Here is a 283026-nt window from a genome sequence, read left to right as displayed (position 1 = left end):
TAAGAAACTTGTTGCAGCAACTTACCCAAAGTCACCTGGTTATAAAGTGGCTGAGGTGAAGTTCTAAAGTCCAGGCTGAATCTACTCTAAGGGAGTACAGAACCTGATTGTTTTGTTGTTCTGTTGAGCACATGGTTTCTGGTTGATTACTGTCATACTTTCATCATTTTATTTTCTTAAATTTCAGGTTTATTTCCTAAGATTTCATGAGCTAAGGGAACTCTTTATTGCACCGAGCGAAATCTATCAAGTATGAAATGTTGCTGTTTATATCCACTCACTCCTAATTATCATAGCTCTTGTCCATGTTAATTGGATTGAAGTGATGACTGTAATGATTAAGATTATGTGGCCATAACTCCACACTCTCAGTGCTTTCCAAATCTTAATATTAGAGATAAATCACCTGGTGATTTTATTAAAATTCAGGGTTTGATGCAGTAGGTCTGAAGAGAAGCACGAGATTCTGCATTTCTCATATGCACACCCCTGATGTGGATGGCACATCTGGAGAGGAGTTGTTTGGTTGTCAAGGTAACCAGCTCAGAGAAACTAGCCATTGATCCAGCTCAGACAGATGCAGACAAGCTGACCCCACTTTTAACAGTTTGACCAACTGTATTATTATTTGAGAATTTATTTCATGGTATTAGGTAGGGAATGTAGGGATATCAACAGATTAAATAATGTCATAATAAGCATATTTTTATCCAGTTTCCATTTAGCTTACTATTATACTCCCTAGGCCAAATTTTCACTTAGCAGAAACGAGCCTTCTCTGACCACATAAATAAATCCTTCCTATCAAGAAAAATAAGGAGGAATAAACTTAGTTCATTTTCAAACATACTGAACTTTTATTTCCTTGAACGGAAAGAAAACTGGCCAGAAGCCTGCTGATCCCCTCAGCCAATCAGAATAATGTGACCATAAATGTCCATGAATTCCCCCCTCAGTGAATCTCTGCCTTCTTTATTTCTGTCGTGGGGACATGTATCTTACAGTTCTGTGCACATACTCTGCCTTTTATGTCTTACTTTCCCCTTCTCCAAAATAAATAAATAAATAAATAACCCACAGTGGATCTCTCATGTAGAATTTTTTTTATGTTAAACTTAGTGCATGTACAGCTTTTGATTATCTTTCAATGATAGTATCTAACACATTTATTTAGAGCATTTAATATAAGCCAGGTACTATGCTAAGGGCTATAAATATCATGTCATTTAATGCCCATAAAAATCCTGAGAGATAGATCTTCTCATACCCATTATATAGATGCAATAATGTGAGGCCCCAAGTGGTTAAAAATCTTGCTGTAGTCACGCAGGAAGTAAATTGTAGGGCTGGGATGTGAACCAAACAATTGTTTCTTGCATTTAACCATGTGCTGCCTTCTTCCTGAACCAGCATAGATTACTTAGTTGAGCATTCACTATGCATTAGATCCTTTTACATATATTATCTCATTTAATTCTCCTACCCACATCTATGAGGAAAGACTAACTTTTCTTATTCACATAAACAGGTACCTTGATCAAGTTCCTGAGGTAAGTAAGGAACTCAAGTCTGTTGTTCAACTGCTAAGTCATGTCTGACTCTCTGTGATCCCTTGGATTGCAGCATGCTAAGCTTCCCTGTCCTCCACTGTCTCCTGGAGTTTGCTCAAGTTCATGTCCACTGAATTCAGGTTTGTCTGACTCTAAAGTCTGTGCTCTGTCTTTGCCCAATACCTTGATATTTCCTACCTTTTTTTGTGAATGAGAGTTTGTCTTTTGCTTTCTTTTGATACAGCACCAATCTGAAACCTTTTCATATACCAGAGCATAGACTAGGATGTATATTCTCTGGCTCTGGAGCTCTTTCTGGAAGGGTCTAAAATACCTGGCGTAACTTTTCCCTAGTCTTTTCCCCATCTCACCTGACCTTTCTCATAGTCCCCTCTTCCTGTAACCTCATGCCTGCCACACCCATCCATCTCCTTCTTTGTGTTCTTACTAACAATGGCGACATTGGATGGGAATTGGGAAATGTCCCTCCCTTACCCTCCCTTGGGGCTTTCCCACGCTCTAGGATTGCATCTCTTCATTTTTCTTTCTTTTCTTTAGATACCAATCTAACCCTCCTTCAAAACAGTTTCCTATCTACTTTTCATGTTGTGAATATAGCGAAAGTTCATAGACCACAATGACAAAGGGTAAAGCATTGACCAATTTCTTCAGAAAAAGTATTTCCTCTCTCAGCCCAATGATTGACACATTACTAACCTTTAGTCAAGAGTTAACTGCACTGTGAAAGTGAAAGTTCCTCCACTTTGATCCACCAAATCCCGCTTCTCACAGAAGGCAGAATTTAAAACTCTAGCCTTCCCTGACTTTCTTTACCCACTGTGACCTTTCAGAACATAGAACTTTCTCACCACTTTTGAAGAGTGAATGATATTGAGTTTCATATTTGGAATCTGTGAAAATCATCTTTAAAAAAAAAGCAAAACAAAACCACATTTTGGATAAATCTATGTCAACGTGGAACTCTACCCCATCCTGATTCACCTTTGCCTTAAAAATGGACTTGATTTTATTTAGCACCAGATACATTGCTAAATCAGAAAACAAGTTACTTGAGAGAAGGGCATCCTTTACTCCTGTGTTTGAATGGAGGCTTTGAACTTAAGTCTGGATCCCAACAATCTCCTTAATTAGATGAATATCTATGAGTATCTGCTTTGTGGCATGGGCTGTACTAAGTCCTGGGAATAACAGTGAGTTGAACAGGTGTGGTCCTTGCCTTAACAGATTTTACAGAATGATTGTAATTGTCAACCCTGACTCCCCTTGCTTGAGAAACACTTATCTCCTTCGGTTCACCAGACATCTCTCTTCTGGTCCTCCTCCTTCCCTGCCGTCCGTCTTCACCCTGATTATGCTTGACCTCCTGCTACTCTCCTCAGCATTTCTTCCCCTCACTTTCTCAAAGATGCCCTAAAGCTTTGCCCATCCCCTCTTTCCAGATGACTTTCAGATCTCCCCCTCTTTCTCCCACTAAGGTTTACCTTCCCATTGCACTATTTTAATTCCTTCTCATTTTCCACTTATCACCTCAAACTGTTCATTTGTCTAAAATTGAACTCTTTGATTTTCATCCAGACCACAAAGGTGAGGAAATTGAAAGCAGTGAACAAAATAAAAAAGTCAAATTTCAAGTGGAAACAAGCCCACAATTAGTCTTCGGGCCCATCTGGCCGTGCTCAGAACCCACAGACTTTGCAGCTGTGTTTTGCTTCTTCTGTCTGTTAATGTCTGTAATTAGATTGGAAGCTCCTTAAAAGTAGGAAGTGTAACTTTTACTATTCCATATTGTCAGGGTCTACCCTCAAAGTCTCCTAGGCACTTTCTACCATTTGAGGAGGTATGTGGTGAAGATGCAGACACTGGAAATGGCTTTAGCTGTTTCTGTACAGACTCACCAGAAAAGGCAATGACACCCACTCCAGTACTCTTGCTGGGAAAATCCCATGGACGGAGGAGCCTTGGTGGGCTGCAGTCCATGGGGTCGCTAGAGTCGGACACGACTGAGCGACTTCACTTTCACTTTTCACTTTCACGCATTGGAGGAGGAAATGGCAACCCACTCCAGTGTTCTTGCCTGGAGAATCCCAGGGACGGGGGAGCCTGGTGGGCTGCCGTCTATGGGGTCTCACAGAGTCAGACACGACTGAAGTGACTTAGCAGCAGCAGCAGCAGTAGTACAGACTCACCTGTCACTTGATTGTGGAGTCAGGACCAGATGGCTAGCAAATTATAAGGCCAAACACCTATAATCTTTTCTGATTGATGAGGTTTTAATTTTGCTCTGATTTTTGATAAAAAGATCAAAAGAACTATATCCATGCTGTCCTTCCCCAAAGTTCAGGGCTTTGAGACATGTTAAGATAAACAACAATGTCATCATCCACAAAAGAAATGCAGAGGGACAGAGAGGAAGAGAGATGCCTCAGCTTGAGACCATTAAGTTCTCTTTCCCATTCTTTGCTAGGGTGATGACTACTACACAAACCAGAGTTTAGTATCATCTCTAGCTGAGTAGCATACGTTTTCAGGGGTCATGACAATTACTTGGCCAGACTTGCCTCCCTCCTGGATGCTGGCATCTTCTCCTCCTGAACATCTCCCTTTGAAGTCAGCAGGAATCTGGTCTGTGATGAATCACAAGGCCTGGCTTCCTTAGGAGCCAGAGCTGCCAAACCTCCCTGCTGCAGAGCCTGGAAATTCACTGACCCCATTTTTTTTTTCTTCCCTTTATTCTCAGCTCTCATCTCCCTCTCTCTCCACCCCTCCCCCTTACACACATCAGTGCATCCCATTAAAACTGGCTTAATAACAGCTAAAGAATCTATCACTTGAATTGTGTTTGTTTTTCTCTGTTTTCCAGGGGTTTAGACAGTGGACCATGTTCCTAAACATAAAATAGCATTTTTTTTTTCCCCTCACCAGTGCCCATTTTTTGGATGCACATTTTATCCTTCTCTTTACTCCACCTCTGGTCATCCTACTTTTTCCCCATTAAGCAGAGGAGACATAAGGACAGGTGGAGTAGTGTAGATGTACATCAGGACAGGGAAAATACTGTGTCCTCAGTTCTGTTCTGGGAGATAGTCGGGTGCCATCACGTTCTCAGGACTGAGCCTTTTGTCCATAGAAACCACATTTTCCCATGCTAACTACTTTCAAAGGCTGACTTGTATTAAAGATCTTTCTTTACTGTTGTCTTATGGAAGATGGTAGAATTCTGGGTGTATTCAATGGGGTGGCCAAGTGAAAATAGATTTGGTTTATTAAACAGGGTGAGGGAGAAGAGGAACTTTCTAGATTACCCTGACAATCAGCCATGGTTTGCCTTTCACGTAGTTTATAATTCTGAAGGCATAGGGAGAAAACCTTTCTACCTTCAATTCTGTTCTCAATTAACTCACATTGCTATGTGACCTCTTCATGTCCCTCAATGAGGAAGTCACAACAAGCCAGCCTGTTCTCCCGCCCAGAGTGAAACCAAAGACCAATTCACTTCTGGGTTTTAATTCCAAAACTATGTATTGACATTTGGGCAAGTCTCTATCTTTGCAGCAGCAGGAGAAAAGGAAGACTTAGGATGTAGAGATGGATAGCATATGGGTCCTGTCCCCTAGAGAACCTAGGCAGTCAATATAATCTATGGGGTCATAGCATGGATTCTGGGAGTTGAATTGTGGCTCCACAACCATTAAGTAGGTGGGCATGGAGCAGTTACTTAGTTTCTCTGAACTTTTAGTTTGATCTGTAAAAAGATGTTAACAGAATGTACCTTCTATGCTTGTTATGAAGGTATAGGTAATTCATGGAAAGGATGTGTTACACAGAATCTGATACATAGTCATTTCCTGATGAGTGTTAGTTCCTAATAGTGTTATTATTAGTGTAAGAAAGGCAAAATTACCAAGAGATCCAAATGGAGGAAAGGTTGCTTCTAGTTTCAGGGACCATAGGAGACTATGGAGAAGCCGCTGCTGCCAGGGGTGGCCCAATTTACCATGTGTTAGTGGGAGAGAAAAAGTGAAAGTGTTAGTCACTCAGTCACATCCGACTCTTTGTGACCCCATGGACTGTAGCTCACCAGGCTCCACTGTCCATGGAATTCTCCAGGCAAGAATACTCGAGTGGGTTGCCATTTCCTCCTCCAGGGGATCTTCCCAACCCAAAGATCAAGCCCTGGTGTCCTGCACTGTAGGCAGATTCTTTACCATCCAAGCCACCAAGGATGCCCTAGTGGGAGAGAAGATCCACTTTAATAAAAGTGCCTTCCCAGAGTGGTCCCCGAACACCTTGAGACTTCTCGGTTCCCTGGCAGTAGGGTGAGCTGGAGCTTTACTGTGAAAGGACTGATGACTAGATCAGCTGTCAGCACACGCCTGATGGCTTTCATTTCTTCCTTCTGTTGCAGTTGGTTCCAATAGAACAGTCTTTTCCCTCTCCTTCCACTTGCTGACAGGTCAGAGAAGGTATGCAGAAGCTCTCAGTGTACGCAGAAAACAGGCTTGTGCAGATTTGTAGAGTTCTGACAAGTGTACTGACAGTTATGTTTTCTCAGCTTCACCTATTTCTGTGAAATGGAGATAGAGACTTCTTTTAGCCTCTTAATAATTCAGTCCTCAAAAATATTAATTCACTTAATGCTGAAGGGGCCAGGAATAAGTTTCTCCTTTGGGATTCAGAGTAAAATATTTTGCTGCTTATTCAAAGGAAACTGGGGGGCGTAGGCAAAACTCCCTAAACCAGAGTCAAGCATCTCAAACAATGTCAACATCTTCTACAAACATTGGTATTGATTTAAGCCTTTAAGAGGGACTAATAATGTTTGATAAAATAAATGATTATTTAATTTTCAAACGTCAACTCTTCCCAAGTGCCTGAGCATTTATGTTTTGCATTATTTAATGAAACATTTTCAAAGAATTCTATTCAACATTTTCTTCCGAACATAATTTCTTAATTATAGATATACATTTTAAAGTGTCAAGAGAATACAATTATATTAATTTAAAATTACATACATTTTAAAATAAGAATACAATGTCACTGAATTGTAATGAATTCAGCATTTGTTACAGTTAGTCGTTTTCAAATCACTGAAGAGGAAGTGTTTTTTAGCTATAAAATTACAGACTTTGAGAACCGAAATCTTTAATTAGATTGTTGTAGCCACGCGTTCTGGGAAACAAACTCACTCAGAAGGACAATGCAGATAGTGGAGTGCCGTCTATTACACCGGTGGGCCCAAGGCAGAGTCTCCTCTTAGCCAAGGACCCCGACCAGTTTTTGTGAAAACCTTATATACACCCTAAGTGTACTTGCTCAAACCCACCTCCCCAAATTCCTTGAAACTAGTCTGGACAAGGTAAAAGATTCGATCAAAGTTAACCCATGATTCATGTGTCACAAGACTAGATAAACAGTGGATATTTATCAATAGGCCTGTGGTCATGTCCCAATAAACATAATGGAATCTACCACTTTGTTCTGTTACAGAGATAATTAGCATATTCTTTTAGGCAACAGAGAGTCCAAGTATAAGTCCTGAGGCTCTTTTATCTGGGGGGGTCTGGTTTTCCATTGGTATGCCATGTCTATAGACACCAGGCACAAAGTTCAGAGTCCATTGGGAGGGTGACCATGCGTGTAGCCTAATGTTCGCAGCCTGGCCTAAGATGGAGTCCAGCTCTATCTATTTTCTCCTTCACGATCAGTACAATGGAACGGTTACTTGAAAGTAATCAATGTACTTGTCTTTTGCATGACTATCAAAATAAACCAGTATATTGTCAACCCTATCAACCTGTTTGAGAATAAATACTTTCCTATCATCTTTACTCTGCTTTTGTGATAATATTAATATAGTTAATTAATATATCAATTAAATCTATTCACATCATAAAATTAGTAATAATAATCCATGACAATATCAATAATCTATAATAGAGTCCTAATCTACAAAGGACATAAGAATCAAGCTTGAGAAGGAGCTCAGATTTTGGCAGCAATTAATTTGAGAATTTAAAGAAGAAGAATCAAATGATGTCACAAATGCTGGTTCTAAATTAAATTCACTGAATTACAACTGTTTAGTGCTCTGGCATCACACTATAGTATTGTACTACATACTTTGTATTATTGTGTAGTATTCACACGTGTTAGTACTACATGTGAGTACTCTACAACTACTACTAACTACACATTATCTGTGCATGTGTACTAAGTTGCCTCAGTCATGTCCTACTCTTTGCGACCGTATGGGCCATCACCTGCCAGGCTTTTCTGTCCATGGGATTCTCCAGACAAGAATACTGGAGTGGGTTGCCATGCCCTCCTTCAAGGAATCTTCCTGACCCAGGGATCGAACTCACATCTCTTATGTCTAACCTCCATTGGCAGGAGGGGTCTTTACCACTAGCGCCTCCTGGGCAGCCCACATACACACTATACATATACACTAATACTGCTACATTCCCCAAATCTAAGGAGAGAAGACAGGTTTTTACTACCTTAACCCTGTAGTATCTTTCACTTTCTCTCCTTGCTTTTGTTCCAGAATACTCAGAGCGCACTGTGTGGTCGGCACTGGTTTGTATCCTGGAGATGCAGCAGTGAACAAAATTGAAGAAACTTTCCTACCCTTTGGAGTTTACAGTTCAGGTGGAAAGCACATGTGGCCCCACTTAAGTGAGCCCAGAGCCCACGGATTTATTTTCCTAAGGCCCTGTTCTCGCCCTTTGCGTGCTGCTTTCCATATTTTTCTTGCCTTTCCACCTGAGATTCTTGCCTTAGAGCTTTGGGAAACTAGGAAAACTTTTGTTATGTCTACTCTGGAGCAAACAAAACACTTTCAGTGTTTTCTGTTTCCTTAAAAAAAAAAAAAATCACAAATTTATCTTTTTTTCAATTGGTTTCCCTCCATGGGGCTAGGCTTCCCTGATGGCTCAGTGGGTAAAGAATCTGCCTGCAATGCAGGAGACACAGGAGATGAGGGTTCGATCCCTGGGTCAGGAAGATCCCTTGGAGTAGGAAACAGCAATCCACTCCAGTATTCTTACCTGGAGAACCCATGGACAGAGGAGCCTGGTGGGCTGCAGTCCATGGGGTCACAAGGAGTTGGATGTGACTAAGCATGCACAAAGTACCCACGGGACTAGTACCTCACTGAAGCACAGATGCTGACCTTCGGGGGTCCTTTCTATCTCCAATTTATCATCTTTCTTTTTATAAATTTGGCAGTCTTCTTCAGGAGCCTTAAAATACCCACATGTTCAGAGATTTAGAAAACATAGAAGCAGTATCATTGCTCCTGCTTGAAAGTCATCTTTTCTTTTTAATCAATGACTTAAAACACTGTTTCACTTTGACTTTAGTTGGCAATTTAATGTGATACTAATACAATCCATGATAATAGTGAAAGGCCCTGAGCACCTATTACATTCTGGACCTTGCACTAAGCAGTGTGCATTATTTCATTCATTGTCAGAATAACTATATCATTCCCCCCCACTTTATTTTATTTTATTTTTTTATTAGTTGGAGGCTAATTACTTCACAACATTTCAGTGGGTTTTGTCCCCCCCCCACTTTAAAGATGAAGTTTGGAGACCACCAACATTTAATAAATTACATGCTTTGGCAATTGCTTTTTCCATATTTTCAAATTAATTTCAAAGAGTGGGGCTTTAGCCTCAATCTCTCTTTTAACACACGAATCATCCAATTTCAAGTACAAATTCTTTGGACACCTATTAGGTGAAAAACACCAAGTTTTCTGTTTGCTGTTGGTTTCTTAAATCAAGGTCTTAAGAGCCTTGTTTCTTTGCTGAAGATTCAAGCCAAATTAAATATGGCTTAAATCAGGTTACATTTACAATTCACTTTAATGCCTGTTTTAGGCCCAACTGTAAAATTTAATAAACTTTGTAGCTCTGAAGGTACATGCTTACGTAATTATGCAAAACACACAGGTAATTATGCAGGTACATGTATATATACTTGTTTGTATTTGGCCTGCCAAACACTAGATTGCCTGGTGACTTTGGTTCAGTTGCAAAAATGAATAGAGGTTTTATCTGAATATCTATAATTGAATGAGAGTCATTGGAGGTCAGTTCATTTTAAGCACTTTGTATCTGAAGAAAGAGTGGCCCGTTAAAGAGCTTTGGGGGTACTCTGCAGTCTAAACGGGGCCTGCAGGCACATGGTCTTACATCCATGAATACTTGATGGAATGATGAATCAGGATGAAGCGATACATTTTTCTTTAGAAAGGGGTAATCTCTGGGACTGCACCTCCCTCTCCCCATCAAGACATTTCACTTCCTGTCTGTCTTAAAGCTGCAGTTCATATGGGGATGATAACCTTGAGGTCCCTAAGGGTGGGACCCCATAAATGGGTCAGACCGCATCTCCAGGGTCTACTTCCTGGAGTTTGTCTCCAAAGTTGTACCTGAAATTATCCAAATAAGGAGTTTCTGACTCCATGGGTCACACAGAGGAAAGAAGGGGGATGGTCAGTGGAAGAGAAGCAAAGCAAAAATAGAAAAATGAAATTTAGAAGTTAAAATTTATTTTTGGAAAGACCAAGGACTTACTAAGTTGGATTTTAAAATAAAACAACAACAAACACGATATGGGTTCATTCTTCTTTAGTCTCCTGCAATGGCTCTTTTCAAAAGTTCAGCCCTTACAAACACATGTACATAGAAACACAATCTTTGGATCAGTCATCTAAAACACATGAAATACTACAAAATTGCCTTTAGGACTCTCAGTTCAAATACATATTGGAGACAGTCTAGAAATAGATCAAAAGATAAATGAGGTGCTCACTTTGACAGTGCATATGCTCAAATAGAAATAAAGCAGAGTATATTAAACCAAAGATTATATGATTGTATGGGATTTATAATAGGCATTGTAACAGGATGAGAGAATAAAAGTACTTATGCACTTATAAGGTTTCAACTGTTTCCATGAAGTGAAACAGTATTAACTCTATGTGGATTGTGACTATTTAAGGAGGCACATTGTAGTCTCTAGAGCAACTGCTTAAAAATAGTACAAGAAGATATAACTAAAAAGAAATGAAGTGAAGTCTTAGTCACTCAGTCGTGTCCAATTCTGTGATGCCATGGACTGTAGCCTGTTAGGCGCCTCTGTCCATGGAATTCTCCAGGCAAGAATACTGAAGTGGGTAGCCATTCCCGTCTCCAGGGGATCTTCCTGACCCAGGGATTTAACCCAGGTCTCCTGCATTGTGGGCAGATTCGTTACCATCTGAGTCACCACGGAGGCCCAAAAAGAAAATAGATACATTAAAATGATGTTTAGAAAATATTTACATAGCACAAAAGAAGTCAGGAAAGGAGAAAGAGAAAAACATCAATCACTATTAAAAATAATCATAGTCCCTTATTTTCCTGCTGCCTGAAGGCCAGCCAATGACTGAATTTAAGCTTCTCTCCTCTTGGTAGCAGTTGATGACTTTGTTTCATTTCACTAGAAATGTATCATCAATAAGTAGTTCCACTGAACAACAGCTTCCTAGTTCTCCAGGAACTGTAAATCTGGCTCAAATAAATAAGGAACTATCTAAGCGACAGATCTCATCATCAGAGTACTACCCTCCAAACACTTATTCTTGGCTATTTCTAGGGAAAAAATATGCAGCAAGGTTAACAAGAGGAGTATTGCACCAATTGTTAAGCCACTGCATGCTGTAGATCCTATCTTCATTATACAAAGGTCCTATTGGCACTGTTGCTTCTACTTCTGATAAACCCATCAGAAAATAGATAAATAAAACCCAATGGTCTGAAATGAAAGAGTCAAGTAACGAAATTTGGGTCTTACCATTTAGCAGATGTGATTTAAGGAAATATAACTTCCATTCATTCTTACCTTATTCTATTTACCCAAACACTCACATACTAACAAAAAATTTCAGGGGCCATGTTGACAATGGTTGAGACAGAATCCTATGTCTCCATGACATTGATACCTTTTACAAAACATACTACATGGGGTTTGCCCATTTTGTGTTTGTAGTTGTCCTTAACTGTACTTGTTTCATCATATTAACAATTGAGGATAAAAAACAAATGTATCATCTGTTATTTTACACACTTGGAAGTGAGATATTCATTTAAGCAGTTGAAGTTTTAAACTCTAGGTAAAGTGAAAATAGGAAAAACACCTGCCTTCTCCAACTTTGTTGTTGTTTGGTCGCTCAGTCATGTCCGAATCTTTGTGACCCCATGGACTGCAGCACGCCAGGCTTTCCTGTCCATCACCAACTCCCGGAGCTTGCTCAAACTCATGTCCATCGAGTTATTGCTGCCATCCAACCATCTCATCCTCTGTTGTTCCCTTCTCCTCCTGCCTTCAACCTTTCCCAGCATCAGTGTCTTTTCTGAGTCAGCACTTCACATCAGGTGGCCAAAATATAGGAGCTTCAGCTTTAGCCTCAGTCCTTCCAGTGTATATTCAGGACTGATTTAATTTAGGATTGACTGGTTTGATTTCCTTGCAGTTCAAGGGACTCTCAAGAGTCTTCTCCAACACCATAGTTCAAAAGCATCAATTCTTCAGCGCTCAGCTTTCTTTACAATCCAACTGTCACATCCATACATGACTACAGGAAAAACCATAGCTTTGACTAGACAGACCTTTGTTGGCAAGGTAATGTCTCTGCTTTTTAATAAGCTGCCTAGGTTGGTCATAACTTTTCTTCCAAGGAGCAAGTGTCTTTTAATTTCACGGCTGCAGTCACCATCTACAGTGATTTTGGAGCCCCCCAAAATAAAGTCTGTCATCGTTTCCATTGTTTCCCCATCTATTTGCCATTAAGTGATGGGGCCAGATGCCATGATCTTCGTCTTTTGAATGTTGAGTTTTAAGCCAGCTTTTTCACTCTCTTCTTTCACTTTCATCAAAAGGCTCTTCAGTTTCTCTTCACTTTCTGCCATAAAGGTGGTGTCATCTGCATATCTGAGGTTATTGATATTTCTCCCGGTAATCTTGATTCCAACTTGTGCTTCATCCAGCCCAGCATTTTACATGATGTACTCTGCATATAAGTTAAATAAGCAGGGTGACAGCCTAGGTGCTCTAAAAACCTTTTCCTGCCCCATTCCTAATTGTATGAGAAGTGCTTAAAGATCAGGCTTAATCACTTAGGAAGATGTCTACTATTTATCCCTTTAATGGATAAGAGTAAGCCAAGGACAAAGTTTGTCATTACATTTTATTGTCTTTTGATGGTAAAATCCCAATGTCAGACACATTCAGACATATCTATTTGTCTGATTTTTGGATTCATAAATATCAAGTGGAAAATTCTAGAGCTGTGCAAACTAATTTTAGGACTACCCAATGCAATATTAATATTCCAGTGTGTGTCCTTTCTACCCTCTAGGACTCACTGCTGGGCTGAGTTGTTTTTAGCTAGAACCAGCTCTATTCAGATGGTCCCTGAATTCCTAACTAAATTCCCTTTCTCAGGAGCAGGGACCTGAGCTCCAAGGAAACTTTGGAATAAAAGTGGTGATGGAGGACTTGTCAGATAGGCTAATTGTTAAGATTCTTCACTGCCAAAGCAGGGGACATAGGTTCAACCCCTGGTCAGGGAACTAGGATCCCACATGCCTTGTGGCAGAGCCAAAAGATTTTTTTTTTTTACTTTTTTTTCTTTTTAAAGTGGTGATGGAAGTTGGAGAACACTCGGCAATTTGCTGGGTTAGAAGGGAACTCAGAGGAGAGGAGAGTCAGGTCAACGTGACTTTGCTAGGATTCCAGCATGTTTCTAGAGAGTGGAGTTAAGAGGTGGAGGTTGGAGGAATGCTTCTTGGACGAATAGATCTGCTTGAATGAGGTAATGACTTTGCCTGTGAGTGGAGGAAGAACTGGTGAGCTCCACGTACACAAAGGCAAAAATGTTTCTTAAGCGGCATATCCTGCATTCTAACATTAAATGTAAGGGATTTATGGATTGTCTGAATATTGAAAACACTTTTCTCTGACTAAAATTGCATCTAAATTCATCTTCCTTTTATTACCAGTATAGTCCGCTATCAGCATATTTTGCAAGGAGTGCCTACTTCTTGAAGGATTAGAGGCATTCCCTCATCATCACTGGTTAGATAGCATCACCAACTCAATGGACATGAATCTGAGCAAACTCCAGGAGACAGTGAAGGACAGGGAAGCCTACTGTGCAGTCCATGGGATCTCAAAGAGTCAGACCCAACATAGAAACTGAACAACAACGACAGTTCATCATCAAGGCCCAGGTGGAGTTGGTCCTTTGCACACATCCACATGAGAGACCCTTACTGAGCACCTGCTATGCCCATGTCTTTTAAAAGACACCAGACATACTGTGGTGAAGAGTCAGGTCCCTACCCAGGTCTAATGAGAAAGGTGGGTATCACAAAATAATCATACACTATCACAAACACCGATAAGTACTATGAGAAGAAGGTTGGGTGCTCTTAAAGAACATAATATCTAGTTGGGAGGGAGGGTGGTGGTCAGGGAAGGCTTCCAAGAAGTTGACCATCTCAGATCTGAAAAATCTGAGTGGAAATAAAGCAGCCATAATAGGATGACGAGAGATGAAGCGGAAGGCTCTGAAAGTCTCCTTTGTGTGACAGAAAATCTGCCATTCTGGGTGGGTTGTTTCCTTTCAGATAGAGATATCAAAGGCATACCAAGGCAGAGTGACAGCTCAGGTTACAGCATAGGCTTAGACACAGTCGATGCCCCAAACACACCAGAATGTGGAAATGTTTGTATCTTATAAAGCAGTTTTTTTTTTTTTTTTAAGATGGAATATTGACACTAAAGTCAAGAAAGTTTTTTGGGAGATGAGAGAAGTGGCAAAGCAAACAGGGTATTGGAAAATCCATTTTAATTTTATGGAGACAATGTGTTCCAACTTCCCCTACTCCCATCACTTAGGATTATACTTATTGGTTCAATAATCAAGACCCTATGTATAAAATTGTCTTGAGTACCATTCAATGTGAGGGAAAAAAACCCCAATGCAACACAGATAATAATGTTCCAAACCCCTAAATCTTTCTGTTTTCTGGAATGTTTCTTCTTATTCAGAAGAATCTTCTACCCAGACACATTTTCCATCTGTATGTCATCTGGGAAAAAAAGCTTTTTTAATGTAGTGTTTTACCCCCAAATGCCAGACCTATATAAAGTTCTGACAGACAGAAACTTTTCCTTCTTTAAGCCTGAGAAATCTTCCATCCATGTCCACTTTCCAAGAGGAAGACTTTAAAAGGGGTGAGTGAGGTGTAGGGATCTGTAGAATTTCCACAACACATGCACAGTCTGTTACTAGAAAAGAGGACAGAAATTCCTAAATCAACAGTTGCCTGAAACATTTTTAGCAGAGCCTCATTCCAGGCCAGCCAGTGAGAGAGAATTAAGCAGGAAAAGACTTTCTGTGACTCAGAAGCTGCCTTCCCTTATAAAGTCAAGGTTCTCCCCAGTGGTATTTTGACTACTTTTGGAGGAAGGGTTGCTTGCATCCAGCTCTCTGAAGAAGCCAGAATTTTCTGTTCCTCTCTACCAAAAAAGTACTCTGTCGACAAATATGTGCACAAGACACAAACCCTGTTCGCATTCTTTCAGGTCAGTGGAGTGCCCGTGTTACCAGCATCTACAGCTGGTTTTTGGATAAAGTCCTCGTTGTCATGGGTTCAGTAAAACAAACATGTTTTATTGTTCTTGATGAATTTAAACCCAAGGTGACCAAAGACCCTGTATGTAGACTCCCTGGGTTCCTCTGCCTGTCAGGATGATTATATATGTAACCATCTCTATTACATGTAAGAAAATTGCTGCATAATAAGGAAGTTTATTAATGCATAGATGTGATCACATGGAAACATAATTAAATATTGTGATTAGTCAGATATTCTGGATGAATGAGAGTTGCTAAATCTAACAGATCTGAGTTAGAAGTTTGCAAAGACATACAGATTTCACATACAACATATAAATTGTACACAAATAATTATATATACAACCCCACTGAATTGAATACTTTACTTCTAAAGGAATGCTAAAATCATGCCATACTTGCAGGTCACAACTGGAAAAATCTCAATTATTGTTATAAGCTATAGCAAAAAAGCAGTTGTTATTTGGATGATATAGCTTAAATTCTGGAGGAAATGTAAGCTTGCAGGATGATAATAATACCAACAAAATCTTGAGATTCATTTAAAAAGCTCAAATTTATATTTATTCCTAGTAGAGACCCAAGGTAGGGGTTTGAGGGAAGACTTATCAACCATCATCCTATTTTTAAATTTAGTGATGAATAAAATGGGTTAAGGATATAATCTTTAAAAATTGTGAATCACTGTGTTGTACACCTATAACTTATATAATATTGTACATCAACTATACTTCAATAAGAGAAAAAGGATAAATGTATAAGGCAATCAGATATATTACCAGAAAAAGAGAATAAACTGGGTTCAGGGATGTGAAGCCTCATGGCTTCTGGACTAGTTGAAGTAATTCACAGAGATTCATCCTGCTTGTCTTTTACCGACCTTAACAAGACACTGCCCATGGCAAGAAAGTATGAAACCATTTGTTCTACATTATATATTCATCTTTCATCTTGGAAAGTTTAAGAAGCAAGGGTTCTTAGGCTTCTTTTTGTTTGTTTGAAGGGTGCTAGGATGTGCTGTGTTTGCAGTTTGGGTTCAGGCAACGTAGCTTGTAATCAAAAGCATGTAAGAATGGAATACTGCTGAGGAACATTCTACTGAAAATCGCCAGAATTCAGTATTCCACTGTGTTCTCCTGTCAGTCCTTATAACAATATTACAACATTCCCATTTTACACATGAGAAAACTGAGATGCTCAGATGTTAGATGATTTGCCCAATGACTCAAATTAGGTTGCTGGAAAAAAACTAGCCTTTGAATCCAACTTGATTCCAAAGCCCATATGTTTTCTCCTACTTTGTGAAACTTTTCATCACAGTGAGAATTTCAGTCTGATCCAGCTATCTCAAATTCCAATCAGGTTTTAAAGAAGCGGGAGTTCATCCGCCTGAAATTACCCTATAGGGTCTCAATTTTGTGGAAAAAGGAAATGAATGCCTCAAATTCCAAACTGCAGCTTTTAGAATTCTTGACGCATCCAAAGTTATCTCGTGGGGTCCTTCCTGTTCACTTTCTTTTCTGGGGGCTAAAAGTATGTCTGATGCTAAAATGAGAGTGTTTGTGTAAACTTGCAGCCGATCTTGGCACTCAGCCTGTGCTGCCTCGGCTTGGATCAGGCCACTTTGCTTTCTATGGGATCTTCCCACTTAAACCTCAGGACCATCTAACGGAACCCTACATTCCCAGGGCTTCCCATGACACTTCAGACAACAGCACTGAAGCATCTACTGCTACTCAGTTGAATTAATCTTCGTTTTGGTGACAACTCATAATATGCTCCCTTGATTGGCATTTTAAAGTTTTCAAAGTCCTCTAGCAATTTAAGTCTTTCTATAAAATTTATCAGCTTAGGAACCTTGTGCAGTGGTTGTCATTGTCACTTTGCAAATGAGGAAACTGAGGTGAAAGTCATACCCACAGCCAGTGAATAATAAAGCGCCAGCTCTTGGGGCAAAATTTCAGTCACTGTATTTTCATAACTCACCTTCTAGGAAAACTATCAAACTTTTCAGCCTATTACCTCATAGATGGTGTTGTAGACTTTTTAGAGTCCCTTGGACAGCAAGGACATCCAACCAGTCCATCCTAAAGGAAATCATTCCTGAATATTCATTGGAAGGACTGATCCTGAAGCTGAAACTTCAATACTTTGGCCACCTGATGTGAAGAACTGACTCATTTGAAAAGACCCTGATGCTGGGAAAGATTGCAGGCAGGAAGAGAAGGGGACAACAGAGGATGAGATGGCTGGATGGCATCACCAACTCAATAGACATGAGTTTGGGAGTTGGTGATGGACAGGGAGGCCTGGAATGCTGCAGTCCTTGGGGTCACAAAGACTTGGACACAACTGAGTGACTGAACTGAACTGAACTGAACCTCACAGATATCCTCAGGCCAGTTTATACTTTGTATTTTCAGACAATATTTCAATCAGAGATGAGTGGACATAAAAAGGACATTGAAATATATAGGCCCCCTCACTTATAGTTATGGATGACAAAACCAGGGCCACAGGGGTTAGTGAACCATACAAAGCCACACAGACAATTAGTGACAGAGCCTAAAATAGAACAAAGATTCTGGTTCTTGCTCAATTGCCTTCCCCTCTCTGTGTCTGCTCTCTGAGGACACATGCCTGGGACCTGTCATCTCAAGACAGATATTAATGTTAATAATGACCCAACCTACACAATTTTCCTATACTTTGGAGAGTCACATCATCCCCCTACACTCTGCTCTAGTGCTTCTAGATAGCTCTTGTTTAAATGCATATCTTCAGGCTCTGCCCTAGAGAATCTGGCTCAAGTAAACCCCAGAAATGTACATTTTGAGAAACTAACAAGTAATTCCAATGGCTAAGGTTCTATAAGTTTAAGCCATGATTTAAGAAAGAAACTGTTCTAACTCAGTATTTCCTAGGACTGGAATGGGAAATGCACTGATTAACTACATTTAAGGCTCAACTTTTGTAAAGCTGTCCCAGAACCCAGTTATCATGTGATCAATAATCGGTTAGCAGCAAGTCAACCCAAACCAGTGGCATATCATACATTAGGAAATTTTTCTGAAAATAACAATGTCTGAGATGGTCACTGAAGCTCTTTTACGGCTTGAGGAAAGTAGGAAGTTGCTTAACTGCATTCCTGAGTTCCCACTCTGCCCTCCGGGAATAACCAAACCACAGCCTGCATGTAAAAGTTTGCAACCTAATGCTGAGTGCAGGGCACACATGAGAAAATGTAAGAGCTTTTAACAAGGAAATGTTATAACCCACTCAACTTTCTCCTTGGTGTAGCAGCTTTGTTACTAGTTCAAGGCTCCCATTAGGGAAAAAAGGAGTTTCTGAATTTCTTTTTACACCATTAGCTCTCTCAACAGTTCATGTGCCAGAATTCTTGCTAATGGTTCCATCTTCAGCTTGCCTTCCTCGTATCGTTTCTCTGAAGTCAACAACTTTCATAAAGGTGCTTCCTTTTTCTTCCTTCCGGAGAAGAAACATGGTTGCTTCTCACCTGTTGTATGTTTACCACATCCTTAGGATAACTTTGGGAATGTCTTGTTCCTCTAAGAAAACAACTGACCCAATCCTTTGTTTTAACTTCACATCCAAAGTCATACAGACCTGAGTTTTGAATCCTAAACCCATCACGCAGTAATGGTGTGACCTTGGGTGAGTTACTTAAACTCAGTTGCAGTCCGTAATTTAAGGAATGGATATATTAATAGTACAATTGATGCTTGATATATGCAAATAGCCTAATAAATGTTTGCTGCTGTTGTTAATGCTACCGTGGCTCTGAAGTGCCCTTTACTGCTCATGTGCCACGTGACCCTCTTCACATGGCCTTTTATACCCGAGGATTCTGGGCTCCCCCTTGACACTGTTCCTCAAGTTGACACAGCTGATATTTTCTCCTCTTTAGCTGATCCCTCAGTGGTGTGTATGACTCCAGTCCAAAACACTGTATATATAGTCTCCTTGGTATGGCTTTTTTCTCCTCCAACATGCTGGATTCCAATTCCAAAACACTCCATGGTGGTAATATCAACAATTCTATATTTATCCACTGTTTTGTGTCTAGAGGATCCGAGACTTGGTTTCTAGACTAAATAAGTGACCATCAGTCTCCATGGAAGTCCAGCAAATCCATCCATTCACCATGTCGTCCACATTCAGACAATCAGCAAGTCATCAAGTTGGAAGAAAACCCAGGACATCATGTGATTCTGCCCTTTGGACCAGTGATTCCCAAGTTTCGGTATGGATAGGGATTTTTCGGGATCCTATCAAAATTAGATTTTATGCTGGATAGGCTTTATGTAGGTTCTCTGTCCTCAAGAAGATGGAGGGTAGCTCTCCGTTATTTAAGTCTGGGCTGTGCACAGTGACTTCATTCCAAACAGTACAGTGGGGAAGGGACTGGGAGAAGAGAAATTTTATAATGCAGAAATCTGACAAGCCTCAACCAGGGGGTTGAGATTAATACCAACCATAGTAAGTCAACTTGGTAGCGTGTACTTTGACAAGAAGCAATGAAAATGGCGGTACTTTACCTCTGGGACCTTCCTCCCCAAAACTTAAAACCTCCTAGTTTAGTCATGAGAAAATCATCCAATAATTCCCAACTGAGGGGCATTTTACAATATACCTAACCAGTATTGCTCAAAACTGTCAAGGTCTTTAAAAATAAGGAAAGCCTAACAAATTGTCACAGCCAAGAGGAACTTAAAGAACTAAATGTTATGTGATGTCCTGGGTGGGACTCTGGAACAAAAAAAGAGGCATTAGGTAAAAACTAAGGAAATCTCAATAAAGTATGTGTGAGAGTTGCTCAGTTGTGATCACCTCAGGGTGCAGGTTGGGGGTGGGGCGGAGGCTTACTGGGGATTAGTGACCTAGCTGAGTTGAGGAGGATGAGTGGAACATAACAGAAGAATTGGATTTGGAGGAGGAATTGGAGAGGTAAATGGGGAAAGACAGTTCCAGGCAGAGGAACAGCAAGAGCGAAAGTCCTAACATGTGAGCTAGTCTGATTTGTTAGTGGGAAAGTCCAGGATTATTATGGCAATGTGGGAGCATAGTACTTCTGAGTAGGAGTAGATAATGTGGAAGAGACAGGCAAAATCTAAGTGCTATTTAAAAAGGGACAATACATAGTGTCTTTCTCCTCCAGAAATTCACCTCAGCTAGTGGAAGTCTCTACTCTTTATGATTAAATCTAATTTCCCAAGCTATCTTTTGGTGATAGTGAGAATATTAAAAGCTGTTCTGCCTCCCAAATCTAACAGGGTGCTCTTCTGCAATCCAATATACATTTTACAAATACAATAAAGCACTTGAATACATCTTAAAATACATTACGCATTCTAGACAGCCTGAAAAGCTTAAAGAAGTGAACAAGCTAATTCTGCTTTTCCAGTTGGCTTTTATGGCATTGTGGACAGATAGTTTTATGGTTTTCTGATCCCTTTCTTAACACAGGACTTGTGCATTATCTCTTAAACGTCTATTAGATGTTAGTAAGTATATCTAATGTCAACACTATTGGTGGAAATATTCTTTTAACTGAAAAACTGTTACAAATGCCTTGATGTGCAACAGGAAATGCATCTGTGTGTGACTGGATAAACTATATGGTGTGCAGAATAATGGCCTCCCAACACATCTGCGTCCTAATCCCCTAAACTTGTGAATCTGCAGATGTGATTAAGTTAATCTTCTTAAAATATGAAGATTATCCTGAGTTATCCATCAGGGTCCGATGTAATCACAAGGGTCCTTCTAAGAAGGAGGCAGGATGGTCAGAGTCAGAAAGACAGATTTGAAGATGGTACAGAACTGGCTTTGAAGATGGAGGAAGGGGCCATAAATCAAGGAATGCAGTAGCCTCTAGAAACTGGAAGAGACAAGTAAACACGTTCTCCCTCAGAGCTTCCAGAAGAAAGATAATTATCTTGATTTTAATCCAGTGAAACCTGGACTTCTGACCTGAAGAGCTATAATAAAATAAAGTTTTGCTGTTTGTAGAAATTTTGTTTTAATTTGGTAAAGCAGAAACAGGAAACTAACACTCTGTCACATTCTACTGTAGGAGTTTATGGAGAGAGTAACATGAAAACATGCACTCCCATATGTAAAACAGATAGCCAGTAGGAATCTGCTCTGTGACTCAGGGAACTCAAACGGGGACTCTGCAATAGCCTAGAAGTGTGGGACGGGGCGGGAGGTGGCAGGAGGGAGGTTCAGGAGGGAGGGGACATACATAAGTATCCCTATGGTTGATTCATGTTGATGTTTAGCAGAAACCAATACAATATTGTAAAGCAATTATCTTTCAATTAAAATTAAAGAATTTTTTTTAAAAAAGAGTTTAAGTCCACAATTCTTTTTTTTTTTTTTGCCTGAGAAAGTATCTCACCTCTAGATCTAAATTTCCCTCATAGGACACTGGGTAATAATAATAATAATAACTAATGATTCCACAGTGTTCTCCATGGGCAAGGCAGCATTCCAGGCACTTCTCATTTATAAATTCTTTGCATCTCACTACCCCCTTATGATAAGATATGATTATTAACCCTATTTTTCATATAAGAAATCTAAGGGGCAGAGAGATGACACAGAGCTGATGGTGGCTCTAGAACTTAAACTCTGAATCAAAATCCCTTCTGTATTGCTCTAAAATTTTTTGCAGAAAGACAACGCCTGAGAGTTGATTTTCACTGCATCCCCTCCTTATGCTGCAGGTTTTTTTTTATCTCACATTTAGTGTGCCGAGTGTCTTCTCTTATAGGAAATTCCTTTGAATCTCTCAGATTTTTTAAATAAATGAGAACACTGTGAAAATAAATCCCATCTTCTCAGTATTAGCATATCCCCAGATATCAGCCTTTCCCTTCCCATGTACCTGTGCGCATGCTCAATTGCTTCAGTCCTGTCCGGCTCTTTGCAACACTATGGACGGTAGCCTGCCAGACTCCTGTGTCTATAGGGATTGTCCAGGCAAGAATACCGGAGTGGGTTACCATTCCTCCTCCTGCTGATCTTCCCAACACAGGGATCGGACTCACAGCTCCTGTATCTCCTGCACTGCAAGCAGATTCTTTACCCACTGAGCCACCTGGGAAGCCCTTACCTTCCCATAGTAGGTATCAAATCAAATTTGCCATAATATTTTTGATTTTGCTCAAAGAACAGAACAGAGTCGGCACACCCATGCAAATGTGGTTAGAATGGCCATTATGCCAGCGTGGGCCGGATGAGTGTGTTTGCCTGGGCTCCTAGGAGGACTCAAGATTTGGTTCTGAGAATTCCAGAACTCAAAGAAATCCAAGAATGAGAGATAGAAAAGATAGCCTGCTCTCATTGAGTCTTCTCAGAAAAATGAATTCTATGAACGAACAAAATAGCTAATGAGCGTGATGAGTCTAGGGAAAACAATTTCAACAAATATTCAACAGCAGCAGAAAATCATTTTCTTTGCCAGACATCCATCTTCTGTGGCTGTTTTCCAGCATGGACACAGCCAATTGAAATCTACATGGTACTGGAGATAAAGATTAATCAAGAAAGCGTTAGGCAATTATTGAAACCTACCTGCTTACTTGGCTCTGGACTAGGCCCCAAAGAGGATTAAAATTGCCCCAGCTCTCAAGGAATTGACAGTAAATCATCATTGGATTATGTTACCAAGATGGGGTGTGCTGTTTATAGAATAACACATCTGGAGATGATTCTCGACTCTGCTTATAGCCTGGAATTTATTTTATAGTTTTCCTGAACAGCAACCAAGTCATCAGACACTACTGTTTTCCTAATTGCTCTGTAGCTCCTTGGATACATGGCTGAAAGCCCCAGAAAAGATTTGGCCACTTGACTGGGGATTTCTCTGTACACACATCCGCACTCACCCAGTACTGCTTTCTCTCACTGAGGAGGCTTGGGTGGGGTAAACCTCAGTCCCAGACAATGAGACCATTTAATTGCTGAGTTGAAAATTTATTTTCAGTTACAGGTGCTCCCTCATTAGTGTTATAAATTTGAAAAAAGAAGGAAAGAAGAAAGAATGGAAAGAAGGAAGGAAGGCAAACTTGTAAGAAAAACTAAACCTTGCTTCGTCGTCTTGTAAGTCTGTTTATGTCATTATAGTCTGATTGCTATCAGGTCTGTGAATATACACTGCTAGAATCAAGGGGGGAAATGAATCATAAAAGTGAACATCAAAACTTATTTTCAGTATTTAATAAACATTCACTTCATAAAGCTATCACAGACACTGCTTGAGACAGAAGTCAGAGGAGGGAGGGTCCTACTGCTACTCAAATTGCCCTCCCAATGAAGAAAATATGAAATTTTTGCCTCACATATTCCCTGTGATTAAAAAAAAAGCCAAAACACTGGATATCCCCAATACCCGATTTTATGTTGTATTGCATAAACTTCAAGTTTGAACATTCAGACAATTGTATTCTCTGGTTGCCAAAAACTAGACACAGTTGACAGATGCTTGTTATTTAGTCTTAAGCTACAGAAAATTACATAATAGTCAATAGTGCGATTTCTCAAAGATTAATGTGAGTTTCTGTCTGTAGCATAAATCAATTAAGTCAGATAGAGTAACATGAGTGAAGAGCTGTCCACAGCTATAAAACAGAGACATTCACCTTGGGATTTTTCTCATGCGTCAGCAGAAATGCTTATGATATCCATAAAAAAATATTTCTATCATGAATTTAGTCAGAACCTTGGCTTGGTGGAGAGGAGTAGGAAAAAGTAAAACCATCGAAGTTATCCATTGCCACCTGGGAATGAGCACTTAAGACCAGATGTGTGTTCATTCACTACCTTCCTTGGAGGAATGCCTGGGTCACCCCATCTGTCACCTGTCAGTGGGTGATCAGGGCAAGAGGAGGCTCTCGAATTGCGTGAGAGCCGTCCCTTAAACACACGCTTTGCTCTTGGACTGCCTCTGTGACAGGGGCCTGCATGGACTCTGCTGGAAGGATGACCCTCATCATGCTGCTACATGGGTCAGGACCAAATAACAGATACCGCCAATGAACCAGGGACCAAAATGGTTAAGCCTGTGCTGACTTCCAAGCGCCTCCCTGAAACACGGGCCCTCAAGCCTGTCTCCACTGCAATTCCTGCCTTCATTAATACCCCCCCAGACTCGACTCACAAACCCAGTGCTGACGACCACAAAGTCCTCACACCCTCCCCATACTTCTGAACCACTGAAGCATCTGTTTCTTCATCACAGGCCCCATTTGTGGGAGAACTTTTTAAAGTCCCTACTCCTCAGAGGCTGCTTCTTTCTGTGCTCAGTTCATGAGGAAATGCCCCGAAACGCTAGCCTGACAGCCGGCTGGCATCTCCTGAGGAATGTGTGAACCGTGCCTGCAGATGCCCCTGAGGCTTGCTCAGTATCTCTGGGCATTTCAGCAGTTGTTCTGAAGGCTGGGGGTGTTTATCTCCCATAGGCAGCTGAGCCGCCTCCCGTTTCATGAGCAGAGCAGTGGAATGCAGTGGAAGAGACCCAGGCCTCCGGCCACCCAGATTACAGAGTTTTGTGCTGAGGTCCCTATATGGTTGTGTTAGACTCCACAGAGGGCTTGAGTCTGTCTTTGTTCCTTGTTTGGGAAGCCAGTGGGAGGGGAACAGGCCAAGGGGCTATATAACCCTCCAGGCTTCAGCTTTCCAGAACACCACCCAGAGCGGAGAAGCCCAGCTGAGCACTTTCAGGGTAAGTGGCACCGGCCCAGAGATGTGGCTTAGATTCCAGCAGCTCTGACATTTCCCAGTATAATCAGATGTCATCTATGGAGATTTTAGCCAGACTCACACACTCAGAAATGTTTGAATGAAGATTGTACTACTAACACTATTGTAACCTTTAGCTATAATTATCTAACCTCAAAAACAAAGCTGAGATGCAGCCTGTGTGGGGGAGGAAGGGAAGAGGAAGATGGAATGAAATCTATGAGTGTCACCTGCAAAATTTGTTTATACTAAACCAGCAGCCCCGGTCTTGCAGTGCATTTCAGAGATGTAGTCTAGCTGTCTGCAATCAGCTACATGACGATGTATATTTAGACCCTGGAAACTCCAGTATCTGCTTGTGGTTCAGATTTGGTATGGGGATTTTTCACTGGACTGTACATTTGGTGCAACTACGGTGTCTGACAGTGGATTTTAGAACTGAACAGAGGTTAGTTGCCTAGCCTTTGATATTGGCTCTTTATGTATTTGCATCTGGGTTCCTCTGGCTCTCATTGGTGGTGTCTTCTATGGGAAAGTCTCTTGAGTGTAACCGTGAGCTTGCAGTTCAGGGTATATGCATCTCCCTTGGTTGGTTTGCAGCAGAGCATAGCAGGAACCCAGCTGAATCTTGGTGAATAAAGAGGGAGGGAGCTTGCATGCAACTGACAGCTGTTTGCATTTCAGCCTATGGGATGGTTTGCATTTCTCAGCCAGGCGGGACCACGGAGCCAGCCTCGCCACCCGAAGCTGATCTTCACTGTGAATCAGGGTTTGGCAGCTCCGGCACCGACTGGGGTTTTCATGCTAAGATTTTTCCTTCCATTTTGTGATTCATGACTAAATATGGTTTGTGTTTCAAGACCGTGGAGCTGGGAACTGCAGTGTTCCCCTCCCACTAACTCCTCATTTTTGGCACGAGATGCACTCCAGTCAGTTGGAGCAAACCCCCCTGACCTGGGTGCTGTTCCAAGAGCAGACATTCTAGTGGGTTTTACCTAATTAGGAAATGCTTTGCTCCAAACCCAGCTGCTCATCAGGTTAGATAAGAGTTGTAAACCATTAAGCCAGCTTCTTTCTGGGGCATACAGATTTCTCTAACGACAGTGCTTGGTTTAGAGATTGAAAAATTCTTCCTAGACATCTTTTTTTTTTTTTTCCAGTCAAATAAAAGCACATTTACTAAATTTTGAGATTTTCTTTTTCCTGCATATTGAGGGTCCAATCTATTTTTTTTCTGCAGTGCATTCTAACGCTCCCCCAAACCTTTCTCGCCCAAGGAAAGGGTTACTAAAGACATGTATTCCTGGTGTCCACACCATCACATTTTCAAAGTCTTCTAATTCTGAATATTTTATCCTGTTTTCAGCTCTTCTTTTGATTTGGAAGCTCTGCTTAGCACATCCAGAGAGGGTACTGATCTGGTGCTGGCCACCTCTGACACTTGCCTTGGACTGCTTCTTCTGCGTCGTCTCCCTAAATTTCTCACTTCTCTTCTTACTTCTTGATCTGCTAGGAAGGAAGCCAAGTCACATGACTGCCAAACACACTTCAGTGTCTGGAAAGGGAAGGGAAGGGTGGGAAAGGAAAGAGTCAGCCACTTATAAGTTACATTTTCTATTCTTACAAGTAGAATCTACAAGTTGAAGGTCTCTGTCCTAAGCCTGGAAGTAGTGTGGAAAGGAAGCCAAGACAAGAAATAAAAAGATCTGGATAATGATAATAATCACACAATAATTATAATTTAAATTAATAATTTTAAAATAGTATTTACTGAGAATTCATAATGTATATGTCACTATCAATTATTTTAAATGCTTTAAAATACCTAATCCCCATAAGACTCTATGTACTACACATGGGTTTTATTGTTCTTTCATAGATGGATAAAGAGACTGATTCAGAGATATTAAATAACTTACTAAATCACATAGCTTCTAAATGGCGAACTGCTAAGTCACTTCAGTCGTGTCCGACTCTGTGCGACCCCATCCCTGGGATTTTCCAGGCAAGAACACTGGAGTGGGTTGCCATTTCCTTCTCCAATGCAAAAAAGTGAAAAGTGAAAGTGAAGTCGCTCAGTCAGGTCTGACTCTTCGGGACCCCATGGACTGCAGCCTACCAGGCTCCTCCGCCCATGGGATTTTCCAGGCAAGAGTACTGGAGTGGGGTGCCATTGCCTTCTCCTCTAAATGGCGAAACCCACACTCACATCCAGGCAGTGAGACTCCAGGGTCCAAGACCATAATCATCGGGTGCTGTAATCTCTGCTGTCCCAGCTTTACCACTTTTGAGATCTGGACAAGTCACTTCAACTCCTTGAGTCTTGATTTCCTTGTCTGTCAGTTGGCAATGATAGTACATGTCCTGGATTTTAAGTTATGTCCTCTCAGGTGAGGTTCATGTTTTTTGGCAAATCACTTCCCCTGAGTTTTCTCATTTGTAGAAATGAGGGTATTAAACAAAAATGTTCTCTAATAAGCCTTCAATTTCCTAAATATTTAAGTTGTTACTTTTGCTCCAACCTTCCAAATTTTGTCATGGGATTCAAGCTTAAACGTGGGATATTTAAAATACTGTTTTCTTACAGAAACAATATATGCTCAATTTATTTAGAAAATATTACAGAACCCAGGGTTTCATGTAAAACACCTAGAATATCCACTTCAAAAATAATCCCCATCAACATCTTGGTAAATATGATTAATCTTTTTCAAGTGCATAACAATACATTTTTAATGGGATCATACAATGCTTACCTTTAGCCTAGTATTACATAAGAATGACCTGTAACTTATCCTTTTATTTATGTTTCTTAAGGACAATAGAACATTCTACTGCATGATATGTAATTTTTTGGACTCACTCTGCCTTGTTGGACTTAGAGGTTAGCAGTGATTTTTATTAATGGAATGACTGTGACCCCTAAAATTTTAAGCACCTCCGTAAGACGTTTTGGTTGGTTCCTCAGGGCTTTAATTTTACCCTTGTGTAAAATTAAAGTCCCCAGGATCCAAAAGAGAATATTCTTTTAAACATTTTTTTACATGAAACGTTTCAGTATTTCCAAAATTTCACATGCTGCTCATTCCTCAACATCTACTTTTTTGGAAAAAAATTTTAATTTATAGCATATCTAGAAAAATATGAGTATGGGTGTATACAGACAGCAAATTCTAGGTACTTCATTAACAAATGACAGGTGACTTGTCCCTGGGAGATCAGATCTCATGGACTGACATTCCATCTGTGCTCTGAAGTAGTTCATTCCTTCACTTGCTTAGTCAATCTTTAAAGTGCTTATGATGTTTCATAACACGTGATGTTCCTGCGCTGGAGAACTACTGTGTGAATGAAGTCTGAGTTTAAGATTAGTCTAACGAAAGTGCTGTGAGATAAATGGTGTGTTAGATAAGAATCGGCAGGGGGCGCTCTAGGAGTATAGAGGAGGAGTCTCAACTCCCGCTGGAAGGTGGGAGTGGTCAGGTAAGTTCCAAGACTGCTGGATCACACCTGCGTTGGCTTCCTCCCTGATCCCTTTAGGACCCTGTGAAGCAGCTCCAGCCGAGATGTGCGAGGAGGAGGACAGCACCGCCCTGGTGTGTGACAATGGCTCTGGGCTCTGTAAGGCCGGCTTTGCGGGGGATGATGCTCCCAGGGCTGTTTTCCCATCCATCGTGGGACGTCCTCGACATCAGGTGAGCAAAATTCTCTCTGAAGCAGAGAGAAACAAAGCCATATAGATTTGGTCCCTCTATGTCTCTGTGTCCATGGGTATTCATAGATTGTTGCTCTCTGCCCAGAAATTATGTAGCTTTGTTGGAAATGTACCTCTGATGACTGATGTCCAGAGATAAGTGCCAATTCCATATACATTGTTGACAGATTACCTGGTGGGAGACTTTTTTTTTTTTCATAAATACAGAAAGTCTGACTTTTTTCCATAAATCCTTTTTGTCTAAATGTAACCGTGGTCATCAGCATCAGAAATATTTATGTGTTATCTGATGTATTCCATAGCTACTCTATGTAAAGAAACTACAGTAAAAGGTCAGGTTGCTCATTCTCAAAGAACCTAATGTGAAATGAAAGTAAGCATTGTTACCTAATGTAATTTTACACCTGTTAGGTGTCAGCGAAATACATGTGAATAGACATATGGTAATTTTACATAACATTATATAGAAAGAAAATATGGATGGCAGCCACAGGGTAAAAGGTGAGAGCTTCATCCCAGAAATTCTCCTTTCACATCAGAAATGTATTTTGCACACTGAGCCTATCTGATTGATAGTTAGGCTTTTGATTTGGCATCAATTCACAAGGAGACATAATAGAAGCCTTCCCCAGTGAAAGAACTCTCTCTCTTTGTTAAACTTTTACAGCCAAGATATTTTGCAAAAATCACTTCTTAAGGAACTTTAGGAGCCCCACCTGTTTTGCAATTCTGTCACTCCAATGCAATTTTAAATTTTAGTCATGAGGATTCTTTTTTTCTAAAGAGTCACATTAATGACTAAAAAAATGCATTCCACTAGTTTAGGCAGATAGTGTAATATTGATCATTATGATTTTATCTATTAGAAACTGAGTGGTCATTTGTAGAAATAATGCTTTTGCTTATAATGGTTAGATATGCTCTTGAGTAGGTGACAATTCCAAACGTACAGTTTAAAGGATTCATGAGAGGCAAAATGCCATTTAACTAATGTGTAAATTTTGTATATACATTCAACAAATAATGATGGAGTGCCAGATACATGCCAGGAAATTTGTCATAGTGGCGAACAAGACAGATACCATCTTTGCTCTAAGCGAGCTCATGAAGGAACACAGAAGATAAATGACAAAGTCGCCTTACCCTCAAGGTTCTCTGCTATTTGTAGGCCTGTTCAGGCCTGTTTGAAATCACCTAAGGGATGTTTCCTAAGAGCTCAGTAACAATAGGATCAGCAGGTCATGGCTGGTACTGGAAGGATGTTCATTGCAATGATTTAACCGTTTGTGTCTGGACAGTAGTCAGTTCACCAGTTCTGAGAGAGGCTGACTTGTCATGTGTTGAACTTTTTAGGGGGTGATGGTGGGAATGGGACAGAAAGACAGCTACGTGGGCGATGAAGCACAGAGCAAAAGAGGAATCCTGACCCTGAAGTACCCGATAGAGCATGGCATCATCACCAACTGGGACGACATGGAGAAGGTACTGGGAGAGGCCTGAGTAGTTCCTGCGGCCCGGGTCTCAAACGTCTGGCTGCCGCTGGGGAGAAGAACAGGCTCACTTTGCCTGGTTGTGCTTTTACTTGTTGGTGTTCCTTCTAGATTTTTACTAACTGAATTTTAAAAATTCTGAACTTTATTTATTTATTTTAAAAAGCAAATTTCTTGACTAAGAGGGTTTATAAACCAATTAGAGGCAGATGGGCTTCCCAGGTGGCGCTAGTGGTGAAGAATCTGCCTGCCAGTGCAGGAGATGCAAGAGATGTAGGTTCATTCCCTGGGTGGGGAAGATCCCCTGGAGGAGGAAGTGGCAACCCACTCCAGTATTCTTGCCTGGAGAATCTCATGGACAGAGAAGCCCGGTGGGCCACAGTCCATGGGGTTGAAGAGAATCGGACACAACTGAGCGACTAAGCAGAGCACAGAGGGAGCTAGCTTTAAAAATGAGAACAGTCGTTCTTTGACAGTGGTGGGAATTATAGTCAATTGCTCAGACAACTGGCTTCCCTCCAAGGACAAGCACTGTTGGACTGCAAACAGGAGAACAAGGGATGGAAGAGCTGGGAAGAGCCTTCACCCACCCGTTCCTGAAAGTTTTTCATTAATTTACCCTGAACATTAAAAAAAGCTAGTTGTTCTTTTTTTTTTTTGCTTTTAGTTTTCTCTGTAGAAAAGGGGCTGTGACATTGTATGTTTGGTACATTCCTAAAATGTCCCTCAACATAGGAAGCACAAGCAACCAACACAAATTTTTAAATAAACAGTTCAAAAAGCTATCTCCCTGAGTTGCATTAAGTTGAAGTCTTTCTCTCCCAGACCCATAGAGAAGAGCTAATGAGAAGCGTTAAACCCGAGGGTTTTGATATTTGCTCTCAAGCATCATGGAAACAAAGTGATCAAAGAAAAGGCAGAAGAAATAATGAGAAAGTGACTTAAAATTTTTAAATGCAGCAAATATGTTAGAACCAGAAAATCTGGACTTTTATGTATCTGTCAGCTCCACACACACAGACGCACACATACTCTCACGATTTTAAAAGAAACTAGTGTTGCTAGAATTTATCAGTGATAATGTTGAAACCTCTGCTGCTCTACAAAAAAATGTGTTTCATTATGTTTGCTGAGTCTAAGAGTCTGGATTTGGTTAAGACTGCAGTAGGCACTGAGGAGGAGATAATAGTAGTGATGAGAAAATTTGCTTTTAAGACTTTCTCCATGGAGCTGGCAGCATCACAGAAGGGATACACCTGGAGAAAAACAAATGAAGCATACTGTCATTTCTAAAATGTAAAGTGTCTTCTGGAGAGAGAGAGAGAAGAAGAGAGACAGAGTGGGGAGAGATAGAGATTGGTTGGTTTCTAACGATGTTTTAGAGTATCCATGGTATATAATAAGATTGGCAGCGTTTCTTCTCTTTTTTTTTTTTTTAAAGTTCCTGGGCACTGTGCCGCTTTTACTCCATCAAAGGAATAGAACTTTCAGGAGTCTCATTTCCTTTCTAGAAACCGCAAACTCAAAACCAAAGAAACTGCAACAAGATAAAGAATCTTTAAAGTCAATCTAGCTTTTGTTAATGTACAGACTTTCACTAGCAGTTCTTGTTTTTATTTTGTTTTAATTCTGAGTGAATTTAATATTTCAGGCACTAGCCGAGAATTTTGGGGCTTTTAAAAATAATTAATCAACTGAATTCTTTTCACAATGGTTTGTTCTTTATGGCATCCAGGGTTAAAAAGGATGCTTACAGAGAACTCTACTCAATATTCTACAATAACCTATATGGCAAAAGAATTTGAAAAAAAAAATATATATGTATAACTGAATCACTCATCTGTATATCTGAAACTAATACAATATTGTAAATTGATTATACTCCAATATAAAATAAAAATTAAATTACAAAAAGAAACAGCTCAGAAAATAAAAATAAAGAGCATGCTTAACCTTGAAGCAAACACAAGCATGTTCAAAGTACATCATGCTAGAAACAGGCCCTGGCTTTTTGGGGAAACACCTGAAGGCCAAGGTCTGTCCATGAATGAAAGGTCCAGTGTGTGCCAGCCAAGGTAAGCTTCTTTCAACCCTGGGGAGCAAAGAGAGGAATGAAGGGGTGGAAAAATTCCCTTAAATATTAAAAATAACCATTAGGTTTTCAGATCTGCTTCATTCATCCATTCATATATTCATTCATTTGTCCTTTTACTTGCTACACTAAGTCATTTGCCCATGAATACTAATTAAAATGGGGGCTTCCCTGTGGCTCAGCAGTAAAGCTCCCACTTGCAGTTCAGGAGACATCAGAGATATGGGTTTGATCCCTGGCTCAGGCAGGTCCCCTGGAGGAGGAAATGGAAACCCACTCCAGTATTCTTGCCAGGAAAATCCTGTGGATAGAGGAGCCTCGTGGGCTACAGTCCACGGGCTTGCAAAGGGTTGGACATGACTTAGTGAGCACCAGCGGGTAAAGAAGATATAGTTGAATAATGGCAGCATTTGCTCTGGGCCAGGCACTGGGCTAAATAGTAACTCTAGGGTTCCCTGATTTAAGTCTCAGAAAGACATGAATTATTTTTATATTCCCCATGAACAGATTGTTGCAGAGAAGGGTTAAAATTTGCCTACACTCATATTACCAAGAAGTGCTTAAGCCAGGATTTGAGCCCAGGTTTCACTCCAGAGCCTATGTCCTTAACCACTACCCTACCCTGCCTCATAGACCTGGGTGTGGGTTTTTGCTCATTCACTTACGAGGTGTGAATTCTCAGGTAGGTTCCTTGTAGTCTTTACGCCTGAGTCTCTGCACGTGTAAAAACGTGGACACATAATGAGCACTTGTGTTTGGACCTGGTTTCATGTGCTCATTCTGGTCCCTTTTTGAGGACTGTCGTGCCTCTGCTGCGTCTCACTGTTGTGCTTTTTCTTGGTCCCCTAGATCTGGCACCACTCTTTCTACAATGAGCTTCGTGTTGCCCCTGAAGAGCATCCAACCCTGCTCACTGAGGCACCCCTGAACCCCAAGGCCAACCGGGAGAAAATGACCCAGGTAAATACCACTCTAGGACCCAGCACTTTGGGGCTTGGAGGAAGTCCTTGAAGGGGGTTGTACAGAATAGCAGATAAAAGGCCCACCCAACAGTCCTCTCACAGGCTGACAACTTTCCTGGATTCCCAAGGCCACAGGCATCAGACATCCTTACTGCAGGAATGGCCCCTTGACTCCAAGAGCAATAGGAAATTTTCCAGATTTAACTGAAAAGGCCACATGTTTAGGTTTAAAACTTCTAAGGAGAAGTCATTTCAAAATGCAGGATAACATACAATGGGGAATTTTGGTCCTAGAGTCAGATCCCAGTTTGAAAATTCGATCTGTCACTTATCAGCTGTGTGACTTTAAAATAGCCACTTAATTTTCATAGACTCAGTTTCCTTGTCCATATATTGAGAATAATATTACTACTATTGTTTTTCAAGTGATTTGAAGATTAATGAGACAAATGCTAAATGTGTTTCATGGTACCTGGTATGATAAACACTAAACAGGTATTTATTATTATCTTTATTGTGACTTTCTGAAGCTCAGAGACTTTGGAACAGGAGACCATCTATTCCATCATCCAGACAAAGTTTCCAGTTTGGATGAGCAGCTTAATACATACACCTAGTGTCAACTTCATGCTTGTTATGGTTAAGCAGTGGGCTAAGCATTTTATACAGATTGTCTCTTTAAATCTTAACTTAAAGCATGAGCTATTATTATCCTAATAATATAAATGAAGGCTTCCCTGGTGGCTCAGTTGGCAAAGAATCTTGCCAGCAATTCAGGAGACCCAAGTTCTCTTCCTGGGTCAGGAAGATCCCCTGGGGAAGGAAATAGTAACCCACTCCAGTATTCTTGCCTGGAAAATCCCATGGACAAAGGAGCGTGGTGGGCTATACTCCATGGGGTTGTAAGACTCAGACTTAGCAACTAAACCACTGCCAATATAAATGAAGAATTTGAGACTCAAGTACATTAGGTGATGGTCCCAAGGTCACACAGCTAGAAGTGTCAGAGCTTGAATTTGGCCCACAATCTTTTGACCTCAGAGAATAATAAACATAAATACTGCAGAGCCTTTTTCTTGGAAGAGCTCTGGATGCCTCATCAACACACTAGCAGCTGTTCTCTGCTGGGGAACATCTGAGTGTCTGGAAAGGACTTATGACCCAAGAGATGCTGTTTCTTAAGGGAGCTTTTTTCCCAGTGAATGGTAAAAATGAATAGGTGGGAATTATGGCCGTCTAGCAAACTATGCTAGATGTTCACTCTGGTTAAATGGACCAGAGAGGGTTTTGCAGATGGAGATACGGAGGCCTATGGGCATCTCCGTGGGCATACATTTCTAACTCGTGAGCTGGAAGGGCTCTGGCGCTAACTATGCTCTGGATGGCATGAACTGCCACATCAACATTCATATTTGGTTCTCTGTTACCATCAGGCAGTCTTTTCCAGCAACCAGGACTCCTTCACTGCCGCTAGAATGGCCTCAGACTCTAGGGCTGACATTGACCCAGCAACTACAGAAAAAAGTTGAACAGATTAAATGGAATCTCAGACAGACCACAGAATGGGGTTCATTTCAACCAGTCTGAGCTTCAGTGGTTTAGGCTCCGTGCTTTCACTGTTCAGGGCCTGGGTTCGATCCCTGGTTGGGGAACAAAGATCCCGCAGGCCGTCCACATTAGTCAGTTGTTAGTTTGGTGAATTCTCCAGGTCACGTTCAAGTCAGGGCCAGGACCAGAAACTAGAGCCTCCGTATACCTGGCTGGTCATGTGTGCACACTGTCCCTCCCACCCCCCATGACACCAGGTCACCGGTATGGTGGTCTCTCCATTCACACCTTCCTTTCTCCTCAACCCGTAACCAAGGCTTCTCTGACCTCCTTGGCCTTAGTTTCCTCTACCCAGAACCAGGCCGGCCCATCTGCAGGCATCGGCAAGATGCTCTCTTGTGCATTCTTGGTGATACTGGCAGCATCATTAACTCATCTCTTTGGCTTGCTTTGCAGATTATGTTTGAGACTTTCAATGTCCCAGCCATGTATGTGGCTATTCAGGCGGTGCTGTCGCTCTATGCCTCTGGACGTACAACTGGTAGGTGGCTGGGCAGGGTGAAAGCCCTGGTTGAGTACACCATCAGTTACAGGATTGAATGGTTTATGAACACGTGTGTTGTGATGGACTGGGGGTTATTTAGAATTGACAGAGTTAACTCCTGCCCCTTGAGGGCTTCTTCTCACCTTTAAAAATAAGCCCTTTAACTTGTATTTCCAGGAGGACTTCTATTGTTTCCCTCTTCCTGTTCTTTTTTTTTTTTTCCTTTTCTTTTCCTAGCCCTGCCTTAACTCTCTTTTCCTATCAAATGCCTTCTTTCCTTTCAAATAAAAGGCTTAGAAATTCCCCTTCTACTAGACCAGTAAGTGACCATACACCAGTTCCCCTGGTTGACTTTTATCCTGCACAACTGTCCCCCAGGCATTGTGCTGGACTCTGGAGATGGTGTCACCCACAACGTGCCCATCTATGAGGGCTACGCCCTGCCCCACGCCATCATGCGTCTGGACCTGGCTGGCCGAGATCTCACCGACTACCTCATGAAGATCCTGACCGAGCGAGGCTATTCCTTCGTGACCACCGGTGAGGCCTGAGGGACAGAAAGGGAGGGGGCATAGGGGCGGGGTGTTCTTCCCTGACGTGGTGACTATCCGAGGAAACTATGGGAGGGAGCCTTGCAGGTAGGGAGACCTGACTCTAATGCCCAGGGCAAAACTCTGAGTATTTTGCTATGTGTAATCGCAAAACGATTACACCATTTCCTGGAGAAGAATAGTTTTAACCATCAGGTATTATGAGCTAGTCAGAGTTGCAGTATTTGAACATTTTTTAAATCTCTTCCATTCACACATAGAGACTGAAAATAAGGGAGGAATTGGGAGATTGAGATCAACATATATACACTACTGATCCTATGTGGAAAGTAGATAGCTAATTAGAACCTGCTCTATAGCACAGGGAACTCTACTTGATACTCCACCGTGACCTGAATAGGAAGGAAATCCAAAGAAAAAGGGAATTATATGTTTACGTATAGCGGAACCACTTTGGTGTGCAGTGGAAACTGGTACAACATTGTAAAGCAACTATATTCCAAAAAACTTAATTTATAAAGAGCCTGAAAATAGTATGGCATGGTGATTGGCAGTCTTTGGAGACATCTTGACAGGGCTCGGGTCCCAGTTCTGCCACTCACTAGCTGTGCGACCTTGGACTAAATGCCCAAGTCCACCAAGCCATAGGCTCTCCATCTGTAAAATGGGAGTGATCATTTACTCTTTCTCACAAGGATGTTGGGAGTAGTAAATGAGATCATGCACGTGGAATTCCTGGTTCTGAGGAAGCATGAGATACTTGTTAGTGATTAGTAATACCAACCCAGCAGACAATGGCATGTTTGTCTTCCGACTAAACTGGCGGCCTTGATCTCTCTCTATGAGAGGCAGAGGCAGACAGTCCTAGAGACATCAGGACGAACTCAGTGCCCTGGCTGCCTGCCCTTCCCTCACCAATTTGCTCTTGTCCAAATGTTCAGGTTTCTGGACCTGCCCAAGACTTATCCTAGACTCTAAATTTGAGCCCTGATGATTTAAAAATCTCCTTCTGGGGTAGAGAGTTGAATGAATTCTGACCCTTCTCTGCCCACTCTGAGGAATTCCAAGATGCCTCCAAAAAGTTGCCAGGGGCCTGGATAACACCAATAGTTTAGAACTTCAGAGGACAGGAGTCGGAAAGGGGTCTGCCCACCCACTTCTTCCATGCACCACTGGGACCTTCTCTACCGGGACTGGTCCTGGGTCTCTTTCTGGAAGGTGATGAGTTTTCCAAGGACTTGAGTTGGAATCCACCTGGGTCAGACAACATGGGTCTTCAGAGCTTTTTAAAACTGTAGGTGCTTCTAAGGGACTGTTTTGGCATGAATCTTCCTGGTCAACTGAAAATAATAAACTGTTGTATCGCACGTATAACAGAGAGTCATTAATTTATCATGCAACAAAGTTAACGTCCAAAAGGATTCCTGCTCTTTGTCTGTCACTAGCCAGCTCATTTTCATCCTGTCATGCACTGTCCGGACATTATCTGCTTAGAAGTTTCTCTGTGTGAAGCACTTTGCTGGGAAGAGAAGTGGTTCCCTAGTGGACCTCTCATTTAACTGTCCTCATGGATTTGGGGTTGCAGAATAGAATATACACTTTCAGGGGAGAAACCTGTATTGGAAGACAGTAGGGCAGGTGGATTTTTACCACCCGTGCAAATCTCAAGGTTGGCCACCATGTTTGTATCTCATTGACAGCTGAGCGTGAGATTGTCCGGGACATCAAGGAGAAACTGTGCTACGTAGCCCTGGACTTTGAGAATGAGATGGCCACTGCCGCATCCTCCTCCTCCCTCGAGAAGAGCTATGAGCTGCCTGATGGGCAGGTGATCACCATCGGGAATGAGCGTTTCCGCTGCCCTGAGACCCTGTTCCAGCCCTCATTCATCGGTAGGCAGCCCACCCGGGAGAGCCTCCTCCTCTCCTTCCACCAGCCGGTCTCAGCCCCCAGCACCCTTCTGCATGTGGCAACATGTGACAGGGGCCACAAAGCCAAGGGTGCCTCTGAGCCAGGGCAAGGGAAAGAATGTCACATTTTTAAAGTGAGAAGACATCAAGAAGCCATGAAAGGAGTTTTCTTCTTAAGAAAACATCGTCTAGGTTGTAGTCTAGCTGAAGCATTCTTGGTGTATGGTTTATGGTGAAAGAATCCGATACTGTCCATGCTTAGGAGACAGCGGAGCCACCAGAAGGATGGGTTGAATGCTGAGTCTGGAAATAATAGGGGAAAAGAAAAATGGAAATGTCTGTTCCTACATTAGTATTGACCTTGGGAGACAGGTTAGCATAGTTGTTTATAGAGGGGTGAGCCTGGGTGTGAATCTTAGTTCTCCTTTCATAATTTTGCTTCCTGGAGCCTCATCTTTAAATGTAAAATTTTACATTTAAAATGTAAATGTAAATGTAAAATGTCTTCATTTGTAAAATGTGTCCTCATCTTTAAAATGAGATGTGTGTGGGGGCGGAGTCACTAAGTGCCCTCAATGCTGATTAGATATTCAGTTCAGTTCAGTTGAGTTGCTCAGTCGTGTCCGACTCTTTGCGACCCCATGGACTGTAGCACGCCAGGCCTCCCTTTCCATCACCAACTCCCGGAGTTTACCCAGACTCATATTGACAGTAATCAATTACTAAGCATGATTAGTATTACATCATAAAACTGTAAAAGATGAAGAGCCATCTGGAAGTTCTTTTCATGTCAGAAATTAACAAGAAATTCAGACAAAAAAATATTATCAAGATTGAAGAAAAATGAGGCTTTGCCCAAATAAAGTGAAGCATATTTCAAATGTTCCAGCACCATTTAGCTTTGAGGGGTGAGGACAAGACAGCAGTCAAGGAGAGATTTAGGAGTTCTGAGCAAAAGCTGTGGTGTTAGCTCAGCCTGGGACCTTCTCAAGGCTTTGGGAATTTGAAGGCTTTGCCTTTTATTTGAATCACTTATAGTAGTGAGTCTATTAAGACTTAGGACTGTGATATTGTAGCCTCTCACCCTTTCAGAGATGCCGAAGCAGGGCTTCCTCCCTAGACAAATGGTAGGAGGACATGGGACACTTCAAGTGTCTTTCAGTCCTGAGATGGTGGCTCCTGCCAAGCTGTGGTCCAGTGTAAGATCATCCAGTTGCTCATATCGTCTTCCATGTCAGCCTGGGTTTTCTTTATCACCCAAGGACAACAACCTGTGTCTCTTTTCCAGGGATGGAGTCTGCTGGCATCCATGAGACCACATACAACAGCATCATGAAGTGTGATATTGATATCAGGAAGGACCTCTATGCTAACAACGTCCTCTCCGGGGGTACCACCATGTACCCCGGCATTGCTGATCGCATGCAGAAAGAGATCACGGCCCTGGCCCCCAGCACCATGAAGATCAAGGTAAAGTTCTGTGATAGACCCTTATATGCTGCTGGCAATGCCAAGTTTATAACCAGAAGTGAAGGATTCTTCAGAGGCTACATCTTGATTGCATACACTTATGGGTCTTAGAGCTAGGCAGTGGGTAAAAGTCCTCAAGTATCATACTTTTCAGGGTCTAAGTCAGTTCCATTCATAGAGGAGTTGAATTATCTTGTACAAAGTTTAATCAATACTTATCTATGTCAGTCAGCTACTTTCAGCAGATGCAGGAAAAGGTCAATAGAGCCACTCATGTGCCCATATCTCATTGAAATACACAATACATTTGTTTTTCCTCATCATGAAAGTAGTGCATCTCATGTATAGATCATTATAAACATTACAGATGAGCCAGACCTTTCTAAACAGGTATAAATCCTGTTTAGAATTCAGTAGTATACTCTTCTTTCAGTACTAAATGTGATTCCATCTCAGCAGCCAGGAATCAGAACTTTATCTTCATCTCTCTTTCTGATGCCCCTTTTGAAACAAGTGCTCCAAAGTGCAGCATGACCCCAGGATGGCCAGACTCACTCCGTGAGCCAGCAGGACCCCTACGTTGTGTGCGTTTTGAGTCAGTCAGAGGAACTCAGATTAAAAGGCTATCATTCTTTGGAGGCAAGCTAACATGTGGCTGGTGACTTCGCAAAGGATACTGTTACTCTGAAATCAGGAAGCCAGGCTGGGACCCTCTGATCCATGTCCCAGGGAGCGGGAGAAAGGGCCGTCGGGGTGCAGTTCACACACACGAGAGGCATTCAGACAAGTTCTCTGTTATTTGCACTCCCATCTCCTTTTTTATGGAAAGAGTCTGCAGCTAACATAACAGGGTGTGCTAGACTGAAGCACACTCTCTCTCCGCATTACAGGCGAGGAAGGACTGTGGAGTGAGAGAGAGGCTGTTTTCTGAGGATGTGTGTTTCTCGGATGATAGACACCCAGCCAGAGTTGGGTAGTTTCTAGTTCTCCAATCCTGGAGTCTTGAATAGAAATAAGTGTAGAATTTTGAGTTCCAGTGTGGTGAGAGCAAACCATTGAAAACATGGGACAGTAAGATGATGACATTATGGGAAATTGAAACTGAATGGGGTTGGGGGTGGTCTGTAGGGATTCTGTACTGTCTGTACCACTCATATGTAAATCTAAAAGTATCTAAAACTGAAAGGTTATTTCCAAAACAAAACAGAAAGAAAAAACACCTGGGAGAGGTCCAGGTTTGCATATTGGGTCTGACATGTGTGTGTCATGTGTGTGTGTGTGAGACCAAGGCCAATTACTTAAACCTCACTCAGTCTGTTTCCTCATTTAGAATATGGGACAGATTCAGTACTTACTCTTTAAAGTGGTTATGAAGATTAAATGAGATAGTACATGTAAAATGCTGGGCAAAGTGCTTGGCAGATAAGTGCTCAGTAAATATCAGCTACTTGTATTAAAAATAAATGTTCAACCAGAGCTCAAGGAATAAAGAGAAATTAAACCCTTTCACCACAGTTTCAGAAATATCTTATCTATTGGCCAAGTGTCAATATTTATTTCTACCTAAGTATCCAAATCTGATGTGGAATTTAGACTTACTCATCTCTAGCTAGTTTTAGACCCAGAGAGCAGAGGTCAAAGTAGACGAACCCTTGTTCAGAATCACTGCTCTCTGGGCCTAAACCATTCATTGATTTAAGAAACATCAACATGTCCTTGCGTGCCAGGCCCGTTCATGCAGGTAGCGCCAGCCAATGCAAGCTTAACTGAGACCTATCCCAGGGGTATCTTCATCCCAGCAATGGACCCCTCAGTGTTAAACAGTGCATCTTGGTAGACTTGATCAGGTCTTACAGTAAGTTCCTTTATGGTCAGAAATTCTGACCCAGTGAAAAGTTCCCCTTGAAGTTGCTGGTGTTTGTGTCCACAGAGTGTACGTGTTGCGCTGAGCTCTGAAGAACAGCTGATAGGAATCAGGGACAATGTCAGGGCTTCGTGGAGGTTGTGTAGAACTGGGGGCCAACTTTCCGTTTGCCTGATGGTAGACTGAATGAAGCTGAAGTGTCAGAAGTTTCCAAGTAGATAGTTTAGCAGCAGTCCCCAACCTTTTTGGCATCAGGGACCAGTTTCGTGGAAGACTATTTTTTCCACGGACTGCGGGTTAGGGGATGGTTTCGGGATGATTCAAGTGCATTTCATTTATTGTGTGCATTATTTCTGCTGTTAGTACATTAGCTCCACCTCAGATCATCAGGCATTAGATCCCAAGGGTTAGTGACCCCTGGTACAAAAGGAAGCCGGGAAACCAAAGGTGCTCATTGAGGAATCTCTAAATCCACAACTATTCACACCCCATGGGTTAGGGTTCAATTTCAGCATCTAACAGCCAAGACTGTCCCATGAAACTTCAGCCGGGGCCACAAATCCTGACCGTGCTGGAATCCCCAATTCCCCTCCTAGTGCACTAATGGCCCTTTCTCATCCTGACCAACAGATCATCGCCCCTCCCGAGCGCAAATACTCTGTATGGATTGGTGGCTCCATCCTGGCCTCCCTGTCCACCTTCCAGCAGATGTGGATCAGCAAACAGGAGTACGATGAGGCCGGGCCATCCATCGTCCACCGCAAATGTTTCTAAGGCGCTGCCCTGCTCTCTGTCTGTCTCTATACACACTGTGAATGTTCTGTGGAATAATGCCTTCAATTCTTTTCCAAATCATTCCTAGCCCAAGCTCTGACTCGTTACCTATGTGTTTTTTAATAAATCTGAGATATGTTACCTGTAATCTGTAGCCTTGGCTTCGGATCAGCATCAGGCTGATCACGTGGTTTTTGTTAGCTGGACCTCACCTGTTATGGAGTGGCTCCCTCTAGTGGTGCATCTGGGGACGTGACAACCAGGGTGTGTAAGTTTCCCAGGAAAGACTACAATTACATTAAGGTGGGAAGTGCCAACTAATGCTGTACCTGGGGAAAATTTGAAGATACACAGGAGATAAACATAAACATGGATTAAAGTGTATCAATAGGATAGTGCATACTGACTTCAAAACCTGCTGAGTCATTATATAACTTTGCTCTCTATAACCGCCTGACTGATAGCCTGTGTACACATACATATATATATATTATACATATATATGACTTTTTATATATGAAATATTAAACTTAGATATATTTTAAATAGTGTGACTATTTTAGTGTAAATATATTTTAAATATATTTTTAAAAGCGTGACTTTTAAGTTTACCAGGGGAAATACAGATTTTTAAAAAACAGAAACACCGCTAAATCTCACTACACATCTAAAGCATCTGTTTCCCTTCTCCTGATCAATACCTGTCTCTGAAAATGATACTACAGATACATTCAGGCCAGAAGGGATGGGAAAAATAACCATACTTTGCAAGCACTACTGGTGTCAATCATCACACTAAGGGGTTTACACATATCTCTACTCATTTGTTCTTCAGAACTCTTTGGGGAAAATATTATCATGCCGATTTTATTTTATTTTGACGTTAATTTTTTATTGAAGTATAGTTGATTTACAATGTGTTAGTTTCAGGTATACATCAAAGTGATTCTGTTATGCACACAAATGTATCTATTCTTTTTCAGATTCTTTTCCCTTATAGGTTATTACAAAATACTGAGTATAGTTCCCTGTACTACACAGTAGGTCCTTGTTGGTTATCCATTTTATATGTAGCAGTGTGTGTGTGTTAATCCTAAACATTTTATACAGAGAAAAACAGCCAGTGTTCCCTTAATATGAAATTATATAGGAGAGCTGCCAACTTCTCTTTCACCCATCTGGCCCAAGAGGTACAAAGACGTATAAAAGTATTTCCCCTGCCCTTAAGCATCTTGTCCCAAAGCGCTTTTCTTCCCAGGCTGTTTAACATCCTCGAAGCTCCCCAGCTCAGTGCCACTTCTCCTCCTGGGGACAGATGCCACTCGTTGTCTTTGGGAATGAGGGAGGAGTGGGTTTCTATCCATGGCAGCATCTCAGTGCAGAGAACTCAGAGCCAAAGATTGAATGCCTTTTTGATCCAGAAAATCCCCTGGTCTTCTCTGCCCTATAGCTTGACTTAATTAAATCAATACTACAAATAACAAGAGCTGGCATGTGCTGGGTCCCTGTCATGACCAGATCCTGCCAAGCCCTTAATATCAGGATCTCATTTTATCCTGCAACAGATCTATGGAGTAGATATTCTCACTGTCTTCTTACAGATGGAACAATCCGATGTCATACTACTGGCAGAGACGGGCCTTGGGTTTGATTCCAAATCTATACTCTTAGTATTTAGGCCAGCATTTCTCAAAGAACAGTTCACACAGGTCAACCTCCTCGGAGGCTCATCTTTTAAAAGATAATTATGTATTTATTTTTGGCTGTCCTGGGTCTTCGTTGCTGCATGGGCTTTTCTCTAGTTGAAGCAAGCAGGCTTCTCATTGCAGCGGCTTCTCTTGTGCCAATCCTGACTGTGAAATTGGCAGACAGATTCTTTACCGCTGAGCCGCCAGGGAAGCCGCCAAGGGCTCATTTTAAATGGGCCGATTTCTGGGAAACCCAAAGCCTGCAGAACAAGGACGTCTGGAGCTGTGGTTGGGAACTTGAGCTTTAATCAGATTTTCCTGGTGATTCTTTCGCACATCAAAACTTGAGAACCGCTGTAAAATGCTAGGATTGAAATATTCCAGTTGTAAATTTATGCTTACCAGGCAAGGCACTTCATACCCACCAAATTGGAACTTAACGATTAATATACAGATATTTGGAAACAGATCACCGTCATAATTGAGGCAAAAATCACCAACCATTTCATAGTCCCTGCGGGGTTCGGGTAAAGTGAACCAAGTTGACTGTACTGTTGTACTTCATATTTACCACCAGAGGGCGCAAGCTCTCTGCTAAAGGCAAGGGCGTCTAGAACAAACTATCTAGAAACTGGCGTGGCCAGAGGTAAAAATCAGGAAAACCAGAACCACCCGCTGAAGGTGCATTAGTGAAATGTTCTTTCTATATGAGCACCCCGAGGCAGTGCCTAAGCCTCTTCTTCCAGTCGTAGATCAGTAATTCCTCCCTTTGATTCCGCAGATGCTAATGACATGAAGGGCTGGACAGGAGAGAGTCCCTTGTTGAGCCTCACATGAATCTCCAGAGGAGGGAAACCGAGCAACAGACAGGCTCGGCTGCCTCCTGAGTCCTCTTCTCTCCCCAAACCCTAGCCCTCTTTCTGTGACCACAGATTTTCCCACAACAGGCTTATATAGCCCTTGGGGAGGACCTGGATTTTTAATAACATTTACTCACATCATGCAAGCTTTGCTGTGAGCATGTGAGCAAGAGAAAACATTATTTTTGAAAAACAAATAATTCTGTTATTTCTGAAGCATCATTTGTGTAGTCAGGCTGAGCTTGAGTGTTTTTTAGCAGGATTTCAAACAAAGAACATTCTGGAACAGAAGTTGTGATTACTGCAATGGAGGGGGCTGTCTGGGCTAACACGCTATCTACAACTAAGCTTATTCAAAAAGATAGGACAAAAAAGGAGAGAGAGAAAAGGGGATGGGAAAGCTCGGGAGATGGTTCTTCTGCATCAGAATATGAAAACCAGATGATTGTTTCATTCCTAGGAGAGCCAAGTCTATTCAGGTAGTGTTCAAAGGGCACATGCTAGAGATACAAAGAGCAAGTTTCTGCCTGGATGGAACTCACAATCTATGGAGGAAATGGACATGAAGCAAGTAGCAAAGGTGCATCGTGAGGATCACAAAGGTGGAAACACATGGGGTATGGGCTCTTATGACTTCAGGAAGGCTTCCTGAAGCTCTTATAACTTCAGGAGGTAGGGCTTCAGCAGAGGCTTCAACAGCAAGAGTTAACTAGAATAAAAGGAGGGAGGATGAGAGGGTTGAGGCTGGACAAGAGGAAGTTGAGTATACAGAGAATGTTCCAGGCACAGGCAAGAGATGGGAGAGGATGCTGCCTATGTAGAGAAGAGAAGGCAAAGAACTGAACCAACATACAGACTTTAGAAGCACATGCTGTGTGCTTAGTCGCTCAGTAGTGTCCAACTCTTTGCCACGCCATGGACTGTAGCCTGCCAGGCTCCTCTGTCCATGGGGATTCTCCAGGCAAGAATACTGGAGTGGGTTGCCATTTCCTTCTCCAGGGATATTCCAGACACAGGGATCCAACCTGCATCTCCTGCATTGGCAGGTGGATTCTTTTCTACAGATGAGACTCTGCAATAAAAATTTTACAATAAACAATTCAAGAAAAATTTAACTCTGCTTTTATTTTGTTCTTTTTTATACATCTACCTGATGGTTATAATCAAAGGACTTAGAGCACAGATAATATCTTAGTGGATCCCAAAATCTAGTGCTGTGTCTTTTAACAACTAATCCCTGCCATGAAATTAAAAGCCACTTGCTCCTTGGAAGAATGTGCTTGTATGCTCAGTCGCTCAGTCATGTCCAGCTCTTTGTGACCCCATGGACTGTAGCCCGCCAGGCTCCTCGGTCCATGAGAATTCTCCAGGCAAGAATACTGGAGTGGGTTGCCATGCCCTCCTCTAGGACATCTTCCCAACCCAGGGACTGAACTGCAGGCAGATTCTTTACCATCTGAGCTACCAGGGAGTACAATTTTCCAAAGTAAAGTTCATAACATTTTCTCTATGAAATGTCTGTCTTGAGATTAGACACTGATTACAGGCAATTAAGGCAAGGTTGAAGTGAGAGCTTTGGTATCTGTGATTTATTTCCCATTCCTGAGCATTTCCTCTTACAGGTTAATTCAATTCATTTCAATTTCAGAAATGTATCTGGGAAATGAACACACTAATACCTCACTCTAATTTGTTCCTGATGACTTCAGCTATTCCAGGCCGTTCTTCTTATGGTAACTTCATGAGACAGAAGGAATAGAAATGACTACCACTTACCTGCTTGTTCTTGTAACATGCTGTCTTCCAGGAAAACAGATGCTGAAACAGGCTCCTCTGTAGGGTAGTTAAAGACAGTTTTCAATTGCCTAACACTCAGGGGTGCTTAGGCAGGTTTTCCATCATTGGAGAAAAAGCATTGTTGTTGTTTAGTCACTCGGTCGTGTCCGACTCTGTGAGCCCGTGGACGCAGCACGCCAGGCTTCCTTGTCCTTCCCTATCTCCCAGGGTTTGCTCAAACTCATGTCCACTGAGTCGTTGAGTCACACTGTAAAAAACCATTGCAGTCACACCAAAAGATGTCCTTTTCATATTTCATATTCTTCTTAGATTGTGTCTTCTATTTCTTTCCCTCCACATGCAGCTTTGAACCTTATTCCTTGGTCCTTTCATTGAATCACTTCTCTCCAATCCCCTCGATCTCTGCTTTCAATTTTGCATCTGCTACAACAAAACACCATAAGAAATGGCCTAAAATCACTTACTTCAACCTTCCTTTATGAAGTGGCTTCACCTACTCAGACCAAAATACATTAAGCAGGTGAATCATATCCTCCAAATTTACAACCGGCCCTCATTCTTAAAAGCAGAAAAAGTTATGATTTCAGATGGATGCTCTGATGTAATCTTCTCCTTTGTGAATGTTTGTGAAAGTGAAAGTGTTAGTCACTCAGTTGTGTCCGACTCTTTATGACCCCCTGGACTGTAAGCCCACCAGGCTCCTCTGTTCATGGAATTCTCCAGGCCAGAACACTGGAGTGGGTTGCCATTTCTTTCTCCAGGGGATCTTCCCGACCCAGGGATTGAACCCAGGTCTCCCGCATTGCAGGCAGACTCTTTACCAACTGAGCCACCAGGGAAGCCTGTGAATGTATAAACCAATGCACTGGATGAAAAGCAAAAGTAGTATTTTAGAGCGCTGTTACTGTGACTCTGGTTGGTTGTTTACCCTTCTGCATTTCTAATCCTATGCAGTCCAGAGTTGACCGTCCTTGATAAAACAAAAATCTGCTTCTGAACTTAGTTCTAGTGAACATGGTAAGGGCCCGGGACTAGTCACCCACAACAATAAGAGTGTGATAAGACTGGATTCTAGACAATTCAGATACCTTTACCACTTCTGCTTTTATTATTAAGTTGACTTAGAATTAATAGTGTTATTGCTCTGTCAAAACTACAGTGAGATACCACATCACACCTACTAGGATGGTTATAATAATAAAAAATTAGGTGTTGGCAAGGTGAAGAAATTGGAATCCTTGAACATTGTTGGTGGGAATATAAAATGTTTTAGCTGCTGTGGAAAAGGTAAGCATAGAATTACGTGATCCTGCAATTCTACCACTAAATATGTACCCAAAAGAATTGAAAACATACACTGAAACAAGTGCAAACACACACAGGCTAGTAGCAGCCCCTGATACCCTGATACAACAGCCAAAATGTAGAAACAACCCACACGTCCACAGATGGATGAATGAAAAGGAATGAGAGGGAATGCATTGATACGTTACAACATGAATGGACCTTTAAAATGTTACACTAAGGGAAAGAAGCCAGACACCAAAGTTCACATATTGTATGATTTCAGTTATGTGAAATCTCTACAATATATGAATTTGCAGAATCAGAATGCAGATTGGTGATTGCCAGAGGTTGGGGGAGGGGCATGGGGATAAATGGCTTAATGGGTGAGGAGTTTCACTTTGCAGAGATGGAAATGTTTTGGAACTAGACAGAGGTGATGATTGTACAACTCTGTGAATATACTGTGATAGACTTGTTCACTTTAAAATGGTTAATTTTGTGTTATGTGGATTTCACCTCAATAAATTTCTTTTTAATAAAAAAGAAAATATAATATATTGCCCTGGGGAAAAAAAAACCAAAACAGTGACAAGTATAAAGTTTTATTGCTGAAAGAAACCTGAAAAATCAGTTAATTCAGACACTTCATTTTTACAGGTAAAGAACCCTTGCCTAAAATCAAGAACAGAGTAAATGTCTTTCAGTTGTTTGTTTTCCTTGCACATTAGCTTTCTATTAGGAGGAAACATAATGAAGCTTATCTTTTGCACAATCTATAAATGCTTTTTTTCTTGAAAAACTGGAGAGAAATTTTAAATATTCTCTTCAGATTCAAGAATACAGATTCACTACCCATTACACTGGTACATCTGGAACACACGCATTCAATGACTAATTTGAGTAAACTAGTTTTTCATATCAACTCTTGTTAACTTGATGCAAATAAATAGTTAATCCTCCTTGATAGAAGTGAGACAAGACAAAACTAAACTAATTCTCTTCATTTGGTTTTAGAATATCTTTTGGTCTAGATAATGCCCAAGACATTCACTTCAAACAAATTAAGAAAAGTCAGTCTCCAGTATTCTAATTCTACCCTCTCTCCCCCAGGGTCCTTTGCTATTTTCCTGGTTTTTCTCTCTTTCATCCTCTGCATTTCCCAAACCCAACTAAACTACTGTTTTTGTCAACTGCCCCCAAGAAAAATACACTCTTGCCTGGTGAAGAGCCAAGATACTAAAAAAGGAAACAAGTTTCTTAAAAAAACAAAAAACAGAAGAGTTCTTTGGTTGTCTTATCATATCTTAACCAACAATCACATGGTTGTCTTCACAATAAGTCACAAGTTAAAGCCTTCCAAGAATAAGCAGTTAAAAGTTTACCTTTCTTCTTTTATCTTTGCCAAAGACATGACCTTTCTCAAGCATCCTTTTCACAGAAGACATTTGCTTGCTAGGAAATTCTGCAAGACATGCTGGAAGAGAAACATCTGCTTTCCACATTCCGGACAACTGTAGTTGCTTTTGCAACAGAAACTTCAGTTTAAATCCAAGCATTGTAACAAGGCAGTTGCCAGCATGACCAAGTGGCTGCAGCAAAGGATGAATTGGGGAGAAGAATACTGAGCCAATTCTAGGGTGTGGCCGTAACTGACATTTTATAGCAAATATAAAGCCATTTTCCCCACAACAAAATTCTACTAAAAAGAAACCAGAAGTAACTTCAGTAGCAGAGAAGGCAATGGCACCCCACTCCAGTACTCTTGCCGGGAAAATCCCATGGACGGAGGAGCCTGGTGGGCTGCAGTCCATGGGGTCGCTGGGAGTCGGACACGAGTGAGCAGCTTCACTTTCACTTTTCACTTTCATTCATTGGAGAAGGAAATGGCAACCCACTCCAGTGTTCTTGCCTGGAGAATCCCAGGGACGGGGGAGCCTGGTGGGCTGCCGTCTATGGGGTCGCACAGAGTCGGATATGACTGAAGCGACTTAGCAGCAGTAGCAGCTGGTGGTTGAGAGGGTAAAGAATCTGCCTATAAAGGAGGGGACCCAGGTTTGATCCCTGGGTCAGGAAGATCCCCTGGAGCAGGAAAAGGCTACCCATTCCAGTATACTTGCCCGGGAAATTCCATGGACAGAGAAGCCTGGCAGGCTATGGTTCATGCAGTCTCAAAGAGGTGGACCCCACTGAGAGACCAAGTGTGTGTGCGTGGACACATACACACACACACACGTTGACTATAGGACATGTGTTGACTATAGACAATACTTAACTTCCAAATAGTCACATTGGATTAGGGTCCCCTCTAGTGGCCAAATTTTAACTTACTTAACCTCTCTGGAGGTTCTATCTCCAAATACAGTCACATCCTAAAGTATTGGGGGTTTATGATTTCAACATACAATTTCTAGGGGGACACAACTAAGCCCATAACAAGTACATATCAGGTGCCAGGCACTGAATACAAACAGTAGCATTAAACACTGAAGAAAATTCTCAATATTCTGAAATGACCTATATGGGAAAAGAAGCTAAAAACCAGTGGCTACATGTTTATGTGTTAATATAATAGTACAACTGATACACTTTATGACAGAAACCAACACAAAGTTGTAAATCAACTATACTCCAATAAAAGGTGTAATTGGTTCTTTTTTCTACAGAAGCACCAATCTGAAAAGAAATGAACTATCTTTGCCTTTGATAGAAATGAACTATCTTCTCCTTTGAAGGTTCAGTTCAGTTCAGTTCAGTCGCTCAGTCGTGTCCGACTCTTTGCGACCCCATGAATCACAGCACGCCAGGCCTCACTTCCCTGAGTGTGCTCAAACTCATGTCCATCGAGTCGGTGATGCAAGGAGGTGGCAAATGCGGTTCTGGAGTGGATTAATTTTCAAAATAGTGAGTTGCACCGCCTGCTGGGAACGAGCTCTGCCAGAGGAAGCACTTTCAGGGAACATCCACGGTCGGGTCGCACCCACCCACACAGGCTCACACTCACACTCAGGAGAAGCTCCAGGGTGACTCACGTGGGTCCTGCTTCAGTCAGCCCAGCCCTCAGGGGTGCGGCCACATGTCTGATGACTCCTCTTTCAGACAGAGACTCTTCCAGGCAGAGCAAGTCACAGGATTGCTGCCTTCAGCTCTGGGACAAGGTTCTCCCGGCAAATCTGGCTAGTTGGGTTTGCATCCAGCAATAAAGAAAACCACACACCCTTGAAGGGCAACTTTTCAAAATTCGTTTCAAGCCTGACATTTCACGTCTCCTTGCAAGGAAATAAAAATGCCAAGAATGCCCCACTCCTTAGGAGACATAATCTTTTTAATGAAAAATGAGTTGTCTAATTTGCTATTCAGAAGGGATATAATTGGCTCTGCATGGCCATAGTAGCTCTTTCTATTCTCTCCAGAAAGCTAAGAAGCTAAATGTTCTGGGCTTTCAGTTGAGTTCTTTCTATCTCTAGGCACCATTTCATGGCGATAGTTTTTTCATCAGATGTTTCTCATCTCACAGCCTCGTGATCTGTTACTCTGTCTTTGGTTTCTGCTCTGAGGATATCATTCATTTCTCAATTTTGCCTAGTCCTAAGAGTTATTTTTACTTGAATAATCTTTTCCTGTGATCAAGTACGTCAGGATCACACTGTCCTTAAATTCTAGGACGCTGAGGACAGCATCACGCAGGGGAAAGTGGGTTGTTCGTGGAGCAGGTTCACAGAGGTAATTTGCCCCTAGCTGACAGAGACTATAGACTCAAGTCTCGGTGCCTTGAGCAGGCAAAGATCTGCTTCTGGGGTCTGGAAACTGAACTTTCCAAGCCTACAAGTTGTCATAGGCAGAAACAAGCCACTGAGCTGCCCACAGTGAATGAGAACTGGAGGAGAAGCTGACTGCCATGATACCTGTATTAGGGAGCAGACAAAAGGAGGAGGGGTGTTATTTCATCTAAGCACAGAGTGTAGGGAGGATTCCTCCAAGGATTACAGAAATCCTTGCACTGAAAAGTGGATGCTTGTACATGCAGACAAGAGCATTTAGGATACAATGCCAGGAGGAAGGTAAAATTTGGGAAAGCTGTGGTTGACAGGCAAGACTTTGAAAAGAGAGATTAGATCAGGTTAGCTTGACTTCCTTTCTTCTCTCTTTCTTTTGGGCTAAATTTTCTCATAATGTTTCCACTCTTAGGGTTTTCCTACCAATTCAACTTGTCAACACACTCCATCAGTCCCTCTTTCCTTCTATTAATCCATTATCTTTCAATCCAGGTAAACGCCTTTACTATCCAGGTACCAGTCACAAATCCCATTCTAAGCCTACTATATTCATGATACCCTATTCAGTTTGAACATATTTTTCTTCCTATCCCTGTGCCTTGGTTTATGTAGACATGTTTAATTACAAATGTTCTTTCCAAATGATTTTATTTCTTCCTTTTGTTTGAGAATTACCAGGATTTCCTATGCCTCATTTGTTCTCCCTGTCACCCCACTGACTTTCACAGAAATAGGTTTTACGCTTCCATCTGAGCCTTTTTTCATTCCTCTCTCAAGTGTCTCTGCTCTTAGTCCTCTAAATCAAGTTCATGAATCACAGGTTATCTCAGGCCCTCTGACACTGACCCCTGGACAGTAGCTCAGACTCTGGCCTCCCACACTAAGACTGACTGCAGACTCTGAGCCAGGATTCCCTGGCCCTGAAAATCACAGGATGGACTCAACTGTCTGCAGCTGTATTTCTTCTCACACTCGTCCTGACCACCCACAGGGAGAAGTTGCAGAAACAGATGGCCTGTCTTAGAGATCACCTGGTACTCAGAATTTCTTGTGTGGAACTGCATTTTATGGGGGAAAAAAAAAAAGCAAAACATCTGAAGCTCTGAAAACTCATGCAGAGATCTCTCAAAATACCAGACAGTATAACTTTTAAAAACTATGAATCACTATGTTGTACACCTGAAACTTATATAATACTATACATCAACTATACATCCAAAAAATAAGTTTAAAACCAGACATGTTGTTTGCAGCACAATTTATTATGTGGTCATAGTATTCAGGCACATTAATAGGTACTGACAACTCCACTGTAACCTCTTTTAAGACAAAGCAACCCAAAAATAAAGCGTCAAAATGTGCAAAAGTAATAAATATCAAACTCTCTGATCTAAAATGTATAAATATAAAATATCAGTCATTTCTGGAAACATCTTAAGAAAATCCGGCAACCACGGGTCCATGGATAAGTGTCTGGCATGGAGGGTGCTAATATTCTGAACGTTATCACCTCAGATCCAGCACAATTATCTTCATGTCTTTCACCAACACATGTCTGCATACCTAGGAAAGAAAGACCGGCTTTAGTTCATAATGTTTAACATGATTCTCTCTAGAGGAGGAGCATGAATTTCCTGATTTAAAAATGTTCCTAATTTTGAAAAATATTTCCACTCAGAACAAACATAATCATATATACTCATTTTCAACAGTAAGGAAATATTTACAGAAGGTGCCAAGTAAATAAATCCTAACTTCAAAATCATGTTTCTCTGATGTCTCAGACAGGGAACGGCCAAGCAAACAGAAAAAGATGTATTCAGATAATGTTACTCTGGAGTTACACGAAGCTTATCAAAAAACAGGATTACAGTTTTCATTGAACTATTATGAAAAACTAATATGGTTGTATCAAGCAGAAATAATTCAAGACACATTAAATCTCATTTTCTTTAATAACTGTTTGCTTTTGGGGACTCCAAAGAAAACTATAATTGTTTAAATATATATAGACACACATATATATAGTGATGGAAAGGAAACTTTATATGTAATCAACTCTGCTACATAAATACTCTTTTTTTGTAAATAAAATAATAATGACAAAACATCAGAAGGAAATACAAAGATTTTGATTAAGTTTTTGAGATAAGAAAATTCTAAACTAAGCAATAAAGGGTTTTATCCTATATCATATTGCTACTATTTCCCTCTTAAAAAACAGAGGCTTATTTGTTTTATAACAAGATTCATACCTTTTAATCTTCATCTATTTCACCCTGCAAACCCCCTACCCTCTGTCAACCACCCATTTGTTCTCTGTATCTATTACTCTGTTTTATTTCTGCTTTTCAGACTCCACATATAAGTGAAATCATATGGTATTTGTCTTTCTCTGTATGACTTAGTTCACTTAGCATAATACCCTATAGATTCATCCATGTTGTTGCAAATGACAAGATTTTATTTTTTTATGACTGAATAATATTTCACTGTGTGCATGTGTTTGTGTGTGTGTGTATGTACATATACAACATCACATCTTTTTAAGCCACAGGGGTGTAATATACAGCATAAGGAATATGGTCAATAATATTGTAATAACTTAGTATGGGGACAGATGGTACTAGACTTACCCTGGTGATCATTTCATAAAGTATGAAAATGTTACTATATTGTACAACTGAAACTAACATATTACATCAGCTATATTTCAACTTTTAAAAAAAGGAAGGGGTGAAAAATAAATGCTGTGTACAGAAAATAATCAACATTGTCTATCTACTCACACTGAACAGCCTGGGGTCCTTGGTGTGTGGATGAAAGCCCTTCTTTTTACAAGCAGAAACCTCAAGCATGCCAGCGTCAGTGAGCCTGAAGATGCCGGTGCTAAATTTTAGGGAAAAAAGGTACAGAAATTAAGGGCTTTGCAGATGTTTTATTTGAATGGCACATGCATACATATTCCTCAAATGGAATGGAGAAAGAAACTACAAACTACAACCTTTACAGTTTTTTTTTTTTTCAGATCAATATTGTGCTGGTGGCCTAGAGGAAGACCGGAGAGACCAATGCTAATGCCAAGCTCTGGAAGGACGGTAACGGGGCAGTAACTATCATAAACTATCATAAACTAACATAAACTATCATCTAGGTTCGCCTTCACGTTTATCTGTGATGGGCAGGTATCAGGGATCTGACAAGACTGAGGCTCACAGTGGTTGCTAATCAAGCTGGGATTCCAATGACTGACTCCTCTGCTCATAACTGTGCTGCAATAATCATTGTCCCCAAGACTTAAGAAGATTTTGGAGATGATTAAGCTAAATCTGGAAATTCTCTTTCTTTCTTTTTTTATTGACCACTCTGTGTGGCAAGAGGATCTTAGTTCCCTGACCAGGGATCGAACTCATGCTCCCACGAATGGAAGTGTGGAGTCCTAACCACTGGGCCACCAGGGAATTCCCTGAGCTGGACATCTTCTCACAGAAGAAATCATACAACAGAACTAAGATCCCAAATGGCAACCTGAAACAACATCTGGTTTATCCACTTCAAGGTCACATTAACTAAAGAAAGAATTCCATGGTAATTCTACCATGGAAAGGATCTTAGAAAGCAAAAGACTGCAGAGCTACACATATTTGGAAGCCAGAAGGAACCAATCTCTTTTTCCCTAAGGGCATGGTGTACCTGCTTATCCAAGGACTTCAACCTGGTGTGTGGACACACCCAGCAGCCCCAGATGAAACCTGACTTAAACCCTCTCAAGTTACACTTACTCTTTATGCTTTGGTGAACAGACGATGGCAATGGCCTCTGGCAACATGAGCTGATAGGAACAGTGAGTGTGGAGATCAACACTGGATAAGAATGCTGTTTGGGTTGGATGTGTCTATAAAAAGAAAAGAAGACAATCTTACTGAACAAGCAACAGATAAGTCTTAGCCAAAACCAGAGCCCATTCCAAGAAAAAACTCTAGCTATTTGCTCTTTCTTTTTTACCACCATGAATCAAATAAGGATTTTGAAAAATGTCTTACTGACATAATCCTTCCCTTCATACATCTATGGAATAACTATGACTTTGAAAAGAGACTCTCGGGAGTGTTTATGTACTTTCTGCTTATTGGGAAAGATAAAACTGGAGATTTGCCAGAGGCTTTAAATAGATCCTCATTTAATCATTGCAACTAATCTGGGAGATACTTATTATTAACATCTCAGTTTTATCTATAAAGATTCTGAGGCTCCTTTAAGTAACTTGTCTGCAAGGGAAAAGAACCTCGACTGCAAGATACTTAAGATATGAAACTGTGGACACAGAAGGAAAATTCTTGCTCAATATATATCCCACTATGCTGGTGTCCTTTCATGGATCTCTGCCCCCTACAATAAGAGAAAGGAATTCTTGGAGCTGTTGAAGATGTTTGGCACTCATCTTGCATGATGAGAAGAAAGGGGAGATTATAAATTAAAAGAACTATCTTCTGGGTTTTGGCTATATATGGAAGTGTTTATGAGAGGCAAATCAGAAGTCTATATTTGACTACGAAAAATACATGCATTCATAATGATTTTTAAATTCACAATAAACTCCAACCACATTCAAAAAGGAATGTGACCACTTAAATCACGAATCCAAGGTTGTATTCATGCTGGGTCCTGGCTTCCTCACTTACTAGTTGTATGACACTGCGAAAATTCTTTAACATCTTCATACCTATGTCATCAGTTGTAAAATAACGATAATAATAATTTTCTTCATGGGATTACTATGAAAATTAAATGAGACAACCAATGTAAAATTCATAGAACAGTGCCCAGTACACAGAAAGGTATCAAAATCATTAGCTGTTATGATTGTTGTTATTGCCATTATAGTTATTTTAATATTGTTATTATTAACTCAAGGGCACAGACCCATACAAATCACTTCATGTCTTTGCATATAACTATGCTCTTTCGAAGAAATGTGAGATTTAAAAACTCCTCTCTATTTAACAGAATGAAAGTAAAATCCATTGATATCTATTTACAGAGAGATACATGTTGTGCAAGGAAAAAATAACTCTTGCTCTGCAAAGACCTAGATCAACTGAAGAACAGAAATGATCTTAACTTTTAAACCCAAATCTTTTTTTTTTTTGGCTGCAGTGGGTCTTCCTTGCTGCACGCGGGCTTTCATTCACTGTCACGTGCAGGCTTCTCATTGTGGTGGCTTCTCTTTTTGGGGAACACGGGCTCCAGGCCTGAGGGATTCAGCAGTTGCGGCCCTCAGGCTCAGCAGTCACAGTTCACGGGATCTGGAGCTTGGACTCAGCAGCTGTGCTGCACAGGCTCAGTTACTTGACAGCCTGTGGGATCTTCCCAGACCAGGGATTGAACCCAGGTCCCCTTCATTGGCAGGCAAATTTTATCCACTGTACTACCGGGGAAGTCCTAAATCCCAAGTCTTTAGTGAAGGCATGAGGGAAGGCAGTCAGTAGCCCCAGTGGATCAATGAGGGAACCTGGAAACAGGAGGCTAGGAGTCCTGACCAAGGGCACATAGTAATTTCCATGTGATGACAGGACTGCCGTCTCCTCTGCTCTCCTGAATTACAGAACACCGGAAGCTTGGTGACTGTCTGTCTGTATGTGTATGTTGAGGTGTGTGTGTGTAGATATGGATATGTGTCTTTCCACGACTAAATACTTCTCTATAAAGCAAGCAAAATAAAAGGTGTCTCCTTCTCAGTCTTCGGTGAGACGACTTGTTCCTACCCCAGGCCCAGTGTGAGACTGGATGGAAAAATGTTCACCAAATAGGGAAACCATGGATAGCAAAAGTACTGTATCATCACCAATAGCAATCGCTTCAATATTCTGGGTCCCTAGAAGAAAATGTGTTGAGAAATTCACTGACATATGACGTCCATTAATATGTCCCTATTTTATGGAAGAAAAGCTGATGCTGAGATTGCTTAAATCACTTGCCAACATTCCTACAGCGAATTCTTAGCAGAGCTGATATTTAATCTCATGTCTTTTGATTTATAAGCCCTGTCCTACTTCTATGGTGGCTTGGTAAATGTTTGAACACAAATTTTTGGTCCCACTCCGTGGCTATATATGCAACGGCACAAATATCTGTGGCCTGTAGGGGAGGTATTTATACAATGGAGTGTATGGTCCCTATTTGACAAGTACAAACATTGTTTAAAAGAAACACTTTCAGAAATTTTCTTAATCTACTTTAGACCCATAACCAATGGAAAAGGAATATTAATAACTGTCTAATCACATTAGACAGATAAAAATCTGCCTAGGCCTCCATTAAACTATATAAAATCATTAAGACAAGCCAACCTGACTTCCAAAAGTTTCTCTTTTAACTTGGAATGGTAGGAAAAAAAGCATACTTATAATAGGCCTCTCCAAATCCAGATCTGACAGATTTAGACACTGCCTCACATTGAAGAAAATGCTTTAATATGATGACATTTATTACACTTGGAAAAATTAAAAATAATAAATTATTTCAATTAAGCTGAAATTCCTCCAGGAGGAAAAAAGCCTTACACACACACACACACACACACACACCAACAACAACCTAAAACCCAAAAGGTCGAACATACATGGATCCACCCCAGAGTGAGGAGATCATGTTGATCCTGAACACTGAATAATTCTTCCACATTCTCCACGTCACAATAGTCTGGGCCCGCAGACTGCTTTGGCACTATTAGATGGGTAATAGTAAATTCATTATGTGTCTGAAAAACAAAGAGCAAAGAGAATAATAAACACCTGACAGAAAAAAATAAAAAGCCTGAGGAGGAACTGTAATGTTTTAATAAGACTAGAAGGTACCCACCACTTACATCATCCTCCTCCCACCCACATCACAATTCAAAAACAAAGGCCCAGACTTGAAAATGGATCATTTACCAAAAACTTTGAGAGTCAATTGTTTGGCACTTGAAACCCATTTTCACAACAGAAAGATGTATCATAAATAGGAATCAGTATCCTGGGCTGGTCTCTGGAAGTTTAGATAGTAAGTAAAACGCTGCATTAGAACTGCCATAGAAAAATCAGAATAAAATAGCAGCAGGTTTCTCTGGAAGGGGAGATGGTCATTAAATAATTTTGTGGTTTTATTGAAGGACAATTTCTAATGGTTTGTGAAGGTTGATGGTCTTTCTTATTATTTAATTTCACCTGAAGACTTACGACTTTCTTTTACTATTGGAGGGAGGGATTCACGGGGATTTTCCATAATTAAGACACTGTTTTGGAGAGGCAATTAGATAAAGGGGAAAGAAAATAATCTTTTATCCCTTTGTTGTTGTTCAGTCACTAAATCACGTCCGACTCTTTGCGACCCCATGGACTGTGGCACTCCAGGCCTCCCTATCCTTCACTATCTCTCACAGTTTGCTCAAACTCATGTCCATTGAGTCGGTGATGCCATCCAAATATCTCATCCTCTGTGACCCCTTTTCCCTATTTTATCCCCTTAGGTAAAAGATAAAGAGTTGAAAGGAAGAGGGTTGTAGTGATAGGATCCTCAGGTAAGAGATGTTTGTTCAGTGAGGAGCTATCCCTCCTTGGACAACACCATCCTGTCTTTTCTCTCAGGACACTTCTGCAAACTGGGCACTGTTCCTCTGGCTTTGATTATAACACTTCCCTTCACCCCAGCCCCTCCTTTCATGGCTAACTTTATGTATTCTAAACATATGTAATGTAAACATCACCTTTCAAGGGAAGCCCTTCTTTTTTAAAAAAAAATTTTGAAATCATTTATTTATTTTAATTTGGCTGCACTGGGTCTTGGTTGCTGCATGTGGGATCTAAGTCCTTCTCCAGGGATCGAACCCAGGCCCCCTGCATTGGGAGTGCAGAGTCTTAGCCACTGGACCACCAGGGAAGTCCCAAGGGAAGTTCTTCTTGACTTTCCCCCATACACTTTCCCACAATACCCTACACTTCCACTGAGAGCACTCAGCTCCAATTATAATTAATCATCTGTCTGGTTCTTTATAAGCATCATATAGGTATCACGTGGCAAGACTGTGGCTGTTACAGGCTTCTGAATGCCAACACCTAGGGCAGGGCCTGTGAATATTTGTTTGATGAAGGGGTGAATGAAGAATGAAAGAATCAATCAAACTAAGTACAACATGTGGTCTTGGGGAAGACGCATCCATAGCATACTGCCCCCCTGCAGGGCAAAGAAGGCAGCTGTGGGGAGGAAATGACAGGTTATTCTGTGCTTATCTTCTCTGCTTCCTCTGCCCTGGAGGAAACCATGAGGACACAGCACTGGAATACAGTTGGAGAATGTGTGTTGAATGAAACATATCATTAAATAACAGTCCTCAAGTAAATGTTTAGGAATGAAAATGTGCCTGGATTCAGAAATATAAACTGATACACCAAAGAGAGTATATCTTTCTTGAAGTAGAAAACTAAATGCATCTTCTCTCTTTTATCTCCTTCTGGTTTGACATTGTCTTTCATCACTTATTTCTGATAAAATCTCCCAAACTTAAATATGACCAGTGCTATGTGATTGCGGTTTGCTGAAACTACTGCTTTAAAGAAAACAACACCCCCCTAGCTTTATTCTTCACATATCTGAAAAAGGGTGGCAAGATTATCACTGCCACAGATACAAGCAAGTTGAGTTAATTATAGGAATGCATGCCAAACTAACAATTGCAAGGGAAATCTGATTTAGAAAACTAGACAGTTCTGGAAATCTGAAAACTCCCCTTTATCTAAACAAAGACTTAATTTACAGTGTGATTAGTTCTTTACGGCAAACTTGATAGCCTCCCTGAGATTTTTTTATTTTATTTATTTTTTATTTTTTTTATTAGTTGGAGGCTAATTACTTCACAACATTTCACTCCCTGGGATTTTGCAATCCATTTTCTAGAAGGATAATTCCATTAATGACAGTGGTTTTATCACATTAATCTATATACAGGTTATTTCATAATGACACTGAGGATGTTTTTGTTCTGCTCAGCTTATCACAAGAAACCCAGTTCTACTGACAATATCCTGTGCAGAGAAGACATGAAACACAGTCCATACCAGCTTCCCACAGAGTATTCCACAGGTTTCTATTCCCCTCACTGTATTGGATTCTGCCAGCAGCAGAAATCTGTGGCAAAGATCTCTTGATAAAACGACGCATCTCAGTCCTTCAACCACTAAATCTAAGAAACAGAAAAGGGAGAAAAAGCTAAAAAAACAAACCTTACATCCCATCCCTCAAGTGACTACAGGTAAATATAAATTCTAAAAATCAAATTATCTGGTGCTCGCCTTCCTGCATTTTATTTTAAAACTTATAAAAGTGAACAAGGACCAGAAGGAAGGTAGAATTACCCTTTGCATATAGATTATTTATAGGTAAGTGGGAAGGTACAAGCACTTTTACATCTTGGGGTCTTAGATCAACTGTTCACATGCATGTGTTGTTTTCACTTGGCACAAAGCGCAGAGGCTGCAGACAATACATCTCATATTCTATAAGCCTTAGGATATTCTTTTTTCGTGTTTGCCATGTGTTGCTTATATCTTATGGAAGTTGGTCATCATTAAGTAATAGCACCGTGTTTTCAGAAATAACTGGCAGTAGAGTAATTTATAGCACGACTGCTTATCATAAGTCTTTCCAAATAAAAAGAAATACAAACTCCATCCGACAGCGTTGGCTGGGAAATTTTCCCACTTGGTTTTGGAAACCTGCCAGCACTGATGTCAGAGTCCCAAGCGGCACTAATTCTTGGCAGAGACACCTAATCCATTGGGAGGTTAACCACCCATGTGCGCGGATCTTCCTGGGCCAGGGAAATGCTAAATATTTACATTTACCGACTGAGCAAACTTCTGGACAAACAAGTTTGCCAGCATCTTCTTTCTTCTCCAGTGTTAAGTGTTTACCTTGTAGGATCTATGTGTTTCTTGATTAAAATACATGAACGAAAAAAATGCTCAGAATTTTTCTCTTCTAAAATATCTGTACCGTGATCAAATATAATCATGTTTATTATGCCGTCTCTGCTCTGTCAGGGGGCAAATCACATTTCCTGAATGTTAAGGTTACATATAGCAAAAGGCAGACGACACAAGTCATTCACACCACATCAACCAGGGGAACTACCACGGCTCATGATAAAATGAGTAGACCCTGCCCAGATATCACAGAAATACGGTTCCATAGCGAACAGACTTGTGGACACAGTGAGGGGAAGGAGAGGATGGGACAAATTGAGACAGTAGCACTGAAACATATACATTACCATATATAAAATTAGATAGCCAGTGGTAATTTGCTGCTCAAATTTGGTGCTCTGTGACAACCAAGAGGGGTGAGATGGGGTGGGAGGTGGAAAGGGTGGCTCAAGAAAGGGGGACATATGTATACCGATGGCTGATTCATTGATGTATGGCAGAACCAACACAATATTGTAAAACAATTATCCTCCAATTAAAAACAAATAAATTTTAAAAAATGAAAAACAAACCCCAAAAGAAGTGATTCCATGTCTTGTGGGCATGTCTCACTTACTCTGAACAGCATTTAAAGTCGCAGCTGGCTTTAAGGCCCTGTTGACGGGAGGTGAGTGGCCAGCACAACTGGTTGCATCACTTTTATTAGACTGATCTGCAAGTACATTCAGCAAGGAATTGTTCTGGCGTGTGGAAAAGCAAGAGAAAGCACTGCCATCGATCTGCTCTGACAGTGCCGGGGTTTCCTGGCTTCGCAGCTGACTCCGGGCTAATTCCTGACTCCGGGCTAATTCCTGCTTCTTGAGCTGATCTTCAAAAATCGAAAACTGCTCTGACTCCAGCTGCTGCTGACGCATCTGGGCGATCCTCTTCCTTTCCGCCTCGATCAACCTCTGATGCTCCAGTTTTTTGAGGATTTCAGCTTTGTATTTGTTCTAGAAAATGTGGTTGCCACAGGAAAAGGTTAGTTTCCAGGCCAAAAGCATCAAAGTGGAAGCAGAAGCTTTCAAGCTTCCAGCAGACACAGCTAGATACTCCCACATGCCCACAGGAACACTACTGAGATGACCAGAGAAATATATAACATAGTGGCAAAAGCCCCTTAACCTGATTTCAGGAGCAGTTTGGAGTCCACTCAAATTTTATCAGAGACGAGACAGGATAATCAAGTTCCCTCCATCCTCCTTTGCTTTTAAATACTAGAAAATCAAAGTCAGGACTGTCTGCATAGCCTGGCTGATCAGACCGTTTCACAGAATGTTCATATTACCCTAGACTGCACTGTCCAGTATAGTAGCTACTAGCTACATGTGATGATTGAAATTTAATTAAAATGAAATGAAATCTGAAATTCAATCCCCCAGTCTCACTAGCCATGTGAGACTCCCATATCAGACAGCGCCAGAGAGAACACTGCCATCATCATCCAAAGCTCTTAGGGATAGTACCACCCTTGAACCTTTTTTGCAACTGACTCTAGAAGTCATAGTGCTGGGACTTTATGGAGAAGGGGGTATGCCTAAAAAGTGGTTCTCAGAACGGGGTCATCCTCTCTATCAGAACAAACTAATAGGAGTTTTGTTAAAAATGATGATTCCCAAACTCCCCAGCCTTAACAAAAATATCTAGGCTTTATTAGGTCAGAGAATTAATCTTTAAGAAGCTTCCCAAATAATTCTGTTGAAAACTAGACTTTGGGAGCTACTAGGAGGCAAAGGCGAGGTGGGGGACACAGTTTAAAGCAGCACTTTATGTACACAAATCCCCTGGGTCTTGTTACAGGGCAGACTGGCATTCAGCAGGTCTAGGGTGGGGCCAGAGAATCTGCATTCTAACAGACTGCAGGTGATGTGACTATTGCCTGCAGCAAAGGCTTTTTGCTATGTCTAAGTCTCCCAGACATAAAGGCTGCCATTCTATCCCCGCAAATATTTGTCATATACTTTTGTCATATACTTTTGTCATATACTTTGGGTCCTATTGTGGACTATGAAGTAACTGGTGTCACCAACAGCAGACCACAACTGCTGACGCTGTTCCTCCCAGAGCCAGAGGGGACTAGCGTTCACACTGCTGAGTAGGGAGGGGAACTTAACAGACTTTTCTCCCCCTTCCTGTTGTCCTGTCTGGGCGACCAAAATGACTTCAATCTTTCGCGTGTGTGCTTGCTAAGTCACTTCAGTCGTATCTGATTCTTTGTGACTCTGTGGACTACAGCCCGCCAGGCCCCTCTGTCCATGGGGGTTTTCCAAGCGGGAACACTGGAGTAGGTTACCATGCCCTCCTCCAGGGGAATCTTCCTGACCCAGGTCAGGCAGGGTCTTTACCACTTTAACCCTTTCCCAGGGGCCACCTGGGAAGTCCCAATCTTTCACAGTTCAAATCAAATTATCACTATCCACACTGGAGGGAATCTTCTGATTTCAACCTTCCTTCTGTTACTCAATGCAAACGGCTCACTCAAACCTACTTCCAGTGACACCAAAGGAAGTAGACAAGGCCTGTGACCATGTTCAGCGGTAACGAGACTGGACTGAACTGAGAATCAGTAATAGTGAAACTTTCAAAGCACATAAACACACAGTCAAGCAAAAAAGCAAGACAGAAGCTGTAAACCTTAAGAGTTCAAGTGCTGAACTGGAATATCTTATAGACCGATCGGTCAATTTCTTCATTCAATGCCCTTTGATCTCAGACATAATTTTTCTTTTCATTCTCTATTTAATAAGAATCCAGAAGTCATCATCCTTTGATGATATGACTACATTTCACTCATGGCTAGATATTATTCCATCTGGATGTTGTATTTATGTTATTATAGTAATTATAATATTTAAGAATATAATAACATAACATTAAAATATTTAAGAATCGAATTAGGTACCTCAGAAACTATATACTGTTCTCCCTACCTCTCTTACTGCCTCCTTTCATTGCTAAAAAGCAGCCATCTGGCTCAAGATCACACTGGCAAGAGTTGGTCAAAAAGCTCTGTTTATTCTTTTTTTTTCCCCAACTTTAAACTTCTAATTTTGTATTGGGGTATGGCCAACTAACAATGTTGTGGTAGCCTCAGGTAAACAGTGAAGGAACACTCTGGTTAAATTACTGTAGAAAGTCTATTTTCTAATGCTTCACTTTATTAGATCTTGTTGGGAAATAAAAACGACCACATCTTTGGTGCAAGTGTATAACCTGGACATCAACATCAACTCTAATGTGTTTTCCATCACTGTTTCTTTAATTTTAACTTAAATGCATATGACATTTGAAAAACTCATGAAAATAAAATTCAAAAAAATATTTGCACAGAAAACAATCCATGAAATAAATGTTCCAATTGAACTTACTTTGCTTTGCAAATATTCTTGGTATTCTACGTTATATTTCTTTAAAAGGTCCTTTTTCAATTCATCTGTCCTTGGGAATGCAATCTCCTTCAGTTTCTTTTAAAAATATATATGTACATATTGATTAGTATAATTTTCAGTATAGTCTTTCAGATCATCAGCTAAGAAAGAAAAACAGCTGGTATGTGTATTAGAAATCAAGACACCAATAACCAAACAGGAAGGTGGAAAAATCAATATTTTCTAGGGCTCCAAAATACAACTTTTCAGTAGAGAAGAGAAAAAATTATCCCCTTTGTAAGACCTTTATTGACGCCACTGGTTAGGTAAGCATTTTGTATAGGTAGGCACCTCATTTTCAGTAGTGGATTTGTAACTGCACATTCCATGGTTTGTAAATTATATGGCATCATAGTTAAAGGGACACTGGAAAACACAGTAAGTAGAGATTCTCTAGGCTTAACAGACTGTAAAAAGCAGTTGAGGCACCTTTTATAAAAATGTAGATCCCCAGGCCTAACCCCAGATTTACTGAATCAACATATTCAGAGAAAGGATTGGGATCTGTATCTCACACAACTTCTCAGTAATTCTTGATGGCAGGAAAATACCACCCAAGTACCCACGCCAGCCTTAGTAGAGATGAGGAAACAAAGGCTCAGAGAGATCAAAAGGCTTGTCCAGTGTCATACAACTGACTGATGGCCTCCTTATGACTAAAATCCAAAACTCCTAACTCTAGCTAAGCTCTTCCATTAAAATTTCTGTGCTCTTAATCTTTTGTTATCCATCGATCCATTTATTCAATGAGCACAAACAGAAAATGTATATGCTTTTGGAGAATTTATTTTCTCTGTAAGTGAAAATAAGAATAATCCTAAATTAGAGTGGGCTTCTCGCGTAGCTCAGTCGGTAAAGAATCTGCCTGCAATGTAGGAGATCCGAGTTCAATCCCTGGGCCGAGAAGATCCCTTGGAGAAGGAAATGGTAACCCACTCCAGTATTCTTGCCTATAAAATCCCATGGACAGAGGAGCTGGCAGGCTGCAGTCCATGGGCTTGCAAGAGTCGGACATGACTTAGCAACTAAACCACCACCACCAAATTAGAGTAAAAGAGTCAACTTGGCAGCCTAAGACCTTGGTTTCCATCCAGAACTTTCTGACATTAAATGAACAAGAGAACTGAAGGGAAATGTTACACAAAGGCTGGATAAGGAATGACCCTTCAGACAGTGTACAGAAATTTAACAATGTAGATGACCATTTGTGTTCTACTTACAGGCAACCCTGACATAACTGGTTGTTGTTTAGTTGCTAAGTGGTGTCTGACTCTTGGTGACACCATGGAATGTAGCCCACCATGCTCCTCTGTCCATGGGATTTCCCAGGCAAGAATACTGGAGTAGGTTGCCATTTCCCTCTCCAGGGGATCTTCCTGACCCAAGGATCCAATCCACATCTCCTGCATTGCAGGAGGATTCATGACCACTGAGCCACAAGGGAAGCCCGACGTAACTGGCTAAGAGAGTTTTTATTCCATTATGTGGTAAAATATTTTTGGAGAGTAATTTAAAATTTCATGTTGTGATTGACTTTGTGTACATTATCTCCATCATATAAAATCAACCCAAACTACTTAATACAAATAAATGGAAAACATTGCTTAAATGTTATCTAAGAGGATATATTCTCAGCTAAAGATATTTGAAACTATATATGTAGCAAATATTGATGCTAAATAAATACACTTCAATAGCCTTCCTTTTCCTTTGGAATATTTCAGGTCACTCACTAAACACTTCATTGTCTAAGAGGTGAGTACTATAAGAAGAAAATGATTAGAACTTTGTTACTGCCTTGATAATCAACACTGATTTTCAAATAGGTATTGAGTTGAGAATTGTATGGAATAACCAAAACCAGCCAAAATGATTGTCTTAAATAAGTATGGGGAAATAGACAACTATTCTCTCAATCTCTGAGAGCAATCATAAAATAATACCTTCTTCATATCGTAAGATCAAGTGCATTCTTGATTTTTTTCTTTTCTTCTCCCAGTTTTAAGTAGACATCCCACAGTAATGATGACTAAAGGTCTAAGAAGAGATCGAAATATCATAGCTAATGGAATGATTTTTTTTTTTTTTTGCACTGAAACTCTCGAGAGAATTAGACAGAGGAGGAAAGGAAAGGGATGAATCAATAATGGATACTTGGGGAACTTGAACCTCCAGGGAGAGTTGATCACTCAATACCTTCATAATATCTTGCTTTTCGGGTACTGCACATTGCTGGTAATCTCGATGGTTGGGAAGCTTTTCTACAAACAAACTGGAGAAAGAGAAAACACATCCTTAGAGTTATATGACAGAAAAAGCTCAGTGATGGTTTCTAATATAAGAATGAACCTCCTTTTCAAAAGGACATGGTTAATAACATTATTTATGTGAGCTCAGTCATGTCCAACTCTTTGTGACGCTATGGACTGTAGTCTGCCAGGCTCTTCCTTCATGGGATTTTCCAGTCAAGAATACTGGAGTGAGTTGCCATTTTCCTTTTTATTTAACCTATATTCTTTCCATCTGCCATCAAAGGTTGGTATAAATATGATTTTGGCATTACGGAGGAGTTAAGCTCAGCAAACTAAGAGGGTTAAAGTCAGGACGCTCCCCAACAGATCACATCACTTTAGTTTTTCTCAGGTCTTGAGCACTTAACCCCACTAGAGCACCATTTTACTTGGGTATAGTGCTGGCAATACTGAGTACCACATGAAAATGTAAGAGTTTGGAAAGACGGATAAAAACACCTTCTCACAGAAACAGACTCAAAGGGCCACTGATGAATCAGCAGTGCCATGGTGTGAAAGTCACTCAGTTGTGTCCAACTCTTTGTGACCCCATGGAACAGTCCTTGGAATTCTCCAGGCCAGAATACTGGAGTGGGTGGCTGTTCCATTCTCCAGGGGATCTTCCCAACCCAGGAATCGAACCCAGGTTTCCCACATTGCAGGAGGATTCTTTACCAGCTGAGCCACCACGGAAGCCCGGCATGGTAGATATATGTGTATTAAAAACTCATATACGAAAATTCATAACTCAGATAAATGTCAGCCAGAATCCTTAGTGGATTAGGAGGTGCTAATTAATAGTTAATTATTCTTCATCACCTTTTCAGGAACAATGGACAGTAAAAATGAAGGGAAATCCTTACAGCAAACCAGGTTCATTGTTTCCAGGTAAAGTTAAGATTTTGCTTCTACAAAGGCATGAAATTCTGTTTTTTTTTTTTTTACCTCTTACTGATGTATCCTCAACCTGTAGAATAGTGTCCATCTCATCATAATAAATGCCCAATAAATATTTGTTAAATGAACAAATGGCCCTTAGAGCAAATACTAGTTTTGATTAACATAGTAGCACATTCTTCCTTGCTCTGAAATTGTTTAATTATTGATTTACCACAGACATGTTTCAATTAACTACTTAGTTTTTTATTGGCTCAAAGAGGCTAGGCAATACTGCAGTAACTGACAAACCTCAAAAGCTAAGGGTCCTAAAATAACAAATGTTTATTTCCCAGGCATGGTTGGTACCAGTACAAGCTGGGGTTTCTGAGACGGTTCAGATACTTGGGAACCCAAGCTGATGGAGGATGGAAATTGATGGAGACCCTGGTATCTTATAGTTGCTCTGTTTGAAACATTGGTCAGGGAAAGAAAAGGGACTGGAGAATCACTAAGGACTTCTGATTGTTTCAGGTTGAAACTGATACATGTAATTTTCCTTTGCATTTCATTAGCCAGAACTCCTCATATCTTCCTAACTGCAGAATGGCTAGGTCTCCTTTATGGAAAGGAGAATAGGAGTTTGTGACCCCTAAGAATATCTACACCCATGGGTGGGTGGCTCAGACAGTAAGGTAAGGAATCAGAAGATAAGGAATCTGCCTGCAATGCAGAAGTCTTGGGTTTGATCCTTGGGTCAGGAAGATTCCCTGGAGAATGGAATGGCAATCTACTCCAGGATTCTTGCCTGGAGAATCCCATGGACAGAGGACCCTCGCAGGTTCCAGTCCGTGGGGTTGCAAAGAGTTGGACATGGATGAGCAACCTTCATTTATAATTATTGATGTTCTGTTGTTTACAAATCATATACACGCATATCTCATCTACTGAATGCATAGGTATGGTATTATAATTCTTATTTCTCAAATGAGAAAATTAAAGCTTAAATAAACTACATAAGGTGTCAGTTGCCTAAGTCTTTTATATGTAGAATAAAGTCACTGATATGCAGAGTTGAAGAGACTTCAGATTTTCATTTATAATAAGCCTTTAATTTATGCAGATGAGAAACTGAACTCACAGAGGATAACTGAACCAATGATCATATTGTTAGTGATGGGAGAGAATTCAAATACAGTAACTCAGAGAGTATACGTGTGTGCTCAGTCGCTCGGTCATGAACAATTCCTTGTGACCCCATGGACTGTATGTAGCCCACCAGCCTCCTCTGTCCATGGAATTTTCCAGGCAAGAATACTGGAGTAGGTTGCCATTTCTAACTCCAGAGGATCTTCCTGACCCAGGGATCGAACCCAAGTCTGTTGGGTCTCCTGCATTGGCAGGCAGATTCTTTACCACTGGTGCCAATGAGAAACCTTCAGATAGTATAGTGGCCCTTTACCACACTTATGTGTGTGTGTAAAACTCAGAAGGTGAAAAAAATATTATCAATTAGTAACTTCCACTTCAGAAACTAAAATGGAAAATGTGTGCTATCGATGACAGTTGATAACATCCAATTTCATAGTTATTTCTTAACCTTCTCGAAAGTCTCTGATTTTTCCCAGTTAAAATGAATGTTGCCAACCATTCTCTAAATTTCCAATAAGTTAATTAACATCAATAAAATGAAGAGACCACTTTGCATACCATACTGCTGCGGCTGCTGCTAAGTCGCTTCAGTTGTGTTCGACTCTGTATGACCCCATAGACGGCCGCCCACCAGGCTTCCGCGTCCCTGGGATTCTCCAGGCAAGAACACTGGAGTGGATAGCCATTTCCTTCTCCAATGCGTGAAAGTGAAAAGCGAAAGTGAAGTTGCTCAGTCGTGTCTGACTCTTCATACCATACTAATTGCCTTTAATTTCACCCATGGTAGAGTCATGGATGCAGCATTTAAAACAGTTGATCTTGGACTTCCCTGGTGGTGCAATAGATAAAAATCTGCTTGCCAACGCAGAGGACACAGGTTTGATCCCTGGTCTGAGAAGATGCTGAGGAGCAACTAAGCCTGTGTACCACAACTACTAAGCTAGGGCTTTATGGCCTGAGAGCAGCAACTACTGAAGCCCCTGCGCTTAGAGTCTGTGCTCCACAAGAGAAGTCGCCTCAGTGAGAAGCCCCCCAGCACCACAACTAGAGAGTAGCCGCCAATGGCTACAATTACAGAAAGCCTGCACAAAACACCAAATATCCATCGCAGCCAAAAACGAATTTTAAAAAACAGTTAATCTTTTCAACTTCTTGCATGTTCTCAGATTAAATCCCCAAGTAAATGAATACAACCAATCAATGAGTGATTTTCAGTGAAAACAAAAATAAGGGCTTTGGCTCTGATGAGATCACTTTTGGTAACAGGAGATCTTCACAATCAGTAAGATGGCAAATTGGTACAGAAAGTCCAAATTCCATTTTTTCAGTTCAAATGAGGATACGCTATTAACAAATATCTATCTAATGTGAAGTGTGATATTTTTTCATGACTATTTTGATGTTGCCACTTTCAATATATTGGAAGATCTTTTATACATAACAATTCTTACACAGCTAAATAATTGCTTTAAGAAATACTGACTACAATGTTAAAGCAACTACTACACTCTGTCCCCCAAAAAGTTCCTTCCTAGGATTGTCAATTTACCCCTGGTCTCAACCCATCAAATTAAATTTCAAGAATGTTAATGGCACGTTTTTCAGATGCTCTAGATAGAGCCACAATAAGATGTCTGGTCTCAAAGGCTTGCATTCTTGTGAAGGGAGAATGACAGGGAACAAGAAATTTTGTGAAGAGAGAGAAGGGGGCACTCAGGTTACTGAGTGCTGGCCTATGGATATATATCCCTGCACCTCACTTCATCTCTGATCTTCCACCCCTAAGCCTCAGAGACAATACTGGGACACCTTTGAGTACATGACTTTGTAACTTAAAAACCTGGCCCTCTGCTGCTTCTGGAGATTGTAAATTTGATCTGAGTATAAATACATGCCTGGCATCGAAGCTGTCTCATCAAAATAGCATGTAAATATTTGTTCCCAATGTTCTCATTTCAAAGATCTCCAAGATAAAATACTTACGTTATAAATTTATTATAAAGGACAAATGCACTTTCCAGGTTTCCTTCTTCCAAATACACAGACGCCATCCTCTCCATTTCTACTCCAGATCTAAAGTAGCGGCGTGGAGTGATATCTTCGTTGATGGTGATGTTTCCTCCCAGCTTGCTTAGGGCACGGACTCGTTCTTCCGGAGTGAGGGAGACATCCGTGTGGTCTGGCATCGCAGCTAACTTTCTCTGCAGAGCCAAATTTGAATCTCTGGTTATAAGAAGAAATGAACAGACTGAAATTATAGGTGTATTTTTTGTACTAAATATCTGACATCAGTACCTAAGGAAAGTTTTTTTTTTTTTTTAAATGAGTTAATAACAAGATAAAAGTGAAGCCTTTTTGCTTAAACATGTGGTCTGCACACCAAAAAAGCACATATCTGCAGGGTAAACATATACTCTTTTGGACTAAGATCTCTTGCAGGTTTCAGCTACAGTTCAGTGGCAGTTCCTGGGTATGAGAATGTTTTAGATCATTTTAGGTAAAATATCATTGACCATTATATCCTTACGAAAGTCAGCCAAGAGATGGCTTCCTGCCAGGGCAGAGATCATATCATTATACTGGAAGGGTCTCCAAGACATGTTTTGGATCCAAAGTTACTGTATGTATTCAATTCTATTCCAGAATACATCTAGTTTAATAAGAAACTTTCCAGGCCTCTTTGCATCTTTACCAAGTGAATAAAACCCCACCAATAAGTCCTGAAGAAGCCTTTTTCAGCATATGGACACACCACTTCCTCCCTTCCCCCCTCCACCCCCAACATAATTACACTGTTAATTCATCCCTGGCTAAGAAAATGATGATAATAATTACTGAAAAAGGGTCTGTGATATTAATACATTTGTATTTTATAAATAAAAACACATACACATTTGGAAAAACAGAGAACATATAAGTTCAGGATAATTATTCAATAAAAAGTCAGTGCTTCTGAAAGGTGAAAAAGTCAACAAATTTTTTTTTTTTTCTGTTAAAGGCCATATAGCACATCTCTTAGGCTCTGAGGGACACACAGTCTCTGTGGCAGCTTCTTAGCTCTGCAGGTGAGGAAGCAGCATAAACCCCATGTAACCAAATAATGCTGACTGTGTTCCAAGAATGCGGTTACATGACCACAGATTAATGCTTCAGTGACATCAGAAAAAAAATCTAGGAAAATTAGGGCAGACTTCCAGCCTCCTGTATGCACAAAAGTAACTTGTCCATTTTTTTTTACTATGCAGTCTATGCTGAGCTATAATTATTTGTTTACAAGTATTTTTGACTCCTTATAAGCTCCTTGAAGGAAAGGAATCATTTTACACTCATCTTTGTGCTCTGGAATATAGTATATTCCCTGTAACACAAATGATAACCAATAAATATATCAAATAAAGGAGGAAGAGAGAAAGGGAACAATGTGATTATAATTAGACTATCTTTTTACCTGAAGAAAAAAATATTTATTTTTCATCTATGGGAATGGTGCTACTCTACTTAAGTTTAAAACTGATTTCAGAGATAAACTGGGAAATAGCCTAAACTCTTCATCAATCGATAATTTTTCATTTGAATATGAACTCCTTGGATATAAATAAAATTTTCCAGATGACAAAGCCTTAGTGTTCATTTTTTACATTGACAGGTCCACTAACATTTTAATTATTTTCACATAATGCTCTAGAAAAACACATGAGGAGCTCCAGGAAAATGACTCCTTCTGAGGAGGTGGAAATGTGGCAGTCTTGACAATACAGTGTCAGAAAATGAAAAGTGCCTACAACTTTCTGCCCCTCAGACATACTCACAAAAGCGACTGAGCAACTGGGAAGGTCTTTTTCCACAGAGAGAACACTACCCTATTTCAGAGCAAGCACTAGGCCGTCTGTGTGTGTTCTGGGGCTCAGCTTTCTGTGATAGGGTATTCGGTATACTGCTGTCCCCAGGGGGACAAGTTCAGTGAGTGGGTTTGGGAGGGTCATCAGGAGAAGGTGGATGGTAACGACAACCTTTGTTTATCAAGCTCCAGTGATAGGTTGGTAACATTAAAACTATGGTTTCCAAAAGTCATTAAGGCGCAAAGTACAAAACTGGGCCATGGAGATTATATAATGTTGCTATATTCACATTCAGAGACTGATCTGGGACACACAATAAACCCATGGGATCCCTAGGCCCCTGTTACTTCCTCTTTAGCACATTATTTCTCCTAAGATGTAGCTCAAGAAGGTGTGTACTATGTTGGCTGTACGGGGAAGAGATGAAAAGGACAAGGGTTTCAGGTATTTGCACATTTACACAAGGATCCCAAAGCCACATCTCGGTGTTAAACATAAAATGCTTCCTTAGCTATTACTACACAAGGTAAACCTCTAATTTTTCATCTGTGAAAACACTGAGGTACAGAACAGTTGAAGTACCTGTTACAATGTCATCTCTGAAATTCTCTCTGCTGTCGTGCTAAAGAACTACACTCCTGGAACCAAACCAGAGAATTAAAATTTCATACTTCCATGGAAAAAAAAAAGAATTATTTTTAATTGTAGCAAAGATGGTTTTATTAGTCACTTCCTCAAAGGAGAGGACCACACAGGTGGATGAAAACGGCAAGTGTTTAACTTCTTGAAGCAGTTGTGACTCATTTCACATTTGGTGTGTTTCTGTTCTTCTTTTTGGGTTTTCGAACCACATGTAAAATACCAGTTGGTGCCACTTACCAGGGAGTTCACAGTTAACGGCTGATCCATGTTGTCCTGTCTACAAGATGACGATGTTTACTGTTTCTTCTCAATCACTTCATCTGTTTCAAAGGCAAAAAAAGCAGAGCTAGGGTTATTTCTTGAGAATTCAGGTCTCATATTCCCAACCCCAGGGTTATTTCTGTCTAAGAAAAAATATGAACCAATTGCAATAAGTTATATAATCTGAGACTACTGGAAATTTCTTCCTGAAAGTACAAAACTGCAGGTGGTTATAAGGTTTCTTGAAGCAGACTTTGAAAACAGGAGGTATGAAGAGATTTAATTCTTGCCTAGTAGCCAGGAAGAATCTGCTGGGTGTTATCTTTCTTAGAACACCATGCAAGGTTATAAAGTGGGTTTACTTGCTTCAGAAGGAGAAAGAGGTCATTGTGACTGAAAACATGGACTCTTAGACCTGGAGCCAGTCTGGGCTTCACCTAAGTCTTCCTGGTTATGGTAGATGGAATTCTAAGATGGAGCTGCGATACCCACCCCTTGGGGTCCAAAAGTTTATATAATCACCTCCCCTTGAGTGTAGTGAAGACCTGTAACTAGCTTTTAACCTCAGCAAAACATGGCATAGGTGATGGACCATTACTCCCATGTTTATGTCCTGTCATATGACAAAGATGAACAGATTTTTGCAGATATATTAAGGCCCCTAAACATTTGACGTTAAGTTCATCAGAAGGGAGATTATCCAGAGTGGGAGACCTTTCAAAGAAAAAGACATTCTTATGCTGACCTTGAAGATTCAGTCATCATGAATTCCATAGCTACAGGGAGATGATGCTGCCAAGAATGACGTGCACTTAGAATAAGACCTCAAGCCTCAGATCTGATCCTTACCTTGGTCAACACCTCCATGCTGCCTTGTGAGACCTTGAGCAGTGGACCTAGTTATGCCTAGGCTGCTTAGGCTCCTGACTCCACGAAACTGTGAGATAATAAATATATGTTGTCTTGACACATGAAGCTTGGGGTGATTTGTAATGCAGCAATAGAAAACAGAATATTTTATCAGGGTGACTGCAGGTAAATTATATAGCTTTCTGTGCATCTGAATAAAGGGAAAAAATAATGGCACCTAAGTCATGTCGATGTGGTGAGGATTAAATGACTTAGCATATAAAGTGCTTAGAACAGTTCCCAGCACACAGTCAATATCATATCAATGTTTGCTCTTATTAGAATCTTGATTTTGCAACTGAGAAAGCTGAGACTTCAAGATGTTAAGTGAATGTACCCAAGTTTAAATACTCACTCAATAAATGCTAGTCTCCTTCCTTTGTATGCTAGTTTAGACCAAGCACTGCATTATCACTTCCCATTTCTAAATGTATTTTGGCTTTTAAACTCCACTAATCAATTACGTGATGTTGGACACGTAACTTCTCCTCAGTTCCTCATTCATGAAATGAGGGGACTAAGCTTCTTTCAAGTTATAACCTTCTGTGATACTAGACACTTCAGAGGTACAGTATTCAATCCTTTTGTGCTATTTTCTGGCCTGAATCCATGAATGAAAAGCTTTCCAAGGAAAGTCACTCAGTATGTTCCAATCTCTCCCCTTCATTCTCTCCAGTGATCCTTGCAGTAAAATCAAGCTGTAGACCAGTAGGCTGCAGAAATGCCCAAGAAAGAAATGACCTGCAGGAAGCCCCAGTCACGGCATAGTTTTAAAATCCAAACCAATCCTGGGACCACTGAACACAGGCAATCCCATTGGGGGAATTACTACTTCTCAGGGAGAATAGGCCAGGGGGGAAAAAAGACATTAAAAGAGTTGAAGAGACAGAACAAAGAGGCTTAGGGAGAATTTGAGGCTGGGTGGAGAGAGAAGAGGACAGGGAATACTAGTTACCCATTGATTAGAGTCTCCTAAAAACAGAGAGTGAATTCTTTGAGGGCTTACTCAGATCTTTAAACAGAGCACAAATAATTTAAGAAGTTGGAAACCTTAGGAGAGCAGTTCTAAAATCATATAAACCCAAGATGTTTAAAATGCAGGTTGCTGGGACTTCCCTGGTGGTCCAGTGGTTAAGACTCTGTGCTCCAATGTAGCAGGGATGGGGGTGGGTTTGATCCTTGGTCGGGGAACTAAGATCCCACATGCCAGGTGGCATGGCCAAACAAAGAAAGTGTTAATCGCTCAGTTGTCTCCGACTCTGTGACCCCATGGCTGTAGCCCACCAGGCTCCTCCATCCACGGGATTTTCCAGGCGAGAATACTGAAGTGGGTTGACACTTCCTTCTCCAGGGGATCTTCCCAACTCAGGGGTCAAACCTGGGTCTCCTGCATTGCGGGCAGACTCTTTACCACTAAGGAAGCTTCTTTGGCATGACCAAAGAAGAAAAAATAAAATAAGTGAAATTCAGATCCCTGGAACTCAAAAGGATTCTGGATCCATTAGTTTCAAGTCCACCGACAGGCACGGATTGTTAGGATGTGGCCCAGGTAATTCTGATTCGTGAGACTTCCAAGCAATGCCTTGAAAGACACTGCATCTGAGAATGGATCAAGCAGGATTCTCAGTTTCAAGCAAAGAACCCACAGAACGATAATGGATGGATCACAAATTTCCAAGAGGGCCGGAGAAACTGGGCTTGGAGGCTACATATCTGGGAACATCACCCCAAATCACACAGCAGCTGTGGCCTGCTGCCTGTCGCTGATGGCTTCCACTGCCAACACCAGCTGCTGTCCTGGAAACCACCTGAGGAGCTGCAACACACATTCTCATGTCACTGGTTTCTATTTCAAAATATGAGATGGAAGTGCATCTGACCAGCAGAACCTAGTCACATGCCTGCAGCCAGGCTGCGAAGGTGGTTGAAAGTGCAAATATCTAGTGCCTCACTCTTCCATAGGAGGCAGAGCGGGATCTGCCAAGTGAGAAAAGGTAGATGCAGGGCTGGGTGGCCAAAAGCAATGATAAGTGTGCACAGAAATCAAAGCTTTCCATAATGAGCTTCTAGATGTATAAAATGTTTAATTCAATACATCTTAAACACCAGAATTGATTGAGTTGCTATAGATGAAAACCAATAGTTAAACCTCTCTTTACCGCTACTCCACAGAAACAAATCTTTTCAGGGTTCTTAGTAATTTTTAAGAGTGCAAAGGGGTCCCAAGAACAACAACAACAACAAAATTGAAAACCAGCTGCTCTAGACCTTTTATGCAAACAAAGAAACAAACAAAAACAAACCTCACCAAGCTACTTTGATAGCTACTTTGATTTAACCAGAAATACAGTGGGCTACAAGAATCTAAAAGATGAAAAAATGATTGTCAAGGATCACCTTCTGGGGCTTCCTTGGTGGCTCAGTGGTAGAGAATCTGCCTGCCAATGTTGAAGACACAGGTTTGATCCCTGGTCCTGGAAGATTTCATCTACAGTGAAGCGACTGAGCCCCTGCACCACAAGTACTGAGCCTGTGCCCTAGAGTCTGGGAGCTGCAACTACTGAAGCCCTAGCACCCTAAAGCCCACGCTCTGCAACAAGAGAAGCCACTGCAGTGACAAGCCTGCACACGAGAACTGGAGGGTAGCCCCTGCTTGCTGCAACTAGAGAAAACTCCATGCAGCAAGAAAGACCCAGCACAGCCAAAAATAAAGAAAGAAATATAATTCTATTTTTTTTAAAAAAGGATTACCTTCCATTTCTACCACTGAAGTCTTACCAAAACAATTAGAAAATGGAGGACATAATAAGAGATACCTTACCTCACAAGGGCAAATGTGATGGATGGCTATATAATCTGCAATACCCATTCTCTTTTTCTACTATTAAAATGTAACTTTTTATAGCCACCAGGGTAAAAACCTACATTTCTTGGCTTTCTTGGAATCAGATGTGGCCGTGTTCTGGCCAATGGGGTGTGACCACAAGTACTGTGATCAAAGTCTGGATCCTGCCTTTAAAGAAAGGGTCATGGCCTTCACCCATCCTTCCCTTCCCTTCCCACCGGCTGGAATGCTAACCTGCAGCTGAGCCATCTTTGGCTCATGAGAATGAGCCTTAGCGAACTAAGAAAAGGAGCACCCTAGTTTGCTTACACTCAGACCATTATGACAGAGATAAGTTTCTGTCTTACCTAATACTTTGTTTAGATCTGTATACTGACAAATGCAATAAGTTTAACCTAAAAAGGATAGTTCAGTATAACCCAAGGGAGACTACTGCCATTACTGCTAAGAATATACCTCCTCCATCACCCTTCCCCAGCCCTTGTGTCAGCACTCTGCCTGTCCTGCCTCCACACCTTTGCTCCAGGTACCAGAAGCCACAGAAAAATACTCCTTCCCTCTTTCCTCCCCACAGCACACCTAAATCCTGCCCATCCTCTAAGATCCACTTATCATCTAAAAGTTTCAGACTGCTTCTGAATTGATACTATGTTATCCTTCAAACTAGCAGATATTATAAGCAAAGCCCAAAGGCAACATATGGTGGTGACAAATATTTAATTTTGTTGTCACAGTAAATTTAGAAATTCTAATTTAGTTATCAACATTAAAAAACTGAGAGATTTCATACAAAAACTCAGATTAAAGCTTCTCTTAAAAAAAAAATCAGAGAATCTGGCTCTGCTGAGCCTGATACTTGGAACACTTATTTGTTATTATTTGTCTTCTAACCTAAGTTTCTAACAGTGCTTCCTACATAATAAGGTCTATATATACACCCACATAAACACATATACATATATATGTACACACACACACATGCATGCATGCTCAGTTGCTTCAGTCATGTCCAATTCTTTGTGACCCCATGAACTATAGCCTGCCAGGCTCCTCTGTCCATTGGATTCTCTGGGCAAGATTACTGGAATGGGTTGTCAAGCCCTCCTACAGGGAATCTTCCCCACCCAGATATTGTACCTGCATCTTCTGCATTGCAGGTGGATTCTTTATCCACTAAACCACCTGGGAAGCCCTACACACACACACATACACACACACACACAGTTTGTCGAACAAATGAAAATGTAATTCCCTTAAAGTATACAGTACATGTCCCATCACATTCCCAGGAATATAACAAAAGCTTAGTAAATATTTGGCTGTAGATCTGTGTTAAAATGTATCTTCCAAAGGCGCTAACCAGCCTTTAAGAACTTACAGGTGGCTCATTTAATTCTCTTAATAGTCAATTTATTAATTCAGTCCTATATTTATTCAACAAACAAGGACTCAACATCTAGAATGTGCCAGGCATTGTTCTAGGTATGTGGAGGTCATCAGTGAACAAAACTGGCAAAGATTTCTGCCCTTGTGGAGCGAACATACAGAGAATAAACTTGTTCAATAAATAAACTGTATAGAAGCTGGAAGGTAATATGTGTTATTGAAAAAAAGTAAGAAAATCAGGAACACTGCAGAGGGCATCTCTTGGGCAGCAGGTAATAAATGGCGTTTTCAAGATAGGTATCACTTTCAAGGGTTTCCCAGGTGGCCCAGTGGTAGAGAACCCACCTGCCAATGCAGGAGATACAGGAGACGTGGGTTTGATCCATGAGTTGGGAAGGTCCCCTGGAGAAGGAAGTGAAAACCCACTCCAGTATGCTTGCCTGGAGAATCCCATGGACAGAGGAGCCTGGTGGGCTACAGTCCATGGGGTCACAAAGAGCTGGACATGACTGAGCATGCACGCACACACACACACACACACACACACACACACACACCATTTTGAAGCCAAAAAGAAGCAGGGGCTTGAAGGAGATGAGGATTAGGAAAGAGCCAGTGCAGATGCCCTAAAGCGGCAATGCGTCTTTTTGTGTTTGAGAAAAAGCAAGAGGAGCAGGATGAGTGGAGAGGAGAGTGGTGGGCCATGAAACCAGAGAGGCAAGGGAAGTAAGAGGTCACCACAGGGTCACCATACAGACTTTCACTTTTACTCAGAGTTAAATGGGGAACTATTTAGGGCTATGGGCAAATGAGGGACATCTATGGCAGTATAATTTAAAAAGTGACCTTGGAGTGTGCTATTGAAAATGGACTACGGGCAGCAAGGGAGGAGGGGAGAGGTGATGGCGCCTTGCGGGGTACAGACATTGCTGACTGCAGTGGATCAAGCCAATACGATGTCTAGTATTTCTTCCATTTCCAGCAGAAGGAAAGACAAATTAAGTGCCATAATAATAAGCAAATAGTCCTTAAAGGAAGGAAGTAATCCATGTAACATGAATGACAGGAGAGTTGGCATGATGCTGGAAATGCTGTCTTCTCCAGATCCTCACATTTCAGCACTTATCATGGGAAGACAGACTGAAGGTGACTTCGAGTGCTAGAGATAAGATAAATACTGCAGTTTGGAGGATCAGAAATATACAGAAACAGGACACCCCAGAGGATGCCAAAGGCACAGGGAAAGGATTCGACATCATACACAAATAAAATATAAAGTCCCTTTTCAAAGTGGAGGCTCTGGGACTTCCTGGTGGTCCAGTGGCTAAGAATCTGCACTCCCAATGCAGGGGGCCTGGGTTCTATCCCTGATTGGGGAACTAGGATGGTTCTGTAACTAAGACTCAGCACAGCCTAAATAATTTTGTTTTTTTTTAAGTTGAGGCTCCAGGAGCAGATAGTGCAAAGACAGCCTTTGGCTTCAGCTTGGGTATGAGTCCCAACTTCATTATCTACTTGTAAGTCATCCTCCATTGGACCCTCCCAGGCTCACTTCTCTCATTCACAACCGGGCTCCTCACCACTCCGTCAATTCAGAGTGGTCTGTGCTCTGCTGTACTTAGTCGCTCAGTTGTGTCTGCCTCTTTGTGACCCCATGGACTGTAGCCACTGGGTTCCTCTGTCCATGGGGATTCTCCAGGCAAGAATACTGGAGTGGGTTGCCGTTCCCTCCTCTATGCCCTTCCTGACCCAGGGATCGAACCAGGTCTCCCACACTGCAGGTAGATTCTTTACCATCTGAGCCACCAGGGAAACCCAAGAATACTGGCATGGGTAGCCTATCCCTTCTCCAGAGGATCTTCCTGACCCAGGAATCAAACCAGAGTCTCCTACACTGCAGATGGACTCTTCACCAGCTGAGCTACCAGGAAGCACTCAGAGTGGTCTACAACTAATCAAAAACATTCATCAGGAATGCCTGATTTAACCCCCACCTGCTCCCTATTCTCTGCTCCCAGAAGAGCCCATATTCCTGAAGCTTGATAACATCTAAACTACAGCCTTGCGATACATTTAGCCTGTAAGATACCTCTTGAAAGTTCTTTTTGTTTTAGAGCTCCTGTTTTCTTGCCTTTATCTCTGGACTGTAGGTTCCAAAGACACAACCATATTTCCTCTTTGAATGGACCTTTTAAAGAGTAAAGAGTCCTCTCTCTGTTCATCCTCACATAACAACAGTGTGGGGGAATCAGGCACAGGAGGGGTATCGGGACCATATATTCACAACGAGCACACGGAGACCAACCCTGGTACCCGTGGAACAGCTAACAAGTAGCTTCAGGAACCATCTGAGCAATTCCTGACTGTTCCCAGAGGAGGTGGGGAAAAATCAAGTCTCAGTCAAGAGTGGCCTGGGAGGGGGCACGGCCCTCTCCAAACTGATACAGCTTTGACTTTCACTCTCTCTATGCCCTCAAGGTATTACACCCAACACCAGGATCCTTCTGGGTTCAGGGTCCCACCTGGAGGGCTATGTGTCTCAACTGCCCCCAAGGAAATGTGGAAGCAGCTCTAAGATCTTGCCAGCTCTACTTTTATAGCCAGGAGCAAGTCATGTCAAGAATGAGAGGAAAATGTCTGACTGGTTAATACAATGTTTCTTTTGTGACCTTTTGAGCCTTAATTTTTAATTCCCTTAATTTTCCATCTTTTTCTTACTTTGTGTGTGTGTGTGTAAGCTCAGAATCCTGACCTCCTTGCACACACAGAACCAGATTTTCCAGAATACAAAGTATAGAATACAGACCAACCAGGCAGTGAACAGTCTCCTTACAGATGGGGCACACAAGACAGCCAGTGAGACCTTCGCACAAACATGTCATTGGCTCCGTGGCGCTCCTTTCAGACTGACCACTGTACAGAACTGGATAAGCAGGTGTAGGCTGCTGGCAGGTGAGAGAGGCCAGAACACCTCATGCATGTCCTGGAGTCTCATTTCTAATTGGTCAATCCAGCAGCCTTTCTTCTCCCCACTAGGTTATAGTTCATGTTTTCCAGGAAGAAAAGGGTGCAGTTTACAGCTGGAGATAAAGGACATGATCATAACCTAGGCCGTGGGCTGCAGTGACCTAATCTGATTTAGATAAAAGGAAGCAAAGGGTCACTCCCATGCCTTTAATGACAGACACAGAAAGATGGAGCTCCTGAGTCACACGTTTACAGGTTGGGACCTGCTTCAGGAAAAAAAAAAAATGACCTAAGCCCATTCTAGCTATTTTTGGAAGGATTCAGACATTAAAACCCAAGATTATTTTTTTATACTTGAAAGATTATTTTTATGTAATATGTGTAAATCATAAATATGCCGTGACCCAGAGGGTATCTTATTTGTATTAAAATATTGGTAAGATAAGTATGAAATTTGATCCAAATATGAGAACTAGCTTTTATTGATTTTTTTATGTGCTTGTTACGTACTACATGCAAGTATTCATTGGGGATCAGGTGTTTGTCTCCTATCCCCAGAAGGATGTTGTGTTAGTCACTCAGCCATGTCTGACTCTTTGCAACCCCGTGGACAGTAGCCTGCCAGACTCCTCTGTCCAAGGAATTCTCCAGACAAGAACACTGGAGTGGATAGCTGTCCCCCAACCCAGAGATCGAATCCAGGTCTTCTGCATTTCAGGCAGACTCTTTACCATCTGAGCTACGAGGGAAGCCCATCCTCAGAAGGATATCCAAAGGTAAATACACCTCGGCACTGTGGTTTACATTAGATCAATCGGCAGGAATGCAGTTGCTTCAGGAAAGATTATTAAATAAATCACCACACCCAACATACATTTTAAATTACTCTGAGGTAAATCTAGGCCACTCTGAGTGCAATCAAGTTGCACTTTGGGCCATAAAAGAATTATTTCTCATACTGCAGTACAATTTTCGTTCTGACACCAGGATGAAGCCATTGCAGAGACTTAACCCAACAGTTCAGGCTTTGGGGCCATATACCTGTAGGAGATTCCAGCTTCTACCACTTGCAAGACAGGAGTGCTATGGTGTCTTATTTAACTTTTTTGTGCACTTTATCTTCATCTATTAAATGGAGAGAAATAACAGCTTTCCAGAAGAACTGGAATGGAAATTTATTTAAACAAACACACAAACAAAATTCCATTATAGTTCCTGGCACACAGTAGGAAGATAAAAAAAAAAATCAGCCCCCTTTCACATCAAATGGTTAGGAAAGTAAAGTGATATAGACTTCTATTATAGATATCAGAAATGACTAATGTCTAACTACTTGCTTCATTGCAATTAGCTTTTTGCCAGACACTGTCAGCTGTCTATCCAACAGCCGCCCACTCCTCCACCCCCACCATTCTTCCTGCCAGCAGAGTCCAATTTCATAGAGATACTCACTTTTCCAGATTCCTTGGCACTCAGGACTTGACTAGTTGACAGTTGACCAACTCTTGGACAAAGGGACAAGAAGAAGCAATTTGTTGGGAGGACTCTGAGAGACTTTCATCTCTAATACAAAAAGACTGCAGAATATATGCCTTTTCATCAGCTGGACATGTGTCTTCATGTAAAACTTGAAATGCAGCAGCCATCTTGCAACCCAGATGGGTCAAGCCTAAGAGGCAGCTGGTGTGCGGAGGATGGCAGAGGTGGAGGGTGGAGGGAGCCTGGCTCCTTGCAGAAACTGCTGAGCTGCTGAAGCTATCTTGAAACCATTCTCCTCTGAACTGTTATTGTGTAAGACACAAGTACCATTGTCTAAGGCACTCTTAGGATTACATAATCTGCTGCCTAATTGATATAGGGTTACTCTGGCAATATAGGGAAATACTGGTATTTACCTATGTGAATCCAGTGGTGAAAGTGGTGATTATGAATATCAATAAGACAAAGAAGGAGAAGAATTTTGTGAGATTTAACTGTCAAAGTAAATATTTCTAAGATAATATATTTTTCTTTGATTAAAACATAAATAGTGGTAAAGAATTCATCTGTCAATGCAGGAGACCTAAGAAATACAGGTTCAATCCCTGGGTTGGGAAGATCTCCTAGAGTGGGAAATGGCAACCAGTCCCAGTATTCTTGCCTGAAAAATTCCATGGACAGAGGAGTCTGGCGGGCTGTAGTCCATAGGATTGCAAAGAGTCGGACATGACAGCAACTAAACACACTCATGCAACACATTATTTACTCTTTCTTGATGACTCAGTCTTATTTCAATGTACCTGCTAATAGCAATGTTTCCCTCTATCTCTAACTTGCTTTCATCTAGAAAATCACTTAGAAAAACAACCTCACCAAACCGCTCTGACTTCAGTCTTTCTCTCCTTTTAGTCTAGCTTAATCACTCTAACTCAAGCTTATTTGTAAAAATCAAAGCTGAACTGGACACAGGTCTGAAGGGATCTCCTGTATAGTCTCCTGTGAGTAAACTATATGCTGATTACAATGACTGCTACATGATTTATAATTTGGTTGCTCAAAAATCATTTTTCTTACCTTTTTTCCCCCTCCATTACCTTCTAGATAAGAGCAAGCTGAGTTCTGTGAAGGTGAGGTAAGACTATGTATATCACCTTTAATTCAGCAAAAGCTATCATAATAATAGGTAGGGCTTCCCTGGTGGCTCAGATGGTAAAGAATCTATCTACAGTGCAGGAGGCCTAGGTTCAATCCTTGGGTGGGGAAGATCTGCTGGAGAAGGAAGTGGTAACCCACTTCAGTATTCTTGCCTAGGAAATCCCATGGATAGGAGAGTCTGGCAGACTACAGTCCATGGGGTCGCAAAGAGTTAGGCATGACTGAGGGACTAACACACACACACAACTAACCAAAAGCTTTCCTTCTCTGGTTACCTGAAATTCTGTATTAACCCCCATGAGCTCAGTCCTCCCAATAGCCTTATCAAACAGGAGGCAGTTGAGTCTAGACATTTGATATGCAACCCCCAGGGTCAACCACAGGAGTTCAAATTCCAATTCCAATCACTAACTGCAGAGTCACAGCTACCCAGACTTCAAAATGGGGTTGATAATAGTAACGAAGGAAAGAGCTGTTGAGAAGGTAAAGCGAGAAAATGCTTGCGAAACCAACGGTGGCAGGAGGCGTGGTGGCAGGAAGCACTCAAGAACTGATAAAGATCATCATCTCCATTTTACAGGGGAGGAAACTAGAGCCCAGAATAGGTGAGCAAGTTAACTAAGTGGTGGAGCAAAGACTCAAAACTAGGTGTGTAAGATCCCAGAGTTCACACTATGAGTCACACAGTGATACTGGCAATTCATGTTTAATAGCTAATGATGAAATCAGGGGAAGGTCAAATTCTTGGGCTTTGGATAAGAGCAATAGGGTTTATTGCAGAAATGAGACTTCAGTTTGGCATTACTAGCATCTGATTCCTAGTCTTTTTGCTGCCAAAAAATAAAAGGGCATCCATTCCCTCCACTTGTTTCTTAGGCAGGATGATTCGATGTCTGTGGACTGAACACCTGGAACATGTGGTTAAGAAATGCAATGCAGGGCTTCCCTGGTGCTCAGGAGACACGGGTTCGATCCCTGGTCTGGGAAGATCCTACGTGCCATGGGGAGACAGCCCGTGTGCCACAGCTACAGCCTGTGCTCCAGAGCCCAGGAGCTGCAACTAGTGAAGTCTGCACACCGGAGAGCCTGTGCTCCCCAGCAAGAGAAGCCTGCGCACCGAAACCAGACAGTAGCCCCCACTGGCTGCAACTAGAGAAAAGCCTTCAAAGCAATGCAGACCCAGCACAGCTAACACATAAGCAAATAAATAAAAATAAACATTAAAAGAAAAGAAATTCAATGCATAATTATCTAACCAAGACAGTTCAATTCAAAATACTTGCTGGTTTTTAATACAAATTCTAGGTTGTGCTATTCAAATTACTTGGCCATAAGAATGGATGAAATAATTGCCTTTGTAGCAACATGGATGGACCTGGAGATTATCCTGAGTGAAAAAGCCAAAGACAAATATTATGTGATATCAGTTATACGTGGAATCTAAAAACTAATACAAATGAACTTATTTACAAAACAGAAACAGACTCAGAGATAGAAAACAAACTTCCCAAAGGGGAAATGGAGGTAGGGATAAATTAGGAGCAGGGAATTAACAGGTATACAATACTATATATAAAATAGATAAACAAGTATTCACTGTATAGCACAGGGAACTATAGTCAATGTCATATAACTTATGATGTGTGAGAATTAGAAAAAAATACATATGTATAACTGAATCAGTTTTCTGTACATCTGAAACTAAGATGATATTGTAAATCAACTATACCTCAATACAAAAATAAAATAAATTGTGATATTCAAAAGGCATTTCATATGCTCATAAATGTACTAATTTATGATTCTGTTGTACTTTTAAATGAGATGATTCAATTAATATTTTCATAAAACAATAAAAACTTCATAAAACATTTGGAAAATGAATTTGAAGTGCTGGGAAGAAATGCAGCTAATCTGTCACCATAAATTCACAGGAGCTTAATTGTGTTATCTTGCTGTTAAAATACTAAAGTTTCCTAGAAATTATGCATTCTAAAGATAAACCACCCATAAACCACCAAACTCTAATATCCACTTGAACATACTTCCCTTTTATTGTAATTCGCTTTTAAGAAAATACTATCCAGAAGTTATCTAATTCAATGAAGCAGAAATAAAATTTCTAAACACCATTTTCTTTGCCTGCCAGATGCCTGAAGCCCAGAGATGAGGTCAGTCCTTGGGCATTATTAATCAATTTTATTTAATTTTCATATATTTCCTAAGGGCAGTACATGAACAAGATGAATTCAATCCAGCACTATTTTCAAAAGCAAAAGCTGTCCTAGAATACCTCTCATCCACTGCTTCTCCAGGGTTCCTCAACCACAGGAAATATTCTAACTGTTCAACATATTTCAATAGATAGCTGCAGTCACATTTCTGGTTTTGAACTAGATAATCTCTTCAAAGCAGTGGACAAAACCAAAACAGGCTGTGTCCCTCCAAAACTTTCCCTGGAAGATTTTTTTTAATGTTTAAAAAATTCCCTATACTACCAATTGTGTGCTTAATGCTCAGTCATGTCCGACCCTTTGTGACCCTGTGGACTATAGCCCATCAAGGTCCTCTGTCCATGGGACGTTTCAGGCAAGAACACTGGAGTGAGCTGCCATTTCCTCCTCCAGGGAATCATCTCCTACGTCTCCTGCATTGCAGGTGGATACTTTACTGGCTGAGCCATCAGGGAAGCCCCTATATATTGCCAAAATCATTAGCAAGTGGCAGTCCAGTCCACTGTTTCTCTTTGCACACCCCACTCACTTCCTATTTTCCTTCCCTGCAGCTGACATCCCTCCCCTGTGATGTAGTCTCCTCTGAGTGTGGTTCCTGGGCCACCTGCAGCATAATTACCCAGTAGAGGAGGTGGTTGTTAACAAGAAACAGATTTCTATGCCTCACCGAGTCAGAATTTCTGGGAAGGGTGCCCCACAGATCTCTATTTTTATCAAGCGGCCCAGAAGATCTTTATGTTCATTGAAACTTGAGACTCAGTGCATCAGGAAAAAATTCTCTAAGACAGTTACCAATAACCTCTAAATGCTTGACCTTGATCAGCTGAACAGTACCTACTCTAGAACAAACTCCTGCCTCATTTTAAATGAAGTAGAGGTAGTTCCTTTCTCCTCCCACTTCCCTCATCTGTGTTGTTCAGTCACTCAGTCGTGTCTGACTCTTTGCGACCTCACAGACTGCAGCACGCCAGGTTTCCCTGTCCTTCACCATCTCCCAAGCTTGCTCAAACTCATGTCCATTGAGTCGGATGCCATCCCACCAGCTCATCCTCTATCACCCCCTTCTCCTCCTGCCTTCAAGCTGTCCCAGTATCAGGGTCTTTTCTAATGAGGCAGCTCTTCGCATCAGGTGGCCAAAGTATTGGAGCTTCATCCTCAGCGTCAGTCCTTCCAATGAATACTCAGGACTGATTTCCTTTAGGACTTTGCAGTCCAAGGGACTGTCAAGAGTCTTCTCCAGCACCACAGTTCCGAAGCATCAGTTCTTTGGCACTCAGCCTTTTTTTACTGTCCATCTCTCACATCCATACATGACTATTGGAAAAACCATAGCTTTGACTATATAGACTTTTATAGGCAAAGTAATGTCTTTGCTTTTTAATATGCTGTCTAGGTTTGTCATTGTTTTTCTTTCAAGGTGCAAGTGTCTTTTAATTTCATGGCTGCAGTCACCGTCCACAGTGATTTTGGAGCCCAAGAAAATAAAGTCTGTCACTGTTTCCATTGTTTCCCCATCAATTTGCCATGAAGTGATGGGACCGGATGCCATGATCTTAGTTTTACGAATGTTGAGTTTTAAGCCAGCTTTTTCTTTTAACACACTTTATGTTAAGTCTTTTCTCTTAATGTTCTTTTATTCCATGTTTCTTTCAAGGCTTCAATCAAGTCTTAGTCTGAGCACTGTGTCTTCACTCAAGCAACTTTCACCATAACATCCAACTGGGATTGAGTGAGAACTCAATAGTTCCAAGGCTAACTACCTTTTCCCCACAAGTATTACCTCTAAGTAAATTCATTCATTCATTTACTTATTCAACATTTTTTATGAAGCTCCTACTTCATGCTAGGAGCTAGTAAGCAAAGATACAGACACTATTGATCTTATGAAACTTATACTCTGCTAGAGGCAGGAAGTTGAGCAGAGAGATGCTAAGATATTAACCATCTGCACAAATAAATCATTAAAACTGTGGTAAGTGCTACAAATACGAAATACAACAGATAGTTATGCATTTTGGGGGCAAAAATACCTCAGAAGTGGTGATGTGTTCTTCTCAGTACCTCAGGAAGACACTGATTTGCCTTGTTACCCGATGTCAACTTTGATCACCTAAGTTACGTCTGCCAGGTTTGTTCCCTGTAAAGACACTAGTTTTCTTCTTATAATTACAAAGTATCTTATACCGAGTTACTCTGAGAAATGCAAATATACTTTTGCCTATTCATTTTAGCATTCAAAGATGATTCATTCCTGAAGCAGTTATTTCTGTAGAGTTTGAAAACAGTGAATTTTATATTTCTGTCCTTCTATATCATTATTCTGTATTTATTAGTTTAGTTGGAGTTTTTGTTGAAGGTTGTTTAATTTTTGTACAAAATTTTTAAAGTTTTAGCCTAATAGATCTATTTTTCCTTTATGATATCTGGGTTATACATCATTCTTTAGAGGGTCTTCAAACTCACTGACGATAAAAGTTTTAAATACGTCTACTAATCTTTTTCTCCTAGTAATTTTATGGTCATTTTTGAATGAATACCTTTGATCTGTGTGGAATTTATTTTTATGTAAGGAGTATGACAAGGACACAGTTTCTTTTTATCATGAGGCAACCTGACCCTGAATCTCTTCAATTTTGCTTAGCTTCTTATTTAATTCTCAACTCTGCTCAATAAGGTGATCTGCCCAAACTAGACACATAGTACATTATTTATTCAACTGAAGTAACCTCTGGTGGCTCAGATGGTAAAGAATCTACCTGCAATGCAGGAGACCTGGGTTCCACCCCTGGATTGGGAAGATTGCTTGGAGAAGGGAATGGCTACCCCCTCCAGTATTCTTGCCTGGAGAATTCCATGGACAGAGGAGCCTGACAGGCTTCAGTCCATGTGGATGCAAAGAGTTGGACATGACTGAGCACCTAACACTGTTAATAATACTTCAATGAAGTGGAAAAAAGCAGTCTGTGAATGATGGGTAAACTTACCTAGAAAAAAAGATATTAGCAATTCAGAAAGGAGGCAAGGATGCAACTGTGTTTGAGATACCCCAGGACTGAACTGAGAGTGGTAAAAAGAATGTAGAAGTATAAATAGCTACTGGGAGAGATTCTAAGGGGAAAACGCATAGAACTTGGAAGTGAAGTGGACAGACTGGGATACAGGAGCATAAGCAGGCAAAGATACTGTGAATGTTGGCATGTATGGGAAGTAGAGATGGTGATGCTTCTGACTTCCGAAGAGATTTCTCCTGTATTTCAGTGAATGGCATCAACATCCAATCAGTTGCACAAACCTGGGAAAACCTGGAAATAGTTGCCATACATCTCCTTCTTCCCTCGATCCACATCCATTCTATCACTCATATTTACTGAGTCACCCTCCAAGATAACTCTCAAATCTGCATTTTCTCACCATCTTTCCTCAGAGGAGCCTAATCCGTGTCACCCTTTATTCTGTCTGCATCACTAGAATAGCCTTCTAATCGGTCTATTTGTTTCCATCACATGCCTCTTTGTTTAATTCTACATACAACCGTCATGCCATTCAAATATTGTTATTTCTTCCTTTAAAACCCTTTAACAGCTTCCCATCACTGTCAATATCACATATTTTTAATAGGTCCCACAGAGCTGGGTCTGATCCAGCTGCCAAACCACCAGCCTTCTCTGTACCCTCATTTCACACATTTACTTCCTCTGTATCCTTCCAGGGTTAGTTTAAGCATCTCTTCCTCAGGCAGATATTTTTGACTACTTCCAGACTAAGTCACACTCTTAGTCATACACTCATAAAGAAATATAAGACAAACCTATATTGAGGGATTTTCTATAAAACAACTGGCCAGTGTTCTGAAAACGTGTCAAGATGATGAAAGACAGACAAAGACTGAGGGAACACTTCTGACCAAAAGGGACTAAGAAGACATGACAGCAAAATGCCATGTGTGATCCTGGATGGGACTCTGGACCAGAAGGAGGACACTGGTGAAATGTGAATAAGATCTGTAGACTAGACAATATAGTATTGTAACAATGTTAGTATCCTATTTTGATAACTACCATGCTTATATGAGGTGTTGGGGGAAATGGGTAAAGAATACACAGAAATTCTGTGTACTGTTCTTGCAGTTTTCTGTAAGTCTGAAATTACTTAAAATTAAATATTTTAAAAATGTTCAGCTAGTACCTTAACAATCCCTTCAACAAAGGACAACAAAAGGAAAAAATGTTTGCATCACATGCAATATATATAATACCGGCTATGTCTAAACTATTAGGCATATTTGGGTAACAGTAAGAAAGAGATAAAAAGTTGAATAAAAACAGGCAAATGAACAAGTCATGCGAGAACTATGAATGGCTAAGCAACATGTGAAAGAATGTTAATTTCACTAGTAATTACGAAACTATGAATTTGAAATGGTATTTTCATTTATTTGATCGATAAACTTTACATGATCCATCATACTTAATACTGAAGACTGGAAAAAAAATTGGCTATTTAAAAAATAGTACACGTTTCTGTTGACCCAGCAATTCCAAGTTTTTCCCATAGACTGTCCTGCCCAATAATACACTAATCACACACACACACACACACACATACACACACACACACACACACACTTGCTCTAAATCAATGCAACATGCTTAAAAATACTACAGTTCTGGAAACTGAAATATGTAGGAGGAAGCAGAAATATGCAGAAGGTTATTTGAAAAAAAAAATTCTATAGTAAATGAAGCCATTAGAAAAGACTTATATCTGTATGCTCTGAACCAGGAAGTTGTCCGAGTTACAGCATTAAGTGAAAAAAAAAGCAAGTTGTAAAATAACATGACTCCCATCTTGTATTACTAATACATGTATATTTAATGTATGTTGGTGTTTGCAAGAAAAAAGTTGAACAACATACACTGGATTTTTCTCATCTGGTGACTCAAGATGGTAAATAATCTGCCTGCAATATGGGAGACCTTAGTTTGATCCCTGGGTTGAGACGATATCTTGGAGAAGGGAATGGCGACCCATTCCAGTATTGTTGCCTGGAGAATTCCATGGACAGAGGAGCCTGGTGAGTTAAAGTCCAGGGGGTTGAAAAGAGTCAGACACAGCTGAGAGACTAACACTTTCACTTTCAATATAATTTGTTACAGATATGTATCACTTTATAATCAGATAAATAATACCTTTAAAAAAAAAAGCCTATAAATCATAAGTAGGTAGCTCCAGATTTTTAGTCCAGCCCTGCCAGTTTCTAGATGTATGGATTCTGATCAATTACTCCGAGTCTATTTCCCTGGTCTAATGTGAGACTCATGGCCAACCATGTTATGGCAGTAAGAGTAGTTGAAATATGTAGTTATTCAGGGGCTTTCTAAGCTGAGAGAGACTGTATGTCCTTATGGCTGGGCTGCGTGACCTTGATGTTACACCATAACATGCAGCTGCCTGTTGTTGTTCAGTAAAGTCACCTTTGAGTCTTTTGTGAACCCCATGGACTGTAGCCCACCAGGTTCCTCTGTCCATGGAATTTTCCAGGCAAGAATACTGGAGTGGGTTGCCATTTCCTTCTCCAGGGGATCTTCCCGACCCAGGAATCAAACCCGCATCTCCTCCATTGGCAGGTGGACTCTTTGACACTGTGCCACCACCGTTGTGGCTGCTGGAGACAGCAACTTACTGGCTATAGACCTTAAGGAAAACAGCTCGGAATAATTCTGCTTCATGAACCTTTCAGCCAGTCCTGCTAAAATCAAGGCCTAAGTGCTCACCTGCTCCCTTCTGCTGTTCATGAATCCTCTCTGCTGGGCAGGTATCAGGTGTCCCTTGCACAAGAGTAAGGCTTGTTTGCATTAGGTTAGTCCCCTGCTCAAAAAAGCACTGGCAACCTACTGCCTACCAGAAGAGGTCCAAATACTCTTGCCAGCCCCCAGTGCTGTGCACTATTGATTTTGCTTTCCACTGCTTCGTAATATATAGCTTCCTCTACTTCTCTTTTTGATCAAATCCTCTCTGCCCTACCCCAACATCCGCCATTCAGAAGGTTCGACATCCTTTCTAAAAATTCCCACCAGCTCTGTGGTTTTCTGATTTCATTTATTTGAAAATAGGTAATAACAAGGGAATAAAACACAGTATTGGGTGCCATTAAAAAAAACCCCAAGGCAGCATTGACACATGTTTTTCCATAAAAATGTATATCAAAGTCAGAGGAATAAATGCATAAAACTTAAAAACAGAAGCACAAATCTGAATAGGAAATTAAATTTAGCTTCTAAATAGGTTTTCCTCTAAGTACGGTTTATAGACCACCTGCATCAGAATTCTCTGAAAAGGTTGTTGAAAGAAGTCTCCCAGGCCCTGTCTAGACTTATTGAATAATAAATAACCTATGGGAGGGCTTCTCTGGTGGTCCAGGGGTTATGACCCTGCACTTCCAATATAGGGGCACAGGTTCAGTTCCTAGTTGGGGAACTAAGATACCACATACTACATGGCCAAAAAATAAAACAAAAAAATTTTTTTTAAAAAACTTATAGGGGTGGCATGGAAGTCATTCTGGTTTTTTGAAACTAGTTTGAGATGCACTGCCTTAGTGACCTTTCTAAGTCTTTCAATAATATTACACTTGACAAAAAGAAAGGGCTTCCCTTGTGGCTCAGATGGTAGAGAATCTGCCGGCAATGCAGGAGACTCGGGTTCGATCCCTGGGTCAGGAAGATCCCCTGGAGAAAGAAATGGCTACCCACTCCAGTGTTCTTGCCTGGAGAATTCCATGGACAGAGGAGCCTGGTGGGCTACAGTCCATGGGGTCACAAAGAGTCAGACACAACTGAGTGACTAACACTTTCACTAACATTCTGATGAAAGAAAAAGAACCTTGGTCTCCTAAGAATGTCATTTACATTTCTTTCAAAGCCATATTTGAATTTCTTGAACTTTTCAATATTTGGACAAAAAAGTTCCACACCCACTACTGATTCCAAATGATTTTCATTTTTCCCCCCTTAAAGTAGTATAATAATTCAGTAAGCAGTTTCTCTGCCCCATTTTTGCAAAAACAGGAATGTATGAAGGATTTATTCCAGGTTTCTCTTTTCTAACCTCATGCCATTCACCACTTCCAATTGTTCTTCCCGTTAAAGAAAATTTATCTTGTGGAACTACTTTAAAGCCAATCTTTCAAGGACAAAACAGATTGGAAAAAAAAAAACTGGAGTCAACCCATCAGAAGACTAAAGCATGCGCCCACAGGAATTAAGGCCTCCCCACACTTCTTCCCAGTGGCTGAAATTCATGCTCCCAGAGTTAAAAGACAAGGCTCCAGCCACAGGTTAAATAAAATTACAGGGTCCTTAGATGAGCAGAAGTTAACCAAGATGGCCAGTAGTGATTACAGTTTTCTTTCTGCTTTTAATGAAAAGGTGCACAGTTGATTACTGGCCTAGCCATTCAAGTCTGAAATGTAATACTCCCCCAGAGACCCACCCTAAGAGGTACCTTAGAGTGTACCTCTAAGTACCTGCAAAGACAAAACAGGCAGGCAGTGTTAACTGGGGCCTAGAAGGGTTAAAAATGACTCATCACTGGCCTCCTGTTTCCAGATAAACCAGAGTCAAATCAAGTGAAACAATCAAGGTGAATAATTTGTGATGGGTCTCTGAACAGTTATCTCTTACACGAGCCTGGGTTGAATCTTTGGTTCAGTTACTGCAGTACTGCTGAAACCTAAGTATAACAAAAGTGTAAAAACAGAACACCATATTCATCAAAACTCAAATTCTTTCATCCTTAATCAAGTTTAAACTCACAACTTTTTTAAACAGTTCCTTTAAATAAACTGGACTTCAGTTAAATAATTACTTACACAAAAGGGTAAAATCAAACAACGCAGGCTATATTTTTTAAAATCAGATTTAAAAAATATTCCTCAACTAAATAGTATCCATGAACTTTTTACACAAGACCAAGAATAGTTTTTGCCTCCTTAGAAAAAAACAGTGAGCTACAAATTTCTGAAAGTTATTTATGAGAACAAATAATTATAAGGGCTAAACTGCCAACATTCGTTGGACCATAAAAAAAGCAAGGGGATTCCAGAAAAAAAATCTACTTCTGCTTCATTGACTATGAGAAAGCCTTGGACTGTGTGAATCACAGCAAACTGTGGAAAATTCTTAAAGAGATGGGAACACCACAGTACCTTATCTGTCTCGTGAGAAACCTGTATTCGGGTCAAGAAGCAACAGTTAGAACCTTACATAGAACAAATGACTGGTTCAAAATTGGGAAAAGAGTACAAGGCTGTATATTGTCAGCCTGCTTATTTAACTTATATGCAGAGTACATCATGTGAAATGTTGGGCTGGAAGAGTCATAAGCTAGAATCAAGATTGCAGGGAGAAATATCAATGACCTCAGATATGCAGATGATACCACTCTAACGGCAGAAAATGAAGAGGAACTAAAGAGCCAGAAAGTGAAGAGGAACTAAACAGCCTCATCTTGAAAAATGTGAGTGAAAGAGTTGACTTAAAACTCAACATTAAAAAAAACTAATATCACAGCATCTGTTCCCATCACTTCACGGCAAATAGAAGGGAAAAAAGTGGAAGCAGTGACAGATTTTCTTTTCTTGGGCTCCAAAATCACTGTGGCTGGTAACTGCTGCCATGAAAGTAAGACACTTGCTTCTTAGAAGGAAAGCTATGACAAACCTAGACAGCATATTAAAAAGCAAAGACATCACTTTGCCAACAAAGGTACATGCATAGTCAAAGTTATGGTTTTTCCAGTGGTCATGTACAAATGTGATAGTTGGACCATAAAAAAGGCTGAACGCTGAAGAATTGATGCTTTCTAATTGTGATGCTGAAAAAGACTGCTGAGAGTCCCTTGGACTGCAAAGAGATCAAACCAGTCAATCCCAAGGGAAATCAACCCTGAATATTCACTGGAAGGACTGCTGCTAAAGCTGAAGCTCCAATACTGTGGTCACCTGATGTGAAGAGCCAACTCACTGGAAAAAACCTTGATGCTGTGAAAAATTGAAGGCAAAAGGTGAAGAGAGAGGCAGAGGATGAGATGGTTAGATAGCATCACCAACTCAGTGGACATGAACTTGAGCAAACTCTGGGAAATACTAGAGGACAGGGAAGCCTGACATGCTGCAATCCATGGGGATGCAAAAAGTCAGAGACAATTGAGTGACTGAACAACAACAACATAATGTTAAAATATTGAAATCAGTGATGACATACTCCTTCCTACAGAAGTTCTGGAGGAAATGAGAATTTTTTATTCTTTGTTGCCACAGCAATCTTCCCACCTCTAATTAAAACCTGGCATCTATTTTTTTTAAAAAATTGAGGTATAGCTGAAGTATAATATAATGTTAGTGGCAGGTCCAATAATAAAAAAGGTCTGGCCTTTTATAATTAGATGTGATGTAATTACTTCAACAAGTCAAAGAACAGCTAGAGCTGCTTATTTTAATACTTTAATATTAAAGTTAAAATATTTAAATTACAATATTAATACTCTAAAGTATTCTGAATAAAAATGGTCATGAAATGGCATCATAACTTCACCATGGCTTATGAATGGAAGATATATGAGACTCTAAAAAAGTGGATAAAGGTGGATGGCATGGAAATTTTTCAAACTACTGATACATTTCCAATAATACAACATATACACACTCATCTGTAACATCTCTCCTTATCCAGTGATTATATATAATGTAAATATCTCCCTAATATAATGTATTATGCAGCATATATATTACATATAATGTATATATGTTATAACGCACACATTTATATAATGTACACATTATATTATGTATACACTACATACATTGTAGCTTCCCAGGTAGCTCAGTGGGTTAAGAATCTGCCTGCAATGCAGGACACACAAGAGACGCAGGTTTGATCCCTGGGTTCATAGGGTTGCAAAGGTCTGGTGGGTCTATAAGGTTGCAAAGAGTTGGACACAGCTGAAGCGACTGAGCACACACACACATTGTATAAAAGATATATAGTACATATTACATGGGCTTCCCTGCTGACTCAGATGGTAAAGAATCTGCCTTCAATGCAGGAGACCTGGGTTTGATATCTGGGTCGGCAAGATCCCTAGAATAGGAAATGGCAACTTGCTCCAGTCTTCTCACCTGGAGAATCCTGTGGACAGAGGAGCCTGGTGGGCTACAGTCCCTGGGGTCTCAAAGAGTCGGACACGACTGAACAACTCACACACACACACACACACACACACACACACACAGACATATCTTCCTGCCTCCTGCAAAGGTTCACTAGGTATAAGAAGGGATGTTACAAATGACTATAACATGTATTACATAGGTCAACTTTTAGGCAAAAACAAATTGGAACCCTTCTTAAAAAGGAATTTAATGAAAAATACCATTTACAAAACCATTAAACATCAAGGAAAAATAGCAAAAATTTTGTACAAGAATCTGAGTACTAATTCTACACAGGAGATGATAAACATCTCCAGTGCAAATGATTGGAGCACCAGCTCTCATGAAGACAAGCCCCCACTTTTCTCACTCCAATCAGTGTCCACACCTAAGTCAGGGAAGCAGACACTGAGTCAGATTGTCTAAGTTTGATGCTCAGGTCTGTCACTCTCTTCCAGCCTATGACCCTGAGCAATTTACTTAGCTTCTTTGTGCTTCAGTTTTTTAATCTGCAAAATGGTACCTATTGCATAAGATTGTTTTATGAATTAATAATAATAATAACAAACACATGGAGCAATTAACCTCGTGTCAGACACTTCTTAGAACTTTCCATTTATATCTATTAATTCATTTACTCGTCCCCCAAACCTTATGAGAGAAAAACTAACACCCCAGTTGAAAGATGAATAAACTGAAGCTCAGAGAACTTAGGAACTCCCCCAAAGACACATAACTAGTAAATGGCAAAAAGAGTTCATGTTCCTAATCACTACATCATCTTTGAGACAACACATGTAAAGGCTGAGTACAGTGCCCAGCATATGGCACATGTTTCATAACTAATGCTTATTAATAAGCATTTGTCAAATGTTTACAAGATTCTGAGGTTACATCAGGGCTTGGGAGGAAAGAACGCTTGTCATCAAGTGGAGAGGTGTTCTGTGGATGTGGAATGCATATGTGACCACACTGTCCGTACCCCAGGTTAATACCTCCTCTTCCACATAAAACAAGGAATCCTGATGTCTAGCTATCTAAAGTTTTCCCTTCTTCATCTCAGTTTTCACTGGGATCCTACGTTAGGCTGTCATCATCTGACACCAGATTACACCTGTACTCTCTTCTTTTGCCAATCCACACCCCACCCAACTGCCAAAATGCCCTTCCATAAAGATTTTTTCACGCCTACTCCTTTCAAGAAACCTATCTTGAATTGGCTATGTTCCCAAAATCAAATTTCCACTCCCTTGCTTTCAAGGACCTTAATAAGACATGAAAGGAACATGACTTTATCTCTAGTTCAAGTGCTCTGGTGCCTACTTACCAAATAAATACTTGATAAGAATGGCCATGTTTCATTATGCAGAGAATAGCAGTATTTGTGCTACTTCAAAACTATGATAAGCAGTTTTAAAATTTTATTTATTTTGGGCACAACCCAAGAGAAAAAAATTTAAATATTTAAGTATCTCATCTTAAACAGCTTGATTGGAGTCTCAAAAGGGAAGAATACCAGAGAAAAATCTGCTTTATTATATGCTCTATAATGTTAATATCTAGGCAAATTTCAATAAGTTTTCTGATCTTTCATTCTGAAATTAGATCATGAATCACAGGGTAAACTTCCAATGACTGAGGATGGAAAATCAGAACTATTAAAAAAGGTGGGGGGGTGCATAACACCCTTCATATTCAAGATCACACAATGCATTCATTTCCAAGAATGTCTTGAAAGGCTAACTAGAGCTAAGCAAAAATATGAATTACTGGTTCTTATCTCATAGGGCTGCTTTTAATAAATACAAGTTGCTAACTAACCAGTGGTCTGAATTAATGTCTTTTTTCCAACCACATCAATGGACAAACATAGTATAGATTTAATTTAAAACTTAAAGAGAAAATCAAACATGAACTTTAAAGACTTAGCAATTTGTCAAATGTTTAAGCGACTTTTTCACTCAGCATGAGAAGATGAAGGATTGTACTAGAAGTTCATCTGATTTGCTTAGAAATGCAACTAATTTCTGACAAAAGGCATATCCAGATGTAGCTACATCCAGATCATTCCTGAGTTGAACATTCTGATGTCAACTCAGGACTTCTGAATGTACACTCAACACATCCAGTTGCACAACTCACATGTTCAGACAGCTGAAATAAGCAAGTCAGTAGGTACCACTACAGTGGTTTTTCATTTTGTTTTAGAAGGATTGCTGTTGGTCCTTCAGTTGGTCTTAGTTGGCTGTATCAATTGGTTCCATATTGATGAAATGTTTAATGATTCCTATAAAGTGATGGCTAGAAACAATCAACATTAAAAGAGGTTATACAGTAAGCATGGCAAGATTCTAGACTTAGTATTCATTTAAATGAATATTTAACGCACAGCTTAAATATTAGTCTCCAGAGACAGAGAACTGACCATCATATTTTCCAGAATGACCGTGAGTCACTTTTTGTAGTTTCAACTGAAGTTACTTCTAAATCTTTCACAGGGCCAAGAAAAAAACGCTAGGATTAGACAGAATCACAAGTCCAGTGGTTTAAAAGTGTGTCTAATGGGTAAATGTGTCCTCCAGGGAGGCACCAGGTAGTTTCTGGGCAGCATCTATTATTTCTTCTACCCCTCAGATTTTGATCAAGAATCACCAGGCTTTCCTTCTCTGTAAAAGGCAACCTCACTCCCTGGACTGTAGCTGTAAGTAGGTTTGAGAAGAATCCTTGAGGGAGGAATGTGATCAAACTGTGTTAAGTCCTTTCTGCTTAAAAAAAAAAAGAGAGAGAGACAGAGAGAGAGATAACTATTGCTAACAATTCTTTAACTGTTTTTATCAGTCCTCCGAAGGCAATCCAAGAAAGAGTCTCCTTTCCAGGAACAGGTCTCTTTGCTGAGGTGCCTTCCATCCTGGGGACCACGATGTTCCCATTTTCTCCCTCCAAGCCTCTCACTGGGAATGAGGCTCATGAAACAGGGTGAAAGTAGGCAAGAAACTGGCCCTGAAGACCACAGTGGATAAAGAAGTAGGACCCTTTACCTGCTGATTTAAATGGTGCTTCCTTGACAAAAGAGTGTAAGAAAACAAGTTTCTTCTTAAAATTCCCAAGAATCAGCTGACACATAAATTACAGTTGAAGTAGTATATTCAAGAGCAAATTCCCAAGAGGCAAGCAAGTTGCTGTATATACGCTTGAACAGAAAACAAGCAGCCAGTTCATTTTCCAGGGGGATTCCAATAACATCTCAAGTTTCTGAATGAAAAAGATGTAATGGAGTAAATGGTAAAGAGGAACCTAATTCTCAAAGGCACTGACTCAGTATTAAATGGAAACATAGATCTTCACAGAGAAGCTATATAATGCCCACTATAACAGAGTCACAGAGTACATCTCTGAAGTTCAAGTTAGCATCCGTCGCACAAAGACTGCCAACTAAAACAAGGTTTGGAAAAACATAGAAAACAGTGGCTTCATCTCTTTATCAAACCACCATAGAAAACTACTCCCCTAAACTCAAAACAGAAAATCAAACATTCAGGTGTAACTGACCTGCTGAAACGAATCTGCCATATTGACCTTGACAGGGCCTTGAATCATGAAATCATAAATCAGCATCCTGATGATTATCCATTATAAACTCGGAAACGCCTTCAAACCCAGGACTTCATTTTATTCTCAGTGGCTAGCAGGATGTTTGGAACGCAGTGTCCTCTCCGGAGCTCACTTAGATTTCTGTTTTACTTACTACCAAACACTGATTTCCATAAAGCCACCCCCATGCCACTCAAGCACTTAAGATTTCCTTCAATCCTCTCCATCAGGTTCTGAATTACTTCTTGCTTATTTCTTTATTTCTAAATGTCTGTAATTACAACACCTTAGGCTCTTGACTATCATAGGTGTGCGGTTGTTTCAGAAAGTTCTGGAAAATTATGTTTTAGTGACGCCACTTTGTGCTTTTCATTAAGGCTTTCAGTCAAGGCTTATACGTTATTCAGGAGAGAGGAAAAAAGCCTTAAGAGTGGCTCATCAAGGGCATAACAGTAAGCATCAGATAAAAAGACCTGCCACACGTCCCTCCGGGACGCCTGTTTTTCCAACCTCGCCCCTTCCTTCTCCACACTACAACGCAGCCCTCAAAGACAGGGCGGTGGGCTCTCTGAACCATCTCCGAGGCCGCACCCCAAGTCTAAACCAGAAACGCACGCGGGTACATGGATCACCGCCAGGGTCCCGCCCTGCCCCCCAGGAGTCACAGCTTCCTGCTTTCCCGATCAAGGTGAAACTAACCCCTGGGGGCCCGCCGGGGGGCGGACAGAGGCAACGCAGGCGGAGACAGGCGATCGCAGGGCTGGCAGGAAGGAAGTGAGCGGCTGGCAAAGCGCATTTTCCTCCCGCGGAGCAAGCCTGGGACAGGACGCCGCTAGCGGAAGAGGGGCGAGTGCGCGCCAGGCCGGTGGCACACGCGCCCGGCGTGCACACGCATCGGTGCCGGTGCGCGCTCACCCGCGGGCGCGCGCGCCTACTCACCAGCAGCCTCTGATGTCCGGAGCCCGCGTGGCGCGGCTACTGCAGCGGCTGTCTCCACGCCTGCCGTGTGGCCTGGGCATCCGTCTGGCAGCCGCAGCCCGGGCCGCGGTGGCTTTTGCTGGAAGGCAGTGCGGCCGGGTGATAGCGCGCCCAGGGAGCAGGCGCCCGCTCCCTGGCTTCGGCCGACCCTCCTCCGCTGCTCTGCGGACTGGTGGTGCTTTGCGGCTTTCACTTGTGGGGTCTCGGTGCAGTCCTCCCCTCCTCTTCGCCGCCGTGGCTCCCCAGCGCCGGGGCAGATAGCTCCCTCAAAACCCCACGCGCCGGCCTGGCGAAACCGAGCCTGCAGCAGCCGTCGCTGCTACCGCCGCGGCAAGAAAATCAACTGCCCCTGCGATGGTCCTGGCCGCCTCTGCCCCGGCCCCTGGGTGCCGCCTCCGCCTCTGCCTCCGCCCCCTCCTCCTCCCCGGCGGCGGCGGCGGCGGAGGCCACGAGTGGTCCACAGAGAGAGCTCGCGGTTGAAAGCGGGCCTCTGCTTTCAGCCTAGAGGGAGTGTGAAACGATGGAGCGCAACTTTCTCTCCTGAAACTCTGCCCCTCCCTTCCTCGCCCGGAATTCTCATTTTGCTCGGCCATCAGTGTCACCCAGGTGGACCAGAGGAGGTGCCTTTTAAGTGTACACGTGCGGTGACACAGCAGGATTTGAGCGTGAACTCGTGGCGCAGTGGTAAAGAATCCGCCTGCCAATGCGGGAGACACAGGAGTCTGGGGTTCCTTCCCTGGCTTAGGAAGATCCCCTGGGGGAGGAAATGGTTACCTAGTCCAGTATTCTTGGCTGGAAAATCCTATGGACAGAAGAGCCTGGCGGGCTGCAATCCACGAGGTTGCAAAGAGTCAGACACGACTGAGCGCGCACACACACTCGCATTGGAGTCAGAGGAAGGAAAGGGTTTTGATGGAAAAATTTCATTAGATCTCCTGTTAGGAATTCCATCTTGAGATTTATCCATTACTGACCACCACCATGAAACACTTTAGTCCTCTTCATTTCTGCACACTCCTTGTCCTCTGGAAATGAAAGCTATTATATATGCTGAATATTATATTAACATGTGTAGTGTTTTTAGTATGGCCTTGGCATTGAGCCAGGCACTCTTCACGTGAAATCATACATCATCCTCTCCACAGCCTTAGAAAAGTTACTGCTATTTTTCCCATGACTGAGACACAAAGAAGCAAGGTAACTTGTCCCAGGTTACCTACCTAGAGACCTTCTCCGGTGGCTCAGCGGGTAAAGAATCTGCCTTTAGTGCATTAGATGCAGAAGACACCAGTTCTATCCCTTGGTCAGGAAGATCCCCTGGAGAAGGAAATGGCAACCCATTGCAATATTCTTGCCTGGGAAATCCCTTGGACAGAGGAACCTGGCAAGCTAGAGTCCATGGGGTCCCTAAAGTATCCAACTTGACCAAGAGACACACACACCTGTGCTGTTTTGAAATGGAGAGGTCTGACTATTGCAGGCAGTCTGCAGCCCTGGTTTTTAAGAAGCAATGATGTCATTTGGGGGGGGGGAGGGGTTCAAGGAGGGGTTGTTTTGCTTTCAAATTTTAAATTTGAGTCTAAGTTTTAAAATCAGGAAATTTGGGGAATTCCTTGATGGTCCAGTAGTTAAGACTCTGCCTTCCAAAACAGTGGGCACAGTTCCATCCTTGGTTGGGAAACTAAGGCCCCACATGCTGTGGGGTGCAGCCAAAAATTAAGAAAATGAATAAGTAAAACCAGGAAACTTTATAAAAATTCAGACTTTGGGCATGTGGTAGAAAGTTGGAAGAACTTGCAAATTTTGGATCATGGTGGGTTCTAGCAGCCATCATCTGGAACCAAGTAGTAGGTGTCTCCTTTCAACTGGGAAGATGCACTTCAATTTCCCACACTCCTACCACTCCTTTGTACCACAATTGTATTGCCAATGAGGATATGGTAGACAGTTGAGTGTGTAGTCCTCAACTAGATAATCTCCTGATGCTCAGTCACGTCCAACTCTTTGGGACCCTGTGGGCTATTTCCCTTCAGGCTTTTCTGTCCATGGGGATTCTCCAGGCAAGAATACAGGTGGGTTGCCATGCCCTCCTCCAGGGGATCTTCCCAACCCAGGGATCGAACTTTTAAAAATTAATTAATTTTATTTTGGCTGTTCTGAGCCTGTGTTGCTGCACAGCTCTTCTCTGGTGGCAAGCGGGGGCTACTTAGTTGCCATATTTGGGCTTTTCTTGTTGCAGAGCATGGGTTCTAGAATACAGGCTCAAGAGCTGGGCTTAATTGCTTCGAGGATATGGTATCTTCTTGGACCAGGGATTGAACCCATGTCTCCTGCATTGACAGGTGTATTCTTTACCACTAACAAATCAGGGATGCCCTACAGCTTCTATCTTAGAGAATTTTAAAATGTTCTATAATTTTTCTTCCACCTGTAGAGATTCTATTTCAATATTAATCCCTTTAAAAGATAGGGTTTTTCGCCTTTATCCATTATATTAACAAAGATTGTGTATAAAAAAGTTGACCTCAATGCTAGTAAAGATGCAATAAAATGAGCCCCCTCATCTGGTGGTGCAATTTGGATATACTCCCAGGGATAGAATTTATCAGTATGTTAATTTATTTAACAGAAGCTATAAAATACACACATCTCTTTGCCCAAAGTAATTCCACTTCCGGGAAGCAATTTATCCTAAGGAAATCTGAAGTAAGATTTTTTCCACTGAGATATTTATCACCAACTTTGGACTTTGAAGTTATGTTTATTATGAAGCTGCTTACAATACAATGTTAAATAAATAAGAATGGTACAAAACTGCATATATGTATATATATAATCTCTAAGATAATTTATTAAAATTACCCCCTAGAGATTAGTTATTGGCAATTTTAACTGCCTTCTTTATACATTACTATAATTTAAATTTCCTGTAAAGGACATGATTTTGTCTTACTCAGGGAAAAGAAATATTAAATAAAAATAAACAGTGTTGTAATCAGAAAAATAGTAATGTTTTATCTGTCACAGTGGGCTTCCCTGGCGGCTCAGTGGTAAAGAGTCAGCCTGCCAATGCAGGAGATAAGGGTTTGATTCCTGGGTCAGGAAGATCCCCTGGAGAAAGAAGCGGCAACCACTGCAGTATTCTTGCCTGGGAAATCCCATAGATAGAGGAGCCTGATGATCTACAGTCCATGGGGTCGCAAAAGCGTTGGACACAACTTAAGGACTAAAACAACAATAATCTATCACTGTGCCTCATTCGTAATAGTTACATTACAAATGTTTGAGAAAAATCTAAAGATAGGAATAAAGCAGCGAGGGAGGAAGGAAGGAAGGTCACACTATTTCACAAAATGAATTAAGGGATAGTGTTTCCCTGTCATTTGCTTAGTTGATGGTACATATAGAAACTGGAATGCCATTCTAAATTGCTTTATTAAGTAATGCTGCATTTGAGTATTTCCCAACTGTCATAAGTGGCAAAACAGTAATACCTTTCTCACTGGATGAGTAATAGGGAGATTTTTTTTCCTGTTCCACAACATCAGCGATAAGTCTGTTCAGAGAAGTTGGATGAGCACAGGGTGCTGGTGTGTAAGACAAAGAGGCAACTTCTTGCCTCTGACTGGCCTTCACCTGGCGGCTTGCCAACCCTCCTTGGGGTACCCAAAAGTCCACAGTTTGGAGTAGTCTTTGTTCTCCCCATCAGTCAACCTCCTAATAGAATCTTATTTGCTGGAACTGACAACACTTGCACCTTGGAAATAAAGCTATGGGAGAAACCTAGACAGCATATTAAAAAGAGAGAGACATCACTTTGTCCACAAAGGTCTGTATGGTCAAAGCCATGGTTTTTTCCAGTAGTCATGTAAGGATGTGAGGACTGGACAGTAAAAAAAAAAAAAACAAAAAAAACTGGGCCCAAATTGATGCTTTCAAAGTGTGGTGCTGGAGAAGACTTTGGAGAGTCCCTTGGACAGCAAGGAGATCAAACCAATCAATCCTAAAGGAGATCAACCCTGAATATTCACTGGAAGGACTGATGCTAAAGCTGAAGCGCCAATACTTTGGCCGCCTGATGCAAAGAGCCAACTCATTGGAAAAGACCTTGATGCTGGGAAAGATTGAAGGCAACAGGAAAAAGAGGCAGCAGAGGATGAGAGGTTTAGATAGTGTCACCGACTCAGTGACATGAATTTGAGTAAAAATCAGGGAGATAGTGAAGGACAGAGGAGCCTGGCATGGTGCAGTCCATGGGTTCTCAAAGGGTTGGACACAACTTAGAGTCTGAACAGCAACAATAGTGCAAAGAGAAAGTGGGCAGGGTTGAGTTTACATTGATTAAGAACCTGAAATTGCATTCGTGCATTCCCCAAATTGTTTGGTGTGTGCACATAAAATGGTGGTCCTTGGAATGCTTCCCTGGTGGCTCAGATGATAAAGAAACTGCCTGTAGTGCAAGAGACCTGGGTTTGATCCCTGGGAGGGGAAGATTCCCTGGAGAAGAGAATGGCAACCCACTCCAGTATTCTTGAGTGGAGAATTCCAGGGACAGAGGAGTTCTCTGTCTGTGAAGAGTCGGTCATGACTGAGCAACTTTCAGTTTCTTTACTGGGGGTCCTTCCTGAGACCAGATGAACCAGAATTCTTGTTCTTTGTTTCACAGATTTAATATTTCCTGACTCTGGGTTATCTTTAAAATCAAGGGGGAAAAGTGAATGAAAATGACTAACTCATTCTACTGGAAGAAAAACTCATCTCATAGATTGTGTATTTAAAATCATGTACTTTAGAAATTATTATATTCTTAAAAACATTTGTTCTTAAAACTCTGGGGTTTGCAGTTGTTTACACCAATGGTTCTCGAAATATGGAAGTGACCCTTGAAATCTTTTCAGACAGTCAAAACTATTCACTGTTCAGCAAGGTCAAAACTATTTTCATGAAAACATAAATCCATGATTTGACATTTTTGTCCTCAATCTCTCATGAGTTTGTAGTGAAGTTTTCCAAAGCTGCATGGATGATGTCTCCACAGCTAGAGTGCAGACACAGGTGTGAGAATCCAGTCATGTCCTATGAAGCCAGATGCTGAAAGAGATTTGTAATAATACAAAATAGGGCCAGTTTTCTTACTAATTTGCATTATGTTTGGTGAAAATACCATTATATTATAATGAAAGTGAGTTGTTTGGTTTAACATGGGATCCATTTGTTATTTTTATTACATTGATAAATATTTATAAATGGCTCTATATTATTTTCTAGTGTAGTAAAAAATGGATAGATGTAACTCACATAAATAAAAGCTCTCTAGAGTCCTCAGTAATTTTGAACATTGTTTTAAGACAGTATAGATGTACACTTAAAACTAACACAACATTGTAAATCAACTATACTTCAATAAAAAAAGAAGAAGATTGTATAGCGTCCTGAGGCTGAAAAGTTTGCAAACCAATGATCTGTGACATTAAGGAGTTATTAATAATAAGGGGCTTGTTATTATCTGAATAGGGGCTTCCCAGGTGGCTCAGTGGTAAAGAATCTGCCTACTGATGCATGAGACACAGATTCGATCCCTAGGTCAGGAAGATCCCCTGCCATTAGGAAATGGCAAGCCACTCCAGTATTCTTGCCTGGAAAATTTCATGGACAGAGGAGCCTGGCAGGCTACAGTCCATGGGGTCTCAAAGAGTTGGCAAGACTGAGAACACACACCACCACCCAAGCTCTGAATAATCTATTTTCCCCCCAAACCTCATTGAGGGAATATATCATAACTATGGCAACTAGCCTGTGTCAGTAAACGCAGGAAACAATCGCTTCAAAAATGGAAACTGCAGGCACATTTGGCTTTTTCCACTCCTGAGATTTATTTTGGTGCTCTCTTCCTGTTAGTTACTTAGGCTTCAGAGAATTCTGTGCCCATTATGTTCTCATAGCCAGTATACTGGATACTCAGTGAGATTTCAGAATTCCTGGAAACTTGTCCTCTCCTACAAACTGCCCTGAGTCTCATCCTTCTGAGCCTAATTTTTCCTGCAGAACATGGGAATGATGGCCATGTTACAAAGGTAGTTGTGAAGCTCTTAATGTAGTCATGAAACTGATAAATATGAAAATATTTTGTAAATACAATGAGCTTTACAGATAGAAGGCTTACTACTATTTAACATTTTGACATCCAGACATTTGATGAAAAAGTAAATTCTCTCTTCAATTGGTATTATTTAATCTCTTGGATTTAGGTACATAAGATGGTGATAAATGTGGATAAATAGTAGTAGTGTTTGGAGTGACAGACTTTTTTCTAAAGACCTTTGTTTGCAGGCTGGCTTACAGACAGACACAAGGGATGTGTTTGGAGGGACAGACAGGTAGAGGGAGAGCAGGAGAGAGGTGATATTAATAGAAAAGCATCTGACCTTCTGCCCTTACTGTATCCCCCTGCCCTTACAACCTATCCTGTGACAGTTGCATCTCCCCTGGGGCTGCTTCATGTAATAGAAATCCTTCTGTGGTAAGCTTTGACTATTATTTAACAGCTATTCAGTAGGTTCAAGCAGAAAAGCACACAAGATAGCATTGTATTAGTTATTTAAATTTAAAATGTCTTTGGGCAATGGAAGAAGAATATCTTCTGTTTATAGAAAAATGTGCCCAGCTGAAGTTTTGGTTGGAGAGAATAAAACCTTCCTAAAATACAACTCTTAAATGTAATCTATTGCTGTGTGAGCAAAGACATGACCTTTTCCAAGGACAAATATTAAAAATAGCAGATCTCTAAATATACTTGTGCAGCTGGGCTTAAACTTAGTCTTATAACGTAGATACATGCTAATGTCTTTGTCTGCTCTGGCTGCCGCAACAAAAGGCCACAGACCGGGGGGCTTAAACTACAGAATTTTTCTCATATTTCTGTACGCTAGCAAGTCCCTATCAAGGTGCTGGCCAACTTGGTTTCTGGTGAGAGCTCTCTTCCTGTCTTGCAAACACCAACTTTCTCTGTGTCCTCACATGGAGGCCCAGGGGAGAAACAGATCTCTGTCTCTCTTCCTCTTATTATGAGGCCACCAATTCTATAGGATTAGCACTCCACCCTTACGACTTTATTTAATCTTGAAAAGAAAGTGAAAGTGTTAGTTACTCAGTTCTGTCCAACTCTTTGAGATCCCATGGGCTATATAGCCCACCAGCTTCCTCTGACCATGGAATTCTCCAGGCAAGAATACTAGGGTGGGTAGCCAGTCCCTTCTCCAGGGGATCTTCCCTACCCACGGATTGAACCCAGGTCTCCTGCGTTTACCATCTGAGCCATCAGGAAAGCCCTTATTTAACCTTCAGTTCAGTTCAGTCGCTCAGTCATGTCTGACTCTTTGCGACCCCATGGACTGCAGCATGCCAGGCCTCCCTGTCCATCACCAACTCCCGGAGTTTACCCAAACTCATGTCATTGAACCTTAATCACTCCCTGAAAGTCATGCCTTTAAATATAGTCACCTTGAGCCACATTTGGGGGTACCCAACTGAACTGAACTGAACTGAATTCTGTCCCTAGCAACATATTTGCCATTTGAAGTAGGTATTCGATACAAAATAGGCCTTGAATGAAACCACATGGTTTCATACAAGCCTCTTAGGAACTACAGAATTCTTCTACCCCAGGCCACAAAATACTCATGACTTTCATTGTTATGCGCTTACTTATTCAGTTTCTCTGAATAAATGTCAAACTTTGTCATCATAGGTCACTCTGTCATAATGTGTTATGTTTTCAGACTCAAATAAATACAAACAGAGTCTGCCCTCCAAAAAGAGAAGGGGGAAATTCTAAGAGGTTATTGTTATTCCCTGTCTTCGACGTAATCATTTTTTTAAATCAGAAAGATTTTGTTATCATTTTTTGAGGTGGAAATTAAGGTATATTTTCCTGAAAAAGCAGAATTTTCAAGCTTGAGAGTCAGAAGTTACCACAGATGTCATCTAGCCCAACTTCCTTACTTCACAGAGGAGGAAACTGAGATCTTGAAAGTGCAATGACTTGTCAAGGTCACTGTAGACTGTACCACAGTTTGCTCTTGAATCTGTTCCACTGCAGTCAGGAAACATGGTTAGCTCACCACTCGCTAGTGTTAGGTTTTACTTTTACTGATTGTGCATTACTCTCCCAGGCAGGATATTAATTGGTTGGTTCTCTTAACCCTGTGAAACTAAAAGGCTGTATGTGAGGCCAAAAGGTGAAGGATTGTGTTTCTAGAAGGGGTACACAGAAAGGAGTGGAGACGAGAAGACAGCAAATCTGCAAAATACATGACAGTAAGGGTCAGAAATAAAGTGGAACTCAAGTGCCATATAGACGCAGATGGATGTCTGTTCTGCATGATGAAAGATAAATGAATTTGTGAAATTGGATGTGAAGTGGCAAGATAGTCGAGGACAAAACATGGATGCTTTTAGTCGGACAAGTTGTACATCAAAAGCAAGTTGGCTAAGGGACTTCTGTGATGGTCCAGTGGTTAAGACTGTGCTTCTGCTGCAAGGAGGTTTGATCCCTGACTGGGGAAACTAAGATCCTACATGCTGTGTGGTAGCATGACCAAAAAATACAAATAAATAAATTAAAAAATTTAGAAACAGTTGATTTATGTAAGCCTCGGTTTATTGATGGGGAAATACAATAGAATTCTTATGAAGACTAAATAAAACCATATTTAGTCTCTTCCTGTGTAAAGCAGGAAGGGATGGAAGGTTTTAGAGTCTGGACTACAAAAAGAATGGTGCTGTTGTTAACCTAAACAATAAAATAGCCATTTATTTATTTATTACCACAAATGGATCTATTTGGGAACAGCAAAGGAGAGGAAGTTGTACTTTTATAGAGGAGACTAGGACGTTGGGAAAGCCTATTGTAAAAACTAAGTCCTTTGGAGGAAATTGGGAGTTCAAAGTCTAGTAGCTTTTCATTGGCTGAGTTGTGGCAGTCTCTCATTAGTGGAGCTGTTACTAGGTAAGAAGAAAATCTTCCTTCCTCCTGTTGGTGGTGGTGAAGTAGTGTTACTTCCTGCCCGAGGTGCAAGGTACATCTCTTTGTGTTGGAATCTGTATTGATGGCAAGTGGTAAATGTGTGAGGGCTCCCCCTGCTGGGCCCCGCATCTATTTTCATGAGTTTCCCTTTATTAATTTTCACACTATTTTTGCTAGGAAAAAAAAATCAAGCAATTATATAGGCTATGTGAGATGGTGATGTGTTGGCGATGAACTCAGAGCAGCCAAGTGGAAATGCCTAGCAATCCTGAGACCTTAACCTTAAGGTATAGATTTGGAGATTATTTGCTGAATGGTGATCAGAAAATGAATGAAAGCCTAACGGCTTAATGGGAAAGGCCTGAGCATCATGGATGTCCACATTTGCTGGGCTGAAGGAAGAGGAGCTAGAAAAGGGCAATCTTAGAAGAGAGCCAGGTATAACTGAGTGTGGGAAATGTTAATTGCAAAACCGCTGACTTTTCCTTGCCCATTTGCTTACATCCTCTCACTTTATCCACAAAACTCAACAAAGTAGGTCATATCATCACCTTTATTTTCCTGGTAGAAAATGGAGTGATACAACCATGATGAAAGCTGGCATTCTGAACCACAGGGAGCAGAGGATCTCATTAAGTAAGGGGTGGTGGACAGGGCTAAATGCTGCAGAGATGGCAAGAAGAACAAAGTCTGAAGGGAGGCAATAGGATTTTCCCATTTACAAGTCACTGGTCGTAAAGACTATGCTTTCAGAAGAGGGGTAGCACATCAACCAGGTTACAGGGAAATGAAAATAAAGTGTTGGGAAAGAAATGGGAAGCCACCTGTGCACCAGTTACCCCAAAGAAAGGCAAGGACTAGACTGGTAACCAGAGCCTAGCACTGATAGCTTCTTCCTCCAGTCAGGGAAGCAGAGGGAAAGACCGGGTAGCAAAAGGCAGAAAGAAGACTGTGCAATATGAAAAGAGGTAAGGACAACAGCTTCATTACTTCTTGGGCTTCCCAGGTGGTGCTACTGGTAAAGGATCTGCCTGCCAGAAGACTCAGGAGACGTGGGTTCGATCCCTGAGTCAGGAAGATCCCCTGGGGAGAACAGCAACCCACTCCAGTATTCCTGCCTGGAGAATCGCATGGACAGAAGAGCCTGGCAGGCTACAGTCCATGGGGTTGCAAAGAGTTGGACATGACTGAGGCAACTTAGCATGCATGCAGTGAAGACAGCAAGATCTTAAAGGATGGAATCAATAATACAAGGAGAGAGGAACTATCTTACCAAATAAAATAATTCAGTGGAAATCTGCCTCACAGTAATTACTGACCCCAATTTTAGGTTTCAAGGTGGGACCTTGAAGGAGTTAAGGTTTGAGTGCCAGGCTGTCTTGGTTCAGCATTTTCCGCTGATCTTGGATCATTAGAACCATGAACACAGGCCATGTCTGCCAAAAGCAAGGCCATTTACAGCAACGATTAAGAGAGAAAGGGCTTTGGAGTCAGACAGACCTGGGTTTAAATCTTAGGACTGCCACTTTGCAGCTGTGTGACCTTTGAGCCAGTGAATTAACTTCTCTGAATGTTAGTTTGCTGCTGCTACTGCTGCTAAGTCGCTTCAGTCGTGTGTGACCCCATAGACGGCAGCCCACCAGGCTCCGCCGTCCCTGGGATTCTCCAGGCAAGAACACTGGAGTGGGTGTTAGTTTACTTGTCTATAAAACGGGGATAATAATTTACTTCAAAGGGAGTTTATATCTATGCACTGAGTTGTTATAGTAAGTGCTTAGCACAGTGATCAGCACCCTGTAGGCACTCAAAAACTAGTCACCATTACAGTTAGTGGTGAAAAAATGAGTCCCTGGTTGGCAGGTCAGTCAGATGGGCAGAGTCAGATGGAGAGACTTTTCTGAGCCATCCTGCAAGTTCTTTAGCTGCAAAATGGGATCAAACCAGTCTATCCTAAAGGAAATCAACCCTGAATATTCATTGGAAGGACTGATGCTGAAGTGGAAGCTCCAATACTTTGGCCACCTTATTTGAAGAGCCACCTCATTGGAAAAGACCCTGATGCTGAGAAAAATTGAGGGCAGGAGGAGAAGGGGATGATAGAGGATGAGATGGTTGGATGGTATCATTGACTCAATGGACATGAGTTTGAGCAAACTCCAAGGAGATAGTAGGGACAGAGCAGCCTGGCATGTGGCAGTCCATGGGGGTCACAAAGAGATATAACTGAGAAACTGAACAACAACAACAAAAGTGTGTGTATGGGGTAGGGGGAGGGGGCAGGGGGTGCAGAGTCTGTCTAAGTACTTACAGGCTATTTAGTATGCAAATAGCCAGGCTTACTTTTCTGGAAAGTGATGTGTTCTACTTGGAAGCATTTGGATACTCTTTCAGCCTTGACAAAAGTGAAAGTGAAATTGTTCAGTTGTGTTAGACTCTTTGCCATCCCTTGGACTGTAGCCTAGCAGGCTCCTCTGTCCATGGAATTTTCCAGGCGAGAGTACTGGAGCGGGTTGCCATTTCCTTCTCCAGGGTATCTTTCTGACCCAAGGATCGAACCCATTTCTCCTGCACTGCAGACAGATGCTTTACTCTCTGAGTCACCAGGGAAGCCCTATATCAGAGCCAAAAAGATACATTTGCAATGCAGGCTAGACTAAGGAGACAAACGCATCTGTCAGCAGATGCTTCATTAAGATCTGATTTAACTTGATTAAAATCAGTATTGACTTAGCCTAAGGAAGCTACAGCAATAGAAATAACTTACTCTAGCATCATGTCAGTGCCTAGAGAATGATTTGACTTCTGGGAAGCTCTTGGGTGATGGGGGAATGGATTCATAAGTGATTTTAAGCTTCTTCATTTTTTGCAGTTTTTCTCATTGTGTGATTTTTCTATTTTTTCAATATTTCTGCAAAGAACACCTATTACTTTCATAATAATAAAACTTTTAAAAGTTGTAGAAGAAATACATGTCTTTCACTAAACACTCCTATCTGAAAAGCCAGTTTGAAAGGGCATCTGGCCACCGTGTTCAAGATGGTTTGGAAGGACTTCCCTGGGGGTCCAGTGGTTAGGACTTGGTGATTTCACTGATGGGGCCAGATTTAATCCCTGGTTGGGGAATTAAGATCCTGTATGCTGTGTGAAGTGGCCAAAAAAAGGCATTTAAAATTAAGTAGTAAAGGGGAAGATGACTCCTAAGGCTCTTCTCACTCTATCAGTCCATTATTCTTTAAGAGTTTTATGCGATATTTAACTAACTTGAAATGTTGTTCAGTCGCTCAGTAGTGTCCGACTCTGTGACCCCACGGACTGCAGCACGTCAGGCTTCCTGGTCCTTCACTGTCTCCCTGAGTTTGCTCAAATTCATGTCCCTTGAGTCGATGATGCCATCCAGTCATCTCATCTTCTATTGTCCCCTTCTCTTGTCCTCAGCCATTCCCAGCATTGGGGTCTTTTCCAATGAGTTGGCTCTTCGCATCAAGTGGCCAAAGCATTGGAGTTTCAGCTTCAGCATCAGTCCTTCCAATGAATTTACAGGGTTGGTTTCCTTTAGGATTGACTGGTTTGACCTCCTTGCTGTTCAAGGGACCCTCAAGAGTGTTCTCCACCACCACAGTTCGAAAGCAGCAAATGGTGCCCAGCCTTCTTTATGGTTCAGCTTTCACATCCGTACGTAACTATTGGAAAAACCACAGCTTGAAACGTAGAGTTGGAGTTTAATCAAAGTAGCTACTCTTAGAGGGAAGATGATGCAATATACACAATCTACCTTAGAAAACTGTTAGGAAAGTATTTTTCATTATCAAGATAACATCAAAACTTTGACATTTTTAGATATGAAATTCAATATCAAATTGTGAACTGTTTGAGAAGTTATCCTTTAAGCTTAAGTTTTTTTTTTTTTAATTCTCAGCAATGATAGTATGTGCTAATGGAGAAATAGTAAAACTAAGGCTATTATTCAACAATCAAAGAACAAAAATTACATCTTGTAAGAACCATGAAACACAATCCTAGGGAGTGTTGTTGTGGAGTAAGATAACAACAAATGAAAAAATTCATCAGTGGTCCTCATGAAGCAGAATTTCTTTGTATTCTAGAGTAAGACAAAATCTCGAGGGTTCTAGCAACCTGGAGGCCAGAGATCCAACACCTTCAGAAACTGTATTATCTGGGAATTTTACCTCAGGTTCCTGGACCCAGAAGAGACCTTATACCTGCTTTGGGGGATGATTTACCCCCCAATTTAGTCTAAGAGACTAAATGAACCAACCAAAATAAAGGACTAGATATGGTGATACATAGGCACTTTGTCACCACTTCTTTAAGATATCAGGAAGGATTGATAGACATATCAGTGAGGATTTAATATCTCATAAAGGACTGATAGGAGAAATCAAGCAGAAAATATTGGCTGGAGTTCATTAACTCTGGATGGGTCCAAGAATCAGATTTGGAGACATTGCAACCAAGGTCAGTGCCGAGAATAACGCTGCAAGACTGATCTGGTGAACTCACTGCTGGTACTGTTGTTCGGCTGAGTCACTGCAATTAGCGCCTCCAAACTCATCAACACTAGTCAACCTTGTGTTAAGAGACATTTCTTCATTGGTGTCTTGCATTTCTGCATGTCTTGCAATCAGGGGCACTGATTGCCTTCATTTCAGTCTATTTCTCATGGATATTTGCTCAGCAGAAGCCTTAGAAGATAGAGATAGTATTTCCCTCCAGAGCAAAGAATAGACATGCTTACAGCCCATGATAAAAGATCCAGGTTTGTTCCCTGTAACACAGCCCCTGTGTGTTCAGGTATCTATCTGGTTCATCCACATTGTTCCCATGAAAATTAGGATCAAGGGCAACCAACTAGTGCATATGCTAATATTCATCCAGCTTGATATGCCATGATTAATAGAGTTCTTTATCTTTGATCCAACCATTTTGTGTCTTCTCGGAGGAGCATCAATCCAACTGTGTCACGTGACCCTATTAGCTTCAAGCAGAGCAAAACCTTACACCCATCAGATTTTGCACATTGCTGCTAGAATGACTCCCACTGATGATGAAGAAAACCAGAGGCTTTCACTAGAATGGAAATGGAAGTCTCAGCCTTTTTTCTCTTTTGAACTTCCAATTCTAAGTTCTGATGACAGTTGCTTCTAATTGTCAAGTGCCCATGTCTAAGGTGAAAGGAGTCTGGGAAATCCAATATTTGTTTTTATATGGTTTTGAAAGTGAGAAATACTCCAAACATAGCTTCTTTAGAAGCACAGGCAATAGTATAGACAAATGTTCACTATGTTAGTAGTCATTCTATATTTCTCAAAGTGATACATAGGAATTCTAAGGACTTCATCAAAGGTTAGATCTAAAGAAAGAGGTCTATAATATTCCTCAGGGAAAAGCCTTAATTTTCCTGGCTCCTGAAGTGAAGTGAAACTCACTCAGTCATGTCTGATTCTTCGAGCTCTCATGGACTATTCAGTCCATGGGATTCGCTAGGCCAGAATACTGGAGTGGGTAGCATTTCCCTTCTCCAGGGGATCTTCCCAACTCAGGGATTAAACCCAGGTCTCCCACATGGCAGGCGGATTCTTTACCAGCTGAGCCAAAAGGGTAGCTCCCATGGCTCCTAACCAACAACAACAGAGATGTTTATGCCACTTGGCAAAAAACGCACCAGATGGCACTCTAAGCAGTAAATACATTTCTCTGTGTGTATGTGTGTTTGCTCAGTCATGTCTAACTCTTTGTGACCCCATGGACTGTAGCCTGCCTGGCTCCTCTATCCATTGGATTTCCCAGGCAAGAATACTGGAGTGGGTTGCCATTTTCTACTCCCGGGGATGTTGCCAACCCAGGGATCAAATCTGAGTCTCCTGCATTGCAGGTGGATTCTTTACCCCCGTGCCACCTGGGAAGCCCTAACAATTTTTCTACTTTCTTCTAACTGCACTGGATGATTTGGAGGGGTGGTTTTGTGTTTGTTCATTTGTTTGTTTCATGGCTTGTGGATAGAAAGGCAAGTCAAGGCACACCAGAATCCTTCCAAGAAAAGAAGAGAGATAAGGCCAAATTCTAGTGTTTCTTTTCATATATCTCAAATAAGATGGTTTCCTATAGAGTCATGGATGATTCAGGGTTAGGATGAGGAAAGTTACAGGTGTCCAAGGCCTGCCAGAACTGCTATCATCACTAGGGTTAACAAGGTGAGGGGCAAAGCTGAAGATGGGATGACTCCCAAGAGAATGGTGAGCTGGTAAGCATGGGAAAGCAGCACCAGGGGAGAGGGTCCTAGGAAATCATGTTTGTTAAACCTGCTGGCGGTGATAAATGAGTGAGTGATAAATAAATGAGAGCTCTTATCTTTGATATCAAGGAATGGCTAGGTAGTCACTAAAAATGATATTAAAGACTATTTTATAACATGGAAGGATGTTACTATGTACTGTTGAAGGGCAAACATAGGATGCAAAAAAATCATGCAAAAAGAAAATCTCATTTTTTTTCCAAATAACTAAATAGTGTATACATATTCATAGGAAGAAGATTGAAGGGTATATACCCAAAAAACACTTTATTATAAATTGGAACACACAAAATCCCGTAATAACTTGAGACTGCATTTCATAGGCTCATAGGACCATTTCATAGGACCTCATAAGGGAGTAGACATAAATCATCTCTTTTTTTTTTTTTTTTCAAACCCTGAAAAGCACCAGGAATAAGATAAACTTGTAGGTCACAGTGTAAAGTAGGCTACAGTCTTCATCCTGGGTTAGAGTAATAAACTCACACCCTGAAGTGTATAGTTTGTCTCATACTGTGAAACTGGGTTTATAGCAAAATTGAAAGAGACATACAATTTACGTCATCCAGCAGATTCTTGAGTCAATGGAGAAATAATGGAAAATTTGCAGAAGTAGGTAGCTGTATCTTGAAAGAGCCATCAGTGTAACAAGATTTGTCAGTAATATATTTACTTCCTAAGTTTTACTTTCTGTTTTTACTGAGAAAAATAAACTCTCTTGTTTCTCATTAAAGGGACTCTTGAGAGTCCCTTGGACTGCAAGTAGATCAAATCAGTTAGTATGGAAATCAGCCTTGAATTGGAAGGACTGATGCTGACGCTGAAGCTCCAATATTTTGGCCACCTGATGTGAAGAGCCAACTCATTGGAAAAGACCCTGATGCTGGGAAAGATTGAAGGCAGGAGGAGAAGGGGATGACAGAGGACAAGATGGTTGGATGGCATCATTGATTCAACGGACATGAGTGTGAGCAAGCTTTGGGAGATGGTGAAGGACAGGAAACCCTGGTGTGCCACAGTCCATGGGGTTGCAAAGAGTCAGACTTGACTAAGCGACTGAACAGCAACAAAAATAAACTTGCTTATCTCTTAATAAATTTGAAAAAATTTAGGAAACAAAAATGTCACCATTGCAAAGACCATGGGGTCACAAGCATGGTATTTACTCTTGTGTTTCCATTAAAGCATGTTATAATTAATTCTGCAAATACATGGTGAAGAATGACAGAGTAGAACACACCATGGAATTAATAACCACATAAGAGCTAAACCATTAAGTTATCTATTTTAAATCCCCACTTGCAATGCTCAGATTTTTAAAAAATTTTCAGGGCTGGCTGACCCCATTTCCTTCTCTATTATCATAAATTTCTCTATTTCCTGGAAAGTTCAAAAGTGATTTCAAATCTGACAAGATTTTTAAAGTCTTGGATTAAAGATCCAGTGTTAGTACAAAACAAGAAGTATAATTGCAATTTGACTTCTGAATCCTGGACTTAATTTTAAGTGAATATTACAAAAGAAGAGAGAAATACAGAAAGAGATGTCAGGGCTCGAATGCATGAAAATGAGAAACACATTCTGATTAGCAAAAGTCCTTATTTGATTAGATAGCAGTTCTTAACATTAAAAAGTGCTCAAATGAAAAATAAATGTCCTTGTATTATTTAAAGAAGAAATAACTATACAACCAAGGAATTTGTACAGGTTGTAGACAAGAAAAAAAAACTGTAACAAGGTATCTAAACCCTCTCATTTCTTACGTTAAAAATTATTGATTGATATGCTAATAATTCTCAAAATCTTTATCTCTACAACAGCTTACTCCAAAGTTCTAAAACCATGTAACACACTTACATGAGTTACACCTGTGTCCCATATTCACAATTCTGCAAAAACTGGAGCAGATCATCTCTCCCTAACCCTTCCCTCGTCTTACTCCTAGAGTTTTGAATTGCAGTGAAAGGTACCAAAATCTACCATATTTTCTAAATGGGAAACCTGCATGTCACCCTTGATATGCTCTTTCCTGTGTATCTTATATCAGACTAAGAATTCATGCTATATTTAGTGTCTGAACATCTCTAGATTATTATATCAGGGGGCTCCAGTGGGACAACCACAGTAGTTACTTCAAAAGAAAGATTTAATATAAGGAATCAGTTAAGTGGGTATTGGAGCGTTGTAAAAGGAAGGAGGGAACCCTAAGCTAACAGAGAGTTCAGGGGCAGCCACTACCTCTTGGATTGGAGGGACAGAGAACACAGGTTAGGATCATCAGAATAAAGGAACTTTCAGGAAGGACCCTGAAATTCTTGGGACCCAGGCATGAAGAGGGGCCATTGGTTGTTGCTAGTCCTACAGGAGCTCAGCAGAGGAGCTGCATCAAGTTGAGAGAGAGAGCTGGTTCTGGTACCACCGAAGGGTGTGATTAGGTTGGTTCAGGGAGTGTGGAAGGAAGCTGGACCAATGGCCATTCCTAGAATGAAAGGCTGTCCTGGGCTTACGCTGGTAGGACCAGCAAACATGGAGGAATGAGTGAATCTTTTTCTCCCTCATTAGCTGTGGAGTCTCCTTTGAGAGTTCCCTATTGGGAGAACCCAACACGAAGCCAACGGAGAGAAAAGAAATGGTAGTTTACAGAGTTCCGATGTCAGCATCACAGGCTAAAACAGAAAGAACTGTGTTTGGTGCCAGGAGATAGTAGCTATCAAATGACAAAAATAAAACAGTTCAATATGATGTCCTTTGTTTAAGGGAAGGCAATCTGTGGATTGGAGGAGGAGAGTGGTTCAGAAGCAGTGGAGTACTCTGCCTGAGGGATGTTTGGGCAGGAGTGAGTTTCATAGGTTGTTAGGAGCAGCAACACAGAAATAGGACATGGTGGGTTAGGAGCGTGGATATTTCTTCATAAGGCTGGCAGGTCATTTACGGAATAAGGAAAATGTTTTGACATTTGGCTTAAACTGATTACTCTGGGGTTGCCCATCTGATCTTATTTGTTTATTCATTTATTTGGCTGCACTGAGTCTTAGCTGCAACATGCAGGTTCTTTTTAGTTGTGGAATGCCAACTCTTAATTGCGGCATGGGGGTTCTAGTTCCCTGACCAAGGATTGAACTCAGGATCCTTGTATTAGGAGCACTGAGTCTTAGCCACCAGACCACCAGGGAAGTCCCTTTGACCTTATTTAGAACAAAGATATGAAAACAGATTCTTGATATTTGACGACTGGCTGGCTGGAAATACTGTTTTTGGTCAATCAGAGCATTTATAAGGACACAAAAGTTAAGTAAGTTTTGGTCTGTTGTTTGGTCTGTTTGACCTGGCTCCCTGCAGCCTTCAGAGTTCTTCCTTTTCTCTCCAATCCCACTATTGCTCTTCTGCTTTAGGAACTATAATCTCTCAGTTGACCTAATGCAGTATCCTCCTCCCTGGTCTTGCTGTTTCCTCTTTTGGCTACTTCAAATCCAATCTCTACACAATGGCCAAAGTGATAGCTTTATTATCTAAAGGAACTTCTGATCATGACATTCCTTTACTCAAGTGCCTCCTATGGGAGCCCTTAGACAATGTGATGAGTCAAGATCTCAGAGGAAAACTCTGAGGTTGGGTGCACCACAATCCCTAGGTATCTCTGCTGAACTCTCATGAGGATCAAGTCTTTGGGTTAGACCTTGTAGAAACCTCTTTTTCCTCACAGACAGTAAGGTGCTGGGCAGCTGGAGTTGACTCTATCCACAGCCGGAGGAAAAGGGCAACAGAGGATGAGATGGTTGGATGGCATCACTGACTCAGTGGACATGAGTGTGAGCAAACTCTGGGAGATAGTGAAGGACAGCAAACCCTGGCGTCCTGCAGTCCATGAGGTCACAAAGAGTTGGACACAACTGAGAGACTGAACAACAGCCATATGAAATGGACACTTTCAATTTTAAGCCTGCCAGGGTCTGACTCAAACATTATTTCTTGATAGAAGACATTCATGTGTGAAAGTTGTTTCATAGAACTTCTTTTTGTTTGTTTCTGTCATTATGGCTCAGTTTTCCAGAGCGTAAACTCTAAACAGGTTTAAAAAATTATGTTTCTCATATTTCAGTGGGTTTCCCTGGTGGCTCAGCTGGTAAAGAATCCACCTGCAATGTGGGAGACCTGGGTTCGATCCCTGGGCGGGGAGATCCCCCAGAGAAGGGAAAGGCTACCCACTCCGGTATTCTGGTCTGGAGAATTCCATGGACTATACAGTCCATGGATCCGCAAAGACACAACTGAGCGACTTTCACTTTCACACCTCATTATGACAGTGTTTCACCGTGAGGGACCCCAGAACATGCTCCCCCTAACTATGCTTCTTTGGCAAATGAATTACTTTATTGAACTAAAGTCCATTGAGAACCAGGAGAGGCAGGGAAAGATTTAAAGGCAAGATACAAAGTTTCTTTTTGTGAAGAAAATTTGTATCTATAAAGGAAAGGATGGAACCGGAGCCCCTTGCCTTGGAAGCTGGGAGTCTTAAACACTGGATTGCCAGGTAAGTCCCTGTTTTCTTATTAATCTATCTTTTCTTAAGGGCCCCTCGGAATTCTTTGGTGGCCCAGTGGTTAAGACTTCACTAGTGTTAGGACTTAGTGCTTTCACTGCAGAGGGCATGGATTCAATCCTTAGTGAAGCAACTAAGACTCCATAAGCTGCGAGGCACAGCCAAAGGAAAAACAGAGAAGCAGACAAACTTTGCAGTTGTGAAGAGCCCCCAGCAAGAACCTAGAAGGGTAGAAGGAAAAAAATTTTTTTCTCCTCTACAATGATACTCCATTCTCACACCACAACTGATCCAGTCCTCTGTCTTCACCTTTAATTCTCCTGTTGGCCTAGAAGAGGGTTTCTCTACCTCAACACTATCTGGGGAGGATAATTCTTGGCTGGGAGAGACTGTCCTATACCAGGATGCTTAGCAGCATCCCTAGAGTCTACCTTCTCAAGACAAGTGGTATGCCCCACACTCCTGGGTGTGGCAACCAAAAATGTCTCCAGATAATGCCAGATGTCTCATTTTGAGTTAAACAGCCATTTTAGTTAAATGATATGATTATTTAGCATAAGCATGTTCCATGCAACATTTTAGAAATTGATCTAAAATTTACATTTAACTGAACATCCTGTATTTTTATGTGCTAGGTCTGGCTGTCTTACCTGGGGAAGAAAATCATCCCTGATCGAGACTCTCTGGTTCAGAGATTAATGAAAGTGTTTCACCACTTGCAATGAATCAGCTGCTTTTTTATTACTTTACTTTTAGTGTCCACATCACTGACTCAGTGGATATGAATTTGAGCAAATTCTGGGAGACAGTGGAGAACAGAGGAGCCTGGTCTGCTGCAGTCCATGGGGGAGCAAAGTCGGACGCAACTTAGCCACTGAACAATACAACAATACCTACATTCAAACATTTCATCTTTCATGATTATAATAAGTATCGTGCCTTTAGAAACAGACTGTAGGGCAGGAAAAAGGATCTTCCCTCTACCCTTCTAGATTCTATGGCTGAGAATCCCCCTGTAATAAAGGCAGATTGACAAGAGAAAATTGAGCAGAAGGTTACTAGCAGGTATACCTCATGTACACATAGGAGACAACCAGGAAAACTTTGGAAATGGCCAAGTCACCACCTTAAAACCATCTTCAGACAGAAGAAGATGTTGGGGGAGCGGTGGTTATGGGAGGTGATCAAGAAAGCACAGAAAACAAGGGTAATAGTGTTAGGCAGATTTAAGTCATTCCTTTCTCCGTGGATAAATTTCTAGAGATTTAGAGTCACCCTTGTCTTTCTGGTGGGGTTTCCCAGGTAGCTCAGTGGTAAAGAATCTGCCTGCAATACAGGAGACACAGTTTGATCCCTGGGTCAGGAATACCCCTTGGAGAAGGAAATGGCTATCCATTCCAGTATTCTTGCCTGGAGAATTCCATGGAGAGGAGCCTGGTGGGCTACAGTCCATGGGGTCGCAGAGTCAGACAGACTTAGTAATGGAGCAGGCACATGCACATTTTCTTCCTGGTACAGTGAAGGAGATATTTCTACAAATGGACACTTTCATTATAAATATAAATCTCCCTTGCAAAAGAGTAAATACTACTGCTTTCAGAGATTCTCCTGTGAATGTGCAGTTTGAATAATAATCAACTGAAAATAATCCTTATGTCAAAAAGGCCTATTTTAGGATTACATATTCTGCTACCATTTATCAGGAAGGAAAAAAAAAATTCTCAACCCTTTTAGGTTCTTCTGGCTGGCCTAAAAATTTAATTGACAAGAAACAGATTAACAGGAAAAGATCAGATTTAAGTTTGCACACACTGGAACCTCACATACATGAGAAGTTCAGAGAAAGAGGAAAAGTAAATGAGGTATATATGCCATCCCGAGCTAAGGAATGGAACAGAGGCCTGGGGCTTCAAAGAACAGGAAATTCATTTACAAGATAATAAGAGAACATGTTTGGTAATTAAATATTTGCCCTGCAGTATTAAATGGGTCACTCAGATAAAATTTATCTCCAGTAGCAAGGCTTTTTTGGGAAAAACTCCAAACTTAAGTTCTTCTGGGTAGTTAGTTCAGTTCAATTCATTCGCGTCCAACTCTTTGCGACCCCATGGACTGCAGCATGCCAGACCTCCCTGTCCATCACCAACTCCCAGAGTTTACTCAAACTCATGTCCATTGAGTCGGTGATACCATCCAACCATCTCATCCTCTGACATCCTCTTCTCCTCCCGCCTTCAATCTTTCCCAGCATCAGGGTCTTTTCCAATGAGTCATCAGGTGGCCAAAGTATTGGAGTTTCAGCTTCAACATCAGTCCTTCCAATGAATATTCAGGACTGATTTCCTTTAGGATGGACTGGTTGGATCTCTTTGCTGTCCAAGGGACTCTCAAGAGTCTTCTCCAACACCACAGTTCAAAAGCATCAGTTCTTCAGCGCTCAGTTTTCTTTATAGTCCAACTCTCACATCCATACATGACTACTGGAAAAACCATAGCCTTGACTAGATGGACCTTTGTTGGGAAAGTAATGTCTCTGCTTTTTAATATGCTGTCTAGTTTGGTCATAACTTTTCTTCCAAGGAGCCAGTGTCTTTTAATTTTATGGCTGCAGTGATTTTGGAGCCCCCCCAAAAAAGTCTCTCATTGTTTTCACTGTTTCCCCATCTATTTGCCATGAAGTGATGGGACTGGATGCCATGATCTTAGTTTTCTGAAAGTTGAGTTTTAAGTCAACTTTTTCACTCTCCTCTTTCACTTTCATCTAGAGGCTCTTTAGTTCTTCTTCACTTTCTGCCGTAAGGGTGGTGTCCTCTGCATATCTAAGGTTATTGATATTTCTCCCGACAATCTTGATTCCCAACTTGTGCTGCATCCAGTTCAGCATTTCTCATGATGTACTCTGAATATAAGTTAAATAAGCAGGGTGACAATATTCAGTCTTGACGTACTCCTTTCCCGATTTGGAACCAGTCTGTTGTTCCATGTCCAGTTCTGTTGCTTCTTTATCTGCATACAGATTTCTCAGGAGGCAGGTCAGGTGGTTTGGTATGCCCATCTCTTGAAGAATTTTCCACAGTTTGTTGAGAGTCACACAGTCAAAGGCTTTCTTATAGTCAATAAAGCAGAAGTAGATGTTTTTCTGGAACTCTCTTGCTTTTTTGATGATCCATTAGATGCTGGGAATTTGATCTCTTGTTTCTCTGCCTTTTCTAAATCCAGCTTGAACATCTGGAAGTTCACAGTTCATGTACTGTTGATGCTTGGCTTGGAGAACTTTGAGCATTACTTTGCTAGCATGTGAGATGAGTGCAATTGTGCAATAGTTTGAGCATTTTTGTCATTCCCTTTCTTTGGGATTGGAATGAAAACTGACCTTTTCCAGTCCTGTGGCCACTGCTGTTTTCCAAATTTGCTGGCATATTGAGTGCAGCACTTTCACAGCATCATCTTTGAGAAGTTGAAATAACTCAACTGGAATTCCATCACCACCTCTAGCTTTATTCGAAGTGATGCTTCCTAAGGCCCACTTGACTTCACATTCCAGGATGTCTGGCTCTAGATGAGTGATCACACCATCATATTCTTGCCACCTCTTCTTAATATCTTCTGCTTTTGTTAGGTCCATACCATTTCTGTCCTTTATTGTGCTCATTTTTGCATGAAAAATTCCCTTGGTATCTCTAGTTTTCTTGAAGAGATCTCTAGTCTTTCCCATTCTGTTGTTTTCCTCTGTTTCTTTGCATTGATCACTAAGAAAGGCTTTCTTATCTCTCCTTGCTATTCTTTGGAACTCTGCATTCAGATGGGAATATCTTTCCTTTTCTCCTTTGTCTTTTGCTTCTCTTCTTTTCATAGCTATTTGTAGGGCCTCCTCAGACAATCATTTTGCCTTTTTACATTTCTTTTTCTTGGGGATGGCCTTGATCCCTGCCTCCTGTACAATGTCACGAACCTCTGTCCATAGTTCTTCAGGCACTCTGTCTATCAGATCTAATCCCTTGAATTCATTTGTCACTTCCACTGTATAATCATAAGGGATTTGATTTAGGTCATACCTGAATGGTCTAGTGATTTTCCTACTTTCTTCAATTTAAGTCTGAATTTGGCAATAAGGAGTTCATGATCTGAGCCACAGTCAGCTCTGGGTCTTGTTTTTGCTGACTGTATGGAGCTTCTCCATCTTTGGCTGCAAAGAATAAAATCAATCTGGGTAGTTAAGGGAGGGGCAATGGATTCTCTTGAACCCACTGGGTCTCTATTGCCTTTAGTTCAAAGTAATCTTCATGTCAACATGGCACATTTGGGGAAGCTTGTTTCAAACTCCTACACCTTCAAGATGCAGTCAAGAGAGAGAGACAGATTTCAGTTAGAGGAGTTGTGGTCCTGTTAGGAAATTAAAGAAGACTTTTCAGTTCAGTTAGGGTGCAAAGAGCTTGGAGAAACCATCAACAACCTTAGCATAGAGGTAGTGAAAGTGAAGAGGTCTGTTAAATAAGTTAGAAGAGATTACAAAGGAAGCTAAAAAGGGTTACAGAAGATTTACACAAGAGAGTGAAGTACTCCCTGGAAATAGCATTAATGTTTAGGTCAATGGGAAAGACCCTGAATGTGTTAAGAATAAAGAAATGCAAAATCAAACTAAGCCAAAGAGGAAGTCAGCTGCAATCTTACTGGGTATTGCAGACTTCCGTCTTCAAGTCTCCAACAGAAGTATTAGCTAATTCTTAAAATTACAGGGGGATTGGCTCCAATGCCAAGGCATAGTAGTGTATAATTCTCATTATAACAACAATAAGACTCCACTGCATCCATCAGTGGAGTAGAAAGAATTTCCCTGGGGAGGAAAAGAAATTCAAGAGCTCAGGTCTTGAATCCTAGCTCCTTAATCTTGACCAGAAAGAACCTCAACTGATCAGAGTCCCATCCATTTGCTTGGGATGACTGAACTCTTTTCTCATGAGTGTGTGTTTTAATTCTGGGAACGTTTAGCGCTTTGCTGTGATTGTGTTAAGTTCAGAAAAAATGTGTGAATATTTTGTATTATATTTGGTACCAAATATAACAACTTCCCTGGTGGCTCAGCTGGAAAAGAATCCACCTGCAATGCGGGAGACCTGTCTTTGATCCCTGGGTTGGGAAGATTTCCTGGAGAAGGGAACTGCTACCCACTCCAATATTTTTGCCTGGAGAATTCCATGGACAGAGGAGGCTCTGAACTGGCAGGCTACAGTTCACGGGGTCACAAAGAGTTGGACATGACTGAGCAACTTGCACTTTCACCTGATATATAAAATGTCTGGGCTTCCTAGGCTCTAGTGGTAAAGAATCCACCTGCCAATGCAGGAGAAGTAAGAGAACTCCATGGGTTTGATCTCTGGGTCGGGAAGATGCCCCTGGAGCAGGAAATGGTAACCTGCCCTAGTATTCTTGCCTGGAAAATTCCACTGACGGAGGAGCCTGGCAAACTACAGTCCATGGATCTGCAGAGAGTCAGCCGTGACTGAGTAACTGACTGTTCACACACACACACACACACACACAATGTCAACAGTGCTTAAGAGATTTGGCATGTTAGTCTATTTGACCATGTGGCCTGGTGATTCCATGCAAAATGTATTGTTGTTGTTCAGTCACTCAGTTGCGTCTGACTGTTTGCGACTCCATGGACTGCAGCACACCAGGTTTCCCTGTTTTTCATCGACTCCCAGAGTTTGCTCAAACTCATGTCCATTGAGTCTGTGATGCTGACCAACCATCTCATCCTCTATTGTCCCCTTTTCCCCCTGCCTTCAGTCTTTCCCAGCATCAGGGTCTTTTCCAATGAATTGGCCCTTGGCATCAGGTGGCCAAAGTTTTGGAAGTTCAACTTTAACATCAGTCCTTGCAATAAATATTCAAGATTGATTTACTTTAGTATTGATTGATTTGATGTCTTTGCAGTCCAAAGGAGTTTCAAGAGTCTTCTCCAATACCACAGCTCAAAAGCATCAAATGTATAATAGAGATTTTAGACTTATGATTTTTAAATGGAATATTACAAATTAATTTGACTAAATTTGAAAAAAGAATGTTTAAGACAATTTAATATTTGTTTTATTAGAGTAAGTTTAGTTTATTCAATTCACAAGATTGTTTAGCTGTGAAAGTATTACTTGTTATGCTCAGAATTACAGTGCTTATAAAGGAAAATCAAATATGGTAGTACTATAAGTATAATTTAAACCTTTCAAGGTAATTGAATTGACTAGAATGTAAATGGGATTAATTTTTCCAAAATTTAGTTTCTTTTTGAGTTGCTCAAACTTTACTCAGAGATGCCCTTGAAAGTCATTATGAGTATACTTATGTATTTAAAATAGTATAGTTCACAAGTTGACTTTTATTATTTTAATTAGTTTATATCGAAACATCAAGAATATTAAACAAACTTATCTGTGAATAAAGATGGCAATAATCCATTAGTTTTAAAGTGGATTTTTCACAAAGGTCAAGTCCTGTGCCAACATACATGGTTCTAACAAGTGAGTTTGTTTGCACTTAGCCTTTCTCAATAGCCACTGAAAACCAGATTTCAATAGGAAATGTCCCAAACACAGTACCCCGTTTTGAGCCGAGTCCTTCCTGACCCTGTGAAAACTTTTCTTCCCCCTTCAACTCTGCTTCCTTCTTTTCACATGTCACCATTGGCAGAGGAGATATGACTCAGAAACCGGTTCCTCGGGGTTGTAACAGTAGATGACGCAGGACTTGGGTCATTCATTACACAGTAAACTAAGGCCCTCGTTTCACTGGGTTGGGCTCACTGGAAGGTGTGTTGCTGTGGGCTGCTAGAAGAATACTCACCGGCGTCAGAAGAAATGACTTGCCGCTGACCGCCCTGGGCTTCTAGAGACCTTTCCCTGGACTGGGAAGGATTTGGATATTAACTGGAAATACCTCAAGAAGGTTCAAGAAGCAGTAGAGGTGAAGTAAATCTGTGAAGGACCAGTATGGGAATCCTATACTCTGAGGTATGTAAGTTCTCTGGAAATGAGATTCCCAGGGTGTTAAAACTGGCTCCTGCTTTTCAAATGGAACTTCCTATCCCTGTTACTATGTCTCCTTTTCTTCTGTCTAACTTTCTGTAAAAGCATTAAGTCCAAACAAGGTCCTGTGTGCTAGTCTTTTTGATCTGTTTAATATTTTTAAGGCAATAGTATTTTGCAGCTCTAAAACTTTAGCTAGACAGAGCCATAGCGTGTACAAGTCATGATGTCCAGATGTTTATGGGGGTAATTTGGACCCATAAAATGAAGTTTATGAAGATAGAGTTAATGGAGTTGTGTTTTCTGATGTCAAATATCCAGGGGATAAGGAAAAATTGTCCTCAGCTGAATTTTCTAAACAGACAACAGATAGCCTGGTTCTTTTATGGAATCATTTGTATAATACAGAGTAACACCTTTCTTCTGGTATTTGAAAGGAAATTCACCTCTAGCAATTACTAATAAAGCCTGCCCCTATATAGGAGACAGATAAAAACAGAATGCATTTTGATATTTTTCTTTTCACATCTGATGGATACAGAAATACTTTCTCCTATATTGAGAGTAACCAGTTAGAATCAAATAGATTTTTACTAATGTTTTAAAGGAGAACAGGAGAGTGATGTTTAAACAAGAGTCCAAGAGAGGAAATGATGTTATTGTTCACGATTTGCTCCCTCTCCTCTCTGACACAAATAGCCTGTCTGTCCGCATTTCATTGCAGACGCTTGAAACCTCTTTCAGCAGTGGAACCTCTTTGGGTGGTTCATCTATTACTAAAGGCATTTTCTCAGTGTTGGCAGTTTTGTCTAATGCCAGGTGTGGGTTTGTGTTTCTGTAGTCAACTTGTTCTTTAATTAGTTTATATTTCTAGGTATGTCTTGCCCAGCGACTTTAGGCTGGTGAAAAACCCACATAGATGAAAGTGTCAACATGTATAATATTCTAAAATGCTACTCTGGCTTTTCTTAAACCCTAGATTGCCTAAGCGCTGGGGAGAGGAACTTGTTGAAAATGCAGTTTCAAGGGCCCCCACCCCAGAGATTCTGCTTCACTCAGTTTGGGGTAGGGTCCAGAAACCTGCTTTGTAGAGGAGCCTCTCAAGTGATCCTGATGTAGGTAATCAGCTTACCACCTCTTGGGAGAGAAACACTGGTTTAGGCTAGTGCTTTTCAAACTTTAAAGTGCATACAGGTCACTCAAACATCTTTTTCAAATATAGATTATTATTCTATAGGTCTGGCTGGGCCTAAGATAATGCTGCTGAGCCAGGACCACAGCTGTGAGAAGCCAGGCTATAGTTTTAGCTGTTCCCTTCTCCAAGGGATCTTCCCAACCCAGGGATTGAACTCAGGTCTCCTGCATTGCAGGCGGATTCTTTACTAACTGAACCAACAAGGAAGACCAGACTGTAGTTTAGGCCCCAGGAATAATTACTTACAGAAATCTCTGTGTGAGCAGCTTAATTGTTAATGGCCTGCTGATGCGGCAGGTGGTTGAGTCAAGGCAAGGCAAGACCTAATGAGTTACTTAGCAGTATCAAAGAGAATATCCTCAGAAGCAGAATGAATGGTTCACTTTTCAGATATATCGAGGACAAAGCAATGTGGAATTTACTGTGATATTTGAAAGCAAATACAACCACCACATGCACACACACACATCACATGCTTACACATATCCGTAAAAGACTTTAACTTACCCAGAAACTCATAGGTAATTATTCAAAGCTCATAGTTAATATTGAATCATGGATAGTATTGACTGAAAAACACATGCACACCTTAAAGTTGAGAGTTATGTTTTATTCAGCAGACACTCTGAGGATCTCAAGCCCAGAAGGCAACATCTCAAGTAACCCTGAGAAAACTGCTCCGAGGAGGTGAAGGGGAAGCCAGGATATATAGGAGCTTTGCAAGCAAAGGCAGGTAGTAGGAACAGATGATTACTAGAAAGAAAACTAGTTATCTCAAGTTAAAGAATTTAGTGCTTTTCCATGTATGGAAAGACACCAGAGTCTGGGCTCACTGAAATCATTTCTTTGATATGCATCTCAGTTATCTCAGGCCTATATCCTGGTTTTCACATCCTGAGTGTTCTCGGGGCTCACTGTAGGGAGTGGCCGCAATCTGCTGGCTTCTAGATGGCAGGTTATTTGTTTTCTTCCTGAGTTCCCTCAGGGCTCATCAGGTCACCTTTGATGGTCAGAGGTGGCTGCAGTCTTTGATGACTCTGACATCCTTTGTTTACTGATATGTCAGGCAATAAGGTAGTGATGGGATAAAAGGTATTTCCATGCAACTCAGTATCAAATGATACTACTCAAGTAACTCAAAAAGGTACTTACAACTTGGGCTCACATAGCATCTGAACAAAAGAACAACGAGTTTGTAGATCAGTGGCAAGATGGAAGGAAAAGAACTTTGAGTTCCTAAGGCAGAAAATTGAGGGAAGGCAAATACATAAGATAGCTAATGGAAGATGAGAGCTAGTTTCTGTAGATTGCTTTGTTGCCTTCTCTGGGCTGACAAAGGTAATTTTGTGTTTCCTGGTAGAGAAGGAAGGGAGACACCTTCACAAATTTGTATCCTGCTTTTAGTTAAATAGGAGGGCAGAGAATGATCTTTGTATCTACTTTTTCTCAATTGCTTTTACCTCAAAATAACTGTTCCATTAAGAGGTGAAAATTGGGGTGCATATTCTGCTATTCTTTAGAGTCTTGCATTGCTAATAGTTATGCTATTTTATATTAATAGCTATTTATATTAATACCTAGCATATATATACTTATTGAGATACAACTGACATTACATTAGTTTCAGGTGTATAAAGTTATGATTCAATATTTGTATATATTGCAAAATGATCACCACAATAAGTCCAGTTAACATCCATCACCATAGTCACCAGGCTTACATTGCATCCCAATGATTTACTCATTTTATAACTAGAAATTTGCACCTTTTGACTTCCTTTACCCATTTCCCCCACCTTTCACCTCCTTCCCTCTGTCTCATGCAACCACCAATCTATTTTCAATATTCACGTGTGATTTTTGTGTGTGTGTGCTTGATTTGTTGTTTTTCATTGTTGATATTTAGATTCTGCGAAGAGTCAGACATGACTGAGCAACTAATCACAGCACAAAAGTTAGAGCATCTGGTATTTATCTTTTTCTGTGTGACATACTTCACTTAGTATAATACCCTGAAGGTTCATCTTTGTTATGAGCCCCTGCTAAGGTGCTTCAGTCATGTCTGACTCTTTGCAACCCCATGGACTGTAGCCTGCCAGACGCCTCTGTTCATGGGATTCTCCAGGCAAGAATACTGGAGTGGGTTGCCATTTCCTCCTCCATCTATGTTGTAACAAATGGTAAAAGAAATTTGTTCCTGTTTAAGGCAATGGCAACCCACTCCAGTACTCTTACCTGGAAAACCCCATGGACGGAGGAGCCTGGTAGGCTGCAGTCCACGGGGTCGCTGGGAGTCGGACATGACTGAGCAACCTCACTTTCACTTTTCACTTTCATGCATTGGAGAAGGAAATGGCAACCCACTCCAGTACTCTTGCCTGGAAAACCCCGTGGACGGAGGAGCCTGGTAGGCTGCAGTCCATGGGGTCCCTGAGAGTCGGACATGACTGAGAGACTTCACTTTCACACATTGGAGAAGGAAATGGCAACCCACTCCAGTGTTCTTGCCTGGTGAATTCCAGGGATGGAGAAGCCTGGTGGGCTGCCGTCCATGGGGTCACACAGAGTTGGACACGACTGAAGCGACTTAGTAGTAGTAGTATGGTTGAATAATATTCCATTGTAGATATAGATGTACCACATTTTCTTTATCCATGTATTCACTGTTGGACATTTAAATTATTTCTAATATATTTTTAAGAAAGAAGGAGAAACTAACACAACATCATGAATCAATTATACACCAATAAAATTTTTTTAAAAATAGAAGGAGAGAATGAGTGGGTGTCCCAGAGTCATTCCTAATGCCTACAGTAGGGGATATGCTCAGAGCTCAGTGAGAGAACCTAGCTTGGAGTGATCACCCCCGGTTACACAAGCCAGACTTTTAAACAGGGCTGATTCGTTTAAACTCTTATCACTCATATCTGTTCATACTGTTTACAATAATAACAAACATGTACCTTGGACTTATTATGTGCCTGGCTGTGCCTGCCAATGCAGGACATGTAAGAGATTCAAGTTCCTCCCCTGGGTTGGGAAGATCCCCTGGAGGAGGGCATGGCAACCCATTCCAGTATTCTTGCCTGGAGAATCCCATGGACAGAGGAGCCTGGTAGGCTACAGTCCACATGGTTACATAGAGTTGGGCATCACTAAAGCGACTTACCACGCATGCACACATGAGGCAAAGACAGTTTCAGGAACCTGCTCAGAGTTAATGCAACTAGAGAGTACTTACTGGCTAGAGACCTGTGTACATTCAGGGAAATTCTGCTTACCTGCTGGTGAACCTGCTAAACTCTTCCTCTAAAGCTCTCTAAACAGGCATGTCACCCTCCATAAAGAAGCTGGTCTTAACCACTCTGCTCCCCATGAAGACACACTACGGCCCTTTCCCTTAGAAGAATAGGGTACTAAATCCAGGTGCCAGTGAGGTACATCTTACTCTCAGCTGTAGAGAAGTGTTGCACTGGAAAGTACTGTTGCAAAACAAAAATTAGAAAGCAGGAATATGTATAAAAACTTAAAGAGCTCAAGAATTTGTGCTTAGAAGACCTATAGAATCTTCTCTAAGCTCTTATGCTTGTCAGCTAGGGAGTCAGGCCTTAAGAGGAATATCTAGAGAATCATACCATAAATGATGTAGCCCTTTAAACTTTAGGAAAGTTTAATGTTAAAATTACCTATGAACAGAGGTGCTTACACACACACACACACACACTCTTAGTATTAATGTTTTAGAAATGAATCTATTTTTCAGATAGGAAAATGATGCCATAGAAAAAGGGCATATGGTTTAAAGAAAAGCGGGATCATATTGAAATGAACAGTGTCCAGAGAAAGCAATTTCAGCTGAGCAGGGCTTTTTGGGAGAGCTGGTACCCCTGAGGAGGAGAGCTCAGTGGGGAGAGAAAGAGAGATGTAATGAGTGGAAAGGCCATTGGAATGGAAATCCAGAAGACCTGGAATTTAGTCCCCATTGTGCCAGAAACTCTTGGCCCTTACAGGAAATCATTTAGCCTCTCCAAGTCACAGTTTTGATACACATAAAACAAGAGGGCTGGGTGAGATCCAGTTCAGCATGAAACACTGTGTCATTCCAGACAAGGGAAAAGGAGAAGCAAAGGCAGTTGGAAAAAAAAAAAAATCCCTCCTCATAATTTTACAAGCTGTATCTTCTTTGTTTGTATATTGCTCCCTTTGCAAAATTTTGGCATTATGTATTTAAAAAGAGCACCAAAGAGCACCCAGTTGTTTTCTTGATTCCTTCCTTGTATATTTTAAGTATTTTACAAATGATAATAAGGTACTAAATCATTTTTCAAAGAGGAAATGATAACTTCAATGTATGAGCAGAAACTGGAGCTAAGTGCTAATAAATATTTATTCACACATTCAGTCATCTATTTGTTTAATCAACAATATTTATTGATCACATACTACATTCCAGGCACATACTAGTTCCTGGCACATAGTGATAAGAAAATAAAAGTGGATCTGGACCTCTTGGAGCTACCAATGTGAAATGAATATACAAACTGAAAAAAAAAGAACTAGATGCAGTGAAAAGAGGAAGCAAGGAAACAACAGGATAAAGAGTATCTAAGACAGGTGTATATGTGGAATTAGATTTGACCTGAAAGGCTTCTCTGAGATAGTGACATTCGAGCTAAACTCTGGGGAAAATGAATCAATCTTAGAATCTAGTCTTGGGGATAGTGTCCTGGACAGAGGGTGTATGTGTGGAGAATCTGAAGCATGGGAAGTTGGGGCAATTGGAATAACCGAGCAGTGTATGCAAGGCATGCTGATGAAAGCAGTTCATCTGGGTACAGGCAATAAGAAGTTTTATCATCTATTCAGAACTTGTGCTTGCATGCGCTCAGGTTATGTCTGACCCTTTGTGACCCCATGGACTGTAGTCCATCAGACTTCTCTATCCATAGGATTTTCCAGGCAAGAATACTGGAGTGGGTTGCCATTTTCTTTTCCAGGGGATCTTTCTGAGCCAGGGACTGAACTCACATCTCTTGTATCTCCTGCACTGGCAGGCAGCTTCTTCACCACTGTGCCACCAGGGAAGCCTGGAATTTAGAGAGTAATGAATCTGACTCCGGATTGATTTGCTTTTTGTCATCACTGCTCCAGGGATTCTAAATAATGTCAGCTTAACATGGTCCTCCAAACCCTTGGGCAGAAAGTCCCGGAGTACAGGAAGCAGTAAGTGTAAGACTAATCTCTGGCGGTCTCGACCGGTAGCAGCTTGAAGCAGAGTTTGAGCTCCTGGTGGATTGGTGTCAGGCCACGGCAGTGAGAGTGTCAAATCCTGGCCACCAGACCACCAGGACCAGTGATCGGTGACAAGGCCCTGGCCCCTCAGCTGTGTGCAAATGAATTTCCATGTAGAGGAGGAAAGTTGTGAAGCAAGTAAAGTGTTTATTAGGAGGAAAAAGAGTACATATGGAAAGACACACAGGCAGGCTCAGAGAGAAAGAGTGCTGTCCTCGTGGTAGTTTGAATTACTTTTATGGGACATTTCTTCTGGGTTTCCTTTGGCCATTCACCTTGCTTGGCTTGCTTCTGATATATTTGGTGCATCCCAGGACCCTCCTAAGTGTGCACATGTGTCTCTTAGCCAAGACGGATTCTAGCAAAGAGGCCTATGGGAAGTTGACATCACTTACTATGAGCTGATGCTGCCTCCCTTTCTGACCTTCAAGGAGCCTTTCTGCACACGTGTCATCTGGAAGGTCTCCTTGCCTTCGAGAATGAGGAATATGTGATCTTTTATCTCTTACCTGGGTAGGGCTCAGCTCCTCTCTTGCTCCAGCTATTTCGGAGTATGGGAGGAGACTCCAGCTGTTCAGACTGGGGCCCGTCTGTCTCCTGCCTCAACATGACTTCCTCCTCAAAGCTCTGAACTTACTTCTTTGGTGGTCTGAGCTGGTGGGGAGATACAGGGCTTCTGATTTGCTAAATCTAGCAGTGAGAACCCACGCTTCCTCTGCCCCTTCTCCTGAAACAAGCCTTTGCCGTCTCCTGGTCCTCATCCCTGACCGCAAGGCTTCTCAGTCTCAAGTGTGGTAATGATGCTTCTTTAACTTTCTGGCAGTGAAGACAACATCACGTTCTCAAGAGGGTCTTTGTTGGAGAAAGAACACAAAATAGATAAATGTGTGCCTTGCCTTGATTTCCCCTTCACTGTTACGACTCCTTATAACCCAACCACCGCTGGGACTATCCTTCACATAACGTAGTGGATGTAAAGGCTAGTGGATGTAAAGGCGACAGACAAACAAACAGCAACATCAACAAAAAAACACCTTGTGCCTTTCTAAAATTTGTCTGAAAGAAAGAATTTACTAAGAAATTTAAGTCACAGTATGTGAAGAAAGGAGTCATCAGAAGGAAAGGCTTGAGATTTATTTGTACAAGTAAAATTAAACCTTCATTATTATTGTTCCCTAAAATTTCTTGAATTGAAGAGGAAGAAAATGCTTTCTCGACTTTTCTGGGGAGACATTTCGTTAATATACAAGGCTCTTTACCTGAACCATGTTGCATCAAAAGCCACTTATCCTTCTCAGAAGTTGTTAGGGAACATTTTAATTCCCCCCCACACTCCTTTTTTGCCATGCTGTGTAGCAAGCAGGATCTTAGTTCCCCAGCCAGGGATCAAACCTGTGCTCCCTGCATTGGGAGCGCAAAGTCTTAACCGCTGGACCACCAGGGAAGTCCCAGGGAACATTTTAAATGAGTGGATCTTCAGCATGGAGAGTGTTAATAAGCAACTTATAAAGGCAGAGTTCCACATCATCTTTCTTTAGACTGACAGTTAAGGAAGATCCTCTACACTTAGAGGGAAGCAATACTGAGGATGGGCGTGGTGGGAGAAACTTTGCTTTTAGAGAATCTATAATGGTGCAGGCAGCTCAGGTTCTTCCATGTTACTAAAAATGCAAACTCGTGGACTGTAAGCCACCAGGCTCCTCTGTCCATGGAATTCTCCAGGCAAGGATACTGGAATGGGTTTGCCATTCCTCTCTCCAAGGGATCTTCCCAACCCAGGGATTGAATCTGGGTCTCCTGTATTGGCAGGTGGATTCTTTACTCTCTAAGCCACCAGGGAAACCTGAAAAGGTGGTATACAAAGTGGGACAGAGGTGGGCTTCTAGCACCCAGCTCTCGACTATTTTTAAGGCCAGACATGGACACTTCCTCTTCTTCGGGCTGATCTGCAAATTAGATGGGCATGAGGAAGATAAGCAGGAGAAAATCAATCAAAAGTTTGATAACATGTTTACATGGGAGAGACCCAGGAAAACTGAGTAGCTCGCCAAAATGGCTGAAATCTTCACGTTAAATACCATCTTCAGCTAAATATGCAGAGGATGTCGGGGTAGTGATTTGAGACTTCAAAGGGGAGGAAGGCAATTCATGTGAAGATGAAAAAGCAGAGAACTTCCCTGGTGGGCAGGTGGCTAAAACTCCATGCTCCCAAAGCAGTGGGCTCAGATTTGATCCCTAATCAGGGAATTAGATCCACATGTCACAACTAAGACCTGGTGCAGCCAAAAAAACAAAACAAAACAAAACAAAACAAAAATAAATGTTTTTCTTTAAGAAGATGAAAAAGCAAACATTCAGTAGATGGATGTTTGCTGGGCCTGCAGAAACAGTGGGACACAAAGTAGACTCTGATCTTTAGGCTTTGCTGAGTTTTCCCCATATTCCTTGCAGAGATCTCTGGTGATAGCCCTATTCTGGAACGGGCCTTTTTAAAAAAAAAAATTATAGTTGATTTACAATGTTGTGCCAGTCTCTGCTGTATAGCAAAGTGATTCAGTTTTACATATACATACATTCTTATTTTTAAATATTTTTTCTATTGCAGCTTATCCCAGGAGACTGGATATAGTCTCCTCTGCTGTACAGTAGGACCTTGTTGTTTATCAATTCTAAATGTAATAGTTTATTTATATCCACCAACCCCAAACTACCAGTCCATTTCTCTCCCTCCCCTCAGCTCCTTGGCAAGCACAAGTCTGATCTCAACCAATAGTCTATGAGTCTGTTTCTATTTCATAGATAGGTTCATTTGTGCCATATTTTAGAATCCACATATAAGTGATATCACATGGTATTTGTCTTTCTCTTTCTGACTTACTTCACTTAGTATAATAATCTCTAGTCGCATTAATACAGCTGCAAATGGCATGAGATTCTGTTTCCATATAGGTCATTACTGGGCATTGAGTAGAGCTCCTTGTGCTATACGGTGGGTTCTCTATCCCATCATTACTCTTTCAGTAATTATTTATCTGATGACCATCTCTGCTCATCTTCACTGGCTTCTATGTTTTTAAAAAATAATTATAAGGGTATGGTTTATGTTAATTGAAGGTTTATTATGAGTCAGATCTGAGCTATGTGCTTTATCTATACAGTCACACTTAATCCTTTTTGTAACCTAATAAAGAAGATGTGATTATTAAATGAAGAAACAAACTGAACACAAATTGTTTAAGTTGTCCAAAGAGCACAGTTGTTAAATGGCAGGGCTGAGATCGGAACCTAGAAACTTTGTTTCCAGTGCCTGTATTTATAACCACTTGAAACTACCACCTTGTCTCTAAGGGGGGTAGAACTTTGGCTGGACCCTGATACTTCCCTCCTGGGTACCCACTGGCTCCCTCTTAGCTTTCACTACCAAACTTACAACCCAATCCAGTATTCTCTTCTGGGAAATTCCACAGATAGAGAAGCCTGATGGGCTACAGTACATGGGGTCGCAAAGAGTCAGACATGACTGGGTGACTGAGTACACACACACCAAACTTGCCACAGATTCCTCTCTGATCACACTCTTTAATTCTTCTTAATCCGAGTACTCAGGCCCATATAATCTGCCTTCTGCCCAAGCCTGTGTGAAATTGATCTCTGAATGGTCATTAATGATCAGATCCAACCATCTTTTCTTGAACTTGACTTTCTTAATTCTATCTTCCTTCTTGGAACTTTTAAACTTTTTCTTTTTTCAGCAGATATTGCTAAACACAGAAACTGTGTGTCTAGGATATAGGGATCCTAGGAATGATGGAAAGATAAGATCAGGTCAATATTGTAAGTAATGTTGCTCAAATGGGATTGAGAAAACACGCCAAGGCACTGGGCAACTTTTGCAGGAAAACTGTCCACTTTTCCTTTCCTCCTCATATTTAGCTCTCAATGAAGATTTTGAGCAGCCCAAGCAGAGGGAACTTTGTGTGGTGTCCTGTGTGAACTGTGGGCTCTTAAAATGTTTGAGTATTTTAAGAGAATCTGGAAAGCCCGATTATGACATAAAAAACTCCACCTTTTAAAATATTGTCAATAAAAATTTTAGAAAAAGAAAAATTAACAATTTGGATAGGATGTCTAACCAAGCCAGGAAGACACTTTACTTTTTAACAGAAAAATTAACTCTAGAACCACCTGTTTTTAAGTTTTGGAAACCATCACTTCCCAAACGCTAGTCCATCAGTAGTAGTGATAAGAGGCAAAGTTTCACAGGTCTATGGTTAAATTTTTAAAAAATGAAATGGGTTTTTCCAAACAACTAAATCTAGCTAATATGACAGTTTTTTCCTTCTGATTACAGACTGGCATCTGTTGTCAGTGCTTTTATGACTCCGAGCTGCCCCCTAGTGGAGATAGCATGTAGAACAGCATAGAATTTTCTCATCTGCTTGTACAAGTCATCCAACAAATCACTTCTGTGTGATGTCTAAATAAAAGTTGAGAGTGAAAGTGTAGTCGCTCAGTTGTGTCCAACTCTTTGAGATCCTGTTGACTGTATGTAGCCGCCAGGCTCCTCCGTTCATGGGATTTTCCAGGCGAGAATACTGGAGTGGATTGCCATTTCCTTCTCCAGGGGATCTTCCAGACTCAGGGATGCAACTCACACTTCCTGCATTGCGGGCAGGCTCTTTACCGTCAGTTAGACATAACAATTTAATTTTATAATTAAAAAAAGCTTTGCCTCCTTTGCATTTGGGCCATATCTTTTTCTGTCTTCTCTTGCAACCACTCTGACCACTATTTCTTTACCTGTTGGCAGATACTGCTAATTAATTTAATTAGTACTTGTTTTAGTCACTAAATTATGTCCAACTCTCTGCAATTCCATGGACTGCTGTCCACCAGGCTGCTCTGTCTGTGGGATTCTCCAGGTAATAATACTGGAGTGGGTTGCCATTTCCTCCTCCAGGGGACCTTCTTGACCCAGGGATCGAACCTGTGTCTCTTATGTCTCCTGCATTGACACGTGGATTCTTCACCACTTGCCACCTGGGAAACTCATAAGCAATAATAATAACTTCCATAAACTAAGTATGATTCATGTGCCAGGTATTTTAAGTGCTTTTTAATACAGTCTAATTAAAATCAACCTGAAAATATTTAATGTTTTTCTACTCTGTTCCCAGTGCTGACCAACACTGCATGAAACTGATCTCTGAATGGTCATTAATGATCAAATTCAGCAATCTTGTCTGGGGCTGCGGTGGTGAATGGAATTAAGTAGTCTCTATTCATGTGGAATTTCTAGCCTGAGCTTCAGTGCTTCCCCTCACTCACTGTGCCCTCAACACCTCCTGATTCACACTGGTGTGAAACACACAATTATAAATAAGAAAAGAGGTATAATTATGTCAGTTGCTGTAAAGGAATGCTGTAGCCAGGAAAGACTTAGATAATAGGAAAATAAGTTATGACATGAAGGGTAAGCTAGAAGTTAGCCAGGTGAGGAGACAGGTGAAAAGTGTTTTGATTTGTTTCGCTTGTTTGTTTTCTAGAGGGAGTAGTAAGGGCAGAGGCCCTGATGGGGGAATTAAACATCGGCTTCCCTGGTGACCCAGTGATAAAGAATCCACCTGCCAATGTAGGAGACATGGGTTTGATCCCTGGGAAAATCCTCTGGTGAAGGAAATAGCAATCCACTCCAGTATTCTTGCCTGGGAAATCTCATGGACAGAGGAGCCTGGCAGATTAGTCCATGGGGTTGCAAAAGAGTCTGACATGACTTAGTGACTAAGCAACAACAAATTGAAAAAAAGAGAGAAGTCCAGAGGGAGAGCAGAGTGGGGAAATTAGGCAAGATTAGGTAGGTTCAGAAACTCCCATCATGCATTGCCAACTTCCTTATAATTCTTTATAAAATAAAAAGCATCTAGTTGCAAGTAATTACATAATTCAATATTTGTCTGAAATAGGTCTTTCCCACTGTGCAGAGTTCCTTGGTGGGGTGTGCGGGAAGGGGGCAGGTGGTCATATGTCTTTGACCCATTACTTGGCTGCCCTGAACTCCTCCCATAGGCCGATTTCATTTTAAGTAAAATCCTGCTTTCCTGACAGACATTAATCCATGAACCCAACATATGATTTCTTTAGTGAGTTGGTAATATTGTATTCATCCTTTCACTCACTGGTCTTGGATGAACATGCCTGTGTGCCAAGCAATTTAGGAAATCATGAGGTTCTAGTCCTTAAGACTAGACATAATGGAGACCCAAGATCTCATCTACAAAGCAGAGGACTACTGTTCCAAAACACAGAATTTCAAGGTATCAGGTGATTTTTTTTTTTTCCTGCTGTAGTTTAATTATTCCTGTATTTCAAAACCTGCTTTTGTTTTCCTCTCCTCAGCCCATCTGCCAGGCGGCCTATCAGAATGACCTGGGTCAAGTGTGGCGGTGGGTGAAGGAAGATGGCAACTATATCAATGTCCAAGACGGCTTTAATGGAGACACCCCCTTGATCTGCGCTTGCAGGCGGGGGCACATGAGAATTGTTTCCTTTCTTCTGAGAAGAAATGCTGATGTGAATCTCAAAAACCAGGTGAGGCTGTGACTACGGTAATGCCTTTCCCCTTGGCCCGGTGGAAGCAGTGGACATCATTTGCTTGTTGTTTGCAGTTCTTAATATCAACAAAAAATTTTTTTGGCCTTACTTTAGAGAGACTGACACTTACTGAGGCCATGTTATCAGGCTAAAAAGCAAAATAAAGCATAGTTCCATGAGCAGGTATAGTTCCATGAGCAGGCATATTTTGTGGGTTTTGTGGCAATTATGTCCTTGCATTTATGAAAAAACAAAACAAAACAGGAATGGTTCACTCCTTTGTCTGCAAAGAGCATCTTCCTTTCTTTTCCTCCTTCTCCTCCTCCCCAGGCTTCTCTTTGCCCTTCTTCTTTCCCTGCTCATGTTCCTCACTATTACAAAAGTTAATTGGCAAGAGTCCCTGGAAAACAAGTATTGATCTGGTACTGCTATTTCATTAGTTAGTCTTTTGTCTACTATGTCAATGTTCTGATCTCCAGAAGATTCTATAATTTGCTTATGGAATAAAAGAATTTCAGTAAGAAATTTGCAAAGAACAAATATGAGGCTACTTGAAACCAGACAGGAGATGCTGTGAACATCCTTTCAGAACCCCACAGGAACGTCCAGTATTGGCATCACAGTAAAGCCAACATTTAAAGGACACTGAGTAAATATAAAAAGTCACTTTTTGTAATAATTGTGAATGCCCAGAACCCACTGAAGTACATTCAATGACAGAAAATAGCCCATAAGGCCCCACTTGCCCCATCCAAGTCACTTCAAAATCCACATTTGGAGTAATAATATATTATCAGAAAATGGGTCACTGCTGGACCTTCTTGTTTGTGCTTCCCATTTTTTGTGTTGTTGGGTTTAAAAGCAAGTCATGGCTGGGCTGCATCTAACAGATAGGCAGTTTAATGGAGTGTGACATGATTGCCCCAGCACCCAGCTGAGGAACCAGGTGGGTGGCCTTGTGGTGAGAGGGGGTGGCCAAGACAGATGTTTCTGGGTTCATGCCCTCTCAGGAGACTTGGTGGTTAAGAGGCTGAGGGATGTTTGTCAACACTGGGAGGAGGCAGCTTAGCTCTGTTTGGCAGAGAACCTGAGCCAGCCTGCTCATGGAGATCATGGAAAGGACTTCAGTGGATACTTAGGTAGAGATTTTATGAGAAGTGGTATTTGGTTTGCAATTTGAAAAATACTTTTAATGTTTTTTTAAAGGTTTAATCACTTACATTTTCCCCCATTATTAATTCTTACACATTAATAATTTGAACTGATGCTTTCTCATTTCTTAGGTCTGTGAACTGCCTTCAGGAAGTTCGCCTAACCTAGGAGTTAGGAGTAAGGACTCCTAACTGGAGTCCTTAAAAACAAACAAACAGAAAGCTCTGGTGTACCATTGATGATTAAGGAGGGGTGGTGGTGGTAGCTTAGTTGCTAAGTCGTGTCTGACTCTTGTGATCCCATGGACTGTGGCCTTCCAGGCTTCTCTGTCCTTGGGAATTGTCCAGACAAGAATGCTAGGGTGGGTTGCCATGCCCTCCTCCAGGGGATCTTCCCAACTCAGGGATCAAACCCAAGTCTCAAACCTGCACCTCCCACATTGCAGTTGATTCTTTATTGCTGAGCCACCAGCAAAGCCCAGATTAAGGAGTAACTATAGATTTTCATATTAAATTCAGTCCTTTGTTTATATCTCAATGTATTTCCCCCCCCCAAACTAAAATGAGTGTAATAATCCATTTTTTGATAATTTGTAAAACGTGCATTTTATTTACTGTCTTCTTCTGTGGCCCAACTTTTCCTTTAGACTGTACTGTGTTCAATATTCTGGTCAATGGAAAATGGGGTTTATTTGTTAGATGTACTCTTCAGAAAAGGGTGCCATGGGTACCACAAAAATAAAAATCACAGACTAAAGTTTTTGATATTATAATTTCAAAACCTGAATTTTGACAAAGTTTTTTTTATTAATAAAGAGTCCTTTTATGAATTTTTTAGAAACAGAGAACCTGCTTGCATTACGCTGTGAAGAAAAGATTTACCTTCTTTGATTATCTACTCATTATCCTCTTAATGCCTGTCCTGCTTATTGGGTATTTCCTCATGGTGAGTACAACACTCATGAGATGAGTGAGTAAGAGATTGTCAGCATGAGTCATTAAGTTTTGCTACACTGGTGAGATGTAAATAAATGGTAACAAAAATAAGCTCTTGGTTTGTATTCTATAAATGGCATTACCAACATATATGCAATGCTATGATTGAAGTAAAGAAAGAAGAAAGGAAGCCAGGTTAATCAATCAATGATTAAATAATCTATGCAATGCTTATTTGGAAAAATAAATTAATTTTGATTACAAATCTTCTGAAGGAAAAGCAAAAATTCTAAATATTAAAAAAAATCCTCTCCCTACTGTTTATTTTCTCTCTCTTTTTTTTTTTTTGTAAGGAGAGTGTAAGTCTGTACATATCTTTCTGAGTTTCTAACTTTTACAACAGATCCCAGGAGATTTGCACCAGAAGCTGACAAACATAGGGGATCTTTACAGAGAATTTGAAGCCCACCTTTCCCCTTGGTTGATTTATTCATGCTTGAAGGAATCTTTGGAGTGCAGTAACCTGCTTACATAAAGAAAGATGCAGTTGGTATATGAATACAGTCATATTATGAGTAGAAAATGAAGCTTGAGATTTTTTTCCCAAATAGAGTGACCGATTTGCACTGACTTATTCACTTTTTCCCATCTTCTTCTGGCAAGTTCCATGTCTGAGAGATGACTCAACATATATGCAATTTATTAAGTGACCAACTCCCTTCCCTTCTTGCTAATAGACTATGGGTGTCAGTTATAATAGTCAACATAAGCTCCAGAACAAACTCTGCCAGTAGGCAATGTGATTATCTCCTTGAGTAATTAAATGTTATAAATTTTGAAGAACTATAATTAAATATGGTAACATTGATTCTGATGCTTGGATTTATGAGAGAGGAAAAACTATAATTCACTGACAAACATATAATCTGTTTATGCTCTCAAAAAGTTCTTTAAAATGTATATTTAGTCCACAGCATTTGAGTATTTGTAGTTTTGTTGTGTGTGTGGGGGGCAGAATCTGCCATTCACTTCCAAGCCTTTTTAGAGATTATGAAGAAAAAGTCTCAACTATGATTGGTCAGACTGTTTTAGAATTTGGTGACACACAAACTTGCTCTTTAAAACAGTACAATTTTTTTTTCCATTTATTTTTATTAGTTGGAGGCTAATTACTTTACAATATTGTAGTGGCTTTTGCCATACATTGACATGAATCAGCCATGGATTTACATGTGTTACCCATCCCAATCCCCCCTCCCACCTCCCTCTCCATCCCATCCCTCTGGGTCTTCCCAGTGCACCAGCCCTGAGCACTTGTCTCAATGCATCCAACCTGGGCTGATGATCTGTTTCACCCTTGATAGTATACTTGTTTCAGTGCTATTCTCTCAGAACATCCCACCCTTGCCTTCTCCCACAGAGTCCAAAAGTCTGTTCTGTACATTTGTGTCTCTTTCTCTGTTTTGCATATAGGGTTATCATTACCATCTTTTTAAATTCCATATATATGTGTTAGTATACTCTATTGGTCTTTATCTTTCTGGTTTACTTCACTCTGTATAATGGGCTCCAGTTTCATCCATCTCATTAGAACTGATTCAAATGAATTCTTTTTAACGGCTGAGTAATATTCCATAGTGTATATGTACCACAGCTTCCTTATCCATCCGTCTGCTGATAGGCATTTAGGTTGCTTCCATGTCCTGGCTATTATAAACAGTGCTGCAATGAACATTGGGGTGCACGTGTCTCTTTCAGATCTGGTTTCCTCAGTGTGTATGCCCAGAAGTGGGATTGCTGGGTCATATGGCAGTTCTATTTCCAGTTTTTAAAGGAATCTCCACACTGTTCTCCATAGTGGCCGTACTAGTTTGCATTCCCACCAACAGTGTAAGAGGGTTCCCTTTTCTCCACACTCTCTCCAGCATTTATTGCTTGTAGACTTTTGGATAGCAGCCATCCTGACTGGCGTGTAATGGTACCTCATTGTGGTTTTGATTTGCATTTCTCTGATAATGAGTGATGTTGAGCATCTTTTCATGTGTTTGTTAGCCATCTGTATGTCTTCTTTGGAGAAATGTCTGTTTAGTTCTTTGGCCCATTTTTTGATTGGGTCATTTATTTTTCTGGAATTGAGCTGCAAGAGTTGCTTATATATTTTTGAGATTAATCCTTTGTCTGTTGCTTCATTTGGTATTATTTTCTCCCATTCTGAAGGCTGTCTTTTCACCTTGTGTATAGTTTCCTTTGTTGTGCAAAAGCTTTTAAGTTTAATCAGGTCCCATTTGTTTAGTTTTGCTTTTATTTCCAATATTCTGGGAGGTGGGTCATAGAGGATCCTGCTGTGATTTATGTTGGAGAGTGTTTTGCCTATGTTCTCCTCTAGGAGTTTTATAGTTTCTGGTCTTATATTTAGATCTTTAATCCGTTTTGAGTTTATTTTTGTGTATGGTGTTAGAAAGTGTTCTAGTTTCATTCTTTTACAAGTGGTTGACCAGTTTTCCCAGCACCACTTGTTAAAGAGGTTGTCTTTTTTCCATTGTGTATCCTTGCCTCCTTTGTCGAAGATAAGGTGTCCATAGGTAAGTGGATTTATCTCTGGGCTTTCTATTTTGTTCCATTGATCTATATTTCTGTCTTTGTGCCAGTACCATACTGTCTTGATGACTGTGGCTTTGTAGTAGAGCCTGAAGTCAGGCAGGTTGATTCCTCCAGTTCCATTCTTCTTTCTCAAGATTGCTTTGGCTATTCGAGGTTTTTTGTATTTCCATACAAATTGTGAAATTATTTGTTCTAGTTCTGTGAAAAATACTGTTGGTAGCTTTAGAGGGATTGCATTGAATCTATAGATTGCTTTGGGTAGTATAGTCATTTTCACAATATTGATTCTTCCAATCCATGAACACGGTACATTTTTCCATCTATTTGTGTCCTCTTTGATTTCTTTCATCAGTTAAAACAGTACAACGTTTAAAGTTGGAGCCTGGGCAAAAAAGATGAATTACAGTGAAAAAGTCAGCTCTGATTGCACATGTATTATATTAATTCATGGGGCCTGAAGTTGTAAATTTGTGATGCATAAAGAATAAATGACATGAGAGGAAATAATCTGGGAAGTGATCAGAAAGGATTGTGCTACATCAGAGGACAGGAGGAGAAAGGCAGATATTGAGGTGGGAGGGAACTGCAAAGAGAAGACAGCTGGATGGAGCTTCCTAAATGATAAAGGGGCTTAACTCCAGGACATGCCCATTTGAATAGGGACAGCCATTCTCCCTACACAGTGGAATGGTGTGGGATGCTCAAAGTGTCCTGTGATCAGAATCTCAGAAGACTAGGCAGGAAAAGTGGATTTCTGAGGAACCTAGTTAATTTCATTCATGTTTTCAACCATTCACCACATACTTATTATAAACCTTTTATGTGCCAGACAGTGTGCTGGTATTAGGAATACAATGATGCACCAAATAGGTTTGGTCCTTGTCCTCATGAGAGTTAGATGGTAGGGAAGAATGAGTCATTCAATCAAACAGTGAAAGAAACTTATGAAATTCTCATGAGGTAGTTGGTACACAGAGGTGGTCAATGGAGAGGGATGTTGCCTGGACAGATAGGTCAGAGAAAGCCTGCTGGAGGAAGAGGGGCATAGGGTAAGATATTTACCAGGCAAAGAAGAAAGAGAGGAGGCTTCTAGGCAGAAGAAACATTCAGTGCAACTCTTCTATGGCACAGGGGAGGCTGTGGGGATGAAAGACTAACAGAGGCCAATGTGGCTGGAGCAAGGTGAGCCAGGGGGTGTGGTTGAGATGGCTGAGGCCATAAGTGGAGAGCAGAATATAGGGATTGCCACAGGCTGACGATTTTGCTTTTGTCCCCAGAGCAATGGGATGTTATAGAAAGGTTTTGAGTGAGGAAAGGAAAGACAGGCCACTGGACTCCAACCTCAGTAGGATTTGGCAGGCCTGGGATGGCACCCTAGATTTTGTATTTCTAGGTCCCCAGATGCTGATGCTGCTACTCCAGAACCGCACTCTGACAACCATGACTTTCCCTAGTTGTTACTGGAGGGCAGGGGGAAGGTGGGGAGAATTTAAGAATGATGCATAGATGCAGGGGGGTGTTGGGATTAAAATAAAGCCCATTGATGGGAATATTCCAGATATAAGATGGAGACAACGTTTGTAAATAACCCTCTCTTGTTCTTCTTGTGCTTGCTGTTGTAACAGGTGTCAAAGACGAAGCAGAATGAGGCTCTTGTACGAATGCTGCTTAATGCTGGTGTCGAAGTTAATGCCATAGACTGTGTAAGCTTGCATTTGTAGTCACTTTGAAAGAACATTCAAAATGGTATTTATGGGTAGTATACTTGTTTCTAAAGAGTCAGACATGACTTAGCGACTAAACAACAACAATGCCTGTCATCTGTAAAGTTGCTTGTTTTTTATTTTGTGAAACACTTGAACATTTAGCTGCTCCTTCCTCCTTTCTTGCCTTTCTTCTTCCCTCCTTCCTTCTTTGCCTCCCTCCCTCCTGCCCTCCTCTCTCTTCTTCCTTTTTACTGTGTCAGGCAACCTTGAGATTGACACTGAACTCATGGGATTAATACTTTTATTGAATATAGTACATTTTTTAAGAGAACTGCTCCACCAGTAGCGGGAAGTTAATAAAAATGGAGGCTCTGATGACAAAATTCCATTCTCAGTAGTTAAGCTGCAATCCAAATGCCTGTGTGTAAACCTTACCAGTTTTTATGTATGCAAGTTGTGGGAAGTTTTAAACTTACCTGACTCTTGGGTTTCCTCATCTGTAAGATGGGGACATCACTAGTTCTTACAAGGCTCATCACATGATGCACAGAGCAGAGTGATGGCACACAGTAAGTGCTCAGTGAATCCTAACAGCTGTTGTAACCAAAACCCCAACCCACTGGTGAGAAGGTCCCCAACTGCAAACTAGGGAAAAATAAGGGCAAAGGTCAAAGAGAAATCCAAATGACAATAAAAACAGTGATAACAGAAGCAGTGTAAGCTACCTTCTTCCTGTTTAAATATAAGATTTTGTTTTCACCTTTTGCTCCATACCCTTGCACTCATCTTCTCTTGCATGATAATAAAGGGATCAGAAGTTTACTTGCATGAAATTTTTGCTTATCTTAGCAAAATGAAATTTTGATTCCCAGTTCCTTATTGAAAGGACAGGCAAGTTGAAATTTGATCCTAAGAAAACCAATATTCTTAGGTTTTCTTTATGATCCATGCTGTGTACATCCATGCTGTGTATTTTATGCTGTGTACATCTGTGTGTGTGCATGTTTATTACCATTTTTCTGTGATAGAGAAAATGTCTCCACCCCTGTTTACATTATTGTAATTTTAATTTTGGTTATATTGGTATTGTTTAAATGGAAGAAGCACACTCTGTCTGTGTGTGTGTGTGAGAGAGAGAGAAAGAGAGAGAGAGAGATACAGGAGAAGAATGCCCAAGAGAATACATTTATGAAATGAATGTTTTCCCTTTTATTTAAGTTAGAATTTTTGGATTAATTTGGATAGACAGTACATCATCAATTTTTTAGATAACTTTGAAATATATTAAGTAAGATTGTTTAAGAAACCTAAAAGATTTGTTGCAGGTATTGCTTGGTCTTCTTATTTAAACTCAAAAGGTGTATTTCTTTTTTTCAAATAGTTTTTGCTTTTAAGTATTGTCTAACCATTTGTGGTTCGAGACTGTATTGGATGACTTCTGATGTCTTATTTAATTCAAGATTCTGCTTATTTAGTGTTATTTGTACAACTAAAAATATGTAAAACACATGTAATGTGTTGAAAGATCTTTTCATCCAGAGCTTCTTAGTTTCTAACTTAGTAGTTGATGATTTTAAACTTGCTACACCAAGGATGTATATAAATGAGTCAACAGAGAATGTATGTATTTTTTAAAATGTGTTCATAATATAATTTCAAACTTAATTCCCCTTAAAAAAGGTTTAAACTTTGCCTATGACTGAAATTTCCCTAGGATATTTTTCTCATTATCTATGTCTCTCTCCATCTCTAGATAGAAAAATCACATTTTTGCATACACACAAGCACATACATGCAGACACACTCTTCCCCCACTATTTTTCAAAAACCATCTGAATATTAAGGTCCATTTCCCAAATCTAAGTAATGCAGTATAGTGCATTTTTAGGTAATTAGGTCCTATTTATTTCATATGGAAAAATTCAGATCCAGATCTTCATTTAACATGTTATCATTTAATAAAAAATAAGTGGTTGCAGCATTATTTCCTATGATCTTAGAAGAATTTCTGGGGAATAAGATCCAGAGTCAATTTTGTTAGTCTTGATAGTCATAATATTTCTTCACTTCTTGAATATTATTATTCAAAATCATAGTTATTTGGCTGCTTTTTAAAAGACAAAATTTTGGGCATGAATATCTCAGCTATAAATTTCCTTTGACTGTCAGTTGTGTTTTAAATTAGACCCCCCTAGTAGGTCTGCTATTGTATAATACATAAGATAAGCTACAACAAAGCAAGGATGGGCAATGACTATGTGGACCAACATTGATCTTGTAGGTGTGCTATAACATCTGAGCACCAGCAACCTTCTTCAGACTGGAGGGATTTTAATTATGAACCATAAAGGATGATATTTGTAAAAACTTGGGAACTCTTTAAGAGAAAAGATGGTAACATAATCAAGGTGGTGATTGCCCAGAATTGTAGAAAGAAACCTTGGGATAGTTCAGCATTAGCCTTTTATAAGCAGAATTTGTTTAGTCTGGAACAGAAAACAAGAGGGGAGATATGATGACTTACAGGATGTTGATGATATACACACTGAGGCACAACAGACTTTTTGAGCTTAAGAAATGTAATTGCATGTGGATGGTTTGCAGACTGTTGATTTGGCTTAATTGTACAAGACAAAATATGAAAAGTACTTGCTAAAGAAGTCACATGTACAGTGTGTAAGGGTTCCGATGGATCCGTTGCATTGTTGGTCTTTTGTGTTTCAGTATGGCTGCACTGCGTTACACTATGCCTGTGAAATGAAAAACCAGACTCTCATTCCTCTGCTCCTTGAAGCCCATGCAAACCCCATGATAAAGAATAAGGTAAGGATCTGGGGACCACGGTCTGAGGTCCTTCTATCAGCATCACCTTCTAACATTGGCCTTGTGTTGACGTAAATAAATTGCCCCTGAAGTTGTTAATAGCAAATTATTAAGGAATCAAGTTATCCTATTAAAGTTAGAACCCAGTGACATTCAAAGCCCTTGCCAAGCCTATGAGTCAGTCACACTAAACTGTTTACTAGATCCTTTGCAATGACATTTGACCTTCTTGGTGATAATTATAGTTTCTTTTTCTTCTCAGCATGGTGAGACTTCCCTGGATATTGCACAGAGATTAAAATTTTCCCAGATTGAATTAATGCTAAGGAAAGCATCATAATCTTTGCAATCTCATATGAAGAAGTAGCAAAAGGCCTGGATTGTGTCTCAATCTTGGACTGTGGGTCTGCAGACCACTCAACCTGGAGACCCCCATGGTACCGGGATAAGGTTGGTTGCCATGGGTAATATTTTCGAAGAGCTTTGTATTTCTAATGTTTTTTGCTCAGTGGAGTTCACTATGGTCACAATCCTTCTGGGGGAGACACTAAAGATGTTGGACTCTCCACATCAGTCAAAACAAGGTGATGTTTCAAAGTCAATCTCTTCTGCAGGAAAGGATCAGTGTTCTTCTCTCTTTTCAGTTGCGCTGCTCTTATAAAGAGGCTGTCCCATCCATATCCTGCCCCAAGAGACAAACTGTTCCTCTGAGGCTCCTTTGAGTAATAAGACCAAGAATCAAGCATATATATTCGTACAGAATGGTATATGTATGTGTGTAGGTTTAGAGATTTATATGTAAATATTCAAACTTCAACAAAATCATGTATCAGTTATCAACAACAAATGCTTCAAAATTGGCAAATGCTTCAAGTCAGAGCTTTTTTTTCCCTTACAAAGAGCCAGTGTACCAGCACATCTCTAGATGTTTTGCTATCAGCTTACAAATTAGAGCCATCTTGATTTCAAACATGATTATGTGACTATCAAGTTGTTTGTTCAAAAATATTTTTATGATTCTCTTGTGAATGCAGGACAGTTATTAACCTTGTTAGTGTATTTTTTATTGATAAAATAAAAATATTGTAAATTATTTGAAAAAAAGAATTCTTGACAACAAAGAACTATGTGATGAGGTGGTATCTGGATTAAACTTCTAGAGGAGAGATAGTGAACATTGAAATATCTGTCTCAAGTTCTTTGTCAGTGAGAGAACAGAAATGAGCACATTTAAAAATGACTGAATTTTGCAAAGCAAGACTGCATCATGAATATTTTTAGCCATGGACTACACAGTGTGTAGCAACAAATGCAGTCTAAGAATGAAAGATTTACCATCTCCAAACAGAACAAAGGTCTAATAAAAAAATAAAATCCAGGAAAATTTACTGAACTCTGCACAGTACCTTAAGCACATACTTTTTGAGGGAAGTAGTTGTGTGTAGATATAGATTCTGAAGACCTTAAATGTCTCTTACTACATTATCTAAGATCCATTCACATTGAACTTAGTTATAAGGTGACTCTAAAGATTAAGAAAAAAAAAAAAAAGTGAAACTTCCAACAAATTGCCAGAATGCCTTCAATTTGGTGTCAGAGTTCTGCAAAATCACCATACCATGTAATTCATAACTGTTGTCTTTGAAACTGTGTGAAAATTGAACAATTTTCTAAAGAAATAAATCCAGGTTTATAAACGAGTTACTTTGCCAACAAAGGTCCGTCTAGCCAAGGCTATGGTTTTTCCTGTAGTCATGTATGGATGTGAGAGTTGGCTTATAAAGAAAGCTGAGCGCCAAAGAATTGATGGTTTTGAACTGTGGTGTTGGAGAAGACTCTTGAGAGTCCCTTGAACTGCACGGAGATCCCACCAGTTCATCCTAAAGGAAATCAGTCCTAAATATTCATTGGAAGGACTGATGCTGAAGCTGAAACTCCAATACTTTGGGCACCTAATGTGAAGAACTGACTCATTAGAAAAGACCCTGATGCTGGGAAAGATTGAGGGCAAGAGGAGAAGGGGACGACAGAGGATGAGATGGTTGGATGGCATCATTGACTCAATGGACATGAATTTGAGTAAACTCCAGGAACTGGCAATGGACAGGGAGGCCTGGTGTGCTACAGTCCATGTGGTCGCAAAGAGTTGGACACGACTGGAGCGACTGAGCTTAATTGAACTGGGTATGATTGCCTAATAACAGTACCTCTGTTAAGATCAAAGCATAATGTTGTATTATGTTCATGATATTTTAAAACTTTCTTCCTGGTGTTTAATTTTTGAAGGCAGAAACCTTGGCTGGACATTTGTAGCCAGTAGGTCTCCTAGCAACAATCTGTAAATTATCAAAGAAGCTTGAGCTAGAACGTAGGTACTGAAATACACACGCATGCTTTATTGGAAAAACTCATAAATATCCTAGAAGATAATCTTCTTTGACTCTCAGCTATGAAACTTGGCCTTTTCATCTATACTGTACATTGATTTTTCTTTTTTGGTTAAAGCAACTTGGCTTCCTGGGGTAGTGTTATTATGTCTCTGTAGCAATAAGGTAAAAACATCTAGCTTATTTTTTCAAATTCAGCAACCATCTGGAGCTTCAAGACCTCTGACCCCAATTCATCATTTTACTTTATTGCTCCAAAAATATGGCTCATAGACAACAATAAATGTTTTAAGGAAGTTTATTTGAATGACGTAAAGAATGACTAGATAATTTCTAGCTGTCAGCTAAAACCTACCTTTTAAGATGGAAGAATACACAATAGTACATGAAAACTGTGTTCACCCAATGAGTAGTTCAATTAATTGAAAAAATTAAATGTCAGTTTTAGCCTCAAATGCAAAAAGTCTGAAGGAATGAATACAATCTTAACCCTAATCTCGGCCCTCCCTTTTCCTAATATGGTGGGTTTCCAGTGCTGAAAATCTTTGATATCTTTCACTCATGGCCCCATCATTCATGAGGTTTTTTCCTAAGACTAGTCAGTATCAGATGCTTCACAAGCCTACATTGATAGTTCCCCGGGAAAGGCTGGTATCTTCCTGTTTCATCAGATGTATGATTTCATTGTACATACGGTGAGGCGCATCCAGACCCCAGATGAAATCCACGTGGGCCCATTCAGGAATGTTCTTATGGTAGATGAGGGTGGTCACCTCAGAGAGCAGTGTTCTCACATCATCCGGATTTGAAAGCCAGTCCTGACCCCCAGTCCACATCGCTGTAGGGACTGTCATATCTCTAACTTTGTACCTTATAGGAGTTGGCTAGAGAAAAGAAATAGTTTTTAACTGTATAACATTTGGACTTCCAAACTCATCATTTACTTTTCTGATAAACACAGTCAATGTGCTCTGTGTTGTGATGAAAGGGGCATGGGCACTGGACCCATACAAAACTGCATTTAGAGTTTCTACTCCAGCCCCTGCTTAACCTCATTTAACCTCGGTTTCTTCATCTGCAAAATGTGGATGATGCCTGAAATAACTTACCAAGTTAAATGGGAAAACATCTCAATTGCCTAGCACCATTGGCATTGCATGTTCAATTCTTTCCCTTTCTATTAGTAAATATTTGATATATAAATTGCCTTTAAAAGATAATACTCCTGTCTTTTTCAAAGATAATTTCACATTTCATGAGGTCAGATTGAAGAGATTCTACAGAGAAAGGCAAGAGGATGGAACCTACTGAGAAGGACTTGGGTGTTCACAGGGGTTTTCTGTCCTCTGTCTCCAGAAACATGGGGAAGCCAATGGCACTGAAACTTAGGGAGTTTGAACCTAGAAGTGGTAAGAATTAGATCCCTGCTCTAGTCACCCATCACCCAGAGAAAGGATATCTAGGATTCCTAGTTCTTGAGATCTTCTCTTATTCAAACAGAAATACCAGATCAGTTTGGTTGGCTGAGAGCCCTTGATGTTAATAAACACCAAGAACTTTCAACAGAAATGTCCAGGCCCACTTCTCACTCAGGAAATCCACCCTGGATCCAGGACTCCAATCCTGGGAGTCTTCATTTCTCTTTGTGGCTTTTAAGGATTTGAAGGTATAGCATCTGATACTGTGAGTTATAATAAGACATATGTGTATGGTCTTCATTCACGTTTGTGGTCAGATCCACTTTTATACAGTAACTAGATGTGAAAGGTTGGAATAGTCTATGGAACCTATAATATGTTTTTCTCATCTAACAGGTGAAACGATTGAACTGAATATCAGGACTGGCTCTAAGGCTATGTGCTTCTATGATATCTTTTTGTCATAATACCTTTTGGTATGTGTGTTTTTCTTTCCATGACATTTTCTGTCACCTATTTTGCATGCTTCACTTTCTAACTCATGACCTTAAATATTGATTAATTAAATCTATCTTGGAACTGGTATGCTTTCTCTAAAGATATACTTTAGGAAACAAGGAAGATCTGAAAATATATAGCTGAAACTCGTGATTGAGAGTTTGCTCTTCGGGGGCATTGCAACGGTCTCTCCAGTTTCCTAGACTTTTACATTTAGACTGTTGTAGAAAAGTGGACGCTAAGCATGATGTGAGACTCTCAAAGATTCACCTATGTGTGTATTCTGCTCCCTCCAGCTTTATGTTTGTGTGGTCAATATCTGTTTACATTCATATACAAGCTAACCAATAAACTTCAGAGAAGATTTTATGCTCAGAAAAGTTTGATGCCCATGACTTTTACTTTAAATTTTAGTCCATAGCATCGATTACACACACATTTTCTTGGGTAATATTTTTTCATATTTTTCACTTGCAGATTACAGATTCATCAAAAGTGTAACCAGGCAGAACTCTTAAAAGTTACCTCATCCAATAATTTTTATTTTAAAGAGAAACAGATTGAGGCCTGAAGAATCAAAGCCGTCTAGCCACCATTACACAACTTTGTAGGGCAGAGGCACAACTAATGCAGTAATTCTCACTTGTTATTAATACTCTTTTTACTGTACCATGAACCAGCCTCACTCCTGCCATCTTCATTTTTTTTTTCTGTTGTCATTGTTGTTTTTAAATCTTGAAAGATCCTTCTAGCAGCCACCAGACCACACCCTTCCCTTCACTGTCTACCCAGTCTTGCTCCTAAGAGGCCCAGTGTCTTGTTCACAGAGGCAGCATCATCAGAAAAGTTCTCCTACTGCATTATAACAGTTTGTTTTAACCTCTGAAAGTCTCTTGTCAAAGCTTTGAACTTTCTCATTCTTAAATGAAGTTGAACCAGAACTAATTACTTTTTACTTGAATTCATTTTTTAAGAATTTATTTTATGCCATGCACATAATTGACTGACAATGTTGTGTTAATTTCTGCTGTACCACAAAATGATTCAGATGTATATTCTTTTTCATTTTCTTTTCCATTATATTCACAGGATATTGAATAGAGTTCTCTGTGCTATACAGTAGGACACTGTTGTTTATCTATCCTATATATAATAGTTTGCATTTGCTAATCCCAAACTTCGAGTCAATGCCTCTCCTAACCCCTCTGCCCTGGCAACCACAAGTCTGTTGTTCTCTTTGTCTGTAAGTCTGCTTCGTAGATAAGTTCATTTGTGTCATATTTTAGATGCCACATATAAGGGATAATACCATATGGTATTTTCCTTTCTTTTTCTGACATACTTCACTTAGTATGATAATCTCTGGGTCCATCCATATTGTTGCAAATGGCATTATTTCATTCTTTTTTATGGCTGAGTGGTATTCTATTCTACTTGATTTCTTGTACTTTATTCCCATTTCTAGAATAAACTGCCAGTATAACTTTTCTCTCATGCACTTCAAAAGGATATATTTTCAGCAGTTGATATTTGATTTTCTTACCTGATTGCCTTTTTCCAGATTTTTGGTCTCACTGCCCCAGTCAAATGCCCGGAGTTCCCCAGAATTCATAGCCTAAAAGGAAATGAAAATTTAGATGGCATTCAAATGTGTTAAGGGATAAAGGTGGGAGGAGGGGTGAAAACATGCTGCCAAGTCTGCAGTTATGAGGGAAGCAGAGAACAAAGCCTGAAGCTACTTTCCATTCAACTTCAGGATAGTCTTTAGGAGAGTGTAAAGACAAGAATAAGGTCCTTCAGGAAGATAAATGTGCTATAGAAATACTTGACCACCATATTATACAACCCCAGAAAGTGTATCCCCATCGTAGTCCATGTAGGCGGATATCCTGCACAAACCTACAGTAGGAGAGTAGCCCCTACAGTTGTGCAATGTAGTGATTCTGGAAGAAGATGACCAACATTTAATCCAGTTTAGAATTCTTCTTTGATTTTGATGATAAAATGCCTCCCCCTACTCTCCTCTCTCTCTATCTCTTTCTCTCTTGCTCTTACACACATCTACTAAAATATAACAATGACCTTTGAAGAACAATTTGACTAGGTTCTAAATTAGAAAAGTGGACAGGACCAATATTTATCATTTATTAATGTCATCATCACTATTACAACTTTTTGTTGAGTTAAAAAGTCACCCATTTTTAAAAACAAAGTAGTGTTTTTAGTATATATGTATATACATTAGTCGCTCAGTCATGTCTGACTCTTTTGCAGCCCCATGGACTTTAGAGCCCACGAGGCTCCTCTTCCATGGAATTCTCCAGGCAAGAATACTGGAGTGGGTGGCCATTCCTTCTCCAAGGGTATTTTTAATAGGTGAGAGTCTGAGGTTAGTGAGGTTCTAACTCTCTGGCCTATGTGCATTTTTATTCCCACAGCCGATTGGGGTCACTCTATAGTATCATCTATAATGAGCAAAATTAGTTTTGTTGCCTCTTCACATGTGAAAGGATAATTAGCAGTCACATTGTTCCTTGAACCAATGCCGAACAAACTCACCACTGTGCCTAGAGATAGTTCCTGTGACTGTTAATCAGGACATTCCTTCCTTGCCCGCAGGTGAAATCTGCAGCACAAAGGACTTCTCTGGAAACCTCTTTGGGGAATTAGACCTGCGTTTGGATTTTTATTTCTACTTGACTTTGTTGTCCTGCTGGAAGAGCCTATCTCCAGTCTCATCTTTGAGGTGTCTAGAGACTGAAAATGTCTCACCTGAACGGTCTGAATTCACACTTGCAGAAGTCTACTAAAGATGTCCTAGGGCCAATCCTTTCCTCCCATATCCTGAAAAGTTTCAGTGTTCTAGATCAAACTCACAGTTGAAATAGTGTTGACACAATCACGTGTCATCTTGTAATAAAGGTGAAACAACTCCTGGGCTCTCCGAAGAGCATTCTTTGACTTTTCCAGATAAACTGCACAAACACCTAAACAAAGACTACAAATTCAGCATCCTTACCTGACTCCAGTGCAGGATATTTTGCACAGATGTTCCTGAAGGAGTATGAGCGACATAGACATTTGCTCGGCTCTGTAACAAAGCATGAGTAGTTTGTGGCACATACATGGAAAAACTCACAAGATTTGTACCTTGTTAAGATCAAATCTTCAGGGTGTCAAACTCAGAAATGGTAACATCATTAAAGTCTCAGCATTTATCCATGAAATAGGAAACTACACATGCACATAATTTAAAAAATGACCCTAAACATATCACAAGCACTTATATTTTTCATCTGAGAAAAGTTCTCATTAGACATCTGACTTTATCTTTTAAAAAGCTTTCCTAAAGTAATTAAGGATAAAGACTCAAGAACTGAGACTGCATTCAAATCTCACTTCTGCTGTTTAATTTTTAGGAGAAATTGAGAGTATAGCTTAATCCACTAAATGTCAGGTTATTAACCTGAAAAGTGGGAATATTGATAATACCCATCTCATAAGGTTGTTATAGGGAATAATAGCCTGGCATACAATAAAATGCTTATCAAATGATAGCTCTTCATCATATCTTTGATTTAAAAAAAACTGCAAAAAATCTTCAGGAATTAAAAACATGTTCCTCCCGCTGTTGACAGATAGCCTTCCGCTGTCTGGTGTCCTTGGGGGACTATCCCCTCTGCAGAAAGCTGCACTGCCCAATGCCTCCCCATGACTGGTGCTATCTGCATTAAATGATTATTTGATGTGGGGGTTACAAAGACCCAGCCCTCTCATGCTAACTTGCGACAATTCTCAAGGGTCATCCCATCTTCACAGATCCCTAGAGGGTCAACTGAGGTTCCCACTGAGGCTACATCTCAGCTGGACTTTTTTGATCTACCAAACCCTGTTGCTTTCCCTTCTCTAGGTGTTATTCCAAGGCCATAACCCAAATCATTTTGCACATGAATCTCCATCTCACAGTATGCTTCCTGGGGAACCCACTGTCATATGCTTCCTGGGGAATCCAAACGGTAGCCACGCCTTGTGTGTGCTAAGTTGCTTCAGTTGTGTCTGACTCTTTGCAATCCTATGGACCATAAACTGCCAGGCTCCTCTGTTTATGGGATTCTCCAAGCACGAATGCTGGAGTAGGTTGCCATGCCCTCCTCCAGGGGATCTTCCAAACCCTTGGACCAAACCTGTGTCTCTTACATCTCCTGCATTAGCAGGCAAGTTCTTTACCACTAACACCACCTGGGAAGCCCTGGGAAGCTGTGTCTTAGCCAAACTGAAACTCCCAGACAGCCTATCACAGCACTTAAACTACAAACCGGAAAGCTCTGAGTAAAAAGAAGTGGGTGATGCACAGCAGTTTTCTCTTTTGACTTATGGGTTCTAATCACATATTTTTGCAGATTTAATTCACTATAATAAAGCTGCTTTCAGACCTCTTCAATCTTGAATCTATGGAGTTAATGTGTAGTCATGTTGTTATGTTAAACTTGACTTAGCCCATGTTATTTTCTGCATAGTATTATGATTTGAAGAAAACTGAGTTTCTTAGAGCATCACTTCTCTGTCTTCCCTGGCATTAGTTCACCCTCAAGGAGAGGGAATAACAACTGTTTGCTTTGTTCTGGGACACTGAGAATTGACTAGGCTGCCACTTACCATGTTCATATTGTTTGCATTAAATCCTCCCAGGAGTAACATGAAGTTGCTACAAATCTGATCCATAATCACCTGGCCACAAAGGTAAATAACAAACTGTCTGAGAAATCGGGTCTGGTAGAGAAATTCTCTTTTGCCAAACAATCCCTGTAAAAACATGAAATAGTCATTATAGTCGAAAAGAAGTGTCTCTAATGTAAAAGTGTATCTCCTAGCCAATGGGCTGGAAAACTCTTGTGCATAGACAAGGAATTTTCTGAGGAGTCACATACCTTGATCATCACATCTGGCAGCAGCAAAAATTTGGTCCCAGGGCTTTTTGCATATTTAATAGTAGCTATGGGTGCTAAAGCAAAATACATTTTTATTTTCTGAGCCAGCTCTGGCATGGTGGAAAATGCAATAAAGCCTGCAAAAAAGAAATATGTCAACGTGGATATTGAATATCCTAGAGCAAATTAAATGCTTATTTTACTTCTACCAAGACGTTTCATTAATATTTTGTTGTTTAGTAGCTAAGTAATTATGTGTGTTCTAACTCTCTTGAGAAATTATAAGGTCCTCGACAGGCAAAAACAACAGCAACAACCACATCTCTGAGCTTCCTTTGACGTTTTGGATACTTGCTGCCCATTACTAGGTTCTCAGTGAATTATTAAATTATTGAATCCAATAATATGGATTTTGAGAAAATACGTGTATTGAGAGGTAACTATATGTTAGACACTTTGCAGGAGACTTTCATGGATCTTACTTAATTTTCAGATGTTTGTGAGGTATTTTTTTTTTTTAATAAATCTTTATAGTGAAAGACATCAAGGAGGAAAGACATTTTCTTGTTTATTGATAAAAACCACGTTCTCTAACATAATGGGTATTGAGATAACAGAGTTTTGCTGATTTTCTTGGATCTCTAACTTTTCTGGAGCCCAAATTGGAACACAGTAGTTCAGCTGGGAAAGAATCCACCTTCAATGCAGGAGACCCTGGTTCGATTCCTGGGTCGGGAAGATCTGCTGGAGAAGGGAACAGCTACCCACGCCAATATTCTGGTCTGGAGAATTCCATGGATTGTATAGTCCATGGGGTTGCAAAGAGTCTGACATGACTGAGTGACTTTCACACACACTAGTAGAGAAATTGTCCAGTGAACTGGATTCCAGTTCTTATTTGTGCCCACAGACGAGGAATGGAATACTGATAAAGTCAGTCTGTGCCTCAGTTTCCATACTTATAAAATAGAGACTAATACCCCAGATTGCAAAGGGACACTCTTTCTCGAGCCTTTGGGAGGAAAATACTCTCATAGACAGCCAGGGCGTGGCCATTATATTTTAAATACTATGTGTCTATTTCACATGGAAGCAACCTAGATGCCCATCAGCAGATGAATGGATAAGGAAGCTGTGGTACATATACACCATGGAATATTACTCAGCCGTCAAAAAGAATTCATTTGAACCAGTCCTAATGAGATGGATGAAACTGGAGCCCCTTATACAGAGTGAAGTAAGCCAGAAAGATAAAGAACATTACAGCATACTAACACATATATATGGAATTTAGAAAGATGGTAACGATAACCCTATATGCAAAACAGAAAAAGAGACACAGAAATACAGAACAGACTTTTGAACTCTGTGGGAGAAGGTGAGGGTGGGATGTTTCAAAAGAACAGCATCTATACTATCTATGGTGAAACAGATCACCAGCCCAGGTGGGATGCATGAGACAAGTGCTCGGGCCTGGTACACTGGGAAGACCCAGAGGAATCAGGTGGAGAGGGAGGTGGGAGGGGGGATCGGGATGGGGAATAAGTGTAAATCTATGGCTGATTCATATCAATGTATGACAAAACCCACTGAAATGTTGTGAAGTAATTAGCCTCCAACTAATAAAAAAATTAAAAAAAATAAAAAATAAAAAAAATAAATACTATGTGTCTATTTCAAAAGCGCCTGCATATTCTCTGTCTAAGCTGATATTTACATGTTGTGGGGCTGGAGGGTGGGCAGGGAGAAATCAGAATCTCATGGCCCTGAAGAAGCCAGATCTGAGAGAAGTCTGTGATGCCTGGCCTGGCTGTGCTCATATATGGTCACATTTCTCCTGAATATACAAACCTGATTTTTTTGGAACTTACCCATGGTGGTGCCCTGTGAATAGCCAACATAATAAATCTTTTTTTGGCCTGTTTTCTGCAAAATAAAGTTTATGACTGCAGGAAGGTCAAACCTAGCCATCTCATCATAGCTACAAGGGGAAAAGACAAAGTTATATGAAAAATTATAACCACAAACAAACAAAAGCAGCCCCCCCGGGTTTACAAACACCCTTGAGTTGTCAGTCCCATCCATCAGCTTGTTACTGTGCTGCTCACAATACTCAGGATGGACTTGTTTCAAACCCATGATGCGTGGGTGCCTCTGGGATCATGGGCTGTTAGCAAACTGTTGTTTTCTCTAGATATTATCATAGAGAAATAACCATCTTAATCAACATTTAGTGAGCCAAAGCTCCACCTCCTGGGGGAGGTGTCCTCGTTATTCACCTAGCAGAATAGCATAGGGCCAACCAGATTGTTTTTTTTTGGCCATGCCAGGCGACCTGCAGGATCTTAGTTCCCCACCAGGGATTAAACCATACTGCCTGCAGTGGAAGCATGAAGTCTGAACAACTGGACTGCCAGGGAATTCCCATCCAGATTCTTTATATGAAATGTATTAAAGATGCTGCAGGGTCCCTTCTCTGGTGAAACGGATAAACAGCAAGTTGAATATCAATAGATCATTCAAATAAAAACATTAAAAACAACTTTCGTAAGAGTGTGAGAGATCTATTAACCAAGTTGATGGCCCCTAAAGCTTATTCATTCCCCTTATATATTTAACACTGCCTGTCCTCATCTTCTTCTGGGGGCTGGAGTCATCACTTAGGGAAGAGTCAGTCCCAGGATATCCATCTACAAGGAAATGGACCTACATTTCTCCCATTCCAGGCTCCATCATCTGACACTAACCATCATTCTTATCCCACTGGCCACAACAACCTTCTACTTGGGGAACTCAATTTACTGCCCCCAGAGAATCACTAGTCAGCTATGACAATTGGGGGACATAGTGTTGGGATATTGATGGGCCAACCAAAGTAAATTATCCTAATACCAGGAGCTCTAATTCTTTACTCAGTTCTCCCAAAGACATCCATGTCCATCTCCACTCTCAAGATTTACATATACCTGAAAGCCCAGAATTCATCTTGGTCAATGGACAGGGTCTTGTGCTTCCGAGACCAAGTGTTTCCTCTGCTGTTCCCCAGCCACACGTCAAAACCAGCATCTGCCAGAATGAAGCCCAGGCTGTTGTTGGGCAGGTTGGAAATCCAGTTGCTGGCATCTCCCAGCAGGCCATGCTGCAGTAACACCACAGGTCTGGGACCTACAGAGAAGTGAATTTCAACAGCGTGTAATGTTCTGCACCTGTCGTATCCCTAATGTGTTTGAAGGCTTAAAGTTAGACAGACCTGTGTTCAAACCTCGATTCAGCTGCTTGCTAACTTGATTACCTTGGCCAGTTACTTAACCTTTCTGTGCCTTGATTTCCTCAAAAAAAACAGTATTTTTGTTATGATTAAGTAAAATAGTGCACAAGAAGCAGTTGGCAGAATGTCTGACACAGAGAAAGAATCAATAACGTTTGCCTTCTATTGTTGCTTTTGTGTAGTTACCATTATCATTAGACTTGTCTGGGGTCAGAGGATATTGGAAGTGCCCCAGGAAGAATGTATAGTATAATGATTAATTTAATTATATATAATTATAACTATCACATATAAATAAGAAAATAATGTTATAATATTTAAGTATGCTATATTATAAAATATATAAATATATGTGTATATTAATATTTTAATATCAATAATGTACACTATGGGCTGTAAAGAGTCAGACATGACTTAGTGACTGAGCAATAAAGTTAATATATAATTTAAATTAGGGTTATATAGTATATATAATTATTGACATACTATTAATATACACATATATATGAATATATACACAAATATATTTAATATATATATACTATATTAATAATATATAAACATACACTTGTGTAATTATATAATATTTATACACACACACACATATATATATACACACACATACCATACACTTAATGGCTTAATTGTTATAGGTCTTTCATATCAAGAGGACTGGCAAGCCAACTTGAAGGAATTTCAACTGTTAAACATGTGAAAGTTTTAACATCAAAATAAATAATGATGATATAAGTTATATCCCATTGAATAAATTAAAAATGTATGAGTTAACACTGACACCAACAAAAAATAAACAAGTAATTATGGGAGGAAAAAACTCTTAGTAACAGCATGTGTGTGAAAGTGTCACTCATTTATGTCTGACCTTTGTGACTCTATGGACTGTAGCCTGCCAGGCTCATCTGTCCATGGAATACTCCAGGCACGAATACTGGAGAGGGTCGCCATTCCTTTCTCCAGGGGATCTTCCTGACCCAGAGATAGAACCCAGGTTTCCTGCATTGCAGGCAGACTCTTTACCGTGTGAGCCACCAGGGGATATGGAAACTTGGATGGTGTTATAAATTCATCCATGGATACTAAAATTAATGGGTAAAAGTTTGAAGAGATATAGGATATTTACATATCCTGAAAATATCTCCTCACAAATTATTTATGAATTCCAGAGTGAAGAATATGAACTTTATTGTGGAAAAACAGCAGACACTGCCTTAGCAAAGTGATCATTGCTAAATATTGCCAAAATGGAGATGCCTGACCTCTTAAAAGATAGTAGCTCCTGTTATTCAGTAAACTGAGTCCACATCGGTCAACTGAGTCCTTACTCAGTCCATACTCAGAGCCTCCATATAAGACAAAGGCCTTTCTATAGCAAACTCATTCAGCATCTGGGCAATCTTCATGAACGCCATTTGCCTCATTTTATCCTTCTGGAGAGAGAACCCTAGGGCTGCTACTGCAAGGCCAGGATAAAGGAACTCAGAGTTATTTTAGGTTTTCATTTATGGCTGGTCCTTGAGTTCATCCTCTTAGCCCTCAAGGAGATGACCTCAACATGAGGTGATCAAATCAAGGAGAATCAGTGCTCCTCTTTGGAACCCTAAGGACGTTTCCCATGGTTGGGGCCAGCTTGGTCCTCCTTAGCAGGACGCTTTGTACTTATGGTTCACCTAGTGAATGAATTGGCTTACAAATGATTTATTTCATTTCAAATATCCCCTTGAGTCAAGGGCTTTCATTTAAATTATAGCTAGCAGGTGAGTGTGTAAGGGCTGTTCAAAGATCTATCGTTTCTGAAGATGGCCCAGCCTATTTTACCTCTTGATGTAAATATTTGAAGCTAACAACGATTACTTGAGAAAATAAAATTTTAAAAAAGACTTTTGTCACAAACTTATAGACATCTTTCAGTTGCTTGCAGTATGAATTTTATCGGCCCTCTTTTTGAAGAGATGGTGAGAAATCCTTTTCCATCATTGCTGGGAGATACCTTCCTTGAAGAGGCCAATGGGAGCTGCAGGAACAACATCAGCCACTAGAGGGGAGTATTCTGCGCCCGATAGCTCAGTTGGTAAAGAATCCGCCTGCAACGCGGGAGACCTGGATTCGATCTCTGGGTTGGGAAGATCCCCTGGAGAAGGAAACGGCTGCCCACTCCAGTATTCTGGCCTGAAGAATTCCATGAACTGTGTAGTCCATGGAGTCGCAAAGAGTCGGACATGACTGAGCGACTTTCACTTTCACTTTCATCTTGAACTCCAATTGCCTGGGCAATGAGGGGACAGTCTAAATAAACAGTGTTTAAGAAAAACTTCATGCATGAATAGGTGCTGCAGATAACCCTCTAAGCTTATGAAAGGCCACAGTCTCCTGCTTGCTTGGAAGAACTGTGGCTTGCTTTCCCTCTAGGATTTGTGGGGCTCAGTGAAAAAGTTCTATCTCCAGGCTATTCATTTATTTACAAAAAATTCATTCATTCATTCCACATATATTTGGTACCTGCCATGTGCTTGGCACTATTTTAGGCACTGGTTATACCCTTGCACAAAGCTGATAAAGTTTCTTGCTGAGTTTACATCCTGGTTGGGAGAGACAGTTAATAAATGAGAAAATATCTATCATATCAATGGTGTTAAGGGCTATAAGGAAAAGTAATCAGGATAAAGGGCCAGATCTCCATAGGTGGCAAGGGTTTGTTATTTTGAACAGACTGGTTAGGGAAGTACATGGCAGAAGACCTGAAAGAGAGGCCAGAGGAAACTGCATGGATATCTGATGAAACAGTGGTCCAGAGAGAGAATTGTAAGTTCAAAAGCACTGACATAAGGACATGCTGGACATATATAAAGCACAGCTATTTAGCTGGTGTGAAAACAAGTTGCACATTCCCACCAACAGTGCAAAAGAGTTCCCTCTTCTCCACACCCTCTCCAGTAGAAAACCATAATTTAAAAAGACACATGTGCCCCAAAATTCATTGAAGTACTGTTTACAATAGCCAGGATGTGGAAGCAACCTAAATGTCCATCAAGGGAGGAATGGATAGTGATGTTGTGGTATATATACACAATAGAATATTAGTCATAAAAAGAAACAAAATTGGGTCATTTGTTGAGATGTGGATGGACCTAAAGTCTGTCATGCAGAGTGAAGTAAGTCAGAGAAAATCAAATATCATATATTAATGTATATATGTGGGCTTCCCTTGTGGCTCAGCTGGTAAAGAATCTGCCTGCAATATGGGAGACCTGGGTTCAATCTCTGCATTGGAAAGATCCCCTGGAGAAGGGAAAGGGTACCCAGTCCAGTATTCTGGCCTAGAGCATTCCATGGACTGTATAGTCCATGGGGTCACAAAGAGTCAGACACGACTGAGAGACTTTCACTTCACAATGTATATATGTGGAATCTAGAAAAATGGTACAGGTGTATCTATTTGCAGGTCAAGAATAGAGACACAGACCTAGAGAATTGATAAGTGGACATGGGGGAGGTGGAAAGAGGGGGTGGGACGAATTTTGAGATTGAGCTTGATATATATTCACTGTGCTGGGTGCTGTGTTTAGTTGCTCAGTCGTGTTTGACTCTTTGCAACCCCACGGACTTAGCTCGCCAGGCGCCCACCATGTGTAAAGCGGATAGCTAGTGGGAACCTGCTCTATGGTACAGGGAGCTCAGCTTGCTACTCCTTGATGACCTAGGAGGGGTGGGATGGGGGTAGGGAGGGAGGGAAGTCCAAGAGGGTGGGGGAGTATGTATATATCTAGCTGATTCACTTCCTTGTACAGCAGAAAGTAACAACATTGTAAAACAACGATACTCCTAAAATGAAGATGTATTATTTTAAAAAGCTGTACAAATGCAAATTAGAATAAAACAGAATCCTGAACCTTCTTTATACCAAAGCCAAATAGCATTCCTTCAGCATTTTCTGGTCCTAGTTAAGAGAGGAATCTTAATTTGAGTGCAGGTTTTGCAACATACTAGCAAGTACTAGCAGAGATTCTCTGGGTAATTTAACCTCTGTGAGTGTCGGTTTCTTCACATTATTGTGAAAGCTAAATGGGATTAATGTAAATGAATTTAGCATTGTGCCTGGTATATAGAAAGAAGACAGTAAGAAATTACATTATCTGTACTCCTGATGGATAATGTAGTTGCTGCTGTAAACATAGATCTAGCCTTTTAAAAGGAATAGAGCCAAATGTAGCTGAAGGATGGATATACTTTAGTTAGTAATGAAGGTGAATTTCTTAAAAGCCAACAGTGACTGAAAATCATAAAAAAAAAGGGATTGTAACAGCTATGGAGACATGTACCAAAATCTTAAAATATACATATAGTCCTCAATTCTTTAAAAGACTTTAGTGAAAATCTGAACATCTTAAATATTTACAGGATATTTATAAGACTATCTGGATGGGGAATATAATGTGCAGGGGTGGATATCAGATGCTATGTGGGAGTTTATATTCTTTGTGAGCAAGGTTTGCAGTGATCTATTTAAGAGATTATCAGTGGATATTCTAGAATATCTACATAGGAGGGATTGGGGGGAATGAATTAATTACTAGAAGGGATCAAAAAATAAACTTTTCTTGAAGGTGTTTTTTGAAAAGCAAATGCTGTGTTTAGAGACCTCCTTGGTGGTCCAGTGGTTAAGAATTCCCCTTCCAATGCAGTGGATGTGGTTTCAATTCCTGGTCAGGGAACTAAGATCCCACATGCTGAGGGGCAACTAAACCTGTGTGCTGCAAGTATAGAAAGCTTGTGTGCTCAGCACAGCCCCCAAAACAAAAACAAAAACAAAAAACAAAAAAAACCATACCCCACTGTTTATTCGAGATAATTGGGAGTGGGGCAGTGGTGATGAGAATTAAGAAGGAGTTGAAGCCACATTTTGGCTGGAGTAATGGGCCCAGTCTCTACCAAAAACCCAGGTTTCTTTCTACATACTCAAATCACAAGGAATTCTTTACTGTAGGGAAGATTGCCATGTTGGGATAATATAGGGGAAATCATACTTGTCTTCTTAAGTTGCACGAGGCCTTGAGGAATCCTGTTAACAGAAAGGATATATCCATCTTCTGTTAAGACTTCATACTCCTCACAAGGATAACCTTTATGTTGGATGATTTCACTCTATGGAAAAAGCAAAAAAAAATTTTTTTTAGTTCAGTTCTGTATGATTGTGTTCTCAATGATTATAAAGTAAAAAGTAGATTTCTTGAGCACAGAAGAGATAGACAAGAAATTCCTTGCTTCTCACTAGCTAATTAGGTTATTGGTTTTTTTTTTTTTTTTAATGTAAGCCCTCTCCAGTTCTCATTTTCTTTATCTTTAATGTGGAGATTGAACTAGAAGGATAGTTTTAAAAGTGTAGCCCTGAGCCAAGAGCATAGCATCGTTTGGACACTTGGTAGAAACACAAAATGATCAGTTTCCACTCACACCTATTGAATTGGAAACTCTGAGGATAGGGTCCAGCAATTTGGGTCTTAACAAGTCTCTTAGGAAATTCTGATGCACTCTAACATTTGAGAACCACTGGACAAGAACATTTATTCCAAAACCTGAGCATACATCAGAAACATTCAGGGCACTTAAATATTCTTGACCTGTCAGGAAGCATTTAATAGGAGGCTTGCTGTGTGCTGTTTTGGATCTGTCAGGAAACCTTTGGCCCTTATTAATTCCTGAATATTCAGGAATTAAGAGGAGAGGCATGCCTTTCCCAGGGCTGAGGAATCCAGGCATTTCCTTTGTTAGTTTCTCATTATGGTGATAAGTACCCTCTTCTCTCTTTAATAGGGATCGCCTTGTGTTTTGTAAGTCTGGAATTTTAATCTTTATTTTTGCTGAGGAGAACTACCTTATAAGACAGTATGTATGCCCACACCATGTTGATTAAAACACCTTTGCTCCATCAGAGCTTTGGTCCCCGTGTCTGTCTGTCTGTCTTTCTTTCTCTCTCTATTTCTGGCTGATTCCCTGGAGCGTGAAAGCCGGCTACATAACCCAGGGAATATTAGCCTCTTTCCTTCTTTCATTTTCTCATCGTCGACTCTGGACCACCAGGTTCCGGTCCATTAAAGGACCAACAAGTGGCGCCCAGTAACAGGGACCCTGGTACACGTGGATTTGGACGGAGTGACCCCAGAGGGCCTAGTGAGCCTGGTAAGTACTAAGACATGGGTCAATCGGCTGGAAAGCCCCCTCACTTTTCTACTTTACTTTATCACTTATTTAAAGTTCAGGGATTTTTGGTTTCACACCAGCAAATAGAGGCTTGCCATCAGACAGTGGCTGAATGTAACCCTTGGTTCCCTGATGAAGGTAGTTTTGATTTAGAAATTTGGCATCAGGTCAAAGAGAATGTTGAATGAGCCATCAGACAAGGAAAAAATATTCTGGTAGGTTTTTGGCCCTTATGGGCTCTCACTGAAGCTGTGATTCTACCATTCCAAGGTAATTCTAGCCCTCCTGATATTTGGCAACAGGCAGAACACTTATTGCATGAATATGAATTAGACGATGAAGCCTTACAAAAGGCCCAGTTAGAATAACATGAGATATTTCAGAATTTTCCTATTAATCTTGCCCCAGTTGCTCCAAGTGCTCCTCCCCTGCCAGCGGGCACAAATCCCAAAGTCTCTAGAAACTGCTATTTCCCATACTGTACTTGAAAAAAGAAAAAAAAAAAAAAAAAAAGAAAGAAAGAAAGAAAAAAGCTAAAAGACAACTAAAAAAATCACTTGCTTATGAAAATGCAAATCAAATATGTCAAAGGCTATAGTTCCAATTCATGAGACAGTGACTATTTTTGATTATCTGAAGGCTTGTCACCATATAAGATCAGAAACTCAAAAGATGTAAATGCTAGCTGAAATAATGGTTGCTGCCTTAAGAAAAAAAAAAAAATGAAGGATGCTTTATATGTGGAGATAAAAACCATTTAAAAAGGGACTGTCCTAAGAAAGCTAATAAAAAAGCCTCCAAAAATCTGCCCTCACTGCCGTAGAGAAATGCATTGGGCCAAAGAGTGTAAATCAAATTTGATATTGAAGGGAAACCTATTCTGGAAAACTCCAAGCAGGAGACCCCCCAGGTCCCCTTCAACAAAAACCAGGGGCAAATTCCATCTTTTCCCTCAAACCCTCAACATCCAGCAGTGCTGATGTCAATATACCAGCCCTAAATGACTTTCTCCTTTACCCTCAAGTAGTCCCCTCTAGAATACCTACTGGACTTTTTGGACCCCTGCCCCCACAAACCTTCTGTCTTTTAAGCGGCCGATGTAGTTTGACTTAACGGGCAGGAAGGCCAGAGGTCTCCAAATGGAGAAAATAGGCTGCAAGTGTCAGACATTTTTATCTCTCTTAAGTGGCAGGAGGAAACAAACTAGCGATATTTCTTCTTTTTTTCCTTCTCTATACAAATTTAAAAGGAGGTTTCTCTTAAAATACTGTGTTGCCATAATGACACCTGGTTTCACTTGAAGTTAACTACTCTCAAACCCTGAGTTAAGCAGTGCATTTTTCTTATGGAAATGTTTGTCTTAAGCTATGTTAATGAACTATGTATTTACCCTAGATTCTTTCTTCAAGTCGATTCTGCCTAAGACTCAGAACTGACTTGACAAACCAGTATGTTTTACTCATGCAAATTTTCTCTTAAGCTATGTTAATGAAACTGTATTTGCTTGGAAACCTGCCTTTCTTCAAGATTCATGTCAATCATTTTGTGCCCCGGGACAACTCACCTGGTGCCAAGGTTATCTCAAAATGCATGTTGTGGGCGAGGGGCCTGGTGCTATTGTCTTCAGTGTTGAGACATTCCCTTTCTCTAATTAGCAGACTGCTGATAGTTATATGACATCTGGCTAAAGACTAGCAGGGGGGCACTCTTTCTGCCCCTTCCTGATGCCTATGTCAGAAGCTTTCTCTATCTCCTTTATACTTTAATAAAACTTTATTACATATAAATCTCAATTTGAGAACACATTACAAACTTCTATGGATTTCCAGTTAGCTTTTCTAAAATATTTTGGAGAAATATCATTTCATTATCCTTCTGGTAAGCTGTGTAATTTCTTCAAAAACACTGAATTTATTATTTCTCGCATTTCTTTTATATAGATGGGACTAAAAACGCCAAAGCTTCATTCTGGTCTCTTAAACAATATAGAGTCTTTTACACTAAATTCAATTCTGCTCAACAAAATGAATTATATGCTCTTATTCAAGTTATTTGCCTACATCCTTACCCCATTAATATAGTCTCTGATTCTATATATTCAGTTTTTGTATTAAAAAATATAGAAACCTCCACCATAAACTCCTAGTTCTATTAAAACAGACAGTAGCCCTGCCTATATTTCTAGACACTTTAAACAGTTTTTACAATCTTTTTCTATTAAACATATTACAGGTATTCCTTATAATCCACAGACACAAGACATAGTCAAATGAACACATCACACACTAAAGTTACAAATAAAAAATTAAAGAAGGGGGAATACACAGGTACACTACTGTCTTCCTTATCTAAAGCAGACTTTACTAGATTCCAACATAAAATATTTTCTAAAACTATAATTATTGTTAATACAGCTTTATTTGTTTTAAATTTTAAAAACCTACCACAGGGAAATATTTTAACAAGAGCAGAAAGACATTTTGAGGAATTGAAGGACACTTCTCTTCCTCTGCCCATTTGGTGCCAAGATGGGTTCAATAATCAATAGAAATCTGGGAAATTAATCTTACGGGGAAAGGGATATGCTTGTATTTCCCCAGATGGATCCAACAAACTTTTTCCTCAGAAAATTCGACCCAAGGGGGCCCCCGACATTCAAAATGGAGATGAAACAACAAGAACCTCAGGAGGAAGAAATTCCGGTACGGGTCATGGCGACTCTAAAGATCTCCAGAAAGCTCCTCCCTTGGCGACATCAACCCTATGATCTCCCCACTTGGGGACAGATAAAAACCCTTATTAATCAAGTTAAAAATCTTATTTCTCAACAGGGAATGCCTCAGAGTCCTGAAAACCTTCTTATTGCTATGCTCTGTTGGCCTGTGTGACCCTCGCTGGAGCCAGATTAACTAACTTACTCACCCCCCCCCCCCCCCCCCCTTTATTACAGGTCATAAAATGGATGGAGAAAAGACCGATCATATCAACCAATGACTCCACCCATATGCCCCCTCCCTGGAACCCTCACACCCTGGGGAAGAGGGAAAACTAATTAACATTTCTTTAGGCCTTCCATTGTGCCTGGGCCCAGGAAAATTATGCATAAACGATGGCCGACAAACTTGGGCTTTCGTCTTGCCTCCAAAAGAAGACTTTCAGACATTGCTGCCCCTTTTCTGTCTGTGAACCATGTTTACTACTGAAACTTTAGGGAAAGAGTTAGGGAAAGAACAAAAAACATTATGTAAAAGGTTACTAACACTATGTTGAAACATTACCATGACAAAGGACTTCTTGGCTGGCTTGACGGTGGAAAGGCATCCCCCCCTCCTCCTCGAATTGTCCTCGATAAACAAATTGGGCCTAAACAATGGGACATCGGGAAACTTGCTGCCAGCACCGAAGAACTTGAAACTTGGACTAGACATTTCACAGAGACCAGTCGTGGTCGTAGTAACTATTTCTTTCGCTATAATCAGTCATATTTTATACAGGCTTGTGTCCCTCTTCCTTTTGTTATGGCTATAGGAAATTTACAATTTAATAAGACTTTACATTCTGTAACTTGTATTAATTGCCAATTTTGTGTTACTTTTGTTGAATTCAATCATAGTACCTACAACTGGGAATAAATCAAATTTCATTTACATGATAATGCCTCTCTGAATATACAGTTACTGCAAAAGAAAATCTTTGAAACTTTTTCTAAATGTCTGCCCTCTTCCACTAATTTGGAAACTTTAGCTGAACAAATTATCTGGGCTAGACCCACGAGGATGGTTTCAAAGTATTACCCGCAGAATCGGGTCTGGAACTGTAACTTTGGTGATTGTCTTGACAATTATATTTGTTGTTTATCATCGCCTTTCTATAAGGTTGATTAATACTAACCAAACTCATTTGGCCAGGACCTTTTTTTTTTTTTTACAAATATAATAAAATAGGAGGAATTGTCAGGAAGCATTTAACAGGAGGCTTGCTGTGTGCTGTTTTGGATCTGTCAGGAAACCTTTGGCCCTTATTAATTCCTCAGGAATTAAGAGGAGAGGCACGCCTTTCCCAGGGCTGAGGAATCCAGGCATTTCCTTTGTTAGTTTCTCATTATGGTGATAAGTACCCTCTTCTCTCTTTAATAGGGATCGCCTTGTGTTTTGTAAGTCTGGAATTTTAATCTTTATCTTTGCTGAGAATAACTACCTTGTAAGACAGTACGTATGCCCACACCATGTTGATTAAAACACCTTTGCTCCATCAGAGCTTTGGTCTGCATGTCAGTCTGTCTGTCTTTCTTTCTTTCTCTCTCTATTTCTGGCTGATTCCCTGGAGCATGAAAGCCAGCTACATAACCCAGGGAATATTAGCCTCTTTCCTTCTTTCACTTTCTCATCGTCGACTCCGGACCACCAGGTTCTGGTCCATTAAAGGACCAACACTGACCCACTTCAGGTTAGGAATCAGGTAATTCCAATGCATTTGTAGAATATAAAGCTGCCAAGTCTCCTAAGTATCCTGTTTGTGCCCATTGTCATTACTTAGAGAAGGAGGGATTTATTCCTATTAGCTGCTGGTTTTAAAGGAACAGGAGAGGAGAAAGCCAGGTGCAAAGTGACCAGTGTAGTATAAAGGATAAAAGGGCATAGTAGTTAAGAGAAACGCTGTGGGGTCCCACTGCTTGAGTTTTAAAATCCTGACACTTGCACTAATACATAAACTGTGTGATCTTAGGAAATTTAGTTAATCTGTCCCTATTGCTCAGTTTATTTGTTCATAAATTAGGTACACCAATAGTTTATTCAGGCTTCCCAGGTGCCTCAGTGGTAAAGAATCTGCCTGCAATGCAGGAGACGCAGGAGATGCAGATTTGATCCCTGAGTCAGGAAGATATCCCCTGGTGAAGGAAATGGCAACCCACTCCATTTTCTTGCTGGGACAATCCCATGGACAGAGGAGCCTGGAAGGCTATAGACTGTGGGATCTCAAAGAGCCAAACACAACTGAGCACCCACACATGCATGTGCAATAGTTTGTATTCTCTGGGATTATTGCAAAGAATGTAAAAAGATAATTCACATATGACACCAACAAGATTGACTGGTACATAGTAGGGACGTAACGAGCATTAGCTACTACTGCAATTAAAAATCACCTCCACCCCTTCAAGTAACTCCTATTCAGCTTTCAGAATTCAGGTTAAGAAATCTTTCTTCAGAAAAAGTTCTTAAGTTCTCCATTTTTTATTTTATTTTTTGATTTCACTGCTCTTGTGGTTAGTAACTGAGTGTCTGTCTTCTCTGCTGGATTGTTAACTCCATGAACTCAGGGCTTTGATATGCTTAGATCTCTCTGTAACTTTGGTGCTTAGCCCAGTATTGAGGCCTAACAGGTGCTCAATTAACACTAGCTGGAAGAATACTTGAGTGAGGCAAGTTGTATACCAAAATATAGGATAAATTTTATCCATATGAATTAGTTGTGTGTATATGCTCAGACACTTAGTCATGTCTGATTATTTACAACCCCAAGAACTGTAGCCTGCCAGGCTCCTCTGTCCATGACAGCTTCCAGGCAAGAACTATGGAGTGGGTAGCCATTTCCTTCTCCAGGGGATCTTTCCAATACAGGAATTGAACCCATGTTACTGGGTCTCCTGAGGCAGGCATATTCTTTACCACTGAGCCAGATCCTTAGGAGACATCCTTCTGGCCCTTAGAAGTTCCCATACAGATTCTTCTGGGTTGTTGAGTGAAGAGAATCTCTTTAGTTGTAGATATAGCCAATCTCTCTGGGCCTCAACCACTGGGTGTGCCCAGCACCTACACAACACTCGGGCTTCAGGAGCCCTAAGACTAAAATCCATTAAATTGGACTCTGCATGGAGAATTGTACATGGAGAGGCAAAGTAAGATAGAAAATTCTTATAATCTCCCATATAAATTAAATGAAGTAGAATAGAAGTGCTTCCGAGTACTAATTTATATGGCTTCCCTGATGGCTTAGTGGTAAAGAATCCACCTGCAATGTAGGAAAGTAGAGTTTGATCCCTCGGTGGGGAAGATCCCCTAGAGAAGGAAATGGCAACCCATTCCCAGTATTTGCATGTGTGTAGATTCAGAATGTGTTGATAGCCTATTCAGAGTTTTAGAATTCATTCAAGGAAGTTTCTGTAAAAAGCTTCTTAAATCTGTATTAAGATATATTAAGTCTATGATAAAGCTATGGAGCATGAACATTACTGCTCCATAAGAGAATCACCTTACTCAGTGGGAGGCAGCCTCTTCTTCCCTGGGAGGATTTGTTGCAGAGTGGTTACAATTATGAGTTGTGTGTTCTGGCAGGTCTGGATTTGAATTCTAGTTCTACCACCTACCAAGGATATGGCCTGATTTGAGTTGCTTAACTTCTTTCATCTCAGTTCTTGGATTGGAAAAATGAGGATGGTCATATCTATAGCATAGGACAGTGAAGATGAAATAATATCTTTTCAGCTTTCATCACAATGTCTGCTGTGGGATAAGCATTACTATACCATGAATGTTATTAAAATTCAGCTAAGAATGTGAGCAAAAGCCATAAAAATATTCTGGGGATGCCTAGAGAGGTCACATCATTCATGAATTTTACTGACAGGAAGACCTCTTTAGCATTCATAAGGGTCCTTTTACTGCCGGTTAAAGAGTTACCAGTTCAAACTAGAATTAAATAGATTAGAATGGCACAAAATGTTACTAAAAAGGGCTGTCCTGAGAGTAAGAAAGGAGGTCTAACATCTTTTTAATATTGGAAAAAGAAGAGGAATATAATTAGCACAGATGATATGGAAATAATGATAGCTCTGAGCTTGACCCAAGACACTGCAATGATTTAACTGTTCATAGGATGAACCTAAGAATTCAAGAGAAAGTTAAATTGCATTTGAAGCTCAAAGGGATTTAATTATTTGCTTGAATTTACTGAAACTGTTTGAGGTGAACCCATATCCACTCACACCCAGCTTAGTGTTCTTTTCAGGACAATATGTTAATTTACAACTATGCTCTACTAGCAAAAATCACCACCACATATAAATATGATATATAGTGCAGATAATACACAGTTGTAAGCAATAAGCATGTAAGGTACTTCCTTTCCCCCAAAATATGGAAAATCCCAACTTACAATATTCATGAATGCTTCTGGGTCCACAGTGATAGTTGGCATATGTCCTGAATTCACATTCCTCTGGAACAAATGCGCCACCAGGATCAGAAGCCACATCTCGTTTCTGTATGAAACAATCCATTTTTTTGACAAGATTTTTGGCATGGTCCAACATCTGCATTTATCTCTTCCTGGTAATATAACAAATGATGCTAAAATCAGAAGAACCTCTAGGTTTAAAAACTCTTTCACATGTTTGCCAGCTATAATTTCTTCTCCAAATTCCAAAGCATATAAATAAGCTTGGTTGATAGGAATGAAAGAACATGAAGTAGAATAGACACCTCATCCAGAATGTCCCAATACCATCTGGCTCCTCCCATTCCATCACATGAATTGGTGTGTAGAAAGAACTTTCTCTGATGCAACCTGCAATTAAGTGCATTTGATGCAACCCATAAAAATCTCTGTTCACCATCAGGTAATATGAACCTTGTTGTGCTTAGCCACTCAGTTGTGTCTGACTCTTTTTGACCCCAAGGACTGTAGCCCACCAAGCTCCTCTGTCCACGGAGATTCTCCAGGCAAGAATACTGGAGTGGGCTGTCATGCCCTCCTCCCAGGGATCTTCCCAAACCAGGGATCGAACCCAGGTCTCCTGCATTGCAGGCAGATTCTTTACCACTGAGCCATCAGGGAAGCCCAAAATGAACATAGGAAGGAAGCATCATTTTCTTTTTACCTAGTTCTTTAAAAAATTTTTTTTATTGGAATAAAGTTGATTTATAGTGTTGTGTTAGTTTCAGATGTACAGCAAAGTGGATCTGTTATACATATACATATATCCCCTCTTTTTTAGATTTTTCCCTCCATATTGGTCATTACAGAGTATTGAGTAGAATTCCCTGTGTTATACAGTAGGCCCTTATTAGTTATCTATTTTATATTTATGTATAGTAATGTGTATACATTAATACCAATATTCCAATTTCTTTCCCTTTACCCCTTTGTAACCATAAGTTTATTTTCTGCATCTGTCTTTCTGTTTCATAGATAAGACAAGTATATGATATCACTTATATGTGGAAACTGAAAAAAAAGTACAAATGAACTTTTTCTTATTTATCTTACCTTTCTTTTTTTAAGTAGAAAGATATGAAGTCTGCAGAAAACTTTATAACCCTAATTTAGAGTCACATTCTAGGACTTTAGTGATCACTGTCCTTTGGTTGAAGGTCAATGTAGTGATAAGCATTTTTACTTAAAATGTGGAAAAATTTTTAGGATATTTTCTATTTTCAGTGATGGGTAAAAACATTGATTGAAAGACTGAATCCTCCATGTTTAGATCATTTCTAGCTAGCTCAACTAAATAGATGACAAGTTTTATTTGGGGTTGTAATCACTAGTTAATAGCTGAGAGATTAATTTGATGGACACCTGTTAATTAAATCATCTGCAATAACTAAAGTGAGTTGCAGGCTAGTTATTTTCATGAACTGAATGTCTCAGTTTAATCAACTGTTTGAGCAATGCCTTGGCCGACTAATATTTAAGCAAATCAGAATAGTCTTACTGTCATTTTAAGTAAAGAATGTGTTAGAATTTAAGAAAAAATACTGTTTAAAGTAAAATATTTCTCTGCTTTTACATCAAATCTTCAGAACTGAGGTACCAGCAGCCACACGAAATGAGAGACTTTTGGAATGTGGTTGGTGAAGCAACTAAAGCTGAAACAGGAATGGTGAGTCTGTGAGTAAATACCCACCCATACTTTCAACCTCACCCACTCTGGGCTGCATGGCATAGACATGAAAAAGTGAGCTTGCAGCTCTTATCTGTACCAATCTCAACATCTCCACCACTAAAGAGCTGATGTGTGCTAAGAGTATGCTTTGACCTATTTTAAGAGAGCCAATAGATTATAAAACTGGAAACAGTGAGAGACTTCATTTTTTTAGGCTCCAAAATCACTGCAGATGGTGATTGCAGCTATGAAATTAAATTTTCAGCCATTAAATTTCCTTGAAAGGAAAGTTATGACAAACCTAGATAGCATATTAAAAAGCAGAGACACTACTTTGCCAGCAAAGGTCCATCTAGTCAAAGCTATGGTTTTTCCAGTAGTCATATATGGATGTGAAAGTTGGACTATAAAGAAAGATGAGCACTGAAGAATTGATGCTTTTGAACTGTGGTGTTGGAGAAGACTCTCGAGAGTCCCTTGGACAGCAAGGAGATCCAACCAGTCCATCCTGAAGATCAGACCTGGGTGTTCATTGGAAGGACTGACACTGAAGCTGAAACGCCAATACTTTGGCTACCTGATGTGAAGAGCTGACTCATTCGAAAAGACCCTGATGCTGGGAAAAATTGAGAGCAGGAGGAGAAGGGGACGACAGAGGATGAAATGGTTGGATGGCATCAACGACTCAACAGACATGAGTTTGCGTAAACTCCGGGAGTTGGTGATGGGCAGGGAGGCCTGGCGTTCTGTGGTCCGTGGGGTTGCAGAGTCAGACACGACTGAGCGACTGAACTGAACTGAAGAGAGCGGAGAGTAGGTGCCCAGCGCCGCAGAGCCCAAGTCCTCAGTGCCCACTGAGCTCACGCTGAAGTTATGCAGAATAAAATTTTGGAAAAGAACTTGGGTTCCCACTGTTGACACTTTAGGATTTTAAAATGTCATTCAGCCAGATATATACACACTGGGTGCATGCTAAGTCACTTCAGTTGTGTCTGACTCTGTGACCCTATGGACTACAGCCCACCAGGCTCCTCTGTCCATGATATTCTCCAGGCAAGAATCCTGGAGTGGGTAACCATGCCCTCCTCTGGGGATCTCCCCATCCCAAGGATTGAACTCCTGTCTCCTGCACTGCAAATGGATTTTTTTTTTTTTTTTTTTTTTTTACCACTGAGCTACTGGGGAAGCCCCATATACACACAACTATATATAAAATAGGTAAACAGCAAGGACCTACTGTATAGCACAGAATGCTATCTTCACTATCTTGTAATTATCTAAAATGGAAAAGAATCTGGAAAAGAATCGAAAAATCTGAATCCACTTTGTTGACTGTCCATTTGAACAGTCCACTTTGCTGTACACTTGAAAATAACACAACACTGTAAACTAATTTTCAAAGAGTAATACAGTCAGAAGGAAACAGACTCTCATTCGGCCCTGTCATTTTCATTTGGGAAAATATGCTAAAAAGCCTTGCCCAACATTACCTAGCTAGACTGTGGCAAGGTCAGAAATAAAATTTAGGTGTTTTAATTCATCATTGAGGATTATTAATACATGGGGAAAAAATGTAGCATTTCAATGTTCCCCACTGAAGGACAAAATTGCATCTACTATCAAAAGCAATTATATCAAACTCTATGAATTGTCTCTTTAAAAGTTCTCTCTAGTTTTAAAACTCAGAATGACTCTCAATAACTTTAAAACTCAAAATGACTCTCATTATAAATTTGGGATGTATCTTCCATTGTTCCAATATATTCAGATAAGATCAACTCTCACATAATATACATGTGAATACTGTATAGACTTATAAATGAAAGAATTGATACCAAAAACTGATTCGTTTTGGAAAGAAAACCCAATGTTTTTGGTAGTGGGACCACTTTCCCCCAACACTACCTCTTTTTCAACCTTTAGAAACTGTTCCCTCCTTTGTATGAGCATAATGTAGAGAAGACAGAGTTCAATTCAGCTTATCAAATTCTTGGGTTACTTTATGAGCTCACAACCGTCATTTTGGAAGCAAGAAAGTGACAGGCAAAGTCCAGCTCAAAGAGCTGCATTTTGAACAAATGTGAAATAATTATAATTATTCTCCACTGCAGAATTTTAAGAATGCCCTTAACACCTGAGCAATCCACAGCTCATGGAAAGTATCAGCAGCATCACAAAATGAGCCAATGTGACCTCCCACTTGGAACTGTTTATTTTGAGAGGTTTATCTTTAGAGGTTTCCATCAAGGAACTCTGATCTTTTTAAATACCTTTTTTTTTTTTTTTTTTTTACCATCTCAACACATAAGGAAGGATGATATGAAGTACCCTGACACCTTGAAACTAAGGAAATACATTCCCCCTAGTGTATACAACCTATAAATCAATTAAATATCAAAATTATATAAAAAGCAACAGGTCAAATAGGAGACAGGTTAAGGAAAAACTAAGAAAAAAGCGAATAGAAGGTGATTACCTATAGATGTTCTATGTGTAAAAATTATGAAAATGATTAGTTAAACAAAACAGAACCCCCTTACACCCCACAAACACACACACATGCCAGTAACATAAGAGTGTAAAAAACAGAACACCAGGAGCGAATTCCTTTCTTCTATTTGAGTTGCAATTTAAAGGGCTCTCAAGCACTGCTTTCCCCCAAAGTTGAGTAGAGTTTTATTAAAATTATTCATTCAGGTTCTATGATCCAAGACCCCAAGTCCAGTGAAGGCTATACCACGAAATGCGCCTGAAGGCCCAAGTCAGTGCTCTTGTCAGGATCACGCTATGATCAAATGACCAAAGCTCTTGTGCAAACGGATACCCTACTCATTCTTTCAATGTGAGTTATCTCACAACAGACTCTGGGCCACCTGGCAAATGCTCTTTTGGTTTATCTGCCCTCCCATTTGTCAGACATAGCTGAAAATGTATAATTCTCATTTTGAGGTCAATCACTATCTCTCAGTTGCGTTAATCCCGGGTGGTACAATGGTAAAGAATCCACCTGCCAATGCAGGAGACACAAGAGACAAGGGTTTGATTCTTGAGTTGGGAAGATCCCCTGGAGGAGGGCATGGCAACCCACTCCAGTATTCCTCCCTGGAGAATCCCATGGACAGAGGAGCCTTGTGGGCTACAGTCCCTGGGTCACAAAGAGTCGGATATGACTGAGCATGCACAAGATCCAAGTATCTCTCAGCTGCATGAATCAATATGTGATGATTCTTTTCTTATAAATTGTTTTATTTTAAAATAAAGCTATTAAACTCTAAAATTAGTTGTAGTTAACTTTAAAAAAATTTAGAGGGACTTCCCTGTTGGTCCAATGGCTGACTCTGCACTACAAATGCAGGGAGGCTGGGCTTGATCCCTGGTTAGGGAACTAGATCCTACATGCTATAACTGAAGATCCCTCATGCCTCAAAGAAGATAGAAGATTCTGAGGGCTGCAACTAAGATCTGGCACATCCAAATAAACAAACATCTAAATTTTTTTTTAATTTTGGGGAAAATATTTTAAACATTATTTAAACAGCAGAATGTACTTAGGTTTATACTTACGCACAAGGAAAATTAGAAGGTTTAAAAGTAATGGTACAATATTGAGGTTGTTGGTATTATAGAAGGTATAATCTGTTTAGGTGAGTTCATACATATTCATACCCTAAACTTATCAACTGATGAAGTTCTAGAGAATTTGAGAATCTACAGTACCAGTCCATTAACATCATGTTTCTTGGAACTTATCCCTTTCTTCTAGGTTATCCAATTTGTTGACATGTAATTGTTCATATTGGTTTCATTGAATCCTTTGTATTTCTGTGGTACCAGCTATAGTGTTGCCTTTTTAAATTTCTAGATGAATTTATTGAGTTATCTCTCCATTTTTTTTAGTCTAGTAAAAGTTGGTCAATTTTGATTTTCTACTCAAAAAATTAATTCATTGCTTTATCAATCTTTTCTATTGTTTTCTTGTTACAGTTTTAACATGTCTTGGAGAAGGTCATTTGGAATAAAAATTTTGAGGTGAGATGCCTCCAAATTTGTCCCAGGTTTGGGAATTTCTCTTTGTTTTCCAGGACTCCAGTGATGTGTACATTGTTTCTGTTTCAGCTCCAAAATTTCTGTTTGCTTTTTTAATGTTTTCTATCTCCTTGTTGAAGTTATCATTTTATTCTTGTTTTCTCTCTTTCTTCATTCTATTTTTTGGCTGTTCTGAGTCTTCACTGTAGTGCATGGGCTTCTCTAGCTCTGATGTGGGTTCAGTTGCCTCACAGCATGTGGGATATTAGTTCCTTGGTGAGGGATCAAATCTGAGTCCCCTGAATTGGAAGGTAGATTCTTAACCGCTGGAGCCCCTGGGAGATCCCATATTGTTTTCTCAATACCATTCAGTTATTTATTTGTGTTCTCCTTTGGCTGAGTATCCTTAGAGCAATTATTTATAATTGTTGTTGGGGAATTCCTGGGTCTCCATTTCTTTGGGGGAGTTACTGGAGGTTTACTGTATCCCTCATTCTTCATGACCCCTAAAGCCTTGTATTGGTGTCTGTATTTGGAGACAGTCATCTCTTCCAGACTTCATGATCTGATTTTGGTAAAGGAAGACTTTTACTGTGAGTGGGGACATGCTGAGGTGTGCCATGACCTCAGAGCTAGTTGTGTAGGGCACCAAGGGCAGGCGTGTGCGGAATGTGTGAGGAATGACGTCTCTTGGGCTCAGGTTGCTAGGATCCATAGCATGGACAACTGCGTGATCCCGGGTGAGTGTTGCAGTGTTGCACTCCGCTGTGACTGCATGGCCTTTCAGAGCCCTCAAAAAGTGCCTGGAGCGCCTGTAGGTCCAGCAGTTACGGACTGAGACAGGCAACAGTGGTGTCTGGAGAGGAGGCTGAGCACACAGCTGGCTGAGGGGGCCAGCTGCTGGTGCCTGTGTAGTGGCTGGGACTGATTGCAGACGTTCAGGTGGTGGTGGGGGCTAGGGAGGCAGCAAGAGCCGGCCCAATTAGGGGCGCACAGTGGTTCTCCGGTGGAGTTGTGGCCCTCTGCGCTCTGATTTGATATTTGTAAGGTAAACCAGAATTTCTTCATCAACTAGTGAAACTATGAGATATCTGATAAAGAAAGCAGCAATTTTATTCCCCACAGACTGGTCCAAGTGTAAGTCCCAACTCCGTTTGGTCCTGGTCCTGTGATATTTTTTATTTTTTTGGCCACACCATTCATCCATTTGTCATGTGGGATCTAGTTCCCTGAACAGGGATTGAACCTTCACCTCCTTCAGTGAAAGCTTGGAATCTTAACCAATGGACCACTAGGGAAATCACATGGCCCTGTGATATTTGTTAAACCTCTCAATCTCTCAGAGTCTCAGTAAAAATGAGATGCTAGTAGGATAAATGGGGAAATGTATGCAAATTGAATAAGCATGGAGTATCTGCTTAGGGAACTGTCTTTCCTGTCTCTTTTTCTTTTCCTTGAAGGATTCTGTGACATGGACTCAAGCTTAGTGGCTTGTTTTCAAATTTCTTTCTAAATCAGAATTAAGGCATAGGTTGTTAGAGCCAAAATTGCACATTTCTGAAATCATTTCATTCAATCTTATCACTTTAATTTAAAAATTATATAGTATGCACAATACATATTTGTGGTGAAACTTAAAACACTGTGAAACACATAGGATGAGATGTACATCCTGCTTTTCTTCCTGGAATTAATTCCTACTGATCATTTGATGTGTATATTTTAAGACACTTTTTATAAGTTTACACATATGCATAGTTATGTTGATAATTATACATACACATAACATTATTTACATGAATAAACAAATTTATTTACATACACGTGTATATTTACATATTTATATACAGCTCTGGGAGTCTCTGTCATATAAAAGGTTTTTTCACGTCAATATTTTAAATTATCTCATTCAATGTAAATGTTGCATAAAGCTACCTTTTATGGCTGGATGGCATTGCCAACTAGACGGACATGAATTTGAGCAAGCTCCAGGAATTGGTGATGAACAGGGAAGCCTGGCATACTGCAGTCCATGGGGTTGCAAAGAGTTGGACATGACTGAGCGACTGAACTGACTGACATTGTATGTATCAAGATAGTGTTGTGCCAAATATTCCTTGTTGATGGCTTACAGCTTGTTTGTAATGTTTTGTTATTATAAATAATACCATGCAATTACCCTTGTATGTATATACATATATATATATATATATATATGTATATCTATAGCGAGCACATATGAGAGTATTTTTATAGAAAAGATTTATAGATGTAAATACTGGGTCAAAGTACACTATCTACATTTCCATAGCTACTGCTTAGTTGCCTTCAAGAGACCAAATTAACGTTAAGTTCTCCTAACAGGACATGAACATGATTGTTTCTCCACATCTTCCTTTATCCATTCTGCACCTTGTATATCTTTTTAATTTTGCCAGTATGAAGGGATCAAGACATCTCATTGTAATTTTAGTTTGCATTTTTTTTCTTTCTTTTTCTTTTTTGGCCACATTACACAGTTTATGGGACCTTGGTTCCCTGACCAGGGATTGAGCCCAGACCCTTGGCACTGAGTCCTAATCACTGGGCCACCACCAGGGAACTCCTCCATTGGCTTAAGTTATAATGAAACTGAGGCTTTTTTTTTTTTTCTATCATCACGGTAGATTTAATGCATCTATAACTAAGGAGAGAAAATTTAGTATGGATATAAAATTTTTGAACACAATTAGTATACTTGTTCTTTTTTGGGTGAAAATAATAAATGCCATCTTTTTTGTCCATAATGCAGTATCATTTATATAAATTAAAAAATCTTTTTATTGGAGTATAGTTGACTTACAGTGTTGTGTTAGTTTCAGGTGTACAACAACACGAATCAGTTACACATATACAAATAGCCATTCTTTTTTTAAATATATTCTTTTCCCACATAGACCATTACAGCATATTGAATAGAGTTCTCTGTGCTATTACTAGTTATCTATCTTATATATAGTAGTATGTGTATATATATATCAATTCCATGAAAATGAGACTTTTAAAATGCTTTGGCTATTTGATTTTTTTTATGAATTGCTTTTGCAAATTATTAGCTTGTTTTCTCTGTGTTTTTCAATTTGTCTGGGCTTTTCATTTTCTATGAATATTGGTCATCAGTTTTTTATGTATATTACACATATTTTCTCTTTTAAAATTTTCAATTGCAGTACCTTTCTTTAGTTATTAATTCATCATGTAGAAGATATTGTGAGTTAAGTCTCTTGAGGTCTTCACTTTGGGTTTCTGGATTTTCTGAATTTCAACATATTTCATATTCTTTTCAATATTTTCACAATATTTTTTTCTTAGAACTCTGAACCATTTGAAATTTACTTTTCAGTATGAGTAGATATATTTAATGTGTATTTTTTTCTAAATAGTTATTTAATTTACCCAGTATCAATTATCATATAGTCTTCTCTGATTCCACTACTATAAAAGCCACTCTTACTCTTTCACCTTATATCACAAAATCCTGAAGCTTCTAAGCTTAGCATGATTTTCCTAGAGCAATTCTTGTCAGAGGGTAATGATTTCATCTCGCAAGGAAGCTTTGGCAGTGTCTAGAGACAATTTTGGATGTCACCACTGTAGGAATCTTACTCTAGTGGTAGAGGCCAGGGATGCTGCTAAGCATCTGACAGTGAGTGCACAGGGTGATCCCCAAAGAATATCCCAACCCCAACTGTCAATAATGCTGAGGTTGAGAAATCTTGGCCTAGAGTCATCACAGTGCTGTTTAGTTGCTAAGTCACATCAGACTTAGCAACTCCATGGACTGTAGCCTATCAGGCTCCTCTTTCCATTGGATTTCCCAGATAAGAATGCTGTGGGTTGCCATATCCTTTTCCAGGGGGGATCTTCTTGAGTCAGAGATCAAATCTGCATCTTCTGCATTGGCAGGCAGATTCTTTACCAATGAGCCACGTGGGAAGCCCACAGAGTCATCGCAGTATATGAATATAAGCCTGAAAAGAGTCCTGCTTAGAAAAGGTGTGTGAACATATTTTTAAAATCAGCATTTAAAACTATTGTTGCTTTGTATCTGTTGACAAATCCTCTGAGAGTTGTTTTGCAAATGAGCTTGTCACCACGATTTAGTACCTGTTTTGCAGGCAAGAAAAACAAAAGACCTTTTCTCATTGTCATTTCTATGCAATGTTCCCTATTCTCATAACTAAAATATATTTTTTTTATGCTCACCAACTGTAGAACACCATGTTTTATCCTCTGGATGACAAATACACATATTGACTGTGTGTTCATTTCAAAGCACTGGCTTTTACTGGATCAGGTGGGGACCAAGTTTTCAAACCTAATGTCACCTCTCATATGCAAGAAAATCAGACTGAGAATCATTTGATTGATGAGGCTGGTTTCAGTTCCCACCGTAAACCAATTGAAGCAGGGTATCTGGGCTTGGGGTCCAGGCATCAGTATTTTTATCACATGAACCAGTTTGTCTGAGGAAGACTGGGGTTTGGGGGTCGCTGTCTTGCAGCACTCACAGACATCCTGCCTGCAGGAGGAGAAACTTTAATCTCTGTGCAGCAAATTGTTCCAGCCTTGTTCCTTCCCCAGAGATGAATTTGGTTCCAGATAGTGAGATAAGACTGGGGGCTTCCAGGGCTAAAGATTTTCCTTGTACTCACCAGCATAAAAAATGTAGTAAAATGATGATTCATAATGACTCACAATTTCTTTGAGTTTTTAAAATGTGTAAGGAGAAATCATAGGGTTGAAGAAACAAAAATGACAGCTAATGATAGTTTACTAGCTTCCTTTCATCTCAAGGTTGATTTAAACATTAATTATCATAAAACTGGACTGCACTTAAAAATTATAGTAAAGCCTAGGGAACAAGAGCATGAAGATTTGGTCTGAATGATGCTAGGTAGAAAACACCATGGATCACCTAAGTACACCCATTGGGACATCTTGCAAATAGTCTGATCAACTAAACTTTCCATGGTTTATTGAGATGTTTAGCATTTATGGCTACCCAGTCCCAGAGATAAAACAGCTCTGAAAACAGCAATGACAGGGCTGAATTTCAAAAATTGCTTCAACAATAGTGAAAGAATTTTCTTAAGTACATTTAACAATAAGGGGAAAGTTATCTTGAATTCTTTAAATCTTGGCATTCCCAATTTTTCAGCTTTTAATAGATTCATTATATTAATTATCAAAATGATTTTTTGAAGAACATGTCAAAAACCAGAAAATTTGCAATAAATTGACAAAAAAAATTCTGGTATATCTTTCCAACAGGGAATATATAGCCTATTCTTAATCACATTAATACAGAACAAATGAAATATATCAAAACAAACAATAACAAATCCAGAAACTTCATGTAAACAATTTTAAAACAATGCCCTTAAAGACATAGAAGAAAAACAATTTTTTTCTGCTCTTTCAAATCTATACTATAACCTAATGAAGGATGGTATAATTGAGGATCATAAAAGACTCTAGCTGTGATTGAGTTGCTTTAAACATTTTTTTTTTTTCAGGGCCATTGAAGGGGTAAGTGTGAGAATGTGTAGGTTTGGTTATGAAGCCTAGAAACACCAACTGAAGCCTCAGGTCACAGGGGCACCTTGCAGAGAGTCCCACCTGGAAGGGCCAGTCAACGGTAGTGGAATCCAACAGCCCTGGGTTTAAATTCCAACTCTGCCTCTCACCAACTATGGACCCCTGGACAATTTTCTGATTTCCTTTCTTCTTACCTATAAATTGATAGCAATAATAACACCTTTTTTGCATCATTATTGTAAAGTTTAAGCAAAATATGTGTGTGAGGTGCACAGCATGATGCCTGGTACTCAGAGGCTACCTAATAAGTTGTTATTTATTGTTCTTAACCTTATTTCTAGGATTATGTTCAATTTGCCAGGCTTGAGGTGGAGAAGACTGGAAATAAGGCTGATTACTTGGAAATTCTCTACCTCATACTTTAATATATACATAGAACCTGGAACGGGCAACCCCAACAACAAGCCATGCTCTTTAGCTGGCAGAGTTTGCTGTATGAGGTTTAGGCAAAGCCAGTTGGACTGGCCAGGCTCCTCCGGGTGTCATGGGCTTTGCCATGACAGCACCTAGCAAGCAAGGAATTTGGAAGTTCTCCATCTAATAACCCGTGTGGACAGCCAAAGTAGAAATTTACTTTAAGGCTACATAATCTGGTTGCCTGTAGCAATGAAAATATCAAATTTATTATTAGCTGTGTGTGTACCTTGCACAAACCTTTTCTGAAACAGGCAAAGACTTTTAAAAGACTTTCCACATTTTGCCCTACTGGGGATTGTCCATCTGCAACACATTTCTGGAACCTGAAAACACTGACTCTGAACGTGTTTATGTGTGGCATGCCAAGTGGCTTCAGTTGTGTCTGACTCTTTGTGACCCTGTGGACTGTGGCCTGCCAGGCTCTTCTGTCCATGGAATTCTCCAGGCAAGAGTACTGGAGAGGGTTGCCATGCCCTCCTCCAGGGATCTTCCCAGCCCAGAGATCAAAACTGCATCTCTTGAGCCTCCTGCATTGGCAGGTGGGTTCTTTACCACTAGTGCCACCTACGAAGCCCAGAAGTTTTTATAAATTCATCTAAATACCCTTAAAAAATTTCCTTATTTATTTTTTCCCCTTTAAGAAGTTCCAGAGCATCTTTTTCTGCCCTCTTCTTTCTCCAGTAGATAGTCAAGTGAGGAGAAAGACAAGCATATTCTCTTGCTTATAATACAAAATATGAAATAAAAAAGTTTTTCTTTCTCTTTCTTCCCAAAAGGTTATCACTTATTTTCTTCTTTTATTTACCTAAATGTGCAATTCATTCTCTTTAAAAGAGATTTTTTCCCAATATAAATTTTTATAACTCTCTGATGGGAAATCTGGCAATAAGTATTAAAAATTATTCTTAATTCAGAAATTTATTTCCAGGAACCAGCAATAGTGAACAAAAATATTTTCAAGGAGCAGGGTGAAAAGTTGGAAACAGCAAAAATAGCCACATGAGTGAAATGGTTACAGAAATTCTACTTTATCCTTTCAACCCAATACTATTCTGTTACTACAAAAATATTATAAATGTTTTATCATAGCTAATGCAAACATGTTTTTGTTTTAATGGGGAAGAATGAAGGCTACTACACAGTATTTATTGGCTATTTTTTAAGTTATAAGCAGACATGAGGAGAAATGGGGCCAGAGAAAAATCTATCAAAATATTAAAAAGGAGTTTTCTCTGGGGAGGGAGTTCAGTTACTGGTTATTTATTAATTTTTTTGTTAGCTTTTCTCTATGTTTAAAAAAATGTCTGTCAACAAATTTTACTTTTGCAATGATACAAGAACACAGTTATTTTTTTCAAACTTGAGAAAACATTCCCAAGCCTATTTTAATCTAATAGAAAGGCAGTGTCATTTAGGAGCAAGAAGAACTATAGCTGTGACCTACCTCAGCACAACGTCCATTCGCTGAAGGTTCTGGAATGCTGTCTCCTCAGCTCAGACACTGCAGTATAAAGGGAGGTTGAAGTAGAAGAGCAAGCAGTATACCGACCACACAAAGCTTCTTACCCTATAATCGGCCCTCGTTCTAGTAACCAGCCTCACTGCCTCAGGCCTAAATTCTTCTGCAGTTGCTTTTATCTGTGGCTACCCTTTTCTCTGACGCCCTGGTGGAATTCATTAGGCAGTTTTCCCCAAGTGCAAATGTACAAGACTGGGCTATGGAAGATTTTAGCTGATATATGTGCATGGTATTAAATAATGTTGTATCACTTGATATGAGAATTAGTCTCTGTATTAGTTTCCTATTGCTTCTGTAACAAATTACCACAAACCTGTCCTGCTCTTAGTTGCTCAGTTGTGTCTGACTCTTTTAGACCCCATGGACTGTAGCCTGCCAGGCTCCTCTGTCCACAGGATTTCTCGAGGCAAGAATACTGGAGTGAGTTGCCATGCCTTCCTCCAGGGGATCTCCCCACCCAGGGATTGTACCCAGGAATCCTTCATTGCAGGCAAATTTTTTCCATCTGAGCTGCCAGGGAAGTTCATCATATAAGTTTATTCTCTTATAGTCTGAAGGTTAGAAATCTAAGTTGGAGGGGTTGATCCGGTTGTATTCTTTCTGGAGACTTCCCTGCCTTTTCCTGATTCTAGAGACTTCCTGCATTCCTTGGCTCCTGGTGTATCACATCAGTTCTGGTTGTTCCATTTTCATAGATCCCTTTTTTGACTTTGATCTTCTTGCCTCCCTCTTATAAGGACCCTTGTGATTACATTGGACCTATGCAGATAACCTAGAATAAACTCTCTACCTCAAGTATCTTAACTTAATCACATCTCTAAATTTTCTCTTGATATATAAGGTAACATCTTCACAGGTTTCTGGGATTAGGACATGGACATCTTTCAGCAGGGGGTGGGGGGCATTATTCACATTATTCATCCTACCATATTCTCTCTATATAATTTCTTTCGCTCTTTTGAGTGCATCAAGAAGAAAGTATAAATTTGGTTTATGGCTCTTTTTCTAACACTTGTTAACTTCTCTTTCAAACGAAGAGCCCATATTGAACGAAAACAAGGCAGTTCCGAAACTCAAGTGTCCTGAATAGTAATCAGTTTTATTCTCAATCATCTCCTTTTCACTGTTGCTATGTTTATGCATGCGCAGTCTGACTCTATGTGATCCCATGGACTGTAACCCACCAAGCTCCTCTGTCCACAGGATTTTCCCAGCAATACTGGAGTGGGTTGTCATGCTCTCCTCCAGGGGATCTTCTTGACCCAGGGATTGAACCCAAGTCTCCTGCCATCTCCTGCATTGCAGGTGTCTCCTTTACTGCTGACCCACCAGGGAAGCCATATTATGTTTCTGGTTATCCTCAAATTTTAGCAAATAATATTTTCCCCTCTCATTTACAGTAATTATAGGAAGTTTAGTTTAAAAAGTTATTTAATTAAATAGGCAAATTGATTTTGAGGCTTTTAAATAAGTAGCACTAAAGGTGACATACAGATGGGGCAAATATTGTGAATGAGGAATGTTAGCTAACTTTGATGAAGCTTATGGAGGGCACATAGGATTCCAAACAAATTAACTTTCAGTTCAGCTGAGAACTGGTTTGGTTAGGAGAACAGTTGGCACACAAAAAATCCCTGGTGCTTTTATGTATACTTTATATGTGCATGCTGTGCATGTTCTGCCCGTAGTCCGAATCCCCGATCGGGAAAGAAGACTCCTCGAGACAATGCAACTTGCAATAGGGGAATTTATTACTGACTCGAGCCAGGGCCTCCCGCCCTCACCAAGGCTGTGAGGACGAAAAGGCCCCGAGCCCCAGTTCTCTCGGGTATTTATTGGGTACAATTATTCAAATGTAAGCAGCAGGTAGTTGGCGCAAGCGGATTGGTTACACAGTAGGTAGTTGGTGCAAATGGATTGGTTACACAGTTGCAAGGCAATTTTTGTTGGCCCAATCCTTCGTGGGCTTTCAGCTTTCCCCTGATAGGTTCCCTTTTTCTTGCTAGGCACATGTTGATTGGCTGGCTCCAGGTGGCCTGATAATTATGTTACCCTGGGAAATCAGGCCTACTCCTAATCTAGGCTGCCTGTCATGGCATTAGCCGTGACAGCCTCACAGTGCATGCTAAGTAGCTTCCATCATGTCTGACTCTTTGCAGCTCCGTGGACTGTAGCCTGTCAGTCTACTCCGTCCATGGGATTCTCCTGGTAAGAATACTGGGGTGGGTTTCCATGCCCTCCTCCAGGGGATCTTCCTGATCCAGGGGTCAAACCTGTGTCTCTGGCACCTCCTGCATTGGCAGGTGGATTCTTTACCACTAGCGCCACCTGGAAAGCCCCATACTTTATATAATGCTTTTAGTGATTGTACCGCACAATTGCACTCATCTCACACGCTAGTAAAGTAATGCTCAAAATTCTCCAAGCCAGGTTTCAGCAATATGTGAACCGTGAACTTCCAGATGTTCAAGCTGGTTTTAGAAAAGCAGAGGAACCAGAAATCAAATTGCCAACATCCGCTGGATCATCAAAAAAGCAAGAGAGTTCCAGAAAAACATCTATTTCTCCTTTATAGACTATGCCAAAGCCTTTGACTGTGTGGATCACAATAAACTGCAGAAAACTCTGAAGTTATGACCAACCTAGACAGCATATTAAAAAGCAGAGACATTACTTTGTCAACAAAGGTCCGTCTAGTCAAAGCTATGGTTTTTCCAGTGGTCATGTATGGATATGAGAGTTGGACTGTAAAGAAAGCTGAGCACTGAAGAATTGATGCTTTTGAACTGTGGTGTTGGAGAAGACTCTTGAGAGACCCTTGGACTGCAAGGAGATCCAACCAGTCCATCCTAAAGGAGATCAGCCTTGTGTATTCATTGGAGGGACTGATGTTGAAGCTGAAACTCCAGTACTTTGGCCACCTGATGCAAAGAGCTGACTCATTTGAGAAGACCCTGATGCTGGTAAAGATTGAGGGCAGACGGAGAAGGGGACAACAGAAGATGAGATGGTTGGATGGCATCACCGACTCGATGGACATGGATTTGTGTGGACTCTGGGAGTTGGTGATGGACAGGGAGGCCTGGCATGCTGCAGTTCATGGGGTTACAAAAAGTCGGACCTGACTGAGTGACTGAACTGAGCTGAACTGATGCTGGCAAAGATTGAGGGCAGGAGGAGAAGGGGACAACAGAAGATGAGATGTTTGGATGGCATCACCGACTCAATGGACACGAGTTTGGGTAACTCCGAGAGTTGGTGATGGACAGGGAGGTTTGGCGTGCTGCGATTCATGGGGTTACACAGAGCCAGAGCTGACTGAGCAAATGAACTGAACTGAACCATACTATTTTCATCATTATTATTTGTATTTGGGTTGGCTCTGTGGGAGGTATGATGATACTGATGAGATTTTTGTTTGTTTTATTTTAAAAGTGACTGAAGTTTTAATGGGACTAAAGTCCTGTTACATGTTGACATTGGCTAGGACAAGTATTTCTTAACCTATCAAAAATACCAACAATCTGTTTGCATTCTACCCCAAAGCACTTAAATCACACAGAACTCTAAAATGTAATGAGAATCACATCAATGTTTTGTAATCATGGGCAGAGAATTGTCTAGTTAAGTCAGTGGAAGCTTTTAGAGAACTGACATTTCCCCTTAGGTCCCTATACATGTTAGTGATGGCATCAGCATAAAATTCAGCTTTGGTTGAGCTGTTGTTGTTTAGTCGCTAAGTTGTGTCTGACTCTTTGTGACCCCATGAACTGTAGCCCGCCAGGTTCCTCTGTCCATGGGATTTCCCAGGCAAGAGTACTGGAGTCAGTTGCCATTTCTTTTTGCAGGGGATCTTCCTGACCCAGGGATCGAACCTGCATCTCCTGCAGTGGGAAGCGGATTCTGTACTGCTGAGCCACCAGAGACAAGGAATTAACTCAAATTGTAATTCTACATTCTCTTTTAACCAATAATTCTGGTTCAAAGATAATTTATCTTGTAGGTACAAATGACATTTGTATAAAGTTTAAACTGATATTTGTACAATATTTTCTACAATACTGTGTGTAATTATTACAAAAAAATCCTACTTCATCATAATCTCTATTGATGAATTTCCATGTAACCTTTAATAATGTTCCATGTGAGCTGATGGAGAATGATTTCCAAGAGATAGTAAGTGATTATAGCAAGACATGGTAAAGAATGTACAATATGGTACCAAAAGGAGAAGAAACTAAATGGGTATCTGTGGATTCATTTGAATAAGCATACCATAATCTGTAGAAAGACACACAAAAATATTGCTAAGAATTAGGTGTCTTTGAAGGAAAGAGTGTATGATAAGGAATTGGGAGAAAGAGAAAAACTTACCTTTTATTCCCTATTTTTATCTTTCAGATTTTGTGCCTATGTATGGTAGAATGGAGTATCTTCCCCAATTCTTCATTCTTGTGTAATAGCATTTTATATCCACACTTTTTGGCATGTGGTTTGAAGTTTCTTCCTGTAGGTGAAGCAGACTACTCTGCACCATTGAGGTAAGGCTTGGTCCTGTGATCTGAATTAGCTGAAGGCATGTGAACAAGCAGAGGTTCAAATATTCTAGTGTGATATTCTAGTGTGATCATTCACCCTCTTGTGTTCTTGGGATCTGTCACATGAAGGACATAATCCTGAGGACTGCTAGTTCCAGAATGAAGAGAAGGTATGGAGCAGACCAGGACCCAACTTACAGCTTTCAGCCAAGGCCAGGTGATCTGTGTAAAATGAAGCCACACCAGCCAAACTGTGGACTTGTGAGCATAAAAAATAAATGTTTGCTGTTGTAAGTCACTGAGTTGTTTATTGCACAGGACTGTTGTAGCAGTAGCTGAATAGGACAAATCCTACTGAAGCTCTCTTAATTGACCCTTGCTTAATCAGATTCCTATATTAACCAATGCCCTTTTTTCTATATGTAAACATATTAACTGATGGTCAAAACCTCTTAAATATTCATAACTAGTAGGCTAATCTATTATAGTCACATCCTTCCACTCCTTCCAGTTGAATCATATGCTTACTAAGAGTTAGATATCTGTTCTCAGTCTTATCTATTTGTTCTATCAGTTGAGTTATTGATAACTCATAGTTATCAATGAGTTTTGATTAATTTAATTAAATGTGACTAAAATAGAATGTGGGCTTCCCAGGAAGCATTAGTGGTAAAGAACCTGTCTATCAATGCAGGAGATGTAAGAGACACAGGTTCAGTTCCTGGGTTGGGAAGATCCCCTGGAGGAGGGCATGGCAACCCACTCCAGTATTCTTTCCCGGAGGATCCCCATGGATAGAGGAGCCTGGCAGGCTATGGTCCATAAGGTTGCAAAGAGTCAGACATGACTAAAGCAACTTAGTATGCATGCATGCAAAATAGAACGTATTGTTTGTATGAAAATTACCATGTAATCTTTGAACGAGCTCAACAAAAGTCACTAAAAACTGTGATAAAATTAGTTTAATCTTGGTAAATAAATGCTATAAAGATATAAAAGGATTTTCATTTAAACTTGCTTCCCAAATTTTAAAAAATTATAATCCTTTTTAAAGACACTAAAACTAAAAATGATCAATTATAGATTATTTATTGGAGAATGATTATATGGTATTCAGCATTCAAAGACCTTGACCCTGCATGCAAATATCTGTGAACTACTACACTTATCTGTTTTAAGTTAAACTGTTGAAAGTATGTATTATGCATTATTTATTAAATTTATGATTCCTTGAGGCTCATAGACAGTTTTCCATTCATTACGTCTTCATGGAAGGAAAGGTCTTTTCCAGGTTCGCACCTTGAATTCATTTAGGAATGAATTCATTCAGGAATATAGAACTGACACTAGAACTTCATGCTACTTTTGGAACTCTGTACTGAGCCCTAGACTCAGTATCTGGCATCAGTTAGAGACTGAAATAAAGCAAGACTTTAGAATTCCTAGTGCCTCTCTTGCTGGTCCTCAGTTAGCCTTTCAGAAAGCTGCTTTAAATGTTAAAGGGTATGAATGCAGTAGTATAAATTCTACTTTGATAATGAAGACATAATGGCTGATCAGTTCAATTTATCTTTAAAGCAAAACAAGAAAGAATGAGCTTTCAAATGCTATCACTTAAGACTACTGTCTATGAGTTCTAGTACACTATTTTCAAAAAGCTTTATTCAATTTAACCTTGTTTTAAAGACAGTAGTCTAAGTGAATAATTTTAACAACTAGAAATTCAGTTTATCCTAATCATCCTCAATCTTGTCTGCCCCCCATCCCCCAGCTTGTAACAGTAAAACTGCTAGATACTTTAATTTGGTTAGTTTTCCATTCTGCTATTCTTATCAAGCTTGATGTGGATCAGGCTTAGTTCATGGCTTGTTTATAGTTGACTATTTGACTATTGCTCTAACTGTGATTTTGAGAAAGCCACAATATTACAGCCACCTGAAATATTTTCCCAAATGACCCCCCGACAAGATTTTTCTAGGCCAGCACTCCTATGCTTACATTCAATCCTTTGAAAAGAGGGGATGGGGAGTGGGTATTATTTGCATGAAGCCACTATATGTATTTGAAATAAGAAAGACAAAGGCCTCTTTTAATTCTTCCCTGAAGTGTACAGTTAGCAGAGAAGAGTTTACCAGGGCTTCTTAGATGAAAAGCATGGACTTGGCTCTGACTGAAAGGAAGAGTTCTCAGAGTTCAGTTGTGGACATTTGTTTGAGAAAGAGCAGCACAGTTGGAATAATTCCTAGCTGGGATGCCGTGATAAGAGAACACCTCAGCAAAAGCAACAAGGTGAAGGATGCAGGTGTACATCTCACTGCTACGTAAGTAGATTAGTATTTCCCCAAAGCCTCTTATGGGCTTGGAAGCAACCCCTAACTGAAAAGCAGTTAGGGATATGACTTCATCAAATCTATGATTTTGCTGTATACTCGTTGAGCAGCATCGAGGCCCCAGATGAAATCAAAGTGGTTCCAATCCGGCAATAGTTTGAAGTAACGGAGATTCCTGATTTGGGGGAGTATCCTGGCCACATCTCGGGGTGTAATAAGAATATCATTTCCACCAGCCCAAATAGCAGTAGGCACTTTCATGGCAGTCAGATCATATAGTGGAGGACGACTCTACGGAAGAGAGAGAAAGGACATTCATGAGAGGAAGCTCCTCAGAGCAACAACTGACTTCAAATAAGTAGAGAGACTACTAGATAAGTATTTATGATGACCATAGGAAGACAGCATGCAATGGTCCCTATATTCAAGGAGTATGAAGGAACAAGGCAAAATGGCTATATAAATTTTTGTATACAAAGGAGGGTATGTTAAATACTATAAAACATTCTCCAAATGTGATGGAAGTGAAGACAAAGAAGAAATTATTTTCACCTGAGGTTTCATGTAAAAAGCAGTCATTTGAAGGGCTTCCCTGGTGGTTCAGAAGGTAAAAAGTCTGCCTGCAATGCAGGAGACTGGGATTTGATCCATGGGTGAGGAATATCCCCTGGAGAAGAGCCTGGCTACCCACTCCAGTATTCTTGCCTGGAGAATCCCATGGACAAGGGAGACTAGGGACCATCCAAGGGGTTTCAAAGAGTTGGACACAACTGAGCAACTAACACTCATTTTCACTTGAGGAATGGTTATATTTTAAAGATAAGGATGAATACGGGAGCACTTTCCAGCAGGCAGATACAGCATGTGTACCATGGTCAGGAATGGCAAGTTGCCCAGTGCACCCAGAAAATAAACTATGTGAGGGAAGACAGTAGGATATAAGACTGGAGACAGTCAAGGTCTAAATGCCAGGTTAAGGCAGTTGGGCATCCTTCAGAAGTTTTAGAGACAAGGCATGGTCATTTCTCATAGCTCTGCCTACTTTGTGGGATGACTTGAAGAAGAAATTTGTGGGGAATGGGTCCTGAAAAAAATCTAGGCAGGCAGTTTAGATTATCCTCAGAGCAGGATAACTGAAGCTGTTGTTTAGTCACTAAGTCATGTCTGATTCTGTGATGATATAGACTATAGCCCATCAGGCTCCTCTGTCCATGAGATTTCCCAGGCGAGATTACTGGAGTGGGCTGCCATTTCCTTCTTCGGGGATCTTCCTGACCCAGGGATTGAATCCACATCTCTGGCACTGGCAGTCCGATTCTTTGCCACTGAGCCAGTGAAGCCCTCAGTTGAAGCTGTAGAGATGGCTAAATTATTTAAACACAAAGGGGAGAGATATGGGAAGAATTGTGGAGAATTCTGATAATTGAGGGCGGTGAGGGTTAGAGGGTAGCTAGTGAGAGGATAAAGAGAGCAGTCAAAAAGGGAGGGAAAAAAATCAGAGAGTGTTACATAAGGGAAATCCAAGTCTGGGTGGTAAGTTGCAAGGAGTCTATGGTAACTAACACTACAGGTGAGAACAGGCTATTATATTTGGCAATTAAAAGCCACAAATAATCCCATGGATTAGGGCCTGCCAGACTCCTCTGTCCACGGGATTTTCCAGGCAAGAATACTGGAATGGGTTGCCATTACCTTCTCCAGGGGATCTTCCCTACTGAGGGGTCAAACCCAAGTGTCCCACGTTGTAGGCAGACTCTTTATAGTGTGAGCCACCAGGGAAGGTACCTTAAATAGAACAGCTATAATAAAAAGATGAAGACTCAAACTACCTTTTCCAGTGTTCAGGAGTGAGTGGAGAAGTAGAGATACTTAGCATTTTTAGATATTAAAAAATGTTGATAAAAACAGAATGATGGAAGCATGACTTGATAGAGTTCAAGGCTTGAGCGAAGGGTTTCTGTTTGTTTTTGTATGAAACAGGAGTTCATTTAAGATAGTAAGAGAAGCCAGTAAGAATAGATGAGAAGAGATGAGGTCAAGGACACAAGACAGGATAACTTAGATAATAAGAGGATCATCATATTCTGAGAGTGAAAGGAAAGACAGAATCAAAAAGACAGAGAGATTTTAAGGTGGATTAGAGGGAAGCTAAGAAATTTCATCCATACAGCAAATGATTATCAGGGGACTAGTAAGTGCCAGCTACTCTACCAGCTGGGACAAAACAGAAGGAAATTCCTACCCTCCATAAGTTAATCTTTTTATTCTCAAGAAAACATAGAATGGACACAGAGGTTGTGTTGGGAACTTATGAAGAGGACACACTGTTGAGAATGGAATAAAAATTGACTTCCAATGATACAAAATTACAAGCAAATAAAACAGAATTGGCGTGGAGTAGGGTAGGAGCAGCTAGCTAACTGTAAATTCTGAGAACATTTGCACCCTCAATATTTGTCATCACATCATACACTTCAATCTTAAATTTTTTGGGTCAGTTTTACCTCAATAAAGCTGAAAAAAGAGAACTTGATAATAATGGTTTTATGTGTATGTGATTTTTTGGTCTTATTTTCTTATAAATATAAACAATATATAAAGATAACATGTTCATGAAAAACAATGAAAGAGAACAAAAGTGTGTGAAATCCAAAATAAGAGCCTCCTTTTACTCCTTTGCGTGCATCCACTTCACCTTTTCTTTCTTCCTTTTCCTGAAAGTTATCACTTTAACATGTGCTGTTTATTTTTTGGCCCTTTTCTAAGCATTTGCAAATATATGCATCTGTGAATTTATATTGTTTGAGGAACAGGAGAAAACTTTTGTGGGTAATGAAAATGTTCAACATCTTGCTTGTGTTGTGGTTCCATGAATGAATATGTTTGTTGAAACACTGAGTTGAACATGTAAAATCAGTGACTTATACTGTATGTAAATCACATCTTAATCATGCTGATTAAAAATAATAAAAAGGATAATGATTTTATACCATGGTCATTGTCTTAGGAGCTAGTAGATTCATTTCCCTAACAATTCACTCTGTTACTGAGAAATTGAGGGCTTCCCTGGTGGCTCAGCAGTAAAGAATCCACCTGACAATACAATACAGGAGACATGGGTTCAATCCCTAGGTGGAGAAGATCCCGGGAGAAGGAAATGGCAACCCACTCTAGTATTCTTGCCTGGGAAATTCCGTGGGCAGACGAGCCTGGCAGGCTAACGTCCATGGCATTACCAAAGAGTCAGACATGACTTATTGACCAAACAACAACTGAGAAATTGACTGGTCTGATTGACTCATTTGATGTGCAGAATCAATTTAATTGACCTATGTTTGTACCTATAGCTTTAAGTATGTCAGTTTGGGAAAATAAAGGAAAAATTTAATTTAACTTTCTTAGTTCATACTGAGAAGCCCAGCCGCTGACTTAGAAAATAAAGGAAGGTAGCAACAGCATTGATTAAAAGTGTAGGATGGCTAAATGAATATATAAATTTTGGTGTGTAAAGTTAGAGGGAAAAAGATGCCTTTAAGACTCAATGCTTCACAGGTGGATAATTCTCTTAACTTCTATGTGCAGTTTTATTTTTTTCTGTTGCATCAAGAAATATGTATTCATGTCTACAAGCAATAAATGCTGGAAAGGGTGTGGAGAAAAAGGAACCCTCTTACACTGTTGGTGGGAATGCAAACTAGTACAGCCGCTATGGAGAACAGTGTGGAGATTTCTTAAAAAACTGGAAATAGAACTGCCATATGACCCAGCAATACCACTGCTGGGCATACACACTGAGGAAACCAGATCTGAAAGAGACACGTGCACCCCAATGTTCATTGCAGCACTGTTTATAATAGCCAGGACATGGAAGCAACCTAGATGCCCATCAGCAGATGAATGGATAAAGAAGCTGTGGTACATATACACCATGGAATATTACTCAGCCATTAAAAAGAATTCATTTGAACCAGTTCTAATGAGATGGATGAAACTGGAGCCCATTATACAGAGTGAAGTAAGCCAGAAAGATAAAGAACATTACAGCATACTAACACATATATATGGAATTTAGAAAGATGGTAACGACAACCCTATATGCAAAACAGAAAAACAGACACAGAAGTACAGAACAGACTTTTGAACTCTGTGGGAGAAGGTGAGGGTGGGATGTTGCGAAAGAACAGCATGTATATTATCTATGGTGAAACAGATCACCAGCCCAGGTGGGATGCATGAGACAAGTGCTCGAACCTGGTGCACTGGGAAGACCCAGAGGAATCGGGTGGAGAGGGAGGTGGGAGGGGGGATCGGGATGGGGAATACGTGTAAATCTATGGCTGATTCATGTCAATGTATGACAAAACCCACTGAAAAAATAAATAAATAAATTATATAAAAAAAAGAAATATGTATTCATTTACTATATAAATTTTTATCACACAATTTTCATTATTATGTAGCCATTAAAATTATATTGAAAATATCTCCTGCAACATTAGTTATGTTTTGCTGTGACTATAAGTAAAAAACAAGATCAAAAGTTGTGGAAAAGTAGTGATGTTGAGATTGGAAGAAATGTAACCAAATATTGATCCATCTAGTTATCTCTGGGTGGAGGGATTATAAATGATTTAACTTCCTTAGTATATACTTCTTTCATTTTTAGGTTTTTTGAAATAAATGCATATTTAAAATACACTTTGAAAAATCTCTGTCTACCATTGTGAATCTGACCAAGTGCCAACTAGGATTATTTTTACTGTCAAATAATTTATCATTATAATTTTTCAAAGCCAACCTTCTGGGGTTGCTCTGAGTAACTCACCTGATTGTAGTGATGCATGTTTTCAGCTTCACTTCCCCAGTCATAAGCTCTGAATTCATCAGAATGGTAAAGCTGGAATGAAATGTTTTATAGAAAAGTAGTATTCAGAATAAGAATTAGGGTTAAGATTGTTAGTAGCAAATCTTAGAAAAGCATACTGTATGCTGGGAAGAAAATAAGGCTTCTGCATCACCAGAGGATATAAATAAATTTTACCAGTGTGCAAAACAAGATCAAGAGAAATGGAGGCAATGAATTCCTTGGTTTGAAGGAAAAGCTAGTGAGAACCCAAGACTCACTGAGGGAAATCAAATGTCAGGTATTTCTCTCTCTGGGGAAGGCTAAGTTCTGAGGTTCTCCCAGTTTATGTTTAGTTTCAGCTCAGAGCCTACTTTGCAAGGTCGTCTTTAAAATGGGATTCATTTATGTGCCCTACTTGGTCTGTGCATACTTTGTTCTTTCTCTTAAAATCCAGGGAAATGCAACTATAAAGATGGTGAAAAAGGTAAAATGGAAGCTAGCTGCTAAGCTTCTTAGGACAGACATGCCTACTCTGTCCTTTCAAATATAAAGAAAATAAGGGGAATGGTTTTCCATGTCAAAGACACTACCTGTTTTATATGCAGGATGTTCTGTATTGATGATCCAGTGGGAGCATGGGACATATACACATCCATTCGGCTCTGAAGGTAAAACAAAACAAACCATATTAAAGCAATAACCACCCAATGAAAAAACTGTGCCTTTAAGAAACAGAGAATAATTATGCTAAGAATGAACAGACAAATATTGCAGTAGAATGGCGAGGCAGAATTCATTCCATTCCATTCCATGCTGTCTTACATGTTCCAAGTGGTGAATTTTATTTGAGGCTAAAGTGACCCAACAAGAGAGGGCACAAAGAATAAGTTTAAAGCTTCTTTCCTAAGATTTCATTTTATTTTTTAATGCATTGTATTATAAAATTAAGCTGACTATATTAAGTGGTGGCTAACTGCAAACTTGTGAAACCACTACTGATTGTTGGACAAGTATTATCTTAAATTTGACCAGAGATGAAAGGATGAAGCTGCCTATTCTCTTTTTCAGTCTTCACATTTATGGTCCATTGAATATTTAATCTTCCATGCATAGAAAATCTCTGCCTTTAAAAAGAGTTAAGAATACCACATTCATTTTTTAATATGATAGACACATCAAAATGAAACAAAGGGAACTTCCCTGGTGGCTAAGTGGTAAAGAACCCACCTGCCAATGCAGAAGATGCAGGTTTGATTCCTGATCTGGGAAGATCCACATGTCGTGGAGCAACGAAGCCCATGGGCCACAACTATTGAGCCTGTGCTCTAGAACCCAGGAACCACACTACTAAAGTAAGTGTGCTTGGAACCCGTTCTCCAGAACAAGAGAAGTCACTGCAATGAGAAGCGCACGCACCTCAACTAGAGAGTAGCCCCAACTCCCTGCAACCAGAGAAAGCCGGCACAGCAACAAAGACCCAGCACAGCCAAAAATAAATGAATAAAATAAAAAACAAAAAGAAGAACCAAAGGAAAGCTGGAATTTCTAAAAGCATCAAATAGCCCTAAAATCATTATACATACCATATTCATGTTTTTCTTGTTGAATCCCGCCCATAAGGACATAAATTCACTACATATCACCCATAATATTTTATTGTTGCAGATTTTGATAGAAGGTGACTTCCCTATACTTTCTTCTAAAAAGAAACCTTTGGTACCAAACAACTTCTGTAAAAAATAAAAAATAATTATTCTTTCAAGAATCATTTTTAGACTTCTTGATGTTCCCTTCACCTCCGGAATGAGAATTCTTAGGAATCTATTTATATTCATATATTTTTTTCCTGTTTTGCTCAAGGAGACCAAGTTATTTGGGAAAAGTAACTATTTATAAATCAGTCTTTACCTAGGGAATATCATCAAACATAATTTACAAGGAGATGGTAGCAACGACCTTCAGCCCCAAATTAGCTAATTTATCCATTGTGAAAGCGTCCCTGAAATCAGTCCAATCAGTGATCGCCTATATTTCTCATTAACTGGCAAGAGAAGTAGAACAGTTTCTCCTTTAAGGTCAAACATTGCCTTCATTAGGAAAGAAAAGCAGGGTTTTACCCATGTACACATCACCTTTCTGGTAGTGTACCAGAGTGCTTGACTTTCATGCTGAAAAGTAGAGGATGGTGTACTGAAGGGAGGGTGCCAATGGATAGAAGAAAATGATGTCATGGGCGACAGCATGATTAAAACTTCTAGGGTTTATAAATGCAATCTTGGGTGGGGATCTCTGATGGAACGACTGGAGCTTCTAAGGGCAACAGATATTATGGAGGGGTAGGAGTAGAGAATGGGACTTAAAGTGGCAGAAAGTTTGACAATAGGGAATTAGAAACTGAGATAAATCAGGGAAAATACGTACCTCAGACCTGACCTATGTAGGCAAAGCAATACATATGCAAAACAGGTATACTTAGTGATAGATGTGTCTGTCTCTGGATTTACTTTAACTAGTTTGCCTGCTTAACTCTGCCCCAATGTAGAAAACATCCCAAACTAATGGATGCCAACACATTTTGAAATAGAACTATTAATCACACAAAAGGGAAGTTACATGTGGTTTAGTCGCTAAGTCGTGTCCAACTCTTGCGACCCCATGGACTGTAGCCTGACAGGCTCCTCTGTCCATGGGATTTTCCAGGCAAGAATACTGGAGTGGATTGCCATTTCCTTCTCCAGGGGATCTTCCCGACCCAGGAATTGAAACCAGGTCTCTTGCATTGCAGGCAGATTCTTTACCAACTGAGCTATGAGGGAAGCATTGTACTCAGTCATTCAGTTGTGTCCCACTCTTTGCAACTCCATAGACTGTAGCTCTCTAGGCTCCCCTGTCCATGGAATTTTCCCAGCAAGAATACTGGAGTGAACTGCCATTTCCTCCTCCAGGGGATCTTCCTGACCCAGGGAGTGAACCCATATCTTTTGCATCTCCTGCATTGGCAGGTGGATTCTTTATCACTGAGCCACATGAGAATCCCTAAGTTTATTGTTGCTGTTGTTCAGTTGCCCAGTCGTGTCTGACTCTCTGAGACCCCGTGGACTGCAGCATACTAGGCCTCCCTGTCCCTCACCATCTCCCGAAGTTTGCTCAAATTCATGTCCATTGCATCAGTTCATGTCCATACAGCCATTTCATTCTCTGACACCCTCTTCCGCTCTCAATCCTCCCCAGTATCAGGGACTTTTCCAATGATTTGATTGTTCACATCAGATGACCAGAATACTGGAGCTTCAGCTTTAGCATCAGTACTTCCAACAAATATTCAGGGTTGACTTCCCTTAAGATTGACTGGTTTGATCTTCTTGGTGACCAAGGGACTTTCAGGAGTCTTCTCCAGCACCAAAGTTTGAAGGTATCAATTCTTTGGCACTCTGACTTCTTTATAGTTCAGCTCTCACAACTCTACATGACCATTGGGAAGACCACAGCCTTGACTATACAGATCTTTGTTGGAAGAGTGATGTCTCTGCTTTTTAACACACGTCTAGGTTTGTCACAACTTTCCTGCCAAGAAGCAGTCACCTTCTGATTTCATGGCTGCAGTCACCATCTGTAGTGATTTTAGAGCCCAAGAAGAGGAAATCTGTCACTACTTCCACCTTTCCCCCTTCTATTTGCCATGAAGTAATGGGACTGGATGCCATGATCTTAGGTTTTTTAATATTAGTTTCAAGCCATCTCTTTCACTCTCCTTCACTCTCATCAGGAGGTTCTTTAGTTCCTCTTCACTTTCTGCTGTTAGAGTGGTAGCATTTGCATGTCTGAGGTTGTTGATGTTTCTCCTGCCTATCTTGATTCCAGCTTGTAGCTCATCCAGCCCAGCATTTCTTAAGATGTGCTCAGTGTATAGGTTAAACAAACAGAGTGACAACAGACAGCCTTGTCATACTGCTTTCTCAATCTTGAATCAAACAGCTGTTCCATACATGCTTCTGACTTTTGCTTCTCAACCCACATACAGGTTTCTCAAGACAGGTAAGATGGTTTGGTATTCCCATCTCTTTAAGAGCTTGCCACATTTTTGTTATGACCACACTGTCAAAGTCTTTAGCATAGTTGATGAAACAGAGGTAGATTTTTTTTCTGGAGTTCCCTTGCTTTCTCTATGATCCAGCGAATGCTGGCAATTTGATTTCTGGTTCCTTTTTCTTTTCTAAACCCAGCTTGGACATTTGGAAGTTCTTGGTTCACATAATGCTGAAGCCTAGCATGCAATATTTTAAGCATGACCTTACTAGCATGGGAAATAAGTGCAATTGTCCGATGGTTAGCACATTCTTTAGTAATCCTCTTCTTGGGGATTGAAATGAGGACTGATCTTTTCCAATCCTGTGGCCACTGCTGGGTCATCCAGATTTGCTTACGTATTGAATGCAACGCCTCAATGGCATTATCCTTTAGGGTTTTGAATGGTTCTACTGGAATTCCATTGCATCCGTTAGCTTTATTAACATCAGTGATTCCTAAGGCCCACTTAACTTCTCACTCCAGAATGTCTGGCTCTGAGTGAATGACCACAGCATTGCAGTAACCCAGTTCATTAAGATCTTTGTTGTACAGTTCTTCCATGTTTTCTTTCCATCTCTTCTTAATCTCTTCATCATCTGCTTGGTCTCTACTGCTTCTGTCCTTTATTGTGCCCATCTTTGGGTGAAACGTTCCCTTAATATCTCCAATTTCCTGAGGAGATCTCTATAGTCTTTCCCCACCAAATATGATCCACTGGAGGAGGGAATGGCAAATCACTCCAGTATACTTGCAGTGATAACCTCATGAACTGTATAAAAGAACAAAAAGATATGACACCAAAAACAGTATTGCATAGGAACCTGGGATGTTAGATCAATGAATTAAGGAAAATTGGATGTAGTCAAGCAGGAGATGGTAAGAATAAATACCGACATCTTAAGAATCAGTGAACTAAAATGAATGGGAATGGGTGAATTTAATTCAAATGACCTTGACATCTACTATTGTGGGCAAGAATCTCACAGAAGAAATGAAGTAGTCCTCATAACCAACAAGAGTCTAAAATACAGTACTTGGGTGCAACCACAAAAATGACAGAATGATCTTGATTCATTTCTAAGGCAAACCATTCAACATCACAGTAATTCAAATCTATGCCTCTACCACCTGAAGATGGTAGAGAAGCTGAAGTTGATCAGCTGAAGCTGAAGACCTAGAAGGCCTTCTAGAATTAAGTTTATTAAACAATACCAAAAACCTACTATCCTGGTTCAGTTTTGGAAGGTTATACTTTTCTAAGAATTTGTCCATTTCATCCAAGTTGTCCACTTTATTGGCATAGAGCTGCTGGTAGTAGTCTCTTATGATCCTTTGTATTTCAGTGTTGTCTGTTGTGATCTCTCCATTTTCATTTCTAATTTTGTTAATTTGGTTCTTCTCTCTTTGCTTCTTAATGAGTCTTGCTAATGGTTTGTCAATTTTGTTTATTTTTTCAAAAAACCAGCTTTTAGCTTTGTTGATTTTTGCTATGGTCTCTTTTGTTTCTTTTGCATTTATTTCTGCCCTAATTTTTAAGATTTCTTTCCTTCTGCTAACCCTGGGGTTCTTCATTTCTTCCTTCTCTAATTGCTTTAGGTGTAGAGTTAGGTTATTTATTTGGCTTTTTTCTTGTTTCTTGATGTGAGCCTGTAATGCTATGAACCTTCCCCTTAGCACTGCTTTTACAGTATCCCATAGGTTTTGGGTTGTTGTGTTTTCATTTTCATTCATTTCTATGCATATTTTGATTTCTTTTTTGATTTCTTCTATGATTTGTTGGTTATTCAGAAGCGTGTTATTTAGCCTCCATATGTTTGAATTTTTAACAATTTTTTTCCTGTAATTGAGATGTAATCTTACTGCACTGTGGTCAGAAAAGATGACTGGAATGATTTCAATTTTTTTTGAATTTTCCAAGACCAGATTTATGGCCCAGGATGTGGTCTATTCTGGAGAAGGTTCCGTGTGCACTTGAGAAAAAGGTGAAGTTGATTGTTTTGGGGTGAAATGTCCTATAGATATCAATCAGGTCTAGCTGGTCCATTGTGTCATTCAAGGTTTGTGTTTCCTTGTTAATTTTCTGTTTAGTTGATCTATCCATAGTTGTGAGTGGGGTATTAAAGTCTCCCACTATTATTGTGTTAGTATTAATTTCCTCTTTCATACTTGTTAGCATTTGCCGCACATATTGTGGTGCTCCTATGTTGGGTGCATATATATTTACAATTGTTATATCTTCTTCTTGCATTAATCCTTTGATCATTATGTAGTGTCCTTCTTTGTCTCTTTTCACATCCTTTATTTGAAAGAAATAGAAGATCTTAACAGACCCATCACAAGCAAGGAAATCGAAACTGTAATCAAAAATCTACCAGCAAACAAAAGCCCAGGACCAGATGGCTTCACAGCTGAATTCTACCAAAAATTTAGAGAAGAGCTAACACCTATCTTACTCAAACTCTTCCAGAAAATTGCAGAGGAAGGTAAACTTCCAAACTCATTCTATGAGGCCACCATCACCCTAATTCCAAAACCAGACAAAGATGCCACAAAAAAAGAAAACTACAGGCCAATATCACTGATGAACATAGATGCAAAAATCCTTAACAAAATTCTAGCAAACAGAATCCAACAACATATTAAAAAAATCATACACCACGACCAAGTGGGCTTTATCCCAGGAATGCAAGGATTCTTTAATATCTGCAAATCAATCAATGTAATACACCACATTAACAAATTGAAAGATAAAAACCATATGATTATCTCAATAGATGCAGAGAAAGCCTTTGACAAAATTCAACACCCATTCATGATTAAAACTCTCCAGAAAGCAGGAATAGAAGGAACATACCTCAACATAATAAAAGCTATATATGACAAACCCACAGCAAGTATCACCCTCAATGGTGAAAAATTGAAAGCATTTCCCCTGAAATCAGGAACAAGACAAGGGTGCCCACTCTCACCACTACTATTCAACATAGTGTTGGAAGTTTTGGCCACAGCAATCAGAGCAGAAAAAGAAGTAAAAGGAATCCAGATAGGAAAAGAAGAAGTGAAACTCTCACTGTTTGCAGATGACATGATCCTCTACATAGAAAACCCTAAAGACTCTACCAGAAAATTACTAGAGCTAATCAATGAATATAGTAAAGTTGCAGGATATAAAATTATCACACAAAAATCCCTTGCATTCCTATATACTAACAATGAAAAAACAGAAAGAGAAATTAAAGAAACAATACCATTCACCATTGCAACAAAAAGAATAAAATACTTAGGAATATATCTACCTAAAGAAACAAAAGACCTATACATAGAAAACTATAAAACACTGATGAAAGAAATCAAAGAGGACACAAACAGATGGAGAAACATACCATGCTCATGGATTGGAAGAATCAATATTGTCAAAATGGCTATTCTACCCAAAGCAATCTCAATAGATTCAATGCAATCCCTATCAAGCTACCAACGGTATTTTTCACAGAACTAGAACAAATAATTTCACAATTTGTATGGAAATACAAAAAACCTCGAATAGCCAAAGTAATCTTGAGAAAGAAGAATGGAACTGGAGGAATCAACCTGCCTGACTTCAGACTCTACTACAAAGCCACAGTCATCAAGACAGTATGGTACTGGCACAAAGACAGAAATATAGATCAATGGAACAGAATAGAAAGCCCAGAGATAAATCCACGAACTTATGGACAGCTTATCTTTGACAAAGGAGGCAAGGATACACAATGGAAAAAAGACAACCTCTTTAACAAGTGGTGCTGGGAAAGCTGGTCAACCACTTGTAAAAGAATGAAACTAGAACACTTTCTAACACCATACACAAAAATAAACTCAAAATGGATTAAAGATCTAAATGTAAGACCAGAAACTATAAAACTCCTAGAGGAGAACATAGGCAAAACACTCTCCAACATAAATCACAGCAAGATCCTCTATGACCCACCTCCTAGAATATTGGAAATAAAAGCAAAACTAAACAAATGGGACCTAATGAAACTTAAAAGCTTTTGCACTACAAAGGAAACTATAAGTAAGGTGAAAAGACAGCCCTCAGATTGGGAGAAAATAATAGCAAATGAAGAAACAGACAAAGGATTAATCTCAAAAATATACAAGCAACTCTTGAAGCTCAAGTCCAGAAAAATAAATGACCCAATCAAAAAATGGGCCAAAGAACTAAACAGACATTTCTCCAAAGAAGACATACAGATGGCTAACAAACACATGAAAAGATGCTCAACATCACTCATTATCAGAGAAATGCAAATCAAAACCACAATGAGGTACCATTACACACCAGTCAGGATGGCTGCTATCCAAAAGTCTACAAGCAATAAATGCTGGAGACGGTGTGGAGAAAAGGGAACCATCTTACACTGTTGGTGGGAATGCAAACTAGTACAGCCGCTATGGAGAACAGTGTGGAGATTCCTTAAAAAACTGGAAATAGAACTGCCATATGACCCAGCAATCCCACTGCTGGGCATACACACTGAGGAAACCAGATCTGAAAGAGACACGTGCACCCCAATGTTCATTGCAGCACTGTTTATAATAGCCAGGACATGGAAGCAACCTAGATGCCCATCAGCAGATGAATGGATAAAGAAGCTGTGGTACATATACACCATGGAATATTACTCAGCCGTTAAAAAGAATTCATTTGAATCAGTTCTAATGAGATGGATGAAACTGGAGCCCATTATACAGAGTGAAGTAAGCCAGAAAGATAAAGAACATTACAGCATACTAACACATATATATGGAATTTAGAAAGATGGTAACGACAACCCTATATGCAAAACAGAAAAACAGACACAGAAGTACAGAACAGACTTTTGAACTCTGTGGGAGAAGGTGAGGGTGGGATGTTGCGAAAGAACAGCATGTGTATTATCTATGGTGAAACAGGTCACCAGCCCAGGTGGGATGCATGAGACAATGCTCGAACCTGGTGCACTGGGAAGACCCAGAGGAATCGGGTGGAGAGGGAGGGGGGAGGGGGGATCGGGATGGGGAATACATGTAAGTCTATTGCTGATTCATGTCAATGTATGACAAAATCCACTGAAAAAATAAATAAATTAATTTAAAAAAAAACCTACTATCAAATCAATCATTAGGGCTCATGAAAGTTCTTCCTTGGGTTAACTCACAAATCCTTTTTTTCTCACTCTTAACTCTCCACCACAAACCAGGACCTCATCTTAAAAATGATATCTTGACTTGTCTCTTTGATCTCATTTTGGTCACAACTTATTTTATCCTTCAATTCACATTTAAGGGGCAATCTTGATAAAATACTAGTCAATGAGATTTTTAGAGAAACAAAAAGCAAACAGAAAAAAACTTTTAATGGATAAAATCTTAAATTCACAATTGACCATCAAACCAGTCTTCCAACCATTGGAAAATAACCAATAAATAGTTGAGTGAATAATTCAGCTGTAAAACATTTAGGCTTTGGCATTTTAGCTTTAGTAAATTGAAGCAAGCTCCCATATGGAAAGGGGTATATTATTCCAGCTTATCTAACATCAAAGTCAAGGACATCAGTGATCAAATTGAAAAATGTCTTCCATTTGGGCACTGTGAATTCATTGACATGCCCAGTGGAATAAGAACAGAACAAGGAAACTGCAATAGCAGTCAGCTCAGCTAGAAATTCTGACTTATACTCAGGTCTATTAATAACTGAGTATAGCGAATTGTATATGAGAGCTGTAGACACTGTGACACACACACACACACACACACACACACACAGAGCACCTGACACCAGAGCACCAGAGTCTGGAATCTACAGGTTTCAAAATGTCCTACTTTTGTTTCATAGTAGATTTTCAAATAATAAGGATCTCTCATCCAAAAGGAGATCCTCTTATACACTGTGGCAAAAAGAAGAACTTACCTTGATTGCAGAACTTGGAAGTTGGAAAAATCTGGTAAAAATGCCCGTGGGATATTTGAAGGAGACCACAGGACCCAAGGCAAAATTCATTTTGATTCTTTGTGCCAGTTCAGGCATGGTGGCAAAGGCTACAAACCCTAAGAGAACAGGAGATAAGACAATCTCATAAAAATTAGGAGTAGTGATGTAATGTTTCTGCTAACAAAAGTGAAGCTCTCCTTTTTCATTTTATTCTTGTACTGCAGCACATGGGGGATGAATTGGGCAACTCTTCCGAGTTATTCTGCAAAGTTAATCTATCTTCAGCCCTGTCTACCCTCAAATCTCCATTTCTTTCTTATTCTGGACAATTTAATTTGGTTGGGGAAAGTTAGGGATAAATTGCTGAAGCAACTCCTGCCAAGTAAACTGAGGATGCCAACAAGCGGGGGCTAAGTATTGTCACTTTACCCCAACTCTGAGATGACAGAGTGAGTCATGGAACCTCTAGAAATAAATGATCAGTTTGTACGAGGTGAATCAATCAGATCTTTGTGTATCACCATCTAGCTATTCTGGAGGAAGAAATGGTAACACTCCAGTATTCTTGCTGGGAAATTCTCATGGACAGAGGAGCCTGGCAGGCTACAGTCTGTGGGGCTGTACAAAGAGTTGGACATGACTGAGCATGCACACACACACACACACACACAGAGCTATTCCACAGTTTTTTTTCTCACAGTGGAATGAGATTGCATTGCTCCCAGTGCTTCATTGGATGCTTACCAAACCTCCAGAATCTTCTCTGCTTCCAAAAGTCCCACCATAGTCCCTGTAAGGACCAAGTGTCTCCATTGATAAAGCAATAGCATTGCGTTTGTATCTAGCAATATGAGGGTGAAGGTGGTGGGGCTCAGCCCCACACAGAAAAGTCTATGTGGAGGATCTCTTTGTTTTGGTTCCCTGTTGTGCTTTCCTGGGCCCCCCTCCATTGTGTGTGTATGTGTGTGTGTGTGTGTGTGTGTGTGTGTGTGTGCACAAAGCTATAGCAGAAGTTTTTTGTTTTTTTCTGAATTTCTTGTTGAAATATTGAAACTGTTTTAACCAGAAAAGGAGCTGGCTGGGCACTGAATTGAAACTGGCATAATAGCTCCCCCTAGATGTCTAGAAATGAGCAGAGGTAAGTTTTTGATGGTCATACTGGCTGAAGAGTCCTACTCCATGCGGTATTTAATGGGCTAGGCCTGGCTTGTTAAATGTCTTGTGAAGAATCGGTCCTTCCCACATAACAGAAATTTCTCTGCTCAGGATACAAATCATGCTCACTGAAAAATGTCATGCTCGAAATGCAACGCAGAGAACTGATAATCAAATTGACTATTTTCTCTGCCAATCAGGTATGAGAGCATATCTAAGTCTTACCGACTTTTCTAGTCACACTCAAATCATCCTTCTCCATACAATCTCTCCACAGCACCCAAGAACCCCATAAGTGAAGTCAAGATGACCTGGTGTGAATTTTGTGTGCCATCTCTAATGTGTGAAGAGACCTTGAAGGAGCCAATTAATTTCTTTGAACTTCTGTTTTCTTTTTCTATGAGATGGGAATAATAGTGGTAGGTAGGCTTGTTCTAAAGCTTAGAGAGGGATATTGTAGGAAAGGTCCTAAATGAAAATCCCTAAACATAGAAAATGCTCCTAAGTGTTAGCAATTATGGTATGATTATTTTCCTGTTAGTGGCAGGTTTTTTTTTTGTTTGGGGGATAGGGTCCTCTTACTAGTTCTTTGATACTCCTTTAGTATATTCTCTCTAATGCTCATATGCTGCAAGCTAAGTTGCTTCAGTTGTGTCTGATTCTTTGCAACCCTATGGATGGTAGTCAGCCAGGATCCTCTGTCCATGGGTCTCCGGGCAGGACTATTGGAGTGGGTTGCAATGTCCTTCTCCAGGGGATCTTCCTGATCCAGGGATCAAACTCGGGTCTCTTATGTCTCCTGCATTGGCAGATGGGTTCTTTACCACTAGTGCCACCTGGGAAACAATGCTCACACCCTCACAGTCTCTCCTAAATTTGTAATTGCCTATCAGTATAAATGGGCTTCCCTTGTGACTCAGCTGGTGAAGAATCCGCCTGCAATGTGTAAGACCTGGGTTCGATCCCTGGGTTGGGAAGATCCCCTGGAGAAGGGAAAGGCTACCCACTCCAGTATTCTGGCCTGGAGAACTGCATGGACTGTATAGTCCATGGGGTCACAAAGAGTCAGACACGACTGAGCAACTTTCATTTTCTCTTTATCAGTATAAAACACTGGTAAATACATGTTTGTTCTTGATGATAATAGTGGCAATGTAGGATTATTTATTATCTCTCACACAGTTTCACCCAAACTAAGAGTGCATTTTCATTTAACCCAGCCTCTTAAAATTAGAAATTTTAGTGGAAGATTGATAACAAATTCATATTTTTAGTAGTATCGGGTTTTTAAATTTTTATTTGGAGCTAGATTATTGATTTCTTTTTTGAAAAATCTGGGAAACCATTAAGAAGTATACATTCAAAGTACATTTCTTGGACTTTTTTTTTTTTTTATTAGTTGGAAGCTAATTACTTCACAACATTTCAGTGGGTTTTGTCATACATTGATATGAATCAGCCATAGAGTTACACTCTTGGACTTTTAAAAAACTTTCTATACAGTGCTTACAGTTAATTGTGTGCTGAGTCACTTCAGTCATGTCCGACTCTTTGTGACACTATGGATGTAGCCCTCCAGGCTCTTCTATTCATGGGATTCTCCAGGCAAGAATACTGGAATGGGTTGCCATTTCCTCCTCCAGGGACTCTTCCTGAGCTAGGGATCAAACCCGTGTCTCTTATGTCTCCTGCACTGGCAGGCGGGTTCTTTACCACTAGCACCACGCATGAATCATACATTAAATGTATATGCCCAATTTACTTATTATAGTAAGTCTTTGCATTCTGATTCACAAAGAAAACATTATTATATCTTTTTAAATTTGTTCAAATATGAATATAAGCCCTCTTTTTTTTAATTTTTTAATATCCCATGTGGGTTGTGAGGAAGGTATGACTGATGTATATTTAACATTCTTCAAGGATATTTCATGCCATTTGGCTTTACTTTTTCAGCCTGGAGGAGAGACTCAGTCTTCGGAAATATTTCTTTGGAATTCCTGGCAAATTACCATTACAAATGCACTGCAGTGACCAGAAATGGATGAAAGATTCTTCCTACAAACTCACAGTCTCTGGAATTCAGGTTTACAGCCACTAGAGTTACATTCCCATCACAAGACATAGAATTAAGGACACTATAAATGTAAAACAGTGACTCTGTTCCTGACTCAAAGGTGAACTCTTGCATGGCTCTGACCCTTGTAAAAATGTTGACCCTTGTAAACATACCTATTGTAGTACCAAGTGAATGTCCAACGAAATACAACTTCTGCTGACCAGTCTTATTGACGATGAAGTCTATTATTCCAGGGAGATCATATTTGGCCATTTCATGAAAGCTGAAGAATAAAACAGGACCTTATAAATATTTGCAGCTAAGTTCAAAACAGAGCACTTGCTCATTTATTTTTTATACACAGAATTTTATGCTGTCCACTTACTTGGTTTGTGTTTCATTATTTATCCAGTTACATGTAGGCTATTGTGGTTTTTGTTTGCTGCACTTATATGTGTTACTTTCTAATAGCAGGAATGATTTCAAGGCTTGTGTATACTACATTTTCTGAAATTCAGTCTTGTCATTCTCCCTCTTCACTCCCTTCTCTTGAATTTCTTTTGCTGCCCTTTACCTACCTGGTTTGCATGCCTCTCTTTCAGTCTCTCCCAGGGAATTTCAAGATGCTTAGGGTCATTTAACACTCAGATTTTGAAATGGAAGTGGTTGTAAATCATGATTGTATCATGTACTAGCTGAGTAGCTTTCCATAAGTTACTTAAATGCTCTGAGCTTAAGTTTCATCATCTGTAAAATAAGCATGATAGTGCTTTATGGCAGGGGAGTTATGGGGGCTGGATAGTATTAAAGGAATGACTGTAGCAGCAATTAGACATTCAACTGGATGTTGCTATTATTATTTCTGTCCATATACGGTTATATTCAATATATACCAAAATCCTATAGTACTGGTTCAGCCAACATTAATACAAATGTTGAGAGAACAAAAAATGCCTAAATAATATATGGTTGAGTTAGGTACTTCACAAACTAAGGGCCTGCTTATTAAAAGAACATGAGAGGAAATATAGATTGGTACTTTCCAGTATAGGAGAATCATTGTGATGCCTTACAGTAAACAAGCTGCAAGTTCCCAACCAAGGATCAGCTGCACAAAGTATTTCCCGATGCTTGCCCCTGGGAAAAAGCTCTGACTCTAATTGGCCTATTCTTCCTTTGCTTCCAACTTGTCAGTAAGTACAGAAGTGAGGTATGGAATATTTCATTAATATGGTTCTGTTCTAGCAGCAGGCTTCAAACAACCAGGGAGTTTAAGCCTGAGAAAGGATGCTCACTGCAGGCATCAGCCTGTTCTCTGATGACAGAAGAAAACACTTTCATTAAAGCAGCAGTCAGCATGTCAAAAGATTCTTTCCTATTGCCTATTAACAAGGTTGTAAAGATCTCATATTAGAGTTTTCCTGAAAATGGTATTCTATACATTCTCAACCACAGTTCCTATAGGTAAAATATAGTACTGATACACAACATCTTTGCAAAACTAATTGACAGTCCAAGAGAAGAAAAAATTATAATAACATCACTAGGATAAAAATATAAGCTTCGTGAAGGTGGAGGCTTGTTTACTCTTAGATGCTCAGGGACTGAACAGTACATAGGAAAGGCACTCAATAAATATTGGCTGAATGAGTGCATACGTTGTTCCAGGAATTTTCTAAGCTGTCGTTTGAGACATACCTTGTATTAGATAGAAATGTATGTTAAAATGACCTTGTTGAAATGATAATTCACTTGTGGAAGAATCAGTGTAAATCAGAGCTTCCTGCTATTTATCTTGGAGAAGGCAATGGCACCCCACTCCAGTATTCTTGCCTGGAAAATCCCATGGATGGAGGAGCCTGGTGGGCTGCAGTCTATGTGGTCGCCGCTGCAGTCCATGGGGTCGCCGAGTCAGACACGACTGAGCGACTTCACTTTCCCTTTTCACTTTCATGCCTTGGAGAAGGAAATGGCAACCCACTCCAGTGTTCTTGCCTGGAGACTCCCAGGGATGGGGGAGCCTGGTGGGCTGCCGTCTTTGGGGTCACACAGAGTTGGACATGACTGAAGTGACTTTGCAGCTGTTTATCTCCTGTGAGCTGTTAGTAGGGACTGCAAGGAGGTGTGTGACTCCAAGTATCATACATATTATGAATACCATCCACACTATTATATTCAAAGGACTTGTCTCAAATTGTGTTCACGGTCTTTCTTAGATAGAGTTTACCTAAAGGCCCAGAATTTCTCTTCATTCACCGAGAGTGTTTTGTGTCTCCTTGACCAAGTGTTCCCCCGACTGTTTCCCATCCATACATCATAACCAGCATCAGCTAGAAGGAATCCAAGGCTGCCGTTGGCAAAATTCTCAAGCCAGCAGGCACTGTCTGAAAACAGGGCATGCTGCATATATACAACTGGTCGGGCACCTAGAGGGAGGCAAGAAGGCAGAGAGAGAAATCTATAACTAAAGCATCTGAGAAACATAAGAATCACACACACACACACACCCTCCCACTGGAAAAAACCCAAACCAAAAAAGAGACACATAATAAATATATTTTAATTCCCAGTCTTGCCCAAATTCAATCCTCCCTTCTTAAGCAACATCTTTCCTATAAATGTTTCTCCTTTTATATTTCATAGTGGCTCCCCACAACTCCTCATCATGCTTGGTGTTGCAAGATGAGCCAAAAACAAAAATAAAGGTAAACAAAAAGACCCAGTATGCCCTGTTAAATTTACATTTCATATTAACAATGAACTAGCTTTTTAATATAAGTATATCATAAAATGAGACATGAAAAACTCATCTGCTCTTTATCTGAAATTCAATTTTAACTGGGCATCTCATATTTTATATAGTAATCCTACCCATGTCTCGCTCCCATTTTTCATTCTGAAACTCTTGAATTCTTAAGCAACATGATTTTAGCTGCCTCTGAATGTGGATGGGAGATGAGATAATGCAGAGCGATCACAGTAAACGATTTGGTAAATTAAGACCACTGAGCCTTTGCAGATACTTTGCTTACTCTTCTCTCTCCCTCCTCAGATGATTTGTGGTTACATTTCCCTCATAGTTCAAAAGGATACATAGCAGCACTGTTTGCAATAGCCAGGACATGGAAGGAACCCAAATGTTTGTCAACAGAGGAATGGATAAAGAAGATATGGTACATGTATACAATAGAATATATCTCAGCCATGAAAAGGAATGAAATTGGGTCATTTGGGAGATGTGGATGGACTGACAGAGTGTCATACAGAGTGAAGTAACTCAGAAAAAGAAAAACAAATATCACATATTAGCACATATATATGGAATCTAGAAAAATGGTATAGATGATCTTATTTACAAAGCAGAAACAGAGACACAGATGTAGAGAACAAATACATGGATACCTAGGGAGAAAGGGGGTTGTGTGGGAGAAATTGGGAGATTGGGATTGACGCGTATATATAATCTCTTTCCAACAACGAGGAAATCCATTTTATGGAAATACAGCAATTTCTCACATGAGAAATAAGTAATGAGCTGACATAATGTAGGCTTCACCTCCACACTGACTCCCTAAGAAGCAAGCCTGACAGCAGTCAACTAGATCAATCCTGCCCTTTGTAATTTTCAGTTCTTGCCTGCCTTCAGAGAATTGGAAAACAACGAGACTTCCTGTTAACTATATGAAAACTAATCCAAAATTCAAACCAATTTTGATAAATCAGTCACTGTCTTAATGAACAGCCAGTACTAAATTTTAGTCATGTGCAATTCTCCTTCTCAAGATAGACACGTCTTGTACCTGTGATCCTAGTGTCTTTTCGCCCATGGGGAATCCGATTGACGCTGAGTATGTACCCATCTTGAGTGGTTACTTCATACTCCTCACTGGGGTAGCCATTATAGGTGATGATTTCATTCTGCCCAGTAAAACAGAAGCATTAGCTAAACATTTTCTCTAAAGGTTATCAAAAGGAGCTAGAACAAAGCAGCTAGTGTGTGCTTATTAGGGTAAATTATCTGAAATCTGCAGCCCCAGGTAACAGTGAGATTAATTTACTACATAATGTCATGATTGAAAAAATAAGTAGACTATTAGAAAATATCTGCTAGTGGTAAATTTTTGGGGGGAGTTGAAGATAATATCTATCTTTGACCCATTCTTCTGACAAAGCTATATTCTCAAGTCAGTTGTTTTTTTTTAAGTACATATAGATATATTTTAATTGAAATGTAGTTAATTTACAAATTTGTGTTAGTTTCTGATATATAGCAAAGTAATGCAGTTTTATACACAGACACTATATATGTATTATATATATATACATATATTCATATTCTTTTCCATTATGGTTTATTATAGGATATTGAATATAGTTTCCTGTGCTAGACAGTAGACAATAGAACCTTGTTGTTTATCCATTCTATACATAATAGTTTGCACCTGCTAATCCCAAACCCTCCTCTGTCCCTCCCCCCCACCTTTGGTAACCACAAGTCTGTTCTCTGTGAGTCTGCTCCTGTTTCATATATAAGTTCATTTGTCAGTGACTTCATATACTATTTGTCTTTCTCTTTCTGACTTACATAGTATGAAAATCTCTAGGTCCATCAATATAACTGCAAATGGCATTATTCTTTTTATGGCTGGGTAAAGTTCCATGTGTATACACAAAATGTAGGTATTCATCTTTTTAAAGTTTTTATTTTATACTGGGGTATAGTTGATTAACAATATTGTTTTAGTTTCAGGGGTACAGCAAAGTGACTCACACACACACACATATATATATATATATAAATGTATATATATATATATAAATGTCAACTGTGAGACTGCTCTTGGTTCAAAGGTAATAAAACCACAGTCCAGTGGAGGGCAGTCACACATATCATCCAGAGGGCTTAAAATCTGTGTGTGCTCAGTTGCTAGTCATGTCTAACTCTTTGAGACCCCATGGACTGTAGCTCGCCAGGCTCCTCTGCCCATGGAATTCTCCAGGCAAGAATACTGGAGTGGGCAGTCATTTCCTTCTCCAGGGATCTTCCCTACCCAGGCATCAAACTCAGGTCTCCTACATTGCAGGCAGATTCTTTACTGTGTCAGCCACCAGCAAATCTCTTAAAATCACTTATGTTTTTATCTATATCAGAGATTTTCTGCTATAACAGGAACTTCAATAATCTTACCACCTATTGATTTGCTTTATTTGATGTTCTTTGGAATTCTCCATTACTTACAATATTCATCCACACTTCAGGATTTGCTTCTTTTTCCAAATTGAAGAATCCAGCAGCATTTAAAGTTCCACAAATCAAATAGGCTGTTGTTAAAAACAGCCACATGGTGGGAATGCCTGATAGAAAACATTTAATAACCACAAATTGTTACATGTCAAAATTGATTAATGAAATGAAACAGTCCCCCAGTGAAAACTTGAATAACATCCTGAGAAAGCTGAGACTGTGTGGAAGGGAGTAAATACAATGAGCTAACTCCAAACACTATTAATCTATTTTTTCACATAGAAACTGCCCTAACATAGTCCAGGTCCAGATATGAAATGAACTAATATGAGGGCTTATTTTTTATCTTATTTTAACCCAGGAGTTTCACTTAATTTAAATCTTTGCTTACCTGTGAGTTGCCAGGATATATAAAGATTCAGAGGACACCATGATTCTCCACACCATGGAGAAGCTAAAAGTGGAGTTACTCTTTAATTTCCTCCAACATCCCACAAAATAAACAAGAGCAATGAACAATGAAGCTTCAAACAAACAGGTTTATGGTGAGTTTCAAATGATGTGACTATCTCTCTTGTGAACAACCAAAGGCAAATTTTGCACATTTGTATGTGCAGTGTCTCTTCCTTAGCACAGCTTAAAAGCATGCCTCCTCAAAGTAGTTTGACCAACATCACAATGCAGAATACTCATCAAAGGAGAGCAGCAGGAGAGCAGGTCTGAGTCTGAAGTCCAGGCTCACCATGAACAAGATTTCTGACCTTGGGCATGTTACTCAGTAGCTTTGTCTCTCGTTTTTCCTGCTGGTAATATTAGGATAATAAAATAGCCTACCTTATAAGATTGTAGGGAGAATTAGTGACATATAATGCATTAATCACAGTGGAAGCTCTTTCACTATTTTTTTTTTTAATCTAAGAATGAGCATGAGAGTCACATCAGAGAACTTTTATGGTAATAAATTAATGACAGATTTCTAGAGAAATTCAGAGTTTACTTTTGCAGTTCAGTAGCTTTCCATAAACTTGCTATCTGGTTGAAGATGATTTTACAGCTATAAATGTTATGTAATTTAAACCATTTTTGAAATTAATAATAGCTAATGTGTATTGAGGGCTCAGCTTGTGCCAGGCCCTGTTCTAAATGCTTCATGTATGTTATTTAGATCTCAAAGAAATGCCATTGAAACAGCTACTGTTATTATCCTCATTTTGTCAATGAAATTAGCAAAAGCTTAGAGAGATTAAAGATCTGCCCAAGGTTACAGAGCCAAGAGGTGACAGAACTAGGACAGGAACACAGAAAGCCTCAGTGCAGAGCCCTATACCTGGCTACCACGCCCAACCTGCCTCCCAGTTGTGCTAAGTCTTGATCTTACCTAGTTAAGAGAGCTTCCCCTGCTCCTGAGGACTCCTTATCGATGAGGGACTTCTGAACTTTTGCTTGGGACAGTGAGATACGATTGCAGCTAGAAGCTAGAAAAATGAGAGCTGGGAAGCCCGTGGAAATGAAGAAATCCTGGACAGTGGCACACACCCAAGGTTAACCAGTTTGACTGAATCCTCATTTACACTATGTCTGTCACCCTTGGGAGGGTTCAGCAACATTTTCGAAACAAGGCATCCAATGCGGAAGTGTGTACTCAGGATCCTAAGGCAAAATCAGAGTTAGCAGTTATCTACCTTCTCAACACCAGAGTTTACTAGGAGGGTCAACTTGAAGCAATGTTTGTGAAAGTACTGACAACCACCAGGTAACATGCAATGTGCAGGAAAGTGATTGATTGCCAACTGTTGACACGTTGAGGCCTTCCTGATTCACTTCTTTTTGTATTTTTTAAAATTTGTTTTTTAATTGGCAGATATTGCTTTACAATGTTGTGCTGGTTTCTGCTGCACAACAAAGTGAATCAGCCATAGGTATGCATATATCCCCTTCCCTCTTGAGCCTCCGTTCCCCCGCCGCCATAACCCCATCCTACCACTGTAGGTCATCACAGAGCACTGAGCTGACCTCCCTGTGTATTACCTTCCCACTAGCCATCTATTTTACAAATAATAGTGTATATATGACAACGTTCCTCTCTCAATTTGTCCCACTCTCTCCTTCCTCCCCTGTGTTCACAAGTCCATTCTCATATCTGCATCTGCATTCCTGCCCTGCAAATATGTTCATCAATACCATTTTTCTAGATTCCATACATATATATTAATATACAGATTTGTTTTTCTCCTTCTGACTTACTTCCCTCTGTATGACAGGCTCTAGGTTCACTTCTGAGGCCAGAAAGTGTTTGGACATAGCAATGTAGAAGAGGAAATGAACCCTTATGCCAAAGGGATTTGACCAGCTGTTAACTTTGGCATAGAGACCTGAGGAGAATGAAGACAATTTAGCTCAAAACCCCACCTGAAATACTGGATGATAGAGGCAGAAGTGCCTTCATTTCCTACTTCACTCTGAATGCTGGAAAAGCCCTAGCAGTAATTCAATCTCTTTCTTTTCCCAGTGGGAAGAATGGTAAGTGGCTGCCCAGGATAAAGTAGTTCCAGTTCTATTAGTCTGGACTCATTCTCAAATCCTTTCAAAGACACACATGTTCATATTTATCCAGGGCCTAAGATCTGTTCCATTTGAGCCAATTAAACAAATGTAGAGTGAAAGGAAACACTCAGCTTGTTGGAATAGCTGGAAAGCTTAAGTACGAGTCCACACTCATTCAGTCTCTTTGATGAAAAAGACAAGCATACTTTGCCTTCAATGAGAATGGGCAAAGGTGTGTGGCAGAGGCAGAGATGTGTAGATTTGTCTAGATCCTCTCATGGGTTGAGATTTTAAAAACAATCCTTTTAACAAAATTTCAGTGAATTCCTTGGAGAATTCTAGGAAGCACAAATGTTGCTATGACTTCTTGTGAAAATAGCATAAATAGAGTTAAACTTCTCAGGTCTTTATGGATTGTAGACCAGCTTAAATCTCAGAAGGACTTCAACATCATTGCCTTCTCATAGTCTTACTCAGCTTTGAGGTTTATCTAAAGAATCTGGAGACTTCTTCCAACTGATTTTCTTGTAAAGGCACAAAGTCGTCTTTTTACAGTAAATTCATACGAATAAACAATCTTGCTTTATACTAACCTGTAATAAGTCCACTATTATCTGTAAAGTGCATTGCACACTAATAAGATAAAAAATTATTACTCAATAGTTTTTCTGCCATTCAGACTCCAAACTATCCTTAAGTTTGGAGACCACTATGGCACAATCTGATGTCTTTGACACAATTTACATTCTCTCATTTCTCCATATATTTAAAAAATTTTAGAAATGCATAATTATTCACATTTTTCCATCATATTTCATAGAGGACACTTACCTTTTACTCTTTTCTCTATTCCAGTGCTGTCCAGTAGAAGTGTAATGTGAACTACATATACAATTTACATTTTCATACAGCCACATGTTTTAAAGTATAAAGAACAAATGACTAATAAAAATTAAAAAAAGAACATATGACATCAAATTTTTATTTGTAATTCACTGTATAAATAATCATTTCATAAAATTTAATTCTATTTCTTTTAAACCAATAGATCCAACATATTATCATTTCAACATGTAATCAATATTATTATTGAGAAATTTTCCTTTTTTTATTTTTTTTGCACTAAGTCTTTAAGTTTGAATATCATGTTACAGTGTAACACATGTCCATTAGTATTGCCCCATTTAAAGGGCTGAACAATCGCATCTGACTAGTGCTATTTATTGGAGATTGCAGCTCTGTACTCTCAGGCTTATGTTTCTTTTTTCTTGTTTTTCCTTTTATTTTGTTGAAACTTTCCAACCAGATTCTTTATTTTTCATATCGTCCTCACCCCAAATACATAACTTTGTATCTTATGTGTGCTGTGCTTAGTCACTTCAGTTGTGTCCAATTCTTTGTGATTCCATGGACTGTAGCCCACCAGGCTCCTCTGTCCATGGGATTCTCCAGGCAAGAATACTAGAGTGGGTTGCCATGCCCTCCTTATATTTGGCATGAATTGAGTATCTGCCTATCAAACCTCCTACTATTTGAATCACCAACCATATCTTCTCAAGTGCTTGGCCTCTGCTCCCCAAATGAGCTTTGAGCCTTAAGCTCAAAAAAGACATGAGCATAAACACTTAGCTACAGTCCTTTATCAAAAGCGTGATATCTAACAGTGTTCTGGTGGTCACTATATCTGGAAGAATGGCTTGTTATGCTGACTCTACTCCAATAATAAATGTCAAACTACTATTTAAAACAGAAAATGTCACCAAAATAATATTATTTAAACTTATTTCCAGATTTGACAGCTTCCTGGATTTAACTCTTCTGAGAGTACTGATTGAATAAATGGCAACAGGTATCAGTTCATTTCAGTTGCTCAATCATGTCCAACTCTTTGCAACCCCATGGACTGCAGCATTCCAGGCTTCCCTGTCCATCAGCAACTCCTGGAGCTTGTTCAAACTCATGTCCATCCAGTCGGTGATGCCATCCAACCATCTCATCCTCTGTCGTCACCTTCTCCTCCTGCCTTCAATCTTTCCCAGCATCAGGGTCTTTCTCAGTGAGTCAGTTCTTTGCATCAGGTGGCCAAATTATTGGAGTTTTAGCTTCAGCATCAGTCCTTCCAATGAATACTCAGGACTGATTTCCTTTAGGATGGACTGGTTTGATCTCCTTGCAGTCCAAGGGTCTCTCAAAGAGTCTGCTCCAACACCATAGTTCAAAAGCATCCATTCTTCAGTGCTCATCTTTCCTTATAGTCCAACTCTCACATCCATACATGACTACTGGAAAAACCATATCTTTCACTAGGTGGACCTTTGTTGGCAAAGTAATATCTCTGCTTTTTAATATGCTGTCTATGATGGTCATAGGTATATATGTGTGTAAATAGCACAGCAGCTTATTTGAGAGATTTTGCTTTGAGATCGTATCAACACAAATTGTCCCTAAAAGAGCCCTGATTCCTTAACATTGAGCTGAGAATATCTTTGTTCCTGGATAATTCAATAGCCACATAATAGCCCAAGCTATCTTCATCACTAGCTGGACCCCTGCAATCTTCCAACTAAATTCTCTGCATCTATCTCATCTGTTCTTATTATGCACTATTGTCATCATTTTAAATCACAGATATGATTCTGTTTTAAGCATTCTTGAGATTAAAAGTCCTTAATGACTTAGCATCCAAACTTCTGTGAATGGCAAGGAAAGTGTAAAACCAGGGTCTATCTCTTTAAACTCATCTTGTCCCATTTTCTCCCTGTGCTTCTTTAACTTTCTTTAGTAAGCCTATCTCCTTGCCACTGAGAGCTAGTTCCCTATCTGTAACAACTGGCAGAATGTATAGATCTCAGCCAAAATTTCAATTCCTCAAAGAACTGCCTGTCCACTTTGATGAGAGTGAACTTCTCATTGGTGATTCAGTACAGTTACAATTAGATTTAATTATGTGAGTAAGTAGCTATAAAAATATCTGATTTTTTTCGTTAGCCTTTAAGTTCCACTTGGGAAGGAATGGTGTCTACCTTATTACCCTTCATGTTCTGAATGCCTAGCTATTAATAGTTCATAATAAATATAACATTATTGCATAAAGATTAAGAGCTTGGTATCCAAAGTCAAGATTTCAGAGTTAGAGACGTAATATGTTGGGAGAAGTGGCTCAATAGCTTAAAACTTCAATTCCTTGGTCTATAAAGTGGGGATACTAGTGATACCATTTTAAATGATGATTGTTAAGATTAAATAAGATAATTCATGTAAAGTGCTTACACAGTTATTTCCTTATGGAAAATGGCTCAGTGTACTTGAATTACTTTTTAGGTGATAATTTTTGCTAAACCATATACTTCCTCTGTGTTTTATTCCCTCGCACAAACAAGTAACATTTTTATACTGGGGTTTCCTATGTGTTTTATTACAGGGAAAGAATGCACTGCTGTGGCCAAAAAATTGAAATAGTTCTTTTGACAACCATAGTTTTAAATATAAATTATAAAAACATGTTTTGATTTATGCTTTTCACCTTCTTGTAAGTTTCAGTTACGTGACTGAAACATGCGTAGGTATTCAGCATGGGTAAGTGCAATCATTTCTGGGACACTGACATGTCAAGTGCTGGGATTGGCCAGTCTGATATGCCATAGTCACCAAAGAGGTGCCTCCCTGTGAAACTTTTTGGTGCCCTGCCAGCCAGCCTTCCCTTGCCAACACTCAGATCTTCTTTAATACTCCCCCTCACACCTATAGCTCCTTTATTTAAGTATGCTAAGACATTTTTGAGAAATGAGTCTTAGCCAAATATGTATTCATTACGTGTATGAAATGTATTCCAATTTCCATAGTACCTAGTTGAGTGCTTAGAGGACAGAGGTGGCCAGCCATTCAACAGCTATTTATTGATCACTGAATGTGCCTGGGTCGTTATGGGTGCAATCGTGAATGAGACAGACAGAACGACTGTCACAAGACAGTTGTTTTCCCACCCATGTCCATTTGGATACAGATAGACTTCACATTCTCTGCTTTTTCTTCTGTCTGAGGCGCCCAAGTCTTCCCTTACAACTTAGATCATTTATTTTCTCCTCTGGGGTTTGTGCTCAGACACTTTAGCCTTGTGTAATCATCCCTTTTTCATATATGACTATATTCATACCTGAGCTTCATTGGTGGCTCAGAAGATAATGAATCGACTTGCAATATGGGAGACCTGGGTTTGATCACTGGGCTCGGAAAATCCCCTGGAGGAGGGCATGGCAACCCACACCAGTATTCTTGCCTGGAGAATCCCCATGGACAGAGGAATCTGGTGGGCTACAGTCTATGGGGTTCCAAAGAATCGGACAGAACTAAGCAACTAAGTACAGCACATAGACATACCTGGATCATAACATTGAGAGCATAGGAAAGTGCTCTTGAGAATTAGAGTAACCAGCTAGTTATTTGCTGTTTGACTTTGGGTACCCTAGTTATTTCAACTACTTATCCTCTTCATATGTAAAATGGATATGCTGATATCTAACTCATAAACCATTGCAAGGACTAAATGAGATAATGTATGTCTAGTTTGGTTCTTGGTGCATAGTAGGAACTAAACAAATGTTAATTCTTATTTCTGTGCACATGTTTCTTCTCTTTCTCCCTCCATTGTATTAGGCAGTATGGCACTGGATAAAATCTTAGAGCTTAGTTAATTGCTTGTGTGAATAAATGGAGATTAATTGTTTGACAAATACTATTATTCTGGCAATACTGCATTGTGAGAAGTAATATAGCATCATGGTTAACCAACAGTACTGGCCTCTATAATGAGACAGCTTTTCCCCCAAAAAGTGGGTCTATTACTTCAGCAAGTTATTAATTTTACAAACATATTGTTATGTCTTTAAAGATGTGTAAAATGGACAGAACATGGAGTCCATTTTTAGGACTCTTATGAGAATCCAACAAGATAATGTATAGAAAGCACTTAATATAATACCTGGCAAACGTGAAGTGTTTCAAAATAATAGGTAGAGGTGATTTCTATTTTTAATGTTAGTAGGATAAATATATCAAAGTCTCAAGATGGCAGGAAAATAGGATTTTGCATATGTCATTTAATGTCTCGGTATACTTAATTCCTATGTAAATTAAGATTTCTATTTTCCATATGGGAATTTGGTCAAAATTAAAGATATCAATTATCTTTATATGAGTGAGTGAAATTCGCTCAGTTGTGTATGACTCTTTGCAACACTATGGACTATACCCCCTCAGCCTCCTCTGTTTGTGGAATTTTCTAGGCAAGAATTCTGGAGTAGTTTGCCATTCTCTTCTCCAGGGGATCTTCCCGACCCAGGGATCGAAGTCAGGTGTCTTGCACTGCAGGCAGATTCTTTACCATATGAGCCACCAGGGAAGTGCTCCTTCCCAGCATCTTATAAATAATATTTATTAATCCCTTTCTATGTAACTGGCATTGTGTTAAATTCTTTTAATGCATTATCTCATTACAACTCAATAATAGAGGTACTAATGTTGTCTCTGGGCTTCTCTGGTGGATCAGTGGTGAAGAATCTGCCTGCTAATGCAGGAGACGAGGGTTCTATTTCTGGGTTGGGAAGGGCCCCTGGAGAAGAAATTGGCAACCCACTGCAGTGTTCTTGCCTGGGAAATCCCATGTACAGAGGGGCCTGGAGGGCTGCAGCCCCCCCCCCCCCCCAATATTCAAACACAATGCAGTAACTAAACAACAACAAATATTATTTCCATTTCACAGATAGGCAAATGTGATTAAAGTGATTCATTAACTTATCTATGGATATAAAGATAATAATAGGGCTAGGAACCGAACCTAAGCAATGTGACTTCAGGGCCTCTGCTTAAGTGCTGTGCTTTACAAATGTGCTTCATGTATTAATACATCTTTGGTATCCATGACAGCAGATGATGTAGGTAAGAAAGAATGTCACTATTTTGTAGAAAAGGAAATTGCTGGAGCCAATGGTACATGATATTTTTGGTGTCATGTGGCTAATCAATTGTGGAGTTGGCCCTGGAACTTTCAATATCTAATGCTAACATGAGTATTTGTTGCTGTTTAGTTGCTAAGTCATGTCAAACTCTTTTGCAACTCCATGGACTGTAGCCTGCCAGGCTCCTCTGTCCATGGGATTTCCAAGACAAGAATGCTGGAGTGAGTTGCCATTTGCTTCTCCTTCCTGACCCAGGGCTCGAACCTTCATCTCTAGCATTGCAGGTGGATTCTTTACCACTTAACCACTGGGAAAGCCCAACATGAGCACTATCCATAACCATTCCTTGTTACTTTTCAATCAAAAAAAGAAAGGTAATTACAGCTCTGAAAGCACTTTGAATAGAACACAATATGGTACAGAAATGAGAATGATTTTTGTTATGATGCTCTTCATAACTACTGGTATTATCCTTGATGTCCTTTAAAGGAAGGACTAACAGAACTAGTTCATTCCACTGAGCCAAATGTATCCTTGTAACATCCCATTGGTGTGCAGGACACAATATTTTGAATCAACACTGAAAGGACTGGATCTGGAAGGTGTGGAAAAAAGTGTGAAATGTTCAGCCTGATTTAGGCAATCTCAGGTATGAAGATGAAGGAAAGGCCTTTTCTTACAAAGAGTAGTGACTTCCACAAATTTCTGACTCAACTAAATGTGGAAAGGCAGATTGTTATGTTGAGGGTTGGGTAATTCTCAGTGCTGCAAGACAGGGCTTCATGGAGATGAGTTACATTGGGTAGGGTCAAGGGATTGCTACCTGAAAGTGTGACTATGGAAAAACTACCACAACACACCTGTCAACACACTGGCAGGTAAATACCAACCAGGCTGCCAGATCTGGCTTCATTCTGTGCCAACCTAATTTTGACTCAGAACCTGGGTAGCCTGTTTCACTTAGTCACCCACACTCCTGCTCTGTCTGAACATTACCCATCTTATACCCTGTCCTTGTTTCTGGTTCAGCCACTCCCTTTCTGTTCTCTGGTGATTTTGCTTTAGCCTTCCTGTTTAATTTTAAGTTTTATTTAAATAAATAAATAAATGCTGTGTCCTCATTGCTGCACGCACTTTTCTTTAGTTGCAGGGAGTGGGGGCTACTCTCTGGTTGCGATGTGTGGGCTTCTCATTGTGGTGGCTTCTCTTGTTGCAGAGCATGAACTCTAGTGTGCAGGCTTCAGTAGTTGTGGCTCCTGGGCTCCAGAACCCAGATTCAATAGTTGTGGTGCATGGGTTTAGTTGCTCCATAGCATCTGGGACCTTCCCTGATCAGGGGTTGAACCCACGTCTCCTGCACTGGCAGACAGATTCTTTACCACTGGGCACCAGGGGAAGCCCTCTGTTTACTTTATAGACTTTTCCCTTAAGTAAAAACATGTATCAAATTCTGCCCTTACCCACTGTACAAAGCCTCAGAAATTCCCTAATAAGCAGGACCTTCCCTGACCAGGACAATCTGTATTGGATTTCCTCATCTACATCTTTAGGGGAACAGTACCAGGAAGCTGCAAGAGCTAGAATTTGGATCTCAATAACTCTGCACTCAAGATCCAGATTTTTATTGTTATTCTTAAATATTTGCCTGAGTTAGTATTTAAGTCTTCTGAGCATCAATGGTCTTCCTTAAAATAAGATAAGCATAATACCGTATCACAGAGACAGGGACAGGAATAGACATCTTTGGCTATGCCTTTGATAAATGCCAAATAAGCTAAAAAGTGCTCAATAAATACTGTGTGTGTGTGTGTGTGTGAAAGTCTCTCAGTCATGTCCAACACTTTGCAGCCCCATGGACTATACAGTCCATGCAATTTTCCAGGCCAGAATACTGGTGTGGGTAGCCATTCTCTTCTTCAGGGGATCTTCCTAACCCAGGGATCAAACCCAGAGCTCCTGCATTGCGGGAAGATTCTTTATCATCAGAGCTACCAAGGAACACACAAGAGGTGCAGGGTAAATTTTTATATTAATAACTGGTAAGGATTACAAAGACATGATGTCACCAAGGAGACTCTGACTCCCCAAGTCCTGTGCACAGAAGCCTTATAGTGGAACTGAAAAATGGTTCCATATTAAAATGTTCTCCCCTCTGGAAGTTGCTAGTTCAGATTCCTGAACATGTAATTCAAACCAAAAATTTTAAATTGATATGATTGATGAGAATGGTGGTGATGTACCTTGAGGCTCCTACTGAAAATAAATTATAAATTAAGATAGAATATTTTTAAGATGTAGGAATAAAAACAAGAAAATCCTACCTGATTAAGAGATGTAATGTTGTGTACACACTGCTATAATTAAAATGGATAGCCAACAAGGACCTGGTCAATGTTATGTGGTAGCCTGAATGCGAGGGGAGTCTGGGGGAGAAGGGATATATGTATATGTATGGCTGAGTCCTTTTGCTGAACACCTGAAATTGTCACAACATTGTTAATTGGTTATACTCCAATGCAAAATAGATTTTAAAAATTGGTGTAGGGAAAGTGATCAAGATAGCAGAGTAGGGAGAACTGAGCTCCCCTCCTCCCATGAGCACATCAAAAGTACAACTATTTACAAAGCAACTATCGATGGGAATGACCTGAGGACTATCAGAAAATATTTTCCACAGTTAAAGATATAAAAAAAGGAATAACAAGACAGGAAGGAGTGAAGATGTGGTATAATCAAAACCCACACCCCTGGGTAGGTGACCCACTTAAAAATACACTAAAAACATATTAAGAGGGTAAATTTTACGTTAAGTGTCCTTACCACAATAAGAGAATATGGTATTACACTGCAAGAATGAATCACTAGCAGATCTGCATAACAAGAAATATTCAACTCAGTTCATCATGAGAAGAAAAATAAGACAGAGAAAAATAATGAAATAAGAAACAGGATTTCTCCAGCATCTAACCAAGGAAAAAATAATGATAGAGGTAATGATAATAGTTCATTATTAATAATAACAGTAGTAGTTTGCCACTGCTGATAGCAAATGACCACAAATTTAGTGATTTAAAACAATATTTATTATCTCACTTTCTGTGGGTCAGTAGTTCAGGTATGGCATAGTTAGGTCCTCTGCTCCGGGTCTCACTGGTTCTCAGGCTGCAATCCAGGTGTTAGACAGACTGCTTTCTCAACAAGAGGCCGAGCTAGGAAAGAATGGACTCCCAAGCTCATTCAGATTTTAGGCAGAATCCATTTTCTCATATGACTGAGAGTCCCAATTCTTTGCAAGTTATCAGCTGGAGGCCACCTGCAGATCCTAGAAGCCACATACGGTTCCTTCCCACATTTGTTAGCCTTATTAAGCCAACAAGGAGAATCTCTTGCTCTAGTTTGCTAAGATGGATTCTTATATAACAGACTGCAATTAGGGGATGACATCCCATCACCTTTGCCAATTCTCCTGTCTGGAAGCAAGTCTCAGGTCCCTCCCACACTCAACGGGAAAGGATTACACAAATTTGTGGTTCCTGGGTGGACCATAAATTATTGGTGGGGTTGCCTAGAGTCTGTATACCACATTCTTATGACTAAAATCCACTTCCTTAGGGAAAGGAAAGTGTATTTCATTTTACAACCATTCCTCCATCATTCTAATTAGGTCTTGGTAAATTTCACGGGGTGCATCCTGTCCAAGGTAAAAATCCACATGATTGTAGTGTGGAATTGACTTGTAATAAATGAGCTTGGTAATTGTAGGGAGTAAATTCTCAACATCTTTGAGATCAGCCACGCAGTCCTGTCCACCACTCCACACTGCTGTTGGAACTTCCATACTAGAAACGTTGTATAGAGGAGGTGTAAGCTAAATAAAATTGAGGAGAGAGAAAAATTGTTTTCACAGAAAATCGTATTATAGAAGGAACATCAATTATCAGTTGTTAAGCAAGTTCTGTATGTTCCAAATGTTACTGTATGTTATGTACATACATTAACTGTTGTAGTACTATCTTAAAAATAGTCTGAAAATGCAAGCAGCATATGCAAGCAAAATTGAGAGAGAGTGACAGGGAGAAAGGGAGAACCTGATGATTGTGTGTATTCCTGGCTATTGTGAGTTTACCATTATACTTCTTATTTCAGTAAAACCAAACCATATTTTTATAAAATTTAAAATAGAGTGATTTTTACTACTTGCATTGTAAAGACCTACATATTCTATGGACTAAATTGTGTTCCCTGCAAATTCATATGTTGAAACCTTAACCCCAAGGTGATTGTATTTAGAGAAAAGGCTTTTAGGAAGTAATTAAGGTTAAATGAGGTTATAAGGTTTGGATCCTAATCCAACAGGATTGGTGGCCTTATAGGAAGGGGAAGTGTGAGAGAGAGAAAGAGAGAGAGAGAGAGAGACCTCTCTCTTCAACCAGAGACAAAGAGGAAAGGCTATGTGGACATACATGGAGAAGGAGGCTGTCTGCAATCCAGTAAGAAAGCCCTCACTAGAACCTGACCATGCTGGCACCCCTGCTCTTGAACTTCCAGCTTCCAGGACTGTTAGAAACAAATTTCTGTTGTTTAAGCCACTCAGTCTATGGGATTTTTTATGGTAGCCAAAGGCGATTAATGCACCATAGGTAATTTCAGCAGCAAGACTAAGAAGAAAAGGTAACATGGACCAAGTTATAAATTCTTAGAAAACAGTAACTTTGGCCAGGAGGAGGTTTCTAAGACTAGAAATGTGCCTGGGGAGACCTCTGACTCGGTAACTACACCATGAGTTCTCTTAGTAGAGTGATCGGCAGACAGAGCACTGGTATAGCCATTCCACATGTCACCATCAGTAGGTGGGTCTTTGCAATAGCAAATATCTTAAGTACAAGTCCCTACATCATAATACTGGGAGACCTTGGATCTGGGCTTAGAAGCAAGTGGTAAATAGGAATGTGTAGCCATGAGAAGACAATGTGAAGGGCAAAGAAGGAAATCAGTGAAGATTAGAACTAATGAGTACTGCATGCAAGGGAACGGTGGACTAAGGAAAGCCTGGTGCACTCAATGCCAAGTGCAACTGAAGAAAGAGGCTTGCTTTTCCTGACTTGGTAGTGTTCTCAATAGAAAAATACAAGGCATAAGTATTCAGAGGCAAGGATAGAGAGAGATAAAGAATAGAAAAACAACACAGCACAGAGGAAGCAAAAATATTAGCAAGCTTTAAGGCACAAGTTTATCTAAGGATCTCCTGAAATCAGAATACATTGACTGCAGTAATTTAATACCATACTCAGAATGAACTGGGAAGCCCAGAAGATGTCAAAACAAAAATGAACATCCAGATCAGGATCCAAATGATACGTGGTAGCTTTTGGCCCAGAAAATTTTCTTTTTTCACTTTTTTTTTTAGTAATACAGGATTGGTGATTATATTGGTAATTACACCTGTCTAACTTATGATGATATTACTTATAGTTGTGACAAAGGTTGTTAATTGTTAAAACTTATATATTGTTTACAGTTTAAGTTTTCTTTTCCTGCCTAAAGTTCCAAGCAAAAGATCCATAATTGAACCTGAACTGCCATGTATTTTGATAGAATCTATGAGCACAATGACGGAGTTAATACCTGTGATTCAGCTTTCATCCAAGTAGGTATTTGAGTTTTATAGGGTAAGGTCATCACCTAAAAAGCTTTTCCTAAAGCAACTACATACTCTTGCTAGTACAAGGAGCTGTTAATCACAAGAGTAAATAGCACTCTGACACAGTATGTGAGTTTGTATGTGTGGGCACACACCTCTCCACACATATACAACTATAGCAGTTTAGGGGAAAATCAGATTTTTTACACTACTTGAAGTTATGCATTTTCACTATCATAGTTATTATGGTAACAGTGAAATTGCTTAAAAAAATCTCCAAATTTCCACATGCTTGATTTGAAAAAAATCCACATATCTTTGTTGCCTACTTATTTAATTTGAGCTGTCTATTAGCCAGAAGCTGAAGCCATCATTGGATTTCCTTAAATACTGGAAAAATTAACAACAATGCCTAAACACTTTAATATGGAGTTTTTTCGCAAAGGAAAGTTTTCATATATAATGTCAAGATATAAATGGAAATATCATTATGTGGCAAACAGCATTGCTTTTTTCTAAAGGTGATAATCCTGTCTGGAATATCTTTAATCATTCATAATTGTTTTTGAATGAGCAGTAAATGACATCCAAAAACTGATTAAGATAATGTTAGTTCGTTTTATGAGGTTCATTTATGAGGGATGGATAAGAAGCCAGAGAATATGCTTTATAAATAAAATTGTGCATCTTTAATTCTTTCTTTAAAAATATGGTCTTAAGTGCTGAGAGTTTCTGTTTTTTTGAGAAAGAGTAAGTGTAACAGAAGAAGAATGGACTTTTGATCCAGGAACCCTGGGTGGTATTCTGGTTCTTTACTAGCTAAATAATTTCTGACAATTCACCTAACCTCTCTGAGCTTCTGGAAAAATAGAGACAATTTACCTAACCTAATATTTATCTGAGAAGGTCATGCTGAGAATCAAAAACAATGATATGGCAAGTGGTAAGTTCCCCCCCAATAGCATCTGATCTATACAAAGTATCTGGCATAGTGAATGCAGCATAGTTAGTAGGTGCTTGATGAGTAGATACTATTTTTACAAACTTCATTTGCAGTATGCAATTGGTGATTATTGTTATTGTACCTGGTGGAAGTGCTTCATATTCTGATCAGGGTTTCCCCAATCAAAAGCTTGGAAGCGACCAGAATTAACAGCCTATAAAAAGATACAAATAATAAACACTTTAAAATGATATACGAAAACAACATACATGTAAAGACAGTAAGCAAAAAATATAAAAAAAAGATTGACATAATGTCCCACGCTTTAGCACATGAGCTAAAAGTCAAAGTTTAATAAGTGAAATAATAAAAATGATAAAAATTGATACAAACTCATGGGACTATCTTTTCTTCCTTTTTATACTTTTCCAATGAAAATCTTCGAGCAGTGATGCCTTTAAATAAATTCTATGCTGTGTACATAGACGTATTTTAAAAGATGCTACATTGATTCTTGAACATCTTGGCTTCAGGAATTTTAATATTTTTTGAAAGACACTAGCTATACATTAAAAAATGACTGCTACTATTATTAAACTTTATACCTTGTTATCGTATCAGATGGTCTACGATATTATGACTATATTCCTTATTCTTAAACATTTTTGCTACCTTTGAAAGGAATGCTCACTCAAAAAACTCCTTCAAGGCTTTCTGAGGTATAGTGTCTGTCTGTCTTCTGTCTATATGGCCAAGCAGCCTGACATGTTGTCAATAACATGGCCACAGGCTGAGTGTCTGAGACACTGTGTGTGCCCTTTTGTTATTTTAAGTTTTGGACTTCAGATTTTAATATAGAAACATTAATACTTCTAGGGATTCCTTTTTCTGGTTATTTGCCACCCATTTGTATCGAGGAGACATAATTTTTACCTTTACCTCAAGCACTTCATTAAATTATTTTCAGACTACTCCAAAGGTTTTTTTTAACTTGATTTTTTTTCACATGAACTGATTTCATTCTGACTTTTTGTTTGAAATGTTTCTCATTGTGATTTATATTCACAGAGGCAGTAGTCTGCTGTGGTTGAAATTGTGTAGGTTTTCAGCAATGAGAGGCAATAGAATGTACTATATAGAACTTGGGTTCTAGCATCAAACAGACCTAGTTTTAATCCAGGCTTAATGGATTATTAAATCTGTGATCCAGGCTATATATGCATCTTCTCTAAACCTGTTTTCTCATCTGTGCAATGGAAATTACAATAGCATTCTGCTTATAGGGTTATGAAGATTAAGTAATGTATGAAAAGCATGCGGCACCTAGGAACGGTCAAGAAATCACTCTTTTTATTGATATTGTTACCATCATGTCATTATCATCATCCTTGCTTTAGCTGTCTACGTAACTTATAACCAAATATTTTATCTCCCCACCCCACCCACTTATTTCTATTCTCAAGAGAACTTTCTATCAAAGGAGAAGAGATAGCTTTAAGAAGAGTCAACTGTGAGAGGTAAGGATTGGCTATGACGTTTTTAGAGTGGGGAATATCAATGGTTTCATTGAAAGATTGGTAGGAGAATTCATAACAGACAATGAGATATATATATCTGGACAATAAGAACACATTGTAAGTGCTAAATGAATATGAAATCGAAGTTGTATTATCTGGAAAATTATGCCTTTCAGAATCTACCTGTCTCCTCACCAGTAGGAAGTCCTAAATCTGGAATATCTGTCTTCCTTTAGGAACTTGAACACTTATCTCTTGAGGGTGGAAATCTTCAAAGAATTTCAGAAATCTTCAACTAGTATTTAAGACTATCTATAGCAGTGATTGTCAACTTTAAAGCATGGAAGAAATTTATCAGGGTGTAGGTTAAAATTCAGATTCCTAGGGATTTCAGATTCTTATTCAACTTTTTAAAGTATTTTAAAATTAAGATATTAATAATATTAATAATATTAAATATTAGACCTCCCCCACTTGTACATGTGCACACACACATACACACACACTGACATATGTGGCTTAGAAAGCTATACCAACTGAATTTGACTTATCGCTGAGCTTGCCAAATCCTGAGAAATATAGTAACACACACAAAAAACTTAAATGGAGAGTAAAAACAGAAACCCTTAGTCCATTTAAAACCCTCTGTAACATTCAATGTCCTTTAAATTAGGCAGTATTTCCACACTCTGAAATTGCCTATATCCTAGTTAGAGGGTAAAAAGATCTTTCTAGAATAGCATTTATCATGTTATGTATAGCTCTGTTAGAGTGAATGATTTCCCGAAAGAGGAAACACTAGACAAGACAATTAGGAGTAATCTGAAGATCAGAATTCAGTCAGAATATCTGGGAATACACAGAGGACCTGGAGAATAGATGAGAGTAAAGAACATTGACACTAGTTGATCTGATTCCAGAAGTATCCACCCAACAGTGCCATAACCCACAGAGTGAGCTCTCCGGACGTGCTCCTCAGGGATCTTGCAGAGATATGTGTGTGTTATATCAGGAAGTGGGAGTACATACCTGGGCCCAGTGCAGCATGGTCTGAACAGATGTTCCCGCAGAGCTCTGTGCAAAATAAACATCTAAGCGACTCTGCAAAGTAAAAAGATTATTTCTTACCTGAAGGCTAATCATGTAATCACACCACAAGTGAATCTGAGTGTATTCTTTCCCTCTCTCACCTGACCCAATCTCTCTCTCTCAGAATAAACATGTACCACATCCTGTGAAGACAAACTAAGCAAAGAAGCCCATCTTTAAGAATTATCTCTTCCCTCACCTCTATTTTCCTGCCTAGGGAAGTGTCTGTGTAAAGCCCACAGAGGACATCCTGTGGTCAAAGACAAAAGGCAAAGCACTTTTTCTTTCCTGGTCCAAGAATATAGTCAAGAGATATTTAATGAAGCCTCAAATCCTCCTACTCAAGCAGGTGGACTCTCAGCTTGGGTTGGAAGCCATGAACATACTAGTTACATTCCAGGAGACAAAAAGGCTTTGAAATGTGGTTTCCATGCAATTTAGAATGAACTCTCCTTATCTCTGTCCAACAAAACAATTGCTTTCCTGGGTCTGACAACTTACACGTACCATGTTTAAGTTTTTCGGATCAAATCCGCTCAAAGTAAATATAAAGTTGCTGCAAATACGATGAAATATCTTCCGGTTGCATACCTTGGTGGCAATGAATTGGTTAAAAAATGTGTGCGGAGAGAACATCTTGTCACCGAATAATACCTGCAAGATCGATTTAAGACACCATCAAATTTCATGGATGTGAATGTCAAGTGGAAAACGAGTGGTAATTCAGTCAAGCACTGGACATGGTGACATCTGCTCAGTACTAGCCCTCAGTGAAACCAAAAAGCCCATTAAACTTTGTCTTTGTAGTCCTCCCAACTCACCTCTTGAAGCTTTTTCTCCCAAGATCCTTTAGTTGAAGTGTTTTTTTTGAGCATCCCCTAAAAATCTAGTCTCCGTAGGAAATGGCTAGGGCTTTGGGGGTCAGTGATACCCTGGTTTGATTCTAAACTCTGTCTTGTATTTACTTTTCTATTATCCTGAATTTCCTCAACTATAAAATAGAAAATCAATGTGCACTAAGAATTTCTGTGTAGATAACAAATCACATTTAAAACACACCTAGTGCAAAGTAGGCAAGGTGATAGAGTAGAAGGACCCTAAGCTCATCTTCCCACAGGCACACTAAAATTAGAACTATTTACAGAGCAACTGTTGATGAGAAAAACTGGAAGACCAATGTTTGGCTAATAGGAGAGGAGAAGAGAAAACAAAAACAAAAGCAAAAATTTTAACTCTCTAAAAGTTTATACCATGCCTATCATTTCATTGTCAAATCCTATAAAGTTTGTCTTCTTTAGCACAACCTTGGCTAGGTTTCTCAACTGAAGTGTAACAATAATTCTATAACCATTTCCCTCATCTTTTGCCCTTCTTATGTATTTTACTCTCATTCACTTCCATTTGGTCCCCAGGAGAATTTTTCTAAAAAGAGCATTATGCATGTCATTCCTTTGTGTAAATACCTCCCATGATCACCCACCATATATCGAATATAACCCAAGCTTCTTAACTTGGCATTTAAATCCACATTTCCAATATTCCTACATTTCCTACAGAATCTATTCATACATTTCCAATATTATTTCTCATACCTTTCACAAATTTAAAGCTAAATAAAGTCAATTACATGTGATTTCCCAAGACTTGAGCTTCACCCCTTCAATGGTGCTCAGGTTTCCCTCTTAGTTTGTAAAGACTTTCTACAAGACATTGTAAATTGAAATCTTGTCCTTTAGCCCAAACTCAGAAATGCCATCCAGGAAGTCTTCCATGATTCCAATGCCTAGAAACATTTTCTCTGAGTTTGTCTGGCAATTTCTTTGATCTATCATTATGATTTTGCTGGAATTTCTATTAGGAATTAGAGAGTTAGTCACATGTGGTAGCTTCTCTATTAGAGTTAATGCACCTTACGGGTAATATTTCTAAAACTACAAAACTGATCAATCCATTTCTCTGTTCAACATTCTTCAATGACTTCCCATCACCAACAGAACAAAACTCTTTAACATGACATAGCTGCTTTCTATGAACTGTCCGTTATTCTCTTCTTGGTCAAGTCTTCCACCATTCACACATTGCCCCAATTTTCAGTCATGCCGATTGGCTGAAAAGTAGCTTTATAGGCATAGCTGTTTCCTGGTGCCATACTTTTGAAACAGTAGCTCCTAGATCATCTTTTTTTTTTTTTTTACAAAATTGAATTGAACTGCACTACACTATAGGTAGATCAAAACATTTTGAAAGTTGAAGCAGAATTGGGCAAATTGAGAATGTGAAGATCCTACCATCTCAAAATATCTCTTAACTTTGTGGGAATGCTGAAGTAATTTAACAAGAAGTCTGATGCTGTTTGCCTGATAATGTAGGACCAGGTTGGACTGAAATCTCTATGATAAAAGATGCCCATGTACTATGAGGGATCTGTGAGCATTTTTCACATTGTTACCGTAGTTTTGCTGCTACAGTCTTTCTTGGTTGTATAGATATGGAATTAAATCGCCTTGGGCTAATTTGCTTATCTCTCACCAATCAGAACTCCTGGCTTCTATAAAAATTCTTTCACTTTTGTATGCTTTCACTGAAATCACTAAATAGTCTAATCATCTTCTGTCTGTCACAGGAGAAGCCCCTATTACTGTTTAACAGGAAAACACATCAACTCGCAAAGAACAATTCTCTTCATTGAGCAAATAATCATTTAGTTAGCTGGCAACCAGCAGAAATCATCTGAGGTCTAGGATACTGTCTAGGTTTTGAGGAATTGACAAACAGAGTTGACAAAGTGTGGGCAACTTTGGACTTTTAGTGTTCTATGGAAATCATGACAGCAATAACAATAGCTGGAATTAATTGAAGGCTAACAATGTGTAAGAGATTTACATATATGTACTCACTTAATCCTCAGAGCAGCCCTACAAGTAGAGACTACTATTATCCTCAGTTAATAGATGAATAAAGTATTTCCTAGAATTAAGGTCTCAACCAAATTCACCCGGCTACCTATGATTCAAATTCATGCCATCAGACTCCATACAGTCTGAAATACTACACCATACTCTCCTTGATACAGTAGGGGGCAGTGGAGAGAAATTTAACCTACTAAATTAAACCACTGATGCTTTTGAACTGTGGTGCTGGAGAAGACTCTTGAGAGTCACTTGGACTGCAAGGAGATCAAATCTAAAGGAAATCAACCCTGAATATTCATCGGAAGTACTGAAGCTGAAGCTCCAATACTTTGGCCACCTGATGCGAAGAGCTGATTCATTAGAAAAGACCCTGATGCTGGGAAAGATTGAGGGCAGGAGGAGAAGTGGATGACAGAGGATGAGATGATTGGATGGCATCACTGACTCAATGGACATGAGTTTGAGAAAACTCCAGAAGATGGTGAAGAACATGGAAGCCTGGTGTGCTGCAGTCCATGGGGTCACAAAGAGTCAGACATGATTGAGCAACTGAACAACAAGAACAAATTAAACCAATCAATCAGCCCATCAATCAAATCAGCTCTTGCCATATCTGTGATTGAGGAATCATGTGAGAGAGAAGCCTCTAAATAAAAAATGAAGACGGTAGAGTAGAATGGCATCAGAGTGAGCATCCTGAACTCAGCTGGCAAAATTGTGCATCATCAGTAAACCTACGTGTGTACCACAAGCACCTATTTTATTCTTTCTAGATGCTCAGTTGTGTCAGACTCTGTGTGACCCCAAGGACTGTAGCCTGCTGGGCTCCTCTGTCCATGGAATTCTCCAGGCAAGAATACTCGTGGGGTTAGCCATTTCCTTCTTCAGAGGATCTTCCTGACCCAGGGATCAAACCTGAGTCTTCAGCATTGTGGGCGGGCTCTTTACCACTGATCCACTTGGCAAAACTTTATGTCTCAAGTTGGCTTTTCTTGAAATCAGTAGAAATAGAGATCGTTTTAGTTACTACAGACTGAAACCTGGGGAAAAGTTGTCACATACCTTGACTGCTTTTCTGGAAAGATTTGTAAATTTTTTCATAGGACTTTGGGTGTATTTCAAGGTTGTGACTGGAGCCAATGCAAAAAATATCTTAATCCTTTTAGCCAGCTCTGGATTAGTGGAGAATGCTATGAAAGCTGAAAGGGAAGAAGATACTAATTCATGGATTTAGAACAATCCTTACTTAACTCACTTTAAATGATAGTAAAAGCAGTTATATTAAAAAAGAAAACAAAGACACTCAGAGTAAGTACCATATTGGGGGCAAGGATTTTTAAATCTCCAAAGATGAAACTGGCTAATTCAGAATAAAGTGAGTTTCCTGTTTCTGAAGGATGCAAATCTACTTATAGAGAATATTACAGAAAGGATTCAAATATCTGTTGTCAGGCAAGTCTAGGTAAACTCCAACGGCCATTCTAGCTTGATCATAGTCTTTGGTATCAGACAAAACTGAGCTAGAATTTTGGTTTCCCATTTGCTAGCTGTGTGAAAACTTGGGCAACTTACCCCCCCTTTATGAGTCTCAGCTTTCTCTATCTGTAAACATGGAAAATAGAATACTTATAGAATAATTCTTTCAAAGGTTAGATTTATATATATGTAGAGTTTCTAATGGCATTATCATGATTAGAAAGGACTCATAAGTTCAGCCATTTATAAAATATGGATGATAATGCTCTCAAATGCCTGGTATAAATGCTGTTAGCATTGTCAAGGTCTCTAGCTGAAAAGAGAAGAGAGAAGAGAGTGGAGAGTTTTATGGCACTGCCAACATGGCCCATCCACATTTAGCCTACCCTAGCACCCACTGGGTACTAACTAAAAGTCACATTGATTGTGGCATATGATCACTGAGATTTGTAATTCTCTGCTTTCTTTTTAGTTTCCCTTACTAGACTGTGAGCTCTTCAAGGGAAAGATGTATACCATATTTATCTTTGATTTCCTGGTATCTAACCCAGTGTCTGGCAAGTGTTTGCTGGGTACACAAATGAATAAATAAATAATTGACTTTCTTTCAGTCTTTCCATCGATCTCCAAATTTAGTCCTGAGGGGGCAGGAAAATCCCTTAGTCAACCTCACTTTATTTACTCTTCAAAAGACAGCCAGGTGTGATGTTTTTCCAGTTCAAAGTCCCCACAGCTACAGACTGCACAGAGGGAAGAAATCCTGACCCCTTTCATGAATATGAAGAAAATCTCCTGACACCCTCAGATCACATCTGCCCCAAACACACCAATGGTGGTGCCTTGGGAGTGGCCCACGTAGTAGAGTTGCTCTTGTCTGGTTTTCTCTATGATAAAATTGATTGTGGCTGGAAGGTCATATTTAGCCATCTCATCCAAACTGCCAAAGGAAAAAACAAAACAAAACAGCATTAGAAAAAAATCATCTCATTGTTAGGCTTGTAATACCTAAATATATGTGTTGCAGATCTAGATGCTTAGCTTTTGTTAAATGTAAGACTAGAATCAATACATGATGTCAGGCATCTTCTGAGGATCTCGTCTTGATCCAAGAGTAACTTTGTATTAAGAAACTGAAAACTCTGACTTGCAAAGCCTACAGAGTTGTTGTAGTTGTTTGGTTGCTATGTCATGTCTTTGTGTCCCCTTGGTCTGCAGCATGCCAGGCTCCTCTGTTCTCTACTGTCTCTCGGAGTTTGCTCAAATTCCTGTCCATTGAGTTAGTGATGCTATGTAACCATCTTATGCTCTGCCACCCGCTTCTGCTTTTGCCTTTGATCTTTCCCAGCATCAGGGAATGGGATCTTTCCCAGGATCAGCCCAGTCTACAGAGGCTTTTCACTTAATCCTATAGCAGATTTACCAAACTCCTTTGAAAAGAAAAATTACCTGGAATGCTTATTTTACAAACATAAAAAGTGAAGAGACTTGCAGACCTCAGCCCAGATAGACTGAATCAACATTTCCAGGAAAGAGGCCTCAGGTGCTTTCTCTCCTGTGTGTAGTCGGGAAAACACTCATCCAGGGAATCATGATGCTATTTGCAATGATGCCATGACACAACTGCCCTGGGATGTGGAATTAGGGGATGACAAATGGCTTCCAGGAGTGAGGTGGGAATCAGGTCAAGGAACAAGCAGCTTTAGTGACCTTCAAGGCATGGTTCTTTGCTTCACTACAAATGCCAGGCTTGCTTCTGTGACTCAGTTGGCCTAACTTCTAAGACAGACAGCACCCTCAGGACTACTGTTGGCAGGTTGGCTCCATGGAGAGATTTCAGCACCCTCAGTCTATGGAGGACAGAGTTCCTTCACTCCTCAGTGAATAAACATTGGAGTGTCATCTCTGCTCAAGTGCTTGGCTCATTTTGACTTAACCGGAATGTCTGGTTCTCAGGATTTTCAACTAGAACATTGTTTCTGTTCCCATTTCTTGATCAGTGTCATTATTCCTCTTCATTAAGCGTACCATGTAAATTTCTGGACTGCACGTTGACAGTGTGATAGTCCTGGAATTTGCATTTTGATTTTTTTTTCTTTCTTATATACTTTACATACACATAGGCCAAGTGGAGTGTTTAAAACAACTATCAGTGCAATAATAAGGGCATTTCTTCAGAGCTTGTGAAGAAAACCTGGGTAGAAGAAGGTATGTTTATTTCCATCTTGTGGATTCCACAATGTGCAGTTGGACAAAAAGGGAAAATTCAAAAGGGTAGTCATCCATATAAAAGAGCAATGTACACATGTTAGTCATTAGTAGTGTTCTTCTTACCTGAAGGCCCAGTATTCTGGTGACTTGGGTGAAAATTTCAAGTGTTTTCTGGACCAAGTATTTCCCCGGCTGTTCCCCAGCCACACATCATAACCCACATCTGCCAGAAGGAAAGCCAGGCTGTTGTTGGGCAGGTTGCAAATCCAGTTACTGGCAGATGCAACTAAGCCATGTTGCAAATACACAACAGGCTTTGGCGCTGCAAAACACAAAGAATGAGAATTTTTTTGTCTGAACTTCCTTGGTGCCTACAAGAAAATTCTCTTTTCTGAATCCCTGTAATACAAAAGAGAGGTTAAGAAAGGAGATTTGGCACCACCAGGCAAGTCTAGGTTTTAGGATTTTGAACTACTTCTGAAGCTGGTCAACTTATTTATCTTCTCCACGTCTTGTTTTTCTCTTTGTAAAACTGGGATTATGTCCAAAGCATTGAATTGTTAAATAGTTGTTGGAGTCAGAGTGCCCCGCTTCAGAAATCTCTTCTGCTATGTATCAACCTCCTTGTGCCTTAGTTAACTTATTTTGTAATGGGGGATAATAAAAAATGTGGTCTTATGGTGTAGTTATAAGAATTAAATTAGAATTAAAATATAATTTTGTTCAGCCACAATAATTACCTGCTCTATAATTATTCACATTAATGACACTTTATTTCTCAAAAAGCATCTGATTACAAAGCTAGTATTTTTCCAAGATAGTAACAAAGACAAGAAAAATACCATTTGTTGAATATTTCACTGAATGCCAGGCACTATGCTAGTTAATTTGCATTGTCAGGAAGTGAAATGCAAGGTTTTAAGTGAAATGTACACAAGGTAAAATTGTTCATTTGATGTAAAAATTCTGCTCACAATGTAGAATTGGAACAATTTGATTAAAGAAAGAGAAAAGAAAAGGAAGGAAATGGGGAAGTGGTACTGAACATTGAGAAGAGAAAGAGAAGTGACTAGGATATTTCTGTCTTTCATAAAAGGCTTATGATGCTGTGTTGGTACCACAGGGCTTTCCCACAGGTCCCTTTGGGGCTTGACCAGCTTCCTGAGATTGAGTAGGTGAGACTGGACTCTCAGAGAGCCTCAGCCATCTGGAAGCAAGGACCAAAATCTATATCCATTAATCCACCTTTTGAGAAAAAGACAGAAGGAAGAGGTGTTACTAATTCTGCTAAAATACCACCAAAGTGCAGTCACAATCCATAGTTCGTCTCTAATCTGAGCCCTCAGGCAGCTACTCATTGTAGAGACAGCTTTCCTTCCATGCTTTTTGGCAACTACCTGACAGAACAGACAAGGTGAAAGTTCGGGCAAGTAAAGTTCTCACGAGTATTTCCAAAGGTAATGGAGTTATTTTAGGGAACGGTTGGTTCTATAAAGTGAGCAACACTGTTCCATCTAGATTGCGTAAGATATTTTTTAATCTTCTAACAAATAATCCTTCTGATATTGGAAAGTTTGTTTATACAAAGCTCCAAAGAATAAAAGGCGATAAGAAATGAGAGAAGCAAACAATTCTTGCCAAGTGGATCCTGTCTTCTCTCAGATACTAACCTGTATTGCAGGGACCTAGAAATGGCTTTTTAATTACAATCAAGTATAGAACTAATAGGGTCAGGTTTACTGTAAAAAATAAAATCCAAATGACTTGTGTAGAGAACTAATTACAAATGAAATAAAAGCACTGAGAAAGCTATTGCAGTAGCCTGAAAGATAACTGATAATGTCAAAGATAAAGATAATGTCTAGGCCTGGACTTGAGTGACATTGAAACTGAGTTTTCAGATTAGAGAGACGTTTAGAAGGCAAAATTGGTAAGTCTTGGTGATTTGCTGAATATAGAAAGTGAGGGGAGAAAAGCATCAAAATGACCCTAGAGTTCTGGTTTTAAAGCTGGAAAGTGGGTATTCCTAGAATAAGACCACATTTTCTTTTGTTTCCGTGTTTGTTGAGAAAGAGGACAAAATGATGGAGAAAAGGAAAGACTAAATAGTGTATGCCAAAATGATTTAAACACTCCAGCATTATACAAATGAAATGGAAGAGTGGAGGTGATGGTGATGATTTTCTTCCACTAGAAGGAGGAATAGAAGAGAGTAGGCTCTATTTTAGAATCATAGCTGTCCTGCTGCTATCAGCACATCCAGGAATCTCTCCTTAGGCATTATTCCTTTCACAATGAAATAAATCCTACCTGTTTTTGGACATCCTCTTCCATGAGGAATCCTGTAAATTCCGAGGATATAACCATCTTCTGTGACAATGTCATATGTTTCATAAGGATAGCCCCAGTAGGAAATAATCTGGCTCTAAAAAGGGGAAAGGAACATGTATACCTTCATGATAAAATGCCCAAATTTTTACCCAAATTGCAATATAATACTTTAAGTCACAACCTACTGTTCATCTGCGTTTTGGAATAGAATAGAGCAGGAAAATCAGGATAACTTGAGGAGGGTTTTAAAAGGAAGATGCATGCCAAGGTGTTGGTAAGGTAAGGTGGTGATCATACATGGTAGTTTTCTTGGAATGGTATTATTAATGCACTCAGGTTCACTCTCCAAATATTTTTGAAAAATTATATCATTGATAGTTCTATTAAAGTTCTAATACAAATGGGTATGGGTGGGGGCATGACTGTACACAATGTATACAAGAAATATGTTTTCCATTGGAATGAAGCACATAGTAAGCATTTTCCACTGGTCTTTTTTTGTTTGTTTTTGTTGTTTGCATAGATCTATTTCATTCCACTTTGTTCTAGTCCCCTTCTGATATGAATTCCTGCATGTTAAGATATTTTTGTTTATAAGCAGCCCAAACCAAATCTGGCTTACTAAACTTAAAATGTACATGAATGTAGTTCATAAATCAGAGAAACTGCTCTAGAAAAAACCTCAGGAAGAGCCCAAGGATTCTCTAAAAATATCATCAATAGGAATTCGTGAACTTTCTCTTCAGGAAACCACCATGAGATGGTAGCTCAAACCACCAGCAGAGGGAGCCTTACTGCCCCAAATTTGGGTCAGGTCTTTCAGTTCTTTGGTTAGTCAGCTATGCCAAGGAACAAAGGTTGGAAACACAGATTTAGTCAATTTAGAATTTTTAAAAACTAGACAAGCATATCAGTTATATCTAAAATGACACCAGGAAAGCCCTAAAATGACAATAGCTTAATAATTACTTATCTAAATATTTTCCCTTAATGAATGACTTACAATATTCATGTTAGCTTCAGGATTTGTGGTGCTTCCTTTCTTGTGATAACCATATACAGGTCCAAGAAGAAGCATCCAGCATGTTGGTGCTAAAAGCTGCCACATTTGGAATCTACCTGTAAGAGGAAATATTAATATATTTGTCATCAAAGAGAATTCTAAAAGTGAAACTCCGTGTAATCTCTCTATAAGACTACTTTTGGAGGGAGTGGAAAGATCCTTCTAGGTAGTGTCTTAACAAATAATATACTTAATTATTCAAGATTCATCCCATGAAAAATCTGAACTGGTGACTTTTTATTAAGAAAAGAAAGAAAGAAAAAAGGAAGGAAAGAACAAAAAAATAAAACCAATATCAATTAAATCTACAATAGGTAATTGAGCCAAAGAAGGAAATGTACATATAATTCACAGAAAAACCTAAGGACAAATATATGAATCAAAGCATATTTAATATCCCTAGTTATCAGACAAATTAGTACTCTTCTTCTGATGGTGGAAGTGAGCACTGGCACAACCTTAATGGAAACAGATTTATTAGCACGTCAGTTCAGTTCAGTCACTCAGTCATGTCCAACTCTTTGCGACTTCATGAACCGCAGCACGCCAGACCTCCCTGTCCATCACCAGCTCCCAGAGTCCACCCAAACCCCTGTCCATTGAGTCAGTGATGCCATCGAACCATCTCATCCTCTGTCGTCCCCTTCTCCTCCTGCCCTCAATCTTTACCAGCATCAGGGCTTTTTCAAATGAGTCAGCTCTTCGCATGAGGTGGTCAAAGTATTGGAGTTTCAGCTTCAACATCAGTCCTTCCAATGAACACCCAGGACTGACCATCTTCAGGATGGACTGGTTGGATCTGCTTGCAGTCCAAGGAACTCTTAAGAGTCTTCTCCAACACCACAGTTCAAAAGCATCAATTCTTCGGCCCTCAGCTTTCTTTATAGCCCAATTCTCACATCCATACATGACCTCTGGAAAAACCATAGCCTTGACTAGACGGGCCTTTGTTGGCAAAGTAATGTCTCTGCTTTTTAACATGCTGTCTAGGTGGGTCATAACTTTCCTTCCAAGGAGTAAGCGTCTTTTAATTTCATGGCTGCAATCACCATCCACAGTGATTTCGGAGCCCAGAAAAATAAAGTCAGCCACTGTTTCCAATGTTTCCCCATCTATTTGCCATGAAGTGATGGGACCGTATGCCATGGTCCTAGTTTTCTGAATGTTGAGCTTTAAGCCAACTTTTTCACTCTCCTCTTATTAGCACATATTGGGAAAATAATAATATTTATATACCTTATTCTTTAATTCTAATTCCAAGAATCTATCCAAAAGAAAAAAAAATATGTGAGTATCATCTGTAAAATATACCTTATTGTTTATCTTAATTTGCTAAAATAAGAGATTGATAAAATAAATTATGGGGAAGGAAGAATGGAATTATTCAGCAGCCAAATATTATCTTTTTGCATGATATGTGAACTCCTATTATATAATATTAAGGGAAAAAAGTGCAATTTGTGCACGTATTTTGATCCCAGTGATATAACAAACTATAAAGAGAGAAGGACTAAGCATCAAATTTTAATTATGGTTATATCTAGACAGTAAATTTTTTCTCATTTTTAAAGCACTGCCCATTTCTAAATTTTCTATGTCTAGTATTACTTTATCATAATAAAGAAGCTATTTTTCAAATAGACAATTGTGAAAATTATGAGATGAAACGATTGTGTATATTCCTCACTTGGCTTTTAAACTACTTAAGTTGAAAAAACATATAATGACTGCAAAAGTAACAGAGGGGACGTTTTGCAGGCTATCTCCCATTAACTACTATATAAAATGAAAATCTCAATGATGATGACAAGTCTCACTCTGTAAGAAATGGAAGGATTTTTCAGACTATGCCTTCACTATTCTGTTACAGAAAATTTCATGAACTCCTTTCTTGGATTTATCAAAGTCATAATCTCTGTTGACTATATCAGTTCAGTTCAGTTCAGTCACTCAGTCGTGTCCAACTCTTTGCGACCCCATGGACTGCAGCATGCCAGACCCCCCTATCCATCACCAACCCCCAGAGTTTACTCAAACTCATGTCCATTGAGTTGGTGATGCCATCCAACCATCTCATTCTCTGTTGTGCCCTTCTCCTCCTGCCTTTAATTTTTCCCAGGATCAGGGTCTTTTCAAATGAGTCTGTTCTTTGCATCAGGTGGCCAAAGTATTGGAGTTTTCTAATCTATACTGTAATTAATGTGATTAATAATATATGGATTATGTATGTAATACATGTGTGCTTAGTCGCTCAGTCATGTCTGACTATTTGCAACCCCAGGGGCTGTAGCCCATCAGTCTCCTCTGTCCATGAAATTCTCCAGGCAAGAATACTGAAGTCGGTTGCCACTTTCTCCTCCAGGAATCTTCCCGGCCCAGGGATCGAAGCAAAGTCTACTGCATCTCCTGCATTGGTAGGCAGATCTTTACCACTAGCGTCACCTGGGAAGCTGATATAATAAATATGTAAGTTTATGTTAATATGTTTATATATAATGAATATTGCTTAATATAGCCAAATTCTGGTGAAACACTATAATATGATAGAGAGAATAATGCCACCACCAACAGTGATAATTATTGTAGCTAATACAACTTGTTTTGAACACCTATTATGTGCCAAGTAACGTGTCAGACATGATTGTGATTATCTCATTTTATTCTTAAAATAATCCCAAGGGATAAGAAATGTTATTACAACTGTATTTCAAATGAAACCTGGTGTTGAGATCAAGTCATTTGCCCAAGGTCAAACATATAGGGATGGAGCCAAGGTCTGAACTCAGGTGGCTTGATTCTAAAGGAAATATGAATCATTAGGCTCTTAACCTTTCAGTCTGAGTGAGGAGATATATGGGCCTCAGCCTGAGCAGATGGAGTTTGTCCGCTGTGGACATATGCTCCAAGATGAAGAGGAGGAGGAATTGAGCCCTGTCCAGATAAGACACCACATATTTCTCATTCTCAAGATTAAGAAGACTTTCCCGATTATGCATGTGCAGAAAGGCCCCTCGGAGATCAAACAGGGAGTGATGTCACCTACCCACAGGCCTCTTCACTAGAATCCACTTTGACTAAGCGAGGGGTGTGCACACATGGGAAGAGTCTGAGATACATAAGTATGGACTCAGAACCAGGTAAAGCAAGATAATTGGCTAAAGAAAACCCAGAAAAAATGCCCCATATAAGTGATTCAAACTGCCACGAGGGCACAGCTCTCTCTGAGCCCATGTGTTTATCTATTCACATGTACCCTTTTCCTTTTATAAGCACTTAACATGTTTCACTACTTTTCGTGTCTTCATGGGAATTCATTTCTGCAAAGCGAAGGACCAGGCCTTGTTGCTGATTCTGGTCTAGTGGCTAGGATTTAACGCTCTCACTGCTGTGGCCTGACTTCAGTCTCTGGTTGGAAACCAAAATCCTGCTTCAAGCAGCTGCAGACTGAGGCCTTCCGAGACCAAGTCCATTCAGCACAGACTTACTAGGACCCTCTGCTATGTGCTTGCTTAGTATTACATGTGGCCCATGGACCACAGGCATCATAATTGCCATTAAAACAATGAAGACTTTTAGAACCCACCCCAGCCAAACCAGATGGGAATCTATGGGTATATAGCTATGCATCTGCATTTAAAATCCTCATTTCAAGTGATTCATGTGTATTTCCACATGTGAAAAACAGACTGGATTCCTTGATAAAAAGTTTCCTTCTCACATCTGTCTCTTTGAGACCTAGCATGAAGGTTCTGAGAAGTAAAATATTGCCTGCCATGTTAGTAAACAAAGGATGTCACAGTCATCAGTGATTGCAGCCCTTCAACAGTGAGCCCTGAGGGAACTAAGGAAGGAAATTAGGAACACCTGCCATCTAGCAGTCATCAGACTATGTCCACTCCCTCCAGTGAGCCCTGAGGAAACTCAGGTTGTGAAAACCCAGGATACTGGTTCCAGACAGCTGAGGTATATATCAAAGGAATGATTTCAGTAAGCCCATATTCTGACATCTTTCCATACACAGAAAAGCACTACATTCCTTAACCTGAGATATCTAGTTTTCTTTTATTAACAATAATCTTGTGTTCCTACCACCTACCCTTTGTTGAGAAACTCCTGTGTGCTCCAGCTGCCCCCTTGCCTACTCGGAGAAGTTTTCTCAGGATTACTTGAGATGCCGCCTCTAGGGCTTGAAGACTTCAGTAGGTCCACTGAATAAAGCATATAATAACTCTCAACTTTTAGTTTGTGTATGTATCTTTTAGTCAACAGTCCCTATAAATGTTTGCCAAATATATAGATGGGTGAAAGAAAGAATGAGTATATATCATTTAATCTTAAAGACTATCCCAAATGGATTCACTATTTTGTATCACATTTTTCTTGTCTGCTTTCATCTTACCCCACTGAAATGGTCCTCTCTGACAGTAAGTTCTGACAGTTCGTTGTGTCCTTAATTCATGACTATATCTTTTGGGAATTTGTGTGCTTTGTCGCTCAGTTGTGTCTGACTCTTTGTGACCCCGTGGATTGCAACCTGCCAAGCTCTCTTGTCCACAGGAACTTTCCCAGGCAAAAATACTAGAATGGGTTTCCATTTGCTCCTCCAGGGGATCTTCCAGACCCAGGAATCAAACTCCTATCTCTGTGTCTCCTGCCTTGCAGGTTGATTCTTCACCACCAAGTGATCAGGGAAGCCCTAGAGGAAGGTAGTAGGGCAATTTAAAAAATGGGTCTTTTCTCTCAAGACATTGACAGTTTAGATGCTCCAGTCTCTGCTGAGTGATTGATACTTGAGGCCTCTGAGTCACAATCACTGGCAAGTGACTGGGGTTCCTGAATTAGAGGAGACTGGACACTCTTCTGAAATGGGCAGACTGGGGAGTTTGTGGGGCTTGTTGTGATGCAGAAGGAGGGCTGTGTGCTGCTTAGGGGAAGAGCCCTAGCTGTGCACAAGAATGAACTAGTCATGACAGACTGTATTTTGCAGCCATGACCTAAGGAAGGCCCACTCAGCTGCCTTTGTTTTGTTCTTCTGTGTGTTGGATCTGGGTATGGGAGGGTGATACACCCAGGCAACAGGTGTCTTTGTATTATATCTTTATAAGAACTAGCAGGTCCTAACCAAACAACCTTTCTGCATGTACTTCTCACCAGGGCTGTGCTTACATGTGCTTTCTGGGCATGTGTTTACACGCTCTGTGTAATGTGAGTCTCACAACATTTAATGTAATTGTTGGGTAAATCTACCTTATTTACTTCTCCTTAATGATACTGCAACAATCCTCTAATTTCTTTGACCCGTTTCTAGGATAGCTTCCTGATGACTGTGTCCTGCATTGACCTCCTGCTGATTCCATGTAGGACTAAGAAGAGAAAAGACATTATAATGTTTGACTAAGAAGAGAGAAGACATTGTAAATCCCAGGGAACTTTTAATCCTTAAACATAAAACCTTTAGCCTCAAGAACCCTGACTAAATCAATATAGATTATATTTATTATTTTCATATTTTATTTTATGAATAAAATCTTTATTTTATGTGTAGACAATATAATCTGCACAGATTATATTGATCTATTACTCTAAAGCATTCATGTTGCTTTGCTGTAAAAGTGACTTCCATTTTAATAGCAAAATGCTATTTTTAAAATCAACTCTTGGAAAATGTTATAATATATAGACATAAATATATGATTTTAGACTCTCTATATATGTATATATATATATAAGCTATATACGTGACTGTTGGAGAGTCTTAAGTTAAAATATCATAATTAAGACTCAGTATGGTTCTACAATCAAGATTTCATTTAACTTTTTATTTTTCCATAGCCTTATTTGCTCTTAGAATTTTATCATTTGAATGACATCAATTAAACATAACGACCCAAATTTTCCAGGGAAAACTTTAGGAAGTGCTTGTTTGATATTTTTTCTTTTTCTCTTCATTGTACACTCTGATGACAAGGGAATGGCTACCCTCTCCAGTATTCTTGCCTGGAGACTTCCATGGACAGAGGAGCCTGGCAGGGTCCATGGGGTCACAAAAAGTTGGACATGACTGAGCAATTAGCACTAACACATACACTGTAATGAAGGGGAGGCTAAAAAGTTGCATGTAACCAAAAACTGCAACCTCATCTTTGAAAACTTTCCTGTAGGCAGATGCCCCCCGTGACTGTGGTAAAAGACTTAATGAAAGTGGTTTTAAAAATGATAACACCAAGAATGGTAAGACTCTCCTCCAATGTTCAAAATCTCCTTTCTCTAATGATTGCTTTCTTTCTCTCTTTTTTGTTACAGTGCCAGAGAGAACTATGAGACTTCCAAAAAATTGTTGGTGTATTTATGTCAAATGCATGTGGGTTATATAGGTAGTTCTCATAAGCCATGCATTTTGCACTGACAGATACAATGATGATGAAACCAAGGATAGCAATTACTCAACAAAGGAAATAATGAAGACTTTTATTCTACTTTTCTCGTTGTTCAGTTATAGTCACTGTCAGCTTATCAAGCAAACAAGTAACCAAGGATTATGCTGATGCTTGGACAGTGTTTTCAATGAATCCCCACTCCAACCCTCAATGATGTTGCAGAAGTAGAGGTGAAAGTAAGCCAGATTATACAAATATTAAGACTCTACATGTAGCTCTAAACAAGCTTTGTTTCTGAAAGCACACAAAGGCCATTTTCTCTGTATGGTTCTTTGATGAATCTCAATCAGCTCAATGGTAAAATAAAGCCAATGATGAGTCCTGAGTGCTTTGTGAAATTTTTTAAGTTAAAATTCTAGATCTGTGCTTTAGAGGGTGTGGAGGCCATGAGAACTTGATCGCAGATCTGTGACTACAGATAGTAGAACTAGTCATCAGCCACAGATCCTGTGCTCTAACATGCATCATTGTGTCCCCACTGAAGCCACACATTTTAGGCACTCCCTAAGTATTGGCTATGACTATTAGCTGTGTTAGCCAATGTAACCTCCCTGAAACTTAGTTTCCTGGGAAGATTAGTTTAAGATGATAAATGGGGTAAATGATAACTAAGATGACAAATCATGTCTATAAAATATCTAACAGAGTTTGGCACTTAATAAACAGTAGCTATTATTACAACATGTCTTCTACTATTCAGGGATTGCTTCAGATGTGTAATTCTTGGCTGTGAAACTAGTCCATAACTTCTTAAAGGTAAGAACCACATTTTATACTGTACCTGTATTTAAACTTTTATATCTTTCATTTCTCTACCCTTGCTCATGCTACATATGATATAACTCTTTGAACTGAGTTGTGAGTAAATGACAGGTTATAATGTACTAACATCTCTTTTCAAATAAGAACATGTCAAAGCTGTTGAAAATTTGTTTGCAGACAAGCATGAAAATTGAAATTGTAATAAAAAATCTTCCAACAATCAAAAGCCCAGAACCAGACAGCTTCACAGGTGAATTCTACCAAAAATTTAGAGAAGAGCTAACACCTATCCTACTCAAACACTTCCAAAAAATTGCAGAGGAAGGTAAACTGCTAAACTCATTCTGTGAGGCTGCTATCACCGTAATACCAAAACCAGACAAAGATGCCACAAAAAAAGAAAACTACAGGTCAATATCACTGATGAACATAGATGCAAAAATCTTCAACAAAATTCTAGCAAACAGAATCCAACAACATATTAAAAAGATCATACATCATGACCAAGTGGGCTTTATCCCAGAGTTGCAAGGATTCTTCAATATTTGAAAACAATCAATGTGATACACCACATTAACAAACTGAGAGATAAAAACCATATGATTATCTCAATAGATGCGGAGAAAGGCTTTGATAAAATTCAACATCCATTTATGATAAAAACCCTCCAGAAAGCAGGCATAGAGGGAACATAACTCAACATAATAAAAGCCATATATGATAAACCCACAGCAAACATTATCCTCAATGGTGAAAAATTGAAAGCATTTCCTCTAATGTCAGGAACAAGACAAGGGTGCCCACTCTCACCACTACTATTCAACATAGTTTTGGAAGTTTTAGCCACATAAATCAGAGAATAAAAAGAAATAAAAGAAATCCAGATTGGAAAAAAAAGAAGTAAAACCCTCACTGTTTGCAGACAATATGATCCTCTACATAGAAAACCCTAAAGACACCACCAGAAAATTACTAGAGCTAATCAATAAATATAGCAAAGTTGCAGGATAAAATTAATACACAGAAATCCCTTGTATTGCTATACACTAACAATGAGAAAACAGACAGAGAAATTAAGGAAACAATTCCATTCACCATTGTGATGAAAAGAATAAAATACTTAGGAATAAATCTATCTAAAAAAGAAAAGACCTATATATAGAAAACTATAAAACACTGCTGAAAACTATGAAAACACCATTCACCATTGTGATGAAAGAGTAAAATACTTAGGAATAAATCTATCTAAAAAAGAAAAGACCTATATATAGAAAACTATGAAACACTGATGAAAGAAATCAAAGATGACACAAATAGATTGAGAAATATACCATGTTCGTGGATCAGAAGAATCAATATAGGGAAAATAAGTATACTATACAAAGCGATCTATAGATTCAATGCAATCCCTATCAAGCTACCAACGGTATTTTTCACAGAACTAGAACAAATAATTTCACAATTTGTATGGAAATACAAAGAACCTCGAATAGCCAAAGCAATCTTGAGAAGGAAGAATGAAAGTGGAGGGATCAACCTCTTGACTTCAGACTATACTACAAAGCTACAGTCATCAAGACAGTATGGTGTTGGCACAAAGACAGACATATAGATAAATGGAACAAAATAGAAAGCCCGGAGATAAATCCATGCACCTATGGACACCTTATCTTTGACAAAGGAGGCAAGAATATACAATGGAGAAAAGACAATCTCTTTAACAAGTGGTGCTGGGGAAACTGGTCAACCACCTGTGAAAGTATGAAACTAGAACACTTTCTAACACCATACACAAAAATAAACTCAAAATGGATTAAAGACTTAAATGTAAGGCCAGAAACTATACAACTCCTAGAGGAAAACATAGGAAAAAGACTCCCTGACATAAATCACAGCAGGATTCTCTATGACCCACCTCCTAGAGTAACAGAAATAAAAGCAAAAATAAACAAATGGGACCTAATGAAACTTAAAAGCTTTTGCACAACAAAGGAAACTATAAGCAAGGTGAAAAGACAGCCTTCAGAATGGTAGAAAATAATAGCAAACAAAGCAACTGACGTAATCTCAAAAACATACAAGCAGCTCCCAACTCAATACCAGAAAAATAAATGACCCAATCAAAAAATGGGCCAAAGAACTAAACAGACATTTCTCCAAAGAAGAGATACAGATGGCTAACAAACACATGAAAAGATGCTCAACAGCACTCATTATCAGAGAAATGCAAATCAAAACCACAATGAAATACCATCTCATGGCGGTCAGAATGGCTGCTATCCAAAAGTCTACAAACAATAAATGCTGGAGAGGGTGTGGAGAAAAGGGAACCCTCTTACACTGTTGGTGGGAATGAAAAGTAGTACAGCCAGTATGGAGACCCATGTGGAGATTCCTTAAAAAGCTGGAAAGAAAACTGCCATACAACCCAGCAATCCCACTGCTGGGCATCCACAACGAGGAAACCACGAGTGAAAGAGACATGTGTACCCCAATGTTCATCACAGCATTGTTTACAATAACTAGGACATGGAAGCAACCTAGATGTCCATCGAATGGATAAGAAAGCTGTGGTACATACACAGGATGGAATATTACTTAGCTATTAAAAAAGTATGCATTTGAATAGGTTCTAATGAGGTGGATGAAACTGGAGCTTATTATACAGAGTGAAGAAGAAGAACACCAAATACAGCATATTAATACATATATATGGAATTTAGAAAGATGGTAACAATGATCCTATATGCAAGACAGCAAAAGAGACACAGATATAAATTACAGACTTTTGGACTCTGTGGAAGAGGATGAGGGTGGGATGATTTGGAAGAATAGTATTGAAACACATATATTACAATATATGAAATAGATCACCAGTCCAAGTTCAATGCATGACACTGGGCACTCAAAGCTGGTGCACTGAGATAACCCTGAGGGATGGGATAGGGAGGAGGTGGGAGGGGTTTCAGGACAGGGGACACATGTACACCCATGGCTGATTCATGTCAATGTATGGTAAAAACCACTACAATATTTTAAAGTAATTAGCCTCCAATTAAATTAAATTAATTAATTAAAAAAAATCTGTTTATAACTTTCACCAAGAATTCTTAATTTTTACTATATAAAATACCTTAGTTATTAAATATTTAATATATAATTTTAAGCCATTGATTGAGCATGTATATGCTTAATCATCATAAATTATTCTTTGTCCACAAGTAGAAAATGCCAATTTGGGATTTGAACAAGGTCTATTTGCTCCATGTTCTTTTCACTGAATTTTGCCTTTTCTTATAAAATTATTCTATAGTGAAAATCTCTCAAAGTATTAAGAGGTGTCTTAACATATGCAGAGTGCATCATGTGAAATGCTGGGCTGGATGAAGCACAAGCTGGAATCAAGATTGCCGGGAGAAATATCAACAATCTCATATATGCAGATGATACCACTTTAATGGCAGAAAATAGAGGGGAACTACAGAACCTCTTCATGAGGGTGAAATAGCAGAGTGGAAAAAGCTGGCTTAAAACTCAACATTCCCAAAATGAAGATCATGGCATCCAGTCCCATCACTTCATGGCAAATAGATGGGGAAACAATGGAAACAGTGACAGGCTTTATATTTTTGGGCTCCAAAATCACTGCAGATGGTGACTGCAGCCACAAAATTAAAAGATGCTTGCTCCTTGGAAGAAAAGCCATGGCAAACCTAGACAATGAAGCAAAAAATGGAGACATCACTTTGCCAACAAAGATCTGTATATCAAAACCATAGTTTTTCCAGTAGCCATGTACGGATGTGAGAGTTGGACCATAAAGAAGGTTGAAAGTGAAAGTGTTAGTCGCTCAGTAGTGCAGACTGAGATACAATCCCACGGACTGTATCTCACCCAGGCTCCTCTGTCCATGGAATTCTCTAGGCAAGAATACTGGAGTGGGTTGCCACTCTCTTCTCCAGGGGATATTCCTGACCCAGGGATCAAATCCAGGTCTCCCACATTGCAGGCAGATTTTTTACCATCTTAGCTACCAAAGAACGCTGAGCGCTAAAGAATCGGTGATTTTGAATTGTGCTGGAGAAGACTGTCAAGAGTCTCTTGGACAACAAAGAGATCAAACCAGTCAATCCTAAAGGAAATCAACTCTGAATATTCATTGGAAGGACTGATGCTGATGTTGAAGCTCCAATCCTTTGACTACCTGATGCAAACAGCTGACTCATTGGGCAAGACATTGATGCTGGGAAAGTTTGAGGGCAGGAGGAGAAGGGGGCAGCAGAGGATGAGTTAATTGGTTGGCATCACTGACTCAGTGGACATGAGTTTGAGCAAAATCCAGGAGACAGTGAAGGACAGGGAAGCCTGGCATGCTGCACTCCATGGGGTCTCAAGGAGCCAGACACGACTTATTGACTGAATAACAACAGAAAATCTGGGCACAGTGTAACTTAGTAGAAGATTTGAAGAGAGGAATAATTCTGATAACAGATTTGAGTGTAAAATTCTTATCATCGACAGAATTGAAAATGACATAGGGACAAGAAATATGAAACTCTGTGTATGCATGTTGCTTGGCAATCAAATAAAAAATAACAAGAGAAAGCCTGTGTTCACAAGCACAATAAAATGTAACTTAAATGTGTGGCATTCTCAAAGCCCAAGGGAGAGGTGACAGTTGTGATGAAAATTATGTATATGTATATGTATGTTTATATGTATATGTATATGTATGTTTATATGTATATACCAGGTGGCACTAGTGGTAAAGGACCCACCTGCCAATGCAGGAGATGTAAGAGATGCAGGCTCGATCCCTGGGTTTGAAAGATCCCCTGGAGGAGGGCATGGCAACCCACTCCAGTATCGTTGCCCTGGAATTGAATCCCATGGATGGAGGAACCTGGCAGGCTACAGTCCATAGAGTCATGAAGGGTCAGAGATGATTGAAGCAACTTAGCATGCATGTATATGTATACCAAGTATAATATTAGTAAGAAACTTCTGTTATAAGTGATGGCATATCACTCCTGTTGTCAATGATAGCATACTTTTCTCTTTCATCTTTTATTAATTAATGAACTGAGAAGGATGAGAAAAGAGATGTAGGAAGAGAAAGTGGGAGGAAGAAAGTGATCATATCATGGATAATTATTTGGACTAAATGGTAAAAGATGCAAATTTATAATGAATCGGTGTTACTTATAATTGTAATCCAGACAAACAATACACAGAAAGAGCATTCTTCCTGCCCCAAAAGAGAGACAATAGGCGAGAAGCTCAAGAAAGAAAGAATTGTATATTAACACTTCTAGGCAATCTGGGTGCTGGTTTTGTTTTTTTTTAAAAACTTCCTACCTTAAAATTGTCTATGTTTAAGCTATTTTCCAATGTTTAGTGGTTAGTATACAAAACTCCCAGTTAATTCAAATGACCCTTGATCAATGTATCTCTGTATATGTTCCAGTGAAATATTAGTATATGTCAATGAAGCATTTGTTTATATTTATTCTGTCATCAGATAATACATCCTTATTTCATCAACTATGCACAGTGTGGGGAAAGTTTATTATAATTTTCTCTATCATAATGTAGAATTATGAGATGTACTGGGGGTTAATGAAAGAACGTTGAAAGAGTGGGAAGACAAAAAACCTCTTGAGCTTTTCTTTTCCTATCTGGGACAACACTCAAGGCTGAAAACATATGCTCTGTGCAGCCTAGCTCTTTAGGCTGTTGTGAGGGTCCAAGGTGCTAGTGTTAAATGCAACATGTTTAAATTATGAAGAATTACAAAATTCAAGAATATAAGGCAGCATGCACCTTCTCTTTAGAAAGATCCAAGTGTAGAAGTGAGTGTCTTTTCCTGGAAGGTGGTAGAGAGACTTTCCAAAAATCCAGTGTTGATAACCATATACTTAGCAGAAGCTTTGAGAGCTTTCCCCTGTGTTTACTATTAAAATGAACTGACAAATCTCACAATCAAAACCACCTGTGATATTTCTCTTGCTGTCTTCCTCATAATTCATCCTTTTCTTCGTGAGGTGTCCTAATTTTCAGCTCAATCATTCTCTAGCCACATCCACTGGTCGTCCCAATTCCCCCTGATTCAATGGTATCATGTATTCTGTCCACTACTCACTCTTCCTTGTCCCATACCCATTCTCTCCCTAACCATGTGCTTTCATTTATTCCAGGTGAGAAAGAAATCCAAATCCATACAACCTACCCTGACCACTCATCTGAGGTCTAATTCCATGTTTCCTTGAGAGTTCAGGATGTATCCACTTTTTCTTTTTTAAATCTTTAATCCAGCATGTTTCCAAATAAAATCACCCTCTTTTTTTTCTTTCTCTATTCCTCTTTTGTCCCCTCAATTTTAGACTCTTTTCCCCCTTCATCCTGAAAGCTGGAATCTTAGACATTTTCTTATATTCTATGGCTTCTTCAAACCCTATCTCCAATCTTTAAGTAATAATGTTCTTCCTTCAAACTTTTAAAAACTCTTCTTCAAAACTTTGCTCAGATTTTCATTTTTGCTATTATTCTTTCAAAACTATTTTCAGTTACTTTCACTACCTCTCTAGTCCACAACTTCATTTCAAATACCTGTATTATTTTACTGGGATCCTGGTTGGGCTTTCATTAGTCTTTATGACTCAAATCATTATGTATGTTGCTGACAGATTGATTTGTATAAAATTCATTTTCTCATGTCAGATTTCCATTCAAGAAATCATAATGAAAGACTTGAACTTTTCCAATCATGCTGCAGTAACCATAAAAGACTAGTCCCATAGATAGATAGAAGTCAATTATTTTCAGATATCAGGCAATAGGATACAGTATTATTAATACCACTCAGAAGCAGGTATATTTTACAAAGCCAATAGAAGAATCAAGTGAAGTGAAGTCGCTCAGTCGTATCTGACTCTTTGCGACCCCATGGACTGTAGCCCACCAGGCTCCTCTGTCCATGGGATTCTCCAGGCAAGAATACTGGAGTGGGTTGCCATTTCCTTCTCCAAGAAGAATCAAAACAGAATGCTAAAAAATCTTCATTCATCTGAGAAGAAGGCAGAAAAGGGATAAATAGATAAATCGGAACTGAAAGAAAGAAGGAAAGAGAGAGACACACACAAACAGGGACAGAGAGAGAGAAAAATAAATGACAACGGAAAACAAATGGAAAAGATGGCAGACAAGCCCAAATGTACCAGAAATTATATTAAATGTTAATGCACGGATTATTCTAATTAAAAGACAGAACTTGTCAGGCTGGATGGAAAAGCAAAGCCCAACTACAAGCTTTGCACAGGAGACACACTTTAAATGTACAGAAAAATAGGTTAAAATTAAAATAAATAAAGAAGTATGCCATGTAGGAACAAACATATGAAAGCTGGCATGGCTACATGGGTATAATAATATCAGACAAAGCAGACCTTCAAGACAAAGAGTATTGTTTGAGATAAAGAAGAATGCTCATAGTGTTTATTCACCTGGAAGACAAAAGTCAGTTCATCAGAACAACAAAACAAGCCTACATGTGGAGGTACCTAATAATAGAGAGCTTCCTCGATGACTCAGCAGTAAAGAATCTGCCTGCAATGCAGGAGACTTGCAGGGGCGGGAGAGGTGGTTTCAATCCCTGGGTCCGGAAGATCCCCTGGAGAAGGAAATGGCAACCCACTGCAGTACTCTTGCCTGGGAAATCCCACTGACAGAGGAGTCTGATGGACTACAGTTCATGGGGTTGCAAAAGAGTTGGATACAACCGTGTGACTAAACAACAACAACCTAATAACAGAATTTAGGAATTCAAAAGAAAAAAACCTGATGGAACCAAAGTGAATTCAGTTTTGTAGTTGTATGTTTCAACATTTGTCTTTCAGTATTTGATAGAAAAAGTAGACAGAACATCAGTAATGATACAGAAAATCTGAATGCTATTATAGCTAAATTGATCTAATTGACATTTGCAAAACAGGTCTAAAGACCACACAGCTGAAAATTAAAAAGGAAAATTAGAAAAAAATGTATAATTGATGGGTAATTAAAACACTACTAATCAAAACCAGGGATGCTGCCAAAGTGGTACTTAGAAAGTTAATATTTAACTTTATTAGGAAAGAGAAAGGTTTATAATCAGTAATCCAAACTTTTACTTTATTAAGTAGAAAAAGAAAATTATATTAAGCCAAAAGTGACACAGCGATAAAGAATCCGCCTGTCAATACAGGAGACTTAGTAGGTGCAGTTTTCATCCCTGAGTCAAGGAAACCTTTTGGAGTAGGAAATGGCAACCCACTAAAGTATTCTTGCCTGGAAAATTCCATTGACAGAGGAGGCTGGTTGGTGAGAGTTGCAAGGAGTCTAACACAACTGAGCACACAGGCACACACAGACACACAATAAGTGAGTAGACAGGGAAAAAGCAATTATCAATAAAATAAAGAGGAGAGTATTAGAGAAAATTAACAAAGTCAGAGTTGGTCATCAAGCATGAGACAGATGGTCCTCCCAGGGTGAGCAGCAGGAGTTCCTTTCCTGTGGACCGATACTCCAAAATGAAGATAGCAGGAGAGAGAAAGGAGGCTAAGCCCTGCCCAGATAAAAGATAAGAGGCCACATATTTGTCCTTCTCAAAGCCACAGAGACCTTCCCGACCTGTCTGCTCCTTGGAACTCAGAAGGGGAGTGATGCCAAGCTACTAATAAACCTCTTTGCTAGATCCATCCTGGAAGAAATGTGCATGAGCACACAGGAGGAGCCTGAGATATATCAAATATGAACTCAGAACCAGGCAAAGCAAAATGACTGACCAAAGGAAATTGGGAAGAAATGCCCATATAATTGATTTAACCACCATGAGGATGTAATTCTCTCTCTGAGCCTGCCTCTGTGCCTATCCACACAAAATCTTTTTTCCTCTAATAAACACTCTATTTGTTTCACTACTTTCAATCTTTGTGGGAATTCATTTCTGCAAAGCCATGTGGGCCAGGGCCTTGTCACTGGTCACTGGTCCCTGATGGTCTAGTGGCTATTATTCAGGCCTCTCACTTTGCCACCTGACTTTAATCTCTGGCCAGGAACCGAAATCCTGCTTCACGCGGCTGCTGGCCTAGGCCACAAGAGATGGATCAATAACTTGGAAAGCTAAATAAAATTGATAAGCAATAGCAAGACTAATTGTTTCAGGTAGAATAGAACATTTGACTAGTCCTATATCTATTAAAGAAGCTAACTCTGTTTTGAAAAAACAAATTTCAGACCCAATGGTTACATTGGTAAATATCCTATTTAATATTTGAGAAATAAATTATTAAAATTTGGAGAAAAAATTAAAATCTGTATTTTTATATTTATGGACTTTTAAAGAAAATTCTTATATCCAGAACTTCTGCTCTATAAATTTATAATAAGAGGACAATTCTCAAATTTGAATGCAGAGGAGATTTCTTTTACAAAATTGCTTTTATGCTTGTTATTTATCTTAAAAAATGAAAAACATTTAAATTATAAAGCAATGCTTAAACTATAATACTAATGAATTTGATATATCTAGCCATTAAAATGTATATGAAAGTGAAAGTGTTAGTCACTCAGTGTCTTACTCTTTGCGACCCATAGACTGTAGCCCACCTTGCTCCTCTGTTCATGGAATTCTCCAGGCAAGAATACTGGAGTGGGTAGCCATTTCCTTCTCCAGGGCATCTTCTCCACCCAGGGATCAAAACTGGGTCTCCTCCATTGCAGTTGGATTCTTTACTGTCTGAGCCCCCAGGGAAGCTGCTATAAAATGTGTACAAGGACTGCATAATAATGAGAAAACACACATGGAATATTATGTTAAATGGGAAAAAATTACTGTTGGGAGGAAAGATTATAGTTTTCATGCTAGGGTATGCAAGGACTTTCCAAGAGATACATAGACAATTAAATAGTTTTTTTAAAAATCAAATTCTAGATCTTTCACCGTTGTATATATTTCTCTCCTAAAATTGATATGGCCTGAGATTTCTGACTTCAATGAGACTCTCATTTTCTAATGCTACAAAGGAAATGTATAACTCTCTCTTCTCTTGAATTCTTAACTATGATGAATTATCTGAGATTGTTAAAAAAAAAAAAAAACTGGGGCCCCTAACAAAGGATATTGGGGCCCCTAACTTCACAATATTGACACTGGTATTAGGAAAGGGAGAGTTTAATAAAGTATCAATCCTTTTTCAAAAGCAATTAACCTCCACAAATCATGTAGTTTCAAATCCTTTGCTTTCAAAAAATTTAAAAAGGATCTACTTGAGTTGTTAGGAGGTAAAACATTAAAAATCACTTTTTATAGATGCATCAGTATGATTTGTGATATGGAGCTTCAAAAAGTTAAAAGAGTTTAATGGTATTAGGTAAACATGGTTTTCCAGTACTTACATTTATTGAATAAATGGAAAGGAATTGATTTAAAATTTTTGTCACCTGTGAATAAATAATAATTCTCACTGTTTGTATGAATTAAAAGGAAAAGTTCCATTCACATCAGTAAGAGAATCATTGCTATTAAAATTTGATTTTAAGACTTAATAACTATTCACTGAACTTTTAATATATTTATGATCCTTTGACCAAATGAATTCTACTTAAATTTACAATGATAAATCATTTAAAAATTAAAAGGAAAATGCAACCTTATACTCAAGTGAAAACAGCTTAAATTTTAATGCATATCCACTTTTGAGTCCTAGAGAAGAAGGATCATTGATCAATAAAATAATTTTTAAGCATATAAATAAATGCTACTAGGATATATATTTATGGAAATATGTAAAACATCTGTTAAAAAAACTAGGATGGAAATATGAATTCAATAGGAAAATAAAAGATAAAATTTAATCCATTAAATAAAGTATTTTAATGGATGATTTTAGATATCAAAAAACTATTCTATTGAATATATTTTAATAATTTTATAATAATTTCAATTTAAACTGGCAACATTTATGAGATACCTTTAAATACATTCTTTGTAACTATTTAAAATTATGATAAATATTTTTCATACATCAGCCTAAAAATATGTTAACATTTATAGAGTTTTGAAAAATTTGTTTTGGCCTATAGAAACAATACCAAATTTTAAGCAACTGCAATCTTATTTCTTTAATATCTCAAACAAGTAAACAAACCAAAAAAGTACGATATTTGGAAATTCTGAAAGGATTACTGCAAAATGGTTATGGCTATATTCAAGTACTAGATTAAAAGTATTCCCTCTTCTATTAATTTGCTTCTTGGTTATGTATTTTCCTCAATGACTTTATTAGTTTGAGTTATTCTTGAAATTAAAATGTACTAAGATGTTTATTATAATGAATATTTATGATATAAAATATAATAATGTACTTATACTGAATAAAGATACTTAAAAATAATTAGATATAAATTTAAATGCAGTGAGCTCTGAATAAAGGCTCTAGAAGTCTTCTTGTGGGGCAAAGTCCACAAGTTTTAGTATTTCCACCTTGTAATAACTGTTTCACAGTTCCCCAGTTTTTCTTTATTATGAGATTTTTGTCAATGACATAAATAACTGGGTTTGCCAGAAGCCCATTGTCTGTCAATTAAAATATTTCAGCCTCTGACACAATTTCCCTTTTTATTTGACGTTTTCAATCTGATACTGATTGAAGTGTTAGTCACTCAGTCGTGTTCAACTCTTTATGACCCCGTGGACTGTAGGCCACCAGGCTCCTCTGTCCATGGAATTCTTCAGGCAAGAATACTGGAGTCGGTAGCCATTCCCTTCTCCAGGGGATCTTTCCCACCCAGGGATAAGACCTGGGTCTCCTGCATTGTAGGTGGATTTGCTATCATTGTGTTTATAAAAAGTTAGATTCTGTTTTGCCTTTATCTCAGCAATCTTCACAAAAGTCTGATATTCTCATCTCTTACCAAAGCATAGTGACTCATAAGGTTACACAACCATTGGGAGCAAAGTTAAACAGAATCTAGGTCTAAATTTGTTCTCTATTTTTGAATTCCCCCTCCCATAGAGTGAAAGACTTAATGAATCAGAAAGACTAATGAGGTTATTAACAAGTGAAAGAAAGGAAATCATTGCACAATCAGATGTCTAGGCCTGCAAATTTCAGAGTTGAGGATTAAGAACCTTTCTGTCAAAGGAAGAAGGACTAGGCGACTGTGACAAGATCTTTAATTAGGGTGGAGAGGCTAATAGCTCTGTGCTCCAACACCAAAGGCAACAGAAGAGAAAGGAGTTTTAGAGTGAATGGGAAGAGCAAACACTAAAGAGAAAAGAAAATTAAACAGCATATATTTTCATGGCTCTTCTACAATATGAAGAATGAAATACTTGTTCTACTTGGAAAAGTAGCCTCTGAATGATTGATGCCTCAAAATCTAAAATAATAAAATAAATAACCAAGGAGGAGCTGTTAAGTGAAATGTGAAAGTTGCTCAGTCATGTCTGACTCTTTGTGACCCCATGTCCATGGAATTCCATGGGTAGTCCATGGAATTCTTCAGGCCAGAATATTGAAGTGGGTAGCTGTTCCCTTCTCCAGGGGATCTTCCTAACCCAGGGATTGAACCCAGGTATCCTACTCTTCAGGTGGATTCTTTACCAACTGAGCCACCAGGGAAGCCCAAGAATACTGGAGTGGGTAGCCTATCCCTTCTCTAGCAATCTTCCCCACCCAGGAATCGAACTGGGGTCTTCTGCATTGCAGGTGAGTTCTTTACCAGCTGAGCTACCAAGCATGGAGGAGCTGTGGAGGAAATATTTTTTCCCGAAGAACTATTAAAGCAAGCTGCATTAGAGTAAAATGACTCCTTCCATATCGTCATATTTCCTGCTTGAAGTGTGAAATGTATTGTCATGATTATTTACTTGATAGATAAATGATAGATAAATGATTTTCAAACAAGAGGAAAATCTGGTAAGAACTTCTTTCTTAAGTCTAGAAACAGAAAATAAAAAATAAGTATATTGTAAAAACAAACAAACAAAACAACCTTCTGACTTTGATATATAGAATTAAAGGACAATCATTCAATCTCTCAATGCTTGGGGGGGATATTAGTCCATCAAATTGGCTCATCTTCATCTCCCTAGCTTTGAATGCAGGTCTGTAATCATGAGGACTGAAGGAGAATATACTTTTAACATCAACATTAATATAAACCACTTTTTCACTCATTCAACAAGGCTATTCATTATGAAGCAGCAGCAAAAAGTGGCAGGACCTTCAAAAACTCTTAGAAGGGTGTTCATAATGTCCAGAAGCAGGCATATGACTTAGTACAGTGACTTCTGTCAATCTTTTGGTCCCACATTTCCCTACAGATGACCCTACTCATAAGAAAGAGTATTCGGGTTCAAGGCCTTCAGAAGGAGACAATAAGGGGCTTTTTGAAAATGCTGAACAGTTTTTAAGATATTATTTAAATATTACTTCCCAAACCTCTAGATGCACACCCCCAGGGAAAGATCTCTTAAATTCTTAAAAATATCAGTCACTAACATTTCCTGGTACAAATTTGTGATATCACCTCTCTTTGAGTTTCAAAAATAGCAATGTCTACTTTGTAAATGCCACAGCTTTCTGAAAGCGAAAACTCACCCTAACGTGTCTAGAAAACTGCAATCTATCTTCTCCATTAGGAGTGGCCATGTTTTATTCTTGCTGTCTTTTGCTATCAATATACAATATTCCTTACCAACAATTAAAATTCTGTACCTCCAAATACTTCCCATGTCTCATTGAAATACCATGATCCAGGCTCTGCAAATAAATAAATACTCATTACCCAATCTCTGAAATGTCCGAGGATCTGTCTTCAAATCCTGGGAGCTTCAGATAGATTTCAGCTTCTTTCAGAAACAGCTGTCAATGGAACATGATCTGTTTGAAACAGCTCAGAAGATGTTGCAACCAGAAATTTCTCAACTGGAGGCAGATTAATCATGCCTTGAAACACAACACATGCTACCCAGACAACCTTGTTAGGTGAGTTCTTAGCCTGTGATGAAAAAAAGAGCTGTAATGGATCAAAGTCCCTGCTTCTGCCACGTAGTGCCTGAGTTGTGTGCTTCCAGGGATAAATGGATTGAAATCTTCTCAGCAGAATATAGACTGTCCATTCAGAAAATAATTTTCACCCAAGGATGGTTGCAATGTCCCAGTCATATAAGCATCTCTGTAAACAACCTAATCTCATGCATCATCCAACTATAATACCTGTAATTCTGTTTATTCCCAATTATTACTTTAGTTTTCCTAGATTTTTTCTTCTTGTTCAGTCACTAAATTGTGTCCTACTCTTTGCAACTCCGTGGACCATAGCCCACCAGGCTCATCTGTCCATGGGGTTTTCCAAGCAAGGATACTGGAGTGGGTTGCCATTCCCTTCTCCAGGGTATCTTCCCAGGCCAGAGATCGAACATGCATCTCCCACATTGGCGTAGGGATTTTTATACCACTGCACCCCCAGGGGAGCCCCCCAATTTTCTCTACCTTGTTCTATAAATTGCATATTAGAATTGGCAGGTAACACAGAAAATGTTGTTTCCAATCCTTTCAACTGAAACCTAGAAAAACAGTCTCTGATTCAAGATTTCCAGCTGGCTAAAGGCAACAAACAAAACAAAAGACAGAAAAAAAAATAGCTTTTCCCCCTACTCTCTAACCAGTCATTCCCACCAAGTAAGAAGCTTCTGTGTCTACACTGGGCAGAGGAGGCTTGGTATTCAGTTCAGTCCAGTCTCTCAGTTATGTCTGATTTTTGAGACCCCAAGGACTACAGCTTGCCAGTCTTCCCTGTCCATCACCAACTCCCAGAGCCTGCTCAAACTCATGTCCATCCAGTCATGATGCCATCCAACCGTCTCATCTTCTGTTGTGCCCTTCTCCTCCTGACTTCAATCTTTCCTAGCATCAGGGTCTTTTCCAATGAGTCAGTCCTTCTCATCAGGTGGCCAAAGTATTGGAGCTTCAGTTTCAACATCAGTCCTTCCAATGAATATTCAGGACTGATTTCCTTTATGATGTGTTAGATAGGGGCTTAGATAGGGGCTTTATAAGGGCTTTTTAAATTTTATAGGGACTTGGTGTTAGATAACCTATAAAAATGTTAGAATTGCACATGTTTCTACTTTCATACTTGCAAGAATACAGTTCTAATTTGTCTAAGAAAACTAACCAAACTTCTAAAAATGACCCAAAATTAACATTTTACAAGCATTAAGAGTCATCTGAAGAGGAGAAAGAGTATTCTTGTTAGTCTGTGAATTTTCATCACTGATTCAGGAATATCTGTGTCCACTCAGCATATACAAAATGCTGTCAACACCCTGTCTCAGAATTTTGGTCAGGCAGCCAGAATTCAGTGGCATGAAACTAATTTAAATATCTTCAGATTTTTTAGGATTGTGTCAATTTGTAATTGGATTGGAGTTGATTTGGTTCAAAATTGCAGTTGGAATTGGTTTTGCTTCTGTGACTCTGTTTCAGCAGTTTAATTAAAATTATTTAGAGATTTATTTGATTTATTAGAAAGACATTTGTATCCCTGTGTTTTTAACAGGAAATTACACTTTCAAGCAATGCATTCTACTAACATGTCATTTTCAGTCTCAGAATGAAAAACAAAACCAACTAGAATGATAGTATACATATTGGCAATACATAAATAACTGGAATCCAGTCTATGCTAGAAAATCAGATTATTCTTGAGCAAAATAAATGGGAAGGTGAAGTTTTTAAGTATTGCATAGTTGATGTTGATATATTATCAAAAATGTTCTGCAGTGCATCCCTCGGCAAAGGAAATCCATACCATTCTGTTTGGAAAATTTTTAGAGTGAATGACTTATTCATCCATATAAGGGGTCACTACTGTTTTGCTATTATCTCATATAATTTGGCTGTAATCTCTCTCTGATATTCACTCCCACATATTCACCCTCCATTTTAACAAAAAATGTTTTAACATAACATTGTATATAAGGTTTTCACATAGTATTTTATAATAAATCTCATCTGTTTCCTACTTTTCTTACTCTACACTGTGTTTGGTGAAGGGGACTGGCTATTATGTAGAGTTAAAACACTTGCTTGCTTTGTACCATGAAGCACAATCACCTAGGAGTTTGCAAGCTCAAAATATCTTTTCTTTAAATTTTATGTGCTGTGTGCTTAGTCGCTCAGTTGTGTCCAACTCTTTGCGACCCCATGGACTGTAGCCCGCCAGGCTCCTCTGTCCATGGGGATTCTCCAGGCAAGAATACTGGAGTGGGTTGCCATGCCCTCCTCCAGTTAAATTTTATAGGGGCTTTTTTATAAACAACTTTTCTTTTGATGATAATCATTCTGGCAGGTGTGAGATAATAGTTCATTGGATAATTGTTTTGATTAGCTTTTCTCTGATGGTTAGCTATGTTGAGCATCTTTTCATGTGCCTGTTGGCCATCAATGTCATCTTTGAAAAATTGTCTATTTCGGCCTTCTGCTTTTTTTATTCTTCACCACGCAGCATACAGGATCTTAGTTCCCTGACCAGGGATTGAACTGGTGCTCCCTGCAGTGGAAGTATAGCATCCTAATCACTAGACTGCTGGATAATTCACCTATTTATTTATTTATTTTTTCATTTATTTTTATTAGTTGGAGGCTAATTACTTTTTATTAGTTGGAGGCTAATATTGTAGTGGTTTTTGCCATACATTGACATGAATCAGCCATGGATTTACATGTGCTCCCCATCCTGAACCCCACTCCCACCTCCCTCCCCATCCCATCCCTCTGGGTCTTCCTGGTGCACCAGCCCTGAGCACTTGTCTCATGCATCCAACCTGGGCTGGTGATCTGTTTCACACTTAATAGTATACATGTTTCAATGCTATATTCTCAGATCATCCCACCCTCGCCTTCTCCCACAGAGTCCAAAAATCTGTTTTATACACCTGTGTCTCTTTTTCTGTTTTGTATATTGGGTTATCGTCACCATCTTTTTAAATTCCATATATATGCGTTAGTATACTGTATTGGTGTTTATCTTTCTGGCTTACTTCACTCTGTATAATGGGCTCCAGTTTCATCCATCTCATTAGAACTGATTCAAATGAATTCTTTTTAATGGCTGAGTAATATCCCATGGTGTATATGTACCACAGCTTTCTTATCCATTCATCTGTTGATGGGCATCTAGGTAGCTTCCATGTCTGTGCTGCAATGAACATTGGGGTACACGTGTCTCTTTCATTTCTGGTTTCCTCAGTGTGTATGCCCAGGAGTGGGATTGCTGGGTCATATGGCAGTTCTATTTCCAGTTTTTTAAGGAATCTCCACACTGTTCTCCATAGTGGCTGTACTAGTTTGTATTCCCACCAACAGTGTAAGAGGGTTCCCTTTTCTCCACACCCTCTCCAGCATTTATTGCTTGTAGACTTATGGATAGCAGCCATTCTGACTGGCATGTACTGGTACCTCATTGAGGTTTTGATTTTCATTTCTCTGATAATGAGTGATGTTGAGCATCTTTTCAAGTGTTTGTTAGCCATCTGTATGTCTTCTTTGGAGAAATGTCTGTTTATTTCTTTGGCCCATTTTTTGATTGGGTCATTTGTTTTTCTTGAATTGAGCTGTAGCAGTTGCTTGTATATTTTTGAGATTAATCCTTTGTCTGTTGCTTTGTTTGCTATTATTTTCTCCCATTCTGAGGGCTGTCTTTTCACCTTGCTTATAGTTTCCTTTGTTGTGCAAAAGCCTTTAAGTTTAATCAGGCCCCATTTGTTTATTTTTGCTTTTATTTCCAATATTCTGGGATGTGGGTCATAGAGGATCTTCCTGTGATTTATGTCGGAGAGTGTTTTGCCTATATTATCCTCTAGGAGTTTTATAGTTTCTGGTTTTACATTTAGATCTTTAATCCATTTTGAGTTTATTTTTGTGTATGGTGTTAGAAAGCGTTCTAGTTTCCTTCTTTTACAAGTGGTTGACCAGTTTTCCCAACACCACTTGTTAAAGAGGTTGTCTTTTTTCCATTGTATATCCTTGCTTCCTTTGTCGAAGATAAGGTGTCCATAGGTGCACGGATTTATCTCTGGGCTATTTTGTTCCATTGATCTATATTTCTGTCTTTGTGCCAGTACCACACTGTCTTGATGACTGTGGCTTTGCAGTAGAGCCTGAAGTCAGGCAGGTTGACTCCTCCAGTTCCATTCTTCTTTCTCAAGATTGCTTTGGCTATTTGAGGTTTTTTGTATTTCCATACAAGCTGTGAAATTATTTGTTCTAGTTCTGTGAAAAATACTGTTGGTAGCTTGATAGGGATTGCACTGAATCTATAGATTGCTTTGGATAGTATACTCATTTTCACAATATTGATTCTTCCAATCCATGAACATGGTATATTTCTCCATCTATTTGTGTCCTCTTTAATTTCTTTCATTGGTGTTTTATAGTTTTCTATATATAAGTCTTTTGTTTCTTTACATAGATGTACTCCTAAGTATTTTATTCTTTTTGTTGCAATGGTGAATGGTATTGTTTCCTTAATTTCTCTTTCTGTTTTCTCATTGTTAGTGTATAGGAATGCAAGGGATTTCTGTGTGTTAATTTTATATCCTGCAACTTTACTATATTCATTGATTAGCTCTAGTAATTTTCTGGTAGAGTCTTTAGGGTTTTCTATGTAGAGGATCATGTCATCTGCAAACAGTGAGAGTTTCACTTCTTCTTTTCCTATCTGGATTCATTTTATTTCTTTTTCTGCTCTGATTGTTGTGGCCAACACTTCCAGGACTATGTTGACTAATAATGGTGAGAGTGGGCACCCTTGTCTTGTTCCTGCCTTTAGGGGAAATGCTTTCAGTTTTTCACCATTGAGGATAATGTTTGCTGTGGGTTTGTCATATATAGCTTTTATTATGTTGAGGTATGTTCCTTCTATTCCTGCTTTTTGGAGAGTTTTTATCATAAATGGATGTTGAATTTTGCAAAGGCTTTTTCTGCACCTGTTGAGATAATCATATGGTTTTTATCTTTCAATTTGTTAATGTTGTGTATTACATTGATTGATTTGTAGATATTAAAGAATCCTTGCATTCCTGGGATAAAGCCCACTTGGTCATGATGTATGATCTTTTTAATATGTTGTTGGATTCTGTTTGCTAGAATTTTGTTAAGGATTTTTGCATCTATGTTTATCAGTGATGTTGGCCTGTAGTTTTCTTTTTTTTGTGACATCTCTGTCTGGTTTTGGTATTGGGGTGATGGTGGCCTCATAGAATGAGCTTGGAAGTTTACCTTCTTCTGCAGTTTTCTGGAAGAGTTTGAGTAAAATAGGTGTTAGCTCTTCTCTAAATTTTTGGTAGAATTCAGCTGTGAAGCCATCTGGTCCCGGGCTTTTGTTTGCTGTAAGATTTCTGATTACAGTTTCGATTTCCTTGCTTGTGATGGGTCTGTTAAGATCTTCTATTTCTTCCTGGTTCAGTTTTGGAAAGTTATACTTTTCTAAGAATTTGTCCATTTCCTCCAAGTTGTTCATTTTATTGGCATAGAGACTGCTGGTAGTAGTCTCTTATGATCCTTCGTATATCAGTGTTGTCTGTTGTGATCTCTCCATTTTCATTCCTAATTTTGTTGACTTGCTTCTTCTCCCTTCGTTTCTTGATGAGTCTGGCTAATGGTTTGTCAATTTTATTTACCTTTTCAAAAAACCAGCTTTTAGCTTTGTTGATTTTTGCTATGGTCTCTTTTGTTTCTCTTGCATTTATTTCTGCCCTAATTTTTAAGATTTCTTTCCTTCTACTAACCCTGGGGTTCTTCATTTCTTCCTTCTCTATTTGCCTTAGGTGTAGAGTTAGGTTATTTATTTGGCTTTTTTCTTGTTTCTTGAGGTAAGCCTGTATTGCTATGAACCATCCCCTTAGCACTGCTTTTACAGTGTCCCATAGGTTTTGGGTTGTTGTGTTTTAATTTTCATTCGTTTCTATGTGTATTTTGATTTCTTTTTTGATTTCTTCTATGATTTGTTGGTTATTTATCCTCCATATGTTGGAATTTTTAATAGTTTTTTTCCTGTAACTGAGATCTAATCTTACTGCACTGTGGTCAGAAAAGATGACTGGAATGATTTCCATTTTTTTGAAGTTACCAAGGCTAGATTTATGGCCCAGGATGTGATCTATTCTGGAGAAGGTTCCGTGTGCACTTGAGAAAAAGGTGAAATTGACTGTTTTGGGGTGAAATGTCCTACAGATATCAAATAGGTCTAGCTGGTCCATTGTATCATTTAAAGTTTGTGTTTCCTTGTTAATTTTCTGTTTAGTTGATCTATCCATAGGTGTGAGTGGGGTATTAAGTGAATGAGTGAGTGAAGTTGCTCAGTCATGTCCGACTCTTAGCGACCCCACAGCAGCCCCCCAAGCTTCTCTGTCCCTGGGATTCTCCAGGCAAGAACACTGGAGTGGGTTTCCATTTCCTTCTCCAATGTATGAAAGTGAAAAGTGAAAGTGAAGTCACTCAGTCGTGTCAGACTCTTAGCGACCCCATGGACTGCAGCCTACCAGGCTCCTTTGTCCATGGGACTTTCCAGGCAAGAGTGGGGTATTAAAGTCTCCCACTATTATTGTATTACTATTAATTCCCCCTTTCATACTTGTTAGCATCTGCCTTACATAGTGTGGTGCTCCTATGTTGGGTGCATATATAATTGTTATATCTTCTTGGATTGATCCTTTGATCATTATGTGGTGTCCTTTTTTGTCTCTTTTCACAGCCTTTATTTTAAAGTCTATTTTATCTGATATGAGTATTGTGACTCCTGCTTTCTTTGGGTCTCCGTTTGCATGAAATATTTTTTTCCAGCCCTTCACTTTCAGTCTGTATGTGTCCCTTGTTTTGAGGTGGGTCTCTTGTAGACAGCATATATAGGGGTCTTGCTTTTGTATCCATTCAGCCAGTTTTATCTTTTGGTTGGGGCATTCAACCCATTCACATTTAAGGTAATTATTCATAGGTATGGTCCTGTTGCCATTTGCTTTGTTGTTTTGGGTTAGTGTTTATACAACCTTTCTGTGTTTCCTGTCTAGAGAAGATCCTTTAGCATTTGTTGAAGAGCTGGTTTGGTGGTGCTGAATTCTCTCAGCTTTTGCTTGTCTGTAAAGCTTTTGAATTCTCCTCCATATCTGAATGAAATCCTTGCTGGGTACAGTAATCTGGGTTGTAGGTTATTCTCTTTCATTACTTTAAGTATGTCCTGTCATTCCCTTCTGGCCTGAAGAGTTTCTGTTGAAAGATGATCTGTTATCCTTATGGTAATCCCTTTGTGTGTTACTTGTTGTTTCTCCCTTGCTGCTTTTAATATTTATTCTTTGTGTTTGATCTTTGTTAATTTGATTAATATGTGTCTTGGGGTGTTTTACCTTGGGTTTATCTTGTTTGGGACTCTCTTGTTTTCTTGAACTTGTGTGACTATTTCCTTCCCCATTTTAGGGAAGTTTTCAGCTATTATCTCCTCGAGTATCTTCTTATGGCCTTTCTTTTTGTCTTCTTCTTCTGGGACTCCTATGACTCGAATGTTGGAGTGTTTCACATTGTCCCAGAGGTCCCTGAGGTTGTCCTCATTTCTTTTGATTCTTTTTTCCTCTCTGCTTCATTTATTTCCACCATTTTGTCTTATACCTCCCTTTCCTATCTTCTGCCTCTGTTATTCTACTGTTGGTTCCCTCCAGAATGTTTTTTATCTCATTTATTGCATTATTCATTTTTAATTGACTCTTTTTTATTTCTTCTAGGTCCTTGTTAAACATTTCTTGCATCTTCTCAATCCTTGTCTCCAGGCTATTTATCTGTAACTCCATTTTATTTCAAGATTTTGGATCATTTTTTTTTAAATCATTATTCTAAATTCTTTTTCAGGTAGATTCCCTGTCTCCTCCTGTTTTGTTTGGCTTGGTGGGCATTTTTTATGTTCCTTTACCTGCTGGTTATTTCTCTGCCTTTTCATCTTATTTAGATTGCTGTGTTTGGGGTGGCCTTTCTATATTCTGGTAGTCTATGGTTCCTTTTTCTTGTGGAGGTTTCTCCCGGTGGGTGGGGTTGGACGATTGGCTTGTTAAGGTTTCCTGGTTAGGGAAGCTTGCGTTGGTGTTCTGGTGGGTGGAGCTGGATTTCTTCTCTCTGGAGTGCAATGGAGTGTCTGGTAGTGAGTTTTGAGATAGGTCTATGGGTCTGGTGTGACTTTGGGCAGGCTGTCTATTGCCACTCAGGGCTATGTTCCTGTGTTGCTGGAGAATTTCCATGGTATGTCTTGCTGTGGAACTTATTGGCTCTTGGGTGGTGGTTGGTTTCAGTGTAGGTATGGAGGCTTTTGGATGACCTCTTATTAATTAATGTTCCCTGTAGTCAGGAGTTCTCTGGTGTTCTCAGGTTTGGGGCTTAACCTCTTGCCTCTGGATTTCAGTCTTATTCTTCCAGTAGCCTCAAGACTTCTCCATCCATACAGGACTGATAATAAAATTTCTAGGTTAATGGTGAAAAGATTCTCCACAGTGAGGGACACCCAGAGAGGTTCACAGAGTTACATGAAGAAGAGAAGAGGGAGGAAGGAGATAGAGGTGAGCAGGAGGAGAAAAAGGAGGATTCAAGAGAAGAGAGACAGATCTAGGCAGTACTCTGTTCCCTAAGTGTTCTCTGCAGCCCAGAACATCCACAGAGATTCACAGAATTGGATTGAGAAGAGAAGGGGTGGGAGGGGGGAGGAAATAGAGGTGATCTGAGGGAGAAAAAGGAGAATCAAAAGGGGGAGAGAGTGATCAAACCAGTAATCACACTCCTGAGTAAAAATGGGTACTGAAGGTTGGATTCTTAAGTGTCCAAAATTGATATCAAATACTGAAAAACGAAGAGTAAAAATCTAGAGTAGAGGTTAGACTCTTAAAAGTACAATATTAAAAAAAAAAACACAAAAAATTTAAGAAATATATATGAAGTTCACTTTAAAAACAGGGTCCTTTTTTTTTTTTTGCAAGGTTATAGTGGGTTATAAAAATGAAAATTAAGGAGTAATAGAAGAATAATAGAGGACTTTAAAAAAAAGAAAAAAAATTTAATTAAAAAAATAATAATAGTAAAAATATATCTAGGAATTTCTCTGGAGCTGTTGTGGGCAGTGTGGGTTCAGTTCAGTTTCAAATAGTTCCTTTTCCAGTTTATGCTTCTCAATATCTATAGGCCCCTTCCAGTGTAGTCGGTGTTAACTACAGGGATTTTAATCTGTTGCACCTGTCACTTCTAAAGCGGTTCGCTTTATTTATTTGGTTTCTGTTTGCAGGTCTCTACAGTGTCTAATTTCCACCCTGACACAAGTGGGCGGAGGTGGTCTCTTGTTTAGGTTCGCTTGTTCAGTTGTGCTGTGGGGAGGAAAGGGCATTGCTAACAAATATCACTGGCGTGTGTGGGGAGCACTCACAGTGTTCCGGCCACACTGGATTTGCCCCTGCTCATGGCGTGTGTGCTTTCCCCGTCTACACTGCTCAGGCTCCAGGCTGCTGTACAGGGAGCGGGCCCTGAGTTGTGTGCACTTCCCAGGCCCAAGCCACTCAGGTTCAGGTTTTCAGGTACTCCACAGAGGCGCAGACTCGGTTGGGTCTGCGTTTTGTGCCTTCCCCGGCCAGAGCAGCTCAGGCGATCAGGAGCTTGAGAGCGCACTCTCCTCAGGTGCAGTGCGCCTTATCCTCTCCTCATCCCCGCCTCAGTTTCTGGGCACGCCCGGTCCGGTGCGCCTTGTGTCTCTTCTGGGGAGCTGATCTCTAGCTGCAACTATCCTGGCAGATGTCAACCGTCCAGTATCTCAGGAAGTGTTTGGTTAGAGACTGGAAGCCTGTTTGCAGTTTGGTAGGGGATGCCGTCTCTGGGGCCAAGTTTGCCCCTTTCCGGCTCTGGCTGGTGCCGCCTCCCCCTGCCTCCTGCCTCTGGCAGGGGATGGGCCGGTCTGTAGCCAGCTAGCTCTTCTCTGGTATTGCTCAGTGCTTTGTTCTGCGAATGGCCGGCAGTGTCTTCAGTTAGGGCTTTTTGCAGGTTAATTCTCTCTCTCTCTCTCTCTTTCTTGCTATCCCACAGTTTAAGTTGCTATCTCACGTTAGCTCCCTCCAATTGCCCTCAGGGCTTTCAGGCCCGGTCCTTGCCGTAAGCAATGCCACCAGCTCCTCTCTGTCCAGCCCCCACTTGCTGGTGGCGAATGCGAGCTTCTGGGGTACTTTTCTGCTGGGAGTTGCTTTTAGGCATGTAATCTGTGGGTTTTATTTGTTTTTACTCCCGGTTAGGTTGCCCTCTGAGATTCAAAAACTTGCCCCAGACCCGCCGGTGAGAGGGTTTCCTGGTGTTTGGAAACTTCCTCTATTAAGACTCCCTTCCTGGGATGGATCTCCATCCCTAACTTTTCAGTCTCTCTTTTTATCTTTTATATTTTGTTCTACCGCCTTTAGAAGACAATGGGCTGCTTTTCTGGGTGCCTGATGTCCTCCGCTAGCGATCAGAAGTTGTTTTGTGGAGTTTGCTCAGTGTTCAAATGTTCTTTCGATGAATTTGTAGGGGAGAAAGTGGTCTCCCCGTCCTATTCCTCTGCCATCTTAGCTCCTCTAATTCACCTATTAAAAAAAATTTTTTTTTCTGATGTTGAGTTGTATGAGCTGTTCATGTATTTTGAATACTAATGTCTTACTGGTATATCATTTGCAAATATTTTCTCCCATTCAAACCTATGGTAACTATCTCTTCTTTGCCCACTTCTATCCCACTTCTTCTTTTCTAGCTTAAAGTGCAGCCAGTCAGGGAATCTCTAGATCTTTAGCTTTCTAGGTGAAGTTGGACACCAGGCTGTTCTTTCCCAAAGAGTAGGTTATATACATTGAAAGTGAAAGAAAGTGTTAGTCCCTCAGTCGTGTCTGACTCTTTGTGACCCCATGGACTGTAGCCAGCCAGGCTCCTCTGTCCATGGGCTTCTCCAGGCAAGAATACTGGAGTGGGTTGCCATTTCCTTCTTCAGGGGATCTTCCCGACCCAAGGATCAAACCTGGGTCTCCTGCATTGCAGGCAGATTCTTTACTGTCTGAGTCACCAGAGAATACCTTACCCTCTCCAAGTTGCTCTGTTGAAGTCCCTTCCTTGGTCCCGAATTGAGAGGCAGGCACTTACATCTCTTCTCCTTGGAGGAGGGAGAATGTGTACAGAAAAGAAGAGGTAGAATTCACAGCACTTAATGAGTTTCTCCAAATACCCTCTCCTGAAACCCATAGTTCCTGACCTTTTCAGATCCTTAATATGTTTTTTGGAGGAAGTCATTGAGAGGAAGTGACTGTTGGTTGACCTATGGGCTGAATCTGGGTTACCAGAGGCTCCTCACCCGCTCCCCTGTCCTTGAAACGTGCCTTCTGCTTGCTCTCTCTGCATTAGAAGCTGCCCCAAAGACACAACTTTGAGATAATAAGTTTGTTTTTTTTTTCACATTTCATTTATGAGTGAAATAAAGTTTTCATCCACTTTTCATTATATTGTATAGTTGATTAACAATGCTGTGTTAGTTTCGGGTGTACCACAAAGTGATTCAGTCACATATATACATGGTAAGCTGCTGTTGAGACCATTTGGACTATGTATGTGACTGAACCCAGTTAAAATTACTATGTAAATTTTTAAGATTCTAGTGGATGGGTGCAGAGATGACCTGTCTTGTGGCCACCCAAGACAAGCCTCCTAAATAAGTTCCTTTGCTTATCAAATTCTGTCATCTCCCAATCTGAAGAGACCTGTCTCTTTCTTCAGTCTCTCCTTACTCTTAATGTATGGTTCCAGTTTATGAACCAACAGTGTATGAGAATCAAAGAAACATTTTCTCTTACCTTTGTTGTTAATCTTGCATAGGAGTATAGCCCTTCACTTTGGCATACTGTTTTTATTGCACTGTCTCAATAGAACGTTCCATGTTATCTCTCTCAAGAGCTACTACAAATCTAAAAATTTATTAGTTAATTTTAGCCCAGTGAAACCCACTTTGGACTTTTGACCTTCAGAACTATAAGATAATAATTTTGTGCTGTGTTGTTCATGGTGTCCAGCAATAGAAAATTAACACTTTATCTATCCATTTGTTGTATGTTCCTTCCATTAGATTCTGAGTTCTCTAAAATTGGGCTTCCCTGGTGGCTCAGATGGTAAAGAATCTGCCCACAATGCCAGGAAACCCAGATTCAGTCCCTGGAATGGAAAAATCCCCTGGAGAAGGGAATGGCTACCCATTCCAGAGTTCTTGCCTGGAGAATTCCATGGATAGAGGAACTGGTGGGCTACAGTCCTTGAAGTTGCAAAGAGTTGGACATGACTGAGTGATTAACACTTTTACCTTAAGAGTAGGGATATTTTTTAACTTAGTGTAATAAAGTATATAAAGGCTTCCCTGGTGGTCCAGCTGTTAAAGAATCTGCCTAAAATATCGGAGACCTGGGTTTGATCCCTGGACTGGGAAGATCCCCTGGAGAAGGGAACAGCTGCCCACTCCAGTATTCTGGCCTGGAGAATTCCATGGACTGTATAGTCCATGGGGTCACAATGAGTCAGACAAGACTGAGCGACTTTCACTTTGGTGGCTCAGTGGTGGCTCAGTAAAGAATCTGCCGGCTAATGCAGGAGATGTGAGTTCACTCCCTGGGTCAGGAAGATCTCCTAGAGAGGAAAATGACAACCTACTCCAGTATTCTTGCCTGGGAAATCCTATGGACAGAAGAGCCTGGAGAACTATAGTTCACAGGGTCACAAAACAGTCAGACACAGCGTAGTGACTAAACAACACCAGCAACAATGATAAAGTGCAAGCAAGAATATATAAAATGTTAAAGTTTGACCAATTTAAGTTTATTAAAGAAAGAGGTTAAATATAGCTCTGACTCATTAGCACTCATTTCAATTTTTTGAAGTACCAGTAATAAAACTGTGTTTATTTCTGCTGGCATGTGGATTTTACTTCAAAAAATAAAAGAGAATTTTTCCAAATTCAGTTGATAGTTATATTAAACTTTCACTTATTCTCTCTCTTCAGGTACTTCATTAAATGTCTTCATAAATCATGAAATTTTAGGGCTCACAGGGTCCTCAGATATTATGTATTCATACTTTTTCATTTAAAAAAATTGCATTTTACAAAGTTAGAATTAACTAAAGGTTGTGACAGAACTAAGGTTAGGACTGATTTTTTGTACAGTGTTAATTTTACTAAATTACTGTTTTCATTTACTGAAAGTCACAAGGAACTTTATATATGTACATGTACATGTAATTATGTACACACAGATTATTTGCAAAATATTCACAGATTCCAGGGATTATGAGGCAAATATATCTCTGAGGGACCATTTTTTCCCCTTGTCAATCACAAGCACACAAGTGGACACAACAGAATTCGTAATCTTTTCTTCTTATGCTTCATCTGAATTTAGAGTGTTAGATTTGTTATGCTTCATCAGTACACATAGGCTGCATGTATTCTGTGTAATATATCCACTATTATGTGACAATGTTTTTAGAAAGGATTTACTCATTCAGAAACTTATAGTTTAGTGGTAGAAGTTTGAAGTGTACACAAATAGCTAAAAATGCAGAAGGCATTTGTAGTTATTTTTTTGTTTGTTTGTTTTTCAGACAAATACTATGATCCCTTAATGGAAAGGAACTCATTAAAAACACTGAGTCCATTTGATAATGAAAAACCACACTTTCATGCAGGGGTTCATTTACCAAATATAAGTGATATATTAATTATACATATTATATGAATTTAGACATCTTCATGACTAAGGTTTTCATCTGAAAAGTGACTGTGGAAGCATTATGAAATCTTTGCAATTTATTGCAAAAGCTTA

At 39.8% G+C, this 283026-nt stretch overlaps 6 protein-coding genes across 16 annotated transcripts; 2 read left to right on the top strand and 4 right to left on the bottom strand.

Moving 5' to 3' along the window:
- The first annotated feature begins 24981 nt into the window (after positions 1-24981).
- ACTA2 (actin alpha 2, smooth muscle) lies at positions 24982-42109 on the top strand. Of its 2 annotated transcripts, none has more exons than XM_043927003.1 (9): positions 24982-25024; positions 28582-28736; positions 30110-30238; positions 33188-33298; positions 35305-35389; positions 35771-35932; positions 37644-37835; positions 39142-39323; positions 41818-42109. In XM_043927003.1, the coding sequence occupies exons 2-9, from the start codon at positions 28608-28610 to the stop codon at positions 41959-41961; spliced, it is 1134 nt and encodes a 377-aa protein (XP_043782938.1). In that variant the 5' UTR covers positions 24982-25024; positions 28582-28607; the 3' UTR covers positions 41962-42109. The 2 variants fall into 2 exon arrangements, with proteins under 2 accessions (XP_043782938.1, XP_043782936.1); XM_043927001.1 differs by lacking the exon at positions 24982-25024 and adding an exon at positions 27902-27925.
- Positions 42110-52609: 10500 nt separating this feature from the next.
- STAMBPL1 (STAM binding protein like 1) lies at positions 52610-101703 on the bottom strand. 5 transcript variants are annotated; one of them, XM_043926346.1, is made up of 11 exons: positions 101572-101703; positions 73833-73915; positions 71098-71315; positions 66992-67067; positions 64736-64831; positions 61945-62320; positions 60462-60586; positions 57989-58126; positions 55149-55261; positions 54156-54255; positions 52610-52929 (listed from the first exon to the last, which is right to left on the bottom strand). In XM_043926346.1, exons 2-11 carry the CDS (start codon positions 73860-73862, stop codon positions 52873-52875), a joined length of 1329 nt encoding a protein of 442 aa, XP_043782281.1. In that variant the 5' UTR covers positions 73863-73915; positions 101572-101703; the 3' UTR covers positions 52610-52872. The 5 variants fall into 5 exon arrangements, with proteins under 5 accessions (XP_043782281.1, XP_043782285.1, XP_043782284.1 ...); XM_043926350.1 differs by having other exon boundaries at positions 71098-71337; positions 101572-101628; XM_043926349.1 differs by lacking the exon at positions 101572-101703 and adding an exon at positions 101332-101508 and having other exon boundaries at positions 71098-71337.
- A 26562-nt stretch (positions 101704-128265) lies between these two features.
- ANKRD22 (ankyrin repeat domain 22) lies at positions 128266-158046 on the top strand. 2 transcript variants are annotated; one of them, XR_006345493.1, is made up of 7 exons: positions 128266-128498; positions 141397-141588; positions 143581-143688; positions 147905-147982; positions 150710-150808; positions 151071-151258; positions 157731-158046. XR_006345493.1 is itself a non-coding variant. In XM_043926681.1 (6 exons), exons 1-6 carry the CDS (start codon positions 128478-128480, stop codon positions 151146-151148), a joined length of 576 nt encoding a protein of 191 aa, XP_043782616.1. In that variant the 5' UTR covers positions 128266-128477; the 3' UTR covers positions 151149-151935. The 2 variants fall into 2 exon arrangements, 1 of the variants encoding a protein (XP_043782616.1); XM_043926681.1 differs by lacking the exon at positions 157731-158046 and having other exon boundaries at positions 151071-151935.
- LIPM (lipase family member M) lies at positions 153478-189950 on the bottom strand. 2 transcript variants are annotated; one of them, XM_043926680.1, is made up of 10 exons: positions 189935-189950; positions 176679-176851; positions 168350-168467; positions 163006-163204; positions 161911-162020; positions 160040-160176; positions 159768-159914; positions 158131-158202; positions 156655-156726; positions 153478-154079 (listed from the first exon to the last, which is right to left on the bottom strand). In XM_043926680.1, the coding sequence occupies exons 2-10, from the start codon at positions 176823-176825 to the stop codon at positions 153810-153812; spliced, it is 1272 nt and encodes a 423-aa protein (XP_043782615.1). In that variant the 5' UTR covers positions 176826-176851; positions 189935-189950; the 3' UTR covers positions 153478-153809. The 2 variants fall into 2 exon arrangements, with proteins under 2 accessions (XP_043782615.1, XP_043782614.1); XM_043926679.1 differs by lacking the exon at positions 189935-189950 and having other exon boundaries at positions 176679-176996.
- A 5387-nt stretch (positions 189951-195337) lies between these two features.
- Positions 195338-221732, bottom strand: LIPN (lipase family member N). Its single transcript, XM_043926032.1, has 10 exons — positions 221588-221732; positions 220204-220319; positions 218765-218882; positions 217192-217390; positions 215138-215247; positions 211730-211866; positions 203307-203453; positions 202314-202385; positions 201703-201774; positions 195338-197168 (listed from the first exon to the last, which is right to left on the bottom strand). The coding sequence occupies exons 2-10, from the start codon at positions 220306-220308 to the stop codon at positions 196935-196937; spliced, it is 1194 nt and encodes a 397-aa protein (XP_043781967.1). The 5' UTR covers positions 220309-220319; positions 221588-221732; the 3' UTR covers positions 195338-196934.
- Positions 221733-231773: 10041 nt separating this feature from the next.
- LOC122708995 (lipase member K) lies at positions 231774-269024 on the bottom strand. 4 transcript variants are annotated; one of them, XM_043925962.1, is made up of 10 exons: positions 268920-269024; positions 247828-247943; positions 246804-246918; positions 244617-244815; positions 243113-243222; positions 241872-242026; positions 238405-238551; positions 237838-237909; positions 235434-235505; positions 231774-232575 (listed from the first exon to the last, which is right to left on the bottom strand). In XM_043925962.1, exons 2-10 carry the CDS (start codon positions 247930-247932, stop codon positions 232342-232344), a joined length of 1209 nt encoding a protein of 402 aa, XP_043781897.1. In that variant the 5' UTR covers positions 247933-247943; positions 268920-269024; the 3' UTR covers positions 231774-232341. The 4 variants fall into 4 exon arrangements, with proteins under 4 accessions (XP_043781897.1, XP_043781900.1, XP_043781898.1 ...); XM_043925965.1 differs by having other exon boundaries at positions 241872-242008; XM_043925963.1 differs by having other exon boundaries at positions 268917-268994.
- Positions 269025-283026: the final 14002 nt, after the last annotated feature.

This window comes from Cervus elaphus, chromosome 15 (assembly GCF_910594005.1).
Source record: "Cervus elaphus chromosome 15, mCerEla1.1, whole genome shotgun sequence".
NCBI classification, from domain to species: Eukaryota; Metazoa; Chordata; class Mammalia; order Artiodactyla; family Cervidae; genus Cervus; species Cervus elaphus.
Note: the sequence above shows the minus strand (reverse complement) of the source record. Positions and strands in the feature narration are given on the sequence as shown.

What these genes read in the sequence shown, in the direction of transcription:
- ACTA2 (XM_043927003.1), top strand. Translation starts at nt 28,608, where the DNA reads ATGTGCGAGGAGGAGGACAGCACCGCCCTGGTGTGTGACAATGGCTCT. An exon ending in TGGGACGTCCTCGACATCAG is followed by an intron (nt 28,737 to 30,109) that starts GTGAGCAAAATT and finishes TGAACTTTTTAG; the next exon opens with GGGGTGATGGTGGGAATGGG. An exon ending in CCAGCACCATGAAGATCAAG is followed by an intron (nt 39,324 to 41,817) that starts GTAAAGTTCTGT and finishes CCTGACCAACAG; the next exon opens with ATCATCGCCCCTCCCGAGCG.
- LOC122708995 (XM_043925962.1), bottom strand. Translation starts at nt 247,932, where the DNA reads ATGTGGCAGCTTTTAGCACCAACATGCTGGATGCTTCTTCTTGGACCT. An exon ending in CCAGAATACTGGGCCTTCAG is followed by an intron (nt 243,223 to 244,616) that starts GTAAGAAGAACA and finishes TTCCTTTGGCAG; the next exon opens with TTTGGATGAGATGGCTAAAT. An exon ending in TTTCCAGAAAAGCAGTCAAG is followed by an intron (nt 238,552 to 241,871) that starts GTATGTGACAAC and finishes TCGATCTTGCAG; the next exon opens with GTATTATTCGGTGACAAGAT.
- ANKRD22 (XM_043926681.1), top strand. Translation starts at nt 128,478, where the DNA reads ATGGGAATCCTATACTCTGAG. An exon ending in ATGTGAATCTCAAAAACCAG is followed by an intron (nt 141,589 to 143,580) that starts GTGAGGCTGTGA and finishes TGAATTTTTTAG; the next exon opens with AAACAGAGAACCTGCTTGCA. An exon ending in ACCCCATGATAAAGAATAAG is followed by an intron (nt 150,809 to 151,070) that starts GTAAGGATCTGG and finishes TTTTCTTCTCAG; the next exon opens with CATGGTGAGACTTCCCTGGA.
- STAMBPL1 (XM_043926346.1), bottom strand. Translation starts at nt 73,862, where the DNA reads ATGGATCAGCCGTTAACTGTGAACTCCCTG. An exon ending in GACTTTAAATGCTGTTCAGA is followed by an intron (nt 60,587 to 61,944) that starts GTAAGTGAGACA and finishes TCTGTTTCTTAG; the next exon opens with ATTTAGTGGTTGAAGGACTG. An exon ending in GAATACTCTGTGGGAAGCTG is followed by an intron (nt 58,127 to 60,461) that starts GTATGGACTGTG and finishes TTTGTTTTTCAG; the next exon opens with ACACATAATGAATTTACTAT.
- LIPN (XM_043926032.1), bottom strand. Translation starts at nt 220,308, where the DNA reads ATGTGGCTGTTTTTAACAACAGCCTATTTGATTTGTGGAACTTTAAAT. An exon ending in AAAAGACACTAGGATCACAG is followed by an intron (nt 217,391 to 218,764) that starts GTACAAGACGTG and finishes GCCTCCCTCTAG; the next exon opens with GTGCCCGACCAGTTGTATAT. An exon ending in TTCACTTGGTACTACAATAG is followed by an intron (nt 211,867 to 215,137) that starts GTATGTTTACAA and finishes CTGTTCTCTTAG; the next exon opens with GGTTTGTAGCCTTTGCCACC.
- LIPM (XM_043926680.1), bottom strand. Translation starts at nt 176,825, where the DNA reads ATGCCAAAAATCTTGTCAAAAAAATGGATTGTTTCATACAGAAACGAG. An exon ending in TGCCAGATGTGATGATCAAG is followed by an intron (nt 159,915 to 160,039) that starts GTATGTGACTCC and finishes ATGTTTTTACAG; the next exon opens with GGATTGTTTGGCAAAAGAGA. An exon ending in ATCTGGAAAAAGGCAATCAG is followed by an intron (nt 154,080 to 156,654) that starts GTAAGAAAATCA and finishes TCTTTTCTCTAG; the next exon opens with CCAACTCCTATAAGGTACAA.